The 288358-nt window shown below is 43.7% G+C and overlaps 3 protein-coding genes across 5 annotated transcripts; all 3 read left to right on the top strand.

Annotated features, from left to right (window-relative positions):
• Positions 1-57461: 57461 nt before the first annotated feature.
• Positions 57462-197728, top strand: Exoc6 (exocyst complex component 6). Of its 2 annotated transcripts, XM_052713882.1 has the most exons (23): positions 57462-57636; positions 86078-86249; positions 87589-87636; positions 87766-87856; positions 89669-89714; positions 93212-93416; positions 94977-95132; positions 99776-99844; positions 109207-109290; positions 113585-113631; positions 113755-113875; positions 115416-115487; positions 117966-118063; positions 122230-122335; positions 125514-125623; positions 127255-127366; positions 128328-128462; positions 139237-139416; positions 144128-144163; positions 155874-156015; positions 167345-167418; positions 195270-195382; positions 196546-197728. In XM_052713882.1, the coding sequence occupies exons 1-23, from the start codon at positions 57536-57538 to the stop codon at positions 196676-196678; spliced, it is 2451 nt and encodes an 816-aa protein (XP_052569842.1). In that variant the 5' UTR covers positions 57462-57535; the 3' UTR covers positions 196679-197728. The 2 variants fall into 2 exon arrangements, with proteins under 2 accessions (XP_052569842.1, XP_052569843.1); XM_052713883.1 differs by lacking the exon at positions 144128-144163 and having other exon boundaries at positions 57463-57636.
• Positions 197729-197847: 119 nt separating this feature from the next.
• LOC128095149 (cytochrome P450 26C1) lies at positions 197848-206950 on the top strand. The gene is made up of 6 exons (XM_052713884.1): positions 197848-199398; positions 199899-200123; positions 200580-200855; positions 202114-202269; positions 203830-204147; positions 206033-206950. The coding sequence occupies exons 1-6, from the start codon at positions 199195-199197 to the stop codon at positions 206411-206413; spliced, it is 1560 nt and encodes a 519-aa protein (XP_052569844.1). The 5' UTR covers positions 197848-199194; the 3' UTR covers positions 206414-206950.
• A 2512-nt stretch (positions 206951-209462) lies between these two features.
• Positions 209463-214400, top strand: LOC128125449 (cytochrome P450 26A1). 2 transcript variants are annotated; one of them, XM_052762881.1, is made up of 7 exons: positions 209463-211183; positions 211355-211579; positions 211830-212123; positions 212203-212361; positions 212798-212932; positions 213474-213626; positions 213881-214400. In XM_052762881.1, the coding sequence occupies exons 1-7, from the start codon at positions 210995-210997 to the stop codon at positions 214220-214222; spliced, it is 1497 nt and encodes a 498-aa protein (XP_052618841.1). In that variant the 5' UTR covers positions 209463-210994; the 3' UTR covers positions 214223-214400. The 2 variants fall into 2 exon arrangements, with proteins under 2 accessions (XP_052618841.1, XP_052618842.1); XM_052762882.1 differs by having other exon boundaries at positions 209465-210895.
• Positions 214401-288358: the final 73958 nt, after the last annotated feature.

The raw sequence follows: 288358 nt of genomic DNA, 5'->3' as shown, positions 1-288358 counted from the left end.
GGGAAACATGCTACCAACCCACCTACATCCCCAGCCTTTCACTGGGTCTTCATAAGACTTCAAATGTGTGTGTATGTGTCTGTTTATAAAATAAACTGCCACTCAAAATTTTATAACAAAGATTTCCATGCTTAAAAGACAACTTTTTCTGTGGCTTTGTAAGGCGGAAAAGCGCTATTTAAAAATAAGTATTGGGCCGGGCGGTGGTGGCGCACGCCTTTAATCCCAGCACTCGGGAGGCAGAGCCAGGCGGATCTCTGTGAGTTCGAGGCCAGCCTGGGCTACCAAGTGAGTTCCAGGACAGGCGCAAAGCTACACAGAGAAACCCTGTCTCGAAAAAACCAAAAAAAAAAAAAAAATAAGTATTGGGCCAGTGAGATGGCTCAGTGGGTAGGGAGGCCTGCCCCAAGTCTGATGACCTGAGTTCAAGTCCCAGAATCTACATGCTAGGAGGAGGGAGCCAGCTCCCACCCAGTTGTTCTCTGATCTCTGCAAGGATGCCGTGGCACAATACCGCTCCCAAATAAATAAATAGAAAAAATAATAAAAATTAAGCTGTGTGTGGTGGTATATTTGTGTAGTTCTAGCACTTGGGAGGTAGAAGCAGGCAGGTCAGGAGTTTAAGGTCATCCTTGGCTACATAGTGAGTTCAAAGCTAGCTGGAACTACATCAAACCTGTCTGAAAACTCCAAACGAGCTGGGTGTGGTGGTGCATGCCTTTAACATTAGCACTGGGGGGCAGAGGCTGGTGGATCTCTGTGAGTTCCAGGCTAATCTGGTCTACATAGCAAGCTCCAGGCCTGCCGGGCCTACATAGTAAGACCCTATCTTAAACAAACAAACAAACAAACAACCCAAACCTCCAAATAATAAAAAATATCTATGCTGCTGATCATGTGCTAGACAACGTAGCCATTTTCCAAGCCACTCCTTTCCCGGCTGTTGGTCCAACTCTGGGCTTCTGTAATATTTCCTTAGGAATTAAAAAAATAATAATAATAAGTTCTCACTATGTAGCTATAATTTTAGCTGAGGCTAGCCTGAAATTTTCCGTGCAGCACAGGCTGACCTTAAACTTTTGATCCTCCTGCTTCCCCGTCCCGAGAGCTGGGATCACAGGCATGCGCCACCAGGCTCCACATCTCCGGGATTCTTGCAGCTGCCTTTTGATTGGGTTCTCAGTGAGCGACTCCTAGTATGCCAAGCTCCGTGTGTCTTCCGAGCCTTGGCTCCTGTTGGTTGTTCTGCTTGCAACTCTCCTCCGATGCAGACCTGTATGGCTTGCTCCTCCTATTAGTTAAGCCTTTGCTCAAACCTAACTCCGTCAGCAAAACCCTTCCTCATCGACTACAGTGGTACCCTACAATCCTGCCACTCTCTACTCATTCACCAGCTCTGTTTTCTTCATAGCATCTCTCCTATCCTGCCATTTTTGTTATTATTATTATTATTATTATTATTATTATTATTATTATTATTATTATCTGCATCTTCCTCCATGAGAGCAAGGGCTTACTTGATTACTGCTGTAACCCCAGCACCCAGCACAGGCCCTAGCCTCTGTCTATGGTAGTATATTCGTAATCTAAGAAATAAAGCTTGCCTGAAGATCAGAGGACAGAGCCAGCCACAGAGGCCAGGCAGTGGTGGCACGCACCTTTAATCCTAGCACTCGGGAGGCAGAGGCAGAGATGCGTCTGGATTTCTGTGAGTTCAAGGCCCCACTGGGCTACCTGAGATTAATCCAGTCTAAAAGAGAAACAGCCAGGCAGCGGTGGCACACACCTTTAATCCCAGCACTTGGGATCACACACCTTTAATCCCAGCACTAGGAAGGTTGAGACAGGAAGTGATATGGCTGGGCAGAGAAAGGAATATAAATAAGGTGGGAGGAGACAGTAATTCATCTGTCAGGCTGAGGAGTTGGTGAGGTAAGAGGTGATAGCTGTGGCTTGCTCTGTCTCTCTGATCCTTCAGCTTCACCCTGATATCTGGCTCCGGGTTTTTATTGTAAGACTATTCAGGATTTGTGCAACATCTGTCAATACACGGCAATGAAAGAAAGTGACTGGATAACTTGGGCGAGCAAGGGCAGAGGGTGCATTCTGGGGTTCGTTTCTGCTGCTCCATGTGGCTGTTCCTAGGAGGCTGGAGCATCGCCGACGAATAGTCCTCTGGCTGGTGGAGGGACGGGTTCCCAAAAGAACTTCTAAGAGAGGCAGGATGAGGCCTGGGTCAGGTGGGGGACCTGTTGGTAGGACCTGTTCCCTCTGGCCCTTTCTCGACGACCTCTCCACAGCCTCGGCAGTGTCCTTTCTTCCTGACCCCTCCCCACCGGACCCTTTAAGTGCTGCTGAGCCTGGGGCTGACCTCTCCACGCTTTCCTCAGTTCCTTGATTTAATGAGACTCTTTAAATGGAGGAACGGAGCCAAGAACAATGGCACTGAGCACCTGTTTCCTGACCTTTCGGGGAGTTCAAGGATGTGGGGGGACAAGAAGTTTCACTGCCGTCAGCCGGGTTGTTCTGATCCGTAATGTGTGCTGTGTGCCCCTTCTTCTCAGCTGTCCAGACTTCTTCATCAGATCATGGACTCTGTTCTCCTGGGATCTGAAAATTGGTTGCGTTAATTTCTTTCCATGATATTTTGTTGAGAATAAAATTTAAGCTTATGCCGGGTGGTGGTGGCGCACGCCTTTAATCCCAGCACTCGGGAGGCAGAGCCAGGCGGATCTCTGTGAGTTCGAGGCCAGCCTGGGCTACCAAGTGAGTCCTAGGAAAGGCGCAAAGCTACACAGAGAAACCCTGTCTCGAAAAACCAAAAAAAAAAAAAAAAATTTAAGCTTATTGGATTTTGATGTTCCTTTTGTAACAGGATTAACACATGGCTTTAAAAAAATATTTGTCTTGAATTTGAAGTCATTTTGGAAGAATAAGCATATAATTATGTAATTAAAATATATATAATTATGGTATTTATTGACTTAAAATTATTTAAAATTTTATAATGGTGTTGATACTCCCATTTATTAAGCAGCAGGAGGTGGTGTGTCATAATTCTATCACATGAACCATATTAGGTAGCTCTTATTGTATGACTGTTAGCCTGTTAAACACCCCCTTACACACACACACACACACACACACACACACACACACACACACACACACACACAATTTCTTTTAATTTTCTCAACCCTATGCAAAGGGTAACATTATTGTCCCCATTTTGCAGATAAAGAACTGAGGTTTAGAGATGTGTGTGTGTGCTCCTTCTTCTCAGCTCAGCTAGTCTGCTGTGGATAGCGTGAGGGATAGTACACGCAGGAGTCTCAATTAACAAAACTGATTTTCCACAGTGTTTAGACGCTAAAAGCCCGAAGTCAAGGACTCAGTTGCTTCTGACTTGGCATCTCTTTGTGCTGTCTAGCTTCAGATAGCTTATTCTCTGTCAGGATAGCTTTCTGACACCTCCTCCCCTTGCAGGTACACCAACACAATCCGATTGCAGTTGCTCCGCCATGCTGGGCTTAGTGACCTTCAATTCTTAACTTCACTCAGTACGTGGCTGTGTAGTTTTGGTCTCATTGGACCTCCACTTCCTGACCTGTAAAATGGGTTGGAAATGTTTGCTGTGTGCATGCTAAAGAGAGGGGGAATGGGGGCTGGAGAGATGGCTCAGCGGTTAAGAGCACTGGCTGTTCTTACAGAGGTCCTGAGTTCAATTCCCAGCAACCACATGGTGGCTCCCAACCATCTGTAGTGAGAACTGGCGCCCTCTTCTGGCCTGCAGGCAGAACACTGTATGCAAAATAAATAAATCTTAAAAAAAAAAAAAAGAGAGGGGGAATGGGAAGAATGATAAAGAAGCGCATCTCGCCTTAAAGCTGTGTGCTGTGAAGAGAAATAATAAAATTCGTTGCAGCAAAGTCACAAACGATAACATCTTAGTACTTTTTATGTTGACTGCATGTAGAGAAGAGGCAGACGGGGAAGACCGTCTTTATTGGAAACTTTTAAAAGTGTTAAAACTGCGGTGGTCCAAGGGAAGCTGAGCACCTGCCGTGAAGATGGAAGTCGCTCTCTTAAATACAAAAGGAAAAATCAGCTGCTTGTGTTTGCCCTTCCTCCTTTGGGGTGCCTGCCACTTTGGAAACGTCATTCTAGACCACTGGTTCCCAACCTTCCTAGTGCTGCGACCCTTTAATATAATTCCTCATGCTGTGGTGACCCCCAACCATAAAATTATTTTTGTTACTCCTTCATAACTGTAAGTTTGCTAACTTTGTTATGGATCCTAATGTAAATATCTGATATGCATGATGACCTTCAGTGACCCCTGTGAAAAGGCAGTTTGACCCCAGAGAGGTCAGGACACACAGGTTGGGTCACCCAGTGCTCTAGATGGCATTTAAGACAAACCCACACCTCACTTTGAAACAGGAAGGTTCACTCACTAGTTCATATACACTCACTGTCTAGGAGAAAACTGCTTACAGAGAGCTGGGGGTGCTGTCACACTGCCCGGCAGAGCATGGGCAGCTGCTCTGGCTGCTTTAGGGAAGGCTCTAGCTCTCACCGGGGGGACTGAACACAAGGGTGTAGGAAACTCCGCACAATGCTAAATCGGCTTTCGCAGACCTGGAATCTGCTCTCCCGGGACAGAGCTGCCGAGGGCGCCCTCTAGAGGTCTATTCACTAGTATTATTACACCAGGCTCTGCCTTTATTGAGCCGTGGCAAGCCGCGGCACACAATAGGGGTCTACTGTATGTGTTGGGTGCAACCTGGGCTCGCAATACTACATTTTAACTGTGTCACAAGATTTGAGGCAGGGCTTTCCCGAGCCGGTGGTGTCCAAGGGAAACGCCTCGTAGATAGGGCTCACAATAGGGATATCCTTTCTGGAATACCCTGATCGGCACCGCAACGCTTAGGAAAGGGCCGAGCTTTGAAGTATTTTAAAAGAGATTAACACCTATTGTAGGGGCGCTAATCACCGAGTGAAATAATCCAGGGCCAAGCTACAAGGTGTTAACAAGAAAGATTAGAGAATTGGGGTGTGAATATTCAGAACTGGGGCTGAGAAATCTGAGTACACAACAGGGGAAAAAAAAAGGTACAACCAGAAGTGACCAGCTTCCCTGAAGCGGGGCTCAGGATTCCTCATTAAAACTGTTACATGCTGAATGCTGGCACAGTGCTTCGTTTGTATCAGGAACACAATGAATACTAGATACGGCCATCTCTTTGGTTTATTAAAATTCCTTGTTTGCGATATTAAGAGGACCAGGGAGAGAAACAAAACAAAACAAAACATTAAAAAAAAAAAAAAGAAAGTAGAGGAGAGTCTAGCTCATTTATCTCTTTAAAAAATTGAGGAATAATTTGCCTGCAGGCATTGATCACTCTTGAGCAAATAGTTTCCAGAACTTTTGCGATCAGGGATGGGGGTTGCTCAGATAATTTTCGTTTTCTTTCTGGGATGAGTCAGAGCACCGAATACCCAAGGACCGAGAACTTGAAAATGAAATTAGAGCTCAGGAGGAAATGGCTGGATGTCCACATCACCAGGCCTGTATGAGACGGTTTTCTAGGAAGCTGGTGTTTGCAGAGAACCCAGTGAGAGGGTGGAGTGGAGAGCAGCCACCCGGAGGAGGCTTCTCAGAGCGTGGGGACCTCTGAGAATGAAGTGTTAATTTTAAAAGCGTACAAGAAAAAGAACAGAACAAGTCCAAAGCAGAAGTTTAAAAAGAGAAGTTAAATACTGTATTCAGTGTAGTTAACGTGGGGGGAAAAGAAGTCATTTAAAGTGGCCAGAGCGGTTTGATGGTTGAGTGCCTGTCTTTCTTGTGCTGAATTGGGGAAGAGGAGGGAACATTTGCTGGGCTTTGCTAGGGCTTATTGGAGGGCAGGGCGGGGTAATTGCTGACCACTGTAGGAGACGTTGCTTTGGCCAAGATTGAAAGCAGCACTGATCTATGGGAATAAACCTAAATATTTAGAAAACACTTTGATGACATGTCCATTTAGTAGGACAGCAGTAGAAGGTTCTCTCTCGGGCCTACGCCCTTCCTAGCCAGGGGCTTTTGGCTAGCTTTACAGTACCAAACACGCATTCCCTTGAGTGGAGCAGGCCTCACTTCCAATCCCAAGGGCTTGCTTGTCGCCATGACCTTCGTACCACCATTTTCCCAGGGGATCCACCCTGCCTGCAAGCTCCCTATTTTAGCATTCGGGATTTGCTGTTGGATCCCACTAGGAGTTCTTCTGCCCCCGCAGCCCACACACCAAGTGGTGCTAGGAAAACTAGCCACAGTGAGGAGGTGAGAAGCCATTCTGACTCCTCTGCCTTTGCTCTTCTCCTTAGAAGTGGCTGCTGTCACTGTGGTTCCTAGATCTGGTGGCCTGGCTTTATATGTGAACGATTATGAATATCCAGAAATATAACTTTGATCTTTCAAAGCCAGTAAAGTAAGCGCTAGGGCTATAGGTCAGTGGGAGAGAGTTTGCCTTGCATACTCAGGGTTTAGGGTTCCATTCCCAGTACTGCAGAAAAGAAACAACAATAAATCAGTGACATGCATTTCTTTCAATCCACGTTTCTTGTTGACATTATGACTTTGTGGACAGATTTATCAGCCTCATTTTTTTTTTTAAAAAACTGTCCTTAGCCTATTCAACCATTTCCCTAATGACAAAGATTTAGGATATTTTTAATTTACCACTATTATTGTGAGAAAACAATCTAATAAAGTCTTTTTCTAATGATGAAAATTATATTTTCAGAAAGGAAGATGGCATACCTCTCAGTTTCGAAAATTAGACAAGTTGTTGAAACTGTATGACTCGGGGTCAATGCTGCTGCCTCTCTGACTTCCTCTGAGCTACACCAAATCCCCCTGGGGCTCTCAAAGTAAGTCATCACAAGTGTTCTTTACTAGGAGACACACTGGCTTTTCACAGACCCGAAACTAGAGTGGGGGCCGAATAGAAAAAGAAGAGTTTTCTGTGGCTGGGGAGAGAGAGAGTGAGCACCACGGTGTGGGGTGGGCATGTTGCTCATCTGGGAGAGTGCTTGCTGCTTGCCTAGTGTGCTGGAAGCCCTGAGGTCAGTCTCCTGCACGGCATGAACTGGGCAGAGTGACCCAGGCTAGTAATCTCTGCATTTGGGAGATAGAAGCTGGAGAATCAGAAGTTCAAGATCTGGCTGCCGAGTTGTACAAGGCTAGCCTGGGCTACATGAGAATGAGATGAGAGAGAGGAGAGTGGAGAGGGAGGGAGTGTGTGTGTGTGTGTGTGTGTGTGTGTGTGTGTGTGTGTGTGTGTACGGGGGACAGGGTACGACAACGCTGGATTCCCATTTGGAAAATGCGCTGGAATTCTACTCATATTAAATTCTTGTGGTGCTTGGAAGCCTCAAGATGCATCCTGGCAGCTCCTTGATGTCCTGAACCAGGCCTGTCCTCTTGTTTCATTTTGGCTGTGTCGCATGCTGCACAGTTGCTCAGTACTTCAGTCCCCTTCAGAGGAAAGCCATCTGATAGCTCATATGCATTGTATTAGTCTACTCTGGATCACTGTACTGAAATTATATTATTTTAACTTAGAAAAGGGTTATTTTCATTCATGGTTAGGAGACCAGATCTCAACATAGGACTGTCTGTTGCTTTCTGCTTCTAGAAGCCTATGTATTATAGTAGAAGTGTATGGTAGGGAAAAAAACAAAAACAAAAACAAACACTCAAGATATGGGCTAGGAAGCAAACGGGAAGAGTGCTAGAGTCTCCACAAATGGAACTACAGCACCAGAGTAAAGATACATGCTATGGACCTCGTTCTATCGACTGAGCTAGCTGGGCTCCTAATCTCAGGGTCGTGGGTTCGAGCCCCATGTTGGACGCCAGATATAATGAGAAATCCACAGAGTCTGCTTCAGGAGTAAAGGAATTTATTAAGGGAGAAAAACTCACTGTACAGAACAGAATTGTTGCAGGTTCTGAAATGCTGTTCTGGCTGCCTGAGTCAGTCCTGCATCCAAACCACGAGGGAGTGAAGAGAGCCTGCCTTATGTGCCTCTCAGGTTTTAAGGGTCTCAGGTGAGGGCACACCTGAGGGGCATGTGCTTCAAGGTCATAGGCAGGTAGAGCAGTTACCCGCTGCATCTCTAGGGATTTTGATATTAATAATGTTCAAGTTTTCCACAGTGAAAAATAAGTCTTTCCAATAGCAATCTCTGAAGTCTCCAGAAGGAAGATGGGGCCCCACAACAAATCTATTTGGTCCAGAATGATGCCATTGTACCCAAGAACATTACTCAGTGATTAGCTTTGGACTGAAAACTCTTCAGGACAGTTCCAAGATGAGATGGTCCATCATACTACACTTCTAGCTGGAATCTCAGACAACCTTACCCATCACTCCGAGACTGGCTGCAGAATCTTCAGCTAGTCCTATTGAGATCTAGCTATCTAAGCTTTCTTACAGGACCCCACAGAGATATTGTCGCCCCCTAAACAGCAGGAAGCAATTCTAAGAAAACAATGTCCCTTCTCTCAGATGTTTCACTTTTCTCAGGGATATGGATAAGTGGTTATAGGGTTGGGGGTGGAAAATAAAATTTAGATTCAATATTCTTTTTAAGAGAAGAAAAGCCAGGCAGTGGTGGCGCATGCCTTTAATCCCAGCACTCGGGAGGCAGAGCCAGGCGGATCTCTGTGAGTTCAAGGCCAGCCTGGTCTACAGAGCGAGATCCAGGACAGGCACCAAAACTACACAGAGAAACTCTGTCTCGAAAAACCAAAAAGAAAAGAAAAAAGAGGAATGGATAGGTATAGGATATTAAGGTAGATTATTATATCTACTAGTAAACTAATTTAACAAACTATCAGCTTTAGATAATTTGCACTGATATGGATTCCTATATTGATACAAATGTAAACTATTTTTTTTCTTTTTTTTTTTTTTTTTTTTTTTGGTTTTTCGAGACAGGGTTTCTCTGTGTAGCTTTGCGCCTGTCCTGGAACTCACTTGGTAGCCCAGACTGGCCTCAAACTCACAGAGATCCGCCTGGCTCTGCCTCCCGAGTGCTGGGATTAAAGGCGTGCGCCACCACCGCCCGGCGTAAACTATTTTTATATTCCCATTTAAGATGTTTTGTATATTGATACAAATGTAAAATTATATTTGTCATACTGTATGTATGTTCTACCTGTTTAGGATATTTTGTATATTGATACATATTAAGGATATTGTTGTTATATTATATATTGCACTACACATATCTCCCTCTGATTAAAATATTTTTGTATAATGTCACAAGTTCAAGGTCATTGTCCCAATACTGTACATCTGTTTACAGATTGTTTATTTCTGTAATGTGAAGCCTTAGTCTTTAAGTTATTTAGTTGATAAGAATTACAGGTTGATAGTCCCCCATGCTTGTCATATTTATAGTCATGTTAGGTTTTCTAGATATACAGAAATATCTATCAGATGGATAGGTAATCTTCAAACACTTCATAGACCTCAAGAATATGGCATATAAGTGTATTATTAACTTAGAATGCTGTTGGCGTGAGACATGATCTACTCCTGAGAGAATGCTGGGCTTCTAAGACACTTCATCTGGAAGTTTGTCTTCTTCCTGGCAAAAAAATGGCCTGCCAGACAAAGAACTGCCCTTGCCTTGACTGCTGACAGTACAAATGCTGTCCTTTTTAGATGAGCAGGACACAAGGAAAAGCAACTACTGAACTTTGCCAAGACAGGGTAAGATGGTCTTTCAAAATTCCTGCTTCTGAAAATGGTCTGTCAGATATTCTAGGCCTGTAGCCAAATTGGATGCCCCAACAGTGCTGAGAAAGTTTAGATGACTGTCCAGGCTGCCAGCTGTCTCTGTCTATTCTTGCAAAAATTTTTGGAAATTGCTTGCTTGCATTTTTTGTTTTCTCAGATGTTCCTTCCCAGATATTTGATGGGATTGAAGACTAGATAGTTACAGTTATGATCCTCTGATATCTTAGCTAAGAACATTTCAGATGCTAAAGTTAGATTTTTTAGGATAGGACAGCTATTGGAGTAATCTCTATAACATGCCATTTACCTATGTTCTGGACATCTCTGGATTTTAGTATGTGTCTCTTGTTTGATACTGTTTTTGCTGATTGTATTTCTATTTTTGTTTAGGTTATTACGTTTCCCCTCTCCTGGACGAGACTTGATAATTGCTCTTATTGTATATAGTTTATATTAGGTTAGAACTTTCCTATTTAGACAAAAGGGGAGATGTAGTGGCTAGCTGTTCTATCTATGACCTTGAAGCACTGCCCCTATAGATGTAGCAGGTAACTGCTTTATCTGCCTATGACCTTGAAGTACATGCCCTGGGCGTGGCATTGCCATGATCCTTAAGACCTGAGATGCAAGTAGGCAGGCTCTCTTCATATCCCTCATGGTTTGGATACAGGACTGACTCAGCATTCCAGAACCTGTGACAGTTCTATTCTGTACTGTACAGTGAGGTTTTTCTCCCTTAATAAATTTCTTTGCCAGCTCTCTGCTCTCACCGCTGTGTCAGACAGACAGAGGAACCAAGCTCTGGAGCTTGAAATAAAGGCTCTTTGCTTTTACATGCAGGGAGAAAAAATAAATTTCTTTGCCCTTTAAGCAGACTCTGTGGATTTCTTGTTATACTTACTATTCCACAAAGGAATACCCATGACCAGGGAACTCACTCATAGCTAGGAAGTACAGCAGAAACCATGGAGGAATGCTGCTTGGTGGCTCGCTCAGGCACAGGCTCAGCTAGCTCCCTTATACAGCCCAGGACCACCTACCTAGGGAATGGTACTGCCCACAGTGGGCTGGGCCTTTCTGTATCAACTGACAGTCAAGACAACCCCCTCACAGACATACTCAACAGACCAGTCTGATCTGGCAATCCTTCAGTTGAGACTGTTTTCTTAGGTAATGCTAGGTTGTATCAGGTTGACAGTTAAAGTTAACTAGGATACCTGGGGATCAAACTTTTAAGGCATGAACCTTTGAGGGATCCTACTCATATTCAGACCACTGCTCTATTAATGACAGTCCTAATACTTGTAAGGAAGATCTGCACTTTAAATAATATATTAAATTGATAATTCTCTATTCTCTCTGTCCATGCACTTAACAGTCATTTAATATATTACCTGGGCCATCAAGATAGCCCCTTGCTGTACAAACAAGAAGACCTGAATTCAATTCCCACATCCTATGGTTGAGGAATTAAACTGACTTCTGACCTCCACATGTACACTATGGCACCTGCATGCTTGTATACACACACACACACACACACACACACACACACACACACACACACGAGAGAGAGAGAGAGAGAGAGAGAGAGAGAGAGAGAGAGAGAGAGAGAGAGAGGAAACAATAAATAAAATTGAAAATAAATCTGATGAATATGTACTGTAGACACAGGGTTAGGCTCTGGTCATGCCAAGATGAATTTGAACACATGATGTCGGAGGATTATTCTGGAAGGTTTTTTTTTTTTTTTTTTACAAAGTCCTTCTTTCCAACTATCATGCAGGCATAGCAGTAGTCATTGAGGTAACAGTACGAGAAAAGCATTGTGAAAAGGAGGCATTTCAGGCTCTACTTACAGTATTTAAAGACAGTCCTGAGTAAAATCTTACTGAAAGGTGAAAGCTCACCGAAAGGGGATCAGAAATGAAATGTACACCTTTCCTCCAAATCTTAGCCATAAAGGTTTTTTTGATTAAACAACTAGAATTTACTTATTTTTACTTTTTAAGGCAAGGTCTGTCACCCAGGTTGGCCTTGGCCTTCTGAGTGCTGGGATTACAGGTGTACACGACAGTACTTGGCATTTTCTCCAGAATTTTTTTTCCTTCTCTGCTGCTTCTGCCCTCTGTGACCAGTCCAGGACTTGGGGATTTTTCTCATAGCACAACACAACTGCCTTTCATTTCAGTTGGGAATCAAACCCAGCACATCGGAGGCAGATGGAATACTAAGCCTCATAGGATGAAACAGCACATCTTATTTGTGAGCCTGGTCTCAAGCAGAGCAGAGCAGAGCAGAGCTCGTGATCGACAACTTCTCCACTCCAAGATTTAGTAGAACTATGTGGAGAATATATATTATAGCAAAGTAGGCAGCATGGCATCCTACTACCCTAAGACATTTGGAAATAGATTTCCCCATCTTCCCCTCCACGTTGGGCAGACAAGCCCAGCACCTACCCAGAAAGCACTTTAAGTTGGTGAGTCATTAGGCTCTGTTAAGAGGGCTAATCTTGTGTAAAGCTGCTCCTGCCAACGAAACAAAAAGGCTTCCACGACCACAACTCATTTCAAGGAAAGAGTAAACATTTTAGCCAGGGCAGTGCCCTAATTCAGCAAATTTTCTTTATGTCCAAATGCAGTGGTATAGGCAATGAGGAGCAATTCAGAAGTCATAACCAAGGAGATCATTGTACAGGGCCTTTAGGGTTCCCTATAAATTTCCGCTGGTGACCTTAGAGCCACTGCTTGACCACACAGCCAAATATTTGTATTAGGTGTTCCTGTGTTTAACACACTAATTAAAAAGATGGCATTCTTTGACTCCCTCTCAAATCATCCGACTTCTCTCTCTTTCTGGAAAAGGCTGCGGGAACTAAGTGTGTTTTCTAAAGAGACACTTTACTGTGTTGTAATAAATCCAGGGGCTGGGGCATTAATGCACCTGAAGTACTCTTAATGTGTCTGTGGTGGAGATCATCCTTCAAGCCCTGCTGCAGAGAACTTTACCTTGAGGGTTATAAATCCTTTGATAAATGACTATAATGGGAACAGCTTCACCAAAGGAAACCCAGACTTCAAACATAGTTAAATGCATTGGCCAGATTGGAGGCTTCAGGACAGGTGGGGAGGCCATGACACTTTGCAGGATTCACTCGGAGCACTCGTCTCTGGTGAGGTCGAATGACTCTGAGATGTATAGAAGGGGAAATAAGATGCCAGAGGGAATCTCTTTCCAGCCCCTAAAACAATGCATTTCTCGTCTCTTTGTAATCCAGGGCACAGTAGGCACCACAGGGATAGAAAGTTCCTATCTGAAGCGCATTCTGAGGGCTGGTGATGAAGCTCAGCTGGTGGATGACTTGTATGGCACACACAAAGCTGTGGGTTTGACCCCAGCACCATATAACCTGGCCATGGTGGCATAAACCTGCAATCCAAATATATGAGGGCGCAAAGCGAGAGGGTCGGGAGTTCAGGATCATCCTTGGCTATACAGTGAGTTTGAGGCCAGCCTGGGCTACATGAGACCACGTCTTAACAAAGTACATTCTGAGGACGCCAGCACGGTAATCACGATAAAGCAAACTTTTCCAGGGCTAATGTCATTCCTACTGAACGAGAGTCTTTGGTAGTCATGATGGGGGCAAGGAAGTGAGTGGGTTCAGAGTTTGTATTTTTTTTTTTTTTTTTGGTTTTTCGAGACAGGGTTTCTCTGTGCAGCTTTGCGCCTTTCCTGGGACTCACTTGGTAGCCCAGGCTGGCCTCGAACTCACAGAGATCCGCCTGGCTCTGCCTCCCGAGTGCTGGGATTAAAGGCGTGCGCCACCACCGCCCGGCACCAGAGTTTGTATTTTAATACTATTTATTAACCTGTTTTAAAATAGCAACAGTAAGATTAATACATGTTAACACAGATATCTTGTGGAAAACAGAGATACTTTCCAAAATAACAAATAATGTGTGAGAATAGTAGTGTCCTGTGTATACAGTTTCCAAGTATCTTTGGTGTCTGTCCTAACAGACAACAGGTGATCCCTCTGGTCGGCTCTGTATTGAACCTGCTGTGAAAAGCTGTTTTGGTAAAAGCCCTCTCTTAGACAAATACGTACTTAGGAAAAAGAATGTCATTTTAATGGCATTTTCAGGCTGTTGTGATTTGAGGAAGGAGATATTTTATCAAAACTTGGTAAGTAGCAGCTTGGGACAAGGTAACGTCATCGTGGAATCTGAAATCACATTGCTGGAATTTGCATACTGTCCCGTCAAACTGTAGCCACTTTCCTGGAATCTACCTTTTTAAGACTGTCTACTTATTGCAGCACTTACATAGAGCACAATTGCTTCAACTTTTTCCAAGTGCCCAATGGATGGGATGGACAGCTGCTCAGTGTTGAGGCCACCATGGACTTTCTGGGTGCTGAATATGGTGGCTCATCTCAGTCCTCATTACTGCACACCTTTTTACAATCTACCTTTTCAGTTCTCTCCCGCACCTCATCTCAAATATCCTTTTCTCCTTGGCTTTCAGACTTAAATGCTCTTCTTGTCCAATCACAGCCCCTCACGCACTTGTTTTTAACTTCTGTGGCTTCTTAGTCTTTCCTGTGGCCTTAATTGTGAATACTGCAGGGTTTGGACCTTGGACTAACATCTTTATTTTCTGCCTGGTTTCACCTGAAACACTGCCACAATATCAACCTTCTGTGAGAGCCCAAGTTACATTTTAAGTTTTAATTACTCTGCCTTAGAGATCCATGAAACAAAAGTGCCTCTGATCTGCAAGCCCCTTGCCCAAGGACAGATAGTTCCTGAAATGCTGGAGGCTTGTTTCTGGGAGATAACAAGGCACATGTTTTCACTCCTAAACAAGTTTGCTTGACTCATCTGCACTGATGTGCTTGATCACATGTGGGCGGGAGGTACGTAGGCAAGAAATAGTCAGGATGTATGCTTGCTCCTAATTGGACCTGATGGGAAATGCAATGAATTATGGGTTTTCCTTCTTAAGCCCTTGCCATACTTGATTCTGGGCCATTTCCTGGGAACCTGGGTATGGACCTGGCCAGAGCCCAACCACCTAGCCAATATTTAATTAAAACTTGCTTCAGATTTGGCTTTAAACTGTGGTAGTGGTCTTACTCTCGATTGGTGGGATTAAAACTTACCTCCATGCAGATAACCCCAGAATCCATATCTCTAACCCTGACCTCTCACCTGAGTTCCTGCCTCTTATCTCTGTCTGTCCACCACTGGAGATTTCTGCCTGGATTTCCCACCACTACAGACCCAGAGCTGGCCTTCCCAGACTCCTGTCTATGAGGAAGGTGTGTGTGTGCGCGTGCGTGCACGTGCATGTGTGCATATGTGTGAGACTTGTTCTTCCTCTGAAAACAGCAGTGTTTTCATTGTGTGTGGTGCCTACAACATTGTGAATACCTACTCCATACAGGTGCTTTACATTAGTCAATTAATCTTCACCACAATCTTGTAAGAGGGGAATTGTTTGCACTTTCACATGGCAGGAAAGAGGGGCATAAAGCAATTTAACAGCTTGGCTTATATGATGGAGTTACTAAGTGGACAGAACATGACTCTATCCCAAAGCTTGAGTGCTTGCTGTTACATCCACAACTACCAAAATACCTTTGTTCACAGGTAAATTTCCTGAAAGACGGGAGTGGGGCAGCAGTTTTCTCTGAGTCTTTGGCGTTTGGTGTGATCTATCTTTACAGAGAAGGTTTGCTAAGTAATAGGTGGTGACTGAATGTGGAAGCTTTGATTCCGGCAGACCTGAGCTCGATCCTCCTGCCATTTTCAATGGAGTGGGAGGAGAATGAGCCACCCGGGTCTCACCTGTATCGTGAAGACACACTCACCGTCCTTCAGGAGTATTGAACAGAGCAGATGAAATATTGTTTGTTAAGAGTCAACCCAAGTAGTCGGATGTGGAGGTGTGCTCTTGTAACTCCAACACTCGGAAAACAGAGGCAGGAGGATCAGAAGTTCAAGGCCAGCTTCAGAGGGGCAGCCTTGGCCACACGAGAAAACAAAAAACCCATCCTAACTGTTTGGAAAGAAGAAAGGACCAGAGGAGGGGGGCGGGGGTATGCGGGAGGCTGACTGTCAAAATACTTCGTATATGTGTATGAAAATGGCATGATTTTGTATAACTAACACATGCTAACAAAAATTTTAAATCTACCCAAAATGTCCACCCACTGATAAGCCGCTATATGGGACATGATATATCCATGTGATGGGATATAATTGTCTGAGAATAAAGGAGAACTAATTCTGCTACAGGCTACTTTATGCATGAGCCTGGAGAACATGCCAAACAAAAGAAGCTAGACACGAGGAGCCATGTTTTGTTCCATTTCATATCAAGTTTTCAGAACAGGAATAATCAGTAAAATCAGAAAGTAGGCTAGCGGTTGATTAGTTAGAGGTAGAACTGCTAATTGGGGATGGAGGTGATGAGCCGCGTGAAAAGTCACATGGGCTCTTGGCTGCACAACTCTGTGTATCTGCTGAAGTCCACTGAAGCATGTGCTATCCCTGGGTAAGGTACACAGCGCATGAGTTACATCTCAACAAAGTGGCTAAGAAGCGGAATGAACCTCAAACGCTCTACACATGATGGGTGCTTAACCAGTTCTTATCGATGACTTTGCCTCCCCCACCTGGTTTGTTCCAGTGACACCTGGACATTTGTTCCTTCTTAGGATGTCCTGACAAGTGCAGTCATTGTCCTCTGCCTGCCCTCGGCAAACATTCAGTGGGCTTGCTTTGCCTTTTTGAGGTGTTTGAAGATTTGGGGGCTGTCTGTCTGCTGCTCCTTATGGTTTGGCTTCTGAAATAGTGCCTGGAGTATTCAGAATGTGCTGCTGTTCACAGAGGTGACCAACCGCCTCCCCTACCCCTTCCTAATCAACAGACACGTGGTAGGTGACAACCCTGAGGAGATCATCACGAGGCATTGTGGGTGAAGCAGGGGACTGAAGCAGACGCAGTGCATGGCCGTGGGACTCTTTGATTGTGGTTGGAATACACAGGACATAGATATAAAACCACAACAGAGACGTGACACAAGTCTGCTAAGTGTTCAAGTGTGCAGTTCTCACTTGGGTGCCAATGGAGTACAATGGGCCCTTGAGGGTGTAAGAACTTTTTGTTGAGGAGAGAATAAAGTGCGTGAGCCAAGGCTAGAAATGGGCCTTCTTTCTTCCTGCTCTGAGCATTAAGCATGTATTATATGCTAAACTCTGGTTGTTTTGTTTTGTTTTTTAAGCATTGAGACTGACCAGGTTGGTGGTGCATGCCTTTAATCCCCAGCATTGGGAAGAAGAGGCAGGCAGGTCTCTGTAAATTCAAGACCAGCCTGCATTACATATTGAGTTCCAAGCCAACCGAGGCTACACAGTGAGACCCTGCCTAAAAACAAGAAACCACAAGATGAAGTCCAGCCCTGCAGGAATTTACGGCTGGGGGAGGTTGGACATGCAGAGATTCCTAGGAATCCGTGAATGTAATAAAACTTGGATGAAGGAGTTTGAGAGGACCACAGAGGGCCAATGTGGACCAGCAGGGCTCAGGAGTCTTTCCTGTCAGGAGGTGAGGAAGCAGGCAACAGGAAGTTTTGGAGGCCAGCCTTGGTGTATGTTATGGAGAGGGGCAGGTCTTTCTGGGTCCTGTACCCTGGAGCTGGGAGCTGAGAGTGTTGAGGTGAGTCAGGATTTCATGGCAGTGGCTTTGTGTTTTATACTGAGCAACGTGTGTTCTCTATAGAAGCAATCAAAGCTGAGGGCGGGGATGCTTTCCATCTCTCTCAGGCAAAACTGCCGAACGCAGATCTATTTTCCTGCCTTCTCTTGAGCACTAGCCCTCTTCCTATGCTTTCTGCCTCAAAGGCCCTTCTTGAGTGATTGGACTGTGAGGCTGTATAAGCCATGTTTCCTTGAATCCTTGCCATGCGGGTCTGGAAGGAAGGTATACTTTGTCCCTCTGTCCCTCAGAGAAGGAAGCTGAATGACACAGACCCCTCCCCCCTCAGCAGACACCACTACAATCGTAATCAATACAACATAATGTTGATCCCATGGATCAAAAACACCTATTGAGTACCTTTCCAAATTTTCATTGTGATTATAGCAGTTTAAAACACAGACCTGTAAGTTGGGATGTAGTGCTTGCCAAGCATGCAGAGGAATCTTATTTTGATCTTCAGCACCAAAACGAAGCCAAACCAAAAACCAACTCAGGTCTGAATCCCCTAGCAAATTCTTATAATGCTTCCAAAGCAGAAACACATCCACAGAATTTGTCTATTTGTGTCCCGAAATATTTAACATGTCTTCCTGGAAAAGCATAAACCCCTATGCAAGTCTTTGAAAGAACAGTAGAAATGCACATGACATATTCAAATGGACCTGCATATTTTTAATTGAGTGCTAGTCACATAATTACTTCTATAATCTACAGATGCAAAACAGATTGTAGCCCCCAAACAAAAGGGCAAGTTCATTGACTGAATTCATACTCATTTATCATCCTTTTCTGTACTGTATTAGTATCTTTAACTGGCCAGTCAATCATAAAAGAAAAAAAAATTCAACTCTCAGTAAATCTTATCAGTAGCACACAGATAATGGGATCTCTGTTTACAAGCTGTTGATTGTGTTCGGTCTTCGATAAAAGCCGCAGACAGTCAATAAAAGAGGAGACATTTACATGGCCAGCAGCAGCCTAACTAAACTATCTAATCTTTCGAAAGACAGTCAACACAATGAACCCCGAACGTAATCCCTTCAAATACTAGAGAGACAGTTCAGTGCTTAAACCCAAACCGCCATTAAAGAACCATTAAAGCCTACCCCTTTACCTCCCGGAGAAGAATCTCGATTGCAGTTTAGTCTCTGAAGGCAGGTCTTTATCATCCACGTTCAATGATTTCTAGGACCTGGGCTTGGGCAGGGTGACGGCTACTTAAGTATTGTATGGTTGACCTCTACAGTATTTAACACTTGAAAACTCGACAGGAACATCTCTCTTTGATTTCACAAAAGCAAAACATTCCCTTTCTGGTTTTATTCCTCCTAATCAAGTAAGGAAACCTCCATTTGTTCAGAATTCCTGAATATTAGTTCTTTATGTATTACCTGGAGATTCTTAAAAAGAGGGCTTGCACAAAGTCTAGAAATTAACCCAATGGTCCATGTCACCCAATGAAGGAGCAAAGTTTGAAAACACTGAAATCCTGGCCAGATGCTTCAGAGGAGACAGGTTATAAACACCTGGGTATAGAGACATCAATTTAGATACTAAAAGAAATTTGGGGTTTTCTGTGCTTAGAGAGAGAGAGAGAGAAATAGGAAGGAAAATTAAGCATGATTTGTACCAACGCTCTTTTGGACCTCCAGAGTTAGGGGATGTCCATTACACAACGCTATTATTGGCTGGATAAACCAGGCCTGGCATCCCACTCAACGCTTCCACCAGGATGCTTGACTTGAGGTCACTTTGTTCCTTTCAGACTCTCCCTGCACCCTGTTTAAAAAGCCTGACTAAGGAAGTTTGGGTTATTGCTCCATTCCCCACCCAGGGCGTAGTGACAATCAGAAGGCTTGGCCTTGTTACCCACTGAACTTCCGAGATGCTGGGCCTGAGAGGAGAGCCACACAGTGGGCTGCGGAGCACTGATGTTCCGTTTTCCACAGGTAATGAGATTCTGACTGGCCTGGCACTTAGCCACGACAGGAAGCCTACTGGAATCTTGACTCTGTGGATTAAGAAATGACAGGAAGTTTACCGACATCATGAGTCCAGGAACATGACTTCACCCTTGAGGTCGGCAGTGGGACGTCTTGGAGGAAGGCTGCCATGCTTATTTTTTGAATAAAGTTTGAACACATACTGATAGGCTATCAGTGAGGGGTAGATTTGGGTATGGGGAGGGATTGTTTAGGGAACACACACATATTGTGGGCATTCACACTCCTTCCCCTTCAGAGCCTCACATCCGTTAACTCAACTCTGCGGTCACAGACACTGTTCTTCCTTGCCTAGCTCAGGTCACTCCCTGGGCTCTGTGACCCTGCTTACCTGCTCACTTTGTTGAACTATACATAGCCTTTGTCCAGGTGGACTCCCCCCTCCCATTCCCACAGCTGAACAAAGCTGGAGCATGGCACACAGCCAAGCTGGTCTGGTTTTATTCATTTTTTCTTTTGTGTGTGTGTGTTTTGTTCCTTCTCTTTCTGTGTCTGACTCTGACTCTATCTCTCCTTCCTTTCATTGTCAAGTTCTCATGTAGGTGAGGGTAGCTTCAAACTCGATTCTCCAGCTGCCTCCATCTCCCCAGGGTGAGGCTTGCAGGCACGAACCACATCTGGCTTCGTTCTTGGTCACTACCTCAGTGGGCCCTTCTAGCTGCCCAGCACTTGCCCTGTATCTTTCTCTAGGCCCTTCATCCGTTGCTCTGCTGGGAGGAGATTATTTTATACCATTTTTTCCTTCTAAAAACTTTACCCTCCTCCTACCTCTTTGTCACAATGACCTTGCTTCCTGTCTACCAAGGAAAGAAAACCAGAAGGAAACTTCACAAACTTCCCTTGTAGCGGCACCGACCAGCATTTGGGTTCATAGATGGCCCTCTCTCTCTCTCTCTCTCTCTCTCTGTCTCTCTCTGTCTCTGTCTCTCTCTCTCTCTCTGTCTCTGTCTCTGTCTGTCTCTCTCTCTTTTTCTCCCTCTCCTCTCCTCCCTGCTCCCATCCTCTCTCTTTCTCAAGTTCTAAACTACATTGTAATTTAGAGAGAGAGAGAGAGAGAGAGAGAGAGAGAGAGAGAGAGAGAGAGAGAGAGAGAGAACGAGAGCGAGCGCATGCATGTCTAGATACAAGTACCACAGCACAAATGTGGCGTCAGAAGACAACTGGATTCAGGCCCCCACCTCCCTAGCCAGTCAAGCCTGGTGCCACAGCCCCTCCCACTTTCCTGCATGCCAGTCTTTGCCAGTGGCACACAAGTATCTCTCACCATAAAAACTAAACACAGCATGTGACTCTCTTAACCCACTTTCTCCTCTAGCTTACCTCCCAGTTCTCATATTCCCTTTTCAGTACCCCCCCCCCACACACACACAAAGGCCCTCCTCACTGTTTTGTCTCCTTTTATTCCCCTCATCTACAGAAACCTCTCTCATAAGACAGCCACAGCAAAGGCGTTGGCCAACCGGCGTGACCAGTGCTTCAGGCAGTCCCTGCCGTTCAGAATGCTTCCTTCCTGCTTACGGCGTCTACCACGTTCCGACTTCCCTCCTAATGACTGCTCTCATCTCTCTTGTCTGTTTTTTCAGATTTTCTTTTTCTCCTCCTCCTCTTTCTCTCCTTCTTCTCTGTCTGTCTCTCTCCTCCCCTTCTTTCCCCTTCCTTCCTTCCTTTTTGGGTGCCGGAAATCGCCTCCAAGATTCCGCCGTGGTCCGCACATACTCTCCCACGGAGCTACACTTCCCAAAGCCTCCCGTCCTTTTCCTCTCCAAGTTACTCTAGGATGGAGTGAGTACTCCAAGATTCAGTTCTCAGCAGTTTTCGGGTACTGACCTATACCTACCCTTTCATGTTTCATCCACGCTTTCCATATTATCTCCATATCGATGGCTTCTAAATGTTTCCTCCCATCCCGCGCCGTGCCTCTGTGTTCTAGACTATACCCAACTCAAGGCCTCCCCCTGGGTGTCTAATACACATTCCCAACCTGAGCTTATTCTCGCCACACTTATCTCCTCTTAGGGAGTCTCAACTCCAGTCTTCCAGTCTTCAAGCAAGCAAACAAACTCTTGGGATCACCCTTGACTTCGTTCTCTCTCGTATTCCAATCCATTAGCGAGTCTGGTTGGCTTGCCCCTCAAAACGGAGTCAGAAAATGATCATTTTCATCTTCTCTAGCACCACCCCCCCAGTCCAGTTCACCCTTTACCTGGCCTCCCTGCCTCTCCTACATCTGGTAAATATCAGACCCGAGATTGAAACCCAGCCATTCTTATTTACGCTTTGAAACCTTTGTTCTTTTGTGTAGGCTTTTCTGTTTTGATTTTTTGTTTGTTTGTTTTGTTATTGTTTGGGTTTTTTTTTTGAGACAGGGTTTCTCTGTGTTGCTCTGGCTGTCCTGGAACTCACTCTGTAGACCAGGTTGGCCTTGAACTCAAGGTGTGTGACAACACCTCCTGGCTTGCTTTGCCTTTCAGTCCCTCAGCTCCACTTTGGTCACTGCAGCTGTAGACATCTCGCCTATTCTTTCCACTCTTCTTTAGATGACCTAAAGTCATCTTTTCCAGATAGCTATGATCAAGTGACTAAGCCCTGCCCAATGACATAGGGGTAGTTGCCGGCTGGAGAACTCTTAGAAGAGGGGCATGCTGTTGGTCTATAGCCTTTCTGTACTTTCCTACCCTCCTTCCCGCTAGATGGACAAAGGACTTTGTGGCTGGGTTCCAGCAGCGCAGTTTTTCATCCTGAGGCAACCTTGAGATTTGCAGCCACTGTTAGCATAGAAAGTGGAAGGGTAGATGCAGCCTGAGTGTCTGATGACTGCGGAACCTCACACAAACCCTAGCCTGCCTTTGCCCCATCTAAAATTGTGGACACAAGAGTCTTCAATTAGAAACATAACTTGTATTGAATAGGAAATATGGGATAAACTCTGGTGGACCAACCCTGCAGCTACCCAGGCCTAGACCCAGGGTTATGATATGGCCTGCACCATCATCCACCCCCACCTTTGACCTGCTCTGGGATAATGCTCTTGCACACTATAAAGATTTGTCACTCCTATTGGTTTAATAAAATGCTGATTGGCCAGTACCCAGGCAGGAAGTGTGGGTGGGTTCGCCAGACTAGGAGAATTCTGGGAAGATGAAAGGCCAAGACAGAGTTGCCAGCCAGACATATAGGAAGTAAGATGAGAATGTTGGACTGAGAAAAGGTAACAAGCCACGTGGCTAAACATAGACAAGAATTATGGGTTAATTTAAGCGTAAGAGCTTAGTTAGCTATAAGCCTGAGCAACAGCCAAACAGTTTGTAATTAATATAAGCCTCTGTGTGTTAGTTTGGGACTGAACAGCTGCGGGACTGGGCAGGATAGAAACTTCTGTCTACATTGATCTGCTGGAGCACAGGAAGGGACCTGATCCGCAGACCCAAAGCTACAGGATCTCTGAAAGGATTGTGGGTTGGTGGGCGCAGCAGAAAAGTTACGAACCATGCTACGACTACCAGAGTTAGAAAGAGCTCTATCAGAAGGAAACCAGGCCTGGAGAGACAGAAAGGTGGCGGGAGCAGAGCAGAGAGGAAACAGAATAGAGAGAGGGTGGGGGTCCGTGTGCGGCTTTTTAAGGCAGAGATTGCGTGACCACTCAGTGGTACGCAGTCGCCTGTGCCCCCCTGATGATGTAAGACATTAGACCTGGAAGAGTGAGAGCAGGATCCTAACAATCTCTACAACACAGGACACCAGCGGGATGACCAGGAGGAGTCCTAGTGGGGGCCCAGCGTCAAACGTGTAGTGGAGACCAGGGGCTTTGAACCACACAAATGACTCTTTGCAATGAACACTTGCAAGTGGAGATGTATGGACAAAGGAGTTCACAGTGCGACTTGTTGGGTCACACCGCAGCTTCCATGACGAGATTTTTAATTCCTTCCCTTTTTTTATTTCTCTCATTTTATTCTCTTGAATTTTGTTTTATTGTGGGGGGTGCAGGGACAGAGAGCAGATGTGAAGGGATGGGGAATGAATGGGATCAAGGCACATAATGTGGAAAAAAACCATAGAATAAATAAATTTTACTAAAAAAGAAGAAAATAAGGGATAAAGTAATGAGACTGAACTGAAGATAAACATCATCGCGTTAAGGTTCTGAGGATGAAAACACTGTTACCATGTTCCATTTACTGAGTTCCATTTACTGAGACATCATCATCATCTTCCTAGCGTTATCAGACAAGTTTCTGTGAAACACAAACTTCAGATCTCTACAAAGACTTAGTGAGGGGCTGGAGGGATGGCTCAGGGGTTAAGAGCACTGGCTGCTCTTCCAAAGGATCAGGTTCAATTCTCAGCACCCACACGGCAGCTCACAACTGTCTGTTACTCTAGTTGCAGGGGATCTGGCGTCAACAGCCATACATGCAGGCCAAACCCCAATACACATAAAACATAACCTTAAAAAAAAAAAAAAGAAATGGTCAAAGACTTAGTGAACCATTACCAACTCTGTTACAAGAGAAAGAGAATGAGAAGATTTTCCGAGGAATCAGAATTTGGCCAATATGATGTTGACTTCAAAGTAAATGATGTTTGGTTTCAATTTTCCTATAATTGGATTTTTTTTTTTTTTTTTTTTTTTTTTTGGTTTTTCGAGACAGGGTTTCTCTGTATAGCTTTGTGCCTTTACTGGAATTCACTTGATAGCCCAGGCTGGCCTCGAACTCACAGAGATCCGCCTGGCTCTGCCTCCCGAGTGCTGGGATTAAAGGCGTGCGCCACCACCGCCCGGCCCCTATAATTGGATTTTAAGGCTTATTTTTTTTTTAATTTTTTATTTATATGTATGCATGTGCATAGAGTGCAGGTGCTCACAGAAGCCAGAAGATGGCTCTGGTTCCCCTGGAGCTGGAAAAAGAGGCTGCTGTGAGCTGCCCAATATAGAATTGAACTTAAGGGTTCTCTTTGAGAGACGTATATACTCTTAGCTGCTGAGCCATTTCTCAGTCCTCAAATACAGTCTTAAACCTTAAATTTCACTACCACCTCTGAGCTATTAATTGTAAACCTGGTTCTGAAGAGAGAATAGTTATGGGTATGGAAAGCTGGTTGCAAGGTATTTGTCCTGTGAAATTCAGACCAGGACATGTGGACATGGCTTACCTCTAAGATGACTTCTGATTGGTGGAAAGAGCATGTTCCTTCAAGTGCTGCCACTAACATTAGTTTTAAAAATATATATGTTTTCCGGGTAGTGTCAGCACACACCTTTAATCCCATCACTCCGAAGGCAGAGGCAGGTACATCTCTGTGAGGCCAGCCTGGTCTACAGAGAGAGTTCCAGGACAGCCAGGGCTACACACAGAGAAACCCTGTTTCAAAAAATAAAACAAAATAACAACTCTCTCTCTCTCTCTCTCTCTCTCTCTCTCTCTCTCTCTCTCTCTCTCTCTCTCTCTCAAAAATATATGTTTTTATTAATTATTTAAGAAATTCATGCAAGGTATATTGAGCATATTCACCCCAACTTCTTAACTCCTCCCAAGTCTCCCCATCTCTATACCCCCCCAAATTTCATGTCCTTGTATGTATATGTGTGTATTTATTTATTTAATAATCCATCAAATGAAATATGTGCTGTTCGTATGTCCTTCTGGGTGGGGGCCATCCACTGGAGTGCCACACTTGTTTTTGGATAGTCATTTACACTCAGAGTTCATTGACAGAATGGGAATACTGTGGAAAGTGGGCATTAGGGCTGCTGAAATGAAAGAAAGAGGAATGAGCAACAGGCTTAGTTCACATTTTATAAACGACTTAGCATTTTGAAATTCGTTCACTGACTGCAAAGGTTACCGTCAACATACCACACTTCCTTCGAGAGCCTTTGGATGCTTGTTTTTTAATTGTTTTAGGATGTGACCAACTTTTGTGGAGTTGAGCTAGTTGGCTTCATTATTCTCCTGCAACGTTTCCTCTGCACTCGTTGATTTCCATGGCTACACGATGATTGCTTCCTGAGAAACAAAGGAACACATGTGTTCAGAAGTAAAAAGGAAGCATCCAGATCACCTATTGAACTGCAGCCCTGTAGAAGCCAGTATAAGTGGGGACCTGTCTTTCTATCATCCTGTGTTTGGAACAAAGGGATTCACCTCAGTCATTCTCTCAAGCTTTACTCTACAATTTTTGTCCTTGCAAGGGGCCAGATTGTGTCAGGGACTGTAGACCAAGCTTACTCCCAAAAGTTTTGTCAGACAGGCTGTTTGCTACATCAATATTTTTGAGTAGTGGCCAATCCAGAGAAAGAAATAGTAGGTAATAGGAAATTTGAAGAGATTTTGGAGGAGTGAAACCTAGTGTGGTGAGGCATGTCTGTAATCCCAGCATGCACAGGGCTGAAGCAAAAGGATCATATTCAAAACCAACCTGAGCTACAGTGAGACCTATCCAAAAAAAAAAAAAAAAAAAAAAAAAATCAACCAAACAACCACCAGACAGCCAACCAACCAACAGACAAAAGAATGGGTTCAGGAAGAAGAAACAGCTCGCCACTTAAACTGATTCTATTTTACTTCACTAACTCATTAATGATATCAACAAACATCTACAAAGACTTCCATGTATGAGGTCCTGAACTAAATGCTTTGAGAACAAAGGTGAAAACACCTGTAGATGAAAAAACTCAGCTGGGCATGGTGATGCTCACCTCTAATCCCAGCACTCGGGAGGCGGAATCTGGTGGATCTCTGTGAGTTCGAGGCCAGTCTGGTCTACAGAGTGAGTTCTTGGACAGCCAGGGTTACATGGAGAAACTTTGTCTTGAAAAATCAAAACAACGAACAAAAAAGGAAGGAAGAAAGAAAAACTTCTTAGTTTAGTATTCCATGTACAGCATCTAAATCTTGGCCAAATCTTTCCTATACAATTTGAAACCTATAGTGGCTTTGAGGTGAAAGCAGGGCTGTACATGTTGAGCCTTGAACACAGAAATTCATTGAATAAGCAGATGTCTAGAAGCCCATTCCAAATAACAGTAATAACATCTACTGTTGTGGAATAATCTTTTTGTACACTGTAAAGATGTGTTTTTGCCAAAGTGCCTTCTGATTGGTTTGATAAAGAGCTGAATGGCCAATAGCTAGGCAAGAAGAGGTTAGGTTGGGATTTCTGGACAAAGAGAGAGGAAGAGGAGACGCCAGAGGACACAGAGAGGAAACAAGAGGTGCAAGATGGAAGAGAGGTAAAAAGCCACAAGACAAAATGTAGATTAATATAAATGGGTTAATTTAAGTTGTAAGAGCTAGTGAGACAAGCCTAAGCTATAGACCAAGCTTTCATAATTAATAAAAGGTCTCTGCGTCGTTTTTTGTGAGCTCATGGCCCAAAGAAAAATCTGTCTACAATCTACCAATGCCCAGAGATGCTCGAGTCAGAGCTAAAGATCAGAGCTTGGGAGAGACCTCCTTGGAGAACAAGAGTCTAGTGAGAACATCCATGTTAGGGAGATTATCATTAACAAGTGTGTGTTCAGTGCATGGAGAGGGCTTTGCAAACGGAGGGAAATTAACAAGCTCAGCTTTAGACCTCTCTGGAGGGGTGGGGTATTATAATGGAAATATTATATATAGTTTTTTAGCATTGAAGTTGGAGGGGTAAGTGAGAAGTGCAACTGAAAAATTAGACTTAGGACTTGTACACAGGGAACATGAACACACAGGAATCTAGAGTAAGGAGAAAAGAAAATTCAAGAAGGAATTTTTAAATTCTTAGGAAAACAACTACATTTACAAAACAAGCTAACTAGAGGTAACCCAGGAAGAAAACTAAAGAGAAGCTAGAGCTGTGACCAAAGCCACATGAGAATGGCAGCCTTCTTCTGCCTCAAGATGCTCCTTAAGTGGTCATTGGGAGAACGTCAAAGCAGCCCGGGAGACACCAAAGGGACTGCTAACCGGATCCTTTTTCTACCGATTCCCCAACCCTCCGAATCTGTGGCTCTCTTTCTAATGTTGATCCTATCCTTTGTTCCCCAGAATAAACTTCTGTTCCAGAAGTCTGGCAGAGCAAATGGGTGATTACCTCAGGACTGCATAATGAAAGCTCCCAAGAGTCAGAGGAGAAGGGATCTCCCCGCGTTCATCCTTTGCAATGGTGCGTGTGTTAGCTTTGGCCGGGGAACAGTCTGTTTGCAGCGGTCTGCAATAACCACAGAGACTCATAGCGCTCAAAGTACAGAGAAGAAATGACTGTTGAGTGCCCAGCTATAAAGCAGACATCTATATCATCTCCTCCAAGGCTCAGGGGACACTATGGAAGAGAAAGTGGAAAGAACACAAGAGCCAGAGGAAGTGTAGGGGCAGAAAGAGTTGTGAGACTGAATTCTGGGTATTGCTGTGGAATATTAGTTGAAGATGTATGACATTAGTTTACGCTGTGGAAATGTGTTTAATGATGCAAAGATGTGTTGCATTCTTTTATGTTGCATTTGTTTAACTCCGTGAAGCTGTGTTACTGTGCCTGTCTAAAACACACGATTGGTCTAATAAAGAGCTGGACGTCCAATAGCAAGGCAAGAGAAAGGATAGGAGGGGCTGGCAGACAGAATAAAGAGAAGGAGAAAAAGAGAAGAGGGAGGAGTGAGAAAAAGAGGAGAGGAGGACGCTAAGGGCCAGCCACCCAGCCACCCAGCCACCCAGCCACCCAGCCACCCAGCCACCCAGCCACCCAGCCACCCAGCCAGCAATAGAGTAAGAAGTAAACAAACACATATAGAAAAAGAAAGGTAAAAGTCCACAGGCAGAAGGTAGAAGGGATAATTAAAGTTAAGAAAAGCTGACTAGAAATAAGCCAAGCTAAGGACGGGCATTCATAAACAAGAATATGTCTCCATGTATTTATTTGGGAGCTGGGTGATGGGCCCCCAAAAGAATAAAAAGAGTAAAGGACAAAACAAAACAGACAACAGGGTATGACATGTCTGTCGCTCTCTTGAACTCACAGCCCCTGAGATCACTTGCACAAGCTCTCCACAATACTGGACCCGTCAACATTCTGGCATGGAGGGAGAGGCCCCTGGAACATCCTCCACCTACTGAGGATTTATATTCAGTTAATGGTTGACTGGGGAGAGACATTTTCTTAAGTGGTATAGCCACTGGTAAGGGATCCATGCAAATCCTTATCCATACTTTTATAAATAACCCTAAGGAAACTGATTGGGAGTACACACACACACACACACACACACACACACACACACACACACACACACACGTGTGCGCACGCGCGAAAGTAGAAGAGGCCAGAGCTAATTGAAAAGAAAGAGATTAGTGAGTGTGGGAAGGCAGACAATAGTAGGAAATGGAGGGATGAACACATGAACACAGTCAAGATATATTATACACATGTATGAAGATACAATGAAACCCATTACTATTCACAATTACTGTGTGGTAATAAAAGCAGTTTTAAAAAGGATGGTTCCAAGTTGTGGCCATCCAATAAGCCAGGGAAGCAGTGTCCTATACAGTAGATATGAGCAGAGCATCAGGCAGATCTGTGTTCAGATTCTGCCTTGGGTGTTTAGAGAAGGATCCTTCCAGCTGGTGTGAGTGTGCGCAGCCCTGATGCTGACTGCAGCCAGAGCTCAGCCAGAGCTCAGCCCTCTCTGTCAAGCTGAAACAATGGAGAACTTTCTCTGCTGACCTCTGGGCTTCTCAAGGGTTTGGAACATAGTGGAGTTTTCAATTACTTTTTTACTTTTTGTTAATTGCGACAGAGTCTTGTTGAGTAGTCCAGGCTAGTCTTGAACTTGTGGTAATCCTCCTTGGCCCTTGGAATGCTGGGAATATAGTCATGTGCCACTATACCTCTAAAGTCTTAAGTATGTAGTTTTATTTAGAAAGATGAATGATTAAATTTACAAACCAGAGAACAGCACACAGGAAATAATTTTATAAGCACCTGAAATTTGTAGTCTCTTGATGTTTTTATGGGTCACTGAGTTTTTCAAAACTCTGACCATTGGACTTTAAGGAAACATCCACGGGTACTCATTTGAGAAAAAAAAACCAAAGGAATAATTCTGCTCACCAGAACAAAAGTAAAAATGCTCCTTGGAACTGGGAGATGAGTCAGTCAGTAAAGCACTTGCCGGGCAAGGATGAGAACCCGAGTTCAGATGCCCTGCACCCATGTTAACACAGGACTCAGTGATGTGTCTCTGAAACCCCAGCTCTGGGGATGTGCGTGTGCGTGTGCGTGTGCGTGTTCGTGTGTGTGTGCATGTGCGTGTGTGTGTGTGGAGATGGGAGGATCCCTGGAGCTCATTGACCAGCTAGTCTAGCCAAATCAATGAACTCCAGGTTCAGTGAGAGCTTTGTCTAACAGCTAAGGTGGAGGGCAGGTGAGATGTCTCCCCAGGCAAGCCTGCTTGCTGCTGCTAAGCCTCAACACTTGAGTTTGATTCTGGCAACCCATGCGGTCGAAGGAAAAAACTTACTCCTGCGAGTTTTGTCCTTTCACACACACACACACACACACACACACACACACACACACACACACACAGAGAGAGAGAGAGAGAGAGAGAGAGAGAGAGAGAGAGAGAGAGAGAGAGAGAGCGAGCGAGCTTTTGATAAGGCTATCTTCAATGGTACATGGTGCTCACTCACTAAGCAGTGGTGTGGACTAACACTTTTATGGTGTATTGCTTTTCCTGGTGCTGATCTAAAGATTATAGTGTCATTAGTTTGCTGAATTTCTCAACAGACTTATGGGATAGGGGCTTGTCTGGTATGTAGAAAAAGAAACCCCAGGCACAGAGATACATACCTAAGTCCACATAGCCAATAAGTATCAGAAACAGGATTCGAACCCAGGCACTTCAACACCAAAGCCTCTAATATAGAACAGTCACAATACATAGACACTCTTGTTTGCGTGTGTTTGCACTCACACGTGCATACACATGCCTCTCTGTGTGTGTGTGTGTGTGTGTGTGTGTGTGTGTGTGTGTGTGTGTGTGTGTGTGTAGCCCAGACTGGCCTCAAACTTTCAATTCTCCACCTCAGCCTCTTGGATGCTGGAATTACAGATGTGTGCCAGCGTGTCCCACTGAGAAGTCTACACTGAGGTGGGCATCCGACTTCATGTCTGAACACTTTGCTCAGTGCCTAGTAGGAAACCTGCATTGTGCCTGTGAAATGAGGCTTTCTCATCCCCAGGGCAGGTTATGGAAGCCGTGTTTGTGCTCAATCGGACAACAAGCTTGATACTTAGTTTTGCTAGTAGCGCTCATAACCACACAGGGATCAGATTCACATTCCACTTCCTCAGCCCAGGGACAGGTAACTCTTCGCCCTTGTCACAAATCCTCTTTCATGAGCTGGGAGAGCTCTGCCTGTGGCAAGCTTAAAGGGGAGCATCCAGGGCCTCACAGACCCTGTCTGGCTTCATTTGTCCTGCTGGGGAGTTTCCTGGGGGGGGGGGTGCTGTGTAGACAGTCTGTACCCCTAAGAGGCCACACCAACTGTCTCTTACTTCAGAGGTAACTGTGAAGCCGCTAAAGCCATTTGAAAGCCTGATGTGGTGGCACAAGTCTCTGCTCTTGGGAGGTGGAGGCAGGAGGATCAGGAGTCTAACATTATCCCCAGCTCTACAGTGGGTCTGAGGGCCTCCTGGGTTATAAGAAACTCTGTCACAAATTGAAAAAAAAAAATCAAAATAAAATATAAAGCAAAAAATAAATTCTCATAAACAAAAAACAATGGGAGCTAAGCTAGAAGGGGCTGTAGACTAAGGACTGGGAACATGGTTCTGCCTTGAAGGAAATTGGAATTCAAAATGATAGTTTCCAGTCACTCTAAGGAACATATCCAGTATGTTATAGCATATACAACGTCTCTCTAGCTCTCTATCTACCTACCTAAAGATATAGGCGCAGATACATGTATGCACATGTTCAGGGTGAGGTTGTAGTTGAATGGTAAAGGCCACTCCAAAAAAAAAAAAGTCTGAAAAATATTTCCTGATGTTATATTCTCTGAATGAGGGTATTTTACAATTACCAACTCGTATTTAATTATATTAAGTATCACTTACTGAAGAAAAGAATTCCAAAGACATAAAAATAAACCTGATTAGGCTTTGTGTTCTGATTAATGTTTTTTTTCCACCCAACAGGAAAACATTTATTAACAAAAGTTTTGAGAACAATAAGGCAACTGGAGGTTATTAATATGAAAAGAGCGTGGATTGTTTCTCCTGTAGAAATCTCCCTGGGCAGCCCATTTCCTGACAGATGACTCAGCGAAACTGCCCCAAGAGCTGTTGGTGTTCAATACAATTGTTAGGTCAGGGCTTATTTAGTTCTTATCTATCAAGTCTCCCTTTGATTGATGATTGTGCTTTCCAATGAGGGGCTTTGGATGGAAACGATTTCTAGATGTAAACAAATGGCTTTGGTATTAAAAGCAAAACATTTCCGTTTGTTTAGTACTAGTTCCTGATTCAACGCTTGAAACTCTATTTTTGACGGAATTGTTTGGTTTCAAAAGATGGGAAAGAGAATGATTGTTTAAAAGAAAGTGTGCGAAGGGAGGGGTACCTTGGCCCTGGGCAAATGGCCCAAAGAAACAGGTGTCCTGAACTCTGCCTCCAGGCAGAGGTCCCTCTGATCTGTGGGAGGACGGGAGGTCTTTGGCACTCAAGGTTGTTATAGGTCTTGCCGCACGTCCTTAAATTCCCAACTCTGTTGATGAGATCTAAGGCAGGTAAAGGGAGGATAAAGGATGCAGAGAGCTGCTGCCTGAAACACTAGAAAGGTCCAAAGTGGTTTCTAATTATTGCAAATGTAAACAGTGAAATGAGTGGGCTGTGGTGGGCCAGCATGTCTGTATCCTAGGGTTAGGAGCCTGAGCCAGGAGGCTTCTCAAACATCCCAGGCTAGTGTTGGCTACAGAGCAAGTTCTGCCAGTCTGAGATAAACGGGACTCTTTCTCAAATACAAATGAATACAGGTCTAGAGAGATGGCTCAGTCATCAAGAGCACGTTCTGCTCTTGCAGAGGACACTGGTTTGATTCCCAGCACCCACAGGGCTGCTGGCAACCATCTGTAACTCCATTCCCTAGGGACCCAAAGCCCTCTTTTCACCTCTCATATACCAGGCATGCGTATGGTGCGCATACACACACAGGTGAGACATTCACGCACATAAAATAAACAAATATATGAACAAAAGGAAACAACCCTTCCATGGGGTTGCCGAAGACCATCAAGAAAACACAGATATTTACACAGCAAAACTACAGTTATGAAGTAGCAACGAAAACAATTTTCTGGTTGGGTCACCACAACACGAGGAACTGTATTAAAGGGTCTCAGCATCAGGAAGGTTGAGAACCACAGCATTATATGCACGTGTGAAATTCTCAAACAAAAAAATGTTAAGTTGTAGAAATGTTTTCAAAGTTCTGGAACATGACCACTAGGTGGTGCTGTAACCAAGCTCTGGGACCCCAGACTTATCTGTATGTATTGGCTAGTTCAAAAGCAGACTCAGGAGATCACCAAGGCTGGCTTGAAATTTTTCAATGAGAAGGCCCTAAAATAAACTGAAACTGTATAAGGCTCAAATATTTATTTGGTGAAGCTATTTCTACTCTGGCAATTATTTTCACTGAGAATTCAGACAGAGAGGAGGATGTTGTAGAAAAGATTTGAACTGTCTTTAAAAAAAAAGTTTTATTTTATTATGTGAGTATGGGGGTGCCTGTGTGTACACGTGTGTATGTGTGCCTGTAAAGGCCAGAAGAAGGCTTTGGATCCTCTGGAGCTGGGCTTACACTGGTTATGAACCACCTGACATGGGCACTGGGAACTGAACTCTGATCTTCTGCAAGAGCGGTAAGTGCTCTTAACCACCGAGCCATGTCTCCAGCCTTGAGTCATCTTTTAACCTGACCCAGATTTGCCTGGAGATAGACAAAAAATAATTATCATAATTAACTTGGACATTTCCAAATTTTCTTGTCAAATTAGAAAAAATATCAACTTAATTGAGGAACAAGCACTACCCATGTTTGTTTTGAGTCGATGCTGGGTCATCATTCCCGCCCAGTCTTCCAACAACGGTTCAAAGCGTGCCCGGTGCAGGCCTGACACCATGGGGGATGCGCTGAACCTGAAGAAGTGTGGAGACAGCCGACTAAGGGCGATGGCAACCAATCTCCTGTAAAATAAGAGGCTTCCACAGTCTGAAGAGATGAGTAACGGGCTGCAAAGATGGCTGATGGTCAAGAGCTCTTTCTACTACTCTAGAGGAGCCAAGCTGTGTTTCCAGCGCCCATGTCTGGTGGCTCACAACCTCCAGCAACTCTAGTTCCAGGAATACAACAGAGGCCCTCTTCTGGCCTCCCCAGGCACACAAACACACCTGGCACACACTCACGGTCACACACATAAATAAAAACAAGCCCTTTTAAAACAACAATAAACGATGAGTAATAACGGCGGATACTGATGCGTATTCTACACCTAACCCTCTTCTAGATGCATTTCTAATCCAATGCTTGAAAGCTGAGTCAGCCTTAGAACTGCAAGAGGAAGGTGTAAGAGGAAGGAACTGTTTGGGAAAGGGCAGCTAGACAAAGGAAGCTGTGTGTGTAAAGGCTCAGAGACACACAAAACCATAGGCGACCCCAAGGAGCAGGTGGCCTGAACTAGCAAGAACATGAGAACATTCACAGAGTTTCACAGATTCACAGCATCTCTGTGAATGTTCTTCTGTGGTCTTTATGAACAGAAAAGTCTGGGAATTATGTCAGAAATTCAGAATAAGATTTTACAAAATTCCTATTACTTAGAAATTTATTTTAGCTGTGTACAATTGTTTGCAGTTTGGGCATACTGTGTGATATTTTTGAAGTATTTTATCCTTGAAAGAACTGTAAGCATATAACTAATTGGGAAAACAGACCCATTGGACCATCACAAAACTCTTGTAATAAAATATTATATCCTGAATTCTCTGAAGATGATATAAAAATATATACTAGCTCTATGGGAACACATTTTTATGCTATAGATCTTTGCTTAAAGAATCGACTCCCGAATAACAAACAACCCAAACAGTGAACCAGATCTCCTAAAAGTAATAATGCTATGTGGGTTTTTTAAAATCCCAATTAATATCTTGAAAGCTTTCCTAATGTGGAATCATATCAGTACCATGCAGCTTTTAACTATTTTATTTTAGATAGCATTTGTAAGACAAACTGTGATATCACAATTAAATATTTATTAGTTATCCATTACTTACAAAGCACTGTGCTTCTGTGTCAAGATTATTTATTGAACAAATATTTATCGAGCACCTGACTTGTGCTAGTCACTCTGCTGGTTGCTGAAACAGCAAAGCAGCAGGGCCTGATCTCCATGGCTAGCATCCCCTTGGTTACCTCCGTGGGCACATTTGCTTCCCGGGATGTGTCTTCTCTTCACCGTGAGGATCCCTGTGTCCACCAGCTTCTTTGGCTGTGACTTGGCTGTGAATCCCTGTAGTATCCAAATTAGCTACTCAGGAACTCTCAGGCCCAGGGACCCTTCCTCTAGGCAGTCTCTGGCTCACTTGAGCTCTCTGGGAGCTAAAAAAGCAAAACCCTCACTTAACCAATTCGACTGTATGGTTCAGAGGGTTGAGCGCAGTCGTTCTGCGACAGATCTCCAGAAGTTTTTCCTCTTGAAAAATCGAACTCATGCCTCCATTAACCAGCTTCCTGTACCACCTTTCCCCCTCTCACCTCGAGCATCTGCTGTCCTGCTGTCCGTCTCTATGAATTTGTCTTCGGGTGCCTCATCTAGGTGGGAAGGGACAGAATTTGCCTTCTTGTGAGACTACTCATTTCGTTTAGCATGATAACCCCAAAGTGCTCCATTGAGGAGGATTATGTCCTTTCTGAGGCTGAACAACACTCCATTGCATGCTTTTAGCACATTTTACTTAGGATTCACTCACCAATGGGCACTTGAGCTGCTCTTCCTGGTATTTTTATTCCTTCTTTTTTTACTGTTCATTCTTGTCTTCAGGGGAAACCATTTGGGCACGTAGTTTTCTCTTCTCATCTGTGTGTCTCTTCATTTATCCATCCAACAAATCTTTGTTGAAGGTCCTCTACTTGCCAGGCACATGTGTACAAGTGTAGCTTCTGGAGACGCATCATCAATGAACGAAAAAAGAAACAAAACTTTACCTTTGTGTAGCTAAGGTTCTAAGAGGGAAGGCAGCTGATAAGATAATTGGGTGACACCACCGCTGTGTCCGAAGCCAGCCTGGTCTACAGAGTGAGTTCCAGGACGGCTAAGGCTACACAGAGAAACCTTGTCTCAAAAAAAAAGGAAAGAAAAAGAGAAAAAATATTCATGTGCTGAGTTTTATGGGGAGGAAGTGGAAAACACCAGGGCAGATGCTAAGTAGATGCTAAGCAGAGTTCTGTGTGCCAGGGAACAGTGTCCAGGGCATGGTGTTGCAGCATGTTAGTGGTGACAGATGATGTTTTGTGACATATGAACAGTTTCTGTTACCTGTTGTTTTTTTTTTAAGATTTATTTATTTATTATGTATACAGTGTTCTGCCTGCACACATCCCTGCAGGCCAGAAGAGGGCACCAGATCTCGTTACAGATGGTTGTGGTCGCTGGGAATTGAACTCAGAACCTTTGGAAGAGCAGCCAGTGCTCTTAACCTCTGAGCCATCTCTCCAGCCCGCTGTTACCTGTTCTTGACCCCTATTCTTAAAGCTAGACTATGTACCCACATGCCAAATCAGTCTAGAAAAGTAAATCGCAAGAGCTTAAAAGTCATTCTAGATTCAAGACTCTAAAACCCTGCTTGTTCTAGATGTCCTTGACCCTCTTCTCACTCGCCAGGCTCTCAACTCAGTGCTGAGTTCTGGCCAACTGGACTTAAAAATTCTCATTGAACCCGTCTGAAGGGACCTTGTCTTTTCTTTTTCTTTTTTTTTTTTCAAAGATTTATTTGTTATATATACAATGTTCTGTCTGCATGTATCCCTGCAGGCCAGAAGAGGGCACTAGATCTCACTACAGATGGTTGTGAGCCACCATGTGGTTGCTGGGAATTGAACTCAGGACCTCTGGAAGAGCAGCCAGTGCTCTTAACTGTTAACCGCTGAGCCGTCTCTCCAGGCCCCTTGTCATTTCTTATTGTTTTAGGACTCTGTTAGCTCTTTCAGTTGTGATCAAAGTATCCCAACCTTAGTCAAGTAGTATATCACATCCCCAGGTATTTGGTGTATTTGAATGCTACTGGATCTGGTGTTGATTTTGCATTTCACTCTTTCTGCATTACCACCAACACACAAACATATGTTTAAGATTTATCTAAAAGTCTTCCTGTACTCATCCATCAGTTGTGCATCTATCTGTGTCATTTTTTTCTTACATTTCCACATAATGTTTCCCTGTCATATTGCACTCCCGGGACACTTTTGAATAGAACTAGTGATTATTGTTTTTTTGTGAACAGAAAAGCTAATGTTTGGCATTTATTCAGCAAACATCATATAGCACAGGCTTTTGCATAGAATTTTATAAAATAAATTCTCTATATATCATATCATACATATCATAAAAATATATAAAGATCAGAATTATACAGAATGAAACTCAGATTCCACAAGACCAAATAGAACTGAATGCCAGGTGATATTTGTCAACGCTGGGTCACCTTTGGGCACCCTTCTTCCTTCTGGGACACCCTTGTTCTGTCCCCGGGCTCCAGATGTTCCCTGAAGACTGCATACTGTAGTTAGAGCATCTTTGCCTGTGAAGCCCTGACAGCAGCCGGACTCCAGTCCTGACGGGAACCAAGGGCCAATGGGGCTTTATTTGGAGAAGCTTTTTTTTTTTTTTTTTTTTTTAAAGTTGATTTTTAGATCCAGAGTGCTGAGGGCTCCCAGCAGAGGAACAAGACAGAGGCTTGCTTACAGAGAAGGAAGGAAAAAACCAAAGCAGTCTCGGGAACAGCCAGGGGTTAAGAGCTTCACGTCCCGATCACAGGACCACCTCAGCTTTGCTCAAGTTCCAGGTTTCACCCTAGGAAGCAGCGAGTCTGGTCTGCAGCGGAGGAGAGATAGAAGGTGGAGACAGGGTCTCGCCGGGCATGGAAACGATGCTCAAGGGCAGGCCCCAGGTCCAGCGGAAGATGTCCACACAAAACAAGCTCGGTGGTGTTTTTGGAGGGTTTTGTCTCATAATGCTTCCTCTGGGCTTTTTCCTTCTCTATCTTATAGATCTCTTGCTCATATATTTTGGTTTTGATTGTGTGTTTTTAGGGGATTTCTGTGTGTGCATCTCTTTGTTGTATGTGTCTCTTTTCTGCTTTTTCTTTGGTTTTCTCTCTCTCTCTCTCCCTTCCGTCCCTCCCCACTCCACTGTTTGTTTTGGCCTAGTCTGTTTTTGGTTTGTTTGTTTATTTGTTTTTGCTTTTTTTGTTTGCCTGTTTGTTTTCTAATGACGGAGAGAAAGAAAGGGCATGTGGCTTTGGGTGTCTGGGTGGGTGGGCAGGTAGGGAGGCTATGGGAGGGGCTGGGGGAGGGGAAAACATGATCAGAATACATTGTATGAAAAGAATCTATCCTCTATCTATCTATCTATCTATATTCAGCTTCTGCTGGAGCTGGCTGCTCTGGAAGAGAAGGGAGACTCTGGACAGCAGGCCCAGGGCTGCCTTGTGTGGTCATTTCAAAGCTGTGGTTCCTAGAATATAGTGGTTTGTTAAGTAAACTGCGTGACATTATTTCCCTAAGTACTCTATTTCAATCAACGGGATCCGTATTAAGGATATATATCTATATCTATCTATCTATCTATCTATCTATCTATCTATATATATATATATATATATATAATATACAGGGGCTGCAATGGGATCCAGTGCCCTCTTCTGGTGTACAGGTGTGCAGGCAGACAAAGCACTCATATACATAAAATACATAAGCAAATAAACCTTTGAAAAATCTTAAAAAAAAAAAACAGAATGAATGAAAAAGAAACTGCAGGCCTGGTGTTGGTGGCGCACACACACACGTTTAATCCCAGCACTAGGGAGGCCAGCCTGGTCCAGGATGGCCAGAGCTACAAAGAGAAACGCTGTCTCCAAAAACAAACAAGCAAAAAAAAATAAAGATTAAAAAAATGTGATAAACAGCTAAGGTCTGTAACAGTCCTCAGCCACACCATTCTTTTTAATGGATGTTTTGGAATATGGCTGCTGAAAACTGTCCATTTTCTCCTTTTCTCTTCCTTATTTGGTGACTTTGCCATCGGTGCGTCACCCACATGGGAGGTTGTTTTTCTGGCTGACTTGTGGGAGGAGAGCCTCTCCTATTGTTTGAGTGTACGTGTGTGTGTGTGTGTGTGTGTGTGTGTGTGTGTGTGTGTGTGTGTGTGTGTGCATGTGCACTGGCAGGAAGCGAACTCAAAGAGAGTTCTAAATAAAAGGAAGATGCTGACTGAGCTGATGGAAACAGGAAGTCGTTGCTTATGTCTTCCATAGAGTGGAGGAAAGTAAAAGGTGGAGAGAACGTTCACTTTATACAGCGGGTGGAGCCGCAGAGGAATGGTGGGGAGAACTCAGGAGCAGAACGTCACTGGCTCCGAAGACCACGACTCTTCTGCTGGAGCTGGCTGCTCTGGAAGAGAAGGGAGGCTCTGGACAGCAGGCCAGGGCTGCCCTGTGTGGTCATTGCAAAGCTGTGGTTCTTAGAATATAGTGGTTTGTTAAGTAAACTGCGTGACATTTTTTCCCTGAGTACTCTATTTCAATCAACGGGATCCGTATTAAGGACATATAGGCCTACATCCTAAAAATCCCCTCTAGTAAATGTAGCAAAGTGTAACAACCAAACGAAGGACGTGTGGCTGTTCGTTGTTTCCTCTTAGAACTCTTCTGTAAGTTTGAAAATGTTAGACAATTGTTTTTTAGACAAGGTCTTGCTGTATAACCAAACTGGCCTCAGACTTCTGCTATTGCCTTCCAAGTGCTGGGATGCAGGCCTGCCCCATCGTGGCTGGCCAAAACAAAAATTCTGTCTAGGCTTGGGAGAAGAAGCACTTTTAAAACCATGGCTGTTTAAGGCAGGATCTGCCCACTCAGGTATTTGTTTATGGCATTATCCACGTATTTTTCTTTGAGATATGATCTATTATGTTCATGTATGATAAGAGTGGCTTCTTGTCATATGCATTTTCAGGTTTTAATAAGTTTAATTTGAAGTTGTCAGATGTTTGCATCATTTAGACCAACACTTCCCTACAGAGCAAAAGTAACTTCTACTTTTTATACTCGTTCATTTGATAAGCATTTCCTGAGCATCTAAAGGGGGTAGACAAATATAAATCCGATGATAGCCCGTTCATAAATAGTCTTAAGTTTGGTTCAGGTTAAAAGCCTTACATATAGATGACATTAACAGATGATAGAGGCGTGTTGTTTTCTGTGAAGTCTGCAGAGGACACTATTACTTCATGCTATGGGGCCAAACGGTGTTAGGCATGTTCCGTCCGTCCTGCTGTGGAAGGAAATCAGGACTGGGCTGGAGCTGTTGGTGATGTTGGGAAGATCGCTGCATTTGGTTGTTATTGCGGGACATCACTCTATGGCTGAGAACAGCATTCAGCTTTGCTCTTGTGGGCCTGGCTGATCTAGTCTGGGTCTGTGTGGGCAGCTTCCATGATGTGGAAGGTGGGGATGGCTCCATGCCATGTACCTCTCTCAAGTGTTTTTCTCAGATGATGAAAAAGATTCAAGAGGGCAGACTGAGAAATATGTGAAGTCTTAGGGCTGGAGAGATGGCTCAGTGGTTAACAGCACTCGCTGTTCTTCCAAAGGACTCGAGTTCCATTCACAGAATCTTCTTGGTGGCTCCAACCGTTTCTTACTCCAGTTCTGGGGGATCCAATGCCCTCTTCTGGCTTCCATGGGTACTGGTCATGCATGTAGTGCACAGATAAACATGCAGTGAAAAACCCATACACATACATAATAAAATATGTGAGACCTCATAAAGCCCAAACTCAGAACTCAGTGTCTCTGTCATTCTCTGTCATTGGCCAGCAGAAGTCACCAATACTCCTGGGATAGAAATAGTGCCTGCAGTGAGATCCTGACACTGGAATACATGAAGTCAGGAGCAACAACCTGGTACAATCTATAATAAATGCCTCATGATTATATCATGTGTTCACTATTGTTTTAGTTAAGGTTTTTTTTCTTTATTTTTCTTTCATATAATACATCCTAATTATAGACAAAAATTTCTCCGGTCCTGCCTTGCCCAGCAGTCCAGACAAATCTCTCCCACCCCCGGTCCCACAGCCACTTATAAAATAATTACTCAGAGGCTTATATTAATTACAAACCGTATGGCCTATGGCATCAACTTCTTGCTAGCTAGCTCTTTCATCTTAAACTAATTCATTTCTATAAATCTGTACATTGCCACGTGGCCGTGGTGTTACCAGTCTGCTGACATCTTGTTACTCCTTGGGCGACAGGCTCACATCTCCCCTGACTCCACCCTTCCTCTCTCTGTGTCTCTGCTTGGATTTCCTACCTGGCTGTCAGCTTTCTTGCCAAAGGCCAAAACAGCTTTGTTTATTATCCAATGGGAGCCGCGCATATTCACAGCATACAGAAAGACATCCCACAGCACCCGATTGCAGCCTCCCCTCCCTTCAGAAAAGAGCAGCCAGGGATAGCAACTGAACACAGCATAACAAGATGCAATCAGACTGGGCACAAACCTTCATATCCAGGCTGGTCAAGGCAATCCAGGAGGAGGAAAAGGGTCAGAAGAGCAGACAAAAGAGTCAGAGACACCCCCACTCCCACTGTTAGGAATCACACACACACACACACACACACACACACACACACACACACACACACACACACACACACACAAAACCCTCCAAGCCAACAGCCACGACATATATGCAGAGGACCTAGTGCAGACCCAAGCAGGTTCAGTGATTGCTGATTCAGTCTCTGTGAGTGAGCCCCTATGAGCCCTGCTTAGTTGATTCTGTGGGCTGTGTTCTCCTGGTGTCCTTGACCCCTCTAGCTTCTACAGTCCCTCCTCCTCTTCTGTGGAGTTCCTTGCGCTCCACCTGATGTTTGGCTGTGAGTCTCTGAATCTGCTCCCATCAGCTACAGAAAAAGCCTCTCTGGTGACATTTGGTCTAGGCACCCACCTATCAGTATAGCAAAATATCATTAGGAGTCATTTCATTGAATTTTTTTTTCAGTTATGTTTGGTGTTACCCTAGGTCTCTGGACCATCCAGTTTCCAATTCTGGCCATCCAGACTGTGTTGGTCATGGGCTCCCTCTTGTGGCTTGGGCCTCAAGTTAAACCAGTCATTGGCTGGCCACACCAACAAGCTCTGAGCCACTATTGTCCCAGCACATCTTGTACACAGGCCAGGTTGTAGGTTGAAAGTTTTGTGGCTGGGTTGATGTCCCAGTCCCACCACTGGGAGCCTTGCCTGGTTACAGAAGATGGTCAGTTCAGGCTCCATAGCCTCCATTGCTAGGAGTCCTCGCTGGAGTCACCCTCCTAGGTTCCAGGAAGTTTCCACTGCGCTAGGTTTCCATTAGTTAAGGTTTCTATTGCTGTGATAAGGTACCATGAACAAAAGGAACTATGGGGGGGGGGTGTTATTTCAGTTTACACTCAGATCACACTCCATCACTGGGGGAAGTCAGGGCCAGAGCTCAAGATTGGAACCTGGAAGTAGAAACTAAAGCAGAGAGGCCATGGAGGGTGCTGCTTACTAGCTTGCTCCTCATGGTTTTACTCAACCTGTTTTGTTATACAACCCAGGATCACCTGCCCAGGGGTGGTACTGCCCACAGTGAGCTAGGTCCTCCCACATTGATCATTAATCAATAAAATGCTCAATAGATTTGCCTATAGGACAATCTTACAGAGGCATTTTCTCACTCGAGAGTCCCTCTTCCCAAATGACTCTAGCTTGTGTCAAGTTGACATAAAACTAACCAGGACAACTATTATTATTTTTTTTTATGAGAGAGAACTTCAATTTTTCAGAGCAATTAAAATATGACAAAACTTAAAACTAACAGCTTCATATAGAAGAACGATGCTCTCCGTTTCTTTACATCCCCACCTTCTACAAGGCGGAGGAGAAACCCAGAGTTGGGGAGATCAAGCGCCAAGGTCTGTTTATTCCTTCAAATCCACGTTGGTTACACTTTCCGTGGGCATTTTTGAATATCTAGTTCCAGCTCTCTATCCCCCCTCTCTGTGGCAACCAGCCTCCTAAAAATCTTGGCACCTTCACGTTCTTTCTTCTTCTTCTTGAAACTAATTCTGCAGAGAGGATCCAGCCCACTCACCCCAGTGGGGGGTAAGCGTAGGAGCGGGATTAAAACCTAGGCATCTCGGCCGGGCAGTGGTGGCGCACGCCTTTAATCCCAGCACTCGGGAGGCAGAGCCAGGCGGATCTCTGTGAGTTCGAGGCCAGCCTGGGCTACCAAGTGAGTTCCAGGAAAGGTGCAAAGCTACACAGAGAAACCCTGTCTCGAAAAACCAAAAAAAAAAAAAAAAAAAAAAAAAAACCTAGGCATCTCTAGGAGCATCTGCACTGGAGCATGAGGGGAGAGATCGATACTTCTAGAAGGGAGACAATTAGCATGCAGAGAGTAGACTAGAGAAGGACCAAGGAACTATCCCAGAGACCTCAAAATCACATTCTCTGGGACATCACCTTCTTCCTAGACACGTTGCCTCCTGGGGTTCATCAGCAAGGGCAGAGTTTTTGTGATTAGCTAAGAACATAGGTTAACATAAATGTAATATTGAAAAAGATGCCACAGCAAATCAAGTGAATAGAATTAATTTTACAGGGTAATGGTTCTGATTCCATCTCAGAGTCACTGTCTGTGAGAAATAAGTGAATACAGAGAGCAGGCAGTAGGCAGGAGCTTTCTGAACTGTGTCAAGGTTAATAATAAGTAAAATGTTGTAAGTAGAGCCGAGACAGTAACAGCTGTGCGACATTCTTGGAAGCAAGGACATTGATAGCATGAGGACAGTGAACTTGCTTTTTGTTGCTTCTCTGGGTGTGACCAGACAAGACTTACGACAATTGGAGAGAAAACACCACTTATTGTACAAATTGCAATAATTCCCATATAAAATCGAATGTCTACAGCTGGAAAATCAGGGGCATGCGGGATCATGTTGGAAGAAGACCCAGAGCAAGCCTATGAGAATGTCCTGGCTGAGATACAGTCCTTTGAGCTGCCCATTGAAGCTACTTTAAGGTAGGATGCCTTTATATTTTAAAGTTTATTTATTTTAACTTCCCTTCTCTCTTTTCCGTTTTGTTTTTCCGGTATCCTGCGACAGTCTCACTCTGTAGCCTAAGCTGGCCTCAAACTTACAGCGATCCTTCTGCCTCAGCCTCCTGAATCCTAGGATTACAAACGGGCATGACTCGGCTTTACATTCTATTAGTGACTCTAAAATGGTCTGCGTAAACCTTCCTTGCACACCCCGCCCCCTCTTCCTTTTTGTTTTGAGTTTTTGAGACAGGGTTTCTCTGTGTAATAGCCCTGGCTGTCCTGGAACTCGCTTTGTATTTTAGGCTGGCTTGGATCTCACAGAGATCCACCTGCCTCTGCCTCCCGAGTGCTGGGATTAAACGTGCCGCCACTACGCCCGACTTCTTGTATACTTTTTTAAAATAACAGAATAAAAATACTTTTGAAAAACAATCATAGCTCTCTACATATTTAATATCAAAGTTTTCATATCCTTTGAGATAGTGTAAGAATTAATCTACCTTTTCTTTGTAGTGTGTTTGTTTCCTGACCCACGACCACCAAACTGAAAATGTAAGACTTTTAAGTGATCAAAAGCGACCTAATATCATTTCCTAATAGATACTCCATTTCCATTCAATTGTTTTCTCTAAAATATCTCAGTGAAAAAAAAAGACGAGAAAAATTAGACATATCATCAGAACCGGTTTATATTTGGGTGGATCTGAGTCACAGAACAGCACGGTAGAAAGCTTATTTGTATTGTTCTCTTGAGTGGCCTCTTAGCTAAATGCTTTGTATTTCCATGCGAGACCTAAAAATAGCCTCTTTGGTAATGTGGGCAGTCACTGGCACAGTGCAAGCCTGGGATTAAAATGAAAAATCCTGTGTCTCCGTGTTAAAAGGGTAGCCTTAAACGTTTTATCATCTCTGCCTGTCTGCCTGTCTATGACACTTATCAGTGTGGGAAGAAGAAGCCGATTGCTGCATGTGACAGACAGTCAGTAAATATTTGTTGACTAATGTTTATAGAGTAAATGAGAGAACGTTTTTAATGTCTGTTCTTTATTCTCAGAAAATCTGCTACTTGAGCTTGCATACATTCCTGCTGTATGTTTACATTTTATTTTGCACTACATAGTTTGAATCTCTTTAAAGAGAAAATTATTGTGTCTTTCTGCCTGGTTCTTGGATTGGCAGCATATAGTTGTAGATGCAAAAGAACTTTCTCCGTGTGAGTCATACTGTGGACTGTACCAGCCAGTGCCTGCTGAAATGTGTGCCTTGGCTCAGTGGCTGGTTTAGAAGTCTAAAGTGAAACAAGACAGAGCCAAGGCCCCTGAACATATTCAATTACTGTGGTCTCTGCTGTCAGTGCTGCTCAGAGTCCTTGACCTCCAACCCCTGCTCCTGTCCACTTCCTCTCTAGTATCACAGTCCTGGGCCAAATTTCCAGACTGTGATCATCCTTGTGAGACAAAAGAAAGCAGGCAGTCAAGAGAAAATGTCATTATTTCAATGAAAGGAGGAAGCAAGTCTCACCGTGGTGGCAGATGCCTATAACCCCAGCACTCAGGGGGCTAAGCCTAGAGGGTCACAAGTTTCAGGTCAGTCTGAGCTACATAGTGAGACCCTATCTCAAAAAAACAAAAACAAAACCAAAAAACAAAACAACAAACAAACAAACAAAACCTAAAAATAATAACAATAAAAAACCCCGAAAACTCAAAACAAATGGAAAAAAAATCAGACACATAAGAGAGGAAGCCAAAACTGTTTTCAAATTACAAGCTCCAAGGGCAGAGAGGAAGGATTTACGGAAGTAGATTGCCTGGAAGACACAAAAAGGTCTTGCTGTGAGTTCTGAAGGGTTAGGACACTGAGATGATCGGGCTAGGAATCGTGACACCTTCCCAGGGAAATCCCTGTGCATGGGAATTGAGGCAGGGGAATACCCGAGAGTCCTATTCATTTTCCCTACCATGGGGCAGAGAAAGCACTTTCAGCAAACATCCTGAACTCTATCACTGTCCTCTCCCTGCCTACTTCAGTTTTCAGGCAGGAATTTGAGGTGCCCTGGTGAAGAGCAGTGTAACGATCAGGGGCAGGTGGGATTTGAGACCTCAGCGGCTTGGAGCTCACATGATTAATGTCGCTTAAGGATGACTCAGTTGCTCTTCTTTGCAAAGCAAGCGAACATTCCTGCCTGGCACATTTGCTTCTCCCACCGCATCATATGGGAGAGTGAGTCTGGTCTATCTGGCAGTCATGAGTGGGTCCTTGAGAGCAGGAAACACGCAGGCAGGAATCACAGGTGACCTGGGGTCCCTTGTGCCCCTCTAAACCTGTAGTCCTCCCACTTCTTGATTTCAAGCTGTTCCCAGAGCAAGCCACTCCCCTTCCTGCTGCCCTCAATGGACCCCTGGGCCAGCATCTTGGCTTCCTTTTTTGGAAGACTAGCCAAGAACCACACAGTTCTGAGGCCCTATGGTAATTTTCATTCTCTGTGTGAAATATGGTACCATTGGCTGCTGTACTGGCTGACGGAGAGAGAGGGCTTGGGAGTTGAGACACTATGCCATCTCAGGATGTTTAATTACCTATGAAACAACCATGAAAGCTATACAAATTGAGTTGGACAGTAACCTCCCAGGGTGGGAAAGCAGAATCTAGTATTAGCCATTGTGGTGGTTAGTTGTCATTCCGTCAACTTGACGGAATGGAGAGTCACCCAGGGAAGGGAGGCTCAGTAAGGGGCGATCTAGATGTGCTGTCTGTCTGTGGACGACTGTCTTGACTGCCTTAACCGATGCAGAATGTACCCAGCCTAAAAGCATGTGGTTCCATCCCCTGGTTTGGGGCTCTGGACTGTATCAGAATAAAGAAAGCTAGCTGAGCACTCAGCATTCATACATTCATTTCTCTTGCCTCTTGACTGTGGGCATGGCTAGCTGCTTCAAGCTCCTGCCACTGTAACTCCAATATGATATACTGTAGCTTGGAATTGTAAGCTAAGGGGACCCCTTCCTCCCAGAGGTGTGTTTTTGGCCAAGGCATTTTATCACTGCAACAGAACCCAAGCTACAACAGCCACAGGGATGGTGACTGAAGAGAAAAGGGAGCGATGGGAAGGAAAAGCCGCTGCCACCCAGGCATTGTCCTAACACAGCTTCCGTACTGAGCATCTCCTAGAGGGCAGTAGTAATACTGGCAGAGTGCCGCTCACCACCGGTGGGGCCTCAAATTGCTTTTGTTGTCTGTGTCCTTGTGTTGTGGGCACACTGTTTGCACTGTGCTCCACCACACACTTACTTATATCCACTGGATGTTTTCATTGTGTTCAGGTGCCTTGATTTTTACTCCTGTTCCTCTATTTGGCTTAGACCCACCTGGTTTCATGCCGGCTTCTCCCTCTAGGGGACTTGACCCCCTGCCCACAGGAGGCTCAGTGGCTGTCCTTGGGAGGTTTAACATCTTAGCCATGTTCAGAAAACTTAGTACCTGTCTTTCTAAGGCTTAATCACCTCCTCGAGCAAGGAAGGTCAATAGATTTCAACTAGTATATATCATTTGTGCCACCTTGAGGGTGATCCTAACGAACTAGTGATGGCAGCTACCATTTTAGGAGAGGGCAATCGCAGTGTTTGCACATCTGTTTACCATATTCACACTAGAACTTCCTGACACTAGGCCTCAACCACTAGACACGCCCTGCGTGGCCGGATGTTGCCTGGGGTTCCTTAAGTCTCCTGAGGTCTTGCAGGTGTGGTCTCAGCTCTTTAGTGCAGGCTCTGAAAATAGGTCTGAACTGATTCGGTTCAGAAGTCAACCTACGTTTGTCGCTGGAACAGAGTCTCCCTGATAAGAAAGTCAGACTGTTGCAAAGTCAGTGGGAGGTGGAGGGGTGGAGGTGGGGGCACAGCCACGAAAGGGCCTGCAGAAGGCTGGGACAAAATAGGAGGAAAAGGGAACTGTACGGGATGACGTACCAGAAGACATTTTTGTAATTGTTTTGTGATAACATGATTGTTTCACACTTGTATTCACGGACTCCCTTGGGCACATTTCCAAAAGCTGAGCGTGAAGTTTTACCAGTTTGAGAGCAAACAGGATATCGTATTTCTTTGACTTGAATGTTTTTAGGAATAAAGATAACAAATATGATTTCAGAGAAGGAAAGAAGAGGTTTTTTTTTAAAGCTTCAAATTAAATATATCCTCAAATCTTAACATTAAAAAGTTAACTAAGTTCAATTTCAGAATGCTCTTGCTGTTTGTATTTTCAGAAATGTAAGATTCCTACTTTATTTCATTCTATTAAGTATGTTGATTTAGATTTTAATGTGGACCATATACACTCCTCGCTTGTATGTTTGTGGCTTTAGTTTCTGGAACTATGAGATGGAAAATACAATGCAGCCTGTTGCAAGGGGTTATTGACTATGGAGCTTAGCACAAAGCTTGCTGGGCAAACGCTAGGCATTACAACCACTGCTTACATCTCAGGCATATATTCTAATATATACATCTGTGTCACACATACACTTTATTTTTAATATGTAATTTAGAGTTACAATAAGCAAGCACTCACAACATCTCGAAACTCTCAGTAGTTGGGAAGTATTAAGTCATGAAAGTTTTTAAAAATATTTTTTAAAGTTTATTTTATTTTTTATGTGTATGAGTGTTTTGTTTGCATGTATGTCTGTACACCATGAACACTCCTGGTGCCTGTAGAGGTCAGAAGAGGGCATCAGATTCCCCTGGAACTGGAATTATGGACGTTAGTTATGCTATGTGGGTGCTGGAATGGAATCCCGGTCCTCGGTAAGAACAGGTGCTCTTAACCTCTGAGCCATCTCTAGCTGCAAGCAATGAGAAATTTTAAAAAGAATTTTGTAGTTCTTAATAAATTTTAGTCATGCCAAGTGGTGGTGGCACACGCCTTTAATCCCAGCACTCGGGAGGCAGAGGCAGGCGATCTCTGTGAGTTCGAGGCCAGGCTGGGCTACAGAGTGAGTTCCAGGAAAGGCACAAAAGCTACACAGAGAAACCCTGTCTCAAAAAGCCAAACAAATAAATAAATAAAAATAAAAGAAAGAAAGAAAGAAAGAAAGAAAGAAAGAAAGAAAGAAAGAAAGAAAGAAAGAAAGAAATTTTTAGTCACAAGACAGGACAATGTGAATGTCAGCATCTTGATATTCTGAATTGACCATAGAGCCTTATAAAATCTCTTTAAATAGCTCATTCTCAGGCTCAGGAAGACACAGATATATTTGGCTTCCTTGTGTTTCTGAAGTTTGTATTTTCTTTTTTTTAAATTTATTTTTATTTATGTGTAGATGTGTGTATCTGTGTGTACTACATGAGTGTGGGTACCCATAGAGGTCAAAGAAAGATATCAGATACCTGAGAGCTGGAGTTATAGGCAGTTTGTGAGCTGCCCGATCTGGGTGCTGGGAACTGGTCTCAGTTCTTCTGGAAGAGCAGCCAGTGCTCTTAACCACTGAGCCCTCCTTTCAGCTCCCAAGTTGCTGTTTTAAAAGGAATCGCTCAGAGGTTAAGAGCACTGGTTGCTCTTCCAAAGGACCCAGGTTTGATTCCCAGCATCCACATCATCTGTAAGTCTAGTCCCATGGGATCCAATGCCCTCTTCTGGCCTCTATGGGTATCAAGCATGTACATGGTACACAGACATACATGCAGACCAAACACTCATACACATAAAGGGCACTCAAAAAGGCTTGCAGTAATGAAAATTTTATTTTGACTGCATAACATTCAGGGGAGAGAGGTGTCCCTTTAAAAAAATCATATTCACTAATATTTAATACTTAGGGTAATATTATGGTCTCATTTATTGTCTAATCAGAGTTGTATATTGTACTACATTTTGTGGGTGTAAGACGGAATTCAGGAAAACCGTTCAGAAAAAAATGCTGTAGGTCAGGGATATAGCTCTGTTTGGTAGAGCTTGCTCAGGATACAGGAAGCTCTGCCCTCTGTTCCAGCACTGGGTAAGACTGGATGTAGTGAGGGATGCTTGCAACCCATGTGCTCTGCTGTATATAAGTTTGAGGCCAACCAAGGAAAAATGAGACCTTCTCTCTTAAACAAACAAGCCCTAAGTATAGCCCAGTGATCAAGTATTTGCATGTGTGCCCCTGGGCTCAATACATAGAACTGAACTGTAATAAATAAGGAGGTAAGTAATAAGAATTCAGAAGGAAATAAGGAAGGGGGCTTAGAAAGACGGCTCAGTGGTTAAGAGCATTGGCTGCTCTTACAGAGGCCCCAGGTTCAATGACCAGTACTGGCGTGGTGGTTCCCAACCATCTGTAAGTTCAGTTCCAGGGGATCCAATGCCCCCTTCTGGCCTCCTTGGGTATCAGTCACACACTTGGTGAGCAGACATACATTCAGGCAAAACACCTACACATGTAACTTTTTTTTTTTTTAAGATTTATTTATTTATTATGTATACAGTATTCTGCCTGCATGTGTCCCTACAGGCCAGAAGAGGGCACCAGATCTCATTACAAGTGGTTTAGCCACCATGTGGTTGCTGGGAATTGAACTCAGGACCTCTGGAAGAACACTCGGTGCTCTTAACCACTGAGCCATCTCTCCAGCCCACATGTAACTTTTTTAAAAGGAAGCAGGGGGAGAGAAATAGAGAGAGGGAGAGAGAAAGGCAGGGAGGGAGGGGAAGGAGGGAGACAGAGAGAGAGGACTGGATGACGACAGTAAGCATTTATCGTACCTTGGCAGTCTGGGGTCCTTGACTAGAGGGAGCTGTGTAGCCAGCCATTGCTGTAGGGTTGGGATACGGCTCAGTGGTCAAGCACTTGCCCAGCAGTGCAGAAAACACAACAATAATAACAAAGCCCATGCAATACAAACAGTTGATGAATGAACCAAACTTGGGGCTGATTACTTTCGAACTCCTTTGAGAACTGGCCCATATTTCATGAAAACCTGATTTTATTTGGCTGCAATACCAAATTTCCTTCTATTGTTCTCCACAGTGGGATCCTGAGTTTAATGGGACTGCGGGTTCCTGCCGGGGTTTGCCGCAGGGATCCACCCTGTCCCAGCGCCTTGTTTATTCTCGTGCACTTACAAGGCATGGTCACTTGGGGTCACTGCACTAAGAAAGTGGAAGCTGGAGGCTCACCCTTGGGACTGGCTTTCTGGAATCATCTAGAAGCCAGCTGGAACACTTAATTTATTAGGGTTCCCATTTTGTTACAGTTCTATAATCACATATATTTAAGATGCAACTGAATGAGCATAAAGATCACCAGTCTATTGAAGGGTTCTCCACTTAGTTGGAAGGGAATTTCAGTAGGAATCCACCTACCCTCATGGAACAGGTTTTTACAGCATTCAGTTTACTGGACATAGCTGCATCTGAATTACCCACATAACAAATGATGAGTACACGCACGACCCTGCCTGGGCAGTGAGTGTTGTCCTGGTATCTGCTTTAGGAGCATTGTCCAGAAGTGGAGCTAGATGCCTTGGTTTGTTTACCACCATGGTATGTGCCTCAGGGATAGGCACTGACCCCATGGGCAGGAAGGGATGTGTGCCTTCCTAATACTAGATCCAAAGGGCCTGCTGAAGTGGTTCTGGAACCATGAGGCTAAGACACAGATATATTCCATTCTCCTCCTCTACGACAGCAGGAAATAGATTTTACAGGGTTTCCACTGACTGAACTTTCAGAAACAACAAGGCACATGATCAGGGAGCCCTGATGCACAGCCATGTTATTGCAGCAGTGGTTAGAAAAAAAGAACAATTTTGGCTTGCTTTTTAGTTTTGATCAAAGAGGACGTTAGAATTGTTGTCCTAACAGTTTACTGACAAGAGTCTGGTAATTTTAGTCTCCAGTGTTGACAGAGCTCTAAGCAAACATTATACATATATTATCTCTGATACACACACAACTTGATGCACGAGCGACCCTTATTGGGCCTAATCCCCACGTGAAGAAACCCAGGCTTAGACAAGTTAAGAAGTCCCTGAAGCCTAACATCTAGTAAGAGGTGACTTGGAATTTGACCCCGAGCAGTTAAAGTGCTCAACTGCTTCCTGTATTCTCCTCCTAAAGGCGATGTCTTTAAGAGCCTGTCTCAAGCCATGCTGCTGGTCCAGAGACAAGTGGTTAAAGTGCAACTTATTTTTATTTATTTATTTTTGTTTGTTTTTGTTGTTGTTTTTTGAGACAGGGTTTCTTTGTAGTTTTGGTGCCTGTCCTGGATCTCACGCTGTAGACCAGGCTGGCCTCGAACTCACAGATATCCGCCTGGCTCTGCCTCCTGAGAGCTGGGATTAAAGGCATGCACTGCCACCACCCGGCTAACGTGTAATTTTTAATGACTACAGGTTTTCCAAGTCAAATCTGTACTTTACTGGTTAAGTTCGTGCTGGACAGAGAATGAAACCCCACTGTGACCGTCTTCCTGGTATATCTTCTTGTATATCTTTCCCCTCCCTGAGGAGAGATTTTTGGGTGGGTCTCTGGCAGTTACTATCCATTGCCCAAATAACTCTGTGTATGTGAAATCGGCCCGTGTGCCTTTTCATCTGCATCTCTCTCCTCAGAGCAGACTGATGAAACCATTTACCCCTGAGACAGGCTCCCCAACCCTTTTCTTCCTGTTCGTTATACTTACCTGTGATTAAAATGTGCAGATAAGATAGTGGCCTGAGGATGTAGCTCAGTGGTAGTGTTGCCAGACAACTTAAGTCTGTGGCTGTAACTAGCCTCTCAGGTTCATTACACACAGGAGAAAATGATAGCCCTGTGAGGTCCTAGGTTTGCTCTGCAGTGCTGGGCAGAAAAAAAACGATAAAGACCCTGGAGCTGATCTGGGAAGATAGCTAGGGGGTAAAGGGCTTACTGGGCAAGCTTAAGGATCTAACTTCACATCTCCCGAACAGATGTGAAGCTGGGCCCTGTGGTGTGGCTCTGTAATCTCAGTGGTCCCATTGTGAGACAGGAGACACCCTGGGAGCTCACAGGCCAGCTGACCTGGTGTATACAATAGTGAAAGACAGAGACTCTGTCTCAAAACAAGGTGGAAGGTGAGGACCACACCCCAGGTTGTCCTATGACTTTCACACGTGTGCAGCTACACTCACATGAACACACACACACACACACACACACACACACACACACACACACACACACTCTTTCTCATATACACATACACACTCTCTCCTTTCCCCCACACAAACTCTCTACACACACACACACACACACACACACACACACACACACTCTTACACATAACACTCACACACACTCTCACACACAACACACACATAAACTCTCTACACACACACACACACACTCACACTCTCATATACATACACATACACTCTCACACACGCACACATAATCTTTCTCTCTCCACACACACACACACACACACACACACACACAAACACACACACTCTTTCTCATATACACATACACACACTCTCTCCTTTCCCCCACACAAACTCTCTCTCTCCACACACACACACACACACACACACACACACACACACACACACACACTCATACATACACACTCTCATATACATACATACACTCTCTCACACACGCACACATAATCTCTCTCTCTCTCTCTCTCTCTCTCTCTCTCTCTCTCTCTCCACACACACACACACACACACACACACACACACACACACACACACACACATACACACACACCAGAACCAGGAGAGACCACGAATCAGAAAAGAAACTGGGTTTATTACAGTCTGGCCAAACCAGAGAGAAAATTAAACCTAAACTTCCTAACTTCTCCCCAGCTTTCCTGGGCAGTCTTACAACCTACAGAAAGAGTGAAGCAGAGTTGAGGAAATAGATGACAAGTGTAGCTTTGAGACAAGTTACCTGTCCTCTCCTGGGGGTTGGGGGTGGGTGGGCGGCTTTCCCATGACCTCCATTTTCAGCATGCAAATTCTGTTGTACTGTCAAGTCTGACACTTGCCTAGCAGGCTCAAGGCCCTTAATTTAACAACAACAACAACCCACAAAGAACCAGCCAACCAACTGACCGGCCAACCAAACAACCAAAACAAAATCAAAGGCAGGAAATTTAGTTATAAACACATTTAGTTTTAAATTTTTAGCAAAAATAAAAAACAAAAAAAACCCCGTTGGGTAGTAACAGAACTGTCCGAGGCCACAGAGAGAGGAAAGAACAGAGGCTGCTTTCGAAGGAGAAGTGGTGAGTGGACTGACTTCCTCTTGTCCTGAATTGTGCAGAAGAATGTGTAACACTAACGGTGAAGCAACTTCCCGAGCAGGGGCTGAGCGGGGCCCAGTAAGAGGCATCTTCAGGCAGCCCTGGCTTCCCAAGGGGAGCATGTGGAACCGGGTTTGGACAGATGGTGTCAAGATTTCAAAGCGAAGGGAAAAGGTCTGTGTAGGCAATGCTTAGGAGAGGAATACCTCAGCAGGAGACAGCTGCTGACAGGAGGCTGGCCTGTCCAACACGCCCGTTCTCCTCGCCTTCGTAACCTGGCTTTACTCTACGGAGCAATGCATTCTAGTCACGTCACGCTTACTCTCGGAGCCAAGACGCTCTGTAATTTGCTGTAGTAGGAAGACTTTTACTTCTTTGTAGGAAAGAGAAAAGTTGTCCTCATTCTTTTGTGATTTGGTTTTCAGGTTTCTTTTCCCTTCTCAAGAGCAGAACCGGAAAGTAGGGTATGCTAATACCAGATAGGGGTGCCTCAGTAGTTGGAGAAGCAGTCAGCAGAGGAAAGTCTAATTTATTTTTAATAAAGACCCATTTGTATGAATAGCCATGAGAGTTCTAACCTCTGACAGAAGTCCACAAATATTGTCTCACCTTGGAGCTCTTGACAGACATGGGCATCAGAGAATTCCGTTGACCTTCTACACTGTGCCACAAGTTTCTATCAAGACAACTAAATGCAACAGCATTATGGTACATTTAATGTCAACGCACAAAAAGCAACTTGTAGAAACTACTCATAATTTTATAGTTTAAGCTAGGCAGTGGTGGCACACGTCTCTAATCCCAGCACCCGGGAGGCAGAGACAGACATCTCTGAGTTCAAGGCCAGCCTGGTCTACAGAATGAGTTCCAGGACAGCCAGGGCTCCACATAGAAACCCTGTCTCGAAAAACAAACAAACACAAAACAAAACAAAAAGCAAATAATTTCACAGTTTACATTTCTAATTGGTACCAGTCACAGGGCAGCTACCGTCTGCTCTTTGCTTAGACCTGTTTGGACCAGTTTCTTTCTAACTCATCCTAAATTTTCCAATTACTTCAGAACTTCAGCATTTATTTTTTTTGAGACAGAGTTTTTCTCTGTGTAGCTTTGGAGCCTGTCCTGGAACTCACTCTGTAGCCCAGGCTGGCCTCGAACTCACAGAGATTCACCTGCCTCTGCCTCCCGAGTGCTGGGATTAAAGGTGTGGACCACCACTGCCCAGCCGAATTGTTTGGTTTTAAGGAAAAAAAAAATCCCTCAGCTTTCTCTGCTATGTTTAGAATTCCTATGAGGAACTATTAGTAGTTGAAAAAAAAAGTTATCTAAACTCAGGGATCTTAACACAGTGTGATGATGCTGGCCGTGCTGAGATTTTTTTTTTTTTTTTTTTTTTTTGGTCATTCATGTCTGGAAGCACAAAGAGGTGGGTTTCCAGAAAAGGCTGTATTTTCTTGTACCGTCAAGACAGTGGGAAGAGGGGTGACTTTGGCGGTTTCACTTTGACTTGCAGTGGGGCTTGGTTCCTGGTGGAATGTGCTATCAGATGCAGCAGATTCTCTGGTTTTCCAAGCCAGCATGCACTGACGTTTCTGGGACTCAGGTGTGCAAAATAAATGAAACTTGGCTGGAGAGATGGCTCAGGGGTCAAGAGCACTTGCAGGTTTATCAAAGGACCTGGCTTTGGTTCTTAGCACTCACAGGGTGGGTAACAACTGTCTGTGATTCCAGTGGCAGAGGACCTGATACTCTCTTCTGGCCTCAGTGAGCACTATATGTGGTACACAGACACACATATAGGCAAAACAATAGTACGCATAAAATAAATAAATCTTAAAAAAAAAAAGGCTGGAAATGGTGACTTGTGCCTTTAATCCCAGCACTTGTGAGGCAGAGGCAGTCAGATATCTGTGAGTTCAAAGCCAGCCTGGTCTATGCAGTGAGTTCCAGGCTACCAGAGCCACACAGTGAGAAAGCCACAAGCAAAAGATGTAATAACATTTAGAAGCTGGCAAAGCAAAGGGACTAATTCTTTCCTAGGGTCTGGAATGAAACGCAGGTGTGCTGGCATCCTTAATTATAACTCAGTGAGAATTCTAAGAGAATATACTTGAGTCATTTTAAGCTCTGGCTTTTGTGATAATTTGTTACAGAAATAACAGTAATTAATATAGGATCACAGTATAACATAGGTACTGCTGCTATTAGTATTTATAGTTGGGGAAACTGAGATAGAAAAGGATTAGGTTTTGCCTAGTGTCACAAGCTGTGAAGTGATATCCATCAAGGAATGTTGTTTGGGACACTTGTCTTCAGAGCTCATGTTCTCAACTACTAACCGATTCCATCTCCCAGAATTTCCTCGGGAGGAGGAAGGAGAAAGGCTTGTGGTAGTAGTAGAGGCCCAGGGAAGGGAGTGAGTCTGGCAGCTGGCTAGTGTAAAGCCTGCCTGACTTGGAGGGAAGCTCAAAGCTCCTGGATTAATGGAAACCAGAAAATAGTTGTCCCCCAGGGTAGGTTTGAATTCTCTTCTGATTAATCTTCCATCATTGCTTTGATCATGACAAACTGGTTTACATGGTGTCCTAGATACAGGTTGTTAAGCAAGACTCTTTTTCTACATGAATTCCTTTGCTCAAGCAGCTACCACTACCTGGGAGCACTTGGGTTCAACAGCCCTGCCACTAAATGAGACATTGCCCCAGGGCTCTTTTTTTTTTTTTTTATCCCGCCAGCAAGTGCCTTTGTCTCCCTCGCCTTTCCCCCAGACGTTTAATAGTTTATGTCCAATATGACTAACCTCGGTGAACTTGCATCAGGCAGTGGCCACGATCTATCCAGAGCAGTCGTGATAAAGAATTTTTGTTCGTTCCTGAAATAGATCTTAACGACCCACTCAGTTTTGATTTTCGCGAGAGCATTTGCCTTTCTCTGACTCCCCACTATTAAAAGCCCATCAGGCGCTCTGGTAGCTTCTTTAGAGTGTGACTAAGGGTCACCTCCGCATTGCTACGGTACCTGCAGCGTGCAGCTGAAGCTCTGGCAACTAGTACACTAATATAGGTCTCTACATAACCAAGGGTGGGTCGCGAGGAAAGACAGAGGCCGTGGCCGGTTCCCCCGCGGTCCGCGCTACCTCCCCAGGGGCGGGCCCTCCCGAGGGGCGGGCCCCACCCTCTGCGCCCCACCCAGACAGGCCCCGCCCCTCCCCGCAAGCCCCGCCCCGCGGAGCCGCGCCGCGCTTGCGCCACCTGCCGCTCGCTCCTGAAGTCCGCGCGGCGCCGCGCCCGCCCGGCCGGCGCCTCCGCTTCCAGCCAAGATGGCGGAGAGCGGCGAGGCTCTGGGCACGGTCCCGGAGCACGAGCGGATCTTGCAGGAGATCGAAAGCACCGACACCGCCTGCGTAGGGCCCACCCTCCGGTAAAGCTTTCATCTGCCGCGGCTCTCGGGCCGCCCTGGCCAGGGACTCCTTGGGAGCCGGGCGGGGCGTCTGCTGCCGGGGGGGGCGCGCGCGCGCGCGTCGGCCCGACAGGTGGTGCGCGCGGGGGCGGGCGCTCGTGGGCTGCGGGACCCGGAGGGAGGGCCGGGGCACCTGTCACCGCGCCGCCTGTGGGTGTGGCTGCTGGGGTGTCTCTGACCCGGGGAGCCGCCCCAGCCTGGGGCCTTGATGTGCCGAGGCCCTGACCCCGAGAGCGCTGTGTCGGCGGCGAGGCTGTCGGCTCTGTTGCTGGGGACGAAGGTCACCTGCCTGCCGGCGGCCGGCGTGACCGACCCGGGTGCCGAGTTGAGATCTGGAGGAAACCCGGGCGCACTGACTGCTCCGGGCGTGGGAGAATTGAAATGGAGCGGGAGACGCCAGCACCTTTCTCCCCGGTTGCAGCACCCGTCTCCTCGGGCGAGACGCGAGCGTGGGCTGCAGAGGAGGAGCCCATGGCTCGGGTTCACGCTGGGGTGACGATGCTCTTGGGACAGGAAGCTTTTACTTATTGACAAGCATTTTACTAGTTTTGCATTACATTTCCAGTTTATTTTAAAATGGATCCTAACCCACTCTCTTAAGGAATAGTACCAGGTAGTGAATATTCCATACCAGATGGAATACTTGCTGTCCCAATCGAATATTAGCTGCTACCTGTACAGAACCATTAACAATAGATTAGACACTCTTCAAGACTTAAGGTCTCATCTTTCACAGTTAGGATGAATGAACTTGTTCACTTAGGGAATTTGAGACGAATTGTGCCTTGTCAGTACTCTTTCTTCGGAATACACTTCCTGGAAATGGAACTCTGTTTTCTCCACGTTAAGTGTAGATAAAGTGAAGTCAGTTTGCATTGCAAATTCACTTTACCCTAGAGAGCCAGTTCGTCTGGTATACTTTGTTTCTTTCCCGTAGACATGCCACGGATGACTGTAAAAGTCATTCAACCCCCTTGGCCTTGTTTCCGTGTTTGTAGAATGGGAAGGAGTGTTGAGATGCCCAGGAAGCCCAGAACATGAGGATTGCCTGTTCTGTGCTGTGCTGCTACCTCCAAGCACTCAATAGGCAGGTTATATGTTCTTACTGTACAGAGTTCTGCTGTGATATGGGAAGGCCTCATTAGTACCCTTTCTTAATTTACTTACATGAATCTTCTCACCAAACTGTACATACATACTAGTAAAAATATGAATCAGACTCCAAGAAACCTTGGTGACAACAGATTGTACTGAAGGACCTCTGTAGTCTCATAGAGGGACAGCCGATCCTACCAAACTGTACATACATACTAGTAAAAATATGAATCAGACTCCAAGAAACCTTGGTGACAACAGATTGTACTGAAGGACCTCTGTAGTCTCATAGAGGGACAGCCGATCCTTAACTTGTTTAATGAAGCAATTGATTTGTGATTCAGTACTGCTTTTATTTGTCACGGATCAGAACATGTACTTTTGGTTTTGGTAGCTGCCCAGCCAATGACGGTGGAATAGAAAATGAATCCTTATTATGTTGTGTTACTCCTGGTCTTGAGGAGGCTGGAAACCAAGTCCCTTTGTTGGATCTTAGGGATGACTCTGACACCAGGCTGGCCATCACCCCAAAGCAGAGGCCTGTAAAGGTCAGCAGGTTTAAAGGTTTTTTTAGACTGTCTCACTACATCCCCCTGGCTGTCCTAGAACTTACTGTGTAGATCAGGCTGGCCTTGAACCCATAGAGTTCTATGTGTGTTGAGATTAAAGGTCTGTGCCACATTCCTGGTCAAGTTTTAAATTATATATTGTCTAAGTAAGATTAAGAGTTTTTTTTTTTTTTTGAATTTAGACAATAACTGTAGCTTGACTGTGTGGAGCTTGCTAAATAGACCAGGCTGGTCCTGAATTTGTAGCATGTTCTGCCTCTATTTCCCAACTGCTGGGATTGCAGGCTTGCACCCCCAAAACAATGGATTTACCACAAAACAAACGAAATGTTAGTGTACCATCCACTTCTTTCCTACGTTTACCTGCTTAGGATGGTTGGGGAGATATTCAAACATCCTGACGTACATTAGAGAATGATCTAGTGACTGTGCAGGTGTCTACCGTATAGCTTTATTGGATGTCAGTGTTCCTTAGATCTCTCTCTCTCTCTCTCTCTCTCTCTCTCTCTCTCTCTCTCTCTCTCTCTCTCTCTCAAGATTTATTTTGTATACAGTGGTCTGCCTGCACGTGTACCTGCATACCAGAAGAGGGCACCAGATCTCGTTAGGTGGTTGTGAGCCACCATGTGGGTGCTGGGAATTGAACTCAGGACCTCTGGAAGAGCAGCCAGTGCTCTTCACCTCTGAGCCATCTCTCCAGGCCTAGATTTTTTTTTTCTTTTCTTATCTGAGACCTAGATTATAGGTAGGATTGTGATTCCTGCCGTAGCCTTCCTCAGTTCTCTTCACCTCATCAGGTCTCATGATCTGAGCAGGGTCTAACAGAATGAAATAGCAGAGGAAAGCTGAGTTCCCCCTCGAAATTATTTCATTTTATTTTATGGGTATGAGTGTTTTTCCTGCATGCATGTCTGCACTATATGTGAGCCAGGTGCTGAGGGTGTCAGATCTCCCGGAGCTGGAGTTACAGACAGTTGTGAGTCACCATGTGGGTTCTGGGAATCTGGGAAGAGCGGCCAGTGCTCTTAACCACTGAGCCTTCTCTCCAGCCCCCGAGTTCTCTCTTCTTGTGCTGGGCCACAGATCTTCTGTCTTCGGATACTGGAGCTTCTGAACTCTTGGACTCATAGGAGTCCCTGTGGTTCCCAGGCCTTCTGATTTCCACAGAATTGTATTCCTGGTCCTGTGCTCCAGCTTTCCCAGAGCCTGTCATGGCCGTTCTCCCTTCACTTCAGTTCATCTTCCTCCCTCCTCCCTCTCCTCTCTTTCTTTCCCTTTGATGAGGGGGAATCTCACTTTGCTACTGAGAATGGTCTCCAACTTCTTGGCTCCAGTAATTATTCTGTTTCTGTCTCCTGAATGCTAGGATTACAGTGTGTGATAGTATGTTCTGACATGGGTTTGATTTTTTGAAACTTAAATGTAACTTACTATGTTTGTGTGAGTATATGATGTGCCCCGCACCCCGTGTGTGAATGTGTGTGTGTATATATGTGAGTGTGTGTGTGTGTGTGTGTGTGTGTGTGTGTGTGTGTGTGTGTGCTCGGCGTGCATGGGCACTTGCCATGGTGTGCCTGTGGAAGTCACAGAGCTTTATTTGGATTCCAGAGGTTGTACTCAGCCTGTCATGCTTGTGCAGCAAGTACTTTTACCTACGGAGCCGTCTTGCTGGTCCTCATGTTAATTTTCAATGCAGTAATATTGTTAGCTGTAATCCATATAAGCAAAAGCTTTGTGGACTTTTCTGTAAGATTTTAGAGTGTGAAAGAGAACAAAAAATGGAGAATTATTCTTACCTTTTTTTCTTCTATCTGTCTGTCTGTCTGTCTGTCTATCTATCTCTCTCTCTATCTATCTTTGTACCTCACACTTACTCGGTAGCCCAGACCAGCCTGGAATTCACTATAGTCCTCTTCCATCAGCTTTCTGAGTGTTGAGATTACAAGGACTGGCCACCAGCTCTGGAAAAAACACACAAAAGCACAGTTGCGTTCTCTGTCATCATTTTTCCTACTATGATTTTTAACTTCTGCTTATAATTTCAACTTTTGCCCAATGAATATGTTTCATATCAAAACTACCGGAGCAATACTACAATCAGACTAGTAAAGCCCATGAGCACACGACCTTCTGAAGTTACAAATATCCGTCACGCACTTTCACTAAGTGGAGAAACAAACACTTGCATTAACTAACCTATATATAAAGAAGGCCTCTGCAGGACATATAAAAAGGAGAAACAGAGTATATAATTCAGTTGTGTTTGGTTGTCGGTTCTAGTATTCTCTTGTACTTAACTGGATGATTGAATGATTATTAATTAAATATCTAGCTTTTAAAGTTACTTGAAGATCTTGGTAATTATTTTTAGACCTATTAAAAAGTAATGATTCAGTTTATTTGAGCATAAACTTGCCTTTTTCATAATATTAGTATTATTCAAGTAATGCTAACTTACTTGATCAGCAGGTAAATTGTTAAGAAAACCTTAATTGAATAAAATGATCAAAAATAAGAAATAGCCTATTTTATAAATAAATTATCACACTAGGATTGTTTGCCAAGGTTCTACTGTCATGCAACATTGAGCATTTAAACATTTCTGAGTTAATTTCTGTAGGAAGAATATTTGATTTTTTAAAATAATCAACACATTTAATATAGTGAAAGTCCAGTTTCCTTATTTTCTTGGAATTGAGTAGTCCTCCTTCCTTCCTTCCTCCCTCCCTCCCTCCCTCCCTCCCTCCCTCCCTCCCTCCCTCTCTCTCTTTCTTTCTTTCGATAGTTGTAGTTCAGGCTAGTTCTGAACTTCTGTAATGCCTCCTGCTAAGCCTCCCGAGTGCTGGGATCAAAGGTGTGCACTGCTGAGCGTGGCTCGTTTGTATCAGTAAGCCAACTAGAAGAGTGCTCCTTTAAACCAGGCCTTTCTAAAATAAATTATCAATGCCTTCTAAAGCTAAGCCTTTGTACAGATACAGGGAGAAGGTGAAATCCTTCCTGATTGTAAATGCGTTTCAGTAACTTTAGTCAAGAGACCTAAGAGTCGCTGGTAGAAAAACTTGTTGGTCCAGGGGTTGGAGAGGTGGCTTGGTAAGTGCTTGCCGTATAAGCGTGGGGACTTGAGTTTAGATACGAAATTGTTCAACTCCAGGTTCAGGAGAGATACAGTCTCAAAGACTACGGTAGAGAGCAGTTAAAGGCACATGGTGCGGATCTCTGGAGTCCACACAGATGTGCACACACACACCCCCCCCCAGTGTACACATTACACCCCCCTACACACACACACACACACCCCAGTGTACACATTACACCCCCCCCCACACCCCAGTGTACACATTACACCCCCCCCACACCCCAGTGTACACATTACACCCCCCACACACACATACACTCCAGTGTACACATTACACCCCCCCCACACCCCAGTGTACACATTACACCCCCCCTACACACACACACACACACACACACCCCAGTGTACACATTACACCCCCCCTACACACACACACACACACACACACACACACACACCCCAGTGTACACATTACACCCACCCCCCACCCCCACCCCATATATACATGGAGCAAACAAACAGCTTACTGATTCAGATACCAGACCTGCGCCCTTGGTGGATATAAAATCTTCAACCAAATTCTAGAAAAATCTCTTTCCTAGAAATGACATGCTTGTTCTTTGCTTTTGTTAAACAATCCTTTCTCTTTATTTCTTTTACCCTATGTTTCTCCTGACTCTCAATATGCCGAGAAACTGACTTTCAAGTCTTTTTCCCATGTCTCCCATTCTTGATCAAGAATAAAATCTCTTTTGCTTCTCAGTTGGTTCTGAGTCTTGTTACTAGTTCATAATTCTGAGAGGGAAAAGGACCCAATTTGATATAAAACAAAACAAAATAAAAAACAACCAGAAAACCGTGGTAACACTTTCAGAACTTTTCAGAAACGTTTGTGCGTGACCATGTTCACAGTAGCAGGCATGTGTCCATTCCCTCCATGGGGCAGGCCTCTGATGCAAGCTGAGAGCAGTTGGCTGCCCCCTTAACACTGTGCCTCTATTTCACCTTTAGGAACATCTTGCCTGGCAGGTTGGCAGTGAGTTTGTAGGGTTCTGGTAGAGACCATTGATGTTTTACCTTCCCTAGCGGCCTGCTGCACCTCTGGCCCTGTGAGAGCCAGCTGGCAGGGTGGAGTCTTCCAGCTCTTTCCGCTTGCAGTCTATACAGCTTGTACCCAAGGTATCTCAGGCAGCACTGTCTGATGGTCTAGGTCTGGCGGGTAATCAAGAGGCATGGAAGTAGCCTGTGTTGTTTTGGGGTCCTCTGTGGCCTGCCTGACCATATAAAGAGGCACCCCATATCTAGCACTGGAGTTTTTCTTTGATAAACAGTGGATTCTGGGAACAGTGTTATCTAGCCACGCAGCCGATCTCTCTTTAACTTTTTTTTTAACTCATTTTTTAAAATTGGCTTACAAAGTAGTGGGTTCCATACGACTTTTTCAGATATCCTTCAGTTCACTTAACCCTCTTTCTGTGTTCTCTCTTCTCCCCGGCCTCTCAGCCCCCATTCCTAATTGAACCTGTCCACTCTCAGTGTTCTCTCTATTTTCAAATCACCTACTGGCAACTCCCACTTTGAACACCACCCCCGCAACACACAGTGGGCCCTTTCTAGTTTATTTTTTTAGCTTGTACAGGTACTCCAAGTTAAATGCGTACTGAAGATTCAACGCGAGGATCCGTTTATCAGCGAGACCTGTGGGTTTGTTTTCTTGGCCTGGGTCACCTCACTTAGTATAACTTTCTCCTGGGGGTTTCACTACAGTGGGTTAGCTAAATTGACCAGCACCAAGGTGCAGTCTAAGTGTTCTCGTAGACAAATGCTACTCTCGTCCTTAATCAGAGAAATTTCTCTTTATAGGTACTGCTGGTGAATGATGTGTGTTCACGATGCTTACAGTGATTGATAGCTTAGCGCCCAGCCCTAACTAGGGCACACACGCTACCCATTCTCAAGCTCAGGAAACATTGCGGAAGATGAGTAGAAAGACTGGCAGGTAGAAGAGATGGAGCTGCTGCTTTGAGGGCATGGCACAGCTATTGCAGACATGATAGACATGATCCTATAGCGCTGTGGTTGGCCCCGCACAAGGCCCGTCAACAGCCAGTCATGGATGGGTGGGCTAATGGACTCTGACCTATCCCTGCTGTACCGTTGGCTACTGATGGGTTCTGGGAGAAGGACAACCAATGCCTTCAGTTGTGTGCCAAATGGTGAGCCCACCAGGCTTCAGTGGGTAGTTCCAAAACAGTGGCCACAGAGCCAGTACTGGGTAAAATCAGAGGGTCACAAAACAAAATAAAGGCATAAATGTGGAAAAGGGACATGAAAGGAGGAGAGGGATAACAGTGTCTTAGGGTTTCTGTTGCTGTGAAGAGGCACCATGGCCATGGCAACTTTTATACAGGAAAACATTTAATCGGGTACCTTACAGTTCAGAGGTTCAGTCCATTATCATCATGGTGGGACATGGCAGCATGCAGACAGATGTGGTGCTGGAGAGGTAGCTGAGAGTTCTGCATCTTGTGCAGGCAACAGGAAGTGGTCTGAGACACTTGGCATGACTTGAGCATATATGAGACCTTAAAGCTCACTCCCACAGTGACATACTTCCTCCAACAAGGCCATATCTATTCCAACAAAACCACACCAATTAATAGTGCCACTCTCTTTGGGGGCCATTTTCTTTTAAACTAACACAAACAAGGAAATAAGAATGCATTATATATATGTATATGTATATATGTAAAATTGTCAAAGAAAAATTTAGTAAATATTAAAGAGAAACTATAAACAAAAACAAACCGAAAAACTTAAGTACCATTAGTTGGAAACATTTTTTCATTTTGTTGTTTGCCTGTGGTTAATTTTTTTACCTTATGCAAAAGCTTGCTTTTTTTTTAAAGATTTATTTATTTTTATGTACATTCAGGTTTTGTCTGTGTGAGGATGCCAGATACCCTGGAACTGGAGTTACAGACAGTTGTGAACTGCCATGTAGGTGCTGGGCATTGAACCCGGGTCCTTTGAAAGAGCAGCCAGTGCTCTTAACTACTGAGCCACCACTCCAGCCCCGCAAAAGCTTTTTTTTTTTAAATAAAATACAGCCAGATTTTTCCCCCTTGTTGTTTCTGGATTTTGTCATAGTATAAAAGTTTATGCTCTTGTAAGGGACTTTACCCGTATTTTCTTTTGGTACTTACATGATTTTATTTTTTCTTTTACATCTGATTCTTGTTGTATATTCCTGAGGTATGATGTAAGGAATGGCTCTAGTTTAATCCCTTTTTATACGCAGTCCGGGTAGTTTAATACTAATTATTAAAAAAGTAGATTTTTCCCCCCTACATTGATTCTAGATGTTACCACTATCAGGTACTGAATTTTCATACACAGTGAAAGGGACCGAATCTGGTTCCTCTATTCTGTTAATGTTTTATGTCTCTTCCCATCCTGTAAGAGACCTTTTTAATTATGGAGGCTTTGTTGTTTGCTCTATCTGATTGGGCTATCTCTACCTTGTTACTCATTTTTCCTTTTAAAGGGGTTTCCTGGTAATTCTAGTTTATTCTTCAACTGAACTTTGTAATCAACTTGTCTAGCTCTTAAAAAAAACCTTGAAAGTATTTTATTACAATTGATTAGTTAGGGAGAACATACATCTTGGTAATTTTAAGACTTTCTATCCAAGAATATAATCTGATTTGAAAGTATTCCATGAATAAATTTTAGAACTCTTAAGATTAGGTGTAGAGTTGTAGTCATATGCCTTGTGGAGACATTTTGATCAATGACAGATTTCATATATGGTGGTGGTCCTGTAAGATTGTGATGGAGTTGGAAACTTTATGTTAGACAGTAATGTCATAGTTCTGGTGATGTCATAGCACAGCACCCTCAATGTCATTTTTGTGGTGAGGCTGTGGTAAAGGGGTTTACTATGCTGCTGGTCATACAGAAGTAAAGCTTGCACAACTGTTTCCTTTTTTTGTTTTGTTTGTCAAGACAGAGTTTTTCTGTGTAACAGCCCTGGCTGTCCTGGAACTTGTACGGTAGACCTGCCTCAACCTCACAGAGTTCCATCTGCCTCTGCCTCCTGAGCGCTGGGATTGAAGGCATGTGCCCCAACACCCAGCCAACTGTATACTTTTTAAGAGGCTGTTAGTGGTTTCTTTTGAAATTTTCTTTTCTTTCTTTATTTGTTTTGGTTTTTCGAGACAGGGTTTCTCTGTGTAACTTTGCGCCTTTCCTGGGACTCACTTGGTAGCCCAGGCTGGCCTCGAACTCACAGAGATCCTCCTGCCTCTGCCTCCCGAGTGCTGGGATTAAAGACGTGTGCCACCACCGCCCGGCCGAAATTTTCTTCTGAAAATTATTTTATTTTGAAAAAAGATTTATTTTTTTTATTTATGTATATGTGTTTGTGCCTGCCTGAGTTTAGTCTACCATGAATACAGGTACCTGCAGGAGCCAGAAGAAGGTGTTGGATCCCCAGGAACTGGAGTTACAGGCAATTGTGAGGCATTATGTGGGTACTGGGAACTGAACCTGGCTCCTCTGGATGATCAATAAACACTCATAACCCCTGAGCCATATCTCTAGCCCCCACATCACCATTTTAGATTCTGCTTTTTCTGTGTAAAGTCAGCTGTAAGACAGCCGTAGGCCCTCTAGGAGGTGAAGGCTTTGTTGTTAAAGGAGATCACAGCTCTGTGCATATTATTGAGCCCCCAAGACCTTCCAGTGGGACAGTATGTGGAGGTAAAAGACAATGATATTGATCATCTAGGTAGGCCTAGGTGCATGTGTATGCTTTCTTTTTTTGTGTGATAGTTGGTATTGAACTAAGGTCTCCTGCTTGCTAAGCATGTCATCTCCCATTGGGTTAGGTTCCCAGCCGTGACTTATTTTTCAACAAGAAAGTAAAAAAAAAAAAGTAAAATAAAATAAAAATAAATAAATAAAAGAAATTTAAAATACTGATAGCTAGATGTGTAGTAGGCTTTGCCACCTGATTTATATGTGTATATGTAAATACACTCTGTAGTGTTCACTCAATGACAAAACTCATCTCACAATTCATTTCTTAGAACATAGCCTGTGAATTGGGGATATAACTTAATGATAGAGTATTTGTTTAATATGCATTGAAGGCCTGAGTTTGGTTCCTAGTACCACCAAAAAAGAAAACAAACAAACAAAACGGGAGGGAGAGAGGAGGGTGGAGAGGGCAAGAGGGAGGGAGAGAAGGACAGAGAGGTGAAGAGCATCGTCCCATCAGTACGTAGCATTGTGACTGTATTTGATTTTTTTGTTATTTTAATGGAGTCTTTTCTTATGTTTTAGAATTGGTCTTATACGTACATAAATAAGCACATGTTGCTGTGGTTAGCTTATTTATTAAAGGCTTTATTTCTAGGGTGGTTCTATTGGAAAGTGATGAAACCTTAGGAGGTGGAGTGTGTTAGGGTTCTCTAGGACCAGAACTTATAGAACGAATTTCTATATATGGAGAAAGGGGATTTATTGGAATGGCTTACAGGCTGTGGTCTAGCTAGTCCAACAGTGGACCTTCCTCCACCAATGGGAGGTCCAAGCATCCAATAGTTTATTTAGTCCACAAGGCTGGATGTCTCAGCTAGTCTTCCTTATACTCTGGCATCCTAAAGAAATAGGCTCTAATGCCAGTGAAGGAATGGACTTGCTAGTGAGAACAAGCAGCAAAGAGAAAGCAAGCTTCCCTCTTCCATGTCCTTCTGTAGGCTGCCAGCAGAAGGTGTGGCCCAGATTAAAGGTGGATCTTCCCACCTCAGAGATCTGGGTTAGAAGTGGGTCTTCCCACTTCAAATGATTTAATTTAAAAAAAAATTGGGGCTGAAGAAATGGCTCAGTGGCTAAGAGCACTGGCTGCTCTTCCAGAGGTCTTGAGTTCAATTTCCAGCAGCCACATGGTGGCTCACAACCATCTGTAATGAGATCTGGTGCCCTCTTCTGGCCTGCAGGCCTACATGCAGGCAGAACACTATGTATAATAAATAAACACATCTTAAAAAAAAAAAAAATTCCTCACAGGTGTGCCCAGGCATTTGGGTTTTAGTTAATTCTCGATGTAGTCATGTTCACAACCAAGAACAGCCATCACATGGGGTGTAGTGAGAGGTACTTGGGTCACTGGGGACATGCCCTAGAAGGGTGCTGTGGGACCCCAGCCTCTTCCTCTTCTGCTTTCTGGCTGATGAGGAGAGCAGATTTGCTCTGCCATGTTTCCCACCACAGTGTGCTGCCTTGCCACAAGCCCAAAGCAGTGACCTCCTTTATCCAGTGAGCCAGAATAAACCCTTCTTTTTTTTTTTTTTTTTTTTTTTTTTGGTTTTTCGAGACAGGGTTTCTCTGTAGCTTTGCGCCTTTCCTGGAACTCGCTTTGGAGACCAGGCTGGCCTCGAACTCACAGAGATCCGCCTGACTCTGCCTCCCGAGTGCTGGGATTAAAGGCGTGCGCCACCACCGCCCGGCGAATAAACCCTTCTTTATATATAGTTAACTATTTCAGCTATTTCTTTATAGTTACACAAAGTAACACCCACCCACACCCACACATACACACAGCTGCGCAGACACACACTCACACACTCCCTCTACAAACGCTGGTGATCTTTGTGCTATGCCCTTTCTCACTACCCAGTGCCTTGTGCAAACTTGGCACATACTCTGTCACTGAGCTACACCCTCAGCCCAGATGACAACTTTTTGACTGTGTGTGTGTGTGTGTGTGTGTGTGTGTGTGTGTGTGTGTGTGTGTGTGTGTGTTGGTTGGTTTTGTGGTGCTGTAGCCAAAGTATCGGAAACAGGGATTTTAGGACACTATGGCAGGGGAGGCAAGGCCGAGCTGCTGCTCAGTCCGTTGCATTGGGAGTGTGGAAAGGCTCCTCCCGTCCTGCAGGACCGGAAAGTGGGGTGGGAACCAGGTATCACCTTAAAAAAACTGACTAGGCTCCACCTCCGTTAAAAATTGCATTTGTTTATTGTTGTTGTTTACATGGGAGGTGTGTGCATGTGCTACAGCGTATGTGTCGAGGTCAGAGACAACCTGTAGTTGGGTCTCTCCTCCTACCTTTAGGTGGGCTTCAGGGCTGGAACCCAGGTTGTTAGGCTGGTGCAGCAAGTGCTCTCCCCACTGACCATCCCACCAGCCCAGGCCCCACCTCAGATTCCATAGCCTCCAAAGATGACACTGCCAGCTGGGGACTGCATGTTCAAAACGGTGGCCTGTGGGGGACATTTCAGATTCAACCCATAATGATGCGTTAGACAAGCTTTTACTTTTTTCTTCTCATTTCTTAAATCTTATGTTGTTTTTAAATTTTCTTTGGTTTTGTTTTTTGATTTTCTCTTTTCTGACTTAATAGTCTAATGCACATGTTGAACACAGTACAGATTGAGTATTTCTAATCTGAGAAATCTGTCTCCAAAATGCCCCAGAGTCTGAGACTTTTTGAGCACCAACATAATGCCACAAGGGAGAAATCCCACAGCATGGTTTGCTTTATGTTTAGTTACCAAAAATAGTGTCCTAGATTACAACTCAGCTCTGTGTAGGAGGTATAAAGAAGTCTAAATGCACTTCATGTCTCCTTCCCCGAGACGTGCCGTCTGATGTATGTGCAGGTTTCTCAGCATCTGAGGGAAGACCATAGCTGACACCTTTGGTCCTGAGCACTTGGGATTGCAGCCACCTCGAATGCAGAGTGTCAGCACCTTTTCTGTCCCCTAACTGCCAGAGAACCCCAGGACAGCTGGCTTTGGGGTTAGAGGAGTGTTTAACAAAACGGCTGACTTTTGTCCTGTGCCTTTCTGCACCTTTGGGGTTAGTCCTCTGATTTTTCTCTTGCTTTACCAGTGGCTGAATTGATGCTGGATTTCCCATTAAGGAAACAGTCCTGCCATTGCAGAATAGCTGTTTGGTGCTGGTGATCTGTGTCTCCTGTGCCTTGGTGTGCTGTGTGCTTTTAAGGATGTTTTGTCTTGGTAAGGTGAGGTTGGTCTGCTTGCCTCCTTGGGACAGCCTTTGAGTCAGTGCCCTGTCTTTCTCATGAAACAAAAATGAAGCTCTCCTTCAGTTTCTGTGTGTTGCATAAACATTAACTAAACCTGACCTCTCCAGGCTGAGACCTTGGGAAGATCAGCTCGGGTCTGATGCTGTCATGGTGGTCTTTTCCTTCTTTCCGTTTCTTCTGCAATAATCAGTCTGTTTGAGACCATCTGTCCCTAGATGGTCAATAAGTTGTATTTCATTAAATTATCCATGTACTCAAGTTTTATTGATTCAAGGTATTATTGAATACTTTGGAATTCTAATATAATTTTATGATTTAATAATTTGTTCTGTTTTGATGATATTTCTCTCGTCAGTTCTAGTTTTGGGTAGTTGCAACTTCAATCACGGACACACCCTATGTATACACTTCGGCTTGTGGCTTGTCTGTTGTTGATTTACGCATGCTTTTGTGTGTTGTGTGTACATGTGCATGTGGAGCCCAGAGGACAACCTTGGCTGTTGTTCTGCAGGCTCTGTACCTTTCTCCTGGGACAGGGTCTCTCACTGGTCTGACACTTGCCAATCAGGCTGACCTGGGTGGCCAGCTAGCCCCAGGGATGCGCCTGTCCTGCCTCCTGCCCCACCTGCATGCGGGTGTTTTAAACATGGCTTCTGAGGTCCTGCCCAGCCTGGTCTGGGGCTGTTGAAGCCTGTCTTTTGGTTTTGTTAGCCCCACTGGTGTCCTGACATTCCATTCTCCCTTCTATTTGATGAGTCCTTCATCTCTGTACTTTGTGACTTTGAGTTTGGGCCCTCTGCTTAGTTGATACCGTTATTTAATGCTGTAGGTTTTTCTCCAGTGATTTTATTTTATATCTGGTTTTTCCCTTGCTGTGTCCATATAGTCTGATCTCCTTATTATTGCTTCAGAGAAATTTTGCTATTTGAATTTTGTATTTTTCCTGTTGACATAACAGTTTTAAATAGTGGTTTTTAAAGAGTCTAGTCTTCGTTTTGTGAAAATTTATTCCTGTTTTGGGGTATATAAATATCAGTGTTACATTTTTGTTTTGAAAAATAAATATACTACTCCACTTGTAATTTTTAGCATTACAAAGTACCTTATTATTATTATTATGTTTTGCCCTGGGTTCATGTGTTCTTTTTTCTGTTTTGCTGAGAAGCCAACTCTTTCTTAATTGCACATTTCTTAAGGCACATTTCTTCTTAATTGTAAACTAATGTTCCTGTGAGGGATTTTGGCAAAGCATTAAAGTTCAACTCGTAAGCTATTGGCAAAATGCACATTAGGTCTGCCCTATCTACAGGCTGATATTTTTGTTACATTTTCTCAACTGTTCTAGGGAAGCCATCTCTATCCACATGCATTAATCTACTTAATTGTTGTGAGATTTTTTTTATCTTTCATTTTTGTATTTTTTTTGCGAGATTTTTAAATTAAAGATGATTTTAGCAATTGTTTATTTTAGAAGACAAATAAAATGATACGTGTGGGGTGCTTCCATTTCTTAACCCTTTGTATTTTACCAAGTAGTCCGAAAGTCAACAGGAAGGACGTCTCTTTAGTCAGGAATGTGAAAACAGGAAGGAGGAAGTCTATTGGAAGTCTGTGTTGGCTGATTACACCATCAGCCCTCCCATAGAGGATGTTCATTAGTGAGTGGGCTGCACTATTACCCAGCGTTAGAGAGAGTGCTAACGCCAGGCCCATGAGTGTCAACTCGTTACAGGAAGTAATGTTAACTAATGTTAACTAATGTTTCCTATACACGGGGATGGAATACTATTAGTGAGAACTAATGACAGGAACCCCACACAGTGGAACACAAGGCAAGGAAAATTCAACATCAGAAGTTTAGGAAGACAGCCCTTCATTTTTTGGCCTTTGCTTCTTCATGGTGCTTAGACAAGCCAGATAATCCCTTATAGCGTGCGTCCCTGTTCCAGTGCTGCAGATGGACAAAACCAGAGAGAGGTCTAGTCCCCAGCCCCTCTCACCCTTAAAGTGGGTAGGGTGTGTTAGCTCTATTGTAGAAAAATTTTTGAATATTTCAAATTTCAACTGAACTTGAATCAGGTTCCCATTATCTTATAAAGCATTAACATTATTTTATTAGATTTATTAACTTTATTGATGTGTGTTTTGCTTGTGTGTTTATATGTGCACCATATGTGTGCTTGGTGCTGCAAAGTTCGGGAAAGGGTCTCGGATTTCATAGAACCGGAGTTGTGAATGGTCATGAGCTACTGTATGGGTGCTGGGAGTCAAACCTGGGTCCTCTCTAAGAGCAGCAAGGGTTCTTAACCTCTGAGCTGTGTCACTAGCCCCTTATGGAGCATCTTAAGAGCACACGTAGTGAACTGGATAAACTATTTCGTGTGCAGATATACAAAGAATGGGTGTTTTATAACAGAAGTCTTTTCCAGGGTTCTCTGTTCTATAGCCCCTCCCCTAAACTCCTTAGGGACTCTCATTTCCGCTGCAGCCGTTGGTTTGGATACCCAGCCAATCTTAGGATACCTTAATCTTTATTATTATTATTAATTGTTATTGTTGTTGTTATTTTGTAGCAGTACTATATTACAGATAATTTGGGAGGAAAACATGCAGAAAGCTTGATGGCATCCTCATCAGCATCATAGGCCTGTGGTGTTGGGAATGCTATTTTCCTGCAGTCTACCCATTTCAATTTGGCTTATTTCCGAGCCTTATTTCTAGATTATCATGTGCTGCTTCCTGGAATTTTTTTATGTCATTGCACAGATTGGCTGACAAGATGGCCCAGCTGGGTAAGGTGCTTGCTGCCAAACCTGCTGACCTGAGTTCAGTCCCTGGAATCCACGTGGTGGAAGGAGAGAACCAACTCTCTCAGAGGGTTTTCTGGCCTCTGCGAGTGTACCGTGGCACAGGTGCATGTGTGCGCGCACACACACACACACACACACACACATCACAGTGAACACATAAAGCTGAAGTAGATTAAACAGCTAACAGTCCTGTCCGAAAGCTTGGCTATTTTACTAATCTGTGATTTTAGCATCATGTGCATACAACACTTCACATGAATAAATCATAAAATAATCTATTTGTAGGTATTTAATGTTGGTGTAGAAAGTGAAGCACAGTTTGATATTCAGTTCGTTTAATCAAAGAGTTAGTGTTGATTTCATATCAGCTTTTGGTATATAGGATACACGTACTTTTTTGTATTTATTTTAAACTCAAATACTTACTTTAATATGACAGTACAATTTTTTTTACTTATTTATTCTTCTCTCATAAATTACATCCCGACCACAGGAAATTACTTTTCTGTGTGTTCTTTCAGTACCATAATGCCTACTAAATGTCAGCTAGTGTGTGCTAAGGGCTTATCCTGTGCCGTGCTGGTCACTCACAGAAGCTTGAGATTGGATTTTTGTTGTGTTCGTAGTTCTGTTTCACTATTTTAAATACTTATTTTAAGATAATGACTAAGAAGATAAAATAGCTTTAAATTAGCTGGGCATGCTTTTAATCCCAGCACTCAGGAGACAGAGGCAGGTGGTTCTATGGGAATTTGAGGTCAGCCTTGTCTACATAGCGAACTCCAGGGCCGCGAGGGCTACATAGAGAGACCCTGTATTGAAAAACTAAAAGAAAACAAACAAGCAAACAAAAAAAAAAGGAGAAAGCTTATTTCATTTTGGTTTTATACTACTCAGATGTCAGTTAGGTTGAGTGTGAGATTCACGTAAATTGATACAGGGGTATGATTGCTGAGGGCTACTTGTTGGTGAAGAGTGCCCTCTAGTGAGTGATTCTTGTTACTAAAATTTACACTTTGTAGCCTCACACTTGTGAATTGAATATAAAGATGGAAGACATCAGTTCTCAAGGAACTAAGAAGATTAAAACAAAACAAAACAAATCACTAAACAGGCCGGGCGGAGGTGGCACATGCCTTTAATCCCAGCACTTGGGAGGCAGAGGCAGGCGGATCTCTGAGTTCGAGGCCAGCCTGGTCTCCAAAGTGAGTTCCAGGACAGTCAGAGCTGTTACACAGAGAAAAGCTGCCTTGAAAAACAAAATCAAACAAACAAAATACACTAAATAAATTTGATGTGATGTATGAATAAAAAGATAGTATAGACTTTGTGTAGAAGGCCTGGGGAAGTTCCGTGTAATTAGAGTGTCATCTAGTGTAACTGTCTTGAGCTGAAATTGGAAAGAAATGTAAGGTATGTATTGAAGCTTATGTAGGATAAAGCATCCTTGGAATGGAATTTTCCGCAAAATTAAGTAGTTTCTTGACCAAATGTTTTACTCATTTAAGTTAGGTGGAATCTATTATTTGTTTAAAAGAAAATAATTTCAAATCATGTGAATTTATGAATAAGAGGCCTTTCTCCCACATGGCATCTCCTTCACTATTTTTGAGTAATGCCTCTGACATAGTTGTTAAAAATCCAGAGCCTTGAGTTTATCTAAAAAGGTTTGTAGTTTTTGGGTCCATTTCTGGCTCCAGCTGCAGGGTCTCAGGTGAATTCTGAACTGCTTCTGAAGAGATGGTACCCCGGAAAGACTGAATTATATTCTCGATCTGTAAAGCCAAGAATGAAAAATGTAACTAGAAACAAAGTGGTCACTCATGTTATAACAAATATAATACCACAGTGTAGCTTCCTACACACACACACACACACACACACACACACACTGTACACATACACTGTACACACACATACACACACTACACACATATACACTGTACACACATACATACTGTACACATACACACACTGTACACATACACACACACTGTACACACACACACTGTACACACACACACACACACACACACACACACACACACACACAGCTTTATCTGAGCAATCTGGGCAAAGCTGTTTCCCTGCATCTTAGCTCACTTTTGCTATGTAACTGCTCATATCCTGACTGGATGCTTCTGTCCGACCCATTCTGAAAGAGCGTCATAATTTGTGGTCCTTTCTTTAAGGAAATATCTTGCCGGGTGGCGGCGGCGGTGGCGCACGCCTTTAATCTCAGCACTCGGGAGGCCGAGTCAGGCGGATCTCTGTGAGTTCGAGGCCAGCCTGGGCTACAGAGTGAGTTCCAGGAAAGGTGCAAAAGCTACACAGAGAAACCCTGTCTCGAAAAACGAAAAAAAAAAGAAAAGGAAATATCTTAAAATCTCACCTTTTCAGTTGCCATGTGATTACTGATGACAGCTTAGCGAACTTCTAAACTTACTGACATTACAAAATATATATTGGATAGGATGGTTTTTAATAGATTTTGGAAATTTATAATCAGTTTTTTTTGTACTTCCATTTAAAATTGTCTTCATAACAGCATTTAAAAATGTTTAGTTTGTCAGAATCCAGTAGACTATGGTGGTTAATTATTAAATATATTTAATATAAATTAGACATTTTATGATATTAATAAGAGTGGTATTCAGAATCTGAGAATTTAATTTAAAATTGCTTAAAGATGAATGATAAGTAATTTCATTAATATGAAATGTTAAACTTGTATTAGAAATATATTAGAATGATAAGCTGGAAATTAAGCTTGATTTGGCATCTGAAGAACTGATTCAGAGAAGCCCCGAGAACGCCTGTACTTGAAGGATGTGAAGCGGGTTTTATTGCTGGAGGTGCAGATTGAACCTACTGCGTCTCTTGAGTGACAGCGGAAGCGCCCTTGTGGCTGACATCGAAAAGTAGACGGGTGTCGCAGGCCTGGGAGAGTCGGCGGCTCCTACAGTCTTGTCAGAGACAAAGTCGTGACATTTTTTTCTCAAAAAAGTTTGGAAAGATTTGACACCAAAAGGCGGAAGCAGGGTCACTAGTGCCAGAGATTCCTGAAGGTAGTTTTTTGAGTTTTCTAGCATTTGGGAGTCTCTTTCCTTGAGAGGCTCCTTTTTTTTTTTTTTTCAATTACATTTTAATAAAAATGCATCTTTTTATGGTGGTGGCCACCATAGTATCTTTCTGCATAATAACATTATGCAGAGATTGGCCTGGACCAGTTCTTTCTTGGCTATGCATCTCACATATCCTATTAGAGAATGAGGCATTCTAGAATAGAGGAAAATGCTTTTTTTTTTTTTTTTTTTTTGGTTTGTTTTTTTTTCGAGATTTCTCTATGCAGCTATGGTGCCTGTCCTGGATCTCGCTTTGTAGACCAGGCTGGCCTCGAACTCACTAAGATCTACCTGCCCCTGCCTCCCGAGTGCTGGGATTAAAGACGTGTGCCACCACCGCCCGACCTGAAAACTGCTTATTTTATTTGGAAAGGAAACTATAGTTATTTCAGTAAAAATAGGTAATACGTGGAATCGAGGATTAAATGCTTTGAGATTACATCAATTTTTCTCAAAGTTTAAATGTTTTAGGAAAAAAATTATGTTTTGGGAGCCAATACATTTTATTTTCTTCCCGGATATTATGGTGGACTTACTCTTTATAATGAAGACACAGTGAAAGAAAAAGTATTGAAAAAAGTGTGAGGATATGTGCTTTTTGATTAAAAAAAAATCCAATTACTGGAGATGAGAATCCTTTTTTATATTTCTTGGGAATTAAATTTTTTCATCAGAAAGACTTTTTCTTTACCAAAATAGAACTATGAAATATTACTATTTCATTTACAGAATTAAATTTATACATCTATCGGAACACTGAAGTGTCTCGATTTATCAGATTACAGTTGATAATAAAAGCATTAATTTTTACTTCATCCCTTTTAACATTTAGAATCTTCCCAATGTACCAGCATCATTACCTTCCCAGAATCGTCTTTCTCCAAACTTTAGATGATTCTAAATTTTAGAATTTCTCTAATTTTTAAAATTTTCTTATTTTTATATTTTCTACCACTAGGTGGAGTCCTATACAAATAATTAAAAAAGGCATCTGTGAAAGATAATTCTCTTGTTTAAATTCCAAAAGCCTGGGGGGTGGGGGGAGCTGGAGAGATGGCTCAGTGGTTAAGAGCCCTGGCTGCTCTTACAGGTTCAATGCCCAGCACTGACATGGCAGCTCCCAGCTGTCTGTAACTCCACTTCTAGGGGATCTGACACCTTCACACCAGTGCACATAAAATAAATTATTTTTTTTAATTCCAAAAGCCTCATAATATTAGATAATCAGATGTTACAGAATAGCTTATAACTGAGCACTTGGCTTTGGTGTATGGGATGTGAGAAGATGGACTGTATTTTTACTTAAAAAGTTGTCATGTTTAAGAGACTTTTGTGCATTCCTAGTTGCTAAAGTTAAAATATGGGAATAAAATCTTCAGTGTAGCGTAAGTCACATGTTTTCGTTGTAAGTCATGTGTTTGGTTGTTATGTAGCACAGAATCTTGACAGAGGACTTTATTGTGCTAAGCATTTGGAAGGGTGGCTGAATTTTTCTTTAACATATTTTTCTAAATCGATTCTTTGGAAATTTCACATCATGCACACCAGTCCCACTCATTTCCTGGTCTTTCTGTATCTGCCCTCCACCCTTGTAGCCCCCTCCACCCCCTACCCCCCCCCAAAAAAAAATGGTTTCCCAAAAGAAAAAAGAAAAAAAAATGTTGTTAAGAAAACACCCAAACACAAAACAACAGCAGCAGCAAAAACCCAGTCGCTCCTCCGTTTCTCCAGCCTCTCCCAGCCTCTTGGCCACAGACTTGTTTGTCATAGTGGCACTGGGATCTTTGATGTGTCACACAGTATACTCTTTTGCCCAGACAGCGTTACTTGCAAATGTTCTTTGCCATGAGTTGCTGGTCAGGTTCAAGGCCTCTGGCTTCTGGTAGCCATCCATTCGGGACCTCCAGAGAGGCTCCTCTCTGATATCCTGCCGTTCGTTGCCTGGAGACACGGAGGCCCTGCTGTTATGGTTTCTTAGGACCAGTCCCTTCATGAGTTCCAGCAGCTCATAGTGGGTTAGATTCTGGGGAGTGCCAACTCAAAATCCTAGACGTTGCCGGCCAGTGGTGGCGCACGCCTTTAATCCCAGCACTCGGGAGGCCGAGTCAGGCGGATCTCTGTGAGTTCGAGGCCAGCCTGGGCTACCAAGTGAGTTCCAGGAGAGGCGCAAAGCTACACAGAGAAACCCTGTCTCGAAAAACCAAAAAAAAAAAAAAAAAAAATCCTAGACGTGGGCATGGTTGGTAGCTGAGTTGGTCGTCCTGGGCCTCCGGGAAATGACCACTTGCACATAGTGTGTCTTCTCCAACACTGAGTATTAATGCTAAGTAGCTAATGGGGTTGCATAGGAACCAGGAAGGACACCCTGGGGCTCTAAATGAAGGCGGTTGCAGAGAGAGAGAACAGATTCGTTGGCTTATTTGAATGACAGGAAGTGTTCTGATGCATGCTCCTGATTCCACTGGCTCTTCTCCTCAGTCATCTTTTACATCAGCCAGAACCCAGGTGGATTTACAATATGTTTAACGAAGAGCCTCTTTTAAAAGTATTTTGTTGTTTGAGATTATAATTACATCATTTCTCCTTCCCTTTCCTCCCTCCAAATCCTCCCATATATCCTTCCTTGAGGTGCAGGGCCAGCTCTCCCATCCCCCGCAAGGCCAATTCTGCTCCCATGCTACCACCTCACTAAGCAGCTTGCTAGGGGCAGGATCATCTGGCAAGGGGCAGGGTCAGCTTTCCATGTGTGGTGGTCAGTGAGGAGCCGGGCCAGCTCTCCTGCCCCATGCCTCAGGCTGGTAAGAGGGTGGGGGGTGGAGGGGGGGGGGAAGGGGGGCGGCTCTCCCAGAGCCAGCGAGGGGTGGGCCTGCTCAGGACGGCCCTTGGACATCAACATGGGTTTAAGCTGCGGTCCGGACCACAGGCATGCTCGTTGCCTTTGATGGTAACATGGTCGTGGACGTCAACACAGACCCCTGCTTCAGTAGGGCCCTGGACAGCACAGGCACAGACATCACGCGGCCTCAGGTGGTAGTGCAGGCCACTCACATCAGCCTGTCCCTCACCATCAGTTCCACCTCTCGCACAGCACACGGCCACTCTGTTTCTCTTTCTCTCCCATTTCTCCACCACGTGTTTGCTCATTGTGGTGCTGCCCGCAGGGGCAGGCAGACCTCTGGCCATTGTCTTCTGCCCCCCTGCTCCCTGAATGAACTCTTACCTTGACATCACTATTTGTGTATGGAGCACTAAGGTACCACCTTAGTGGGCTGGAGAGATGGCTCTTCCAGAGACCTGGGTTCCATTCCTAGCACTCACAGCTCATAACTGTCTGTAACTTGAGTCCCAGGGAGCCTGACGCCCTCTTCTGGACTCCAGGGGCTCTGCATTCACACGGTGCACAAATGTACATGCAAGCAAAACACCGTACACAAAACATTAAAGTCTTTTATAAAAGATATCACCTTAGAGAATGTGGAGTAGTATAGCGTTTATCAGCTTTCTCAGGTTCTACCTTGCTAGTCTGTCATATTTGTGAATTTGTGCGCATTTGTAGGAGCTTGGTTAGACTTCCCAGTAGATGTTAGAAATCCTGGGGAAAATCTTTAAAAAAAAATAGTTTAATTAAAGCTGTGTGTAACTGAAATTTTTAGAACATTAATATAACTTACTCTAATATATTAAGTCAATATAGTGGTGGGTTAGAGTGAGTAATACTGACAGTTCTCTTTCCTGCCCTCAAATCACAGTTTCAAAGAGTACCGATGATTGTTCAAGGTAAAGTGGGTCTTTTCAGAGAAGCCCGGGAGGGAGCTGGTGTTTCCTCCCCATGCCTTGCTCCTCAATTTGTTGCATTTGTAATTTACTGCTGCCTAGCGATTAGCCACGCCTCAGTTCGCATCCCCTTTCCTGTGTGTGGGTTGATTTCACCTGATGGGTGCAGCAGTGCACATCAGGATCCCCTGCCGAGTCGTTCTCAATCGCTGCCCTTCAAATGTGCTGTGGGCGGCTGCGCGGCTGCGCGGCTGCTCGGCTGCTCGGCTGCTCGGCTGCTCGGCTGCTCGGCTGCTCGGCTGCTCGGCTTCTCAGATGCTCGGCTGCTCAGATGCTCGGCTGGGGCTTCCCAGCCCCGCTCCAGGGAAGTCATATAACGTTGTATTTTTTAAGTTTTACTGGATCAAGTAGACTTGGGATTAAGTCTTGGCTGTGTTTTTTGTGTGACTTTAGACTTACGTGTTAATCTTCCTCAAGTGCACCTGAAAACTGGACTGCTGGCAGAGTGTGCTGTGGAGGTGTAGTGACTATTTAATGAGGCCCTGCACGAACAGCACTGACTGTGTAGTACCCACTCAGTTGGTATTTTTATTAGCACCGTCACTAAGACAGAAGCAGCCCTTCTGACTCCTTTCTGTACCACACCACCCAGCATTTTACATGGGCTCTGGGGATCCGAACTCCAGTCCTTGTGCTGTCATGGCAAGTGCTTTGACAGCTGAGCTATCACCCCAGCCCTTGGAGTCTGAATTGTGAGCGCTCCTACATTAGACTGACTGTGTACCACATACCATTGAAGTCCTGCATTAGACTGACTGTGTACCACACAACACTGAAGTCCTACATTAGACTGTGTATACCACACACCACTGAACTCCTTCATTAGACTGTGTACCACACACCACTGAACTCCTGCATTAGACTGTGTACCACACACCACTGAACTCCTACATTAGACTGTGTACCACACACCACTGAACTCCTGCATTAGACTGACTGTGTACCACACAACACTGAAGTCCTACATTAGACTGTGTACCACACAACACTGAACTCCTACATTAGACTGTATACCACACAACACTGAACTCCTACATTAGACTGACTGTGTACCACACAACACTGAAGTCCTACATTAGACTGTGTACCACACAACACTGAACTCCTACATTAGACTGTGTACCACACAACACTGAAGTCCTACATTAGACTGACTGTGTACCACACACCACTGAACTCCTACATTAGACTGTGTACCACACAACACTGAACTCCTACATTAGACTGTGTACCACACAACACTGAAGTCCTACATTAGATTGACTGTGTACCACACACCACTGAAGTCCTACATTAGACTGTGTACCACACAACACTGAACTCCTACATTAGACTGACTGTGTACCACACAACACTGAAGTCCTACATTAGACTGACTGTGTACCACACACCACTGAAGTCCTACATTAGACTGTGTACCACACAACACTGAACTCCTACATTAGACTGTGTACCACACAACACTGAACTCCTGCATTAGACTGTGTACCACACACCACTGAAGTCCTACATTAGACTGTGTACCACACACCACTGAACTCCTGCATTAGACTGACTGTGTACCACACACCACTGAAGTCCTACATTAGACTGACTGTGTACCACACACCACTGAAGTCCTACATTAGACTGTGTACCACACAACACTGAACTCCTACATTAGACTGTGTACCACACAACACTGAAGTCCTACATTAGACTGTGTACCACACAACACTGAAGTCCTGCATTAGACTGACTGTGTACCACACACCACTGAAGTCCTACATTAGACTGTGTACAACACAACACTGAAGTCCTGCATTAGACTGTGTACCACACAACACTGAAGTCCTACATTAGACTGTGTACCACACACCCCTGAACTCCTACATTAGACTGACTGTGTACCACACACCACTGAACTCCTGCATTAGACTGACTGTGTACCACACACCACTGAAGTCCTACATTAGACTGTGTACCACACAACACTGAAGTCCTGTATTAGACTGTGTACCACACAACACTGAACTCCTACATTAGACTGTGTACCACACAACACTGAAGTCCTACATTAGACTGACTGTGTACCACACAACACTGAAGTCCTACATTAGACTGACTGTGTACCACACAACACTGAAGTCCTACATTAGACTGACTGTATACCACACAACACTGAAGTCCTACATTAGACTGACTGTATACCACACAACACTGAAGTCCTACATTAGACTGACTGTATACCACACAACACTGAAGTCCTACATTAGACTGACTGTATACCACACAACACTGAAGTCCTACATTAGACTGACTGTGTACCACACACCACTGAACTCCTGCATTAGACTGATTGTGTACCACACAACACTGAACTCCTACATTAGACTGACTGTGTACCACACACCACTGAACTCCTACATTAGACTGACTGTGTACCACACAACACTGAACTCCTACATTAGACTGATTGTATACCACACACCACTGAACTCCTACATTAGACTGACTGTGTACCACACAACACTGAACTCCTACATTAGACTGATTGTATACCACACACCACTGAACTCCTACATTAGACTGACTGTGTACCACACAACACTGAACTCCTACATTAGACTGACTGTGTACCACACACCACTGAACTCCTACATTAGACTGACTGTGTACCACACAACACTGAACTCCTACATTAGACTGATTGTATACCACACACCACTGAAGTCCTACATTAGACTGATTGTATACCACACACCACTGAAGTCCTACATTAGACTGACTGTGTACCACACACCACTGAACTCAAATACATCATCTCTCATGGCCCATGAACCTTAAATCAAAATAGATAGCCAACTGTTGTGGTTGCTTCTACCAAAGGGGTTTTTTAGGATGTAAGATTTTCAGTTACACCCAGAGAGAGCGGCCTTTGAGAGACAAGGTGACCTGTCACCCTCTCCCACTTCCTGCCCCTCCTCCTCCACTTCCCTTTCCCCACTCCTCTCTTCTCCTTCAGTTCTCCCTCTCCCCACCTTTCCTCCAGAAAGAGGACCAAAGACCTGGAGGAGATGAGGGAGATTGAACATACAGGAACACACATTTAACAGAGCATAGGACAGGAGTGTACTTGATGTGTTCAAGAATTCACGAGGTTGGGGCTGGAGAGATGGCTCAGCAGATAAGAGCACTGGCTGCTCTTCCAAAGGTCCTGAGTTCAAATCTCAGCACCCACATGGGATTGAAGATCTCTCTGGCATGCATGCAGACAGAACACTCATACCTAAAATAATACATAAGTAAATAAATTGTTTTTGAAAAAGAAAAAAATTCTTACCCCTCAACACTAGGAGACCAGTGTTGCTGGCAGAATCAGTAACCTGGAGATTAGATGGTAGGAAGTGAGGCCAGTGAGGTAACGTGCAGCAAAATTACATAGGGCTTTGCAGGGCTGTTGCAAGAGACAAATGATTTGAGTATGAGGCCTTCTATTTTCATAAAATCATTCCCATTATACATCATGTGGCTGCTGTGTGGAGAAGACACTGGAAGGTGGAGGCAAGGTAAAACCATACCAGTTAGGAAGCAATTGGCAGTAATTAAAGCAAGGCATGTTGCTGGCTTAGACTAGGGTGATGTCAGTGAATGTGACAGGTTTGCTAGATCAGAGGTGGCCAACTTAAAAAACAAAGCATTTGTTAATTTTTTTTTTGTGTGTGTATGTATGTATGTATGTATGTATGTATGTATATAAGTACACATGTTGTGTGTGTGCATGCTCCATGGCATAGGCAGGGAGGCCAGAGGACAATCGTGGGAATTGGGTCTATTGTTCTGCCATTTGGGTTCTGGGGATCCAATTCAAGTTGTCAGGCGTGGCAGCAGGCAACTTTACCTCCCCAGCGTCTCACCAGCCCCCGTCAGCCTTTTGACATTGTGATACGATGTTGTCCTTTACAGATGTGCTGGGCTGCATTCATCACTGTCCTGGGCCGTAGATTGGATATGCCTGTGCTAAATCATCTGTGGTTGGAAGGGGGAGAAAAAAGGCAGGGTTGATTTCAGGGGGTTTTGTCTGAGAAACTAGGTAAGTGGAGTTTACTAAGATGAGGAAGATTATGGAAAAAGCAGGTTTGGGGGAACTGGGTTAGGAATTCCCTTTGAATAAACTGAAGATAAATGCTCATCACACTTTCATTTGGGGAGATATGAGTGTGAAGTTTGAGGAGCGGTTAGAGGTGGAAATATCAATTTGGAAGATGTTTGTGTGTTTGTAGAGTCAAGCTGAAATCAAGAGTGTCTGAATGAAAAAGAAGGTGACCGAGACCAGAGTCCCTAGCCAAGCACTCAAAGAGCCCAGGTTTTTAATTACCATCTCTATTGTCTCTACTGCTAGTAGTACTTAACTCACTACAGACTGAGGCTGAAGCTGCCCGCAGAGGCTTTGGTGTGTTTGGGGAAACAAATACATGGCATATCTAGACATTTAAGTTACGATACAGAGTAGTGTATGAGTACACGGCAGGGCAGCTCTCAAGGACTACAACTCTATCTGTCCTACAGAGGAAAGGATTCCTTCACATAGAGATGACTGAGGAAGACCTGGGGAAAAACAGGGCTTGCCCTGGACCTTAGATAGGAGGCAGCGGCTGGGGAGGTGCAGCCACCTCCAGGTTCAAACGCCTGCCCGATTCTCTCAGAGATGCTGTGCTCACAGTTCTGCTCGGTATAGCAAATGAACCCTCGTAGTCAGCAGTGGGAAGGGCACGTAGGGCAGGGAAGGAGAGGTCCAGGGATGAGCGTCCATTTGTCTTTCTCTAGTGCCAATATGTGGGCAGCCCTTCCTCTGTTGCTAGTGAAGTTACTCATGCCTCGATGTCCAGAGCTTTTTATCAGGGTACAGTCATGTGAATGGGACTGATTGCCTGTGTGGGTCTGGCTCACTGCCCACTTCGCTGTTGACCTTGGCTTTCAGCCTCGAGAAAGCTAAGGCCCCTACTTTCATAAATCTTACTGTTATGGCCTCCGTGCAAACAGATAAGACATTACAAAATGTTCACTCCCAGAGCCAAGGACAAGCTTACTGCATAGTAAAGGGGTTGGTACATTGTGTTTGCAAATGCTGTGGTAACCACAATATGATTCTGTACTTGAGGATGTAAATTTTGGAACCAGAGGGCCAAGATGCATATTCCTGCCATAAATCTTGAATTGTGGAGTTTATGGCACTTATAGTGAATAATGTATCCCCAAAGCGAGGGTAATAACAACATCCACTTTCTAGGCTTATTGTAAAGAGTTACTATATAGCTTTTAGAACATATTCTGACACAGTAAATGCTGTAAAAGTCATGTGTTTCTTTATATATTTCTTACTCACACTATTGATTCAGTTTTGAGCCTTAGTATGTTAAAGATTAATATTTGACCCACATCTCCTAAGCCTCAGGACTTTTTTTTATTTCTGGACACCTAGGAATATATTTAGGGGACTATTAACATTCTCAAAAAGAAATGAAATATTTTCCTTTAAAATTATTTCTAAGCCGGGCGGTGGTGGCGCACGCCTTTAATCCCAGCACTCGGGAGGCAGAGCCAGGCGGATCTCTGTGAGTTCGAGGCCAGTCTGTGCTACCAAGTGAGTTCCAGGACAGGCGCAAAGCTACACAGAGAAACCCTGTCTCGAAAAACCAAAAAAAAAAAAAAAATTATTTCTAATGAAGGTAATAACTGTCCGATTCATTTACTTACTTGGAGATTAAATCTCTAGTTCCTGCAAAGTTTGTGGTTAGTAGGGAAAGCTTTTGGAGAACTGAGAAGTTAATTTTGGTTCTCTCTCTTTTGCATACAGGTCTGTGTATGACGATCAGCCAAACGCACACCAGAAGTTTATGGAGAAGCTGGAGGCTTGCATCCGCACCCATGACAAGGAAATTGAAAAGATGTGTAACTTTCATCACCAGGGCTTTGTGGATGCCATTACGGAGCTCCTTAAAGTGAGGGCTGATGCAGAAAAGCTGAAGGTGGGAAATACGTTCAGCGTCTCTTCGCCTTTCTTTATTAACTGACGGAATACTCTAATACATTGGCCAGTGAGTGCACTTTGGGGAGGAAAACAGCGTGTGTACTTGACAGCGTTCCCTGTGCTCCGCTAACACAGTTGTCAGCAGTAAGGAGAGCTGTGCTCTTGCTGATGTCTTTACACTCAGGAAGTGTACTACACCATACAAATAGGGAAAGGCCTGTTTACAGTTTGGGGATTTTTAAAAACGATGGTACAATGGTGTTAAAAAGCTGTCCTCCCTGGGTGGTGGTGGCGAATGTCTTTAATCCCATCACTCAGAGGCAGAGGCAGGTGGATCTCTGTGAGCTCAAGGCCAGCGTGGTCTACAGAGTAAGTTCCAGGACAGCCAGAGCTACACAGAGAAACCCTGTCTTGAAATACCAAAAAAAAAAAAAAAAAAAAGAAAAAAGAAAAAAAAAAAGCTATCCTCTAAAGTCATGAAAATTTAGTATAAATGATTTCATGCTGTTATTTAATTATATTGAAAATTTATTAAAGGAAGTTGCTCACATATTCTGCCATATTGGAGGCATTAGTTATTAAACTAGGCCTGGATTTGTTCAGTCAGAATATAAAACATTTAATTATAGGAATTGTCTTTTCATTTGAAGTGCTTCTCGGGCAGAACACAAAGATGATGATTAGAAACCGTCATATAAAGGATATTCAGATAACAAGAGACCAGACACACCATCAGTGAGGTCACTGAGCACGTCTCTTCTGCAGCTAATGAGATTTTTAATAAATAAGAATGTGCTTCCTCATATGATGACCTAATGAGTCACTTAATATGTGGGAAAATCGAGGCTGAGCTTTGGCTGCACCTGCAGCTTGAACATGTTGCTGTGGGTTGAGATTTCTGTGTTTGATGTTAATCAGCCTCCCAGGGTTTGCATTGAGAAAGTATGAATGTTTAATTACCGTAAAATGCAATCGCCATTTCCTACAGACAGTGAATGGCACATAGACCTCATTGAAGTTATCAAAAAGGGACCAGTGGTCAATTGGGTCAGTGATTTGAATTGTTTGACAGACTTAGAAAAGCAAGTAAAGTTCAAAAATCCTGAGTAAATTTGAGAAGTTTGCCACAGAATCTGTTAAAAAGAACTGTCATAACCAATTGAAGTTAACAAAAGTCCTTTTCAATCAAAAGTTCAAGTTCAAGCTGTAGAGTTAATTTGAATTTGCGTTTCTTTGTTCTGAGTTTCTCATGAAGCATGATCTGATTACAAGGGTGAGCAGTTACATCAGGGCAGCTTCATGCATGTTTGTCTAACTGAGGCGGAATTATTTTTAAGGTGCAAGTTACTGACACCAACCGAAGGTTTCAAGATGCTGGAAAAGAGGTAAGAAGAGGGTGGATGGCTAGAGGGATGGATGGGGAAGTGGGTGGGTGGATGGGTGGAGGGAGAGAGAGAACTCAGTATGCATGGATGCCATTGAACTTCAGACTGTCAACACTTTCATTTTCTAAGGTGGTAGTACAAACAGAAGATATTATTCGATGTAGAATTCAGCAGAGAAATATTACAACCGTAGTAGAGAAATTGCAGTTATGCCTCCCAGGTGAGTCAGACCTGTGTATCGTATGTTTATGTTTGGTGTGGTAAAATTACAGTTCGATACTACTGAATAGTCATCTTCCCTGTGGGAATTACAGGCTGTTGTGATCGCTCCCCAGCAACCTGTGGTTGCCTTTCACGGTTGCTCCTTCTCTGGCTTTCCATGAGTTTCAGAAAGTAAATGTTTCCATTTCACCTGTTTCCTAAACATCTTTGCATTTCCTCTCTGCCTAGCTGGCCATTTGGGTCACCTCCCCACCAACCCTGCCTCCATGCTTGTCTGTTTTCCCTCAGGGAGAGTGGCTTTTAGTTTTGTTTTTCTGGCCTCTATCTAATTTGCCTGATTTTTTTACCTCTAGTTCCCATTGTTTTCTGTTTGTACTTAGCACGTTCATTTTGCTTTGTTCACAATCTCATTTTGCCAATAAGGTGAGGAAACATTATAAACGCTAGGCCTCCCCCCCTTTTGCCTCCTGTAATGTTTTTTAGAAAGGCTTAGTTCCTGGTCTGGCTCAGATGTTACTGGGATGTCACATAAATTCTCAAGAACTAATGAGTATTTTCTTTCCCTGGACTTACTGTGTTTTAAGTTGAATGTATGTATCTCCTGTTCATATAACAAAGCAGGTGTATGCCGTTTCTGTTTCTTCACGTGGTCAGTGATGGCCATCTCAGGGTCTGATTTAGCTTACTTCCTTGTTAGGAAGAAGCCTAACCCTCCATAACTAGAGAAATAGAATACCATGTATACTATTTATGTGATAGAAATTTAGCTTGGAATATAAATGATATTGTCAGTAGTTTTTATTGGCTAAGATAAATACATTGTTTTCTCACTAATGAGAATAGCTTTTCTTAGAACTCCTACAAGTCCACTTAGTTGAGTACATAGTGGACCAGGGATATTTGCATGTTAACCTTGAGTAAATAAACTGCCAGTTTTCCAAAGGTTTCAGGGTGGGGTTTAATAGTGCCTCTGCTGTGCTAGATGCATTGGATTAGCTGTGAAGACAGCTTCTTCACTGAGGGCTTTGTCATTTGTTGCTTTAGACAGTAAGCCTAAAAGTGGGTACTGGCGGAGTGAATGGCAGAGAGCTGGATTCAGCACACACCATAGTAGGCTGTAAAACTGAGATGCTGGACAGCAGCTCTGAGTGTGTGTGAATACTTACTCTTCATTACCATACCCAGAACCTCCCCCTCCCCCAAACTGCCCCTTGGATGAATAACACATACGTTTCCCCATGTGTCAGGTATTATGGAAGATACTGGAATCACACAGTTCAACGTTCATTATTTTATTGAACAATTGTATTTCTGGGGCTTTGTGGAAGGGTTGAAATAAAGATTCTTTGCTGGGTCTGTTTCCACTGTTTTAACTCACTGTGCTGTTAGCATTTGACAGTTTTCTTTCTTTGTACATTCGGTGTAAATTTCCTTACATAGTTAGCTAATGTTACGGTCATGCTATTTGTGTTCAATCAGATGATCTCACTGTCACTCAGTTTTCTTTCTGAAGTAACTAAATTAGAAACTTCTAATTGCACTTCTGGAAAGAGATATTAGTAGTTTCTGAATAGAATAATTATTGATAGGTTTCTGTCTCATTGCAGGTATCAGTATATACAAGTGTTCCAGCTTTAATATGTTAATGTATATAATGTTCAATATGTGCAAATTAAACCATTTCCATTAACAGCACATATAACATTTTATTTGAGAATATTAACTCACCACTTTGTAGTAGAGAAGACTAATGAGTTTGTTATGTCAAACGTACTTTTCTTATAAAGCTAAAATGTTGTTTTTGTTGCAGTGCTGGAAATGTACAGTAAGCTGAAAGAACAGATGAGCATGAAAAGGTGAGTTCGCTTCTCTGTTGTCTTAAGAGTCCTTATCAGTAAGCACAGGTCAACTCAGTGTGGATTACAGTGAAGCTGAATTTTCTGTCTTAACTCTAACCTTTCTCATGCAACATGTTTATCTTTATCACTCAGTAAAGCAAACTGTAGCCGTGTATTTATGAATCTTTGTCCTTTATAAGTGATATGAACGATTGGTAGTGCTGATAGAGGATAAATAGACAACTCAAAAGGAGTCAGAATTTTGTTAACTTACTGACATATTTTACTATAATGGGTACAGGATGTGGGCTGAAGGCAGAGCACAGGTGATTAGGAGCTGACAGCCAGGACAGTGTGCTTCACCTTCTGCTTCATAATACAGATGAAAACATGACATGAAAAGTAATATAAAGTGGTTTATTGATTGCCATAGGAACACTGATAAAATGATGTCCAAGGTGTTTAAAAATGAACAACTCCAAAGTAACATTGAAAAGCCAAAATAAACAAGACACATGTGGATTGGGAAATAATTTTTAATTATTTATAAGCAATTATAACATGTAATAGACAAATCCATAGTCAGTGAATACCTTGCTTTATAGTGCTGCACCTTGAATTTCAGTAGGTTTGCCAATTTGTATTAATTTGTAGAATAGTAATTTTTCCTTACTAAACATAAATAAGCCAGAAAAGGTAAGTCTTTTGTTTATATACTACTAGTATGTTCTCTTTTTGTATTATGCATTCTCATATTTTAAACTTCAAAAAGTTTTATGTGTTTGTTGCAAAAAACAAGCAATCTGCCCCTATCCCCCAAGCCCACCAGGGTTTATTTTCCCTTCTTTTCATTGACCAGCTAGCAGCAGAGTAAGAAAGATATTCAGAAATAGAAAAAAGTAAAAGCTCAGAGGCAAAAGATAGATAGGATAATTTAAAGATAAGAAAAGCTGGCAAGAAACAAGCCAAGCTAAAGCCAGGCATTCATAAGTAAGAATAAGACTCTGTGATGTTTGGAAGCTGGGTGGAGGACCCCCTAAAAGAGCACAATCAAACAACATTTTGGCACCCAACATGGGGCTAGAGTAACAGATCTGGCTGCTTCTGTTTCTCAAGTGCTGAGATTAAAGGCATGCACCACCACTGCCCAGCTTCATTTTTTATCTTTTTCCTTAAGAAAACAAAGCAATAAGCCTAAAAGTTCTGTAAATTCTTTCTGATGTGTTTTATTGGCCTTTGTTTTTAGTATGCCTAGGTACTTGGGGAGCCACCTTTTAGAACACTTTGTCTCTATTTTATGTATTTGAGTGTTTTGCCTGCTTGTATGTACGTGCACTGTGTGTGCACTTGGTGCCTACAGAAGCCAAAAGTGGGTATTGGACTCCCTGGGACTGGAGTTACAGTTGGCTGTGAACTGCCACGTAGATGCTGGAAACCAAACTGTGGTCCTGTCCACTGCAAAAGGAGCAAGTATCCTTAATTGCAGAGCTATCTCTTCAGCCCTAGGAGCCACACTTTAACTTGGAAACTAATCTTTAATCTTATAATGTGCTAGGAAATTTTCTTGACATAAATTTGCTTAGAGTACTGACCTATTCTTTCCCCCTCTCCTTCTCTCCTTCCCTCCCTCCCTCACTCTCTTCCTCCTTTCTTCAGAAACAGCATCTTACTATATCCCACCATACACTTGAACTTATGACCATTCTGCCTCAGGCTTCCAAATACTGGCATGTAGCAAACTTTTTAGTCAGATTGTCTTTGGACCTCCAGCCTGTGAATAATGATCTGGAGACTTATTATTAATTATAAAATCTTGGCCTTAGCTTAGGATTTTTCCCAACTAGGTTTTGTAACTTAATTGACCCATTTTTTTAAAATCTATGTTCTGCCATATGTAGACAAATTTCTAAACAGTCTTATTAAATAAGAAACACAGAGCCAAATAGTCAAAGAGATCAGAGAAATAGCGAATGGCCACCCACTAACCTTAGCTCACCACCTCACCGTAGCTTCCCAAGCGAGAGTCTTCCTGTCTAACCTGTGCTTTTATTGCCTTCCTGTTCTGCCTTCTCATTGGCTCTAAGCCCAGCCACATCACTTCCTTGTCACTGCCTGTCTATACAGACCTCCAGGTCTCTGTGGTTGGTACTGGGATTAAAGGTGTGTGTTAGCTTGGCTGTGTTCTTGACCACACATAGACTCTGCCTGCCATGTGATCAGATTAAGGGCATGGGCCACCACCACCTGACTTCTGTTTATGGCTTGCTATGACCTCTGATTTCCATGCAAACTTTATTTATTAACATATAAATAAAATATCACATTTCAGCACAAATAAAATACCACCACAGCCATATGGCTCAGTTACCTCTCCTTAGTATGGCACGTCTGACTTACAGTCTGCTGGTGAAATCCTCACGCCTAGATTCCTCCTTCTCTCTCTCTCTGGAAAGCCTGCTTATCCTCTCCTGCCTAGCTATTGACCCTTCAGCTCTTTATTAAACCAATCAGAAGGCATCTTAGGCAGGGGACACATCTCTGTAATATACACAAATATTCTGTAACACTGACAGGACAGGCATGAGCCACGCCTTGTCACAAGAGTTGATACATTCTTTTTTCCACTATTTTTCAGTTTAAAGCATTTTATAGTTTTCCTTGGATCTTTGAAACTTAGGATGTTTATAAGTGTGTTGTTTATGCTTCTGAGTCCAGGAACCACTTGATCAAGTTACATACTGTTTCAGTTTTCTCATCATAGTTTATAAGTAGTATCGACTGCCAATAGATTATACCTCAGAGGCTTGAAAGGAAGCAGCAGCCCGTGAAAGTGTGTGTCAGTTTCTCTGGGGCACAAGCTCTTGGTTCCTAATTACTATACACCTGATAGGTCCCGTAGTGCCTGGCAAATAGTGGGTATTCAGGAAATATTGGTTGAATTGAAAGAAATCACTCGACAAGTGATTTTCATCTGACTTTTGAGACACTTAGTAATATTTCTAATTAAATAGTAGCATAAAATAGTCTAAAAGAAAGTTAAATTTTATGTTTATTTAGACTGAATCGTGCTATAGTTTTTGATGGTATCGTGTGGGTAGATGTTATGGTAGGAGAGATAGTAAGAAATTGCATGTTGAATAATTTAGTATTGTATTGTGATTTGTAAATTTATTTACAGTTAAGACATTGTAACAACTATGATTATGTTCCTCATATAGATTTAGATGGAATTAAGTAAAGAAGGTTATGTTAGTGGAAGCCATGAGTGTTAGCTGCCAATGTGTGTCTAGTATACATAGTTGTGTTTAGTAATAGAGATAAATATTAATTTTATTTCCTCCCTGGTGCTGTATATGGAACCCGAGGCCTGTGTGTGCCAGGCAGATGTCCCAGCACCAAGAGTCCAGTCGCAGTCACTTCTCTTCGAGGGGAGTGTCAGCCTGATTCATTACTTGGGTTTGCTTGTGAAATTAGTTGACGTGAACTTTTTACGGTTTCCTTTTCACCTCTCACAGGTATTATTCTGCACTTAAAACAATGGAACAGTTAGAGAACGTGTACTTTCCCCGGGTCAGTCAGTACCGTTTCTGTCAGCTGATGATAGACACACTTCCTAAACTCCGGGAAGATATCAAAGAAATCTCCATGTCTGATCTCAAGGACTTTCTGGAAAGCATTCGAAAGCATTCTGACAAAATAGGTGAAACAGCCATGAAGCAGGTGAGTTTAACATTTTAGCTTAATATTCTTGATTTTAGGATGTAAAATATGGCCAAGGTTAACCTCTTGACATGCTTATTTGTGTTTAAGCTTACCATTTTCTAATCATCCCTAGTCCTCCTTTAGAATGGATTTTATTCAGTATTTTCTCTGGACTTACAGATATTTTAAATGTTTAAGTAAAGTCAGTGTAACTGAATTCCTGAGTCGTTCACCAGGCAAACTCAGCAGCCGTCCTTTCCTTCACGCGGTTTTGCACTAATGTTTTCTAGCAGTCACCTCTGCCTAAAAAATAAGTGTCAGCCACAGGGGTGAAGCCAGTTGTATGCTAAGGTCCTAAATTGCTCCTTTTTAAAGATTGATCTTTATTATTTTTATTATGTGTATGTGCCCGTGTCTGGGTGTAGGTGTGTATTTGTGAGTGCAGGTGCCTGAGGCAGCCAGAAGTATTGGATCCCCTGAAGATGCGGTTATAGGTCATTGTGGGCTGCCTGAAGTGGATGCTGAGGACTGACCTCTTGTCCTCTGCAAGAGTAGCAAGTGCTCTTAATGCTGAGCCCTCTCCCATAAATTGTTCCTCTTAAAAACATACTAAAAATGCAGTTGGAATTAAAACCTACAGTTCAATAATAAGATGGGAAACAAGCATAATAGCTAGGCGGTGGTGGCGCATGCCTTTAATCTCAGCACTCTGGCAGCCTGGTCTACTGAATAAGTTCGAGGCCAGCCTGGTCTACTAAGTAAGTTCGAGGCCATCCTGGGCTACAGAGAGAAACCTTGTCTCAAAAAAACCAACAAAACAAAACAAAAGAAACAAGCATAATAAAAGATAAAATGCAGTGTGGCAATGAGCAGAGCTGAAATCGGATCTTAATCTTTCAAATAAAATTGATAATCTTTTGTGGGAGTATTTGAAAGAGAAGAAGAAAGTACAAATCAGGAATTAAAAATAGGACATTGCTACAGATCTTACACCTACATTTAAATAATAAATCATTGGGGTTGGAGATGGCTCCGTGGGTAAAGTACTTGCCAGGCATGAGGACCTGAGTTTGATCCCCAGAACCCACATAAAAGAGCCAGACATGGTGTGTGCTTGTAATCTCAGCCCTGGAGAGGCAGATAGGGACAGATTATGGACAGATCACTTGGGATCACTTGGTCAGCCCTAGTCTCAGTGAGAGATCTCATCTCATTCAATCAATCAATTAATCAATCAATCAGTCAATCATGATCCTGAGGAATGGGGCTTGAGTTTGACCTCACATGCACATGCTTCCCCCAGCCCCAACACACACAAGAAACAACTTAGAAAAAGGAATATGTTATGAGTACTTTTTGGAGCCCTGTATGGTGACCCACAACTATAAACCTAGCATTTGGCAAGCGGAAGTGGGAACACCAAGTTTGTGGCCAGGCTGAGATACATAGTGAGTACCAGTTCAACCTGGCTGTATATAAACAGGTAGTTAGCTAGATGGATGGGTGGGTAGATAGTAGATGTTGGTTTTGACTAGAATCAATTTTGAAATAATTCGAACTTTGTTCTCCTTAAAATAGGCCCAACAGCAGAAAAGCTTCAGTGTTGCTCTGCAGAAGCAAAATAATGTGAGGTTTGGGAAAAATATGCATGTAAATAATGACAGAATTCTAGAAGAAAAGAATGACATTGTATTGAAACATGTACTTGAAGAGGAGGCTGAGAATGAAGAGGAGGTAATGGGATTTCTTTCTTCCTTTATTAGTGAATAATTTTTTGCTTCATGAAGTACTGTGTTTTCCATGTGCAAATTGATTATGTCCATCAGTCCATAGTGGACAGTGAATGATCTGAAATACTGGACTACATATTTGATATGCAGACGGGATATGCTGCAGACTATATTTATGTAGATAGTAGAGCTTAGCTGTTTGGCATAGTTAGTAGTAAAACTAAATTTCATCTTTTTTTTGTAGTAACTGTATTTGAACTAGCTGTGACAAATTTTTATTTCATCATTTTATTTTATATCATTTTATTTTAGTGTATGTGTGCATAAGTGTATTTTTCTTCCATCTCTCTCTCTTTTTTTGGTCTTTTGAGACAAAGTTTCTCTGTGTAGCCCAGGCTGTCCTGGAACTTGCTCTGAAGACCAGGCTGGCCTCGAACTCAGAGATCTGCCTGCCTCTGCCTCCTAGGTGCTGGGATTAAAGGCGTGTGCCACCACCGCCCGGCTCCTTCCATCTCTTATGTGGGTTTCAGGGACCAACCCCAGGTGACCAGGCTTGTGTGGCAAGCACTGAGCCATCTCATTGATGCCACCTTAGTTTTTCTGAGACTGGGTCTCACTGGGCCTGGTGCTCTCTGATTGGTTAGGCTGACTGGTGAATGAGTTCCAGACACCCACGCGTTTCCCATCCCGCAGTGCTGGGTGTTGCCACTCCCACCAGTTTTATGTGGGTTCTGGGGATCCAGAGTCACTTCCTTGTGCCTTTGTGGTAAGCACTAGTAAGACAAATTAATAAAAACCTGGAGCCAGATATTGGGGTAAATTCTGAAAGATCAGAGGAATAGGACAGTCAAAGCCAACCTCACCTCACCAACCCTCAGCTTCCAAACAGACCTACTCCCTGTGTACCCACGCCTATATTCCTTTCTGTTCTGCCATCTCATTTCTTCTCTCCACCCAGCTGCATCACTTCTTCTTCCTGCCCACCTCTGTCACTTCCTGACTGTCTGTACAGACCTCCAGACCTTTATGGCTAACTAGTGTTGGAGTTTAAGGCATGTGCCACCACACCTGGTTCTGTTCCCAGTGTGGCTTTGAACTCACAGAGATCCAGACAAATCCCTGCCTCCCTAGTGATAGGATTAAAGGCATGTGCTATTGGTGAAATTATTAAGGCCACTCTACGTAGTTAAAGGGAGATTTATTTAATGGCATAACTTACAAATTAAGGGATAGGTAGGTCGCGGAGTCTGGGGAAGGTGTATTGCAGTCCAGCGGTGTTCTCTGGAGCTCTGCTCAGTCCACCTCCACTATCCAGGGTTCCGCCACAGAGCGCGCCCCCGCCGATCCAGCTCTCGGGTCCCCAGGTGCCTCCCTTGGCCCCGCCTTGTAGGTGTGACAGTTGCCGAAGTCTCAATGGGGGTTGGAACTTCCAGATCAAAGCTGGAATGGCTACCCACTACATCTCCCCCTTTTTGTCTAAATAAGAAAGTTCTAACCTAATACAAGACTATATACAAAGGAATGGTTATCAAATATTGTCCAGGAATAATGAGGGATAATGACCTAGATAAGATGGAAGTACAACCAATGCAAACAATATCAAGCAAGAAACACATACTAAAGTCCAGAGAAGTATAGAGCATAGGTAAATGGCATGTTACAAAGATCATTCCAAAAGGTGTCCTATCCTAAAGAACCTGAATCTAATACTTAATATGTTCTATCTACTAAGTTGTAACTATAACTGGATGAGAGAGACACTGCCAGCCACCATCAGGACAAAAAAGATGTAAAGTACCCGTAAGCCACAAGCCACGTGGCAAGGTATAGATTAATAGAAATGGATTAATTTAAGCTGTAAGAACAGTTAACAAAAAGCCTGGTACGGCCATACAGTTTGTAACCAATATAAGTCTCTGTGTTTATTTGGTTGGGTCTGAATGGCTGTGGGACTGGCGGGTGTCAGAGATTTGTCCTGACTGTGGGCCAGACAGGAAAACTCTAACTACAATGTGCTACCATTGCCTGACTTCTGTGTCTAATATAGTGGCTGGCTTTTTCCTCTGATCCTCAGATAAACTTTATTGGGGGACACAAGATAAAATATCACCACAAGCACTTTATGGACTGAACTGTTTCCCCAACCTTCTGACATTTTATTTCAATTTATATTGAGGGACTACAAAATAATTCTGTTGTAGCTCCTGTTAAACTTTAAATATTTTAAATTAAATATTTGAAAATTCCATACAATATATTTTGAGCATACCCACCACCCCAGCTCCTCCTGTTACCATGCTTTTAACCTTCCCATCCTTTCCCACCAACTTTGAGTTAGAATTTGACAGCTGCTGGGACTTCTTCCTTTCTTCTTTCTTCCTCTTCTTCCTCTCCCTCTTTCCCCTCCTAATTCTCCTCTTCCTTCCTTCCTTTACCTTCTAGCCCCATTGAATTCAGTGTGTGTTGCCCAGCTAGCCTTGAGGATGGGGCCTGCCTGGCCTGTGGTTGACCTACCAGAGGCCACATCATTAAAAAGACAAACAAGGTGACTTCTTTTCCCAGCAGCTGTCAGATTCCAGTAGGTCCTCAGCTAAGACTGGGGTAATGTGTCCGCTTCCCCACTCTGCTGGGAATTTGCCAGCTGGATCTTGCTCAGGTCTTCTGCATGCTGTCACAGTTGCTGGGAGTTCATATGTACATCTACCCTGTTCTTCTGGAAAACAGTTTCCTGAAAGTTGTCTACCACCTCTGGCCCTTACACCTCCTCTTCCACAAGGATCTCTGAGCCTTTGGATGAGTAGTGTGATATGGAGGTCTGATTTAGGGCTGAGCACGCCACAACCTTTTGTTCTCTGCATACTGAACAATTGGTGGTCTCTGTGATTAACTGTCATCTTTTAAAAAAATGATTATTTTATGTGCATTGGTGTTTTGCTCGAATGTATGTCTTTGTGAGGGTCTCGAATCCCCTGAAACTGGAGTTACAGCTTTTGTGAGCTGCCACATAGGTGCTGGGAATTGAACCAGGGTCCTCTGGAAGAACAGTCTGTGCTCTTATTCACTGAGCCATCTCTCCAATTCCATCCTTTATTTCAAATCAGTGTTTTTAGAAGTAGGGAAAAGGACATACATAGCTCAGTGATGCAGGGCTTGTAGAGGGCCCTACTAAAAAAAGTTTTTTGTTTCGTTTTTGTTTTTGTTTTTATAAACATGTGCATTGTGTGAAGGTGTCAGGTCCTGGAACTGGAGTTACAGACAGTCATGTGCTGCCATGTGGGTGCTGGGAATTGAACCCCTGTCCTCTGGAAGAGCAGTTAGTGCTCTTAACCACTGAGCCATCTCTCCAGCCCCTGAAAAAAGTTTTTAAAGTAGATGGACAACCCATGTTGGATTCATTCTGATAAATCCCTGAATAGCTGAAGTTGCTTCCTATATAAGTTGTCATTGGAGACAAATATAATTTTTTTAGGTTGAATTTTGAGATAGTATGCACATTGTAAGCTTGCTTTCACTGTGAGACACTTTCTAAAATTAACATCTTTGCTCTTAATATTCAGAGGACTTCTGTGTTCTTTTCTCCTTTGAAGTTGTGGGTCATAAAAACAGACCATTCTTAACTCAGTTTCCCTGTCTGTTTTGCGCATCTCTAACTGTTGGCAGTGTTAGAATCATATGTTAACTCGAAGTCCATTGCTTAAGGCACTTTCGTTGGTTCCTGTTCTTTTGGATCCCTTTTACTGTTTCTATATTTTGTTTTCATAATTTTCCCTAATAAGTAAGAGTATAATCTATTCAGGATTGTGAGCATAGAAATGTGTTCCTTTTATAGAAGAATTCACAGATTTCTCAAGTTTGTGAGACTTTATACTTTTTTGTTGTTGTTGATTTGGGTTTTTTGAGACTGGGTTTCTCTGTGTAACAGCTCTGGTTGACCTGGAACTCACTCTGTAGACCAGGCTGGCCTTGAAATCACGGAAATCCGCCTGCCTCTGCCTCTTGAATGCTGGATTACAGGCATGTGTCACCACTGCCCAGTTACTTGATACTATTTTTAATCAGTTCTAAGGAATACTTTTTTGCACTATAACATAATGTGAATACTTTTTATATTATATATTCTAGAAGCTGGCATGCATCTTAAAATTGTTATACTAATTTTAAGTAGTTATGCATTTTTTAAAAACATGGTCCATGGGAGGCAGTGGTGAAAATCATATGGTTTTGCTACTTTAAATGGAACTTTGTTTAAAGCTAGAGTGTAAATTCATGAATTACTTTAAACAAAGCAATAATGAATATGTAGTTATCACAGCAATTTTCTAATATTCTATCAAACATGATACAGTTATGTTTTATACTCAATGGTAGAGTGCTTGTTTAGCATGTACAAGGCCCTTGGGTTAGTTCACAGTATAGGAAAAAAAGTATTTTTTCTGTAATCTATAGCAGTCAACAACAGTAGTAAACATATAAGGAACAGGCTACAAAAGCAAAGAAGTGAAGTGAATGGGTGTGTTCTTATTGTATGTCTGCTGTAGGAGAATTAAAGACATACTGTAACAGTCTGTGGATCGCTCGATATCTGTCTTTAACTTTGTATTATCTAGTAGTTTAACCTATCATTTTAAAAATAGATTTATTTTTTAGGTCTTAACTGTTCAAGATCTCGTTGATTTTTCCCCTGTTTACCGATGCTTACACATTTATTCTGCTTTGGTGAGTATTTTTGCCAGTTCTGACCTTATAGAATCCCATGGTGATGCGCTTTTGATATGCTAAGTGTATCATAGTCTGTATCATCTAGGAATGTGTAAGTGCACCCTGTGATGTCCACAGAATGATGACTTTGGTGCATTTCTCAGAACAGGAGACTGTACTTCCATCTCTCTCTTTCCTGTTGAGGTTAAGTGGATAGTTACTTTTTAATATTGTATTTCAGTGTGTGTTTATTCCACATTATATTGTTAGTACTTTTGATCAAGCAGTCAGTTACCTATTTTTAAATCATTTCTTTTTCAAGATGTAATTCAGGACTAGAGCTTAGTTGTAGAGTGTCTTTTTAGCATGTGTGATGCTCTGGGTTCTAACCCCAGCACTACCACCAAAAAGAACGCAAGGAAGAAAGGAATAAACTCTCTCTGTATGTGTGTATATGTGTGCACGTGTGTGTTCATATGTCTGGTTGTATTTTGAGGGTACACAGGTATGCATACATGTGTGTGCATGTATATTGAGACCAGAGGTTAACTTCAGGAGTCATTAGGTGTTGTCTACCTTATTTGTGTGTGTGCGTGCGTGTGTGTGTGTGTGTGTGTGTGTGTGTGTGTGTGTGTGTGTGTGTGAATGTAGAGGCCAGACACCAACCTTGAATGTCATTCATTCATTCCTCAGGTACCGTGTATTTTGGATAGTATAGAAACACAATACTTTGTCTATATCATGACGAAGTAATTCTTCCTCTCAGAGTCTTTCAAAGCTGCTATTTTCTTTTTTATAATGTCAGGTGATAGTTATGCATTTAGCTGTATTTCCTCCTGAGACAAGCAGAGGCTAGGCTAGACTGTTGCATAATACTGGAAATACGGTTCCTGTTGCCTAGTTATGGGTTTGGGATATTGGTTGTTTTGTTTTTAACTCAGTCTCATTGACTTTGAGTCAAACTGAAAATATCAGCCATATAAGTTTACTCTACTGTGGTTTAATTCTTTGACTACTCCTGCCAATCATGTTGAGTTTGGTAGGGAATGATTTTGTGTTTGACAGTACTTTATTTTTCTATCCCTGCAGCCCCCTTTCTCTCCTCCCTTCCCTTCTTTTTCATTTTTGACAGAATCTTATATAGCCCAGCCTGGCCTTGAACTTACTGTGTGGCCAAGGATAACCTTGAACTTGATGGTCCTCTCTGCCATTGGCTGGGTTATGTGGTGCTGGAGATTGAATCTAGGGCCTTGTGCGTACTAGACAATCCCTCTACCACTTGAGACACATTCCCAGTGCCTTAGCTCTCTCTACTTTTATTTTGAGACAGGGTCTCACTAAGTTGTCCAGGTTGACCTTGAACTTGTGATCCTTCTGTCTTAGCCTCTTGAGTAGCTGGGCTCAGGTCTGTGCCACCAAGCCTGGCTGATGTTTTATATTCCATGTCTTTTATTATAAACAAAGTTGAGTTTTGTTATTTTGTATACTACTTTTTTTTTTTTTTTAGCTTATTGACTTTTGTGGTTGGTGCTTTTCTGACAGATTTTTTTGAATTTTTTTTTTTTAAGAATCTCATTTCTTTCTTTTTTTTTTTTTTTTTTTTGGTCTTTCGAGACAGGGTTTCTCTGTGTAGCTTTGCGCCTTTCCTGGGACTCGCTTGGTAGCCCAGGCTGGCCTCGAACTCACAGAGATCCGCCTGGCTCTGCCTCCCGAGTGCTGGGATTAAAGGCGTGCGCCACCATCGCCCGGCTTCTTTCTTTTTTTAAACGTCTATTCTTCTCTCATACATTGCATCTTGATCACAGTTTCTCCTCCATCCATTCCTCCCAGTCCCCTCCCACACCTGTTCTCTCCAGCAGATCAACTCCTTCTCCATTTCCCTTAAAACAAACAAACAAACAAACAACCCACCCCCCAAAAAAAGAGCAGGCCTCCCAGGGATATCCACCAAACATGGCCTATCAAGTAACAATAAGACTGGGCACAAACCCTCATATCAAGGCTGGATGAGGCAGTAGGAGGAAAGGGGTCCCAAGCACAGGCAAAAGAGTCAGACAACCCCCCGCCCCCGCCCCCACACACATACATACTACTTCTATTGTTAGGAGTCTCATAAGAACACCAAGCTACACAACCATAACACATGTGAAGGGGGCCTAGCTCAGACCCACGCAGGGTCCATGATTGTTTCTTCACTCTCTGTGAGTTCCTATGAGCCCTGCTTAATTGAGTCTGTGGGCCATGCTCTCCTGGTGTCCTAGAGCCCTCTGGCTCCTACAATCCTTCCTCCCCGCAGGCTTTCTGCGAGGGTTCCCCAGGCTCACCTAGTGTTTGGCTGCGGATCTCTGCATCTGCTCCCATCAGTTGCTGGATGGCGCCCCTCTGATGACAATTGGGCACCAATTTGTAAGTATAGCTATGAGAGTATCATAAGGAATCATTTCATTGGATTTTTTTTTTAGTCGTATTTGGTTCTATCCTGGGTCTGTGAGCGGTCCAGTCCCTGGTTCCTGGCCATTCAGGCATGTCAGGCAGGAGCTCCTTCTTGTAGCCTTGTGGTGTGGGCCTCAAGTTAGACCACTCAATGATTGGCCACTCCCACAAGTTCTGCACCATTGCCCCAGCACATCTTGCAGGCAGGACAAATTGTAGGTTGAAGGTTTTGTGGCTGGGTTGATGTCCCAGCCACACTGCTGGGAACCTTGCCTGGTTATAGAAGATGGCCAGTTTGGGCTCCATATCTCCAACTGCTAGAAGCCATCAAAGGCTAGGCTCACAACCCCAAAACAAACAAACAAACAAACAAACAACCCCCCCGTTTTTTTAAAAGGCTGGAAAGATTTTACTGCTGGACAAACCTCCCCCCCTTTTTTTTTAAAGGCTAGAAAGATTTTACTGCTGGACCTGGTGTAACTTACTTGTAATCCTATCCTGAGGAGGAGGTTGAGGCAGGAGGATCACAAGTTGGAAGATAGCCTGGGCTACATAAGGAGATCTGTCTTAAAAAGACTGGCCATTTTGAGAAGTGTCTGTTTGTTTCTTCCTCCCTGGTTAATCCTGGTGGCTTTGTGCTTTACTGTCTTGGATATATTTGATTCTTGTGTGGTTCTCACAGGCTTATCTGTTTCTCTTGCATGTGTGATTGCGCTAAGTATCTTAGGCAATTCTAGGTTAGTAGTCATGGATTGCCTCTGTTTGTGCTTATCTTGGATGTTTCTATTTCTTTTCCAGTTTTCGGAGATGCTTTTGCTGGGTGTGGAGTATTAGTAAACAGTTATTTACTCTCAGGGCTTGAAGTAGATGACTTTATACTTCCTTGGCTTGTAGGGCTTTTGCTGAAAGCTCTCATGTAACTCTGTGGGTTTGATTTTGTAACTGAGTTGGCATTTTCTCTTGCAAATTCCAGCATTTTTTCTTGGCCTATGGTTTTGGTATTTTATCTATAATGTGGCATGGATGGATTCTTTTTTGATCATGTCTGTTTAGATTCTAGTTCTCTTGTACTTGAGTATCCATATATTTCCCTAGATTTTCAATTCCTCTTGGCAGTAATTTCCTTCAGAGTGTTTTCCGTGCCTTTGGCTTGCAGTTCATTTCCTTTTTCACCATGGATGTTGAGGCTTGTTCTTCAGATTCTTCTGATTATATCTTAGAATTGTTGAGAGCTTTTTTTCTTTATCACTATCTGAAGTTTCCTCCACCTCATCTCAAATGCCTGTGTTCTCTGTCCTGTTCTAGTCTCTCCAGTGCCTGTGTTCTCTGTTCTGTCCTAGTCTCTCCAGTGTCTGTGTTCTCTGTCCTGTTCTAGTCTCTCCAGTGTCTGTGTTCTCTGTCCTGTTCTAGTCTCTCCAGTGCCTGTGTTCTCTGTCCTGTTCTAGTCTCTCCAGTGTCTGTGTTCTCTGTCCTGTTCTAGTCTCTCCAGTGCCTGTGTTCTCTGTCCTGTCCTAGTCTCTCCAGTGTCTGTGTTCTCTGTCCTGTTCTAGTCTCTCCAGTGTCTGTGTTCTCTGTCCTGTTCTAGTCTCTCCAGTGTCTGTGTTCTCTGTCCTGTCCTAGTCTCTCCAGTGCCTGTGTTCTCTGTCCTGTTCTAGTCTCTCCAGTGCCTGTTTTCTCTGTCCTGTTCTAGTCTCTCCAGTGTCTATTCTCTGTCCTGTCCTAGTCTCTCCAGTGTCTGTGTTCTCTGTCCTAGTCTCTCCAGTGCCTGTGTTCTCTGTCCTGTTCTAGTCTCTCCAGTGTCTATTCTCTGTCCTGTCCTAGTCTCTCCAGTGTCTGTGTTCTCTGTCCTGTTCTAGTCTCTCCAGTGTCTGTGTTCTCTGTCCTTCTAGTCTCTCCAGTGCCTGTGTTCTCTGTTCTGTCCTAGTCTCTCCAGTGTCTGTGTTCTCTGTCCTGTTCTAGTCTCTCCAGTATCTGTGTTCTCTGTCCTGTTCTAGTCTCTCCAGTGCCTGTGTTCTCTGTCCTGTTCTAGTCTCTCCAGTGTCTGTGTTCTCTGTCCTGTTCTAGTCTCTCCAGTGCCTGTGTTCTCTGTCCTGTCCTAGTCTCTCCAGTGTCTGTGTTCTCTGTCCTGTTCTAGTCTCTCCAGTGTCTGTGTTCTCTGTCCTGTTCTAGTCTCTCCAGTGTCTGTGTTCTCTGTCCTGTCCTAGTCTCTCCAGTGCCTGTGTTCTCTGTCCTGTTCTAGTCTCTCCAGTGCCTGTTTTCTCTGTCCTGTTCTAGTCTCTCCAGTGTCTATTCTCTGTCCTGTCCTAGTCTCTCCAGTGTCTGTGTTCTCTGTCCTAGTCTCTCCAGTGCCTGTGTTCTCTGTCCTGTTCTAGTCTCTCCAGTGTCTATTCTCTGTCCTGTCCTAGTCTCTCCAGTGTCTGTGTTCTCTGTCCTGTTCTAGTCTCTCCAGTGTCTGTGTTCTCTGTCCTTCTAGTCTCTCCAGTGCCTGTGTTCTCTGTCCTGTTCTAGTCTCTCCAGTGTCTGTGTTCTCTGTCCTGTTCTAGTCTCTCCAGTGCCTGTGTTCTCTGTCCTGTTCTAGTCTCTCCAGTGCCTGTGTTCTCTGTCCTGTTCTAGTCTCTCCAGTGTCTGTTTTCTCTGTCCTGTTCTAGTCTCTCCAGTGCCTGTTTTCTCTGTCCTAGTCTCTCCAGTGCCTGTGTTCTCTGTCCTGTTCTAGTCTCTCCAGTGTCTGTTTTCTCTGTCCTGTCCTAGTCTCTCCAGTGCCTGTGTTCTCTGTCCTTCTAGTCTCTCCAGTGCCTGTTCTCTGTCCTGTTCTAGTGTCTCCAGTGCCTGTGTTCTCTGTCCTGTTCTAGTCTCTCCAGTGTCTGTGTTCTCTGTCCTGTTCTAGTCTCTCCAGTGCCTGTGTTCTCTGTCCTGTCCTAGTCTCTCCAGTGTCTGTGTTCTCTGTCCTGTTCTAGTCTCTCCAGTGCCTGTGTTCTCTGTCCTGTTCTAGTCTCTCCAGTGCCTGTGTTCTCTGTCCTGTTCTAGTCTCTCCAGTGTCTGTTTTCTCTGTCCTGTTCTAGTCTCTCCAGTGCCTGTTTTCTCTGTCCTGTTCTAGTCTCTCCAGTGTCTGTGTTCTCTGTCCTTCTAGTCTCTCCAGTGCCTGTGTTCTCTGTCCTTCTAGTCTCTCCAGTGTCTGTGTTCTCTGTCCTGTTCTAGTCTCTCCAGTGCCTGTGTTCTCTGTCCTAGTCTCTCCAGTGCCTGTGTTCTCTGTCCTGTTCTAGTCTCTCCAGTGCCTGTGTTCTCTGTCCTTCTAGTCTCTCCAGTGTCTGTGTTCTCTGTTCTGTCCTAGTCTCTCCAGTGTCTGTGTTCTCTGTCCTTCTAGTCTCTCCAGTGCCTGTGTTCTCTGTCCTTCTAGTCTCTCCAGTGTCTGTGTTCTCTGTCCTGTTCTAGTCTCTCCAGTGCCTGTGTTCTCTGTCCTAGTCTCTCCAGTGCCTGTGTTCTCTGTCCTGTTCTAGTCTCTCCAGTGCCTGTGTTCTCTGTCCTTCTAGTCTCTCCAGTGTCTGTGTTTTCTGTCCTGTTCTAGTCTCTCCAGTGCCTGTGTTCTCTGTCCTGTTCTAGTCTCTCCAGTGCCTGTGTTCTCTGTCCTGTTCTAGTCTCTCCAGTGTCTGTGTTCTCTGTCCTTCTAGTCTCTCCAGTGCCTGTGTTCTCTGTCCTTCTAGTCTCTCCAGTGCCTGTGTTCTCTGTCCTGTTCTAGTCTCTCCAGTGCCTGTGTTCTCTGTCCTGTTCTAGTCTCTCCAGTGCCTGTGTTCTCTGTCCTGTCCTAGTCTCTCCAGTGTCTGTGTTCTCTGTCCTGTTCTAGTCTCTCCAGTGCCTGTGTTCTCTGTCCTTCTAGTCTCTCCAGTGTCTGTGTTCTCTGTCCTGTTCTAGTCTCTCCAGTGTCTGTGGTCTCTGCCCTGTTGGCTGTCTCTTGGTGGCATTTTCCACCGAGTTACTTGATTTATTGAACTTTTCATTCCTCACATTTATATTTGGTTCTTTTCTTGAATTTCCGTTTCTTTGATGAATTTTTCATTCATGTTTCTGACTTGTCAGGCTCCAGGTTATCTGATCTCTTCACCTTCTGCTTGTTTTAACCCTTACTGGGGTATAAGACACATTCTCATGGATTCTTTGGTAGTTCATCTATTTGGGTCTTTTGATTCATTTGTTGAGGAATTAGGACTTGTGGAGATATCATTCTGTCTTGTTCGTAACATTTCTTATGGATTTCTGTACTGTGGTCTATGCATTTGTTGGGATTTTAAAAAAAATATTTATTTATTTATTATGTACACAGTGTTCTGTCTGCATGTATGCTTACAGGCCAGAAGAGGGCACCGCATCGAATTATGGATGGTTGTGAGCCACCATGTGGTTGCTGGGAACTGAACTCAGGTCCTCTGGAAGAGCAGACAGTGCTCTTAACCGCCGAGCCATCTCTCCAGCCCTTGGGGATTTTTAAATTTTTTAGGAAATTTTTTAACCACTCTTTTGTTTCTTTGTTAGTTGTTTTGTTTTGTTTTTTTAAGATGGGGTTTCTCTGTTTAGCCTTGGCTGGCCTGGAACTCTATCTGTATGTAGATCAGGCTGGCCTCAAACTCACAGAGATCTGCCTGCCTCTGCCTCCCAGGTTCTGGGGTGACTCATATTTTATGGAAGCCTTTTTAGTGGATAGGCTTCTGGCTTTATGATCCCCAGTAAAGGTATTTTTTATGATTATATTCTCTAAATCACAGTGCAGAGTTTCATGTGAAAGGACATTGCTAATGTAGTAAAATCCTTACTAAAATGCTCATATCCAGCTGAGTGTGGTAGCGCAGGTTTGTCTCTGAGTGCTCAGAAGGCCAAGGCAAGAGAATTTCTGTAAGTTGGAGGCTAGCCAGGGCTATGTAGCAAGACTTTGTGTAAAAGAAAAAGAACACACTTGTTTCTGATAGCAGTAAACATTAAATATTAAAAACCATTGGATCGGCCGGGCGGTGGTGGCGCACGCCTTTAATCCCAGCACTCGGGAGGCAGAGCCAGGCGGATCTCTGTGAGTTCGAGGCCAGCCTGGACTACCAAGTGAGTTCCAGGAAAGGCGCAAAGCTACACAGAGAAACCCTGCCTCGAAAAACCAAAAAAAAAAAAAAAAAAAAAAAAAACCATTGGATCAATAATAAAACACTAACCCCCAAAAATGAACAAATAAAACAAAAATATTCAATTACATAAAAATTTAAAAGATACTAATTTTGAATACAAATGTATGTTTTGCTTACTCATTATTAGAACATAGCACATGTTTATGCTATTTGGATCAGTTAAGTACTAATTAGAATACTATTTATACCTGAAGCACAGGAATAATTATAACATCAAGATTCTTATAAGCTCAGAAAGAAAATAATCACTAAAACATTTTACATTAGAAAATATGACATTTGGACAAAACACATTAAATCAGGTAAATTTGTGTAAGGATGGTGTGTTCTTAGCAGGAGTTCAGAAGTAAAGGGCTGTGTGTCAGCTGTGTGGGTGAGAACTGTCCATGTATCTTAAGTAAGTGACGCTTGGCTCTGCTGAGATGAGGTGGTAATTTTATATTATGCTTAATGTCACATCCTCTGCTTTTGTCAAACTCTCAGTAAAAATTTTCAGTTAACGTATTGCTCAGTAACACAGTTATTTTGAAGTTCTTGGTAGCTGGAGCAGAAGAACATTAGAAGACTTTCCATAGGAAATACTTAAGCTTTTCTTCTGCATTATGAGTTTATTTTAGATGACATTTAGGAATGTAATGGTTTTATAGCTACTTAATATTAAAAAATCAATTTTTTTCTGTTGAGAATTTTTCTATTGTTAACTTTCCCTTTGTTTTTCCTTTGGAGTCTTAGATGAAGAGGAGAATGTGATTCCCACCTTTTCTTTGATTCTGAGAGGATTCTTACTAAGCAGATGGGGTAGAGATGTCTCTGTATCTATGTTGAACATCTTCCATATGTTGATGGTGCTGTGGCAGGAAGTGTGAATAACTGAAAATAACAGGCATTGGGACACTAGGGAAGGCTTCCTTAAGGACTTGACATTCAGGAGGTGTAGATGGACAAATCTCTCCCGCCTGCCTATTCCCCAGTAACCAGTTCAGAGGCTTACATTAATTACAGACTGTTTGGTCTATGGCTCAGGCTTATTGCTAGCTGGCTATTACATCTTAAATTAATTCATTTCTATTAATCTATGCATCGCCACATGTCTCGTGGCTTACCTGTGTTTATTACACCTTGCTTCTCCTGCAGCACTCAGCATCTCCCCTGACTCCGCCGCCTTCCTTCTCTCTGTGTCTTTCCTTGGATTTCCCGCCTGGCTCTGACCTGTCTTGCCATAGGCCAGAGCAGCTTCTTTATTAACTAATGGTAGCAACACATATTCACAGCATACAGAAAGACGTCCCACAGCAAGGAGGAGTCCCGGAAGATGAGTAAAAATGTCAGAGAGAGAGTGTGGACTGGGAACCGCCCATCGCCCATCGGGAAGAGCATGTGTAAAAGCCTGAGAGTGGGAGAGGGTAGTGAAGTATACACACGGACGGTGTGGCCGACCCGGAGAGAGAGAGAGACGGCGCATAGTCTGACAGCTGATTTCCGTGTTTAACAGCTCTCATTGAGAACTGTATTTTCAGTTTGGTCAGTGAAAAGCTTGTGAAGTTTACGTGGTAAATTAGGAAAATGTCTAATTGGTTGGACTTTATTTTAGGTAACTTTGAAATAAAGTTGCTAGTTTTGTTGTTGTTGTTTTGCTACAATGCCAAACCCTTTTTCTTAGCATCACTGTGAAATATGTCATTTACATTCCAGTTTGGAAAATTAACATGATTCCCAGAGGAGGGAAAGGGAAAGAGGGGGGTTGGAGGCGTCAGTCATGACCATCATTCTCCTGACGTTCTCTAGGGTGATGAAGAAACATTTGAAAATTATTACCGGAAGCAAAGGAAGAAGCAAGCTCGCCTGGTTCTGCAGCCGCAGTCGAGTGTGGTGAGTGTGAGCTTCCTGTGCCGTGACTCGGGGCTGTCAGCCCAGACCTGGCCTCAGTTTTCAGAGCATGTATCACTGCTCATTCACATATAAATATTTATTGAACACCTACTGTTTCTAGTAATTGATTTAGGTGCCAAGTGTGCAATAGTGAGCAAAATGGGGTCAGTCTCTTCTCTCATGAGTTTACATTCTATTAGGAAAGAAGACATTGAATTAAAAACAGATAAACCAGCAAAATGTCAGGGAGCAGTAATTTGTTTCTGACAATATCGTAAACTGTGTGCTGTGATTCTCTGTCACACTGAATGAAACGACTGAGGACCGTGGGTAGACTTTTTCTTTGTATTTTTATTTTTAATTATGTGTATGTGGCTGGGGGTGGGTTTGCATATGTGATTAGGATTACCTGCAGAGGCCAGGAGAGCATTGGATGTGTAGATAAATGTATGCTGATTGTAGGACATGTCAGTGTGATACTATGGACTTTAAGTTAAGACAATGAAAACATACAGCAGCAACACAGACATTGTAATGAAATGGAGTCCATGCACGTTACCTGTTCCACAGTGTTTGAATTGTCCAGAGCAGTAAGAACATTGGTTGTTGGGTGATGACTTAGGATGTACCATAAGGTTTGTGGAGTAACTTCTTGAAGAATAGAAACCATTTAGTGAGGTTAAAAAAAAAAAAAACTAGAGTAATGAAATAAAATGTGTATCTGTCTTAGTGTTGATTATTGTAGACCTAGAAACATTCATAACATTGACTCAAAAGATGCAAAACAGACTTGCCATGACTCCAAGGAGAAATGGAAAGACTCTGCATGCATCGTTGATGGCTTATAAACCAAGGAGGCAGAGTCCAGTACGATGCAGGCTGCGCTTTAGTGGACTTTGAGAGCCCCATTTCTACAGTTGAAAAGCACACTTTACTCAGCATATGTGTAGTGCTTGACAGACACTTTTTATTGCAGTACGATGCTATATAGCAACTACCAGAAAATATCAAAAATTTGTGTTGTATAGAGTACATTTTCTTTCTGTAGAGTTAGGGACTGAACCAAGCTCATCACAAATATTAGGCAAATAGTTATCTGCCACTGAATAATTCTCCTATCCCCTTGCATTTTTTTATTTTTTATTTTATTTATTTATTTATTTATTTTTGGTTTTTCGAGACAGGGTTTCTCTGTGTAACTTTGCGCCTTTCCTGGAACTCACTTGGTAGCCCAGGCTGGCCTCGAACTCACAGAGATCCACCTGGCTCTGCCTCCCCAGTGCTGGGATTAAAGGCGTGCACCACCACTGCCCAGCTGCATTTTTTTTATAATGCATTAAAAAAAATATTACAGGGGCTGGAGAGATGGCTCAGTGGTTAAGAGTATTTGTTACTCTTCCAGAGGTCACAGTTCAATTCTTAGCACCCACATGGCAGCTCACAATCCTCTGTGATTCCAGTCCCAGGGGATCTGATGCCTTCTTATGTCGTCCTTGGCACCACAAGCACATGATAAACAGATGTGCACTCAAGCAAACACTCATACCCATCAAATGAAAATAAATACCTCCAACCCCGTGTGTGTGTGTGTGTGTGTGTGTGTGTGTGAGTGTGTGTGTGTGTATGAGAGTGTGTGTGTGTGAGAGTGTGTGTGTGTGAGTGTGTGTGTGTGTGAGAGTGTGAGAGTGTGTGTATGTGTGTGTGAGAGTGTGTGTGTGTGAGTGTGTGAGTGTGTGTGTGTGTGAGAGTGTGTGAGTGTGTGTGTGTGTGTGTGTGTGCTCCAGTACCTTGTGAGGTCAAGGGACAGCTTGAAGGGCTTGGTTCTTTCCACCATGTGATTCCTGGTGAGTGAACTCACACTGTAGGCGTAGTGGCAAGTGGCCCTTCCCTGCTGAGCCGTCTGCTCAGCACTTGTCATGTTTTTAGTTAAAAAGTAGTAACAAGGCAGGTGAGATGGCTGAGGGGATAAGGGCACCTGCCTCCAATCCTGATAACCTGAGTTCAGTGCCTGGGACCCACAGGGTGGAGGCAGAGAACAGATTCCTGCAAGCTGTTCTCCATACGGATAGACAGACACCTGTAAGTAAACGTAATACATAATTACCACAAAGTGTTAATGACCCTTACTCCCTTCAAATGAAAGAGATCTTGACGTTTGAAAATCTTATCACATTTGTGGGATACATTGTCTTAGTTTCTTTTCCAGTTGCTGTGATAAGATAACTTGACAAAATCAACTTGGGAGGAAAGATTTATATGTGCAGGTGTATGTGGTGGGTGAGTGTGGGGTCAGAGGACAACCTTGACTGTTCCTTCATTGATGTCCACATTGTATTTTAGAAAAATCAATTTTTAAATTAAAATGTAATTGTATCACTTTTCTTTCTCTCAATCCCTCCCATGTCTCCCCTGACTCCTTCTCAAATCGATGGCCTCGTTTTCTTTGATTATTATTGTTACATACACATAAATATGACCTGTTCAGTTTATTTTTGTTGTTTATGTATATGTGATTTCAGAACTTACCGCTTTGTGTTGGATTTTTTTTTAAGATATAGTCTTCCATTGGCCTGGAGCTTGCCAAATTGACTAAGCTGGCTACCTGGCAAGTGAGCCCTAGAGATCTACCTGTCTCTGCCTCCCTAGCACTGGGAATACAGGCATGTGCTATAATACCTGTCTTTATTTTGTTTGTTTTTAGATTTATTTAATTTTTAATTACATGATTATGTGTGTATATGGGTTTGTGAATGTGGGTGCAGGTGCTCATAGACGCCAGAAGAGGGCATGAGATCCCCTGGAGCTGGAGTTCCGGCTGGTTGTGAGCCATCTGACATGTGTGCTGGAAACTAAACTTGGATATTCTGTGAGCGCAGTAAGCACTGTTAACTGCTATGCCTTCCCTTCAGCCCCAACACCTGGCTTTTTAAACACGGGTTCTAGGGAATTGAACTCAGGTTCTCGTGCTTGTGAAATAACCACTTTACCAGCCCAGTTATCCTCCCAGCCCATGTCTTTCTCACATTCTCATGTGTTTGTATGCAGTTTCATGTGTGTATATACATGTTTTTTTGGTGTGTGTGTGTGTGTGTGTGTGTGTGTGTGTGTGTGTGTGTGTGTGTGAATGCATGCATGTATGTGCTAGTGTTTGTGGAGGTGGAGGTTAATGTGGGGAAATTATCCTCAATCTCTCTTTCAGTTTATTCTTTGAGGGAGGGTCTCTAATAGAACCTAGAGCTAGCTCACTGATATAGCTAGAGGCTGGAATTACTGATAGAATTCATTGACCCAGCATTTACATTAGTTCTCATCACACTTGCCTAGCAAGTCTTTAGCCACAGACATCTCCCTAGCCCCACCCCAGCTCATTTTTAAGATATTTGATTTTGGTTATAAATCGTATAAAAGTATTATGAGTGGCACTTAAAAGGTCTTGGGTTCGGTGCACACTTTTAATCCCAGGACTCAGAGGCAGAGGCAGGCGGATCTCTGTGAGTTCGAGGCCAGCCTGGTCTACAGAGTGAGTTCCAGGACAGCCAAGGCTATACAGAGAACCCTGTCTCAAAACAAACAAACAAACAAACAAACAAACAAACAAAGGTTTCAATAGAGAATATAATGTTTTCATAGCCACTTAAAATCTATCACCTGATAGTTGTGTGAGAATAAATCACAGTGGGCAAGCCTAGAATCTGAGACTAGGTTGGGTGGTGAGGTATTAACTCAAGTGAAAGAAAATGTTGACTTCCACTAGTCAGAAGTAGGGTCTGAAATCCTATTTACCTTTTGACCTATTTAATATCTATCTCCTTTTGAATGTATATTCCATGAAGGCCTGTAAGATGGCTCAGTGGGCAGGATGGCTCAGTGGGCAGGATGGCTCAGTGGGTAGGATTGCTCAGCGGGTAGGATTGCTCAGTGGGCAAGATGGCTCAGTGGGCAGGATTGTTCAGTGGGTAGAGCTGCTTGCCTGCTGACCTGATTTTGTTTGGTTCCTGGAGCCCAAGTGAAGATGGAAGGAGACAGCTGACTCCGCACAGTGTCTTCTGGCCTCCCCATGTGCTGTGCATGTGTGTCCACACAGATATACACACACATAATAGTAAACATTTTTGAATGTACAATCCATGAGAGAAAAGGCTTTTTGTTATTTTCAAGTATATCTCTGGTACCTAATTAGTAAGCAGAACTTAGTAGGCTCTCAATAAATATTTATTAATCAAGTTATAGTGACTTGAAACTTTTATGTTACTGTATTTATTGGTTTAAATTGACTTTTATTTTTCATTTTAAGCATGAAACAGTTGATGGCTATAGAAGATACTTCACTCAGATTGTAGGGTATGTATCTAATATGGAAGAAACTGTTACCAATTTTATTAAAGATCGTTAAATGTCAGAAACAATTATCTTTACTTGCACTTTCTCCCTAAACACGTGCTATGTTGATAATTGCCATTTTAGGTTCTTTGTGGTGGAAGATCACATTTTACATGTGACCCAAGGATTAGTAACCAGGGCATACACTGATGAACTTTGGAACATGGCCCTCTCAAAGATAATTGCTGTCCTTAGAGCTCACTCAGTAAGTCAGACCTTTTATATTAATAATTACAATTTAATTTGATTTGTATAATGTGGAAAACTGCTTCTTTATCATCTTTAGGTAATTGCTCAGATTTGTAAGTGATAATATCAAGGCTTCTGCCTGGTTCTGTCAGGCTGCAGTTGTGTAGCTGTCTGGGGCCTCTCAAGACACTTACTTGAGCATTACCGAGGAGGAGAATTAGGCTAGCCCCATTAGTCTCAACTGACCCTTCATCAGGCCCCCGAGCAACACTGTGAAGAGCAGGTTTTTAATCACTCCAGAGTTTTTGTTTCCAAAATCAACTCTACCACAAAACTCAGTAGAGCTTGTTTGAGAATATTTATACATTTTAAAATCCACGGTTTTTACAATTTGAACTCACTTGAAATAATAAACCTTTCATGTAATGAGAGTGGTTAAAATGAAATGAGCCGCTATTTTCTTAATGCCCTTGTTTAAATAACTACCATGCTAGAGCTAGAAGCATTCTTAGGTTCATAATTGGTCAGTGTACACTTTTAACTTAAGGTAGTTTGAGTAATTTATCTTCAGTAAAGTAGCCTTACATTTAAAGTTTTGTAATCAGTTACTAAATTGGTAATTAAGATTTAAAAGAGGTGAAAGGGGAATTTTGTCATATTAGATTATGAATATACTTCACTTATGTTTATTAGGAGTATAGATTTGTGATACATTGACAATAAAACTTTAGAAAATATTTTAGTGAATAAAGTATTTTAGGGGTACTTGGAACAAAATCTAGGGCCCTATGCATACTAGAAGGTGCTCTGCCACTGAGCTAGCCCTGTCTGAGAATGATGTGTTTTATCATGGTTTATATGGAAATCAGCTCTAAGTACATACAGTCATGCCATATTCCCATTAATTCCATGACACTGAACATGAAATTTTAACATGGTAAATATAACATCACATTCAAAATCTTTTTTGTTGTTGTTTTTCGACACAGGGTTTCTCTGTGTAGTCCTGGCTATCCTGGAACTCACTCTGTGGACCAGCTGGCCTCAAACTCAGAGATCTGCCTGCCTCGGCCTCCCGAGTCCTGGGATTAAAGGTGTGCGCCACCACCACCTAGCATTAGTAAAACATTCAAAATTGTTTTATTAAGAGGCAGTGGATTGCCCTGTCCTTTAAAAAGTATTAATTTTCTTTCAGTTAATTACTAAGAAATACTTAAATTGCCATTCTTATATTGGAAAAGGTAATATGAAGGTAATATGGAGAATACATAAATAATGAAAGTAGAAATGTATGGTGTATATGGAAATCACTGTTAGAGTTTGTAAATAGTTTCTCAAAAGTCTAAAGATGTACAGAAATACAGCATCCTTTCTTTCACGTGAACTTTTACATATATTACAATCGCTGAGGAGAGGCAAGCACCTTGGATCTAATGAACCCAGATTTTAATTTTTTTCCCAGTCTCCCACATTGAAGGACAAAGTTTTAGGTGCTTAGTTCTTAATTTTAACTTCTTGTTTCTCTTTTTCTGCCCCCCTCCTCCGCATTTCTGCAGTCTTACTGCACTGATCCTGACCTTGTTCTGGAGTTAAAGAATCTCATCGTCGTTTTTGCAGATACTTTGCAGGTAGGTGGTAACCGAACTTGCAATTGGTGGTGATTTTGAGTGTGCAAAGACATAAAAAATATAGACTGTATTTTATTAAATTATAGATTAATGGTAGTAAATCAGTAGTAATAAATGTTTACTTATAAATTGCTATTCTCCTACCCAAAACTGTGTGCACCACCTCCTTTTTCTTCCTCTTAGAGTATTTTTTAATCTGTAATTTCAAAATACATGCTTTGGGGCCTTGAGAGGTCCATCATCAGTTAAGAGTGCACACTGCTCTTCTGGAGGCCATGCGTTTGATTCCCAGCTCCCTTCTCAGGTGGCTACAACCACCTGTAAACATAGCTCTAGGGCATCTGAGGCTTCTGGGTACCTTTGCACATGTGGCATACATGCACATACAGACATATACATAGTTTTAAAAGATAATAAAAATATGCTTTGGGAAATGGTGCTATGAACTATTTACTTTATGCTAAGAGTCTTTGAATAGTTGTTTCTTTTTTCTTAAAGCTACAGAGAATACTCCACAAGCTTCTTTATAAATTATTTTGTTGCTTTATGTATTTATTAATTTGAATGGCCTATTTGATATCACCAGAGTAATGTGGAATGTTTTGGGTTTTTTTCCCCATAAATTTTGTGATACATATATCTAGCATACTGATCTCCTTGCACTGATAAGTTTTATTTGGGGCTTTCTTAATTTTAGGGGCTCCTCTGTGAGTAACTCAAGGAAGCTTTGCTTTCCTTAGTGATTGGAAGCATTCCGAGTATGCTGTAGGGACACTGTTCCTTAAACTGTCACCAGTCTGTCAGTTGCTTGTTAGGTTCATAACAAAGTAAAGTTATAAGCACAGATTAGCTCTGTTGGGATTCTGCTGTAATATGCAGGATTTACTCCATTCTAAGTAGGAACGTGGGTTTATATTGTAGTTCAAACTCCCTATCTCTTTATAAGACCATTACAAACAGTTCTAGGACCAGTGGGTTTTTTTTAGGTTTTTCGAGACAGGGTTTCTCTGTGTAGTTTTGTGATTTCCTGGAACTCAACTTTGTAGACCAGGCTGGCCTCGAACTCACAGAGATCTGCCTGCCTCTGCCTCCCGAGTGCTGGGATTAAAAGCGTGCACCACCACCGCCTGGCCTAGGACCAGTGTTTTGAAAATCATTGAATCTAGAGTATTGGATAGATTCTAAGGAACTCTACAAAGAATCAAATAAATGTTAAAGAAGGTTTAAGTAATGGGGACATTGGAAAAGCAACAGTGTTGGTTATGAAAACCTTTGAAAGCCTCCTTCCTCCCTCCTTCCCTCCCTCCCTCCCTCTCTCCCTTCCTTCTCACTTTGAGACTGTGTCTTGTTATGTAGCCCAGGCTAGCCTTGAATTCCTGGTTTCCTGCCTCCATCTCTTGAGTGCTGAGGCTGTAGATAAGTTCCACATGCCTAATTCTTCCTAAACGTTCTGCTTTGAAGTAAGTTGAAGGTTAGACATTAGTGATTTTTAGTTACTCAGAAATTCTTCATTATTTTCATTTTTCCTGAAAACTGATAGGTTCATTATTAGGTACATTTTATTTTACATTAATGAATGCTGTCTTTTTAATTTGTATCTTCTAATTGTAGAGTCAGGGTATCTTTTCATAAAAACAAAAGAATGTTTCATAATTTTTAGTTTTTTAAATCAACAATTTTACCAAAGAACTTTTACTTTAAAAAAGTTAATGTAGGACTGGAGAGATAGCTCAGAGGTTAAGAGCACTTGTTCTTGGAAAAGACTTGGGTTGGGTTCTGTGTACCCACATGGCACCTTAAAACCAATTGTAACTCCAGTTCTAGGGATCTGATGCCCTCCTCTGGCCTCTACATGTGGTACATAGACACACATGCATGCAAAACACATATGCATAAAAAATAAATCTTCAATTTTTAAGAAAAATGTTTTAGTACATTTTGAGTTTATTGTCATGCTGATTTCATGAATGAATATAATGTATTTAGAGCACTGTACCCCCGACTTCCACATCTCAGCTCCTCCTCCTGCGTCCCTTCCACATTCTCCTCCCGGATTCCTAGTGTGGTGCTGGTCGTAGTCATTGACATGACTGTCATCATTCTCATCCCTTTCTTTAAAAAGAAGAAAGAAGTGTTTCATCATTTAAGACAAAGCTAAGAAAATAATATCATAAAAGATAACACCAGCACATTTATAGTTCTGTTTACCTCTTGTCAAGTCAAAAGTGTGTGTTTTATTCATTGACACTTTTCTGAGCAAACATTACACACTAGAAAACAGTTGGTGTGTAAAATAGTAGAGATAGTTGTGTGCTGTGGTGGACATGAGAGAGTGACTGAGTTCCTTGATGGTGTGGAAACCTGTAGTGTGTGAGTGTGAGTAAACAAGTTCAGATTGTAGTGATGGGTAGTTTGATTTAGGTCAGTGAACGTTTTAAACATACTTGATTTACCTTTTTTCTTTCCTTTGTGTCTTAGGGTTATGGTTTTCCAGTCAACCGGCTTTTTGACCTTTTATTTGAAATAAGAGATCAATACAATGAAACATTGCTTAAAAAATGGGCTGGTATTTTCAGGTGGGTCCAAACCATGGTGCCTTAGTATAATGGATAAGTTTGTCAAACACTTAACCAATTGGTTTTGCATGTTGTAATAAGAATGCTTGTGTTGAATTTCTCTTGTGGTAGAAAGTTCTGTGTGGTACATTTATAACTGAATCGTGTGTTACAGGCTGTGGCGTTAAGTACATTCACACTGTTGGAACCATCATCACTTCCTTTCAAGAACCCTTGCATATTCCCAAACAGAAACTCCCCCCACTAAACAATAACTCAGACAGATCCTCCTTCCTCCAGCCCCGACAACTACTATCCTTCCTATCTTGCCTCTAATTTGACTGCTCTAGAATCTCATATAAGTGGGATTGTAGAATATTTGCTCTTGTGTGTTGGGGGTTCACTTAGCAGTCACTGTGGATTGTTTATGTCATACACGGGCCAGAATTGCATTCCTTTTAAGTCTAGGTCATACCCCATTGTGTGTGTCTGCCACATTTTCTCTACTCATTTCTTGATGGATAGCTAAGTTGTTTTATTGGCTGTTTTAATATTGTTATAAGCATGATACCTGTTTTAGATATTTTGGAGTTTATACTCAGAAGTGGAGTACTGGCTCATATGACAATTTATTTATTTATTTTTGATTTTTTGAGACAGAGTTTCTCTGTGTAGCTTTGCGCCTTTCCTGGAACTCACTTGGTAGCCCAGGCTGGCCTCGAACTCACAGAGATCTGCCTGGCTCTGTCTCCCGAGTGCTGGGATTAAAGGCGTGCGCCACCACTGCCTGGCTTATTTTTAATAGACAAATATAAAGTAATATATTTATACAAATATATTTAGTACATAAATATATTTATAGAGTACATCTTTTAATATAGTTATGCATTATGGATAGCAAAAACAAATACATGCATCATCTTACATTTTTAAATATTGACATATTTTTAATATTTTGATTTAATATTTTTAATTTCGATATATTTTTTATTATTGAAAGGAATAAAAGGGCAAGAAAATATTGACAGTTTCATAATGATCATAAGTTCAACAGCTGGGCTGGAGAGATGTCTCAGAGGTTAAGAGCACTGACTGCTCTTCCAAAGGACCTAGGTTCAATTCCCAGCACCCACATGGCAGCTCACAACTGTCTGTCACTCCAGTTCCAGGGGACCTGACACCCTCACACAGACATACATGCAGGCAAAACACCAATGCTTATAGAAAATAAAAAAACAAAACAAAACAAAAACAATTTCTCAGAAGACAGAGGCAGGAGGATCTGTGAGTTTGAGGCCAACCTGGTCTATATAGCAAGTTCTAGAATATCCAGGGCCACACAGATCCTTTCTCAAAAACAAAAACAAAATAAATTCAACAGCCATATCTCTGGGACCTCCTTATCGTAACATCAGGCATCACACAAAATACTGAAGGAGAAGAAATCTGTATTGTGAGCTGGGCATGGTGGCTGTGGGGGCCCACAGGGGCTCCCTAGTAAGGCCTTATTCAAGGTCAGAAAGTTTGAGCTTGCTTTACCCAGCAGGGCTGCATAATGGGATGATTTGGCCTTGGGCGTGGGTACCAGGTCTTTTGAAGGGTCTACACTTGGCTGTACATTGTGCTTTGATCTTGAAAGGGGGAGGTCTTTTGCCTCGCCCCTTGGTAGTGTATAAAAAGCCTATTAGAATAAAACTCAAGGACTGGGTATTAACCCAGGGCCCTCCTGAAGCTATCCTTTGTCTCTGTCTTTCTCCAATATTTCTATCTAATACTTCCTCATTCCTCTCTCTTCGCTGCAAGAACCCTTCGATAGGTCAGAGCTGGTCTCCTATAGGTGTCCCATGCCTTTAATCCAGGCAGTCAGGAGGCAGAGGCAGTTGGAGCTCTGTGAGTTCAAGGCCAGCCTGGTTTATACTGAGAGTTCAGGACAGCCAAGGCTACACAGAGAAACCCTGTGTCGAAAAGCAAAAAGAAAAAAAAAAGAAGGAAAGAAAGAAATCTGTACTGCACAAAGTGGAGGAAGAGAGTCTGTGAAGTGCCTTCGGCATCGTCCTGTCTCGCCTAGGGAACATCTCGCCGTGGTTAAGCATTTCCATCGTTTATTTATTGATTTGTCACCATGAGTCATTAAGTCAGGGAGCAAATTGATAAATTATCGTCACATTTTTTTTCTCTGCATAAACATTCTTTCTCTGAAGGAAACATTGTGAACTGCAGTCATCCTTCTGTGTGACAGTTCTCAAAAGCTTACTTACGTCCCCGATCTGGTACTTTGTCTGTTTTGCCAACACTTCCCTTTGCCTTTAAACCCTCTGTTAACCGCCATCTACTCTGTGCTTCTCTGGGTGTGACTTTTAGATTCCATGCAATGCTTGTCTTCTAAGCCAGGCATACTTCATTGAGCATGGTGTCCTCCAGGTTCTTCTGTGTCAATGCCGATGATAGACTTCCTTATTTTTAAGGCAGCATAAACCATTATGTACATAAAACATACTTTCTTCATCTAACAGAAGGTAAAGCTGACTCCCTGTCTTAGCATATCTTAGCTATTGCAGATAATGCTGCAGTGAACATGGGAAGGTAGATCTCTTGTCAATCTACTAATTTCATATCCTCTGGACAGATACACAGTGCTGGGACTGCTGGCTCATGTGGCTGTTCTGGCTTCAGTTCTCTCTGTACTGTTTGCCCTCTGTATTCTTTCCTGTTCCCACCAAAGGAGCACAGGATTTCCTTTCTCCACATCCTTATGAACGCATACTTTTCTTTTTCAAATGATAGCTGTTCTAATAGGCTCGCAGTGATATCTCACTGTGTTTTAAATTTGCGTATCTGTGGTGACTGGTGATACTGGACAGAATGCCTGTTCTGTTTGCCATCTGAGTGCCTTTGGGGAGGTAACTATTTAGGTCCTTGCTCATTTTTAATCTGGTGATTTATGTTCAGTTCTTTGCATTTCTTAGTTTTTGTGTTAATCCCTTATCAGACATATCAAATGTATAGTGGGGATTGATCGCAGGCATCGGGCTTGATAGCAGACACCTTTACCACTGAGCCATCTGGCCAGCCTAGGTGTGGGTTTATTCTCCTTTGCACTTATGCTTTTGTCCACAATGATTTCCTCCTGTAATCGCATCAGAAATGTTTCTTTTCATCTTTCAAAACCCTACAGCTTCCATAGCTCCTCTGTAAGACTCTGCATGAGATGATCTCCACAGGTCTGATAGGTTCAGACCTTACTGTATGTGTAACATATATCATCTTCACGTGACGAGTTTTCATTGCAGGTCAGAGTTAATACATAGTAGCTATTCATAAACATCAGTCAGACTGGATTATTGATTAAAAGTAAATTGATGCTAGGCATGCAGCAGGCACAGTTCTCTAATCCCAGTACTAGGGAGGCAGAGACAAATGGATTTCTGTGAGTTCAAGGTCATCCTAGTCTACATAATGAGTTCCAGGCCAGCCAGGGCTACACAGTGAAACCATGCCTCAAAATAAAAACAAACAAACAAAAGTCAGTTGTTTGGACAAGACAGGTGGGTTGCAGCAGTCCTCCAAAGCTGAGCGGATGAAGGTTGTTTATTTCTCGCACAAAAGTCAGAGATCTGAGCTGCTTCAGTTGTGATTATACCTTTTGAACTCATTGTCTCCAGGGAAAGTAAGGTCGTCACACGGTTGGGTAAGACATGCTTTTGACTCTCAGGGCAATCTGCGTCATTTCCACAGTGGCAGAAACCAGTCAGTCATGTCGAACATAGCCCTGTCTAGCTGCAGGAGGTCTGCATGGGGAGCACACAGGAACTAGGAAGTGCCCCTTTCCAGTCACAGTGTTCTGAGACTGAGTCCTGAACACATTGTCTTGATCTTCAAGAACTTAAGCTTCTTCAGAATGTGCCATCTTGAGAGACGTCCTAGACAGGAAAGTTCAAGTGAAGTTCTGTGAGGATGGAAAGCTAGGAGGAGGACACTGGAAACGAACTGTGAGAGAAGACCTATTGGATACTGGATTTTAGGATTCTGGATGATGATTGTTTTCCTGTTGTGACTTTTAATGGACAAAACAACAAACAAAACTGTGGAGCTGTTTTTGTTTTTGTAAAGATATAATTCTACAATACCCTAATTCTACAATAGTCTAATGACACAATAATAAGATTTCAACTTTTTTTGTTTAACAGGGACATTTTTGAGGAAGATAATTACAGCCCCATCCCTATTGGCAGTGAAGAAGAATACAAAGTAGTCATCAGTAAATTTCCCTTTCAAGATCCAGAACTTGAAAAGGTACAAGCTAGTTTTTCACTTAAGGGTTAAGAAAAAACAAATCATTGTACTTATTACTATATAAAATTAACATTGTAAGTTGCGAATGATTTCTTTGGGGGCAGTTTTTTGTTGTTCTCATTTGAAAAAAAATTATACTTTAACCTTTATAGATTTTGTTATTATTACTACTACTATTACTATTTTGAATAAGTTAAGTAGGAACTTTCTTAGGGCTCTGGGGACATTAGAAACAGTTGTCCCAAATGTGAGGTGGATTCCCAGGGCGAGCGATACTTGTGTTGTGTGCATTCCAGAGCAGGTGTATTAGATGCTGAGTAGATTGTAGTAATAAGAGTACTGCCTTAATTAGGGTTCCTGTTGCAGTGGTGAAACACCATGACCATAATTCACTTACACATCCACTTCACAGTCCATCATTGAAGGAAGTCAGGGCAGGAACTCAAGCAGGATGGGAACCTGGAGGCAGGAGCTGATGCTGTGGGCATGGAGGGGCGCCACTTACTGGCCTGCTCCTCATGGCTTGTTCAGCCTGCTTTCTTATAGAACCCAGAACCACTAGCCCAGGAGTGGCAGCATCTGCAGTGATCTGGGCCCCCCCACATCAATCATCAATCAAGAAATGCACTATAGGTAGACCCATAGGCCAGTTTCATGGGGAGGCATTTTCTATACAGAGGTTCCCTCTTCTAAAATGACTCTAGTTTGTGTTAACATTAAAACTAGCTAGCACAAGTGTGCTCTAGGGAGAGATTATCTTGGACATATGTGTCACTGTGTGGCCTTGTTTTGTGGCTTTAAAAAAGAAGTTTATTAGAGAGGAGAGAAGGCTCGGTGGGAGAAGCGCTCGCTGCACAAGCATGAGTTCCTGTGTTTAGACTCCCATCGCCACAGAGAAGCCAAAGCTGGGCGTCACCCAGGGTGTTTGTAACTAACCCCTGCGCTGGGAGGCAGATGCAGCAGAAGCTGAAAGTGTTTTAAAAAGAAGGTGGAAAGCAAGAGAGGAAGATGCTTGACCTCGACCTCTGGCCTCCACACACAAGTGCACAGGAATGTGCATGTGCATACACACACGTACACACATGCATGCTCACGCTTTCTATAAAAATTTATTTTGATTAAATGCAAGATATGTGAGGGTAGTAGCTGCCTGTAGGTTTCTTATGGAAGAAGGAATATGCTGTTCAGAGTCAAAATAATATAATTTTAAAGTAGCCAATGTAAGCTACTTTAGAAAACATGTGAGTGCACATGTGTATGCATACATGTACACAAACATGCATAGTCACCCATATCCATTATCTCCAGGTAGAACCAGGTCTAAAGGAAAAGAATATACTTTGCAACCAAGGTAGAAGGTGAGGATTGACACCGAGGCTGTCCTGTGACCTTCACATGAACACTGGACTGCATTGTCCTCGTACTTACGCAAACATGCACACATATGAACATGCACCTGTCTCTCACACACATACAAAATCCAAAAGTGAATATCATATTTTGTATAATAATCACCTTTAAAATTTTTATTTTTCTCTTATTTTTGCTTTTCCAGCTCTTTGAGATTTATTTAGGACAAAGCTGTAAGTAATCATAGCAATAATAAAGAAATGGCTGAGTAAGAGAAATAGAGAAACTGAAGGAAAGCCAGGGTTGGGCAGGACGTCACAGAGGGAGGTGAGATCATTGCAGACGCAGAAGAGGCCAGCTATACCAGGTCTTCAGAGAAGCCAGGTGGCCTTAACTAGGGAGTTGGGGTGGACTAGGGGGTATATTCACAGACATAGCAAGGGTGCAGTAAATGTGAAGGTAGAAGTCTAGGTTAGACTTCTTAAAGTGCAAACGAGGGGCTGTGGGGTTAAAATCTTGGAAGAATTTTCCTTTCTGGAGATTGAGAATTTTCAAATGAATATTGGCTGATAAAATAGTTTAGAAGTAAATCATGGCACAGGGATCAGAAAATTTCAGTAAGATATATTCTGAAACTTGGAATAAACCAGATGTCATCTTAACTGGCCTCATACATTCAGTGATGCTTAAGTGAAGGGAGTCTTACTGTTATAAAAACCTGGGCTGAGGAAATGGCTCAGCAGGTAAGAATGTTTGCTGCACAAACTTGAGGACCTGAATTTGGATCCCCAAGCATCCACATAAAAGCCAGATTAAGCTGTGTGTGCCTATAGCCACGGTGTGCTGTGGGGCAGAGACAGGAGGCTTGCTGGCCAACAGCTGCCTCCGGATTCAGTAAGAGACTCTTTGTCAAGGGAATAAGGTGGAGGGTGATAGAGCAGGCTACTTGGTATACTCTTTTTGGCCTCTGTGTATACAGACAGGTTTGCATACGTATGTGCATACACCACGTGTACACACTTCACATCATATGCAAATACACAGGTATAAAAAAAGCAACAACAAAACAACCCAAAACAAAAGCCCTCTGAATCAGGAAACTGGCCTGACTCTTGTGAGTAGAAAGAAGCAAACAGCTAAACATCGCCTGCTTGTATTATCAGAACACAAAGCGGTGTTGGCATGTGCAGTCTGTGCTCAACAGAGTCCAATACTGCGATCTAAACATAGGATTACATGGCTGTAATTGTTTGTTTTGTTTTGTTGAAACGGTTTCTCTGTGTAGCTCTTGGCTGTCCTAGAACTCACTCTGTAGACCAGGCTGGTCTTGAACTCAGAGGTCCTCCTGCCTCTGCCTCCCACATGCTCAGATTAAAGGTACGCACCACCACTGAAGGCAATGGTCATGCTTTAAAAATAAATAAATAGATAGATAGATGAATGAATAAATAAAGAAATAAATGAATAAATAAATAAATAATAAAATTCTGGATTTGTTTAACATTAAAAATAGGCTAGACATGGCAGCACATGCCTGTAATCCTAGCCCTTGGGAAGCAAAAGCAGGAGAACCACATGTTCAAGGCCAGCCAGGCTACCTAGTGAGATCCTGTCTCAAAATGGCTAGCTAACTAACGAAATAGATGAAAGTTAAAAAAATAAAACAGAACATATGAGAATAATGTAGAAATATAACCATAGAATTTTATGCAATTATTTACATTCAATTGTAAAATCATCTTAATTTTTTTACCTTTATAAGAGACTAGAATGTTATTTTTTTTAAAAAAAAAATCTCAAAAACAGTATTAACTTTCTCTTTTTACAGCAATCTTTCCCAAAGAAGTTTCCCATGTCCCAGTCAGTGCCTCTTATTTATATTCAAGTTAAAGAATTTATTTATGCCAGCCTTAAATTTTCGGAGTCACTACACCGAAGGTAAGCTCACTAACATAAAAGCTGCTTTGCCATGTGCTTTTGGGAAGTGTTAGCACTGGATTTCCAAACCCTAACTCTCTAGTGGCCTGTCATCTGATTGGAAAGGCTTCTGTATTTGAGTTGTATTAGGGTTGGGTTGCTGTAACTGTCTTATTTAACTTGTCATATTAGTGTTAAGACACGTACGGCACAGATGTTTTGATTTGAAAGTTCTTTACCCTCAACTTCAGTATCTAGATTTGACAGTAATAAATAGTTTGCCACATATTCTTTGCCTATTTATTATTATTAGTAGTATTTTATTCCGTGGGTATGGACGTTTTGCCTGCATGTATGTCTTTGCATTATGTGCATGCCTGGTGCCCAAAAAGACCAGAAGGGGCATCAGATCCCTTGGAGTTACATCTGGTCATGAGCCACGATGTGGGTGCCTGGAATTGAGCTTGAGTCCTCTGGAAGAGCAGCCATTGATCTTAACTGCTGAGCCATCTCTCCAGCCCCTTTGTGTATTTTTTTTTTTTTTTTTTTTGGTTTTTCGAGGCAGGGTTTCTCTGTGTAGCTTTGCGCCTTTCCTGGAACTCGCTTTGGAGACCAAGCTGGCCTCGAACTCACAGAGATCCGCCTGGCTCTGCCTCCCGAGTGCTGGGATTAAAGGCGTGCGCCACCACCGCCCGGCTCCCTTTGTGTATTTTAAAAGACATTTGAAAGAAAATTTCATAAGTAATGGCCTTTTACCCTTGAATATTTAGCCCTCATTCCTTTGCATTCCCCCTCAGTGCTACGAATTACTACTAAAACTACAGAGCAGAATCTGAAACCTTAACTGCTTTAATGTTTTGTAAATTGGTTATTTATAAAATTTGAATGTTCTTACAAATACTTATGTCTAAGCTAAATGTTGATTCTTGAAATACAGAAATTCATTCTTGATTAACATACTGATAATTTGGAGAAAGTACAGAAATTTAACGTTTTGGAATTAGCTTTATATAAAGGCTGATAAAATTTTACTCAGTTTAAGGCAGGAGTTCTGATGGGATAATTTTGGTTTTCTCTGAAAACTACCCCCTTACAATTGGCACTTCCTAGAGACATTTTTGGTTGTCACAGCTGTGGGTAGGAGTGCTTCTTGGAATTAGCAGGCAGGGACCAGAGATGCTGCAGAACATACCACACCCTACTGCTCTGGCATTGTATGGCCTTGTGAATGCCAGGCGAGCACTTTACCACTGAGCTATACCCCTAGTCTCTCAATTTGTATTTTAAAAGTAACTTTTAGCTATTATTGTGTATACAGTACCTTACACAGTGACTGCTTTACATTGGAATTATAATAATGCTTTGTACAAAGTATCACATTTTTTATCTTGATTGATTTGGTATATTTAAATTATGTCACAAATGAACATTCTGCTTTAGGGAAATGATCCCTTTTAAAATTAAATTGAAGTTTGTAGCTCAATGAGTTACTGCCATTTATATAAGATAAACATATATAAAGTTATATGATTTATATGTGATATAAAAGATAGAACTTAGAAAAATTACTTTAGTAAGTTATGTTATATTATTGAGAATGTTAACTGATTATGCTCTTGGAAAGGTTTATCAATGTTAACATTTGTTTTCAGCTCAACAGAAATAGATGATATGCTTAGGAAATCAACAAATCTGCTGCTGACCAGAATTCTGAGTAGCTGTTTACTGAACCTTATTAGAAAACCTCATATAGGTTTGACAGAGGTAAGAAGAAATACTAACCAAATGTTTTATTATTTGAAAAAACTGGGGCCGGAGAGACGGCTCAGAGGAAGAACACATAACTGCTCTTGCGGAGGGCCTGGGTTAGATTTCCAGTGCACACATGGCAGCTCATAACCAGTGCAGCTTTAGTTTCAGGGCCTCTGATACCTTCTTCTGGCCTCTGTGGGCTCCAGGCGCGCATGTATTGCACAGATACACATGCAGGCAAAACATCCATGCACATAAAATAACAACAAAAAATATATATATAAATGGATGTGAAATGTTATCCTGTAGCTTTGCATTTAAAATTTATTAATGTAAATAGACTTTAAAAAGGTAAAAGCATCAGTCCAATTCCAAACATGAGGGAGGAGGTAGAGAGATGGCTCAGCGGTTAAGAGACTGACTGTTCTTCCAGAGGATCTGGGTTCAGTTCCCAGCACCCACATGGTAGCTCACAAGATCTGTAGCTCCAGATTTGGGGATCTGACACTCTCTTCTGGCCTCAGGCACTGCATGCACATGCTGTACAAACATGCATGTAAATAAGACACATACAATTTTTTAAAAATATTTAAAAAAAGAAAATATGAGGGAAGACCTTACTTGGGGAGTAGTGGACAGTTGGAGGTATGATGGGCATAGACTTCAGCCTTTACATAGACGGTCACAATCCTCACTTTGTACTTATTAAGTGTATGGGATCTACAAATTACTGTGGACAGTTATTTCAAAATAATTGGCTGTAGGCTCCTAGAATATACATATTTTTAAAACAACATTAATTCTCATAAGAAGTATTTAGACTTTTCAAATCAGATAACCAGTTGTATCCTGTTTTGCTGGAATTTTGTAGACATAGTACAGTGGCAGACTGGAAGTAATGATTGTGCTTTTAAAAATCAGGTGGTCCTGCACAGGCATGATCTGTATTTACTGTGGCTTTCATGTGTTTTAGTTGGTGCAAATCATCATAAACACAACACACCTGGAACAAGCTTGCAAATACCTGGAGGACTTCATAACTAACATTACAAATATTTCTCAAGAAACGGTTCACACCACAAGACTTTATGGACTTTCTACTTTTAAGGTATAAAAAATATGACCATAAGTTTTCGCTCAATTATTGTAAGAAAACTTTAAGAATTAAAGATAATTTTTGTTATATTCTAAACATTGAGAATATATTAGAGATAATCATTGCCCATAATGATGATCAGTTGTGCGTTCCTCTTGGCAACTTAAGCATCTTACTGAAATATTAAAAAGAAAGTATTGATTTTCTGTAATACAGTTTGTTTATGTTTTGACAATAAATGGTAGTACTGAATCAGACTAACAGTTTCCATTAATGTTTCATTTTAATTTTAATTTAATTTTAATAAGTGTACTTGATTGTGTGTATTTGTAAATTAAAAGTGAAGTACAAGGTTTGCTTTCCATCCCTCTTGGTTCTAATCTGAAGAAAAATAGATTGAAATCTTCCTTATGTCACATGAAAAGCGTTCTGTTTGTGTGAAGCCATGGAATGTGCTCGAGATTCACTAATTAATGGTGCTTTAAGTAGAATACAAGATTAATTTCACATGTTTTTTATAACCTGTTTTTTCTCTTTCTTTCTATTTTTTTGTTGTTGTTTTGTTTTTTTGAGACAGGGTTTCTCTGTGTAGCCCAGGCTGTGCTGGAACTCACTTTGTAGACCAGGCTAACCTTGAACTCAGAGACCTGCCTGCCTCTGCTGCCTAAGTGCACCACCATGCCCGACGTACCCTGTTTTCTTACTCTATTAGTCTTGAGCCGTGGATGAGCCATTGGCTCTGGCTGCTCTCTGTTGCTGTGGTAGAGCCCTGGGACAGTTAAAGCAGTAAGGCTGGATTTTGGCTTTAGTTCCACAAGTTCAGTCCAGGGTTCCTTGGCTTTATTGCTTTGGGCTTAAGGTGAGGCCAGGCATCGCTGTGGTGAGTACATGGTAGTGCAGAGTGGCTCACCCCAGGGCAGCTAGAGCGCAGTTTTGTGCTGGCCGGTTCCTCCTCTTCTGCTTTTGTCCCTTCTAAGTCTCCAGGCTGTTGGCACTACCACCCACCTTCACTCAGGGCAGTTCTTCCCTGACTCAGTTGCTGTACTATATGCCCCATGACATCACCAAGCATTAGGACCTGAGCTTAGATCCCCAGAACCCACAGAAGCTGGGTGCAGCAGTGTGTCTGTAATCCCTGCACTCCAGCAGACAGAGCAGGGACAGATGAATCCTCAGCAGCTCTCGGACCAGCCTCTCTTTGAGACTGCTCTCTGTTGCTGTGAACACCAGGCTCGCTGTCTCTGCTTCCCATGTCCGTGTAGGAACGCTGGGGTTGCAGATGTATGGCATAGCACCCACTCTGTGTGGGTTCTGGGGACTTGAACCCAGGTCCTCATGCTTGTGTGTCAAGTAAGGGCATCTCTCAGCCTTCAAAATACAGGATTTCTTAAGTTGGCTTCTCTCTGTCCATCTCACCGTCACGTTCCTTCTCGGGAGTGAATATTAGGTTTTGTGTTAGTCTGTTTTTGCCGTCTTTAGCATCAGGGGTGCCATTCGATGATGAACTGGATGCTGTATGCTGTGTAATACAAATCAGAAAGTTCAGTGTAGCTATAGTTTTCCTGGTCCTGCCTGGCCCACAGTCAGGACAAATCTCTCTCATCTGCCAGTCCCGCAGCCACTCAGACCCAACCAACCAAGTAAACACACAGAGACTTATAATACTTATAAACTGTATGGCCGTGGCAGGCTTCTTGCTATCTATTAACCCATTTCTATTCATCTATAAGTTGCCACGTGGCTCGTGGCTTACCTGTATCTTAACATCTCACTTCTCATCACGGCAGCTTACAGTGTCTGTCTCAGCCTTCCTCCTCCCAGAATTCTCCCCTCTCTTTGTCCCACCTATATTTCCTGCCTGGCTACTGGCCAATCAGCACTTTATTTATTAACCAATCAGAGTAACACATTCACAGCATAGAGAACATCCCACATTTGTCCAGATCAAATGGTTATTAGCATATTGTTTCTTGAGGAAAAACTAGCCAAGCAGGACACATTTGTTGAGGTGGTTTCAACCTTACCTCTCACTTCAATTTTTAAGGCCTCTGAAAGGCCATAGAGTGTTCCCTTTGTTCTAAACAATTAAAATTAATGTAACCCTTTTAGTCCCTCTGTGTTCATAAAGTGTTTCAAATGAGATACGTGTATTAATCAGTGATATCAACAGAAAAAAAATGGCAAGAAAAACAACTCAAACTTTCTTAAACAATAATGGGTCTGGTGTGCTGGCCTGACCTGTAGTTCAGACTATGTGGGACTCTTAGGCAGGAGGAATCAAAGCAGCCCAGGAATTGGAGACTAACTTGGGCAACAAATCAAGGCCCATTAAAAAAAAGAGAGGGAAAAAATACAATAATGGGAATAATAATACATTTTTGCCCATTGTGACTGAAAGGTCCAAGGATAGGGCAGATTTCAGGTGAGGTTGAAGTTGGCTGCTCAGGGGGTCCTTAGGGACCCAGAATTTTCTTCTTCTGTTCCCACTAATCTGTGCAAGTTTGGCTTCATCTCCAAACTCTACAGTGTATGGAGTCTATGTGGTGACCAAGTAGCTCCTCTAGGCTCTCCCCTGATAGTAAAATGGCTACCTCATCCCAGCTCCAAACCTCATGCCTTAGCTGTTACAGGATTCTTTGCTGGAAAGGTGGGAAATTACCGATCAACTTGACCTCATCAAGACCTATCCTTGGAGCTAGATCTGGGTTCAGTCCTGCCCAAACCCAGAGCTGTGGTTTTCCAAAGCATGCTTGGGGACTTTTTAAAGAGGAACCATAGATAACAGAAAGTTGTAGGTGTTTGCTAACAATGTTTAGCTATTACTGCTTAGCTTTTATTCAGAACACATGTGTTTATAGTCCAGGAGGTGCAGAAACTTTTGTATGTTAAGCAGTTTCTCAGATGGTTCTGTTTTCCATCTTTGGTTGAGAAGCACTGATAAAGAGCATTTTCATACATTGAAGGAGAGGTTGGCACATTATGCTAGATACATTTCTGCCCCTAGAGGGCACTATTTCTTTAACAAGAAAAGGAAGAGTGTGTTATTTTATATGCTGAATCTTTACACTTTAACGAAGAGGATATATAGTAGTCTGTCAGTTCATGCTGGGCCAGGGCACATGTACTTCCCAATGATTTTATTTGTCTGGATTATAAAACCTTTAGACCTTGGTGCTTAGAGAAGTCCTTTTGTGTCTCTACTGTTCCTGTTCAGAAGTGCTAGCTGACTTCCCTGTTCAGCGCTGTCACTGAAGTTTTAACGTACAGTTCTTTTCTTGCTATTGTAGTCTGTGGGGGCATTAATAATGTCTTAAAATATGCTCCTCCCTTAATTTAAAGGAGGTCTTGAGAAAAGTTTGTTTTAACCCAGACAGTTTATAGGAAAAGCAGAACTTCTTGATGTTACCCTAGAAAAGTAGGTTAATCCCAACGTTTTTGATGGCAACAGTGACAAAAATAATTCTTATATTTATATTTATATTCTCTGCCTCATTTTTGCTTAGTTCCTTTTCAAAAAAAAAAAACAGAACAAAGTGAGCTAGTGTAATCTGGATCACTTCTTTTTCTCTGAATGTTAAGTCCAGAAAACACACACTCTTTTTATTTAAGACGAGGTTTCACCGTGTAGCCCTAGCTGGCCTGGAACTCACTGTGTAGACAGGTTAGCTTCACAGATCCACCTCTTTCTGCCTCCTTAGTGTGGGATTAAAGGTGTGCATCACTATGCCCAGACCCAGAAAACACAATTACTTCATTTGAGTAGAATGTAAGTGATTTCATTGTCATTATACATTTTCTGCCTTCAGAGTAAAACTATTTTTTTCCTTTCATGGCTTCAAAATGTGTAGGTATTTGGTTCTACTACTTTTGGTTAATATTTTAATCATATTTAAAAATTTTCAAGAGAATGTGAACTAATAACCTTTATTTTACTGTAATAAAACTATGTGGTTAAAAAAATGGAAATACAGGCTCAGGGGTGGTGGTGGCCCACACCTCTAATCCCAGCACTTGGGAGGCAGAGGCAGGTGGATCTCTGAGTTTGAGGCCAGCCTGGCCTACAGAGTGAGTTCCAGGACAGCCAGGGCTGCAAATAGAAACCCTGTCTTGAAAAACCAACCATCCAACCAGCCAGCCAGCCAGCCAGCCAGACAGATAGATAGATAGATAGACAGACAGATAAAAATGGAGATAGGCTGGGCGGTGGTGGCACACGCCTTTAATCCCAGCACTCGGGAGGCAGAGCCAGGCAGATCTCTGTGAGTTCGAGGCCAGCCTGGTCTCCAAAGCCAGTTCCAGGAAAGGCGCAAAGCTACACAGAGAAACCCTGTCTCGAAAAACCAAAAAAAAAAATGGAGATAGAATGAGGAGGGTTTATATGAGCGAGAATTGTTGAGACCAAGGTTGGATAAAGCACAGGGACAAATAGCCAAACGAATGGAAACACATGAACTATGAACCAATGGCTGAGGGCTCCCAACTGGATCAGGCCCTCTGAATGGGTGAGACAGTTGATTGGCTTGATCTGTTTGGGAGGCATCCAGGCAGTGGGACTGGGTCCTGTGCTCATTGCATGAGTTGGCTGTTTGAAACCTGGGGCCTATGCAGGATTGCTTGGCTCGGCCTGGGAGGAGGGGACTGGACCTACCTGGACTGAGTCTACCAGGTTGATCTCAGTCCTCGGGGGAGGCTTTGCCCTGGAGGAGGTGGGAATGGGGGGGGGCTTGGGGGGAAGGTGAGGAGGGCGGGAGGGGGGAGAACAAGGGAATCCGTGGCTGATATGTAGAACTGAATTGTATTGCAAAATAAAAAAAAAAAAAAATTAAAAAAAAATGGAGATACAGCATTAATTTTAAAGCTAGAGTGAAATAGGCTCGTAAAAGAGTAGCATTTTTTAAAATAACATTTTGGTTTGGAGGAGTCTCTTAGGACTGGCCTTAAGGTTTTTGTGGATGGAGTTCATGCTCAGAGGCAGATCACTGGCCTCTTACAGTCAAGAGTAAGAAAGAAAACTGCCATGCAGCCCTCTTCCTCTTCTTGCCTGCATCAGCCACAGCCCAGGAAAGCAGGAGCAGTCGTGAGTGGGGGATGCGTGGTGTAGGGCATGGAATAGAGGGCAGGAATAACTGCTCTCGGCTTCCTTTGCCTGATGGTGGGGGGAAGTGAGTGGAGTGCTGGTGAGGCCTTGAGCATCGAGCTTCTGTGAGCCTGTGCTCCAGCAATGCTGCCTCGCTGTAGTTCTGTAGTGACCTGAATTAATCTGCTTAGATTCAGTGAAGGTTATGAGACGTGGAAGAAGGGGCTGACTATGAACACTGGGAAAAATGCAAGGTGATAAACATCTTCATGTTGCTCTGGGAAATTGACTTACAAGTGGTATCATTAAGGTGTGGTATGGTGTAGTTCTGTGGGTCACAAGCATTAGACAGCCTACCAGTCCCTAATGTAGCAAGGAAGGTTAAAGAGGGGTGTGTATTACTTATGGCTGATGCATAGTAAACATGACTCCTCTGTCCAGTTACTAGTGCTCCAATCCAAAATGTTATTTTGCAATTGTCCAATCACAAATGATATCAGTAAGTTAAACTGTGCAATTTGGAAATCTTGATATTGTGATGTATTAATTATTTTACATAGTGTCACTACCTACTGAGTGATCTTGTTGATCTCCAGGGATGGCAACTTTTTTTTTTTTTTTTTTTTTTCGAGACAGGGTTTCTCTGTGTAGCTTTGCATCTATCCTGGAACTCACTCTGTAGCCTCGAACTCACAGGGATCTGCCTGGCTATGCCTCCCGAGTGCTGGGATTAAAGATGGCAACTTTTTTTTTTTTTTTTAATTTTGCAATACAATTCAGTTCTACATATCAGCCACAGATTCCCTTGTTCTCCTCCCTCCCGTCCCCCTCACCTTCCCCCCAGCCCCCCCCCCCCCCCCATTCCCATCTCCTCCAGGGCAAAGCCTTCCCCACAGACTGAGATCAACCTGGTAGACTCAGTCCAGGTAGGTCCAGTCCCCTTCTCCCAGGCCGAGCCAAGCAATCCTGCATAGGCCCCAGGTTTCAAACAGCCAACTCATGCAATGAGCACAGGACCTGGTCCCACTGCCTGGATGCCTCCCAAACAGATCAAGCCAATCAACTGTCTCATCCATTCAGAGGACCTGATCCAGTGGGGACCCCTCAGCGATTGGTTCATAGTTCATGTGTTTCCATTCATTTGGCTATTTGTCCCTGTGCTTTATCCAACCTTGGTCTCAACAATTCTCGCTCATATAAACCCTCCTCATTCTCGCTAATTGGTAAAGATGGCAACTTTTTAAATGACTAATTTCTTGGCAGTTCTCTCGTTGAGAAGCGGAGGAACTATGACCAATCTTGTGATTGCTGATAGTAAGAATCAAAGAGCGCAGTGGAGATAATGTAAGGCGCCCGAGGATAGGACAGAAGAGGCAGGGAGCTTCTGCCTCACTCCAGGCATGCCCGCAGAGAGCCATATGCTGCCCTTAGAAGTCCAGTTACCAGCAGGGTGTGCTGGTGCAAGTGTTTAATGCCAGCACTCAGTGGGTCAAGAAGGAAGATTTTGAATTTGAGCCAGCCTGGACTACAGAGTGAGACCTGGTCCCCACAAGCAAGCAACCAAGGCTGTGGAGCCATGCCATGAAGATGCCGAGGCATTCGAAGAGCTCGTCCATCTCAGGTGCCAGGTGCTTGAGTGAAAGACTCAAGATGATGCTAACCTCTGGCTCCTGAGTCTTGTTCCCAGTCATCCCAGCTGAGGTCTGACATTCTAGAGCAAGGTCATCCCCTCTGTCCTCTGACCTGGGGACACTGTGACCTTAGTGAAACGCTCCTGTTAAGTCACCAAGTCCTGAGATAGTTAGTTACTCTCTCGTGTTTCACAGGGACAGCAGCTGACATCAGTGCTTCTTGGTAGGCCCCCATTTTCACATCACCGCAGCCTCTCTTTTAACTGTACATGTATAAGCACTTACTGTTTATATTTACTCAGTCTGTAGCTATTTTCTGTGTGGCACTTTTGTATATGAACTGGATTACAAACTTCTCCAAGAGACTGTTTCACAACTACCTATCTACTGTGCACTGTGTCTCAAGTACTCTTCTAGCTACATGGGGCTTTGTTAGTGAGCAAAACAGATGAAAACTTCTTTCCTTAACGAAGCTTACATTTTGGTGGATATTCTTGTTTGTTTTTTGTTTTTTGAGCCAAGGTCTCACTATGTAGCTCTGGCTGTCCTAGAACTCAATGTGTAGACCAGGCTGCCCTGGAACTCACAGAGATCCATTTGCCTCTGCCTCCTGAGTGCAGGGATTAAAGGTGTGTGCCACCATGCCCGGCTTTGGTGGACATTCTTTACGAGTCCTTGCTATATAGTGATAGTACTGTCACTGATAAACAGTAATGTTAGTGCTTCAGTCTTAAGATTTTTTTTGACTTTAATTGCATTAGACATTTTGGGGAGTATAAGTTACTATAGGTTACTGAGTTAGAATTCACTGATACTGTCATACTTAGCAGTACTTAATTACACTTACGGCTAAGACTTTTTTTTAACTTACCTTAAGGTCTTGTTTCATCAACAGTACTGTGTTTACTTTCTTCTACAGCCAACAAGGGATACTGTTGACAGTTTTTATTGTTTATGTGTTAAATCTGTATTAGACCTCTGAATAGGGAGCAAAGAAAGTCCTTGTTGCAAGTCCTGTTCCAGTCCTACTGTGCGGCCTGCAGATGGAGAAGCTGCCCAGGGCTTGGCTGGCCTTACGCTGCCAGGTGTGGCAGAGAATGGAAATGGCTAGGCAGTGTCAGAAGTGGAGAGGGCGCCGCACACACACCAAAAGCTACACATGGTACATTTTAATCGTTCACATTGCCTTCCTGTGTGTTATCCATTTGAAAGAGGTTTTTAAGGGCATACAAACAAAAACCTGGTAATGGATCACGATTATATTTTTTTTGCATTTACTTAATTTTATTTTTATTTGCATTCTAAATACTTTCTTTAAAAAATATTTGTATTAATTCTTTGATAATTTTAAACATGCATACAGTGAATTTTGGTCATATTCACCTTCTGCTCCTTCCCCTAACACCTCTCATATCCATTCTCCCTCCCAACTTCATGTCTTCTTTTTATTTTTATTCATATCCCACTGAGTGTAGTGTGTGCTGCCCATATACTCAGGGGTGCAGGGTTACCCACCGAAGCATAATAGGAACCTACCAGGGACAACACCCTTAAAGAAAATGTATTCTTTCTTCTAGCAGCCATCAATTGTGGGTAGCTCCTCAGTTATGGGTGGGGCTCATGAGTGCCTCTTCACTCTGTTGGAATACTGACTGGCTTGATCTTGTACAGGTCTTGTGAAGGCAATCACAGCTGCTCTGAGCCTGTGTATGCAATGGTCCTGTTGTATCCAAGAGACAAAGTTTTGCTCATCTGCTTCCAAACTCTGACCTTACATCTTTCTGCCCCTTCTAGGCTGGTCCCTGAGCTTTGAGGGAAGGGGGCATGATATCGATGTATCCTTTATTGCTGAGCACTCTCTCCAGACACTTACTCTCTGCATTTTGACAAGTCAGTTTCTGTGTTAACCGCTGTCTGCTGCATAAAGAACCTCCTCAGATAAGGTCGGAGTACTACACTCATCTAGGCGTGTGTCTTTATTCTGAATATTACATCTGCACTTGACCCTGATGGCTGCCTTTCTCTGTTTCTCAAGAAGTGAGCACAGCTGTGAAGTCTGTGTTTAGCCTTTAAGTTCATCTTTTTTTATTCTTAGGGACTAATATGTGGCCAGCTGTTGCTGAGTGGAGTGTTGTGCAGATTTGTGCGAGGTCTAGTTGCTTTGTATCGTTCGTTATTTACTTCTCCCACCAGATCCTGAGTCTTTCTAATGATTCTTTCCCATTTCACCTAATACATTTCAGTCGTTTGGCTATTTATAGTTTCTACTTACCTAGGCAGTTTCCTCGTTTTAAAGGGTTTCTAAGGTTTCCTTTTGTTCTTTGGACACATTTTGAATAGTCTATGTGAAGTTTTGTCTTGTAAGTCTAGTAACTGGGCTTCCTCAAAGATTCTTCCATTGATTGCTTTTTCTTCCTTCAGGAGGCCATGTTTTCCTATCTGTTGCATGATTTGTAGTTTTTATTGATAACCAGACACTAAAATACTCATTGGAAATGAGTATTCATTCATCCCTGGATTTGTTCTTCCTGTTGGTGCTTTATTGTTTTTCTGGACTGAACCTGTAAAATTTGTTTTCTTTGTGTGGCCACTGAAGTCTACTCGCTTAGCTCACTGGTCAGCTAATGATTAGACAGAGACTTCCCTGCAAGCCTAGAACCATTAAATCCCCATCTTTTCTAAGAGAGTCCGCATGTGTGCTGGGTCACGCCTTAAAACAGACCAAGTTGACGCTTCTGCTTTAGCTCTCATTTCCTTCTTGTACAAGCTTTCAGGTCAGTCATCAGTGCGAGCTTAGACCCTCACAGGCCTTTTCTGGACATGTACACTGCCCCAGAGATACATGTGGCCTTCAAGTTTTCCAAGAATATGTCAGAGGTTTTTTTTGTTGTTGTGTATTTGTGTTGTTGTTGTTTTTCTTCAGACAGGGTCTCACTACGTATTCTTGGCTGACCTGGAACTCATTATATAGACCAGGCTGGCATTGAACTCACAGAGATCTGCCTTTCCTGCTTCCTGATTGTGGGGATTAAAAGTGTGGGCCACCACACCCACTGTATGTCAGAGTTTTTAAAAGATGTCTCTGGACATGTTATTTTCCAACGTTTACTTTTTAATTTTTGGTTAACCATTTATGAATCACAGCTGTAATCTACCACTTCAAGTATCCTCTTTATTAAAAAAAAAAAGTCCCTAATTGTTTCGATAATACCCATGGGGAAAGGCATTTTTGCACCAGAGAACCCCAATTTAGGTCAAATAAAGATATCCCAGAAAATGTGGCTGGAGTTGATTTACACATATTCATATTCAGCTAGTCAATTTGCATGCATTTATACTATATTGGGTATTATAAGAAATAAAGAGATGAAAAATATACAGGAGAATGTGCATAAGTTATAAGCAAATGCTATACCGCTTTATACGGGACCTCAGTTTATTATTTGTAATGGGAGGAAGATTCTGAAACCAACCCCATGTAAAGACAACTGTGTTCCCTTTTCTCTGGGATATCCAGCTTACTTTCCCTTAGTGGATCCGTGTGCTCCCTGCGTTCTCGCAGCCTCTGCTTTCCGGCTTCTGATCTTCCTGAGGGCCATAGGAGGACCGTCGGGTTCATATGTTATGAAAGAACCAGTCCTATGATGTTAGTATTGTCAGCTGGGCCCCTGGGCATGCCTATGGGGAATTGCTGGGTTTGTGTTAACTGAGGAAGGCAGGTGGGCACTGTGAGCGGCACCTTTGTCTGGCTGGCATCTGGGATTATGTAAGGAAGGAAGGTTGCTGAAGTAGCAGTAGGCATTCGTGTGTGATGAACCGGGATAAACACGTTCTCCCTTACATTGGTTTTGTTGGTGTCTTATCACAGCAGTAGGAAAGGAAACAAGACAAGCTCTGAAAACCAAAAGGCTGACAGTAGGGTTGGGAAGGAAAGCAGACGTGACACCGGTCAGATCGGCTTTGTGGTGTTGGAAAAGTACCTTTTCTGTGTTTCTAATAAAAACCAAAAACTTAAAATTTAAAATGTAGGGACACTACTTCTGTAATTGTTTCTTACTGCTGTTACTTTACCCCTTAGGATGCTCGACATGCAGCAGAAGGAGAAATATATACCAAACTCAATCAAAAAATTGATGAATTTGTTCAGCTGGCTGATTATGACTGGACAATGGCTGAGTCGGATGGAAGAGCGAGTGGTTATTTAATGGACCTTATTAATTTTTTGAGAAGCATCTTTCAAGTGTTTACTCATTTGCCTGTAAGTATAAACAATTTCAGATATTGTAAGTTTGCTTTCTAAAATGCATTTTAGAGTTTAATTTTTGGGTGCTTTATTGTTTGCACATTTCTTTTTCCACTATTATAAATCACTTGATAAAGAATCTAGCTGAAGTTGGCTGAGGTTTTAATTCATTGTACTTTTTAACTAAAATAACTATAACTTCCCATTAAAAGCAAAACAACCCGCCCCCCGAAATTAACAGTATAGATTTAAATAGAAATAATCTTTAATAGGAGTTTGTGTGAAAGTCAGTATAATCAAGTTTTTTTCTAGCTTACAAGGTACAAGAAAAATATTAGATACTTTAAATTCTTTATCTATCTATCCCAGATGACTCTAGCTTGTGTCAAGTTGACAGAAAATTAACCAGCACGTCCTATTATGTAAGATACAGCTGAATTTACAAATAAGGTATTTAACATAGAACCTGAAGAAATACTACTAGCCATTTCCTTTGTTTGAAATGAAAAAGCAACAGCAAAAAGCAACCCCAGTGTTTCCGACATCAATTACTCTTTTGTTGTAAATAGTTGAATAGAATTGTTTAAGGGAGATGTTCAGGGAGGAAAAAACCTTAAATTATATTCATTCTATAAAACAATGGGTTTCATTATGACAGAGTTGTACATATACCACTTATTTAAATCGTACTCATCCCACCCTTGTCTAGCTCAAACAATACCCCTTTCAGGTGGTGCTTGGTTGTAGCACTCCTCAAGTTACAGAGAGTGACTGTGACACTGGCCAGTAGTATCCAGAGCATAGGAAACCTCCAAGCCTTCCCCACAGTGGCACACTTCCTCCAACAAAGCCACACCTCCTAATAGTGCCACTCCCTTTGGGGGCCATTTTCTTTCACACCCACAGCGACGATGGATTTTTCACCCGCAGTTCTGTCACCGTCACACCCAATTTCCCCATCTGCTCACCTGACCATTGGGAACCTGGACTTGTCTGCGACCAGGACTGCTAGTCTTCACTGTCTGGCTCATTGTGCTTTTGGCTTTGGGTCCTCATATCCAGAAAGCCAGGGTTGGACCTACAGGCCGTTACCCACTTTTCTTTGCATAGCCTTTGTGTTTCCCATTCTCTTCAACTCGCCTGTCTCCCCTTTCATGATTCCTGATGCTCTTCTGTGTCTCTTTGGAATATAGTATGTTCCTGTGTCCCTTGAATCTTCTTATTCACAAACTTCTGCAGAAGAAGCTTCCCCCCCACCCCCGACACTGAAAATCCTGTAGTTTCTGTTTTATTTTTAGCAAAAAAAACCTGCAGAGCTGGCATGGCTTTACTTTACTGCTATATATAAATAGTGAGTGTGTGTGTGTGTGTGTGTGTGTGTGTGTGTGTGTGTGTGTGGTGTGTGTGTGCATGTGTTTACGTACATGCACATCTGACTGGGATACATATGTATACTTTTTTGTTTGTTTAGCATTTGCTCAGTGCGCTTCTCCTTAGAACAAGCAGGAATGAAGCTAATCATGGGGTTATGGTCTCATCTTTTTAGGGCTAATTTCTTTTTTAAAGATTTTGTTTTCTTATTTAGGTGTTATGTGTGTGCATTTGTATGTATGTGTGTGTGCCCACAGAGGACAGAAGGGGGCATCTGATTTACTGGAGCTGGAGTTACAGGAAGTTGTAAGCTGGCTACCGTGGAGCTAGGAACCAAACGTGGGTTTTCTGTAAGAGCAGCTAGTGATCTTAACTGCTGAGCCATCTGTCCAGCTCCTGGGACCACTTCCTTCAGCATGGGACTGTGCATTTGCAGTGTTCCCCAGGTGGGAGGCTCCTGTTGTTAGCTTCAGGTTCTTAAATTTTGAATGAAAGACTGCATATTTTCAAGTTATGTGTTATTTCCTGCCTTCCCCCTTTCTTAACTTTTTTTTTTTTTTTGGTTTTTTTCGAGACAGGGTTTCTCTGTATAGTTTTGGAGCCTGTCCTGGAACTCGCTCTGTAGACCAGGCTGGCCTCAAACTCACAGAGATCCACCTGGCTCTGCCTCCGAGTGCTGGGATTAAAGGCGTGCGCCACCTCCGCCTGGCTGCCTTCCTCCTTTCTTTTTTTTTTTTTTTTTCCGTTTTTCAAGACAGGGTTTCTCTGTGTAGCTTTGCGCCTTTCCTGGGACTCGCTTGGTAGCCCAGGCTGGCCTCAAACTCACAGAGATCCACCTGGCTCTGCCTCCGAGTGCTGGGATTAAAGGCGTGCGCCACCACCGCCCGGCTGCCTTCCTCCTTTCTTATACCTACAATTTTCCCTCCCTTCCTCTCCCTTTCCTTCCCCTCTTTCTACTTCCTCCCTCCTTTCTTCTCCCTGTGTCTACAGCTTCAGCTGTCCCCAGATTGTCTCCGGGGTTTTTTTTCCCACTCTCATTTCCTCTGCTCACGTATTTGCCTGCTCTGTGCCTGGACTGCTGGCTTCCAGCTGCACTGCGTTTCTTTGCAGTGTGCAGTGGACAGTGGCTTCCTCTGCTCTGCCTCATTGCCTCCTGTCTTCCAGAAAGCATTCCTTGATTTTTTCCCTGTCTTCGTTTTTTCTGCTTTTAAGTAATTTATCCTTTAAAAGGCAACTTGGTACTTTATATTTTGCTCGTGTATTAGGGTGCAAAACAAACATTCTGTCTACCATCTTGATTTTTTTATGTTTGAGTGTTTTGCCTACATGTATGGTAAGTGCATCACGTGTGTGCAGTGCAGGCAGAGACTAGCAAAGAGTGTAGGAGTCCCTGGAACTGGAGTTGTAGGTAGTGGTGAGTTGCCATGTGGGTGCTGGGAAGCAGACTTTCTTTTGCTTTTGTTGGTTCAGTTTTTCTGAGTTTTATCTGTTCTCTTGACTAAAAACTTAGAGGGACCTTTAAAATCAAGTGTAGAGTCATTGGCTTTTAATATCTTTTGTTTTATGTGACGAGAAAGAATTATGTTTAAAATGCAAGGATTTTCTTATTAATGTTTATTTTTTAAATGTGGATGGCTCATGAATAATATTTGTGTGATTCACTGAATATAATTCATAGCCGGGCAGTGGTGGCACACGCCTTTAATCCCAGCACTTGGGAGGAAGAAGCAGGCGGATCTCTGTGAGTTTGAGGCCAGCCTGGTCTACAGAGCGAGATCCAGGACAGAGGTACACAGAGAAACCCTGTCTCAAAAAACAACACCCCCCAAAAAACAATCATATAAAAGTAGTATAATACGAACTGTGGTGAAAGTAACATATTCCTATGATTTACAGGGTTGCCTTGCTGTTGACTTTCTTAACAAAGTTGCTAAATTTCAGCTGAATTTTGCCTCAATTCTGTGTCTTTTATATATTTTCCATTATAGCTCTACATACTTTGAAAGATTATGGAAAATAGTTAAGTAAGTAAATATGATAGCATAATTATACTAATCAAAACAAAATTTGTTGAAGTTAAATCTAGGAAGGAGTTAGTGGTTCTCTAGAGGTGAGCTCAGTCTGTTTGAAGAATGAGTTTCGTAGCCAGCACAACTGTCAGCTCACTAAGCACAAGCTTCGTTAGGCTGCTTAGCTTCAGTGGGTGAGTTTGCCTGAGTTTACACTTGTGTATTTGATGGAAATGACCAGTCTCATCTCTACTAGAAGCTCAACTTCTGCTAATAAGCAGAGTCTTGAGTTCTATTGTGCTAACATAAGCTTGAACCACATTTCTGAGTCAGTACCTTTCTCTGGAAAGTTTTTAATGATACCTAAATATTACCCATTTATTTTTGAAATGTAATGGATGTTACATGCCTGTGGTCCTAGCACTCAGGAGTATTGTAAACTGGAGAAAATTTATCTGATTACTATGCCACATAGATTTCATCTCCAAAAGAAAAAAAGTAAGAAAAATAAAGTAATTTAAAAAAAAAATGGTATTTTAATCCATTCCTTTTATTTAAGAATTGATATGTTGTTAATCATTGATATTTTAAAAGAAGAAGCCTGCTGAGGCTTATATGCAGTTGAATTATGACCAATAATTTGGTTTTTACTTTGGCTTACTATTCACTTCTTAGGGAACAAAATATATTTGATTAGCTGTGAGATGCAAGCCTTCATTCCTTAAGGAATTTAGTTTAATCTACGTGAATTATGTTGGAACATAGTGACTTATCCTTTCAGAGCATCCTTAGAAACTTGTATTCTCCATAGTGTTCTGTTATTTATGAAGAAATAGACATTTTCTTTCTTTCTGAATTAGAATCATCTATGGAAAGAGCCACTTCTAAATATTCAGATTCAGTGCATGCTGTAAACCTAATTTAAATTTCTGTAGCTTAAAATCAGCATTTTTAACTTATTGCTTAATTTTTAATATTATTATTGTTTGAAGCTTGAGAACCACTGCTGTAGAGCAAAGAATCCTGTCTAAAGAATTGGTTTTTGTTGAATTTGCCAATTCAGCACACATTTAGTAACTGCTAAAGCTCATTATGTTAATGCTGACAGGTCAACTTCGTTATATGTACAAATGTTTGGAGAAAAGCTTAATGTGTATGTAAGAACTCACCTACAAATCTTCAAAATGAAATGATCATCACATGCATGTGGTAACTAATGCCTTTCCATTATAGAATGCGCAGACTCTACTTGTATTGTGTGTTTAGTTTTTCTGTGTTGGCTATTGCTTCTGTTGTAATTAGAATACATTTCCCTCTTTCATTTGATTGCCTTGCTTCCTTCTCAGACTAAGGCAAACACCAATGATTATGCAGCCATGTCGGTAAGTAGATACAAGCTAAAGTTAGCATGTAAATTAGAAAATGATGAACTTCCTGCAGGCTTATTTTTCTCAGAGAAAAATAAGTATTTAACTTATAATTATTTTGACATTGCCGTTATATTTGCAGTGTGTTGGAAGCATTGAGTTTAAAGGTAATGTTAGCTGTTTTGGTAAGACAGGACTTTCTGGAATTTATTATGAAGGGCAATAGGAAATACATCTATGGGCAAGGCAGTGCTTTGGGAACCTGAGTCTTTCCTCTGTAAACTGACGCTAATGAGTATATGTTTGACATGGTTCTTTTGTGAGGATTGAATGAAATAGAATGCACAAGATATTTAGAAGAGTGCCTGGCGTCTAATTGATTCTCAGAAACTGTTAGTTATTAGCACCATTTACTTTGAAGACTTTATACTTTTCCTGAATGCTCTTTTTCTACAACAATATACCACACTACACTTGTGGGAATTAGCCAAGTGTGAAGTCAAAACAGTTCATGAGCCCATTGGATACATGAGCCCTCGCTATTCATAAACCTATGTGATCCATGAGTCCATGCGATTCATGAGTCCATGTGCTATGTGACAAAGCTTTTCCTTGGAAGATACAACACACAGCAGCATCTCTTCATCCCAGACAGGGAGCCACAATAGACCAAAGTATGGATTGTTGTGGGTCTGGGGTCCTTCAGAGACTCACCAGTCAGACCATGAATAAGTTTTAACAAAGAAGAGGTTTTATTCATGTCCTGATGCCAGGTCTATCCAGGACTCAGGATTCCTGAATGTAGTGCCCAGCCACCTCAGTCAGAAGTTTACAAAGGCAAAGAACATGAAGTTACATTCTGTGTAGGTGCAAGTGGAAGGTCCTCTCATGCAAATATGCTTTTGTTTACAGAAGAAAAAACAGCAGTAAAAATTAACCCTTAACAGTCCTAACTTTTGGCGGTCTAATTTTGGTTTATTCCCTAAGCACAGGGATTTTAAACTTTTAAACATAAAGATAGCCATCAATATAATGTTAGCCATCACAGGATACCACCAAAGTTCAACAGTGAACCAATCAGCTTTATTGGGGTTACTTACAAGAATATAGGTGTTATAATTTAAAAACGGTGGGCAGTGGTCTTTGTGGATTGAAGCCAAGGGGCCCCAGGGCAGGTGAGTGAGACACCATGCGGACAGTGCTCATGTAGAGAATTTTTTTGGGGGAAGGGAAGAAGGGATGCAGAGTGCACCTCTGGAGATAAAGGCTGAGGAGAGAAGAGGAATGAGAGAGGAAGAGAAGAGACAGAAAGGGGGAAGAGAAGAAGAGAAGGGGGTGCAGACGCAGTCTTGTGGGATGAGAGAGGAAGAGGGGGGTGGTTTGCTCTTAAAGGGGACTTAGCGAATGCACAAACAGGTTATGAAGGATGACACTGTCAGGACCCTGAGTAGGCCAAAGTGCTGCCTGTCCCCAAAGGGCCAGCCAGGGCGTACTTAAATGCTAAAGATGGGTGGAGTTACTCAGGATCATAAATGACTCAAAGACAGCTGCATCATCTAAGCTCACCCCAACATGGGAGACAGCTTATGAGGCTGGGAACCTGGAACACACTGTACAGCCTACAGGCAGCTCAGCAACTTAGACAGTGTCTCTCTTCTCAGTGACTCAGTTGGTCTAAACCTCTTTCAGGCTGCTCAGCTGGTTTCTGCTTCTTCTAGGCAGCTTGTCTGGTCTCTGCCTTCTTTGCAGTTTGGATCCTCTGAGAGGTCTCCTTTCTCCTTGGCTCTTCTGAGAGTGACTCTCAGCAGCTTGGCTTGTCTGCTCTTGCAGGGAGGGGCCTAGTGAATCTGGTCAATTTCAGGGACTTCCTGAAGGTATTTTGAGTTGTTTACTTCCTGCCTAAGGAGCTTGTCTGCAAGATGGAATATTTTAATCTTGGAGGAAACTATTACAGAACACAACTTACCTGAGCCATATGATCATGACCCAGTGCAAATATTTCTTTCTCATTTCAGCCCAGGACTGCTCTTCTGAATCACCTTAACCCTTACTTTTAAAAATGGCTTTATTGAAGTTTTTATTTATTTTTGCTGTATTTGCCTTTTCTATCTCTAGTTGTGTGTCCTTGACAGCCAGAATAAGAGCTAGTACATGTTTAGATACTGAAATTTCTTCTTTCAGTATCTAGGGGACAACCTAATTTAGCATGTAAAATGTAAATGTTTCTACATGCACTCTCCCTTTTATGTTGTTCTGTTTCCTGATTGGTCTGTCCCAGCTCTCTTGCCTTACCGCTGTTTGTGCAAACCACAAGTACAGATTGTGTTTTCCAAAGCATGGCCTAATCGTACTTTCCATTCAAAACTTAAGAGTTTTTAATTGTGCTAAATTAAATAAAAATTCCGTGGGCTAGCAAAAATAGCCTTTCTTGATACTTTTCTGAATACATTGCTCAATTTGTGCTTTATCCAAACTGGCATGTTCATTGTGCCCTGAATCTGCCTGTCTTGGCCTCATTTACAGCTCTGAAATGCTTGGATCTTTTCCCAGAGTTCTCTCCGATGCTGCCTCTCTCACACAGCGTTTGCTGATCACACTACATGAGGTTACCCCCCCACCCCCCCCCCCTTTTCATAGTTTGCCTTCTATGTGTACTGTTTGTAGACACTTCTTTCTCTTATTAGAATTTTGTCCCCGTAGGAGGAAATGTGTCTACTCGTCTTTGTATTTTCTGTAGTTTCAATGCAGAGTACTTGGTAAGCATTTTTAATTAACTGTAAGAGAAATAGTGAAGACATGGATTACGTTAAGTTCTTTCTGCAGGTCAGCCAGGGCTAGAGTGAGACCCTGTGTCAAGAAAACATACCTAACTAGAAAATGCATTTCAAAACTGTGCATACTGAATGCATTTTCCTTTATGTGAAGAATATGAATATTTAAAGCATCTCACTGCCCAAATGTGCAACACCCCACGAGCATAGCAAAGTCTTTTTTAAGACTGTGTCTTGAGTTTCATTATGTGAAAGCTTCATATCTGTTTATCTTTCTGACTGTGGTAGTGCCTTCAGTGTTTTCACTTTTCAGTGATTTCTGCTCCTCCATAGGGAAGCACTGTCCTGTCACAGACACACCTAGTACACGGGCCACCGCAGACCCATGACTGCCTCTTTGTTTAGACATCTCATAGGGACTTCAGGGCTTGCAGCACAGACCCCTGGACGTCTAACTAGGCACATGCCACGTGCGGATTTTGGTGCTTTCCCAACCTTCTTGGTAGAAAGGTAAACAATCCTGTTACCAGGGGTTGGAAACTAGTTTTATTAGAAGTTGTATTGCAGAAAGGTTTAAAATTGTGTGTCAAACGCTGGACCATTCTGAGTGCCTCTACGTGCCATCCCTGAAAGACACATAACAAACTCTAAGCACGCTAAGACCATGCAGCCATTTCAGTGTCTTTGGGAGTGGTGAGCTGGCCGTCTGTCTGTGGCGTTGTTCCACACGTCATTCTGTAGGCTATCCCTAGGGGGAACAGAAGGATTACCTTGATCACCCTCCCTGACTTGGGTGTGCATGCACATGTGTATGTGTAAGAGAGTATGAGTGTGTGTGTGTGTGTGTGTGTGTGTGTGTGTGTGTGTGTGTGTGACTGTATGTGTGTTTATTGGTGATTGAACTTAGGGCATTGCCTGTGCTAGAGAAATGATCTGCTATTGATTTTCTGTTTTGAGACACAGTCTTGCCAACTTGCCCAGGCAGGCTTGATCCTCCTGTTCAGCCTCTGAATAGCTAGGATTCTAGGCCTGTGCCACCAGGCCCAGCTTTCTTCATGTGTGTGTTGGTGCTGTTGTTTTAATTCATATTCACTCTTCTCTTAATACATTTCACTTATTTGTTTTTTGTGCATATGGGTGTTTTGCCTGTGTGTGTGTCTGTGCCCCCATGTGCCTCTCCAGCCCTCATTTACTCTTTCAATACCCGATCTTAGATCATCAGATTTGCTCCGCTGCAAGTGACTGGCAGTATCCACATCAGCACTGTTCCCTAACCTAGGGCTTAGACTAGGGATGTTCCCTGTCCGGAAAGCTCTTGTCATCTGGAATAAGCATATGCCAGGGCTTTGAGAATCCCCAATTCGAGGGGACTGTGATGCAATGTAAGTTGTTTCTCCCCGCCTCCCAAAGAGACAGGGTTTCTACAGGTGGCTCTGGCTGGCCTGGAACTTGCTCTGTAGACCAGGCTTGAACTCAGAGATTGTCTGTCTCTGCCTCCTGAGTGATGGAATTAAAGGCATTCGCCACCCACCCAGCCTGTTTTTTCTTTTTCAGACAGGGTCTTACTATTTAGCCCTGGCTGGCCTGGAACTTCCAGAGATCCACCTGCCTCTGCCGCCCTAGTGCTGGGATTAAGGTGTGCGCCACCACCGCCTGGCTTTTTTTTTTTTTTTTTTTTTTTTTTTTCTCAATACTGCAAAATGTAATTGAAAACCATAGACCTTTCTGGGAGTCACTTCATGTCAACTGCAGCAAAGCCACATTGTTAATGGAGAAGTGGGTGTTCTGATTGCATAATTCACTGGTGTGATTTTGTCCTTGTCACACCATTTCAGAGACTATGTCATTGAAATGTGCTTCTCAGCATGTGAAGACCCACTTGTGCTAGCCTCTCAGTAAATCCTTAAAAAGTTGAAACTTGGTGAGCAATGGTGGTATATGCCTGCATTCCTAACATAGGTGGAGATAAGAGGACCAAAAGTTCAAGGTCATCCTCAGCTGTATACTGAGTTCAAGGCTAATGTGAGCAATGTAAAACCCTGTTTTTAAAAACCAAAAAGAAAGAAATTGAGAGGAGTGTGAGGGCAGGTCATAGGACCCCTAGGGAAGAGGAAGAGAGGTTAACAGAGAGGGGGAAGGAAAGGTTGAAACCTAACAACCGTGTGCCTTTTTTGTGTTATTTTTTGAGACAGGGTTTCATGTAGCCCAGGTTTGCTTACAGGTTGTTAGCTAGCTGAGGATGGTCTTGAACTCCAGATTTTCTTGCCTCTACCTCCCAAGTACTGGTATCATAGTCATGCCCCAACACACTTAGCTTGTATTATGTTTTCAATTATGACTGTGCCTATACCAGCTACTACATCTATCAGTAAGCTGCCTTGGGCTGACATTTGTCTAATTTACTGATGATCATATGGAGCTACTTCTATAATATAACCTGTTAATGACTTTGGCAACTTCTTTGGAAATTTTAAATTGTAACATCAGTGTAAAATAGTGAATTTCCATTGCTATATGTTCCTGGAACACTGAGCTGTATGCTTACACAAAGAAATATGGACATGGCCCTGTTCTCAGAGAGTTTCTGCTTTGATAATGGTTTCTTGTGTGTTTTAATTTTCAACCTAAATATTGGGATTATATGGATAGCAATCCATGGAGTTTATTTAATGAGCAAAGGAATTTATTTGGGGGTTAACTCACAAGACAGAATAAAGGAATTTGTCGCAGGATCCTGGGAGGGTGATGCACGGTCCAGTGCTGTTCTCCGGCGAGCTCTGCCCTGCTCCGTTCCAGCCTTCAAAACCACAAGGTAGCCAAGAGACAGCACTTACGTGCATCCTAGGTCTTAAGGGTCCCCCAGCGGCCACGCCCCAGGGGCGTGTACCTCAAAGTCACAGGCAGGTGGAACAGTTAGCTGCTCCCTCACTGGAGCGGGGCTTCAGGGCAGGGCTCAGACAACCACTCACCACACCTGAATGCCCTGGATTGACAGTCCTACTCAGTGTCATCTTCAGGGAAAAATGAAGTGAATCTTCTCCTATTTGGTTGGTTTTTTGTTTGTTTGTTTGGTTGGTTGGTTTTTAAAATATTTGCCAAAGGATAAGAGTTTTTGGACCTAGTAATTAATCAAGTTAAATTCTCTATTTAAGGCTGGGCATGGTGATACATGCTTGTAATCCCAGTACTGGGGAGGCAGAAGATCAGGAGTTCAGACCTTCTTTGGATATGTAGAAAGTCTGAGGCCAGCCAAGGCTATAGGTGACCTTATCTAAAATAAATAAATAAGCAACAACGACAAAAATAAATCCAGACCAAAAAAAAAAAAAAAAAAAAACACCCCAAAACAGAAAAACCCCACCTTCTTCCATTTGTTTTGTAGTCCAGTGATTCATAGCTTGGAACAGGAGGAGTGTTTTCTCTAAACTTTGACCTTTCAAGACTTACTTAATGCTTCCTTGCCTTCTCTGTCTGGGACTGTCACAACAGCAGCAAGGATGCCTTCCAGAAAACTAAATATGTGGATGTCGCATGCCCTTAAAGTCCACATTCAACACTTTTAAAAAGGTGTATTGCCAAAGCTGGGTGAGCCATGACTGGGATGTGGAGGGTTTAAGAGAGATAGAAATGTGTGTGTATTCCAGGGGATCACCGTGGGAAAATTTGTTTCCATTTAAGATAATCAAATTTATTTGATTCATATGTCCCCTCCAAAAAAGCAAGAATTTATGCTACAGTCTTCAAGTCTTTATGAATGGTGAGCAGTAGAATAAAAGTAAGAAGGTTTTTAAAAGCCTAAGAAGAGAGAATGAGAGTCTGTGGTTGATTGTGGGGACTGGGTAAGTGATGTAACCAGTTCTTTCAGGGATAAAAATAGCTGAAGACAGAGAGTGAGTGTGAGAGAAACACAGAACTGTACAAGTGTTGAGGGTGCTGGGTATGTTAGATGGGTGTATTTTGATAAACTGTGGGTATTTTGGCACAGTCTCAAAAACCTGTCTTCAAGGTAGTATTAAAATCATTATTAAAACTCACTAAAGAATGTCATCTTGATATTTAAACCTTTATAACTCACACATTCTTTATTATTGGGAATTTGAGTCTGGGTTATTGGGAATTTGAGACATTTTAGTGTGTTCACTTAGAAAATGCACTAAAACCTATCATAATGTCTAAAAGGATGCATTGTGATGTCATCTTGAGGGGATTTTCATATTCTGTACTGTTTCTGGGCCTTTACATTTAATAACATTTTTATAGTTGAGTAAGATACACTTTTTATGCAGCAAAACTTCAGGTCAGTGGTTCTTTTTTTTTTTAAGACAGGGTTTCTCTGTGTAGCCTTGACTGTTCTGGAAGTTGCTCTGTAGACCAGGCTAGCCTTGAACTCACAGAGATCTGCCTGCTTCTGCCTCCAAAGTGCTGGGATTACAGGCATGTGCTGTTACTGCCTGGCCAGGTCAATGGTTCTTAAGATACAAATGGAAGAGTTAAAGTAAAATGTTTCCTTTTGGATTATCTCTCTATATTTTAATTAATTTTTTTTATTTCTAATTTTAATATTTAGTCCAAAAAGACCTGATTCTCTTAGTCTATATATTTTAAAAGATTATGTATTGTGGCTCTTTAGGAAACTGTCCAATTCATCAAAACACTTTTCCTTTCTTTTTGTTTCTGAAAAGCTTACTTTACAGTCTCCTAACTGAACTTTCTATATCAAATTAAGAGGTGTTGCATGTGTATATAATAGAAATTTGCCGTTTGAACGGAAGCGCTTTAAAGAGCAAGGCCAGAATGACGAGGTTCACTTAGCAGTGTGAGGTGTGGTACCCTTTGTTTTCTTTTCTCTCCCAGGCTTTGAAAACAAAACTTGATACTAATTTAAAAAATTACACAGTGTCCAGTATATTTGTCTCTCTGTACGTTTTATGTAAGTTTAAAAATAGTTCGTTCTTCAAGATGTGTGTGTGTGTGTGTGTGTGTGTGTGTGTGTGTGTGTGTGTGTGTAGATATTAAAAAAAGGAAAATGGATCCTTCTGGGGTTGTTAAGGAGGAGTAGACCATCATAGAATGGTTGTGATTTGAGATTTCAAGAGGGTATTTTTACATCATATGTACTTGTGAAAATGAAAGCAGCCTTGAAAAAAATGCTTTCAAATAATTACTGTTGAAATAAAAACTTTCTTGTTAGATCTGTGAAATAAGAGAATGGTGACACAAATGCAAACTTCAAATAAGAATCTAAAGTACCAAATTAGTTTTTAAGTTTTCGATATTTCACCCACTATGATCTTAGACTTATGAAAACAGTACTTTGAAACCAAAACAGTTTGAGCCGTAATCTAATGAAATGTGTTGTATTTGTACTGCCAGGTTATTTTATATTTCAAAAGAAACAGTATCTGTAGCCTAATCTACAATAGTAAATTATTTTGGAAATTTGGCTTGACATACAAACAGATGTGTTTTCTTGATTTCTTTCGGCTGAGGTTGGTGGTTAGTGGCTTATTGTTCTGTGATTGGCACTGAAAGCCTTATTTCACAGCTTGTAGTAGGAAGCCGTTGGGTAGAGAGTGGTTGTGTTCCACAAACGAAATGCAGAAAGTGTCAATCAGGCTCTTACACAGGTTACTCAGAGAATGAGTTTTCTTACTGATTTCACTAAATGTCGCCTCATGCTGTCTTTGATTGGCATAGCCTGGCAGGGAGGATGGATGAATCTGTCACCAGCTAGTTAATTGTGTTGCTGGTCTCAGTCTGACATCAGGTCTTTGACTCTTAAATGGCTCAATACAAAACAAATTAGCAGATTGTAGTCATATTTCTCATTCTATATGCTCTGACTTTGGTGAATGCAGTCCATAAATCATATTGACTGACACACAAGCAAATGATGAAAGCTGCCTTTGAGACGGACGTCCAGAGAGCAGACTGTGAAGGTGCCACGGAAGGATGCATATGGTTGACCCTGTGGGAATTTCCTAGGAGCCAAATGTCTCTTTGCCACAATTGTTCTTAGAAGAAAAGCTTTGGGGTAATGCAAAAAGGATCTAATATGTCAGCAGATTCTCTTTTACAAGTCCCTTTGAAATATAAGAAGTTTGTCTAAGGGTTTTCTCTCTTGGCAAGTTGTTTTTCAGAAAAAAAAATTGTTAAAGCAGGGTGAAAAACTGTAGTCACCTTTTTTAAAGTTTGGCAGGTGTTTTTACTTATTGAACTTTGTGTTGTTAAAGAGAAAGAAAATGCTAGTAATGTTGCAAGTAATTTTTCAGATAAGGGCAGGAAATTTTTGATTGCTTAAAATATATTAAATGTGCACTGTTTCATTGATTAGCTTGGCTTTGTTATCATATTCATACCTATTAAAAGCTATTTTTTAAAGACAACTATGAAAGTGTTTACATTTTTTGTTTTAGGATGATGCATTATTGTGAGAGTCAATGTTACTAGTTATAATGGTGTTCAGGGAGTCTGTTACTAGTGTTCAGGGAGGGATGTTTGGGTTATTAAAATGGGCCAAGAGTCTTAGGCATGAGATATCAGTTGCAAATATGTTTTTGAGTGTGTAAATATTAAAGACATATAAACTTTTCTATATAAAATAAGTAGATAAAATTTAAGAATGGTTCTGTACATTCTGAAATTAGAAAGAGGACATCTAAAGAATAGTGTATAATCTTATAAAATATAAGCTTTTAAAAATTTCAACAATCTGAACCTTGATAGTTTTAACTTAAATTTTAATGTATAAAAAGGAATAATTCATTTTATTTAAAAAATTTATAATTTTTTATTTTGTAAATCTTTAAAAGTTTTATCTTTGAGAACAATAAGCCTGTATTCAATATGCCTAATCAAAAGAAGTTTAAACTGAAGACTTTACTGTTATAAATATTACTTAGCTACAAAGCAAATTTGCATTTGTATTTTCATTGCCTGCTTCCACCAGATATGGAATAATTTATGCTCTTGTCATCATATTTGGCTCCAGTACTGTTGTATAGCTATTTTTGTCTCTGAACCTAAATTAAAATAATACCACTTATAACGTATGGAATACTTCTGTACGAAGTGAGTGAAATAATTTTTGGACAGTTTATTAATCTGCTTTTTCAGCTGGTACGTTGTTGTGGAACAGTATAATAGAGCTGAATTGATAGAGAAGTACATTAGGCTAAGAATGCAATTCTTCCATTAAGTCAAAATAACATTTCCATGAAGTATTTGCAAGCCTGCTACACTGAAATTAAATGACATGGCGTTGATTTCTCTTTTTTCTGCTTTTATTTCCCTCCCATTCACATTGATATTGTTCTGCTTGGAGAATGGAGCTGCATGTCTCTCAGACTAATTCCTCCTGGGTTTGGTGCCTTTTGAGCATGCTGGGTTTTTCATTGTTTGTTACATTCCTCTTTTGGCAATTCATCAGCATCTGTCAAACATATTGTTCGCATTGGCTTTTATCTCTGGGGTTTTGATTGAGAAATTAACACTGCATGTCAGATGTTTAGCTTTCTGCTATGCATAGTGCCTAAAATGCTAAGCACCCATAAGCAGTTTGGTCCTAGTCTGATTTGTAATGTGTAATTTAAAGAACAAATATTCTAATAAGTATGAAATTTATTTATTTTCCTTATGGCCTTTCATATCAACTGTACATAAACATTTTTGTATTACTATATTGTAGCAGATACGTTTGGAAGATGATTTTTATGGTTTTGTTGCTCTATTTGCTTTTGTGATTAGTAGGAAGAAAAAACAATTATCAGATATCACTGGGTAAATGTTTGTTAATTGAAATGAGAAAAAACATGGCATGTCCTCTGAAAATCATTATTTTCCTAACCATAATTCTAGTCTTTGACTCTCATCATGGGAATCAGCCCATTACCTAATCATATAATCATTTGAGGACAGCCTCCCTAGAAGGGCAACACTGGGAAACTTGGACCTAAAAGAGTTTATACTGTTAGACATCTGCTTCAAATGCGGAAAGAAACTTCTTTAAGCAGTTCTTCAAACTTAAGCAAGTTATAGATGGGGTGTGGTGGCGCACGCCTTTAATCCCAATGCTCAGGAAGCAGAGATCTGGGTGTTTAAGGCCAGCCAGGTTTATATAGTGAGTTTCAGGCCAGCCAGAGCTACACAGAGACACCCTGTCTTTAAAAAAAAAAGAAAGAAAAAAGAAAAAAAGAAGAAAAAAAGCAATCTATACTAATTGTGATTCAGCTGTGTAATCTGTAAGGCGAACATTAAAAAACTGGTATTTTAAGAAATTTCAAGTAAGACTGTCAGTGAAAGTTCATCTAGAACTTCTGGGGCTTAAAGTGAATCATGTATCACACTGAAAGAAAGCCGTGAGTGTTAGTTTCTGTAGTTACGTGCAGCATGAATTTGATTGAATAGAAACGAAGCTGAAGTCAGTGATAAGCAAGCGCTTTCCCCCACTACTCACTGGGAAGCTCTGTGCCGAGGAGAAGTGAGGATCTGACTCAAAGTGTGTTTTGATTTAGGGGTACAGTTTAAGTAGCAGGAACAAGAGCAGCTTACATTACACTGTTAACTTCTTTTGTTCTGTCTTAGTTAAACATACAAAGGAGAGCTTAGGAGGCTCTAATAAACTGTTTTGTCAGTATGGAAATTTAATGTAATAAATGCCATATTTTCATGTGCACTTAAAAGTGTCACATTATTTCATGAGATCTGAAATAAGTTTTCAAAATTTATAGTTTTCCTCTATGCAATTAGCACTTTAATAGTATTGTATCCTGAGAAAGATGAATTTTAGTTCTTAGGATATAAATGCACAGCCCCGTAGAATAGAAGCAGAAAGGCCGACAATCAGTATTGTACCAACAAAAAGAGTGCCCTGTGTACAATCTTGTGATATTTTATGATGTATTTCCATGCTTGCTTGTTTGTTTACTTTTGATTTGGTTGTTTGTTTTACATAGGGGAAAGTTGCCCAAACAGCTTGCATGTCAGCCTGCCAACATCTGTCAACATCCTTAATGCAGATGCTACTGGACAGCGAGTTAAAACAGATAAGCATGGGAGCCGTCCAGCAGTTTAACTTAGATGTCATACAGTGTGAATGTAAGTACATATTGGCCAACTCTCATGCTTTCTCTAGAAACTTACATTGAAATATTATGGAAAGTTGTATATAATAGGATAGCTTGACAAGGAAGAAGACCCAATTTAACTGCACTTTTGACAGATTTAGAAGTAAAGCCAACTCCTTCTCAGGAAGAAAAAAACTATCTCAGCTTTACATTAACAGCCTCAAAGAGCTTCACTGAAGTGGTGTTCTAGACCAAGGTAACTAAAGAATTGATCTCTCCCCTCTGGTCATTCTTGCCACCTCTCTGGGACTCTGCTAATGCCTGCTGTAAATGAGTGGAACAACCCCAAGCTTGTCCTTTTTACTTTTCCTGACCATGTAGGTTATTGCTTGGAAGGTGATCTCATGACCTTGTGCTCCAAATGGTGCTTCTCCGGTTGTTTCCTCACCCTGAAAGGTTTTCCAGCCCCGGCAGCTGTGGTACTCCTCTACGTCATTCTGTTTGTATCACAAGGTTCACATCTGGGGTCTAGTGTTGGCATTAGCTGATGAGCTTTAGGACTCGAGTTAGCCTCGTTCTCCGTGCCTCACATCCGGGTTTATCCAGCCTCCAGCCCTAACTAGCAGGCTAGAGAGCCTGGCGTCATTTTCAAGCAGTGTTCTCAGAGGGATGGTGAAAGCCCCTGGCTGACAAAGGAGCCAACACCTCCATTGACAGTTGACAGTCAGTGGGCCCCAGGAAGATGGCAGAACAGTTTCCAGGAGTGGGGATTTACAAAGTGTATTATTTGAAAGACTGAAAAAATGTCAGCAGCTTTCAATAAAGGAGAAATAATATGTTGGGTTTTTTCCCAGCAACAAATATAAAACATTTGTGTGCCTTCTGTGCATAGTATATTCTACTGGGAGAAAAAAAAGTCTGCTTTTTCCTAGAAAGTGATTCTAACTGTATTTTACCAGAAAACTTCTATTTTTCTCAAAGTAAAATTCTCGTTTATAAAATATTTATTTTGTATTTATAAAACTTTTGGACCCAAAAATGTACCTTTTAAAATGTTTCTAAGCTCAGATCAATTATCATTCTCCTTCTACAGATCGTTTGCTCCTCTCTCCAGCCTCTCTTTTTCTCTTCATCCTCCATCCCTTCTCTTATACTTTAACTTGATTTTAATGAATATACAAAGTAGCAGATTTCCTCACAACATTTTCACACATGCTGAGTTTTGGTAGACAACCCCCACATCAGTACCCCCTTCCTACCTTCCCCCTCCCTTGGACCCTTCTACCCCAACATTGCGTTTTCCACCTCCTTTTCTGGTACTGGCAGTTGAACCCTAGGTCTGGCGCAATTCTAAACACACATCCTACCACTGAGCAGCGCCCCCAACTCAAACCGGTTTCTTCAAGAAACTGTGCTTTGAGATCATTACAGTCTGCTGTTGCTTATGTCAGTTTTACACAATTATTGCTTGATGCATGTTGTGTTATTTTCTTCAGTGTGGCTTTACAATAACTAGGTGTTTGGCCGGCTAGGTGGCTCATTAGGTAAAGGGACTTTGTGCCAAGCCTAATGACCCGAGTTCATCCCCAGAACCCACATGGTAGAAGGAGGAAACCAGCTGGTACAAGTTGCCCTCTGACCTCTACATGTGTGCTGTGGTGTAAGCGTGTGCACACCTTTATATACCCACACAAAATAAATAAGCATAACAAAACTTCAGTAATAATTGGTAGTTAGACCTCTGGTTGGGTTTGCTTGTGTCTTCTTGGTTACATATCTTGCTGAATGATGGACGTTGCCGTCTGGGTAGGCATCTTTCTGGTGTCTGCTCTTGCTCTCTTACTTCCCTGGGAAGGACTATAGAAAAGCACGCACTCTGCCCCTCCCAGGCATTGCCTCACACCCTCTTACAGATACTCCCTTCTAGTCATTCCTTTGGGCGTTACTACGGGCACTTTTTTATTCTCTCAGAGAAGACCAAGAAAGGCATTGCAGTCTGGTGTCAGGTGTGAAGGGCAGATCCTACTCTGCTGGGCTGAGTCTCTGGCACCGGAAACATGAAAGGAAGAGATCGCAGCGTCATCATTTCTACTTCCGTTGTGGTTTCACCTTTGATTGGCTCTGCTCTTTAAAGCTTATCATGTGTAACTGCTGTAATCAGTATTTTAAATGTTTTTCTTGGCTAAGTTTCTCTTTCCTTTTTGGCATTTTTTTGTAAATTTATTGTGTGTGTGTTTGTGTGTATGTGTGTGTGTGTGTGGTGGTGTGCACGTACATGTGTGTTCACATATGTATGTTCATTTCTCATGGTGTGTATGTGGAGATCAGGAGACAGCATGTAGGCGTCAGTCCTCTCCTTCTACTGTGTAGACTCCAGGGATCAAACTCAGGTCATCAGGGTTGGTTGCAAGCATCTTTGCCTGCGAAACCATTCCACTGGCGCCCTGTAATCATTACTTCTTAATATAGTATCACAGACTCTGTACTTACTGAACAAATATAAATTGATTTTTTTGTGTTTATTTTACTACCTCCAATGTTAAATATTCTTTTTGAAAAGGTATCTTTTAACTTTAAACAGTGAGTTTATAGTATAATGACTCTCCCAAACTCTTTCTGGTAGAAAAATACACCTTCACCCACTCACAACTTTTAGTAATTGTTATGTGTATTAGTTGTGTGAACATGAAACTTTCTCTATTATTATAAGTATTTTAAGAGATTTCAAAAAATAAGTTTTATCATGTTTTAAATAATCATTTTTAAGTCTAAGGGAAGTAGTTTTAAAATATAAAGCTTATTTTCAACATTAATGCAGTATATAGTTTTTCTACATATTAGGACAGGGAAAGAAGAAAGGTACGCAGGAAGAGGGATTTGGCTGGATGGGGGAAGGCTGGAATGCATAGTAAGTTTGTGGCAGTCTAAGCATCATACATTCGCCTAGTATATGAAGAAGAAATACAGGTAGTCCAGATAAAGAATCTTAGAAGCAGAACAGTCACTGGACTCCCACCCCCAACATGGTCACAGCACACTTGCTCCATACTCCTGCTCCGTGCTGAGGTCATTGGCACTGGTCACAGGATCAGACCTGGAGCTGCGTGCTGTGCTCTGCAATAACCCCGCTGTGTGGTTGTCCAGCCCTAGTTGAACATCTGTTTGAAGGATAAACTATACTTCAGGAAATGTGTTTTCATGAGCTACACTTTGCTCTGTTGGTGGATTATACTGACCTGAAACTACTTGCTCTCTGAACTTCTCTTAAGTGAGAAGTTCTGCCATAGGTCTGTATTGTGCCTTTGGTGGAAGATGTTCTCACCAAAAGGAAAACGCCCTTTAGAGCTGTCTTCTTTATGTGCGTTAGAGAAAATTAGCCGTTTCCCTTGGACTCAACTCCTCCCACAGCACGTGGCTGTCCAGGTGAAATACAAACTAGATGTCAGCTGCCCCATCCTCCTGCCCCTCCTTTGGCCGTGGGTGCATGTGAAGTAGACTGACAACTGTGTATAGCATATCTAGAGTCAGGCACCAAACACAAACCTTCATCCCTGAGTTAACTCTGAACACCGCTTTTTATCCTCCAAGTGTTCTTTCTACCCGTTCGTTTGACTGTCTTCTCTTCATTGGCATTGTCTGATGCCTTGGGCTAAGGATGCCTCTATAAGATGAAGTTGGACTGTCAAGTACACTGTTCTGTATTCTGTACTTCATTAACAAAGCCCAAACTGAAGGACATGGTGGCACATACCTATAATCCTGGCACTTGGGAGGCTGAGGCAGGAGGATTGCCACAAGTTTGGCCAGCTTAGGCTACACAGTGACACCCCCCCCCCCCCCCCCCCCCCCCCCCCCCCCCGCAATGTTTTAAAAACAAACAACAATGAGAAAAGCTCAGACTATGCCTTCTTTGTGGCCAGTGTACTGTGAAACAATTGAAGCTTGGGCATTCTAAAACCCATTTGTAACTGGGGAGCTGGCGTGGTCTGCAGGCGTGAGGACTTGGACTCTTACTCCAAATAAGAGCATTGAGAGAAAACCATGGGGATGGTGTACGAAGACCTTTTCAGTGTCAGATTTCAAAGGAGCTGAGTGTTGCTACTTTGTTTGGGTCCCCGGAGTTCTTCCACACCTACTAGTGTCTCAACTGTCTGATGGAGGGTACCTTGCTGAGGTTTACTTCCAAGAAATGGAGAGGACTAGATAGGACTTTGTGTCAAAGTGGAGTGGTAGCTATCCTCAGGCTTGCAGCCCTCTGCTGCCAACCACCTGTGATCTCATAATACAAGTCAGAGGCAAGCCTGCTAACTCCAGATCGCCCAAGCAGCGTTGCTCTATCACCAGGGAAACCACTAGGTGGTGCCCTTAGTCATTCCTTCTTACAATGCAGCCACACAGGTACTCAGCCTACCCCAAATTTGAGTTCCAGCTAGCCATTTTAATTTCAGATTTACCGAGAAATTTGTGCATACACATGTGTGCACACACACAAATAAATAAATAAATAAATAAATGTTAAGAAAATTTTTCATAAAATTTGACAAAATTTTAAAAGAGAAAAGGAGAAGAAATTGAAGTTGGCAAGTTGACCTGCAAATTGTCCTCTGGTGTACATGTGCGCGCACGCACACACACACACACACACACACACACAGAGGGAGAGAGAGAAGCACAAATGAATGTAAAAAAAGCTTAGGCCGTGGTGGTGCATGCCTTTAATCCCAGCAATGGATTTAAATGTCAGATTAATTTAAATCTCGTCTCCAGAGCAAGTGCCAAGACAGACAGGGCTATACAGAGAAACCCTGTCTCAAAAAAAAATAAAAATAATAATAATAATAATGTCAAGTTAGAGGTAACAAAGATTATGATTGGTTTTTTTTTTGTTGTTGTTGTTGTTGTGTTTTTTGTTTGTTTTTTGGTTTTTCAAGACAGGATTTCTCTATGTAGCCCTGGTTATCCTGGAACTCACTCTGTAGACCAGGTTGGCCTCGAACTCAGAGATCTGCCTGCCTTTGTCTCTGCCTTCCAAGTGCTGGGATTAAAGGCGTGCACCACCACTGCCTGGTTTAAGATTATGAAACATGATATTTAGAATGGCCTTCTTAAATTTTTTAAAATTTATTTCTTTATTTTACATCCCAACTGCAGTTTCCCCTCCCTCCTCTCCTCTCCTCTCAGTCCCCTACCCCAGCCCCCATCCACTCCTCTTCCATTTCTGTGTAGAAAAGGTTAGGCCTCCCATGGATATCGACAAAACATGGCATATCAAGTTGTAGTAAGACTAGGCACCTTGCCTTGTGTTAAGGCTGGTCAAGGCAACCCAGTACTTTTTTAAAGCTTAGAAACTATATCAAAATATTTTTTGAAGACTAAAATTATTATGTCCTTTGAAAACATCTTTAAAGACATAACTGAGTAACAAAGGTGATAACATAGTAGAGACCCCTTTATGGGGCCATGAGTCAGTATTAATGGCAACGAATTGTCTATTACTATGAATTCCTCCATTCAGCACATATTTGCTTACTATTTCCTCTACACCAGACTCAGGATATATAAAGGTAAAGAAATCTCTGCTTCCCAGGAGCTTTCTGTTCAATGGAAGAGCTCAGAATTTCAGTTTTGTTGAAGAATGCGTTAGGAATAGTCTCACCCACTCAGTTATTCTGATATAAATACCCTAAATATGTACACAGTATTTTGTTTTTACACTACCCAGTGGCCACATGTGACTGTTCAGTTTAGATGAATATGGAATAAAACACTTATCAGTTCTGCAGCACAGTTACAGACTCTGTCCGTCATCACAGGCGGTCTTCTGCTGAACCACGCCATTCTAGAACTAATCAACATGTTAACGACAGGCTCTGCCCCTGTAGAATTTCTTGCTTGTTTCTTTCCTCTCTGTTCACTTATTAAACTTTCATTGCGCGTTTGTTATTTAGGTGATAGGAATTAGGAACGAAAGCATGATTCTTACAGTCAGGGGGTTCATGGTTTCATGGGAAAACTCAGACAGATAAACATTAGAAGGCTGCAGAGTGGGCACTGTGGTAGGATTCATGCCGGAAGTTCCAATGAGAACACAGAGGAAACGACTTACAATCTCCGGGGATAATGGAAGTCTTCCACAGAAGGTGATGATTGAACTGAAGGATAAGTAAGAGTTACACAGGTGGAGGGAGAAGAATGCTCCAGGCAGGAGGATCAAAGGCATTAGGAAAAGAGACTGGTGTATGCAAGGAAGTCTAGGCACCCTTGTTTGGAGAGAGTTTAAGGAAGGTCTTAAGAGATCAGACCAGAGAGGTAGGCAAAGGCCACTTTTCAAAGGCCTTAGTCTTGTTTTGCTGTGAGGGTGATGGTGAACCGTTAAAAGATGCTAAACTTTGAAATGCCCAAGTAACAATTACATCTGCCGTTGATCACTAGAAGAAGAGGAGAGAGAAGCAGCCAGCAGAGCAGACTGGAGCGTGTAGTGATCCAGGCAAGAAACAGTGATGGCTGGAGCTGAGAGAGATGCCTGAGACTCAGGAGAGATTGTAGGGTTGACTGTATTTGAGTTTGAAAGAAATAAAGGAAAAAATATGAAGCTGCCAGTCAAATTGAGTAGCCTGTTATTACAAATGTTCTCTATGTTGCATGATTTGGGATTGCTCAATCACCTTCTATCCCTAAAAGATCTTTGAGAAAAAGCCCTGAGCATTATAAACTGCTGTTTTGTCAGTGTTGGTTAAATTCTTGTGAGAAAACAGACAATAGTGAGAGGCTGAATACTTAATCAGATTCTGGATCAATGGATCAAGTGCCAGGATGCCAAATTTAGCTGTGCAGTCCTGGGCAAGTCATTTTACTTTCAATTCTTCTATGCTGTAAAACGGAAGAGCTGGGCAGCTTTTAAACTGAGCTGACTGTTGGGGATATTCAAAGTGGGTGTCTCTCTGCTTGGAAGATTTTATAAGAAATTTATCATTCATGTGCCCTGTTTGCCAAAGTAAGTTGTTAGAATGATCAAAGCAGATGGTATATGAGAAGGTGTTTTATGATCTGTAAAATTGCTATACAAATTTATGATATTATAATTTTGACACTAAACTCTTGGATTTAATGCCAAACCAATGAACTTTTAGCTATCATGTCTTAATCAGGAATTGAGGGGGAAGGAAAAAATGACAGATTCATTTAAACTTGTGGTGCCAGGAACCTTACCATGTCTTTGTACACTCCAGAAAACTGTTCCACACCAGTCTCTTTCCCCGTCCAGATGGTTTTCAGTATAGAAAAATTCTGTAGCCAGAGATGGTGGCACACACTCGTGATCTCCACCTGGGAGGCTGAGGCAGAAGACCCTAAGTTTGAGAATTAAGTATATTACAGTTACAAGCATGATTGAAATTGAGCTGCTTTCTGTCTTATAGATAAAATTAACGTGTCTTATAGGAAGGCCTTATGTGATCCTAGGTTTGTTTTTGCTTTTGTTTTTTAATTAGAAGATGCTCATTTTACTTTAAGATTTTTACTTTTGGTGTATGTAGAAGTATTTTGTCTGCGTGTGTGTGTGTGTGTGTGTGTGTGTGTGTGTGTGTGTGTGTGTGCATCATGTACATACCTGTGCCATGGAGAACAGCAGATGGGGGCTGACCCCTGGACTTGGAGTTAGAGATGGTTGTGAGCCACCATGTGGGTTATCAGAACTGAACCTGGGTCCTCTGCAAGAACAAGTTCTCCTAACCTGTGGGCTAGCTCCTTACCCTCTAGAAGACCCTTATTTTTAACAGGCTGTTATAGTTTTTCTTATCAGTCTTCAATTAAGGTCTAATAGGAGTAGAGAAACTCGGTTATCTGGGACATAATAAGGAGAAGTAGACTTGCCACTGTATGATGCATGCCATTTTTCATTGTTGAAAGTGCCATTGACAGGAGTAAATTAGCTATCAAGTGAAAAGTGGCTAGATCTTTTCATTAAGACCTTGTCTTCTGGTGCTAGAGGGCCCAAGAAAGGTGAGTTAATCATCAGGTTCATGTCTTTACCTGACCCGAGCAGAGAGCCAAGAAGTGTGTGTGTGAGTGTGTGTGTGTGTGTGTGTGTGTGTGTGTGTGTGTGTGTGTGTGTGTGTGTGTGTGTGTGTGTTGTGGGGAGTGATGGTGCCTCTTGGTTAATTATGTTCAAAAGGTACACATATCAAAGTGATTAAGTGATTTAACACCCATTAATCAGCCAGGTTTATTTGCATTGGGTACACCTGGTTGCTCCGGAGGCTGAGGCAGGAGGATCACTTGAACATACAAATTTGAGCCCAGTCTGGACATGTATGGAAACACTCTCTAGAAAAAGAAAAAAGAATAAAAGAAGGTGTGGGCAAGAGAGATGAGAGAGAGAGAGAGAGAGAGAGAGAGAGAGAGAGAGAGAGAGAGAGAGAGAGAGAGAGAGAGACTCTTGAGTGAGCCATGGTTTGTGGAGAGGCCCTTGTCAACATCAGGCTCCCTCTTGATTGTGACCCTCCCTGTGGGAGTTAATCAGCTGACTTACCAGCTCAAGAAGAACAGAGGAATAATATTAATAAGAGAGAAGAGAGCAAGAGCAAGAAGTGAGGGTTGGTGTTAAAACTATAAGAAAGAATGCAGAATATTTAGAAAGGCCAGACAGAATAATCCAGATAATTCTGAACTTTTTTTTTTCTTTTTTCTTTTTTTTTTTTTTTTTGGTTTTTTTTTTTTTTGGTTTTTCGAGACAGGGTTTCTCTGTGTAGCTTTGCTCCTTTCCTGGAACTCACTTGGTAGCCCAGGCTGGCCTCGAACTCACAGAGATCCGCCTGGCTCTGCCTCCCGAGTGCTGGGATTAAAGGTGTGTGCCACCACTGCCCAGCAATTCTGAACTTTTTAATGCAAAGAGAAAATAAAAGATTTTAGTGGTGTTCCAGAGAATTATGAAAAAGTTTTGGTAGTGGTGTATTAAAAAAATAAAAGATGAATACGTTCCACAAAGTGCTGAAACACAAAGTGGATACTTGAGTGAAGTTAGTATCTCAAGAGACAGGAACTTACTCTGAACTTTGTAGTCCCCAGAGATGGGAGGCCAGGTAAATTAGGCTGAGTTAAGTTTTCGTTTGTTTTTCAATTATTTGAGTCTTTCTAAACTATCGTTTTGTACAAAATCCGCTAAACTTAAGACTTGGTTTTATCGTTCTAAGAACTGCATAGGCAGAATTATACATAGCTTCTAAGTACTGGCTTGGTTAAGTTGCATGTGGAGATTCCACAGTGTGTTAAGAAAACTGAGATAGTAGTGTGTGTGTGCGGGGGGGGGGGGGGGGGGGGGGGGGGGGGGGGGGGATGGGGGGTGTGAGGGGGGGGGTGGTGGTGGTGTCAGAGACACTTGTGCAAAGATGGTGGAATTGGGCAGGCGAGGTGACTTGCAGGTCACCTGACAACCCGAGTTCCATTCCTAGGACCCACATGGTGTAAGGAAGGAGAGGATGGACTCTGGAAGGTGTCCTCTGACCTCCACATGGAGGCCATGTCATGTGTGTGTGAACACATGCACATACAAATTTTTTTTTTTTAATGATGGAGCTGGAGACATAGATCCAGTAGTTAAGAGCACTGGCTGCTCTTCAGGAGGACCTGGGTTCAGGTGCCAGCACCCACATGGTGGCTCACAACTGTCTGTAACTCCAGTTCCAGGGGATCTGACACCTTCTTCTGGTCTCAGTGGGCATCAGGCACACGCATGGTGCATAGACCTACATTCATGCAAAACTCCCATACACATAAATAAATTTCTAAAAAATTGAAACAGTAGAGTCTTGGATCTGGGAGACAGTTCAGTAGAGAAAGTGTTAGCACAAGAATCTAAATTTAAATCTCCATCTCCACAAAAAAGCCAGGCCTGGCAGCAAGTTCATGTAATCTTCAAGCTAGACATAAATTGACGGGAGGATCCTGGGACTTGCTGGCCAGCCATTCTTGACAGATTGATGGTCTCCAGTCTCACCAGAGACCCTGTCTCAGAAATAAAGTCTAGCATGATTAAAGAAAATGGTTGACATTGATCGCCATGGGCACACACATGCACACCAGCTTACACTCATATAGTAAACACACACACACACACACACACACACACACACACACACACACAGTAAAGTCTTTTTATAGACTTTCATTTAAAACAAAGTAGACTTGAAATGCTTTCTTTGGTACTGGAATTGAACTCAGGGCCTGGTGCTTGCTGTGCCAACACTCTGCCACTGAGCTGTGTTAGCCCCCCTCTCCCTTTTTTAAATTTAATTTGAGACAGGGTCTCCCTAGGTTGTCCAGGATGACTTTGAACTCAGGCCTTGAATTGTCTTCTCTTCTGCTTTAGCCGCCTAAGCAGCTGGGGTTGCAGACCTGACCCACCAGGCCTGCCTGTTAGGATTAAAATTCTTAAAGTACAAAAATTATTGAAAAGTGTCTTATTTAAAAAAAAAATTTTTTTTAAATCTTGTTTTAAGATATTCTTTCATGCCAGGCGGTGGTGACGCACACCTTTAATCCCAGCACTCAGGAGGCAGAGACAGGTGGATCTCTGTGAATTTGAGGACAGCCTGGTCTACAGAGCAAGTTCCAGGACAGCCAAGGCTGTTACATAGTGAAACCCTATCTTTAAAAAAAAAAAAAGTCTTTCGTTTAGAAGACAAAAATTCCTTTATGAACAACAACAACAACAACAACAACAACAAATAACTAAGTGACGTGAGCAGGTGTTCTTGAATTCATTCTGACTTTGCTACTTAAATGTTTACCTGTGGTCTTCATGTACAGCTCACCTCTTACCTGGCTATCTGCCTCTCATTGCTGTTAGCTAGAGGTGATGTTTATAGCGCATGCTGTGGAACTAAGCAGACTTTTTGAGTGTCGTTGACAGCCATGGAATCGGTAGTTTGGAAGTGCTTCTGTGGTCGTTCACCTGAGGCCAGAAGAGGCAGACAGCTTCACTTGGATTGAAGTACATTACTACTCCTGAACTTGTGTAGGACAACCCTTCTACATGTATTGTGATTAAAGGTTACAGATTAAGTGGCAGTTTAGAAGTTTTATACTACTAAAATATTTGTGGTGATGGGTACAGAGAGCATATTTAATAGAAATTGAAGGCCGTCCAGGACTGCTTCACAGAGAAACCCTGTCTCGAAAAACCAAAAGAAAAAAAAAAACAGAAAAGAAAAGAAATTGAAGGTTGTAAGTGGTCTTTGTTTGAAATGATTGTGTATAAATGTTACAATACATTTGTAATACATAGAAATGTAGCAGTTAAAGTCTTGTATATTTTTCGGTATTTTTCTAATTCCCTTTTATTTTCTAAATTTTTAAAATAGTGTTTGCCAGCTCTGAGCCTGTGCCGGGATTTCAAGGGGACACCCTCCAACTGGCATTCATTGACCTCAGACAAGTAAGATGTAATGATGCTCTCCACTTACTGTTCTCTCTTGCCTCGTTAGTTTATTCTTAATGGTACCAGAATGCTTGTCTGCCCTGAAGACCCATCTTTAGAAGATGCCTTTTTTGATTGCTGTGTATTTGGCACATCTCTGAACTTGTGTTCATACAGTGTCTCAACTTTATGGAGCAGTCCCATAATGAGAATTTAATTTATTCACTGCTTGCAAGTATTTTTAATAATTTTTGTGGTCTTATATAAAAATCAGTAGTAGTAACATTGTTAGAACTCAAGTTAAATGTTTATTAATTATTACTAGAAAATCACCTCTTGTTTAGAATTGTATTAATGGTAATTTTTTATAAATTTTCATATGCCTCCAGAAAAAGGGATACAACTAGGTTTTAAAAAATCATTATTCATTCTTATATATTATCTTTGGTAAGAATGTTCTAAGTTTAGTAACAAATATGAACTCTTTTTTTCTGCCTTTTATTCACTTTTCAATTTTGACATTTCTGCTCTGTTGTATTCTTTATTTTCTTTCTTTTTTTCTGTCCCCTATTTTTTCTTCTTAGTCCTTCCTTCCTCTTTCTTCTCCTTTTTCTTTTTCTTTCTTAATCCTAGGATTAAGGGGCTTAGTAAAGCTGGGGCATCAGAGGGTGTGGAGGCAGTGGAGGCAGTGGAGGACCATCCCTTAGAGGGTTCAGGAGCCGAGATTGACAGCAGGAGTGACTGCTGTCCTTGGCAAGAAACCATATGGGAACAAGATTAAAACAAAGGCGCAGTGATCAGTCTGTTAATGATGCTCATTCCCCTGGGGGATGGAGATGACCTGCAGAGAAACTCCACCCATGTTCTGAGGAGAACCTTACTACACTGATGTCTGCAGTAGGATCACTTTGAGCCTTTAAGGAACTCCGATTTCAATAAATGTTTGGGATTAGAGCTCTTTTTTGCTGTTCATGTACCCCCAAAGTGGAGTAAGTACTTAGTGGCACCCATGTATTCATTATTCGGTGAGAAAGTGTGATTGAAGTAGATACAAAATACTACAAGGTAATTTCATTCTGTGGAGTTTCAATGTCCTTTGGAGAAGACTGGAATCCATGTAAGACCATGAGTCCTGTGGAAATGAATGCTATTTCAAGTCAGGTTCACAAGGATGCCGAGAAAGCACTTTCTGTAAAGCACTAACTTTTTCTGCATACAATCAATATTTAGTATGATGCCAACAAGGACCGACTTCTGGGTGATGTGGATCTCTAGCCAGCTAGCTGTGCTAAGTTGAGAAGGATAGCCGGAAACCAGGAAGTCTGACTCCGCTTGGCTTCTGTGTGCTGGAAGAGGTTCTCTGGCAGTAGGTCCTTTCAGAGGACTTGTGTTTGTTGCATTTGTTCTTGGAGGAAGATGATCTAATATGGAAAGCTGAGACTGTAGCAAGTTGGAAACAGGTTTCATGGAGTGTTCGTTTCTCAGGCAGTCAGTATGACCATTTAGTAATGTAATGTTCTCCAGCCCAGAGACATGACTTGAGGGTAAGCCATGTAAGTCATCTGTGCACAGAGAGTTTCTGTTTCATCGGAGTTTAGATGGTGCTAACTAGTTTCTACATTAACTAGTTGGCAGTCTGTGGGATTATGAATAAGACCACATAGCTTAGGAACTGAAGATGTGTTGTCCCTAAGGGGATGAGTATGTCTCTCAGCTGATAGAGCATGTCCTAGCACACTTGAGGTCCTGGGTTTAAGAAACAAACAACCAACCAAAACCAGGCAAGGGAGTGAGGTGATACACTCTGGTAATCTTAGCTAGAGCCTGGCTCAACAACCCTCTCCAAACAAAAACCATCACTAACAAAAACAGGCCTCTCTTGTTACATTTCTCTTTGCGTTGTATTAAGCAAACTTTGCTTTCTGCTTAAAAAAAAAAATCTGTTTTTTAATTTGTGTCAATATGTTTGACTCCAGTTACCTTCTTCTTTCACAGAGTCTTAGACAGCATAGATGGCCACTTTATAAACTAGGTGGTAGACGCCTTTAATCCTAGCACTTGGGAGGCAGAGGCAGGCAGATCTCTGAGTTTGAGACCAGCCTGGTCTGCAGAACTACAAAGCTAGTTCTAAGACAGCCAGCACTGCACAGAAAACCCCTGTCTCTTGGAGAAAGAAGAAAGATGACTGCTTTGTAAGGCATATATCTCCCTAGGGGACTGTATTATTAAAACACACTTATAAATATTAACATCTTGAGTCATGATTGAATATACTTTTTAAATATGTGCACTTAGAAGACATTAAGGTCCTCGTTGACTTCCCCTTTTAAATGTAAGCTGTTTGAGAAACTTTCAAGTGGATTTTAGACACTGTCTGTGAAAATGCATAGTTATGAAACCTATACGTATAGGGAATTGCTAAAGTGCCCCCTGGACAGCGATAGCTGTGGAAGCATTACACACCACTGTATCACATGGAGAAGAACACTCTGATCAACTGGTTTATTGTGTTAATTTTTTTCTAGTCTTAAAAGGGACTTAAATTTTGTTCTCTTAATGTTAAAATGTAGTGATTTACCATTCCTAGACTTTTATACTCTAAAATGAAAAGAAACAACTAATTTTTGCTTTTGGCTGCTATATCACTTTGGCCATAAGTTAAATTTTATGAATTTAGTGGTTTAGAGTTAATTAATTAAAAAAGTAGCTATATTTCACTGCATTTGCTTTTAAAATTAACTCACGGTCATATTATGAAATACACACTATGAGAGTAGGCCAAAAAAAACCCCGAAATTGATCTTGAAAAACGAAAGTCTTGCATGGTTCATTCTGTCTAAGGTTATTGATTATTTAAATACAGATGCCTTAAAGTGTTGGTAGTGCTTTTACATCGGACTTCATAAAGAGACATTCTAGTGTCTAATTTTTGTGAGGGGGTTTCTCGCCGAACATAGAGGGCTGCCGGCGCCTTTGTTTACATTGCAGTTGAGTTTCTGCACTTTTCCTTCTTTTTCCCTCTGGTCTGTGATCCGTTTCTGTCTTAATAGGGTGGCTGACAGTTCTTTTCAAGTGGACTTAGAAAGGCAAGTCGCTCTTTTCATAGTATGTATAAGGGGTCGTGCTTCTGGTTTTTAGTTTGAATTTGATACTGCTTCATGAGTTGCTGGGTATGAAAGATTAGGAAGTAGGTCCAATGGTCAGATTTTACCTGCCCACCCGGACTTTGCCCTGAGGTCAAACTCCTGATATTTGCTGCACTGAATGGAGGAGTTGATGACAAGTATGAGTTGATACAAAAGGAAAGTTAGAACCATATCAAAGCTGAAGGCAAGAGAACTGGGACTCAATAAGAGACTGTAGTTAAAAGATAGATCGTCAGGACTGCCCTCCTCTAAAGAAAAGGAAATAGCTGACCTGTGAGTGAAAAGACTTTATCATCCTGCCAATCACAGACTTGCTAATGGAAGCCAGTTATCTCAACAACATCTTAAGACCTGCTAGCCCAACAGACAGTGTGGAGGATTAGGGGCCCTGGTGCTGGGGGGGCAGGTGCTGCCCGTCAATTTAAACAGGCCATTTAAACACAATTTGTACATGTGAAGTTTTCTTACAAATAAAAGTTGTCATCTTCCTGTAGGACATTAAGTCACAAAATGATGACATTTTATATACTTATAGGTCTTGCCTTTTTTTTTTTATTCAAAGGCCATTTTTTAAAAAAATTAACTTAATGATTCTTTTGACAATACACAAAAATCTTACAGTTTGAAAGCCATTTTACTGTAAGGTGTATGTCTAATATATAGTACTCAGAGGCAACCCCTTCCTAATACAGTAGCAATAGTTCACTAAATATCACTGGAAAATGAAATACTACATACAAGTGCATTTTCTGGGTAGCTAAGATTGTATTTGAACCACAAAAACTTTAAAATTTTTCTGTTTTGATGAAGAAGTTTAAAGTGTCCGGCCTTTATAGCTTCTGAGCATGATTCGTCAGTTGACCTTCCCTGGCTTCCCTGATGATGGCATTAAATCTTCTTTCTGGCTTTGTGGTGAGTTACTTCGACTGGGAAGATACTGCTTCACTGGATGTTTTGATTCTCCTTTGGAGAAGATGCCGAGTTTTAAATTGACTTAACGGTTGACTAGTAAGGTGGGATTGTGGCTAACAGAACAACCTCTTGACCCCAAAAATGGTGGCTGACGTTTTCTCATCACCCTTGAGTGGTATTTCCTGAAGTATCTTTCTGGGAACCTTGATTTCTTATGATGAAAAATGTTTCTTTGACAAAAAGTTTCCAAGCTGGGAGTAGAACTCAGTTGTGGAACATTTGCCTAGGATGGATGAGGCCCTGGGCTTCACTAGGAAAGAGAAAGATTTCCAACCCATATAAGCTTAAGAGGCACAAGAAATACTTTATTTTTTTTATTTAATCTTTCAGAGACTAAAAGATTCTAACTCGGTACATTAGAATTTTAAAGATAAAAATTCTGCAGCAGCCTAGCATTTTCTAAGCACTCCATAGAACTTTTGCCTTGCTCATTTTGGGATGTTTTACATGAAACATCTGTCTGAAATGCTGTCTTCAGGATGACTCCATAGATGTCTATCTCTGATTGGGGCCAACATATTTTTAAACTAAGGACTTTGACCAAAACATGAGTTAGATTTATTGTTGTGAGAAGCTAGACAAGTCACTAAGATGACAGGGGAAACAAAATCCACAGGCCCCAAGGACTTGAGAGGCCCCAGAATAACACAGGCTGTCGCCGTTGTCTGTGGTTGCCCACCGCAGCTGGGTGGGAGGACCCTGTTGCTGAATATGCAGCACCGCATTCTTCGGTGGCAAGACAGAGAAATCAAGCTGGAACTGAGCCGGAAGCTTCATCCCTGTTGGCCATCTTCATAGTATCTGAAGGTGCTGTGCCTGTGGGCTGTTGGGAGAGAAAACTTCTCAACTGTTTGCCCTAGCTATGGACCCTGTGAGCCGTAGGTCTAACCTTCCAGGCAAGATGTGCCCACTAGTGCAATAGTAACAAGACCTTTAGGGGTGTAACTAACCTCTCTCTCTCTCTCTCTCTCTCTCTCTCTCTCTCTCTCTCTCTCTCTCTCTCTCTCTCTCTTTCTCTCTCTTTTAATGATTTGTTTTTATTTTTATTCTGTGTGTCTGTGTAAGAATGTCAGATTCCATGGAATTGGAGGTGCAGATAGTTATGAGCTGCTGTGTGGGTGCTGGGGATTGAACCTGGGTCCTCTGGAAGAGCATCCAGTGCTCTTAACTGCTGACCCTTCTCTCTCCAGCCCTCACTAACCACCTTCTGATGGGAATTTTGGCTGCTCTTCCAGAGGACCTGGGTTCAGTTCCCAGCATCTACACAGCCATCTGGAACTCTAGTTTCAAAGGTCCGATGCCCTCTTCTGGCCTCTGTGGGTAGCTAAAGGTTGTGTTTTAATCACAGAAACTTTAATAATTTGCCATTTTGATGGAAAAGTTAAAAATTTCCAGACTGTATGGCTTCTGAGCATAATTCTCACAGTAAATTGAACATCCCTGGCTTACCCCTATGTGCTAGAAGAGGGCATTGGCTGCAACTTTTTATTATTATTATTTTTATTATTATTATTATTATTTTAAACATTTTATTATTATCATCAAGTATGTGATTCTTCACTATTAGTCGGATATTTTCTTCTCCAAATACATGCTAGGCCACAGCAATTATGATTTTTCTTTATCTCTTCTAGGCTTAGGTCCTGTTTTCAAATACTTGATTTGGGGCAACATGAGAAAAGGACTGGCCATTCCTTTAAACTATATGTAGAGATTTCAGAGAGAACACGAACTGTGCCAACTATGTTTGGATCTCTTAGCATCTTTCTTTTTATTATTACTAGTGTCAGTATTGGTGTTTTGCCTTCATATATGTCTGTGCACCACATGTGTGCCTGGTGCCCACGGAGGCCAGAAGAGGGCATTGGCCCCTTGAAACTGAACTTAAAATGGTTGTGAGATGCTGTGCAGGTGTTGGGAATGGAACCCAGGTCCTCTGGAAGAGCAGCCAATGCTTTTAACCTCGGAGCCATCTCACCAGACTTTAACGACATCTTTTCAAATGTATGCTGTTGTCTTAGTTGAGGGTTCTGTTACTGCAATAAGGCACCATGACCCAAAGGCAACTTAAGAAGGAGAGGATTTATTTCACTTATACTTCCATATCACAGCCCACCATTGAAGAAAAGTCAGAGAAGGAATTCAGAAGAGGGCAGGAAGCTGATACAGAAGTGATGGAGAAACGCTACATAGGGCTTGCTGCTCATGGCATCTTCAACCTGCTTTCTTATAGCACCCAGGATCACCAGCCCAGGGGTGACAGCACCTCCAGTAAGCTCAGCCCTCCTCTATCAGTCATCAGTCAAGAAAATGCACCCAGGCTTGCCCATCGGATGGGGGCATTTTCTCAGCTGAGGTTCTCAATCCTACAATGACTCTAGCTTGTATCAAGTTTCACAAATCTAGGTGGCACATAAGTATAGTATATGTTCAGGAAAATCATGGTTCTACTGCTGGCTTTTCACAAAGTGACGTTTTCTATAACACTCAGGTCATGAGTGAAGACTTGGCCCCTGTGTCTCACTCACTATGCATCTGACCAGTCACAGCCCTCTCAGACCACTGTCATTTCCGATGCTGTGACTTTAGCTGATTTTGGGCTTTGTATGCATTACACTGTGCAGTGTAACTTTGTGATTTTGCCTTCTTTCCTTCCATGTTGTGTTTGTGTAGTGTATGCGTGTTATGTGTATTCATTCTTTTCTGTTCAGTTTATCCCTGTGCAGATATAGCTACCAATTCATACATTCTATTATTGGCAGACACAGGAATTGATTCAATACATACATTTTTTGTATGCCATGTAGTGAACATATGCATACCATTTCTGTGCAGGCGTTTGTCTAGGAATTACTGAGCCAGGGAATGTATATATGTAAACAGTTTCAGTAGAGACTGTGGAGTGGTTTTCTTAAGCACTTGTGCTAGTTTGTAAATCAGCCAGCAGCATAGAAAAGTTGCTCACTTGTTCATCATCACTTGGTATTGTCTGCTTCTTCCTTTTTAATCACTCCCAGGATTGGATAGTTACACCACCAGATTCTTCTCAAACTCTTCCATAAAACAGGAAGAGGAAGAATAGGACCAAACTCAATTCTGTGAAGCCAGCCTTGTTCTGATACTGTGCTGGCCAGTTTTATGTCAACTGGACACAAGCTGGAGTCATCTGTGAGGAGGAGACCCCAAATGAGAAAATGCCTCCATAAGATTGGGCTGCAGACAAGCCTGCAGGGCATTTTCTTAATTTGTAATTAATATGGGAGGCCCCAGTCCACTGTAGGTGGTTCCACCCCTGGGCTGGTCCTGGGTTCTGTAAGAAAGCAGGCTGAACAAGCCATGAAAAGCAAGCCACTAAGCAGCACCGCCCCCATGGCCTCTGCATCAGCTCTGCCGCCAAGTTCCTGTCTTGTTTGAGTTCCTGCCTTGACTGCCTTCAGTGATGAGCTGTGATAGGGAAATATAAGCAAAATAAATGCTTTCCTCCCCAAGTTGCTTTTGGTTACAGTGTTTCATCGTGGCAATAGAAACTGTAAAACAGTACCAAACTTAGATGAAGACATAATAAAAGAAGGAAACTGTAAACCACTTTCTGTTAAACATAGATGCAAAAATTCCCAGTAAAATGTTGAAAATCGAATTTAAAAACATATTAAGATGATCATACCCGTGACAAGCTAGTTTCCTTCCAGGGGTGCAAGATTGGCCCACCATCTACCAGTGTGTAATAGATAGAGCACATAAATAGACTCCAGGGCGGAAAGCACGTGGGCATCTCAATTCTTAAAGAAAAATCCTTCAGCGAAGTTCAGCATCCTTTCGTGATAAAAACCCTAATCAACTAGGAACAGAAGGAACATACCTGAGCATAATAAAGGCTATATATGACAGACTGACAACCGGCCTTCCACTGAGTGGGGTCACTGGGGGTCTGTATTTCCCCTAAAATCTGGATGGAAACAGGATGCCTGCTCTTTCTACTCATTCAATCTGGTTTTTGGAGTTTTAGCCAGAGTGATAAGACAAGAGGAAGAAATAAAGGGAAGAAAGCAAATTATCTTGTTTGCAGATGACATTATTCTATACTCAAAAGACACTAAAAGCTCCATCAGAAAACTAGTAAACCTGATAAATACTTCCAGAAAAGTAGCAGAGTATAAAGTTGACATACAGAAGTCAATAGCATTTTAGTAGCTTTTCTGTATCCCAATAGTGAGCTTGCCAGACAATAAATCAGAAGAAAGGAGAGCGGAGAGGGCAGGAGAGACAAACCCACACACCTCAGGAATAAACTTAACTAAAGAGGTAACACTTCTGCAGTGAGAATATTATATACTGAAGAAAGAAATCGAAGAAGACATAGAAAGACCTTGCGTACTCATGGATAGGCAGAATTGATTTTGTGAAAATATTACCAAAAATGATCTATACATTCAGTGAAATCCCCATCAGAATTCTATTGATACTCTTCACAGAGGTAGAGGACAGTCCTAAAATCATATGGAAGCATCAAAAAATCCCAGGATTGCCAAGATAATCCTCAGCAGACAGAGCAGTGCCAGAGATATGCCAGTACCAATCTTGAATTATATTGTAGAAATACAGTAACAAAACAGCATAGCACTGGCATAAAAGTTAGACATGTAGACCAGTGGAGTAGAAAAGTGGATCCAGCCAGGCGGTAGTGGCGCATGCCTTTAATCCCAGCACTCGGAGGCAGAGACAGGTGGATGATCTCTGTGAGTTCGAGGCCAGCCTGGTCTACAGAGTGAGTTCCAAGACAGCCAAGACTACACAGAGAAACCCTGTCTTGAAAAATCAAAAAACAAACAAACAAACAAAACACAACAGAAAAGAGGATCCAACATGTTAGAGGCTTGGGAAAGCTTACCGAGCTCTCTGCCAAACATTTGGATGCAGATTTCTTAATATGCTGCAAAGCAGTGTTTTGTGTGGCACAGTTTGAAAACAGACTTACCTAGGCCACTATCGCATTATATATAGGTCCCTAGAACAGTCTCTTGTAACTGAGGGTTACAGAGCTGGGTGTGGTGGTGCTCGTCTTTAATCCCAACACTCAGGCAGAGGCAGGCAGATCACTCTTAGTTTGAGGCCATCCTGGTATATAGTGAATTCCAGGACAGCCAGAGCTATGTCTTAAAGAAAAGGAAAACAACAACAACGACAGCAACAAATCCCACATAGTAATTAGATATGTTTTACAGTCGATATGAACTCTCTAAGTGTTAAAATACAAATAACACAAAAATGATTTTCAAAATCAATTTGTTGAACTTCCTTTTTTTAAGCATTCAGATGACTTTACGAAAGATGGTAATTGCTAGGGGATTAATGCTGCTTAGGAGCAGCAAACCAAGCAGTCAGTCACACAGAACAACTTGTTCTTAAGAAGCATGAAGTGGCAACACGGGATTGCTTGTGAAGAATGAAGGGATTTCAGCGGGAAATTAAAATCCTAGTTCATGTACCCTTCAAATCCCAGCAGATGTCAGATTCCTCACTGAATTATCAGTCTGTGGTTATTAAACTACATTATGCATGCTTGGAGAAATAATGAATATGTTCATTAGTATATGCTTTCCTTACTAATATTCCTCATAGATTAAAAATGAAATGGAAAAATGGGAGGGATAGATATTTTTATAAAATGATCAAAGCGATTTTTATATTTTTCTCATTGTTAAGAAGAATGTCTTACACTGTTACAAAGGAAATAGAGTTTGAAGTGACTTTTTTGTGTGTAATTACATATTTCCTTAAGACAGATTGTCTAGTAATTGCCAATTCTAGATCCTTAAAATAAAACCAGAACTTCCAGAAAGAAATAGTATTGCTATTTAAGGATATTATAAATATGATGAAAAAGCAGTTAAACGTTTTTTAGTTCTTACAGATTTCTTTGCTCAGTTAGCTTATTTTGCATGTACTTAGTCACAGGCGCCTTTATATGGAGAGAGAAGAAACATGGAGCTTTGTTCAGTGGATCTCTTTACCTGATCCCAACTCCTCCTGCCGTGTCCGCAAGCAACCCTCTCAAATCCCATCAAAACCCCAAATAATTTTAGTATGCTATAGTTCATGCCAGTCTTCACAGAGGTAATACAGGATCTTCCTCAGGTCACAGATTTGTGTTATTTACCTATCAATGATGTACATACAGTTTGGGTTTTTGTTTGTTTGTTTTTTTGAGACAGAGTTTCTCTGTGTATTCCTGGCTGTCCTGGAACTTGCTCTATAGACCACTCTGGCCTCGAACTCACAGAGATCCACCTGCCTCCACCTCCTGAGTGCTGGGATTAAAGGGATGTGTCACTGCATGTGGCAACTTTATTTGTATATTCATTTATCTACTTAAATTTCTGTTATTGTTTTGAGAGTGTCTGGCTGTGTAGTGCAGGCTGCCCTGGAACTTGCTGTAGCCTGTGCTGACCTCAGCCTTGAAAGTTCTGACATTACAGTCATACTCCACCGTGCCAGAGGCTTCCCTTATCTGATTGCTTTATCTTACTACTTTACAAAACCTATTAGGAGTGATTCGTGGATTTTTATTGCTTCATTTTCTTTAGCTTTTATCTCATGGAGAGATCAGTTATAGGTTGGATCACATTACAGAGTTCTTTGCATGCCTTTTGATCATGGATTCTAACCTGGAAATGATCAGTTGCTTTTAGTGGGTTCATATAGAATTCTGTTTGTGTGTGTGTCTTCTTCTGAGAAGAAAGCCTAATGTTTCCATTTCAGAGGAAATATGTCTGACCTAAAAATGGTAACTGACCACCAACTACTCTAGAGGAACGGAAAGCTGGTCAGATTAATGCCGATCACCAAGAGCTACTCCAACTTCAGACGTTTCTTCATGTGTTTCCAGATGTTTGAACACATGCTCTGCCTACTGTTTAAGTGCTGGGAAACCATGGTAACTGAGACAGGCAGGAATGCTGATACTATAGATTCATTTCTGTTTTCAGAATTCCATGTTAGAAGGAGATCCGCAACAGACAGTGACGATTTCAAACAGCTGTAGATGGAACTTCCAAGAGCTGCCAGATGGTACAAGAAAAGTCAAACACATCCATGTCAAAGTGACCGGAAGTGAAGTGGGCAGTTCAAAACCATTGATCAGGAACTCCTCTTTAAGGAAGTTACTTTTGAGCAGATCCCTGAATGAACTGGGAAGACGTGAGAGTGTAGAAAATGCAGAGTCTTAAGATGTGCCAAAGGACAGAAAAATGATAATGTTTGTGGTTGTAGTGAGCCGGGGAAGAGGTGCAGATGATGCAGGAAGGCTCTCAGCACAGAATCTCCATGCAGGACCTGGGGAAGGAGTTTGGGGTAAGTGGGATGGGGAATTAGCCAAGGTGTTTGAATGGGTATCTTCCCCACCTCCCCACCCCCCGAGATGCTTTCTTTGTGTAGCCCTGGCTGTCCTGGAACTCAAATCTGTAGACCAGGCTGGCCTCAAACTCACAGAAATCCACCTGCCTCTGCCTCCCAAGTGCTGCATGCGCTACTTGAGTGGGCATGTTGTTTCTAGTTTATGTTTTGAAAGATTATTCTGACTGCTTTAAGGAGAATAGATGTTTTAAAAGACAAATTAGAATCAGAAGTATCAGTAAGATTACTTTGGTATTCTCAGATACAGATGATTAATGTTGTATATTGATAATGTGATTGACTACTTCACAGTGGTATCATTATATAGACTCACGATTCTTATTTTAAGTATTGCATCTAGTTGAATTTGTCGTGAGCAGCTGGTTTGTTTAAATCTCAGGAATAGTGTGTTTTCTAACGAACTCTATTTTTGAGCAGAAAACACGGGTGTGTAGTATAGCATCACTTGCATTCTGTATACTCCCATCATCTTCTCTTCCATGCTGGCTTTCTCCTGGCCCTGGATTTTCTTGATTACTATGTTGTGTAGATTTTTCACCTATGTTTATAAGTTGCCATAAAGCCCTTTTGGACCAATGTGATTTATAAATAAATACTTGTTAGAGGAATCCTAAAACTTTTTGCAGTCAGAAGCACTAGATATAGGTGGATTTTCTTTACCTGTTTACTAACTAAATCTTTCTTGAGTTCCTCAAATAGCCAAATAGTAAAGAAGTACAAGTAGGTAGTAGACATAAGCTGGGCCAGTGGTGGATACTGTATGCCTGTAACCTGAGCACTTGATAGGCAGACTGGAAGGCTGTGAGTTTGAGACCAGCCTGGGCTGTACTCAGAGGCCCTGCTGCAACAAAGACTAGACTATTTGAGAGATGAGTTCATTGGTGTCAATGAAGACAGTGTTGTCTTGGCTAAAGGACAGACACTTGAAGAGTGTGAACAAAAAGCCACTTGAATGGTGTGCTAGTAAGAACACTGTTGGGTAGGACACCAGAAGCTGCATGGGCTCCTACCTCTCTTAGTAAGTATGTCATGACCTTGGAAAACAGTTTCCTGAACAATGTCAACTGTTTGTGTAACAGGAAAGATTGTATAGTTGACTTCTGGGAGAGATTTCTTTCCTGACATGCTTACTTGTCATTACTAAAGTTAGTGACTTGTGTGACAAAGACCATCAATTGATTGAGTCATCAGCTGCCATCATCCTGTACCTAGCATAATTCATCAGAGCAATGGCAGGGTGGTGGCCCTGGTGAAGATAATGGTGAACTGTTTGGAGCTGGCATTTCTCTCCACCTTGAGAGAGGAAGTGCCTTGGACATCACCTTCTTGTTCTCTCTATCCCCCTCACCTACTCTCTTCTACCTTTCTATGCACAGACCATACCCCTAAATAATTACAGGCTACAAATTTTAGGAAAGAGGTTCTGTCGATCACCATGGAAAAATGGGAGACCCCTGTAAGTTTGCAGGACTCCAGTTGCATTTGACATGAGCAACCCTAGATTCTCTGTCTGGGGACATGAACAAGTCTTGGAGGTTATGAAGGAAGTGTTTGGCCAGAACTCTTGCCATGGAGACTGGGTGTCTGCCAAGACTTTACTTTGAAATCTTTGTCTTCTGTTTCTAGTCTTAAGGCATCATAACATACCATTCTTTTGCCGCTAGTCTAGTTTATTCTTTTATGAAGAAGTCACTTTTAAATAACAATTATTTCCACTATAATTAAAGAAATCTTCTTTTGTTTGCATTATATTTGTTACTATATTGTATCTACACCCTGCTTGCTTAAACTTGCCCATGTAACTCCTTCACAGGAACTTGCTTTAGAAGTTTGAAGTCTTTGACTTCTAATGAGATTTGCCAAAGTTGTAGTATCTGAATGCTTGACTAGCTGCAGCAGTGAGACAATAAGCTGTCCACACAGCTCCTCCAGCAAGCTTTTTATTCTTAGACAATTCTAACTTCATCTGAAGTGCCAGAGAATTAAAGGAAGAGGTATTGGGCTTTACTCCTGAGTATAACAAGACCAGACATCTCACAGAGTTTACCTTAAGGTCCAGATATTAGAAAAGTATGCTACCCTTGGGAAAGCTTAGATGATGAAGGATTAGTCTGACTAAATGGCTTTTGCCTTTTTCTTCTTTGTGTTCCAATGTCATTACTGTAGAAGATCGTGGTTTATGTTTAAATGTGTAGGTTATTTGTGCTCATACCTTCAATTATTAATATACATTTTGGACTCAGGTTTTTAACTGTTACTTTTAAGAACTAGATTCAAGCTGCTGTATGGTGTGGGAAATTATGTTTTTAAGGTAAAACGTGTTGTCTTTCTCTGCTGAGGACTGAACCAAGGGCTTTATATATACTAGGCATATGCTTTACCACTGAACTATGTCTCTAGCCTGGTTTCTCATTTTAAAACAATTACACACCCATAAGAAGTTGCAAGCAGGTCCCCAGTACACTTCACTTGGCCTTTCCCAGTGACAGCTATAGTGTGATTATCACGACCAGGGAACTGTTTGAAACCTCAAACAAAGACAGAGCTCTCACTTCTCCCCTTCTCTTCAATCTCTCAGAGTAACTGGTTCATTTCCTTCCTCGCCCTTTATAATTGACGTGTATTTGTGAACACACTTAAGCGCATGCTCATAGTTATACTTTGTTTTGAGATTGGGTCTCACTGTATGTAGCCCAGACTAGCCTTGGATATGACCTTCCTACCTCAGAGAACTGTTCATACTCTGCTAGCATTTTGTTTTGTTTGAGACAGAATCTCACTGTGGAGCCCTGGCTGGTCTGGAACTTGATTTGTAGACCGGGCTGATCTCACACTCGAAGAGATCTGCCTGCCTGTCCTTCCTAAGCAGTGCTGGGAATAAGGGCGTACACCACTGTACTTGAAAGGGATGCATTCCTTCACATCTGTGCTGGGGTGTGTGTATGTGTGTGTGGGGGGGCACATTTTGAAAGAGCTTTTGATTAATGATTTGGGGGTTGGGGGAGAAGTGAGATGAAGGCCAGGCTGACCCCAAACTCGGCAATCCTCTGCCTCAGTGCATTTAGACATGACACACCCTTTAGAAAATCTCGTGGCAGCCTTTGCCATTTCTCTCTGGGATGTGGTTAGACACTGCCTTTTCAGACACTCACCAACGGTGCATCCCTTTTCCTCACTGATTGAAATACCTGATTACTCAATGGAAGTGTTTCTCTTCTTACTCTGGGGTCCACTCTTTTTCAGCCCTGATCTTCTTCGTGTTTCCTTTTATTGTGTGTAGTGTATGTTATTTCCTTTCCTTTCTTCTGTGCCCTTGCCATCTGAACCCCGCCTCTTCCCATGTAAAATGACCCTGGCATCGCTATTGGCAGAAATAATTCTGCTCTTCCTCTTCCTACTGTTCTGGGGGCACCCTGTCCTGCAGCTCTCATTGGCTAGTGTAGAGTGCATCTGTCATCGGCTACACGGAGAGAAGGAGGACTGTCGGTTCCCTAGATCTCCCCTCCACCCTTGGGCGCCTCCTGTCATTCACCCGTGTCTCCCACAGTCTCTTGCTGTTAGCTTTTGTGGTGCCTCTCCCTGTTTACACCCTGCACCCTTCTTTTCTTCCTTCTCAGGTGATAGCCATTCTTAATGAGTGCATGGCATTCCCAGAAGTGCAACTGAGTACCTCCTGTGTGTGGTCCCAGTCTGCTTCAAATTCCTCTCCCCTTCCTTGATCAACCCCCTACACTGCACACTCAGTGTGGATACAGTTAAGAGTGTACTGCACAGCTGGGTGGTGGTGGCACACGCCTTTAATCCCTGCACTTGGGAGGCAGAGGCAGGTGGATCTCTGTCAGTTCGAGGTCAGTCTAGTCCACAGAGTGAGTTCCAGGAAAGACTCCAAAGCTACACAGAGAAACATTGTCTAGAAACAAACTAACAAGAGTGTGCTACACTAGAAGCACAGATGGACATGTCTGTGTCTTTCCATGATGTCACAGTTCATTGAATAAGTCATTGCTGTGTCAGTTTTGTTGGTTGCAATTTTCCAGGGAGTCTCATTTTCCATGGATAGTAGCTTTTGGCAAGCACAGATTCTTTTATTCCAGTCTTAGTTACTAACATGAACTCAGGTCACACATATCACACAGTGGTGTGTGTGTGTGTCTCTGTGTGTGTGTGTGTATTACAGAATAGCTACAAAGGGGTTAAAGAGGCTGCAGCAGAGTTCAAAGAGACCTTCCTGGAGGCAGGCAGAGGCAGAGAGCTATACAGATCGATGCAGAATCGATGCATGTCTGCAGGGATTAGATAAGGTAGTACCAAACCTGGGTGGAGAGCTGCTGGAGGCCCACAGAGCCAGGTATTAGGGTTCAATTGAGCTACAGAGTTGAAGGACAGGACATGAAGGCCACAGACATGAGGACCAGGTCTGGATGGATGGATAGACAGCAGGCTGTGTTAGCAAGCTGTGAAGTACCCCTGCCCCTTATGGCTTCCCTACCTATTGGTCACAGGTGGTCAGATAACAGGTCGGAGAGGATCTCTCCTTCACAGTGTTAGCTGCTCTCCTCTCCATATTACGGGGTCCCAGATAAGGTGTTATACCATTTGTTAGTCTAGTGTGTTCTACAAGTTTTCCAGCTTGCTTTTTCTGATAAGGTTTTAATATGCCCTTATGTTCATATATTCCCTGTCTACTTTGATCAATTTATAGGTGGGGTCTTTTTATTTTCTGGAATAAACTGTATTCACCAGTTCATTCTTTGTGGCCAATGCCTGACAGGTGGTGGTGTCTGTATGCCTAACAAGGTATGCAAGTCACCCTTCTTCTGCATTTGTGCTCAAAGGGAAGTTAAATGTAAAACAGAGTCATCCACAGCATCCGTAGCTGAAAGCTACTGCTTTTAGGCTATGTGGAATAATGTAGAGCAGGACACAGTCTGATCTCCACAAGATAGTTTCTGGTGTCCTCTGTCTATCCTCTCCAAGCAGTGTGCTCTATAATGTCATGCATGGCACTATTGATGTAATTAACACACTAGCTCTAATAATAACATGCATGGCACTATTGATATGACTAGCACAGTAGCTGATAGTTATGTTTGTGTGCCTGTCTTTCCTATTACGTTTATGATTTTCTTTAATACAAAGACTAGATCATTATAGTGTCAAATGTAGTGCTTATCATGATCCTTTTATTACAGAAGAGGAAGTTGAGACCTGTCTTAGGGTTTCTATTGCTGTGAAGAGACATCATGACCATCGCAACCCTTATAAGGAAAACATTTAATTGGGGTGGCTTACAGTTTCAGAGGTTCAGCCCATTATCATCATGGCGGGGAGTGTGGCAGCATACAGGCTGACATGGTATTGGAGGAATAGCTGGGAGTCCTACGTCTTGCAGCAACAGGAAGACAACTGACAGTCACACTGAGGGAAGCTTGAGCAAAAGAGACCTCAAAGTCCACCCCCACAGTGATACACTTTCTCTAACAAGGCCACACCTCCTAATAGTGCCACTCCCTTTGGGGGTCATTTTCTTTCAAACCACAACAAGACCCAAATTATAACTCCTTTAAATGGTTAACTAAAAATGCAGGTAGCTTCATTTTTTGCAACTTGGTTGGATAGGAATTTAATAAGGCATAAACAATTGGTAGGCAATATTGGTGTCTTTTATGGAATGTTTTCAGAACTATGAGGGGTAAATGTCTGTTATTTATTTGTTTGTTTATTTATTTATTTTTCGTTTTTTTGAGAGAGTTTCTCTGTGTATCCCTGGCTGCCTTGGGATTCATTCTGTAGACCAGGCTGGCCTGGAACTCAGAGGTTCACCCGCCTCTGCCTTCCAGTGCTAGGATTAAAGGCATATGCTACCATGTCTGGCAAAACCTTACTTCTTAAGCATTATCTTATTCAAGTGAAATCGTCAGATTGTTACTGTTAAGGGGACAGAGACACAGCTACATGTTGTCCCCCTCAGCAGCCGGAGGAGTTCCTCAGAGCAGACTGGGATTCCATTGCTCTGATGTAGAGAAGACTCCCAGTTTGATGAAGCAGAGTTAGAGATTATGTCACAGGCATTCTTATATTTAATATAGATGTGAGCATGAGGGTCAGTAGAGAGAGAGAGGCACTCAGAAAGAAAGACATGTCCAAGTATGGGTTTGCCTTCCCAGGGGAGTGTAGAAGAAAGTACCATACACTCAGCTATGGGGCTCCTCAAAGAAGAGCAGCAATCGAGTGACTTAATATTAGCCATATGTACCATTTTCATGGCTCAAGTTGCATCTCAAAAAGTTACTAATAACCTGCATGGGACTAACTCAGGCCCTCTGCATATATGTGACAGTTCATAGCTTGGTCTTCCTGTGGGACTCCTAACAGTGGGAACAGGGGCCATCTCTGACTTTGTGGCCTGCTTTTAGGATCCTTTCCCCCTACCAGATTACCTCATCCAGCCTTAATAGGAGAGAAGGTGCCTAGTCTCACTGCAACTTGACAGACCACCGCTGGTTGATATCCATGCGAGGCCTGCCCTTTTCTGAAAAGAAACAGAGGAGGAGGAGTGAGTAGGTGGGTGGGGGGAGAGGTGGGGGGAGAAGTGGGGGGAGAGGTGGGAGGGGGAACTGGTCAAGCTGTAAGAACAAACAAATTAATAAATAATGCAAAAAAGTTGCTAAGAAACCTTTCTTATCCTTTTTCCACTTTCAGTAAGATTCTAAGGTGGCCCTGGATATCATTGGGTGGAATTATAAACTGTAGAGTGGTACCAAGGAGCCACCGGGCTTGCACAAGGCCCTCCCAAGTCGCACATCTTCTCTCTACTGGGGTTTCTAGTGGGAGTCCTAGAAAGCTGTAGGTGTATAACTGGGGAGAGAGAACGGCCTTGTGCCGGGATTCCCACTTCTCTGCTGGCTGAGGGCTCCTTTCTGATTTCCCTCTTTCTATCCTACCTCAAGATAAGTAAGTAGAGTTTTATTCGGTAAGAAAATGGAGGGCTTGATTTTCCAAAAACTCTAATTTCTACATTCTGATGCACCATAATTAAATATCAGATAACTAAAAATTATTCCTTAAAAATATGCTGACCTGTTTTAAGTTATAATGTTCATCAAGTCTTTCTTGAATCATAGTCTCTTAATTACCCCAGATTCTTGCCAGGAAGTTTTACTTTGAATATTTTATGAATTGTTTAGACAATCTGTAAAATACTTAGAAGATAGCTTCCAACTTCCACGTTTTTCTCTCTCTTCTGTTCTTTGTTCTCAATTATCACGAACCAGGCTTTACCTCCTCACCTGTGTGGAGGGCACTGGGCCAGGCATTGTCTCTGTTCTTACACAGAAGAGACTGGGCTGGAGTTTTTTCTGATGGCCTAGTGTGAGCTGTTTATGCAAGGTATCAGTGGAGACAATTATCCTAACAGGATGACACAGCCTGTTAGGCTTAGAATGTCCTGATTTCCTGTTTAGGTTACCCAGAGGTCAGATGCTGGTTTGTCTCCCCTCCGGAGTCCTCATGGTAGAGTGTGGTAGGACTTGGATCACAATCATTGATCTGCGTTTATCCTTCCAAGAAAGGAAGTCACGCTCTCTCTGTTGTTGGTATTTTCTGGCCACAGCACGTAGTGAGGGTATGGTGCCAGTGGCTGTGTGCCAGTAGCTGCTTCCTAACTCAACTCCATCTTCAAGTCCGTTTGTCACAATGTTGCAGAGTTGTCTCTTACCTCTCTGGAATCGGTTACTAAGCACTGGGCCCAACGTAAGCCTTGCCTCCAGTCTGTGAACCCTGCCTTAGTGAATCGGACTTAGTAGTTCACTATCTGCCTTTTTACCCCTTGTATTTAATTATGCTTGAGGGTATGGAAAGACGTTCTCTTTAAAACAGATTAAGTAGCAAGTGTTCTGACATGTTTTCTAAGCAAATCATTATACCTGACAAAAGATAATTACATATACAATCAGATCTGGAAGTAAATGGTTAATTAAGGTTAATAAATAAGTCCTTTTAGATTCAAGAAAAGTAAATACATATTTTAAATTGCTTGAATAAAGACAATAAAATCTATTATAGGAAGGAAGAAATGGCTGAGGATACAGGTCCCTTAAATGTAAAATAGTAGAATATTCACTGTGTGTATATATGTGTGTGTGTGCGCGTGCGCACATGTGCCCTAATGATGTGCTTTAGCGCCATGACACTCTGTTAAGTGGGGACCATAAAGAGCTGCTTTGTTAATGCCCAGTACCCTACCTTTGGTAGTCCAGCTCACTTTGCATTCCTTCTGGACTCCAGGGCAAATGGTCAAGTCTGGCACTCGCAGCTGAGACCTCATCTCTAAAGCAGAGCAATGGATTGTCTGAGCCTTGCCTTTTGCTGAGGAGCTCCTACAAGGCTTAGAACTGAGTGTCCCACTGGAAACATGCACACTCTTCTTCCTAAGGCACTTGCGATTTGCTTTACGTAGTTTCATCTGTAAATGCCTTCAGTTCCATTTTTTTTGCTTTGTTTTTGAGACAGGGTCTCATATAGCCCAGGCTTGTCTCAAAGTTGCTGTGGAGCTGAGGGTGGCCTCAGCCTCCTCATCCTTCTTCATCTACCTTCCCTGTGCTAGGATTATAGGCTCTGAGTTCCATTTTAAATAAGGAAATGACAAGATGCTATTCAGACATTTTGGTGTCCAAAGTATTTAGTTTTAATTTTAATTTAGTTTATTCCCTTAAGCCAGAACCAGCATTTATATGACAAATTATAAATTTTATTAGACTTACTAAAATTTTAGAGTAAAATATATGTCTCATTTTATTGAGGATTAAATTAACCCAGGTGTTAGATTCTCTTCATTTTCTTGTACTTTGTTATAAATCACAGCCATTATCTCACGTGGGGAGTGGGGTTAATGGAACACCCACTTAGATTCCTGTAGATGTGAAAAATAGTTACTCCCTTTAGTCCTTGTTTCCTAGCATCACACTGTGACGAAATACATAGAGCAGGTTCCAGCCTAGTCCGTCCTTCAGCACAGGGACATCAGCACAGTTTCCTCCTCAGCTAATCCAGACTGCCTTCTACTGCTCGAGTTCTTCCAAACTCAGGTCACACATGGCTGTCATTTTCTTCTGCCCTGTACCGAATCAAAATGACTCATCAGACAGAATGGCAAGTCTAGTAAGTGCCTCTTGAGGTTCAAGGTTTGATCCTTTAGTACTGGGACTCTGAGCTTCATATAACTGACTTACATAAGTGCAGCAGATGACGGAATGAATCTGGACAGAAAATGAAATGTATGACTGGCAGTGTTTATTTGGCATATGAGGTGATGCCATCATGGGTTTACATAAGGGAGCCTCAGAAGCCGAGCTTTGGTTTCGAAATGCTCTCCACATCTATAGCACATGGTAAACCATTACCTAGTGTAATCCAGCTTTCAGAATGACAATATATTATTAACATTTCAGAGGTATATTAACTGTTTTGGTTGTTTTTACTCTGTGTGTGTAGGTATATACCTAAAAGAAATGAAAGTTTATATCTACAAAAAATTGTACATAAATGGTTATTGATGATAGCTAAAATGTGAAAAGGGCCAAATGGTTTTCAACTGATTGTTAGATACAGTGTGATACAGGGAGCGGAATTCCTCAGCAACAGGCAGGAAGTACTCAGATGCTGCAGTGTGGTGAACCTTGGGAACACACCAAGTGAAAAGAATCGAGTTATGACAGACCCCACCCCAGTGCTGTCATCCTCTGCTGTGACTGCTGCTAGCTGTGGGGGCTGGGCAACAAGCTCTGAAGTGGGTCGAGACGGTGTCAGACGCTCTGAATATACTGAAAACCACTGATTTTAAGTGGGTGGATTGTGCAGTACAGCGCAAAACTACTTAAAAAAAAAAACACTTTTAGTGATGTATTTCATTGTATTAAAGTTATAAAAGTGACGAGGAAAAATTTGAAATATCTGTTATAAATAGGAAGGTTGCATAAGTAAGGTAAGCTCTTTATGTGATAGCAGTGTACATCTAAAATGAGCAAAAGCAAACCTGAGTTAGTGTTGTTCTTCTGGGGTGTGTGTGGGGGGGACCCTTAGTTCTGTGATATGCTCCATATCTAATCTATAATTATTTTCTGTGTATTATTTTGAAAGAATCAATTTTAATACATCAACATACAAGTTTATACATGTTACTGTATGTTACTTTACCTGTGACAGCCACAGGAATTTTGGCAAGTGTAAAAGTGTATAAATCTGTATGTGTTTATTGCCATTATTTGCCTCTTTCTCTGAAATTCTAAACTTACCTGATGACTGCCCAGCACTACCTATAGCACAGCTTAGCAGTGCAGATACTCTAAGGAAGGCTTGCCGTGGGAGTACACGCTTCTAATCTCAGTGCTCAGGAGACAGGGGCAGGGGAATTGCTTTGAGTTTGAGGCCAGCCTGGCTTACATAGAAAGTTCCAGGCCAGCCAGGGCTACACAGAACGAGAGAGGGGGAGGGGGGGGGGGGGAAGGAAGGTAGTTGAAATAATAAAAAGAGAAGAAAGAAAACTGGAAATACCCTTCAAGGACAGTTTACTCGCACAGTGAAGTGAATTAAAGGGTGACGAAGCACGTGGCACCCTGAGCTCACCTGTGGTCCTCCCAGAGGGAACAGAAAGGCACTGACTGAAAGCTGCCTTGGAAATGGACATTTGAAAAGAGAAGGCTTGGGTGAAGACAGCTTGAAGGCCTTCAACACTGGGAGGCAAGAAAAAGAGACTGAAGGAAAAATTTTGTATTTTGAAACTGGGTCTGTAAGGGCTAAAATTAACCTGTAAGCCCAGCTTGCCTGAGGACAGATAACTTCCGGGAATGCTAGGGGATAGTGTTCTTGTAAGATAACAAGTCACATGATTTCACTGCAGTAAACAAGGTTGGTTGCCCCAACTGCACAGGATATACTTGATCACATGTAGATAGGAGATACATAGACAGGATGTACATCAGGATGTATACTTGTCCCATTGGAGGAAGGCAGAAGTACCATAGCCTTGTGGGTTTGGTCTTTATAATGGCTTGTGGCCATTCTCTGGGAGTCCCAGGTATGGAGCTGGTCATTGTACATTGTCCTAGCTACTAATAAATAAAGCTTGCTTCAATTGGACAGCCATGGATCTGGTCTTTCTCCTCTAAGTTTTCAGGTTTAGCAGGTCTTTTGTGGTCTAGGCTGACCTTGAACTCCTGCCTCTACTGTTCATGTTTTGGGATTACAGGTTGCACCACCATGCCACGTTTTCTGAGGTATTGGGTATTGAATCTAAGGCCTCAAACATGCTAGGCAAGCGCTCTACCAATTGAGCTACATCCCTAACCCCTTGTATGGATTTTAACTAAGTTTATATTGGCTTTATCTAAAGTTCTCTCCTAAGCTGCATCTAGAGTTTTCTTAATGTGGTATTTTCACAGAAAAGGGAAAGTCTAGTGCTTGAGAAAGCAGATGGCACTCATTTGATGCCATTACCTAGAAAAGACAAATATTCTCCAGGAAAGGTCAATAGGACCTTTCTTCTTCAATTCCCAGTAGCCAGTTACTGCGGATTTGTTTGAAGGGTAAGTGTTTCGGCCTCAGCGTTGTAGTGGGCTTAGGAGTTGGCTGTGGTTGTCTCTGAAGCGCACTAGGAACCCTGCATCAGCTTTGTTTCTGGACGACGAAGGAAAAACGATCTTCTGGTTTACTTTTGGAATCTGCAAAGTGACCCTGAAGCCCCAGGTGGATTTAGTGTTTGGAAAAGGGAACTTGGGGACTAAGGCTGCCCCTGAGCCCCCAGGTCACTGTTCACAAAAGCAAACCTGGTGTCCCCAGTTGCTTCTCTCTTGAGGTTGGCTTGGCTCTATTTATCTTCTGTCTTGGGTCAGTGCCCCTGAGGTGCTTCAAAAGCAAAATCCGAAAGACCCAAAACAAAACTAAACCAGATTCAAGGAAAAATGAACCGGCACTGTGGATTCAGTTTTACAAAGGCAAAAAGGCACTCTTAAGAGCTCCCTAGAATGGTTGTAAGTCTGCCTGCATTCACTGTGTCATTTGCACAAAGTGATCTCAACAGGTTTGAGACCCCGAAAAATCTACAGATTCGGAACCAGTATATAGGATGGGAAGCTGTCAGCCCGCTAAGTGGGTCAGCATGAAGGAATTCCTCAGTGATTCAACTATTTTGAGCATATAAATGGGACCACCCAAGCAATCATTTCATTCCTTAAGCTGATCCTTTTGTTTGCTGGACACACAGGAAGCACTAAGGAAGTAAAACTTAGAACTCACTTACAGAGACTGGCATAAATCCACTTGATGTGTTTAACAGTTGTTCTGGAGGATAACTGCATCCTTACTACAAGAGGATGCTAATTTCAAGTGATTTTTTAGACCACGATGAGATGGAACTGAAACACACTGCTTGGCTTCTATGTGATCCATACTTGATTATTTCCCCAAAAGACGTGAAGATTCGTTTTACTTGGCTTTTGGAACAAACCCACTTACAGAACTTAATACCAATTCTCATTATCATGTGCCCTACTTTATCCTTTAATAAGCATTTGTGAAGTTGCTTTTGGATATCATGGTGATGTTTTGTTTTTGTTCATGTCCATCTGTCTTTGTACTCTGCATATCCGTGTTAACTAATAAATTCACCTGTTGAGACCATGTCTTACTGGTTTGTTGTTGTTTTTTAACAAGACTAAAGCATTTTATGTGATTGCTACAAATGTATTGTTTGTTCACTGCTATCTGAAGGAAGCAAAACTTGAAATAAAGTGATGTTTTCTATAGTGGGGGCTTTACCGTTAAAAATGAAACCTGGACAGCTCTGAGAAGCAGTCCCCAGGGCAGTGGCAGTGTGTGGAGTGAAACTGAGTCTTGGTGTTTCCTGGCAAGTACTCCACCTCCCTTCCCTTTCTATCAGTCTGACGGTAAGGCAGTTAAGTTCTTTCTGGGCCATCCTCAGCAAACCAGGGGTATGCTGCTTCCGTCAGAACAGGCCTGTGTGGAAGCTTGTGGGACCCTGGAATAAGGGCCTGGTCTTGTGTCATCCTTTCATTTCAGTAGAGATAGACTTTTAAAAGGGGTCGATCTGCCCAAGGCTAGACTGATCTCCATAGCAAGTTTCAGGCCAACCAAGGCTACATGTCGAGATGATATCTTAAAAAACAAATAAAACAACAACAACAAAAAAAGATTTAAAAAAGGGGGTTAGGGATGTTAGGGATGACGTCATTGGTAAGCCATTCAGAATACTAGAGCTGCTTTCTCGTGGAAGATCATTTTATCAATTATCACACCTACTGCTCCAAGACCGTGAGAGAATTCACCCTCTATCAATAGCCCAGTGAAAGCCTGGGAGAGACGGTGGAAGAGAGTGAGTTGCCAGCGTTGTCAGGGTTTGTTTTGTTTTGTTTTGCCTGTATTTACTTAGTCCCGCAGCGTTATGAGTTTGAAGAGTCCATATGCACATGTAAAGGAGAGATTTGAATATGAGATCAGCATGCTTTCTGCCCCCACTCTTCCTCCTTACCCATACCCACTATCAGTTAAGACGGACACTGAAGTGGTGCTCCAGTGGACAACCACACAGTCAGGACCCGAGGGACAGGCAAGAGAGCAGCAGGCAAGTGTGGTTTCCACCTTTCTACACAGTAGGCTGACAGGAGCTTCCTCCTGTGTCAGTGGAGCTCACATTACTAGGGTTTGTGTGAATAGTTTTCTTTAAATAATTTCTTTATGTTAGCATCAAAATATAATTTGTTTTTTTGTTGTTAATTTATCACCACTTAATAATGTACACTCCTTGAGGAAAGGGACAGTGTCTAGTTTTTATACTATCTTCCGGTACCTAACATGGTGTATAGCACATTGTAGGTGGGCCATAAACATTCCTTGAATGATTAAGTAAATTTTATCTAGATAGCTAACATTGATGTTGAGTTCCTTAAACTTTAACACACAGGTTTCCATAAATACCTGAATTACACATGATATATATTTTATAAAGTATTTAATGTTAATGTGAAATGTATAGATCAGAATCTGGTAGGTACATTAAATTTTATACTTTCTCTAATTTCTAGTGATTTACAGTGAGTATCTGCATATGATGTCTGGTCATGTGTACAGATTGTAAGCATAGTATTTCTGTTTAGGAAAGCCTTTCTTTTCTGGAGAAGGGCCCCATGTCTTCCCAGTTGTAAGGGGCTCTGTAGATAGGCTCTTTCTTCCCCATGCGGAGGTGGTAGTTCAGCCAGAGAGGCGAAGCCTTGTTTGCAGACTCTTCCACCTCCCAAAGGTCACTTGCTAATGCCCTTGAAGCAGGGGCTGTTACGGCCAGTATATAGTGGTTACTTTCTGCAGACTGTGTGGACGGCCCCATCCGTAGAATCACACATAGACCAGAAAGAGGGGCCTTCAGTGAGACTGCTGCTGGCAGCTCTGTAGACACTGTTGGTTAATGGAGTACGTGTTACCAGATGTAGAAATGCTCTTTTTAATTTTAGCATTAAAGCGTGTCCGCTGTAGAATATTATGATAATAAAGAAAAGAAGTTACTTGTAACCCCACCATAAAAGTAACACCATTGGCGTATTTTCAAATTTTCTTCCGTTTATGGGGTTTTCTGTAATAAAGTAGCAGTAGACAACATACCCATCTTCCTAAGCCATTTAAATTCTATGTAGATGATTTTATTAAGCGTGTGATAGTCATTGTGAAGTTCTCTCTTGCTGTTTAATCAGTTTATCATTTTTTTTCCTTGTGGTAGTGCTGAACATTGAACCTAGACCTCATGCACACTAGGCACAAGGTTCTTGATATTGAGATTTAGACTGTTTTAATTTTTTTCTGTAACTTAATAAAAATGTTGGAAATTACTATCTCTGTGCATAACTTTTTGTTTACCTTTATTATTTTTCCTATAATTTCTCTTACAAGTATTATTACCAATTCAGAGAAAATCGCTGTTTTATGGTTCATAAATCCACTGCAGAATGATAGTCTATCACATTATTATCATCTGAGTGTATGAAATTAATGTTCCTTGGGAAAATGTATTGTTGTTACCAAACAATAAAAAATTATGTATATGTTCTCTTTCTGTTGTCAGACAGTATCTTTTTTTATATTGTTTCATTAGCGTTTCTATAACAGTGTTTCAGTTTCTGTTATGGCCTAGAATGTTCTCGTCTGAAAATAAACAGTGGTTCATATTTTCATTATTGCACTTTCCACCTTCTACAATAGTCTGTATAACAGTTGCGAAACAGTTGATGGGGGGAAAAGAAAGAGGAGCCAAGCAGCCCCTCGCCTTCCCAAGAAAAAGTTGGTTTCTCCTAATCTTTCTTTTGGTGGTTTTAATCACCTTAAAAGTTTTTATTCCTCTTAGAGTTACTGGTTCCACACACACACATCCTGTGAGTAAATATAAATGCTTCCTTCGTGGGAAAGCAAAAGCAAGAGAAGCCGTATTTATGAAGTCTGTTTTTAAAAAGCATATAAAGACTGAGGAAATAGTAAGTAAAGCATCCAGCTTTCTGAAACAATTCAGATAGCGGAAGGAATAGGAAGTTGACTTTAAATGGCTTAAAGGGATCAGGGCTTTAAAGGTGGGTGAGGAGTTGGATGCTTTGGGTTAGGCCTGGCATTGCTTTTAAAAGATTATAACAATATTTGACAATGATTCTAAATGGAGTTTATAAAGCAAATAGTCGGTTTTGAGACACTATGGAAAACAAAGGATGTCTTTTGTTGTTGTTGTTTGTTTACACAAAATGATTGGCTAGAGTTAACAAGCCAAGTCCTGAAGCCAGAATTTCATCGTGATACTGAGCTCTGTCACGGAGGAGAATCCAGCAGAGGTTGTTTAATGCACTTCATTGAGATTATCTGAGCTTTTGCTTTAAATTACTTTAGGAAAGTCTGGCTGCAAACAACTTCCTTGAAAGGTAAACATACTTCTGCTTCCCGATTCTATACACGGTTAATGAATGGCACGAGCCTTGCTGCCTGAGTAATGTACAAGGATAAAACCTTTAAACATCAGTGCAGGTGCTAATGTGATTGTAAGAGTATGCTATACGATTATATGGAAATGTCATAAATTATTAGAACAGCAGCCACTGACAATTTTAGCAATTCTGAAATAAAAACTAATGAATATGATTTTGATTGTGAAGTCCACTAGTTATGTTCTTAAAATGAATTTCCTTATTTTACTGTACAAAGAAAATCATGTGCAAATGAACCAAGAATAGCATATTCTTGATTTATATGTGAGTAAATGTCCAAAAGCTGACACGATGTTTTCATACTCTTCCTCAGCTCCTTGACTTGTTTATGGTTTGGGACTGGTCCACTTACCTAGCTGACTATGGACAGCCAGCTTCAAAGTACCTTCGTGTGAATCCACACACGGCCCTTACTCTTTTGGAGAAGTGAGTATGTTCTTGGGTTTTTATTTTAGGTAGCATTTTACACAAGGTTTGATTCAGTAATAAAGAACTACAAATTTCTCTGAAAAGAGAAATGTCTAGATGGAGTTTTAAAAGTCAGTACAGCCAGATGCGATGGCATGTGCCAGCCCTGAAGCAGGGGGATCATGAGTTTGAGGGAGCTGAGGCCATAGTGAGTGAAAGGTGGGAGGGAAGGAGAGAAATTCAGTCTGTTTTGATGAACAAAAGGTAAGACTCTATCTTGCCTTTCAGAATCATCTTGATTATATATGTGAGGAAAAACATTTTTTTCCTAATGCATCTTGAAAATCTCAGGCTCAATTTGCTTTATAAATATGTTACTGGAAGCATGGAATGTATAGCACAGTTGTTGAGGCTTCGTGCTGGGGTCTGAGTCCACCCCCCAGCTGGAGAGAGAGAACAGTGTTTACTTGCAGATACAAGAGTTGGAGCTACTTAAAAATAAAACAAAATAGGGCCCGGAAATGGAATGTGTGCCGCGGGAGTAGCTAAGTCTTGGATTCTTTACAGGAAGAGAGATACATGAGTTGAGAAAACGATGTTGTAAAAAGCGAGACAGCGGGGTTTGCCGACCCAGCTACGCACAGTGCCCTTTTCCCTCACTATGATTGTATCACTCAGTCATAGTCTGTTTAAAGTATCACATTAAAATGTACAGTTTTATGTGATTAGTATGTTATTTTCCCGAATTTCAAAATATTTGTGGTTATTTGATTTGAAAGGATGTAAGAAACTTCACAATTTATATAAATTGGTTTCATAATGTCATGAAATACTACTGAGGCAAAACCAGTATGTTTTAAAATGTTCTAATGCCGTTTCCACTTTCACGTGGTCTTGATGTGAATGTACTAGCGCCCATGTAGGGTATTCTAATAAACCTTCTGGCTTGATATTAGACAACAACACGGTATTTGAAGGCTGGTGTCTTATTAGACTTGTGTGCTAGTGCCAGACCGTCGCTCTCACTCCCGCACGTGGGCTCTAGACCCGTATGTTTGATAGCACCGGTCTTCATTTCAAGCACAGAGCTGGTGTTGGATAAGTCAGAACATGTTAAGAAAGAAGGAACTCCTCGGCAGCAGCCTCCCTTTTCCAGCATTTACGTTTGTATGTGTTTGTAGGATGAAGGACACCAGCAAGAAGAATAATATATTCGCCCAGTTCCGGAAGAACGACCGAGACAGACAGAAGCTGATCGAGACGGTCGTGAAGCAGCTCAGAGGCTTGGTGACGGGTATGTCCCAGCACATGTAGCCACTTCAGGTCCATGGCTGAGTGCTTCTCCTCCGCGGCCAGCACTGGGCATGAGACAATTTGTTTACAGAAGTCAAAAAATACAGTAGAGGAAATACACTGATGAGGGCTTAACAGGTCATGGTAACAAACGTCATTTGTATGGATTTTTAAATAATTGAATACTATTTTATATATAAAAATGTAAGATTAATTTTTTCAATTTTAAAGGAAAAGTCAAAGTGTAATATATAAATCCAATAAATTGTATATGAAACTGATTGTAAATATTAGAAAAACTTGTGTCTCTGCTTGTAAGTATTCTTTTCAAGCTTGAAAGAGCTTCTCTTATGTCGTTATAGTTTGGGATGCAGGTGCTGCTGAGAAGGGACTATTTGGCTGTCACTGTTGGACTTTCAGCTTTTATTTTCACCTCAGTTTAATTCATGTGCCTAAAATGCTTAGTTCTGCCCATTCTGAGGAGGAAATATACAAATCTTGAAAGTTCCTAAACTCAAACACGGTTCACCAGGAATGTCCATGACTTGTTCTACTTGGCTAGTTTAATCATTGTGAACATGAAGAGTTTTGGATTATGAAGGGTTTGAATTTCCTAAAGATGTAGCATTTCTTATAGCTGGCCCCAGTTTTAAAGTTTTAGTTTGGTTTAAGTTAAAGTGAAGGCAGTTAAAGGGGCTGTTTGCGTCAGGTGTAACTCTTCTAGTGTAGACATGTTCTTCCTACAGAATGAAGGTCCAGCGGGGTTCAGGTGAATGCTCTTCTGATAGTAGATCTCAGTGCTGTGTGCTCTGGAAACAAACCAGGTCAACTGAACTCTGAACCCTACAGCAAATGTGCATTTTCCTTCGGCTAAATCACAGTGACACAGCTGGCCATGTATCCCTGACCTTTGTTTACTCTCCATTGGAATTATGCTGAAATATCCCCTTTGCATTTTCCAGATTTTTGCTTGTAGACTACCTGACTCTGTAAAATAAGTATGAAGAGCTGTGCTTACATGTCTGGACTTTGTGATAAAACATTAAAAAGGTTGAGTTGTTGAAGAGTCTATGTCAACTATTCAGAGCTTCTCACTTAAAACAGCCTCCTCCAGAAAAGGCCTATTATTTCCTGATTATCAGAATGGGCGTGACACAAAACAAAACATATTTGTTCTCTTGACAAAATACTCAGAGTATTTAACATTTTAAAATTATTACAGAAAGTAGGGTAATTCTTCAGACACAGTGCATTCTATGCTTTAGTTAGGTATGGTGAGCAGGAGCTCTGAAGATGTTGGAACGTGATTGCCCCTCACTTTCTGGGTACTTGGGAAAGACTCCTGGCTTTGGCCCCGGATTCTGGGGATTTGGAAAGAGGAACTTCCATATCCCTTGGGAGCAAAGCTCAAGAAGCAAGCTGTCAGCCCGGGGGAGGGGGCGGGGTCTGGCAGACTCCGGAGATGGGCAGTGCAATTGAAAAGAAGCTAGAATTTGGTTTGGTCCTGAGACCAGAGCTGTGCCAGGATAAATGGCTTCTGGAGGACTTTGGGCGCCCCTGTGAATTTTAGGGGCAGTGAAATTACCATCTCCTGAAGGCTCCCTGAAATGGCTGAGTGAAGAACTTGGGGCCAGCAGAGGGTCAGAGAACTGAGCCCCAGCTATCCCTCTGGAACGCTGGCGCTGGCCTCACAACCCGCTTTCCCTGAAAGAGACCAAGCAAAGGGAAGCAACCCCAGGGTTCTCAAGCTCGAGGGTGGGGGACCAGAGAGGAAGCTAATGGCTTGGGACAGGTGGGTCAAGAGCATGGCCTGGCTTCCAGAGTGTCTACTTCTTGTAGGCTTCTCGCGCTGGCTGTGCTCACGCTCGCACCAGGAGTGTGGAAGTTACAGTGCGAAACCACGGGGATGCGCATGGGGCACAGCCCCTGCCCAGATGCCACTCCCTGTTTGGATCGCGAGATGAGCCCGCCACTGCCCACTGCTTCCAATCATTACTCTGAGTGGGATCCTTTAAATATGCGTAGACACGTCACTTTGTTTGACCCAGGACCAGTCCCTAGGGAGGGAGGCAGTATCTATATAAACGTGTGGAGGGTAGGCGGAGAAGGGTTAACCGAGTGGAGGAGAGAAGGTGGTGGGCAGGGGTCTGCAGCCCCGGGAATCCTAACAGTGGTCGGCGGTGAGTTTTCAACCTTGCTCGCAGTTTCTACACTAGGAGCGCTGATCTGAGAATGTAGGGGCATTCCGGAGGCAAACCGGTCCACCATGAAGGGGCTGGCACTTTTTGACTGAAATGGGGGAAATGTCCTGGGCCTCCAGCCTTGAGAAAGCGAATTCTCTTAAGTGCTCAGGGTCACCGCCGCCTTCCACTGACAGTCTTGTTTTAAGAGCGGAAGTCTTGTCTGAATGTATTAATCTGCAGCTTGGTCCCTAACCCCGGGACGTTTCTGGACTGGACAGGTGAGCTCTGCATAGTTCTTGAGCCCTCTGCCTTCCCAACGACCTAGCCCTCCCCTAGCCCCCCTGCAGGCTCGCCATGTTTTCTTGGGGGTTGAGCTGTTTGTCCATGCTGGGGGCTGCGGGCACCGCTCTCCTGTGTGCCGGTCTGCTGCTTGGCCTGGCGCAACACCTCTGGACCCTCCGCTGGACTCTGAGCCGGGATCGGGCCTCTGCCTTGCCCCTACCCAAGGGCTCCATGGGCTGGCCATTCTTCGGTGAAACGCTGCACTGGTTGGTTCAGGTGAGTAGTTTTATCATTCAGCAATGCCCCCTTTTCTGCATCTCTCATCGGACGCTCTTGGTTCTCAGCGCTCTTCTTAAGCATTCCCTTGCCCAGGATTCTAGGGGTTACTGAAACCCTCGCAATTGTCTGGCTACGCTAAGAGACCCCCTTGTCACCGAAGTTATAAGCACATTTTAAACCCTTCTGATAAAACATAGGTGTAAACAAGGGGCTTGGGGGGGGGGGGATTTGAGGAACGAGGTACCTACCGTCTTGCAAGCAGGAACTGAAAAACCAAGCACATCTCAGCCGCGTACCCTTGGGCAATCTAAGTCTCTCTCTCACTTTTCCTGTGGGTGTCTACGTAGAGTACCTGAGAGGCCCATTTGGAACCTTGTTTTGTAACTAATGTGACAGCCGGGGACAGGGGAGTTGTTAGGAAGAGGTAGTTGGAATATCTGCGACAGATCTTCAGCCTTGCTGGCCCAGAGGCCCTTTGAGCTCCGCCTTGCTTGCAGGGCTCTCGTTTCCACAGTTCACGCCGGGAGCGCTACGGAACAGTATTTAAGACGCACCTTCTCGGCAAGCCAGTGATCCGCGTGAGCGGCGCAGAGAACGTGCGCACCATCTTGCTGGGAGAGCACCGCCTGGTGCGTAGCCAGTGGCCGCAGAGCGCGCACATTCTGCTAGGTTCACATACACTCCTCGGCGCGGTTGGCGAGCCCCATCGGCAGCGGCGTAAGGTGAGGGGAAAAGCAAAGGAACTTAAGATCCATGGTGCCTGGGTTCCTGCGGTGAGCCAGGCCAGAGCCTGGTGTGTTCGGTATATTCAGAACTTGACCAGGGGCCCCGCTAAAGGAACAGGTGGCCCGAGGCAAGTCTCATTACATTTCCAGGTTTTGGATTGTAAAGCCAGAGCAGGGCTACACGTCCTTTATTCCAGATCTTCTGTGACAGGTGTTAGCAGCTTTGGGGATTCAGATTTAAGAGGGTTCGGGGGAAGACTTTGTGGAGCAGCTAACATTTGGAGCCTAGATGGATGGGAGGGACTCCATACATCAAAGTGGAGGGAACCAAGCCAGCAAGTTTAGGCCTGTGCGGCTCAGAAGAGGTAGAAGGGACTGGTCTTTGCCTTTAGGCTGCGGAGTCGCTGAGCACAAGAGGCCAGCCTGCCCCGCGCTCATCTGCGCTCCCTGCAGGTTCTGGCGCGCGTGTTCAGTCGCCCGGCTCTGGAGCAATTCGTGCCACGACTGCAGGGGGCGCTGCGGCGAGAGGTGCGCTCCTGGTGCGCCGCCCGGGGACCAGTAGCTGTCTACGGGGCAGCCAAAGCGCTCACCTTTCGCATGGCCGCGCGCATTCTCCTGGGTCTGCAGCTGGACGAAGCGCGATGCACCGAGCTAGCCCAGACCTTTGAGCAGCTGGTGGAGAACCTCTTCTCACTGCCCTTGGATGTGCCCTTCAGCGGCCTGCGCAAGGTAATGCTGCCCCAAACCTTAGCCCATAGCTCCAGAGGGTCTCCCAAATCAGACAGGTTACCCTGGACCGAGAGTGTGTGGCCCAGCATACGGTGGGGTGCTGGTTGGTGGAGACCAGGGCTGCATCTTTTCGCACTCTGTATGACACGGGGTAGGCCACACGTGGTCTATGGGATGCTTCTGACTCACGCTCTCACTCCAGTGTAGCCTTCTTGAGTTTGGGTCTTAGTGGCAGGCATCTCCGCAGTCGGCTCATCCTTCCTCAAAGTGGCGCGGAGTCTCCAACACCCTTTGGAAGGTTGGTGCTGCGGAAGCTCGGGGAACAGACGAAACCCGGCGCCAGATCTAGTCTAGGATGTAGTGTAGAAGGGTGTCGGCTCCCGGCCCGCCACCCTGCCACCCTCGGCCGGCTGGTTTCCGGATCAAAGAAGCGAGGCCTTTTCTGAGTGATGGGCGGGGCCCTAGAGCTAAAGGAATCTTAGTCCTGCCTTCTCTCTCCCTCTGCCCTAGAGCGTTCAGTTGCTTGAATAAAAATAATAATCTGAAAAAGAATCTTGTTGTGTGCTGGTCACCTTGCATACATTTTCTGGTTTAGTCCTTGCAACCTGCAAAGTGTTATTCTCATTTATTAACAAGCAGGCCTGCTTGAAGTCATGAGACAAGCAAGAACGCAGTCAAGATGTGAACAAGATGCTTCTGGCTACAAAACTCAAGTGTTCGCTTTCAACGCTTCCGCGGTGGCATTTTGTTTTTTTGTTTTGGCTGGGCTTGCTTCCTGAACTCTGGAGAGCCATCCCTGCCCACTTGGCCCAAACCCCTAACAGAAGTTAACGTTTAGAACATACAATAGTGTCCTCAGTGGAGTTTTCCAGGTGCCCCTTTTTCTTATCACCGATGCTCACTGCCTTACCTGAGTTCAAGAAAAGGGTAATGGCTAAATGCACCTTGATGGTTCTGTACCAGGTATGGGCACTGGCCGCTGTGTGAGGGAACAAATGTTTGACTCCTCAGTGCTTTGTGTTCTGACCTCTGGATGACATTAACTGCCTTGCCAGAGGAGGCTGGTGATGATTATCAAGACAGAGTAATGTTTGTAGACAGTGGACAAATCTGTGACCACTTACTGAGCCGTGCCTACCACAGGCTAGGTGTGTAGCTAAGCTGAGACTAACATCAGGATCTAGGTGAATCTAGGTAGCCAAGCCTGACCCTTGACCCTTCCCACCCCATCTGCCCTCTCTCCCTGTATGTACATCAGGGCATCCGGGCCAGGGACCAGTTGTATCAGCACCTGGATGAGGCCATTGCTGAGAAGCTTCATGAGGAACAGGCAGCAGAGACAGGTGATGCCCTGCACCTGATCATTAACAGCTCTAGGGAGCTGGGCCATGAGCTCTCTGTGCAAGAGTTGAAGGTAGGTAACGGGAGACCACCCCTCCGCCACTTCCTCCCCCAGAGATCCCTCTAAGCTCCCAGTCATGTCCTGTTCAACACCATTTGGAGGCACAGACACACCTCAGTGTGAGAAAGAAGGGCCCTGGGTTCCAGTCATGACTCTGCCACATCTGCCAGCTGTGAAGCCTTGGACTGGAGCCATACTTCCAGCAGCACCAAATCCTAAGTCTGGCCTTCCAGGTTCTGGATCTGGGTAGCTCTCCTCTTGGTCACTCTACACCCTGTCTCTCACTGCGTGCCTTTGCCATCATCCTACCCGTGAAGCATGCTTAACTCCCTCAGCCCTCTGAAGCTCATGGTCAAACTCTGCATCCTCAAAACTACATTTTTCCTTGCCAAATCAGTAAGCCGCCTCAGCACCTGGCACCTCTACCTGCCCATTTGGCCTCTGCTGCCAAGTCTCCTGTAGAGTTAGTGTAGGTAGAGCATGCGTAGTGGGCAGCTGGAGGGCTGGAGGTAGTGGAGTATGAGGGTTAGAGACATCTAGAAATGTGAAGACTTCAGTCCCCCTGTGAGTTACTCTCATGTGCTCTCTGGGCCTCAGTTTCCTCCACTCTTCTTCAGCTAACCACTAAAAACTAGGGGCCCAGGTTTAGTGTCTCTTCTGAGAATGGAATAACTTCCATTCTTCTTGACGGGTGTGAAGTTCAAAGGCACCAAAAGGTTCAGGGGAGAATGATCTATATATAGACTTTGAGTCCTGGGGAGCTGAGTGCCCGAGACAGTGCTGGCCTATGACCAGAAGTAGCAAAGACAGAAGGGGTAGTTAGCACTTTGACAGAACTAGGGAGTAACAAGGACCCGTAGAAGGAACCCGTTGGCCAAGCTGGGCAGGGAGGATGTCTCGGCTCTAGGAGTCTCCGTCTCAGCTTCATTTTGTCCAAGGTAGGACCAGCATTTTGTCGTCAACCAGATCAGATTTCACTCCACAAAGATTACTATGTACCTGTTCAATGCCAGATTCTGTGCCAGGATGCAGAATGGGTGCGTTGTTTCAGCGTCTCGGGTGCGTGGGTGGTATACCCTCCTTGCAGTCACTGAAAACAGCACGCGAACACAAGCACGGGTGCTGCCCTGAAGAAAGGTACTGGAAGGGCTCTTAGGCAGGTGACAGGGGCTTGCAGAATGGACCCGGAGACTCACTGCTGCAGCTACTAGCTCTGGGGACTTGGAGGGTTTCCCAGAGCCCCAGTTTCCAACCTCATAAAATAAGCAGTAATTGCTCCCCACGGGGTGAAGGTGAGAATCTAACGAGTTAATATATTTAAAGCACTAAAATAATGTACGGAATAATAACCCTGCATCGCCTCTGAGAGCTGGTCCACAGCGGGTGTATGTGGTAGATGCTGGTCTGCCTATTGCTCAACAGGACTTTCCCAAATGATAGACCTGAGTTTTGACCGATTTCAGAGCCATGAGCATAACCGCCGGGACAGGCCATCAAGGCGCTAGTCTGAGCACAAGAGAGGAGTTTGGACGCTTTTCACAGTAGGTTCAGAGCGGCCTGGCTGTCTTGCAGGAGTCGGCTGTGGAGCTCCTGTTCGCGGCCTTCTTCACCACGGCCAGCGCCAGCACGTCGCTCATCCTGCTGCTTCTGCAGCACCCGGCAGCCATCGCCAAGATCCAGCAGGAGCTGTCCGCGCAGGGGCTGGGGCACGCGTGCAGCTGCGCACCCCTGGCCACAGGGCCCACACCGGACTGCAGCTGTGAGCCCGACCTTAGCCTGGCGGCGCTGGGCCGTCTGCGCTACGTCGACTGCGTAGTCAAGGAGGTGCTTCGCCTCCTACCGCCAGTGTCCGGGGGCTACCGCACCGCGCTGCGAACCTTTGAGCTGGACGTAAGTGCGCCTCGCCTGCGGACCTCTAGAGGCTTGCAGCGGCGCTGGGGTGGGAGGAGGGTCCGGAGATTAGCACAGAGATCTCTTTCCCTTGCCAGGGCCTCAGCTTTCCCTCCTGTAAAATGGGCTGAGCCCTCTTCTATTCCCCGACTCTCCTTCCTCCAACCCCAGTAGAGTGATGCAAAGCCTAGTGCCTGAAGAGCTGGCAAAGTTAGAAATTTTATATACAGTATATATAACTAGAACTACTTGCATAAAGTATGTAAGTATACTTTATATACTTCAGCTTTTGCCAGCGATCCAGCGAGGTCAACTCAATTAGAGCCGAGTTCCAGAACGCAAACATTTTTCTCTGAGCTGCACTCCTTGCAGCCAGTGTGTGTGGCTGGAAAGCGAAGGCGGGGCACTAGTTCTTTAGTTCGTCCCAAGACTAAAGAACAGTCATCGTTGCCTGCCCAGGGCTCGTGCTTAGGCCTTATACCTGGGAAATGCAACAGCCTTAATACAAAGAACAAAATCTTAATTGTTTCATCAGGCTGCCCTTGGCTGGACAAGGTTAAGAACTAGGCCTGGCTACATCTGAGAATAACTTGGATGGTTCTCCCTTTACTGTGGGTCTCAATTTACCTTCTGGGAGGACGTTGGGTTTTTTGTTGTTGTTTGTTTGTTTTTTTTTTTTTCCCAGCTCTGATACTCCACACAAGGCTGGGGGTATTTGATGAACTGGCTGCTTTGGGGACTGTGGGGACTTCACACTGCAGAACTTGAGGGTCTCTGCCTGCATGGCCTGAATGGGGGGCACGTTGAAGGGGGGTCCATGCAGAGAGGGAGGGACCAAGACCATGGAGTGAAACAAGGAGATCCCTAGTGTAGGGTGATGCCAGTCAAGGGGCTGGAAGGAGGAGAGTGTGCTGCAGAGGGGGAGCTGCCAGCCAAAGGCTGGTACTCAAAAGTGACTTGGGTGCTTGATGCTGCAGTGCTGGTGTGCCCAGTAAACAGGGAGAGGAGCCGAGGATGGGCAGCTTCCAGGGCTGTAGGGGGAGCACAGGGAAGGTCCTACTCCTCCAGACCGGGAAACAGGACTAGAGAGAAAGAGCACTCTAGGGTGATTCCTGTGTGCTCTTTCCCCCTAGTGAGAATCTGAACAGTAATGACCCTTCCCGGCCTTCAGAAAACTGCAAGCTTTTGAGGGACAGGTGGCTTGGTAGTTCAGGGATTGGAAGACACATGAAAAAGCCTAAGTGGGGCTGGGAATGTAGGTCAGTGGCAGGGGCTCTTTCCTAGTGTGAATGAGGCCCTGGGTTTGCAATACCCTAGCAGGGGGGAAGGGGGGGCAGGATGGTTGGGAGGGTGGGAGTGGGCAGAGAGGGAGTGCATCTTCTAAAGTGTAACCACGAGGTCGTGTTATTGTGTAGAGGTGAATGGGAAGGCGGGGAAGTCTTCAGTTAAATGCAAAGAATTTTATAATTGAACTGTCCCAGAGGAGCGACAGTTCCCTGCTTCAGCTCAGGCAGCTGGTAGCTACAGTCTTACAACATTAAGTCTCCGGTGTCAGAAGAAAACAGGAAAAGAAAGACAACAAACTCATAATATTCAATTTCATGGGCACTAATGTGTACCAATCTCCTTTTGAAATTCTCCCAACAACGTGGATATTTTTCATTTCTACTTTCTCAACTAAGAAATTGGGGGCGGGGGCGCAAGCAGTCTAAGATCTTACAGCTCACTAGTGAAGGCACTGAAACTGCAAAGCAGATCTTTTATCTTCCGGGTTTGTTAATCACAGGACCCTGGAGGTATGTTTGGTGTGTCTGGGTGGGTGGGGAGATTGGCTCTGGCCACTTCCCAGTGTTTAGCGATCAAGACGGGCCCCCTCACTTCTCAGGGCTACCAGATCCCCAAAGGCTGGAGCGTGATGTATAGCATCCGAGACACGCACGAGACAGCTGCTGTGTACCGTAGCCCGCCCGAGGGCTTCGATCCCGAGCGCTTTGGCGTGGAGAGTGAGGACGCGCCGCGGGGCTCCTGCGGTCGCTTCCATTACATCCCGTTTGGCGGCGGCGCGCGCAGCTGCCTGGGCCAGGAGCTAGCGCAGGCAGTGCTGCAGCTGCTCGCCGTGGAACTGGTGCGCACCGCGCGCTGGGAGCTGGCCACACCTGCCTTCCCGGTCATGCAGACGGTGCCCATCGTGCATCCAGTGGACGGGCTGCGACTCTTTTTTCACCCTCTCGTGACTTTGGGTTCGGGGGATGGGTTACACCTCTGACTCGCCGCTCCTCTAGCCTTGACTTGCCCCCGTGGCTGCGGCGCACACCCAGCGTTGCCCATCTTCAGCGCCCTAGGTCCGCATCGCGCGCACGTTCACGGAGTCGTGGGTTTAACAAATGCTCACGGGACGATTCTGTGCTAGAATGGAAGGAGTAGTAGACTGAGCCATGGCCCCTGCATTGGAGAAGTTCTGGGCTTGGGGGAAGGAGCGCACCTTTGTAGGCATTTCCCAAGATCTCAAGGAGCCAGAGGTAGAGAGAACCTCTCTCCACTAGATGAAACCTGGCTTCACCTTCCTGTGACAAGTCCGCCAAGGAATTTGGATGTGTGGCCCTGGCGGTGGTGGTTGGGTGTACATATCAAACCGGAGGAGAATTTGCAACTTTTTTTAAGTTAGCAGAGATACCAGGATGAGTCTCTGATATTGGCCAAAAGGCACACCGTCAGGCTTCTTGAGCCTTGGCAGAAATTCTGGCTCAACATCAGCAGATTCTGCTAGAGATTTTTGAAAAGAAAAATTCCTACTTAAAGAGTTTATTTAATGTCCTCATTTATACAGAAGATAATGTGTTCTCTGGAGATGTCTCTAAGTCTGGTTCATGGGAGATTGAGACAGAATCCCTGCGAGGGAGATTGAGATAAACAAGAGACTTGAGATAATTGTACCAAAACAGGAAGGCCAGGAGATAACATTTTCTGCCAGTTGAGTCAGGAGCCTGGGGTGGAGAGGGGTGGGGTACAGAGACATACCTGAAGGACCCACTGTAGCCTGTACTCAGAGGGTCTAGAAGCTTGGCAGCCTCAGCCCCATGCTTCCCTCTGGACCACGGATCTGGATTCTGGGTTTTGGATTATCTCTGCATCATCGGCTTGCAGAGTTGTTCTGTTTGCTGCTTCAGCCTCCTTGCCATCACCAAGGAGAAAGGGGATCAAAGGGACCGGTGGCCCTCCTGAGGAGCCACTGCTGTCCTGCATCCCTCTCATCACTCAACCCTCCCACCCACCTCTGAGCCCATGCCACCTGTGGAACTCAGTCCTTTCCCTTTCCCCAGCCATCCCTAGCCTGTCTTAAGGACTGTCTGGCCTTTCCAACCCAGAGATTCCCACCACTGTTTAAATCAAAGCCATTATCATCCTGCCTCTCTTCCCTAAAGCCCACTTCAACCTGTCTCCCCCCCCCCCCCCCACACACACACATTCCCACACTCCTGGGCAAGAGGACTTAACTGGTGAGCCAGGGAAGCTGTAACCTGTAACCCTGTAGTGAATCAGGAGGAAATTGGTGGTCTCCTGATCTTATGCTTAAAGTGGATCCTGGCGCCTGAAGTCAAGGGGGGCATAAGGTGATACTTGAAGGTGAGCAGCTGTTGGGGTTCACTCCACCATAACCTCTACACGGGGAAGTTAATCACCCATAACTGGTCAGAGTAAAGGCCTGGTCCTGAGCTCTGCAGGCACCAGGGGGAGCAAAGGTATTATGGTGCAGACCTACCACCTTGGGCATCTGAGAAACCTGGATCTGGATGAGGAGGCCAAAAGACCCTGTCTGCTTCAAGGTTGATTCTGATTGGGGGAGAAAGCAAATAGGGGAGGTGCCTTTCAGGGCAAACTGGTTCAAAGAGACTTATTTACTTGCTTTGGGGTCTGGACCAACTATAAACACGCGGGAGTGGCTCCAATCTTCCCCTTATTTCCCATCATTGCATCATATTATTGAGGAACACATAGGCTCCGGGTTTAGCAACTGTGAGTTCTTAGGGAAAGAGCAGCTGTAGTTCTTGCCGCTTGGACGTCTGATGTTCACAGACAAGAGGCAGACAACGAACAAACAAGGAAAACAAAAACGAAACGAAACAAAACCCGGAGAATGCCCAGTGGTGAAAAGCACAGAGAAGCTAACAACCACAACAACAACCGCTACACCAACAACCACAACCCAAACCACAAACAAAACAGGCTTTTAACACAGAGTTAATCTAAATTTCGACACTTGGGCAAGGGAACCAATCTGAGGTGACATTGGCAGGGGTCAGTCTCCAGCTGGCATTGGGAAGAGCAGCAGGTATGGATCCCTAAAGGGGGCTGAAGGGAAAGCTCAGGAGCTTGTGCTGGTCATCCTGATTCCTGCCACCCCTTTCCTCTAGCAAAAACAGAACAGCAGAGACAACTGCGCGCAAACCTGACCCCACAGCCCTGAGCCCTTAGCAGTAGGAAAACTGTTTGGCAAACATTTTGTTTCTCAGCTAGCCAACCTCCCCTTCCCCACCCACCACCATCCAATAAAGTTCGGTGAAGTTCCTAGATCAAAGTTCTTATTGGGCTGGTAATTTATTGACCCCCCTTCTCCCCCGTCAAGAAGTTTTTAAATGATCTGGCATTTTTAACATTTAGTGTTTTCCCGCCAGGCGCCCCGCGGATCTTGACGACCAGTTAGATTTTTTAACTTAACTTTTTAAGTATTCTTTTTTTCCCCTGTGGCCATTTCCAGCGCGCTAGCGGGGCTCATCTTGTGACCCAGCGTGCGCTGAACTTGGTGGGGTGGCCCGGCAGAGTTCACTGGGATGTCACGGTCCGGCCTGCAGGGGTCACAGGCGGGTCAGGCTAAAGGATTGGGAATGTGCCCCAGGTCACGCCCCCGCTGGCCGATTTTGCACACCGACCGGAGGCGCTCTCCAAAAAGGGGCGGGCCGAGATTTCTGAGAATTACCTCCAGCACAGTCCGTCCGCGTTCCTGCCGGTGCAGAAGCTGGTACACAGTCCTTACAATAACCAAATCTTTACAAGATATGACAGCGGCAGCGCCCGCCTCCCGAGAGCCTCTGAAACACTGAACAGAGCTATGGGGAACCACTGAATCCCCGAAATACGACCCATGGGCATCCCGGCTTAGAGAGACACTAGGTTTGTGCGGGTCCTCACGACCTTTGCGGGTATGGGTGTCGTTTGGGGACCACCGCTGGGAGGCCACATATTTAACAGCTTTAGTTTTTTTTTTTTTTTTTTTTATCTTCAATGGACTCTTCCCAAGGGGTGCGAGTGTGCTCTTGCTAGAGCCAGTGTTCAGTTCTAAACAAACACACGGCATCCTGTTTGTTTTCCGCGTCGCTGGTGAGTTCAGTGCCCAAACCAAGGCAGTGTGTGGCACTGGCTGAAGCGATGTGGCGGGAGGTCATGGGAAGCCCAGAGCGTGTGTGTGCATCACACAGTTCCCTTGAGCTCGGTATTGGCGGCAGGAGCTGCTGATGGAAGTTCAACACAATCCCTGGGACTCGTTCCCCAGTGCGGAGTCCCTGAACGTTCCTAATGGCTGGTGGCAGAAGCATAGAACCAAACAGCCCTCTTACCAGGGTTTGTGCCTTTGCATTGGGTGGGATCTGGGAGACTGGAGAAAAGTTCGAGAGCCTTGAAACCCGACCATTCTATTAATGCAGCCTAACGAGCCATTTGGAAGCAGAAGCCCCCTTTGGGAACTCCCAGCTGCCTTGAGGTGCAGACACAGTGACAATGGAAACAGTGGAAATAGCCTTCTTCCTAAGGAATGGACACAGACAGGAGGAAGCTTGATAGCTTGCCCAAGATTCAGGCACTCCAAGGCGGAACAGGACTCCTGGGTTTCCTCCTTCTGCCTTCCTCCCCATATCTGCCTGAGCTGGGGGCCCTCTTCCCGGCTGCCTGGCTGGGGGGGGGGGAATTGCAAGCCCCAGTGCCATAGGAATTGGGCCAGCTTGGCGGTATTACTACAGCTGGGCGTTGACTTTGGAGCCCCTGGTCTCTTTAGTACACCACTGGGCTTTATTCAGAGCAGGGGAATCGGGCTTGTGCAAGGCTGCACTGGGGTCCTAGAGACCTGAAGGCTTACTTGCCCTGAATCCTAAGGCAGCACTTCCAAGACTTCATGCGCTGGCTTACTTGTGGTGCACTGCAGAAAGCTGAATCCACGATCTGCTGGTCATACTTGACCTCCAAGACTCTGGCTTGAACCCTAGCCCTGGGATCTTCTTGGGGTCCTCACAGATCAGGAAGTGTTTGGGATCTCCTTTACCCAACCTGTGGGTCAAGTCCACTGAATGGTCAGTCCTGAACGCGCTTTCCAAGTCCGTGCGGCGCCTGTGAATGAAAGCCTGTGAATGAAAGTCGGGCTGGGACAGCCGGTACGATCCGGCGCGAGGGACAACCGAAAGACAGCTGGGAAGCCCAGGACTCCAAATTCCCGCTTCTCGGAACCACGATCCACAACCCGCTCCCCTGCCCCCAACCGCTCCCTGCTGAGTCGGAGCTCGGAAACCCGGGATAGGGGAGGCGGTGTTCCTAGCCCCGCACCCCAGGAGGCGCGCTCCGAGGGAAGCCGCCAGTGCGCCGCCTCTGCCTGGGCGCGGAACAAACGGTTAAAGATTTTGGGCAGCGCCTCGCGGGAGGAGGAGCTAGGGGCCAGATCCGCAATTAAAGATGAACTTTGGGTGAACTAATTTGTCTGACCAAGGTAACGTGGGCAGTAACCTGGGCGGCCTATAAAGAGGGCGCGCGGCAGGGTTCGGAGCGAGGGCGGCGGCGGCAGGTGGCGCGGAGACTGCTGCATGTCATGGGGCTCCCGGCGCTGCTGGCCAGTGCTCTCTGCACCTTCGTGCTGCCGCTGCTGCTCTTTCTGGCAGCCACCAAGCTCTGGTACCTGTACTGTGTGAGCAGCCGCGACCGCAGCTGCGCCCTCCCTTTGCCCCCCGGGACCATGGGCTTCCCATTCTTTGGGGAAACATTGCAGATGGTGCTGCAGGTAAGGGACTTCCCGGGAGTCCGCCTCAGCTCTGGGCCTGGGCTGAAGCCGGGATAAGTGTCCTCGCGAGGGAGGCGACTGCGGCTAGAAGAGGGGCTTAGACGGAGGCCAGATGCTCCCCGGCGCCCCCTCACGCGGGTTACGGGTCTCTCTCCTCCACCTCCCTCGCAGCGGAGGAAGTTTCTGCAGATGAAGCGCAGGAAATACGGCTTCATCTACAAGACGCATCTGTTTGGACGGCCCACGGTGCGGGTGATGGGCGCAGATAACGTGCGGCGCATCTTGCTGGGAGAGCACCGGTTGGTAGCGGTGCACTGGCCTGCGTCGGTTCGCACCATCCTGGGCGCCGGCTGCCTCTCCAACCTGCACGATTCCTCTCACAAGCAGCGAAAGAAGGTGAGGGCGAGGTGGCAACGCCTTGGCTAGCAGGGAGACCTCATTCCTTGGCTTGGCTCAGACAAATAAATGCCGGGCGAATGCTAGGCTTATGAGGTGGGGACCAGGACCTCTTTGAGATCCACTTTAGCTTTCCCCACCAGCACGTGTGTAGGACTGGAGGTGCTGGGGGTTCCTGGAAGGGTACTTGGGAAGGCGGGGAAGGGGGGGGGATAGAGGTTTGTAAAGCTCTCTACTCCTGGGGGGTCAGGTGATTATGCAGGCCTTCAACCGTGAGGCACTCCAGTGCTATGTGCCGGTGATCGCCGAGGAGGTGGGCAGTTGTCTGGAGCAGTGGCTAAGCTGTGGCGAGCGCGGCCTCCTGGTCTACCCCGAGGTGAAGCGCCTCATGTTCCGCATCGCCATGCGCATCCTGCTGGGCTGCGAGCCGGGTCCGGCGGGCGGCGGCGGAGAGGACGAGCAGCAGCTGGTGGAGGCCTTCGAGGAGATGACCCGCAATCTCTTCTCTCTCCCCATTGACGTGCCCTTCAGCGGGCTGTATCGGGTAAGGGCGCTTTGCGAAGTTGGAGCTAGGGGCGCGCAAGCCTGCCGTCCGCTCACCGCCATGCTGTCTCCGCGCTCAGGGCGTGAAGGCGAGGAACCTCATTCACGCACGCATCGAGGAGAACATTCGCGCCAAGATCCGCCGCCTTCGGGCCCAAGAGCCGCAAGGGGATTGCAAGGACGCACTGCAGCTCCTGATTGAACACTCGTGGGAGAGGGGAGAGCGGCTGGATATGCAGGTGAGTAGCAATTTCAAAAGATGCCAGGGGTGAGGGGTGTCCCTGGCTTTCCAGAACACTTCCTGGGAAAGTGTCCTGTCAGGGGCCCAGCTTCTCCCAGACCTCCACAGATGGATCCTGAAGGTTGACGCTAGGTCTGGAGAGCTGTAGAAGAGGGTGGTTGCGCAACTGGAATGGTCCCGAGGTTCAAAGGGAAAGTCTCATTTACAAAGATTAAAAGAACGTTGGGAGATATTAATAAAACCAAGGCTTTAACTCAGTAGGTCGGGGAAGAGTAGAATTAAGGGAGTTTTGCATTTTGTTTGCGTTCTTTGACTTTCTGTGAGCAAAAACGTTTATCCCTGTAATCTTCCGTACAGCAGTCTCAGTTCGGTTCTTTGTAACGGTGCTGTAAAATTGCACGCTGATCTGAGTAAACTTCTGTTTTTATCCTTAGGCACTAAAGCAATCTTCAACAGAGCTCCTCTTTGGTGGCCATGAAACCACAGCCAGTGCAGCCACATCGCTGATCGCTTACCTAGGACTCTACCCACATGTTCTCCAGAAAGTCCGAGCAGAGATAAAGAGTAAGGTAGGAGGATTCTAGAGGTTCCCTATTTGTCTAGGACAGTCCCCTACTGCCCCGCCCCCCACTTTCCAGTGAGTGCTATGAAAGTGAAGGACCAAAGGCTAGGTGGGCCTGTCAAGGGAGAGACTGGCCTCCTGAATTAAAGAGGCAGCTCTTTGTGCTAAGATCTCTCTTGGGCAGAATTTGACCTTGTGTTCCTGCTCCTCCTCCACCTTTTGCAGAACTGTGGAGATTACTAGGTTCTCCTTTCGTGGATTTTTGCCCATTCAAGAAAATGAATAGTGTGACTAGAGCCATAGCTGATCAGGGTGGGCAGTGTTGGTGAGGGGACAGGTTATGACCCTTATACCTGATGAACAACATTCCCTGGCTGAAAATAGGTGGTGGCTTTGGACTGAGGAAAGGACTGGCCATTAGCTGCTATTTCCCACTTATCCCCTTCCATCCAGAGGCTTTGGGTTTAGGTAACAGTCCTGTTGACATCAGCTGGCTTGATTTTATTGGAGTGCCCAAGAATCATTCCCCTCTGCATCTGTTTTAATAGGGCTTACTTTGCAAGAGCAATCAAGACAACAAGTTAGACATGGAAACTTTGGAGCAACTGAAATACACTGGGTGTGTTATTAAGGAGACCCTTCGATTGAATCCCCCAGTTCCAGGAGGGTTTCGGGTTGCTTTGAAGACTTTTGAGTTGAATGTGAGTTCTCCTCCTACCCCATCCCCCACCCTGCCTGCTCTGCTGTGGTTTCCAGCCTCAGCCTCCCTGAGTAGTGGCTTATTGCTTGACACTGTCCTGCTCTATGGATGCTCGGTTCAGGAATGAATCAATCCTTCCACTTGCCCTCTGCTCTTAACCCCAACGTATCCGTGATAACCTTTTGTTTTTGCAAGCTCAAGTCCAGCTTGTCGGTTCTTAGGACTTCATACATTTTTTTTTTTTTTTTTTTGCAGGGATACCAGATTCCCAAGGGCTGGAATGTTATTTATAGTATCTGTGACACTCATGATGTGGCAGATATCTTCACTAACAAGGAGGAATTTAACCCTGACCGCTTTATACCGCCTCATCCAGAGGATGCATCCAGGTTCAGCTTCATTCCATTTGGAGGAGGCCTTCGAAGCTGTGTAGGCAAAGAGTTTGCAAAAATTCTTCTTAAGATATTTACAGTGGAGCTGGCCAGGTATTGTGATTGGCAGCTTCTAAATGGACCTCCTACAATGAAAACCAGCCCCACTGTATACCCTGTGGATAATCTCCCTGCAAGATTCACCCACTTCCAGGGAGATATCTGATGGGTATTTCAACTCTTGGACTTCTTTGAAGTGTACTTTTTTTATAGTGCCATGTTGCCTTTATTTAATTTCTAAATGTATAGTATAATATTTATATGTCTCTACTACAGCCCCATGGTCTTTAAATATTAAAATAATGAACTTGTATGATTTCCAAATAAAGTAAAATTAAAAAGTGCTTTTCTTGCTTCTAAGATTCTTGTTGGCAAGCTGGCCATGATAGTACATGGCTGTAATCCTAGTACTTGGAAGGTAAGGGCAGGAAGAACAGGCATTCAAGGCCAGCTTAGGCTACAGAGATACTGTCTCAAAAGAACAAAGCACACCAACAGAAATTCCTGTTAGGAAAAATTGACTGGCTCGATGTTTGTACTTTGTGTATTTAAAATGATTTAGAGTGAAACCATACTCCCCCTCCATGTTAGAAAATATGTATTATGTGTGTACTGTCTAAAGGCATTTTTGCAAATTCTTCTAAGGTAGTTGAGAGTCCATATTTTGAAACATCAAAGCGAATTAAGTTAAATTTATTAACTTACATTTTATGGTGCTGGGGGTTGGATCGAAGGCCTCACAGGTGTAGAGGAAGCCCTTTATCACTGAGGTACAGCTCCCTGTTGCCAGCTCAAAGTTAATTTTAGATTCTTTTCCTTTTGTGCTTTTGGGAGTTGAACCCAGGGCGGTTTTAGTTATTCGGTGTTGGTTGTTGGCTTTACAGTAGAGAATGTGGTTCTGGGAAGGTAATGATGGTGGTGCATCAGGAAGCATTATTCTAGTGTAACAGGGTCAGCATGTCTAACATCTAAGTTAGCATAATGAATCCACGTCATATAGAGGCAGAACTCTTCTTTGAAGTTGATGTTTTAGATAAGACAGAGCCAGTCACTCTGATTATGGACAGTCCTTGACCAAAATGAAATAAAAAAAGAAAAAAGAAAACTGCTCGTGTGTCACCTTTACTTAGACGTTGCTTCTGGAAACCGTGCTGGAAAAGGCAAGGCTGGTTTAGATAAGCTGAGCCCAGGCTTTCTTTAGTCAAGATGAGGCAGTAGGAGCAGATTTAGTTCACTGACAGATAAAGTTTTTATCTATCTCTGGCAATAGGGTGTGAGCCTGACATGACTGATAAAATGGCCCAGTCATGACCCTGTGAACCTTGGCTAACCTCCTGGAAAGCACAGGTTTGCCGCAGTCCTGACCCTGGCATGGCCACATTTCTAAACTGAAGGCCGGACTCAATCCAGAAAGGTTAGCCACGGTGACTTGCTGATGCAAGCACATTCTCCGTTTTGAAATGGTACAACCTGCTTACTGAACCTCTGACGGCTTGTAGGTTTTGGACTTTAAAATTTTCATTAAAAGTCGAGAATTTGGCAATACCACAGAAACCGGGTGGTCTGAAATAGGTGTTTGAACAGCGTTCTGTTGACAATTAGTCTTGCATATTCTACCTGACTTTAGTGTTTGGGTAGAACTACTTATTGCTAGATTCTTCTGATATTTAGAGGGCTTATTGAATAACCCACAATGCCTTACGGTATTGTGGCCTTAGACTGCACCATACAGAAATGAGATGGGCTGCCAAAGCTGCAGTATTCTCTACTATGAAAAGGTGGTCCACCCTCTCCATAACATTTGCTCTAGATCTTTGCAGATAGATTGAGCTAGCTTGAGGGCATCATGATTACAGATTATTTATACAAGGCCATTTTAGGAAGATTTCAACACTTTGCATTTTGTTGGCGGGTGATTAGCCTTTAACAACAATATCTTTGGTGACTTGAAGACTGTGAATCCCCACCAGCTGAGTTCTATAAGAAACTTGAGCCATTTTAACATATAATTCAACTTCTTAAAAAGCCACCTTAATATTTTTTTTTAATGTGGAGAACTTTGAGGAAGGTGCTCGTGGCTTCTCAAGACTACCTTTAGCTCAGTTATATTGTCCAGAATCCACCTCAAAAGTCCACCTCCAGTTCAGTCTCTGATAATGCTGTGGGCGCTGAGTGAAGGCAGGTTAGGTGTGTGCTGTGAGGCTGGTGTTTGTGGGCTGTTGTAAAGGACGTAGAGTGAGTCTGGGTCACACCTATCTGGGACAAGCATGTTTATGGTACAAGTGCATGTGGGTCAGTGCCCACATGATGGAGAAACGATGAGGAGTTGGCCAAAACTGTGGAAAGAGGGCTGTGGCTATAGAAAACAGCCCTTGGGGCTGCCAAGACTCCATACAGGGTTGGGGGGGTGCAATCACTCCCTGTAGCTGTAGGTGGGCTTACCACACTGAACTGAGCCCTCTGCCTCCTTCTGGCAGGGTTTACCCTTGTCGTTTTCTGTGCTTTGGTCTTCAGTCTGAGGTGTGGTGCCACGGACCACAGATCATTACCAGGGCAGGGATGTGAAGGGGAGAGCATCCATGTTCTGAAGGACTATATAGCCTCCTCTTAGCACACTCTGGAGACCCAGATCAGGAGATACCCCAGGAGTTTTGGAATCAGAAAAGACTTCCTGATGCCTGTCCTGCCCATCCCTAACCCTTACCTAACAGCTAGTAACATTCGCCTATTATCTTTCCAATTTTCTGCAACCAACTGAGGGGTCACTATCTCCTAACTTCCTTTCCTGTATCTCACTACTCCTTCTGCCTCTGCTACAGCACTCTTTCACAAGCGATGGGCGAACATACCCTGCATGGTTTCAGGGCTTTTGCACTTTGCAAACCCTCAGAGATCCACAAGGGGGCGGACTTCTCCCTTCTATGCCAAGCTGGGGGTTCTGTGGCCTTTCCACCAGTGACCATGAAATCCAAAGTTGGTACATTCTGGTTCAAGGCTGCGTTGAGCCCTAGATAGTCAGTAGCTGAAAAGTGCCAAGTAACATAGCAAGTACTCCACAACAGGCCTGGCCCCTCTGGAAGGGATCACACACTCCAGGTTCACCTAGACCATCATTTGACTCCAGAGGTGGCCACCAACAACTTGTAGACTAGGGATTCCAGTATTTCCCACACTGCCCATATTTTGGTCTATGCTATGTTACCCCAGTTTTCCAAACACATGGGCAACCTAGTCAGTGTTTAGATGACCTGAACTCAATTCTGAAACCATCCCTTGAGAAAGATCACCGTGGGGGCTGTAGAGATGGCTCAGTCATTAAGAGCACGTTCTGGTTTTGCAGAGGACCTGAGTGTGGTTCCCAGCACCTACACTGGGTAGCTCACAACTATCTGTAACTCCAGCTCCAGGAGATCTGATGACCTCTTCTGGCCTCCACGAGCACACACACACACACACCACCCAATACACATAATAAAAATAAAATAAGTCTATTTGTTTGTTTTGAAACAAGGTCTCACCATGTAGCCCCTGGCTGGCCTGGAGCTAACTGTGTAGACCAGGCTGTTGTCCAACTCAGAGATCTGCCTGCCTCAGCCTCTGGAGCACTAGGATTAAAGGTGGGCACCACACCTGGCAACAATAAAAGAAAATATTATAAAGAAAGCAAGAACTCTGGGGATGTTAGAGAGGTTGTGGTGGTTCCCACAAACAACAGGTCAAAACTGTGGGAAATATAGGTTCAGACCTGCTCTTCTGAACAAAGCATGATGAGGAGGTTGGCTGGGGAGGAGGGTGTCAATGCCGCCATGTGAAGAAGCAGCTAGAGTTCTTTGGTGATGAAACCTGTGATCTGGTGAGGGAGCAAGCCTTCATACAGAAGCCGGGTGGTGAAGTTGGCTTAAACGGCTCTCCCATTCTCTTCCAAAGCTAAACAGTGGCAAAGCCCTGAGCTTTCATTCTGTGGTAGGTCAGTTCTTCAGACACCTTCTTTACTTTGAAATACACATTAAGAACAATCCAGGGAGACAGGCTCCCCTCCCCTACTCTCTCTGCTCATTCCGAAGTCCTTGCCTTGATGAAGGTGAGGTGCAGGCACAGAGGCCTGTGACACATGACTTCTACCTGCAGTTTCTGGTCTGCTCCAATACCCAACAGCTTTCCCCAGCTGTCTTATGCCGACCATGCGGTCCACTCACTGTACCTTAGGTGTGTAGCATACTTCTCTTTCTTTCTCAGTCTTCATACAGTGCCATGCACTGATATAGAACTGACCACCCCACCATTCCCTTCTCTCTACCTCCTGAAATGCTACTCAAGGTTAGGAAATGCTTTTCATCATTCTAATCAAGTACATTTAGTCCATTTGCATAACTTATTGCCCTCCTCCAGAATCTGCTCATACATAGTAAGTGTTCTTTGAGAGAGTGCTTCTGGATACCATCTACCTTGTGTTTCTTTGACTTACATGGTGCCATGGTTTTTTTTGAAAAGTGAAACTTTCATCCTTGGAAAATCTCAGTGACCGCAAGCTTACATGGTGTGGTTTAACAGCATGTCACATTCCTGAAACCAATGCTCCATGGGTATTTGGCCAAACAAGCTTTCCTTTCTTTGAAGTAGAGTCAACTCCAGTTAGAACCCTGGGACAGGGGCGGAGGCTTCGCTCTGGACTGTGTGGTGGGTTTTCTGGGTGAGAGTTATCATGTTGCAGTATTCGTAACCACATCGCTCCAGTACAACAACTGCCCCGCACTGTAAGATTGCTCACTGCTGCCAAAGTCTCAGTCCATTGAAGGGTTAGAAATCATTGTTTGCTCAGTAATAGTAGATGCTTCCAGACTGTGAGCCTGAAGTTACTAGTAGATTCATCTGAACTGGGAAAGGAGGATAAAGTGAGTTGCTTATAAGGTGACAAAATAAAGTCATTAAGAACAGTCCAGTAGCTTCATTAAGTAGAACCATGCCATCCACTGCTACAGTGACTTACTTCACACTAGGTGAGGAAACTTGGTATTCTGAAATGGGAAATTCATTTAATGTCAACTAGTCATGGACTTTCAGAGCCAGAAGGACTGTGGATGCGTCATCTGAGCACCTCAGGCTACAGCTGGCAAAATCAGGGTTCCAAGAACCCTTAGGTTCCCACAGAGAATAGGACCAGAGTGCTGTAGGACTTGCTTTTGATTTTAACAAGCACAACAACAAAGAACAAAACCCCGTGCACTGGTTGTTTGTGTATACGTCGGCCAGAAGGCGGGGAGATGCTTCAAGACTCAACTGTGCGCAGATTCTTGACCTTTATATACCTCTGAGGAAAGAGACTCGTGATGTTGTTGTTAGAACTTGAGGTTTTGTAGCCAAAATGAATCACGCCAAGCCTGACAGGAGATACAGTTTACTGGCATTTCTGGTGAGGCTAGTGGCTGAATCTGTTCATTTTCAGAGCTGTACCGTCACACATTTTGGAGCTGAGTGTGATAGTTTGACTAAGAACCACTCCCATAGGCTCATATATTTGAATGGCTGGTCCCTAGTTGGTGGAACTGTTTGGGAAGGATTAGAAGGGTGGCCTTGTCAGAGGAAGTGTATTGCTGGGGATGACTTTGAGGTTTCAAAGTCCATGCTATTCCAGTTGGCTTTTGCTCTGCCTTGTGGTTGATGTTTCAACATGTAAGCTCTCAGCTACTGCTCCAGCTCCATGACTGCTGCCACACTCCCTGCCACGGTCATCATGGGCTCACCCTCTGAAATAGTAAGCAAGCCCCCAATAGACTCTTTGTTGCCTTGGTCATGGTATCTCTTCATGACAATAAAAAAAAAAGAAGTAACTAAGACACTGAGGCGAGAAGCCTTGCTTATGAGATGGGAATGTGCAGCAGGATGCATGCCCACAGAGGGCTTGCTGAAATACAGATTGGCTCCGACCTATGTTTTCTGCATTAGCTCAGGAATTTGCATTTGTAGCTAGTCCCTGGGTGGTACTGATGCTGGTGGTCCAGGGACCACACTGAGCATTATCAGTGAAAGCATTTCTGATCTGTGATTGCAAGCTTAGCAGAGTTGGCAAGTGATGTGATGTACCCAGAGCCAGGTGGTTGGTGTGCAGACATGGCAAGCACAGGTACTCTCTAGAGTAGGCCCAATCTACTCTTCATATGCAGGAACAAAGACCTTGGTGTCTAAAGTTCTCTCAATTATTTCAGGTGTTGGGCATTTTTATTTGCTTGGGAACAGCCTCTTTAGATATTGGAGACAATTCTTTTTTTTTAAATGTGTAAGCAAAACAAAATTTGTTTGTGGCCTTATTGACTGCTAGCTTGAAACTTCTTGGGTCTTTGGTCTTGGAGGAGTTTTTAGAGGGCTCCGTCAAGAGTTCGTCTGAGAGGCTGGAGAGATGGCTCAGTGGTTAAGAGCATAGGCTGCTCTTCATGAGGCCCAGGGTTCAATTTCCAGCACCCACATGGTGACTCACAACTGTCTATGACTCTAGTCCCAGGAGACCTAAAACCCTCTTCTCACCTCTGAGGGCACCAGGCACTCATGTGGTATGTTATATATGCGAACAAAACATAAGTAAAGAAAGTAAAATTTTAAATTATACTTAAGAAAAAAAGAGAGAGTTCATCTGAGTGGCTCTGTTGGCTCTCTTGGCTCCTGTTGGGTAGGATGAAGTTACCCAAAGCCTTGAGTAGTGCTCCAAGGGCTTGCATCCTGGACAGCGCTCATGTGGCTGTTGACAGGAAGACTTGGTTCCTTGCTATGTGATTCTCTCTCCACAGAGTGACTTGACGATCCCTGACACATGGCAGCTGGCCTTGCTCAGAACAAGTGATCCAGAATCAGGAGCAAGATAGAAGCCTTAATGTCTTTTATCACCTAGCTTTGGAAATCATACTTTATTCTACTGATGACGCAGATGAGCTGTCCCTGCAGGTGATTCCTATAACTGAGAACTGCTAGGGCCATGTGGGGTTGCTACCACAACGCGTTCAAATGAAGGCATAGATGCCCTTTCTGCCTTCTCTGAAGTGTTTTTGTCTTGGTTCTGAGAAATCCTGGATTTCTAGCGTTTTCATCACCACCCATGGTCTACTGCTGCTGCTGACGATCAGGAAACCCTCATCTGGATGGTCTCAGGAGTCATCTTGGCCGAGGTTACAGACCGGAGAACGCTGGGTGAAGCCTGAGTGAGTGGATGCTTAAACTCTTCAGTTTGCCAGTGTTTCCAACAAGCAAATTTCACTCAATTATGTTTTCAGGCCTCTGTGTTACTAGACTCCGATTTAGTTAATCCAATCATTGGGGTGACGGGCTGTCCTGGTTTGTCTAGTACTTATGGATTTCCTGGGGCTCAGGACTTTCAGTGCAAATACTTGGGTAATTCTAAGCAGAGTTGAAATGATCAATCCCTTCTTTTAGAAAAGTATTTCGTTTTATTATTGTTATGTGTGATATGTGCTTGATACAGTGTGTGTGTGTGTGTGTGTGTGTGTGTGTGTGTGTGTGTGTGTGTGTGTGTAGGACAGAGGACAACTTTGAGGACAACTTTCACCTTCTGCTTTTATGTGGGTCCTAGAGATTAAACTCAGGTCTTCAGCCTTATGGAGCAAGTGCCTTTTCCCCACTGAACCCTCTCATAGGTCCTGCCCTCGTTTGTTTTGTGAGTCCATTCTGTGGACCAGCAACTTCTGCTTCACTTGGTAACTTGGTGATGTGGCATCTCAGGCATCACCTCAGACTTCCTGAATCAATGTGTGTTTAGTAAGAGTCCAAGGCAATTTGATGCACATTAAGGCTTCGGGATTTCTAGGTCTGAACCAAACTTGAGTTCTCTGAGGACTGGGGTTTGCTGGTTGCATGGGTAAAAGCTTTGGTTAGCTTGACCTTGATACACCCTTTATTTTTAGTTCCTGATTCTCTTCCATCACCGAAGGAAAGACAGCTAAAATTTCAGTGTTGGAAGGAACCTAAAAGTCCCAACTCTCACCTGAACTTGAGTAGTGGTTTTCATGAAGCACCTTTTGACCAGTGAAATCCCCAGCCTCTCTTCTCCACACAAAATGCCATAAGCAACAGAGATAAGAGGAGATTGCTGAACATTTAGGTTGTTTCCAGTTTCAGACACTCTGAGCACTGTGTTCTGAAGGATCTTTGTACATACAGCCTTATGGAAAAATCAATGCTTCATTTATGAAGGGTTGGTTCAGAAAAAAGGAGTTTGCCATACCAAAGAAGGTGCTTGTTTGAGACTACAGAGGATCTCTAAAACCATGCCTGTCTGAAGAGTGTTTGGGAAAAAATAGTATCACATTTATTTTATGGGAAATTGTAGAACTTTGACAGTATGTTTTATAAGGAGAATGAGGTGCAGAAGGACCTAGCTAAGTCATGTGAGAATGCCTAGCAAAGAGATTATTCACACCTCCAGAATACATTCTGGATGTTTCTTCTGGTTGTAAAGTATATGTACTGATTTTGTAATTAAGAATTTGAGGGTCTAGGACTCTAGATCAGTTGAAGAATGCTTGCCTAGCATGTGTAAAGCCCTGGGTTTGATACCTAGAACCCAGGGTAGGGGAGTGGGTCTTAGTCAGTGTTCCATTGCTGTGAAGAGTCACCATGACTGTAACAACTCTTATAAAAGAAAGCATTTAATTGGGGCTGGTTTACAGTTTCAGAGGTTTAGCCCATTATCATCATGGCAGGGAGCAAGGCAGCATGCAGGCAGACATGGTGCTGGAGAGGTAACTGAGAGTTCCACATTTGGATCCACAGGCAGCAGGAAGAGAGAGAGAGCCACTGGGCCTGGCTTGGGCTTCTGAAACTTCAAAGCCCACCTCCAGTGACACACTTCCTCCAACAAGGCCATACCTCCTAAGCCTTTCAAATAGTGACACTCCCTGGTGACCAGACATTCAAATCTATAAACCTATGGGGCTATTCTCATTCAAACCATCACAGAGTGGGTCAGGCCGATGAAAAGCCCAGGTGTTGCTGTGGTTCAGATTCTAGATAAACTGTCCTTTCAGCCCACCCTTCCTGTCTCTGCCTTCTACTTCCAGCCTTCCTTCTCTATCTTTAAAGGCAGGCAATATCCTTGTTGCCATGTATGAGAACTTGCTTGGCAGATCCCAGGTCATGTGCTCAGGCTCCAGCAGTGGAGCTCAGCTCCCAACGGTGGGAAAGGGAATGTTAGACTTCCTGTCCTAGGAGCCTGCATCTCATGGTGGTGCAGACCCTCTAACCCGCTGGTGTGTGAGGTTATTTGGCCCCCTAGTCAACAACTAGAATAGATAAATCCTACAGCTCTACCCTTTGAAAACCTCTCTTTGCCTGTGGACACAGTTCTGAGTTAATCAACTTTAGTTTTGTGGCATTCTAAGGAAAATAGCTAAAATGTAATGAATGGCTACTCCAAGTGACACTTGCCTACTCACATTGCCTCGCTTCTGATGCCGATACAATTAATGGAGTCTTCCTATGTTGTCCAGGCTGGTCCTGAAATTGTTGGCTCCAGTGATCCTCTGGCCTAACCCTGATCCACAGTGCTTGGCTCTAGAATTTTTTTCTAAAAGATGTATTTTTAAAAATTATATGCATTTTTGTGTGCCTGTATGGGGATATGTGTACATGCAAACCTCTATCTCCAAAAAATATTTACAATTTAGAACAGTAGCAAAATCACAGTTATGAAGCAGCAATGAAAAGAATGTTATGGTTGGGGGGGTCACCACAACATGAGGAACTGTATTAAAGGGTCACAGCATTAGGGAAGGTGAGAACCACTGGACTATGATGTGGAAGTGTAGGCCCAATTAACCCTTTCCTTCTCCATATTGCTTTTTGTCATGGTGTTTCATCACAGCAATAGAAACCCCACTAAGACATCCAGCTAGATGAACCAAAGACGTTAATTACTTATAGAGTGAGAGGTTACTCAAAGGAATTTACAGGCCGCTATACCATGGGATAAATGTCCCCCCAACCCCCAGCAAATGTTAAGTGCTTATGTGTCCTCAGGGAGGGGTGTGGCCTTCTACATTGAATCTTGGGTATTTTGTGGGCCCGAGCCTTGGGCACCTTCACACTGACGGTGTTTCCTGCCTCAGCAGCTGTTAACTGCTTAGGTACCTTCAGGAGTGCTGTCTCCTGTAAGAAACATTAAATATGAGTTTTTTTTCTCCCAAATGCTACAAAACTTGTGCTTATGATAAGGAATTCAAGTTTTTTTTATATCTCTCATCTTGTAAGACTTTCATGCAAATGTTTTAATGCCCCCATGAGCAGCAAAGCTTTTGTTTACTGCTCGGCTACATTCTTGGATTAAAGTGGTTGACCCTTCCTCTTTTATTTTCTTCCCAACAAGTCTTTTAAAACTAGCCAATCTAGCCAGGCGGTGGTGGCGCACGCCTTTAATCCCAGCACTCGGGAGGCAGAGGCAAGCGGATCTCTGTGAGTTCGAGGCCAGAGTGAATTCCAGGACAACCAATGCTACGTAGAGAAACCTTGTCTTGCAAAACCAAAAATAAAGAAATAATAACAAAAAAACGTAGCCAATCTAATAAGACTGTGAAGGAGGTCCCCATCCAATGAGAAAAAGACACAGTCACCACTTGAGTTAGAACAAAAAGCAAGTGCACTTCCTGCCTCTGTGGGCTTGCTGTTCTGAGTGTACCGTCTTGATCAGGAGTAAAATTTTGCCTGGTCCAGACACTCCAATGGAGTGGTGATAGCTCTCTCTCTCTAGCCCTGGCTATCCTGGAACTTACTATGTAGACCAGACTGGCCTGGAAATCATAACGATCCACCTGCCTCTGCCTTCGGAGTGCTGGGCTGAAGGACGTGTGCCATCATGTCCTGCTGGAGTGGTGGCCTCTTTCTTCATGAACTGGAGCTTGTTTCTAACACTCCCATCTGCCTCATGAACTCTCTGAGCCCTCTGCCCTGTTCATGAGGGGATGTGTTGTGGCTGTTTTTAACTCTTCTGGGGGGCCTGCCACCCAGCTCCCAAATAAATCACACATGGAGGCTTATTCTTAATTATAAATGCCTGGCCTTAGCTTGGCTTGTTTCTTGCTAGCTTTCCTTAACTTTAATTAACCCATCTACCTTTTGCCTCTGAGATTTTCTCATTCTCTTACTTCTGTAAATCTTACTCTTACTCTTACTCAGTGGCTTGCTGCGTAGCTGGGTGGCTGGGTGGCTGGGTGGCTGGCCCCAGTGTCCTCCTCTCCTTGTTCTCTCGCTTCTCCTCTCCTCCCAGATTTCTCCTTTTATTTATCCTCTCTGCCTACCAGCCCCACCTATTTCTCTCTCCTGCCTCGCTATTGTCCGTTCAGCTCTTTGTTAGACCATCAGGTGTTTTAGACAGGCACAGTAACACAGCTTCACAGAGGTAAACAAATGCAACAAAAACAAAAGTAACACACCTTAAATTAAAAAACAGGCATGCTAGTGTCTTATGTCTTGTGTAGGTAATCATGCCTGCTCCAATTTCAAAATGGCAGTGGCCGTGTTATACCCAGAGGACAGAGTTTCCCAACGTAACACTAAGCTATCTCAGGCTTGTTGTGTTTGGATCGGGTGCTGATTCTACCCAGGATAATAATGACTCCTATTTTTGCTCAGCATTTAGTGGGTACAAATGAGTGTCTTCATTGCTTTCCATGAATCGATTCACTGAATCCATACAACAACATCAAATCAGAAAATGGAACAACAGCTATTCACCTAGGTCTGTCCCTTGGTAAGGGACAGAACAGCCAGGGTTCACCCAGATAGAGCCTGCACATTGAACACGAGCTTTCCAGAAACATCTGTCCACTTACCAACACACAGGAATTCTCTCTTAATCCCAAGCCATTCCCTTGGCAGACCTAGAAATCCAGATAGTCATCCTGATAATGCAGCTGCAGTTAAAGATCTGATTTCAACTTTCTGGTTTACTCTGAGGCTGGTGCTCTGGACCAGAGCTGGCGTCAGGTAAAAGAATTTAAATTGAACTTGATCTCTGTCATCTCTGTCATTGGTGGAGTTTGGTTAGGAAGAATTCTAAGGGACGGAGGAGGTATGTGTGAGTGTGTGTGAATGTGTGTGTGTGTGTGTGTGTGTGTGTGTGTGTATGTGTGTGCATTCATGTGTGGGGTGGGCTTCACAGCTCTGAATTTGTCCTATTAGAGATTCTGAGGAGGAATAAAAGGGAAAAGAGATCAATAGCATTTTCTTGTTCACATCCAAAGTATGAAACTATGACTTTTTAACAGGGGAAGTATTTAAAAAAAAAAAAGGAGTTTCATTCTGAAGAAAATGTGTTTTCTAAGTGAAAAATAGAGTTTAGCCTCAGTTTGAATTGCAAATCCTTTCACAAGCGGAATGGAAGGACAGAGGGAACAGGAGTCAGGTTTTTCTACTTTGTTCTATAAAAACTTCCTGAGACAAGGTTTAAAAACAACAACAAGAATGAAACCCTAATTATTTTTTTTAGAATTCCAGTGTCTTATTGATATGCATATTTTAGGTAAACTAAAAACAACCAGATAATTTTATACAATATCAACTTGGTTTAAGATGAAACAAAACAAAATGCTCATTACCATTGCTGCTGGATTATTGGAAGCAGAAAATTGCAGGGTGTGTTTGGCAAGCTGTGACTCTAAGAGCCAGAGTCGGTCGACCCTGGAGGATAAAGCACAAGTTAGGGAAGAGGGATGAGAAGTGGAGCGGGGGAGTCAGGGCTGTGTGGTATGGACTGTGCTCTATGCGGGGGAGACACAGGGTTTGAACTCATCACACCCTGTGCAGCAAGCATCATTATCTCTCGTTTGCAGCTGAGAGTAACTGACTTAGCCCATGTTTTCAGCTGGTACTTAGCTGTGAGAACAAACCCGGGGAAGTAGGACTCGATCTGATGTGGTCAGGAGGAGACGACAATCAGAGGCACCTGGAGGTGGATCCTGGCGACTCCATTACATTAGAGCCCATGGAATTTAGAGGATCCATCTGATGGGAGAGCAGTGAATGGGGGTGATGCCCAGCTTCGGAGCTGGGATGATCAGGTGCTGGGCAAAGTCCTGGAGGGATGAGGGGGGAGGGTGGGGCAAAGCAGAGGTCAGGGGAAGGATGTTGAGGTCTATGCAGACCTGTGGAGTGGGGACCCGGGACAGGAAGGAGGAGGGTGCAGGTAGCTTCTGGAGGTAGGGTGAAGGAATGAGTGACGTTCAGATGTAATTGGGCACAGTGTGGAAGGAAGGAGTGTGGAGGCTCCAGAAGGGCACAAGGGCCAGAGTGGAAGTGGCTGGGTGAAGAGCTTGGGATCACAGAGGATGAGAGAGGAGAGACTTTTGTCATTCTGTCTTTTTTAGGGTTCTTCAGGAAGTACCCCCAAAGGTTATAAAGTTGATTATGTTAGAGAGAGAGAGAAGGGGAGGAGAGGGAGAGGAAACAGGAATGGAAGGGTGAGGAGATAACGAACTACTTACAGAGCTTAATGTGTACCTGAGAGACAGAACAGTAAAAGGAAGTTGGGAAACACCACACACACACACACATACCATGCACACACCACACACACACACACACACACACACACACACACACACCACACACACACACACACACACACACCATGCACACCACATACCATGAATACACACATATACACACACCATACACAGCACATATCATACACACACCACATACACCAAAGCATACACTTGTGCATACACACTCCATACCATTCTCTTTCACACACACACACACACACACACACACACACACACACACACACACCATACCTATACATCACATATATACTAACACACATCACACACATACCACACACACTCACATACATAACAAGCCACATACACTCTCACCATACACACTCACATATACACATATACCACACACAACACACATACACAACACGATTACCCACACACGTATACTACAAATACAACATAATAATGCCCACACATCACACATGACATCACACACACACACACACACACACACACACACACACACACACACACATACTTATAGGACATAATGCGCACACTCATCCCACACACAGCATACGCATTTTGAGAATGCTTGCTGTCATCACTAAAGGATGACTAAGATCTGCTTTCTAATCTTAACAAATATAGGAGTGAGAACATCATGTGATGAATGGGTGCTTCCTGAGCATGAAGGAGGCCTGGGTCAGGTAGATAAAGAAGGGGTGGGGAGTTCCTGTGTAAATTGGTGTGATAGGAGCCCTGTTGTGGGTAGGCTTGGCCAGTCCTCCCCACTCTCCAGGGTCCTGTCTGGCACTTACCTCACATCAGGGCCAGAGTGCCTTGGAGGAAGGGTTGGGAGCCTGTTACCCTTGGCCAGGCAGGACCTCTGGCATCAAAGGGGCCCATTTGCCCCAGCGGGGTGGTGGGGGGGGGGAGGGGGCGGGGGGGCACGGCTTCCTCTGCTGCTGGAAAGCCACAGCTGACAGGACACAGAGGCTGAGTTCTGCCCAGACTATCTGGCATAAGTTCTGTCAGTTCCCTGATCTTGGTAGCTGGGAGCCCTGAGGGTTTGGGGCCTTCTCAAGAACTGCCATACTCACACCTTTTGTGGTGTTGTGGCCGCTGTCCCTGTTCAGCCCTGTGTAAGTCAGGGCTGCTCCAGGACTTCTATAGGGTCACCCACCCGCTCCCCCTAAAGTCTGAGTCTCAGGTCTTTCTTCAGAAAGACCTTCCCAGCCTCCCTGGGAAGCTGCATCCTTCCTCCTTGTCTTCCCCAGCTCTGTTCTCTAGGCCACACTAGCACCACGGCATGTACGCTATATAATTTACTTTCCTGTCTTGTTTCCACTCTCAACATAAAGTCTTTGGGAACAAGAATTTATTTTTTTATTGGCCTTTATATTTGCGTGTTTGTGCATTTTCATGTGTGTGCACATGTGCTGTGTCTGTGTGGACATGAGTGTGTGGGGTATTTGTCGTGTGTGTGCACGGACATGTGGAGGGCAGAGACGAACTTCAATACCTTCATTTGCTCTCCACCTCAGGTTTTGAGACAGGGTCTCTCATTGAGCCTAGAGCTTAGGACTTGGCTAAAGTGGGTGGCCAGTGGGATCCAGGGATCCATCTGCCTGTGTCCCCCCAACCCCCTCCAGGGGTGGGGTTAAAGGTCTGCCCCACTGATGTGGCCGGCTTTTATGTGGGTGCCTGAGGATCTGAACTCAGGCCTTCAGGCTTGTGGGCAAGCAGTTTATTGACGGAGCCATCTTCCCAATGTTTGACACTACTGCATTCCAGCACTTAGGACAAAGTACCCTGGCGCATCACAGGGCTTTGAAAGACTGTTGCGTGAATGAGTCCACATTCTAGCTGAAAGAGCTCAGACAGAACACGAACTTTTCCTGGCGGTGATGAGGGCCGGCTCTGGTGATGCGTTCTCTAGCTGCCGTGATTCTTTTCTCTGCAGATTAGGGAAATGTGTGAATTATATACAGAGGAGCCCAGCAGGACCACTTCCGGCTGGAAGGCAACTGGCCATGGAGGTGGCTTAGTCCCGTCCTGTGCCCCCTCCCCCCCATCCATGGCCTTCATGGGGCTCAGCCCCTGTTCCAAAGCTCTGCCCCACAAAATATCCAAGAGTCACAGTGAGTCACAGACAAGGGTGGTTTTACAGGCCGGAAAGTGAAAGGAAAGGAGAGACTGAGAGCCACGCCTTCCCTCTAGGATCCAGCTCAGCATGGAGTGGGCTGGGGTAGAGCCCCTGGATGGTGACTTCAGTGGCTTTCTCAGCAGGATTCTCTGTGGGCAGATGCTCTGGAGACAGGATGATGTGAAAACATCATGAGGTGAGAGGAGGGACAAGAAGGAGGAAATGGGATGCAGAGTAAGGTTGCTGGCCCGCCAAGAGCAAGAGATTGTGGCTTCGCATCTTCTCTTCAGCCTGCACGATGGTTACTGATTCCTGCTCCGCAATTCAGGGAACAGGCCATGCCCTCTGCTTCTGGATGAGTGGATGCCTGTAGGTCAGACCTGGGGAGAAAGGTCAGCCCTTGGGTTCTGCCTCTTACAGAGTGAGGTGACCCTGGGGTCTGTCAAACGCAGCTTCTTGGTGTACCCCATTGCTACCATACTCTCATCTCTCCACCCCCTGCTGTGTGCACGGACGGGCACTTGGCTTCTGTTTTCAAGCCCTTACCCTCTCATTTGTACATGTACAGTTCCTATTGCAGGCAGAGCTCTAAGACAACCCCTATGAGTCCCGTTCCCAACCCATTCGCCTCTTAAAGTCCAGCGCTTGAACACCAGAGGGATTCCTGCCTATGGTGAGCTCTCACTCTTACAATAGATTACAACATACGACAGGAGGGGTTTCATAGCTAAAGCCAGAGTTACTCAAAGGGGAGAGTGTCCCGAGTGGGCCCAGTTCAGAGAAGGAGATTTAAGGAGGGGACCACACAGCTAGGACTTTGGGGCAGCCTAGAGGTGTTGAGAAGAGCTCTGGAGACCTTGGGCCTGAAAAGGGGATTGAGTCATGACAGCCACCTAAGTGACCAGGAAAGAAGGTCCAAGCTCCACTTGAGAACACTTTGGACCAAGGGCCAAAGAGATTCTGGGAGCTAAATGCGGTGACATTAGTGATGTGCTTGGCCCATCAGGAGCGAAGCATGCATTAGTGGCTTGCAGTCTGGTGCTGGAGATTGGAGGGAGTTGTCACTCCAGGCCACCGTTCTACACTAAGTTTCAACAGGAGAGGCTGCAAGGCTGGGCGGGTCTTGCTTCTGCACATGCGCAATGTCAGGGCTGAGCTGAGCGTCCCACTGCCAATCCCGAATCTGCATACCCAAGCTCTCTTCCTTCTCCACCCTACCACTCACTGGAGTCAGCAACTGAGGGACCGATAGGGACTGTTCAGCTACAATGACTGTTCAGCTACAACTGAGAACCGTGTTTGTTGTTTGGTGAGGCAAGTCATACTGCCGAGCCCTGGCCGATCCGGGAGCTGCAGGCAGCCCAGCTGGGACCATGGGCATGTGCCAACCTTGGAGCCATTTCTGAGAACATTGGAAAATGGAACATGGGTCTAACACTCTGCTCCAGACGCCTTCTGCTTGCTGTCTGGCACCCAGGTACCTGCTGTTGGGTGTGCCATTTCCACTGGGAAAGGTTGGGCTGCTTGAAACCCCTAATTAGTGTCAATTTTATTATTTCATGTGGCAGAATTCAAGCTGCCTGTAATCACTTGGATAAAAAAAACTCTTTGGCTTGCCTATAATCCCAGCACTTAGAGGCAGAGACAACAGGTTCAAGAATTCAAGGTCATTTTCAGTTACATAGTGAATTTGAGGCCAGCCTGGGCTGCATGAGACCCTGTCTCAAAATCTAAAAATACAAACACACACACATCTCTTTGTATTCCAGTGTAGATGAGGATGTAGGGAGTATAATTTGGCCTGCTCTTGGCATCGTGTGCCAAAACCCTTAAAATGATGGATATGCTATGAACCAAGAATTCTAACTCTTTATTGTAGCCCAGATTAGCCCGGGACTCACTATACCTCAAAATGTTGACCCTCCTGCTTCTTAACAGTGAGCTACCATGATTGGCAGGATTTCACTCTTGGTATCTATGCTTTGACTCAAGAGTTCCAAGCTTAGAGGTGTGTTTTTTCTTTTCCTCTCTGAACATAACCTTTAAGAACTGTTATTAATCAGATTTATTCTTTGACAGTTTTACACATAAACACACTGACGACATTCACTCCCCCATCTCCCAAACACCCCATTCATCCACCCTGCTTCCTACGGACCTTTCTCATTCCTGTCTACTCATTTTATTTTGCGATCTGGTAAGTTTGAGCAGAGCCACCTCTGTGGCCATGAGTTTGGAGTTATTTGTCAGAGTCTGGCAGACTGAGCAGGGGTATACAACAGAAAGCAGCAGTTCCTCCTTGCCCAGAATCTATCAATAGCCAATAGTTCAGCAGGAAGAAGTAGGGTCCCTTGGCTTCCTCCCTCTTCTTTGACTGATTGTGGACAGAGCCTGTCTTGTGGTAGCCCAGTGTGTGTAACAGCACTTGTGAGTTCCTGATCACAATGAATCTATAGCAGTGGTTCTTAATCTGTGGGGCTCGACCCCATAGAGGGTAAATATTAGACATCCTGCATATCAGATGTCTACATTACAATTCATAACTGTAGCAAAATTACAGTGATAAAGTAGCAACAAAATAATTTTGTGGTTAGGGTCATCACAACATGAGGAGCTGTATTAAGGAAAGGGTCACAGCATTAGGAAGGTTGAGGACCGTTAGCTGAGGGCTCCCAGCTTTCCACCTATTTTCGGACTCTCACGTACCTCCTGTTCCCTCTTCCACCACGTTCCTTGAGCCCTACAGGAGGTGGTGCAGGTTAGGTTGAGCCCCTAAACGAGGCGTTTACACTGCTGCGGGCTGCAGGAATGTATCATAAGAACTCAGCTGGTTATGGCAAAGTCACTACCTGGAGGAATCAGGGAATTCCTCCAGAGGAAGCCAAATCCCAAGGAGTTTTTGGTGTTACTTGGCTTGTTATATATCAGCTGTATTCTGTTATGAAAATCATGTGTGCCTTCATAGTTTTCCCAATTGACTTTTCCCTAAGAAGGACTAACAGTGTGGACTGATCACTCTCTGGACATACACATTCCAGGTATTTGGAGAACAGCCTCAGGAAAGGCTTTCTCTGGAATCAGATTATCTCCCTTAGCCACTTTCAAGGACTACAGGAAACACCGCCCAGGTGGGCCCCAACTTCTGAGGACTAACATTGATAACAGCCCACATGCAAGTCTCCTGACTTACGGTAAATTCCACAAGGAGACACCGCCTAGGAGAGGTGGACGTTAAGTAATAGCTTTACACAGTTTAGCTCGAACCCTCCCTTTTATATACCGGGACTTCCAGGGCACAGGAAGGGAGAAAAGAGAATGGAAGAACTAGACGGGTAAGAACTTGAGAGGAACAAACTGAGATGGGGAAGAACTAGATTGAAGGGCTAAAAGAGAGGACTAGAGGAACGAGATGGAAGATGAGGAAGAGCCAGATGAGGAAGAACAAGTTGAGGAAGAACGAGATGAGGAGAGAGGAAGAGATGGGAGAGGAGATGATATGGGAAGGAACAAGATGGATGAGAACCTAGAAGGGGCAGAACTAGATGAAGGAATTAAGATAGAACCTAGAGGGGACCGCAGACAAGTGTAGAGAAATCAGGCTAGAAATGAGCTAAATACGAGAGCAGAATATAAGCTTGTAACTGACTCAGAAGAATAAAGTGTATGGACTAAGGAGTTTCGTGTACATAGATTCATTTCTTCTCATCAAAGATTAATTATCAGCTGGTTGTAGATTCTTCCCGGACCCTGGGAGGGGACTATCGAGGGGCTGGACCCCCGTAGTCTCCGATATTACACCATGTTTTAAGATATCTTAAGCAAATATCTACTTAAAAAGCTGCTTATTGAACAATCTATTATAGAAAACATTGTAAACAGCCTATTATTTGTTGTCTGATGGGGACTGAGGAAACCTTGATGCACCTGAGCAGTCAAGAGTTCTGTGGGCATTAAAAATAAGTGAAAGCTAGGAATTTAGAAAGGGGGTGGTGGTGGCAAGATGGCTCTGTGGGTAAAGGCTCTTCCCGTGGAAACCTCATGATCTGAGTTCGATCCCTGGAGCTCACATAAAGGTAGTTACAGTTATCCTCTGACCTCCAAATGTGCACTGTGGCATGTGGGTCACCTTCCCATCACACACACACACACACACACACACACACACACACACACACACACACACACACACGTCCCACAATAATAAAGAAAAAGGAAGAAAGGTATTTATAAGCTATTTGGTTTCCAAACACTGAGAGTGAGAGTCATTCTGGGATGTTGGCCCTACCATATAACCTGTTAGTGACTTGGACAATGTAATGAACTTCTTTAAACCTTCATTTCTACATCCATCGAATGGGGCTACTAATCACATGACCTCCCAGGATTAGTTACTGTGAGCACTAGAGAAGATTATTCAGGTGAGGTCCTTAGCATAACTCAGTGCTGTGTGAACACTCGCTGGGCAATTCTGCATTCTGCTGGTCCTACTCTCGCTTTTGAGAACGTCCCCAGGGAAGGGATGGAGGAGACAGGAAACAGGATGGAAAAGTTATCTCGTGTGATGGGGCTGAGTGCAGGATTCTTTTTTCCCTTTCAGCAGAATGCTGTAAAACACCTGACTACTTTTTTTAAGAAGGAAAAGGTTTTACTCAGAAGACAGTGACCTGGATTGGTTGATGCCTCTTGGGAACTTCAAGACCCTGTTGCTCTGCTGGTCCTTTGTCTTACTAGAGCCATCTGAAGTTGGACCTGTGAGGATAACCAACAGTCCCGCCACGTGCCTTCCCTTCCTGGCCTGCTCCTACCCAGGGGCAGCTCACCAGTGGGAGTGTGTGTGTGTGTGTGTGTGTGTGTGTGTGTGTGTGTGTGTGTGTGTGGTGTGTTGAACACTTAAGTCCGGAAGGAGCCTGGAGAGTGAAAACAACGCCCCCTCCCACCACTTCATGAGATGCCTGTGGTGTGAAATCCACCCCGGCTCCAGGAGATGCCTGGGGAGAGAACACTCAGTGGCGCCCAGGGGCCGGAACTCCTCTCCTTGATGAGTTGGCCTTTATCAGCCCGGCACCAGGAAGAGTTCTTTTGTGTCTACCTCTTCCCCTTCCGTTTCTGTGCCTGCCCTGTCACAGACTGTTCATTAGCACTTGTGACAAATGTCTCAAGGCAAACAGGAGACCAAGTGAGGACCAAACCGTTTCAATCTCCTGGGAGGGACCGCAGAGATGAGTGGGTGTGTCTTTTCCAGAACTGAATGGCAGAGAGGGTGGGGCTCCAGCTCGTGCCAGGAAGGTGAACACCGAGTCTGGAGCAGAGGGGAGTTTTCTGGTTCCCAGTCTCCAGTGTTCGGCTTGGGGATGGCTCATAAGCCTTGGGCGAGGTAGACAGAGTCCTGTGCTTAGAGGGCAGTGAGTAACAGTGCAGGGGGAGGGCCAAGAGGATTTTCCTTTCCAGAAGCATGCTCAGAGGCTGTGAGGCATGGAACTGGAACCTGATGTTTGCTCATCAGACCCAGCACAAGCCCACAGTCCACACTCTGTACAGTTTTGCTGAAAATAAGCCTGTAGATTTATTTTTATTTTTAGAGACAGGGTCTCTCTGTAATTCTGGTTGTACCGGAACTTGCTCTGTTACACCAGACTGGCCTCAAACTCATAGAGATCCACCTGCCTCTGCCTTCTGGAGTGCCGGGGTTAAAGGCGTGCACCACCACTCCTTGTCTCAGATTTAATTTTGTAAGAAGAATTATTTATTTTATTGTATGTGCATGTATTGTATGTGTGTATATGGTATGAGTATTTTGCCTGCCTGTATAATTGTGTACTGCATGTATGACTGGTGCTCTCAGAGTCAGGAGAGGGTGCTGGATCCCCTGGAACTAGAGTTGTGATGGTTGTGAGCCACCATGCGGGTGCTGAGAACCAAACCTAAGTCCTCTACTAGAGCAACAAGTTCTCTTAACCACTGAGTCAGATCTCCAGCCCTTGATATTTTTTAATGTATTTGTTATTTTATGTGCATTGGTGTTTTGCCTACATGTGTGTCTGTGTGAGGATGCCAGATTCTCTGGAACTGAAGTTACAGACAGTTTTGAGCTGCCATGTGGATGCTGGGAATTGAACCTGGGTCCTCTGGAAGAGCAGCCAGTGAGTGCTCTTAACGACTGAGGCATCATCTCTCCAGTCCCGATATTTTTTTCTTAATGGATCATGTTTTTGAGTCATATCAATGATATTGGTTTGGGGTGTGTGTGTGTGTGTGTGTGTACATAGAACTTTACCTGTGCTTAGAATATGTTCTACCCTATAAGATACACCTCTAAATCTAGAAACTGGTGCCTAGTCCAAAGTCACTGAAGGTTTCCTCCAGAGACTTTAATTAACTAATTAATTTTTGAGACAAAGACTCACGTAGATTGGCCTTGAACTAACTTTGTAATGAAGATGACCTTGAACTCCCGATCCTCCTCCTTCTGTCTCCTGAGTGCTAGGATTACAGGCTGAACTTGGGACTTCATGCACATCAGGCAAGCACTGTACCAACTGAGCTACATCCCCAGCCCTCCTAGAAGCTCTAGTTCCTGCACTTAATACCATGTTAAAGTATGAATTAAGTTTACCTCCCCTCAATGTTGGGGTCGAACCCAGAGTCTCACATGTGCTAAGCAAGCCCTCTACCACAGAGCCTACACAGTTAGCACCTATGAACAGAATTTACATGTGGTTGGAAACATGCACCGATCTTCTCCTTTCTGCACGATAGAGCATACCTGATTTACATTCATGAGAGGCTTCGGAAATGAAGACGCAAACTGAGGAAAAATCCTCTTTTAATGCTTGAATTTAAAGAATGAACAGCTCTGAGAAATGTGATTGGACAAGGGTTTTACCTCCTAGGCCTGGCGGTGCCTACCTGAAATCCCAGCGCTTGAGAGGCTGAAGCAGGAGGATCATGAATTCCAGACCAGTCCAAGTCAAGGGCATCTCTCAATACCAACCAACCAACCAATAAGCTAAACAAATAAAAATCAAAAGATACAAACTAATCAAAATAAAAGCTTCATTTTTCTGCCTTTGGCTGCTTATTCATTCGGCAACCCACCCGAAAGGAATAGCCCTTCACTGGTGAATTCTGTTTACATCTTTGTCAAAAATCAGTTGCCACCATTGAGTCTTGGGGTACACTTGTAATACCAGAACTCAGAAGGCTGCAAGATGGGGGGGGATTATGAGTTTCAGGGGAGATGGGCTACATGGCAAGACCCTGTGTCAAAAACAAACAATAACAAATGATTCCTAAACAAAATCAAACTAGCAACAAAAATACCACCCACGCCTTTAATCCCAGCACTCGGGAGGCAGAGGCAGGCAGATCTCTGAGAGTTCGAGGCCAGCCTGGGCTACAGAGTGAGTTCCAGGACAGGCTCCAAAGCTACACAGAGAAACCCTGTCTCGAAAAACAAAAACAAAACAAAAAAATAGATAAATAAATAAATAAAAGAAAAAAAATAAAATAAGATAAAAAAATTGGTGTGTGGAGGTTCGGCTGAGAGATGACTCAGCAGTTAGTGGCACTGGCTGAGGGATGACTCAGCAGTTAGTGGCACTGGCTGAGGGATGACTCAGCAGTCCGTGGCACTGGCTGAGGGATGACTCAGCAGTCCGTGGCACTGACTGAGGGATGACTCAGCAGTCAGTGGCACTGGCTGAGGGATGACTCAGCAGTCAGTGGCACTGGCTGAGGGATGACTCAGCAGTCAGTGGCACTGGCTGAGGGATGACTCAGCAGTCCGTGGCACTGGCTGAGGGATGACTCAGCAGTCCGTGGCACTGGCTGAGGGATGACTCAGCAGTCCGTGGCACTGACTGAGGGATGACTCAGCAGTCCGTGGCACTGACTGAGGGATGACTCAGCAGTCAGTGGCACTGGCTGAGGGATGACTCAGCAGTCAGTGGCACTGGCTGAGGGATGACTCAGCAGTCAGTGGCACTGGCTGAGGGATGACTCAGCAGTCCGTGGCACTGGCTGATGGATGACTCAGAGGTCCATAGCGTTGGCCGCCTGGTGAACTTCCTTTCATAGGTTGTACGGTGTATATCATTGTCAGCTCTACTTTCTCATTTTGGAACACATTTTAGATATTCTTTACATCTCTGGTCATTTTTGACGGGTTGTCCAACATTCTGAACTACCTCTTTCTTGGTGTGAGATGCCCTTGTGTTTCTGTGGCTGTCACTGTGGGCCTCGACTCTCTTGGTCTTTTTAGACCCCTAGCTGTGTTTCTTCAAACCTAGGCATCTGCTGGGGTCTGTCTGGACTTCCCCCTTTCTGCGCGGTGTCTGGAAATGTGGAACCACCATTGCTCTTCAGTTCTTAAAGAGTCTCTCCAGCCGTGAAGAAATCTATGAGCAGTAGCCAGCCTTGCCCTCTCCCCCAAGTCCCTGGAAACCAGCACTCCTAGATGCTGCCGCTCTCTCTCTGAGTTCATCTCATCGGGATAAACCTGTTGGCTGTAAACGGGGATTTTGTGCTTGGTTTCTTCCACTTGGCATAATGCCTTTGAGGCTTGTCTAACTGATAGCTCATTACTCATTCCTTTCATTGCCTTTCCATGATATGCAGTCACTGAATGTTGGGTAGTTTCTATCTTTTGACTCTCATGAGTAGTTTGGCTGTGACTGGCAGTCTTATATGCGTGTTTCAGCACCCATTCTCAATTCTTTTGACTCTGTTTCTGTCAGTGAGATTCTGGGCTATGTGGTAATTGTAACGTTTTTAGTAACCACTAAGCCGTTTTACACAGCAGTGGAACTACCTTCTATCTCCATCTTTTTTTTATTTTTATTTATTTATTTTTGTTTTTTGGTTTTATTTTTTTGAGACAGGGTCTCTCTTTACAGTCCTGGTTGTCCTAGAACTCACTACATAGTCTAGGCTGACCTCAAACTCGCCTCTGCCTCCCAAGTTTTGGGACTAAAGTCGTGCGCCACTGTGCCTGGCTCCATCTACTTTTGAAAAATGTTTTCTAGGAACAGATCTCATGATACTCAGGCTGATCTCTATGTCTGGGCCCAAGTGATCCCCCTGCCTTGACTTCTCCATTGGGATTATAGGTATGTGCCATTGCACCCCACTCCTTTGTTTATTTATCTGATTCTGGGGATCAAACCCAAGGCCTTAGATGTGATAAACAAGCATTCCATCACTGAGCTACACTTTGGCTTCCTCTATGTAATTTCTTTTTCTTAAGCTTTATGTTTTAATTTATTATTATTAATGTGATATTATGTGTTCACGTGTAGGTTTGCATGTCATAGAGTGCCTCTGAAGGTCAGAGGACACTTTTGTGGAGTAATGTCCATCCTTCCATCTTTGTGTAGATTTCAGTGATCTAATTCAAGTCATTAGGTTTTCAAACACCTTTACTCACTGAGTTATATTCCTGGCCCTCTATTTTTTTGAAGGTTTTATTGTTTTTATTTTATGTGTATGTGCATTTTGCCTGCATATATGTATGTACACCACATGTATGCAATGCTCAAATTGGTCAGAAGGGGTGCTGGATTCCACGGAACTTCAGTTTTTAGTTGCCGGGTGTAGCTGGAAACTGAATCCAGGTCCTCTGTAAGAACAAATGGTCTTAAGCAGGGGGCCATCTCTCCAGCCCCCCGCTACTTTTCTTTTAAATAATTCTTTTTTGAGGTATAATGCACATCCTTAATACATACATTTTAAGAAGATAGTTCAATTTTGTCAAATGTATACTTGTATGTAATTGGCATCACAATCTTGAAATAAAAATTTCCAGATTTTAAAAAGTTTCCTCATATATTTGGAATCTCTTTCTCCTTTTCTATCAGTCATTGATAAGCTTTCCGTTAATGCAGATTAATTCTGCTTATTCTAGAGCTTCATATAAATGCAATCAAGTACTATGTGCTATTTTGGAACTGATGAACTTGCTCAGCATAAATGCTGTGGAAAATTTCAGTTTTATAACTACCTACAATTTGTTTATCTGTTAATTGGCTCATTGCATATCTTAGCTTGCTTTTTGTTGCAAGTAACCTTGGGTAAGTTATAGAGAAACCAGATGATTTGAGTTTGTGGCTCTCACCCAGGGTTGGGAGGCCACATGTAGCAACGGTCTCACTGGCAGCACAGTGTCACTAGGCACTAGCCATCCATTAGTGTATCAGTTACACAAGTGGATTAACCAATCTGCAGGTGGAGTCCCAGTCAGTGTTAGTTACTTCTCTATTGTTATGATAAAACACACGACCAAGGCCACTTAGAGAAGGAAGGGGTTATTTGGGGCTTGTGGTTCCAGGGGAATAAAAGTCGCTCGCCCACGGCAGGGAAGCTTGGCAAAGACAGGCAGGGCAGTGACTAGCACAGCAAGCTGAGAACCGAGGGCTCCCATCCTGAATCCCAAACAGGAAACAGAAGGTTCACTCAAAATGGCACAAGTTTGTAAAGTTTCGAAGTCCACTTCTGGTGACATCTTTCCACCAGCCTCTTTAACTCAGATGTCAGAGCCTGTCAGAGCCTGTCAGAGCCTGTTTCAAGTCATTTTACCGCCTTGTATTTCACACACCACACTTCCTAACGCTTCACACTCTGACATCTTCACAAATGGAATGGCTTCAAAGCAGTCCAGTTCTATTTATCCAGTCCCATTTATGGGAGCCCTTCTGTTTCAGAAACCACACAAGATCAAGCTATACTGCTGTCCTTTTGTGAACCCAACACAGAGGGAAAGGCAGATTTAGAAGGAAGCAATTGCACTGTGGGAGGGTAAGAAGAGAGAGCCCCTGAAAGGTGTCGAAGTGACCCCAGGGAGGACTTACCAAGTCTGATGCAGAGGTCTGGGATGCAGAAGTATTTCTGAGGTGCTAGAAATGGAGATGCAAAAATAAGTATGGTTTACCAGGTACGAAAAGAGAAAGCCAGTGTGTGTACTCTTCTCCAGAGCAGGTAGAACACATGCATCGACTGTTACAAAAAGGTCCTTCGGTGGGCTTATGGGATTGTGGCTGACACTGTGCTCCTTCCAAGCTGGAGAGCTAAGGGAATGATAGCTATTGGTCCAAAGGTTAAAGGTGCTTTACCTCCTTCCACTTTCTCATTCTACTTGGCCTCCAGTTTATTGGATGGTGCTACCCACATCGATGGAAGATCCTCCCCATCACTCTGCGGATCCAACTCCCAATCTTCCATAGAGATGTCTTCACAGACACACCCAGAAACATGCTTTACCAACTTTCCAGGCATCCCTCAATCTGGTAAAGCTGACAACCAAAGTCAGCGATGGTACAGTGGCTTAAACAGAAGGAACCAGAAAGCAGAGTCAGGCCAGGATGGATGGGACAGGCAACGGTTGGTACACAGTGAATAAACACAAGGCTAGAGCTCTGCAGTATCTCTGATTATTGAAAGCCAAGTGTGTCCTGCCAAATTTTAACTTTGACAGTTGGGTAGGAAGGAGCCATTGAACAGAAAGCTTTAATGCACTCATTAGGCAGGGAAGGCTGGACTTGGGGATGAGGCAACAGGGCAGAGAAGGAGGTTGGAGGGAGAATTTGGCTCTTTCTAGGGGAAAGAACTGTTTATGTGGTGTGCCCAGACAGAAGGGCTGCAGAGGTAGCCACTGCCAAGGAGTAGAACCAGAGGTTTTGAGTTAACTGTATCTGAGAAATGAGAGCAAAGGAGATTTCTTGGTGTCCAGAAGTGAAAATAACGTTTACTAGAGAATGCATGCTATGGCCAATGTTCCAGAAAGAGTAGATGAAGAGTTTGAGATGAGAAATGGAGAGTGTGTGCAGGGGGTTGGGGTCTGAGAAGCTCAGGTGGGGATGATCAAAAGACAGCTGTGAATGTGGTCTGGAGTTCAGGGCGGATGAGAGTGGAAATGGAATCTACCGACGGATGGCGGGGAGGGGCGTGACAGTTGTGGTTACGAATGAAACTGACCAGGCTAAGATGTAGAGCCAGAATAGAGGCCTGGAAGTGGGAGGAGGGGAAGGCGTCCTAGGAGATAACAGCTTGCCAAGAGTCTATGCAGTGAGGAAACCCTGCTGCTTTTATTCATGTGTTAGACATTTCACTGGTCTGTCTGCTTCACCCAAAGGGACATTTCATGTAACTGAGTTACATGGAACTTGTGTTCCTCATTGATATGCTGGTATCTGCTTCTCAAAGCCCAGGAGTCATGTGACCTAATCCAGTGGCTCACAACCCCTGCCACCATGCAAGGAATGCGAAGGGGAAGGGCGCCACGCAGTCTTGTCTGTGTCTTGGTGGGAGAGCCTACCATGCACCAGATAGGCACTGGATAGACCATTTTTAGACACTATTTGTCCTCCACATCTCAGTGGGGAGGTCTGAAACTTGTTAGCTTATTTTCAGGTGTGTGTGTGTGTGTGTGTGTGTGTGTGTGTGTGTGTGTGTGTGTAAAAATTCTGAAACACGGTCATCTTAGTCTTTCTTCTCTCTTCTGGTATTTCTCTTCTCTGTTTTTCTCCTCTCATCCAATCAGAAGTCACCATGCGCTCCTCAGGTCAAGGTGGAATTGAAACCAAGCTTCCTGTGCTTTTGTTTCTAAAAGCTTTAAAACATTAATGTGAATACTTGAGCAGGAAAGGATTACACACACACACATACACACACACACACACACACACACACGCACACACGCACACACGTGTGCACATGTACACAGACACACATGCACACTCACACACAGACAGACACACATGCACACAGAGACACATGCACAGACAGATATACAGATACACACAAATACACACACACAGATACACATGTACACAGACACACACACAGACACATGCACAGACAGATACACACACACACACACACACACACAGACACATGCGCAGACAGATATACAGACACACACAAATATACACACACACACACACACAGATACACATGCACACACAGACACACGCACAGACAGATGTACAGATACACACAAATACACACACACACACACACACACACACACACACACACACACACATCCCTCCTGTGTATGGAGATGGGAAAGCAGAGAGTTTTCTTTCTCAAGAGAGCTTGGGGTGGTGTGTAGTGTCAAGGGAACAAGGACAGTGTTGAAGGGGACATGCGCTAGAGGTGGTTCAGAAAGGGAAGAGAGACGTCTGTCCACGTCTTGCTGACAAGATTGAGCAAGGGTGATCTGTATTGGTTCATGAAGACCGATAGACCATATCTATAGCCAAGTCCACCCTTCTCTCTTCTTCCCCTTTCAGCTTGAGTTGGGCCCTGGGCAGGGGAAAGGGCTGATATCCTGGGTCTCCAAAAACAAGAAGACAAAATCCCCCCATTGATAGTGCTTGCTGACTACCCCACCAAAGTAGACTTCAAACTGCGAGCGAGGCTCTGGAATTCGGAACTGGGAGGCCGGTACAGGGATAGACTGCCTTTGCTAGCTAGACAAGCCGGCCCTGGCTCACCACGGAAGCCTCCTGGAACCTCCGGACAAAAGACGACTCGCAGTTTACCAGCAAATAGACAGGAAGATGGAGTGCACAGGACGTGCTGTTTTCTTTTTCTGACTTGCTAACCCGTGGACTGAGATGCCAAGAACTCACCTGACTCAGAAGCCTTGCTGACTTTTTGACTGTTCCCTAGGCTGAGGCCCCGTGGGATGCTTGGCCTGTGCTGCTTGCTGTCTGAGATCTTGCCTCCAGGCGCCACTCTGGTCTTTCTGTGGCCCAATGAGGACTAGTACTGTGCACACAGTAGCCAGGGAGTGCACCCTCACCCCACTTCTGTCTGCATGCCAATCCACATTCCTTTGGTAACCAGTGTGCTAAGGGTCTAAATCTGACACTCAGATTCTGTATGTAACCACTTAATTATGCCGTGGAGGTGAGAGCCGGTGAGGGTGGCAAAGGGGAGGGGTTCTGTAGTGATTGTCTTGAGTCTGGCTCAGCCATCGGCGCTTTCGATCCTCAACAATGGCTCACTCCCAGGGGAAAAAAAAAATAAGGCAAATATGTGACGCTCATGTCACCATGTGCCTTGGCTGGGCCTGTGGTGGACATCACCAATTTGCCCAAAACCCTTTTCTGTTGAGCCTAAGTCGATCTTCATGTGTCTCAACGACACTTCCAAGGAGTCACTATTGAACACACTGAAGGTGGTTGGGTCAAGTGGAAGCCCAAATGTGTCTGGAACCTTAAAACTGGCCTTTCTTTGCTGGCCTGGGGCTGTAGGGCTGGAACTCTGGCTAGAGGGAAGCAGCTAGGCTGGAGTAGAAGAGAGGGGAGGGACTTCCTCCTTCCTGTCTGCTTGTAGCTGTTGCATGCACCACCATCACGAGGCAACCCCTGTGTGCTCCGCTAGCAGAAGCGTCTCCGGCAGCCAAAGTTGAATCCAGCTGTGGTTTTTCCACCATCCATAAAACCAGCCTCCATCTGGCCCAGGGGCACTGTGCAGCCACGTCCTCTGTGCGTTGAGCTTTGTCTTTGTGGGCCCTCTTCCAACCTTCCATATCTTAATAATTCCTTTTGGGTCCCCGTGGTGGGGACCCGTGGTGCGGCTCATAGCTGGTACCTCTGGTGGCTACTTGCCTGGCGTCCTTGGGTTCTCTTTTTGTCTGTTCCTTTCCAAGCTAGCAACTCTTTACCTTAAATTCTTTTTGCAACAACGACTGGTGTGATACTCTTGCCCCGCCTGCACCCCGATTTGATACAATACAAACAGGATGAAACCTGTTTTCCTCCTGGGAGGCTGGTGGCAGAGGTTCCGCTACCCAAAGCCTGGGGATTTGGTACTGCCTGGGAGAGTGTGACACAGCTTTACAAACACAATGAGGCAGAGGACGTGGGAGGACCCCAGTGACCTAGCCACTTGGACATTCTGCTTTGTGATGCTAGGCTGGGTGTCCAGGTGCAGGCTGCCCTGTACTACTCTAGTTAAACCCCCAGATTTAGGGCAGTGGTGGAGGGATCCTGAGAAATCAGTCACCCTCAGGGTCCTTGGTTCATACAGTGAGACATTCACCTAATTTTCCCCACTTGGGAAAATGTCTAAGTTTGAGACGATGGTTGGGCCATCAGGTTTCACTATTATATCCAATAAAATAAAAGAAAGACATTTTTCTTCCAAAAATGCATAAGTTTGGATAAAAAAAATGGTTCTTATGTTTAAAAATACTTTCTCACCAAGGGTGAGCACACCACCTCCAATTCTAAATTTAAAATATAAATTAAATGTAGCAACATGTTATAAAAGAGAGTGTGCATTCAGGTGTAACTAACCAAGAGATTGTTGGCTGTTTCTCAGCCCATTTCCTGTAAAATGGAGTTACGATACTACTTCCTCTTAAGGACAGGGCTTCCTCTGACGGTTAGGAGCTAATGTGGATGGATATGACATATTATTTCAAGTATAACATAGTGACTCCTTTATTCCCTTTGGTTTTTTAGGTTCTAAAACAAAACCTTTGTTCTTTCTTTCTTTTTTTCAGTAGTACTGCTCCTGGCATAAAACCCAAACTCAATAAATGTGAGTGACTGGTCAGAATCAGCATGTAGCATTTTCTCCCATTACTACTCAAATGGACAGTTGAGGCCATTTCTTCCAGGGAGTTAGGGACTCTTCGGTCACCTCTCTCTAACCTTAGGAGAGGTCCCTTCTGGTGACTGAGCAGGCGGGCTGGTCTCACACCCCTGATGACCCATCTGTGAGGTCACGGAGTAGGGGGCCTTCTGGGCTTGGCCTCAAGGAGAAAGGGCCCCACTGATGCTACCGCCCAGCCCAGCTGGTTTATACCCTGTGATTTACAGAGCGCTGGGACAAAGCTCACCGGTGAAGAGGTGCCGGGAACCCATCCCTGGGTCAGCTCCACGGGACTTTCTCATCATTGACGGTAAGTGTCCCTTTGCCCTGGGAAACAAAACGCCGGCCCCTTGACTTTGGGTTACCCACACTGTGGCATTACCTTCGATGCAATGGTCTGAATTTACGACACCATTCGTGAAAGCCGTTTGAGGCTCTCCCTTCTTTCCCGGCCACTGAACTTCATGTGGTCCAGAGTAAATCACTGTAATGGCCGCCGGGCCGGCATTGTTGTGGGGATGTTTTACACCCGCGCTGTCAGTTATCCGGGGTGGTGAAGTTGAATTGCCAAGTGTCCAGTGACAGTTGTTACTTTCCTTTGCCTTGTGCATAATTAGGAGGAGCCACACCAGCCAAAGGTAGCAGCTAGGTTCATAAAGGAGGGCAAAATCAATACACGGCAAGGTGTGGGACTCAGGAGGGGACCCAGAAGTGGCTTGGACTGTCATGTGGTTCCTAGGTCTGCTGCCCTGATGGAGGGCTGTGTGTTCTGGACCCCTCAGGGAGCTGCGAATGGAGCCCCACCTGGCTCTGGAAAAGCTACAACCAGGAAATCGCCTGCACTCCCATCTGTACGCATCTTCATGGGGAAGGAGCTGTGTTGCAGAGGACAGCCATTTCACACCTGAGTCCTGGGAGGCCCCAAGAAGAGTCCAGCTGCTGGAATGGCAAGTCCCCAGCGGGGGTCACTCATGAGTGTGTCAACTTTTCATCCTATCGGGTACTATCTGGAACGTTTTCTTGGGTCAGGGAGATTGAGTTGTCAGCTCCAATACTCACTAAGTTTCCTGACTGGTAAATCTGGCCAGGTCTGCTTGTTCACCCAGTGATGGAGGGTAAGGGGGGTCAGAGAGCATGGGGAAGCAGGTGGCCTCGATAGGACCCTCTTCCCAGTTGGGGTGTCCCTGTTCCCTTCACCTGCCCCCTGAGGTCCTGCAATGACTTTCTTAGGGCTTCTGTCCTTCATGTACATTTTTATTAACTATTTTATCATTGCAAAATAAGTGCAAAAATGATATGCTTTCTTAGACAAATTCTAGACGTCTCCTTTCTTCCTCAGACCCCATGGTCCATCTCCCGGTCCCACACCATTAGTTTTTTGGTGTTGAATGTACATTTTTGCTATTACTTTTGTTTGTATGAAAGTGTTGGAGGAGGGTGGACTTCTGACTTGCCTGGGCCTGTGACTGTGGACCATCAAAGACATGGCTGAACAGATTTACACTCAGCTCCATATCTAAAAGCAGATGAGTAGTAACTCTGCAAGCCTTTAAGAGCTTAGAACAAGCCTTTCAAAAAGCAGAGGGTTGGGGTGCGACCCCCAGGTCACACACAGTGAATTATTTCAGAGTCACAGAGAAGTTCTTGAATTTGAGGATACAGTCTGCTTGCCAGTCAAGGAAGTGGGCAGATAATTCAAGTTCATGGTAATGTACGGGTGCAATAATGAAAGTTCAGAGGGAGCAGAGGGAGCTGGAGAATAGTTTTATAGTGATGGATTGGCAAGGGGATTTCTGAAAGTGTCAATGCTGAGCTAGGCCCTGGAGCACTGATCATCTTAACTGGGCCTAGGAGAGAAAGAGGGGAAACCCTTCTTGGAAGGTTTGGCACATGGAGGAGTCTGAAGTGTCTGTACCAGTATTGTGGTGTGTGTGTGTGTGTGTGTGTGTGTGTGTGTGTGTGTGTGTGTGTGTGTGTGTGTGTCTGTGTGCAGGTTATGTGTATGCACAGCAGTAAAGCAGGAGATGAGATGAAGCTGGTTTTGTTTTCAATGTTTTTATTTTGTGTGTATTGATGTCTTTTTTTGCCTGCACGTATGTCTGTGCACCATGTGTGTGTGGTGTCCACAGAGGCCGGAAGAGGATGTTGGATTCACTGGAACTGGATGTACAAATGGTTGTGAGCCATCATGGGGGTCTTGGGAATCGAACCCAGGTCCTTTGCAAGAGCAGCCGGTGGTCTTACTGCTTAGCCGTCTCTGCAGACCTATGGGGCTGAAGGAGAGGCAGGCCAGAGTTATAGAGGGAACTTCTCTGATGGGTGGGACAAAGTGTGTTTCTTTTACTTGTTCTTCATTCCACAAATACTTATTGAGCACCTACTGTTTGCTGTTAGAGAACCTGGGGCTAGAGTCACGGCGATGAATCAGATGACATGTACTTCAAGGGACACACATGCTGTCGAGGGACGTAAGAGGATGGGAAGGTAGAACTTGTTTGTGAAGAAGGCTGCTGCACTCGGAGGCTGAGCTGGCTAATGACTGGTGGCCAAGGTGCATTTCGGAGGGTCATTATGCATTATGCATACTGGCCTGCTTTAGTGGGATGTTTTGGAGTCTCTCTAAAAACACAATGGGGAAATTTAGGGCAGCACTTGGCCACAGTGACAAAGGAAACAGCAGAAAGTTGTGTTGCATGCTCTGATAAACAGCTAGCCCATCACAGTCTCCATGCGGAAGCTGAAGGGGCGGTGCTTCCAGGGTTCGGCTCTGAAGGAGGTGGTCCCTCGGGCTTTGCTGCTGAGGTGGGATTGTAAACGGTAGAATCCTTCTACAAAGGAGTTGTGATACCAGTAAGAGTTCTAGGAAGGGTAAGCCTTCCAGACCCAGTGACCCTTTTCTAGGAATTCTGTAGCATGAATCTTAAATGGTCTTATTAATTAAATCAAACCTGGGCCAGGTATTGGGGTGAATGCTAGAAGATCAGAGAAGCAGAACAAACCACAGCTACTTTACCTCGCCAATTCCTCAGCTGATCCCATTTCCTCAGACTGGAAGCCTCTGAGTCCTCATCCGAATGGATCTCAGCTGAATTGTGCTGCTCGAAAGCCTGAAAACTTAACCAGCCAAATGCTTCTAGCTCCTGGTCCTCATGCCTTATATACCTTTCTGCTTTCTGCCATCACTCCCTGGGATTAAAGGCGTGAGTCACCATGCCTGGCTGTTTCCAATGCGGCCTTGAACTCACAGAGATCCAGAGGGATCTCTGCCTCTGTAATGCTAGGATTAAAGGCATGTGCTTCCACTGCCTAACCTCTATGTTTAATATTGTGGCTGTCCTGTTCTCTGACCCCAGATAAGTTTATTAGTGTGCACAATATTTTGGGGAACACAATACCACCACAGAATTCATTTCAAAGAAATATTCAAACAGAGAATTCTGACAAAAATAGTTATTTTAGGGACTGAAGAGATGACTTAGTGGTTAAGAGCACTGGTAGCTCTTCCAGAGGACCCAGGTTCAAGTCCCAGCACCCACATGGCAACTCACAACTATCTGTAACTCCAGTTCTAGGGGATCCGACACCCTCATACAGAAATACATGCAGGCAAAAACACCAACACACATGAAATAAAAATAAATAAACAAAAACAGTTATTTTAGAATTGTCTAAATTGGAAATGGCAGAATATGCAAATAATTATGGCACAGTTACAAGATAGATTATGTAATACAGTCATTAAAAGAAAAAGTGTGTGCATGCGTGTGCACGCATACTTTTATGTTGGTGTTGGGAACTGAAACCAGAAAACTCCAGAAGAGCAGCAGGTGTTCCTAATCACTGAGTGTCTTAGTTACTGTTCTGTTGCTATGACAAAACACCATGACCAAGGAAACTTAGAAAATAAAGCATTTAGGGAGCTGGAGAGATAGCAGTTTAGAGCACTAGTTGCTCTTGAAGAGGACCCAGGTTCAATTCTCAGCACCCACATGGTGTTCACAACCATCAGTAACTCCAGATCTGGGGAACCTGATGTCCTCCTCTGACCTCCAAGGGCATCAAGCCACAGGTGACACATATACGTATATACATATATGCAGGGAAACACCCACAAAATAAAATGAATAAACGTAATTTTAAAAGAAAGCACTGAATTGGGTGCTGGATTACAGTTTCAGAGAGTTGGTCTGTGATCACGATGGTGGCATGGCGGCAGGCAGGCAGGAGCAATGGCTAAGAGCTCATATCTGGTCTGTAATTTGAAGGCGGAGAGAGAATGAATCTGGCTGGACATGGGCTTTTGAAGTCTCAGAGTTCTGTTTCTGTAGAGAGCCCTGACTGAGACAGCATACAAACCCAAGGACATGAATTCTACACTCAGTCTCTCTGTAAAAGCCAGGCACAGTGCTACACACTTGTAATCCCAGCACTGGGAAGGCAGAGGCAGACAGATCCTCAGGGTTGCCTGGCCCGACAGCCCAGCCACTTATTGGCAAGCCTCAGGCCAATGAAAGACCTGGTCTCAGAAAACAAGGTATGCTCAGCATGCACACCTTTAATCCTAGCACTTGGGAGGCAAAGACAGGCAGATTTCTGTGAGTTCCAGGCCAGCTAGGGCTACACAGTGAGATCCTGTCTGAACAACAGCAACAGGTAGACAGCTCTTGAGGAATGATACCAGAGGTTATCCTCTAGTGAAAGGACACAGGCCCATGCAGGTACACCTGCACACATACAAACAGACACACCTACAGGAACAATGCAGACACACACAGACACACACAGACACACACACACACACACACACACACACACACACACACAGACACACAGATACACACACACACACAGACACAGACACACACACAAACACAGACACACACACAGACAGATACACACAGACACACAGATGGACAGACAGACAGACAGACACACACACAGACAGATACACACGCAGACACAGACAGACAGACAGACAGACAGACACACACACACACACACACACACACACAGACGAGGGGAAGTCCCCAGTGTGGATATGAGCAAGACACCAGTCACCATAGGGCTTTCTCAACTCAACAGAGCACAGCAGAGCAGCAGACCAAGAAACAGTGTGTTCAAGAGGTAGGACGGCTGCCTTCGTGTTGTGGGTGTCAATGCCCTCTGGAGGTCACTCCCAAGGACCTGGACAATATTTCTTCCTTCCCAGAGCAGCAACAAAAATATTAGAAAATAAATTGCAGGCAACTGATCCTGAGTGCAGGTATGTAATAAAGATTTACTTACTTAAAGGTTAAGAAAGGGGCAGGGGGGTTCTGGATCCCTTCTGAGTGGGCCTCTGGGCTCTTTCCTTTATTTCCCAGGTTTATAATAATGTTTCTTCCTCCAACTTTACTTTTGAACACGTGCTTTTCTGTTTCAGGCTGCAGACAGGAGAGCCCTTGGAGAAGTCCTATGCTCTTCAGTCTCTGTGAGGTTGCTGGTGGCACCCCAGAGGGAAACTGAAATCAAGGGCAGGTCAGAGGAAGAATTTCCAGAAGTTTCTGAGTGTGCTGGTTGGTGTTTGTCAACTTGATGTAAACCTGGACACGTCTGGGAAGAGGGACTCTTCATTGAGGAATTGCTTCCATCTGATTGGCCTGTGGGCAAGTCTCTGAGGCATTTTTTTGTTGTTGATTAATGATTGATGTGGAAGGGCCCAGCCCACTGTGGGTAGATAGCGCCACCACTGGGTAGACAGTTTTGGAGGGTGTGTGAAATTAAGCTGAGCAAACCTACAAGCCACATTTCTCCACGACCTCTGCTTCAGTTCCTGCCTCCAACTTCCTGCCCTGTCTTCCCTTTATGCTGGACGACAGATGTGAGTGGAAATAAACCTTTTCCTCCTCAATTTGTTTTGGTCATGGTGCTCATCACAACAGTTGAAAGCCAGCTAAGATAACGAGAAAGGAAAGAAAGAAAAAAAAGTAGTGGTCTCACGTAAAACACGATGCATATTGCTGATGATGGAACAGGAAGTGATGACCTAGGAGAGGGGGAGTGTAGCATGGAATGAGACACCCCACCCTGCCTAAGGAGGAAGAAGAGAAGAGAATAGCAGTTCCACAAGCCTGTCACCAAGCAGTATCATGGGTACAGTATGGCTGTGTGTAGAGCTCTGACCCCAGTGACTGGCAGTTTGCATAGGCAGGCAGAATTTCCTAATGACTAACAGCAATTTCTAAAATCACTGTGTGCCCGAGCATTTCTGTCATCCACCTGAGCATCTGCCCACGCTAACAACACAGAAAGTGAACTCTTGTGACCTGTGGGAGACTTCATGGAGCATTCTGAAGTGTGGTGTTGGAGAAAGCTTGCAGCTGAGGACAAAACCGTTTTAGTTAATAAAGGTAGATCTAGTTCAAGAGCCCATTTAACAGCTGAGTGAGAGAAACCAGGCAGGATGCCCCAAGAGAAAATGATCTGAAAGCAAGTAGGAGAGCCCTAAGGAAGTGGGTGAGCTCCTTTCATATTTTTGCGAGAGTGACTATTTTTGTGACCATATTACAAAATAAAATGTTGGGGGCTGGAGAGATGGCTCAGTGGTTAAGGGCACTTGTTGCTCTTGCAGAGGACCTGGGTTCTATTCCCAGCACCCATATCAGGAGGTTCACAACCACCTATAACTCCAGTCCCAGGGGATCCTAGGGTCTGGATCCTGAGGGCACCTGCACTCACATATGCACATAATTAAAAATCAAGTAAAAATTTAAAATATTTAAAGTGTAAAGTAAAAGCTATTGCTATTGTACTTGTTCATATACAAATGTCATGTGATATTGATAGGAAAATTGTACCAAAGACCCTGAACCTTAATCCGTTTAGTTTGTCATAAGAATTAGAACACATTTTCCACATTTGTTCAGTTGCAAGATGAAATACAGCATATTTTCATCTGCTGTTGTTTCCTGCTTCCCCTCCCCCTTCCTCCCCCTTCTTCATCTCCGTGTCCCCCCTCCCCCTCCCACCTCTTCCTCCCCTTCTTCATCTCCGTGTCCCCCTTCCCCTCCCCCTTCCCCTCCCCCCCTCCCCTCCCTCTCCCTTCCTCTTGCTCCTCCTTCAACTCCTCCTATTTTTTCTTTTTCGTTTTGGACAGGGTTTTGCTATAAAGTCTAGGTTGGCCTTGAACTCAAGGTCCGCCTGCCTCAGCCCCCTTAGTTCTGGGATCACAGATGTAGAGCACTATCCCTGGCTGAGTAATTTCATTAAAAACAAACACAACTGTTTTGTCTATTAGATTTTGTCATTATCTATTACGTCATTGTTTTCCACCCACGTTCAGGTTTTGTTTAGAGGTTTTACTGAGTATGGGAATCAAACCAGTGACCACAGGCTGCAAGCCGCAGGAAAAAACCGTGGAACCCAGCTGCTATGACAAAAGCTTCTACTTGGAAAGGTCAAGTCTTGGTAATGTTTTAGCTTTTGTATATATATTAGCTGATTCCTCCAATGATGTTCTTGTGTGTTTCCAAGAACTCCTAACTCTATTTATCTAAAATACCAATCAAGCATCCAAGGCCAAAAGATCTCCTAAACTAAGGTAACACCCTTATGGAAACAATGCCTGTCTTCTAGGTCAGGTGGATAGTTTTATTTCCTGTGCAATTTTTAGCTGAGACCCTCTTCTTTCTTTCTTTCTTTCTTTCTTTCTTTCTTTCTTTCTTTCTTTCTTTCTTTTTTTTTTGTTTTTTGGTTTTTCAAGACAGGGTTTCTCTGTGTAGCTTTGGAGCCTATCCTGGAACTCACTTTGTAGCCCAGGCTGGCCTCGAATTCACAGATGCGCCTGGCTCTGCCTCCCAAGTGCTGGGATTAAAGGCGTGCACCACCACCACCTGGCAAGACCCTCTTTTCTTATACAGCCTTACTGACATTATAGACTCCTAACTTCTTATATTTTTGGTTGTGAGCCTAGCCTTTAACGGCTGAGCTATCCCTCCAGCCCGACTCCTAACTTCTTACCGAACCACTTCTAGGAATGTAGACTGAGCACATAAATTTCCCTTTTTGATATACTAACTGATCATTAGCTCTCAATTGACCTCCTCCTTTAACCACACCCTTTTTGGGTTGTAAAAGAAAGCCCAATGGTCACTGCCTGAGGAAAATTCTTACCTGCCTTTATGACCCTGTAGGAGTTCAAGCCTGGTGACCTGGCTGGAGGAGGAGGATTGCTACTCTTGGGTTTATAACTGGATTCCTGAGATAAGATGAGATTTTATCTGTTGTGCTAGAACATGGCAATATTCAATAAACGAGCTGTTTTTATTGACTCTGTTATCAGCATGCATATAGAAACGCTACATGTCTGGCTTGCATTCCTGCATTGTGTGTGAGAGACCCACAGCACTGCGTGGCTGGCTTTGTGAACTGCTCTTCTCAGGGCAGATGTTCCTCCCCTGTAGCCAGTGCTTCTTGAGGCCTGCTCAGGTGGCCCTAGCCTCAGCCTTATCTCTGGTCACCTGGAGAGCCGATCAGTCCCCGTGTGTAGCACCAACTCTATCCTAAGAGTGTTGGTAAATGCACAGGAGGGATTTTTATTGCCTCTCTGGGGAGCGTTAAACTACTGGGAAGAAAACCTTTGGCAAGGATCTAAGCCACCCTTACCAAGTCCTGGTCGCTCAGGCTGCTACATTCCAGATTAAAAAGGAAAAAGCGAGCCAAATATTTGTGTGACTGTCTTTAGCCTCAAACACCTGGTTTGGAAACACACTTGTGTCCTGTGCTGCATTAACCCTTCAGAAAACCCAGGAAGGAAATACAGTGTGTGTGAGAGGCCAGAAAAGGGTGAGCGCCTGGCTTCTTCAGGTCAAACAGCAGGCTGTAAACGACTCTTTTCAAAACACATTACTTCCCAAGATTGTAGCCTGACACAAAAGAAGGAATACACAGCGGTCGTTCCCAGCAAGGATTATACTATATGGCTATTAGGGGGAACAGAAGCAGCCCCATTCTCACCAATGACAGGAAATGAGGGCAAGTAAAGATAACAGGTCTTTGAATTAGAGAGCCTTTAAACACACATCCTGGCTTCACAGCTTTAGTAAGTGAATGAGAATTATGGAACGTAGCCTTTAAGCTACACTCCTGAGCACACACTCTGCCTGGGCGGGGCAGGCTCTCGCTTCCTCATGCCTTTGCCTCCTGCCTCACGTTGAGTTACTAGTAAGATCTGTACTGGGATTGGCTCACCACTTCAGCCTCTTACAAGTAACCTACTTGATAGTCTTGGACATACATACCTTCAGTTTTGGGGACCAAGGCTGCACTGCCTTTGGGGGCCGAGGAAGGGAGTTTGCAAGCCCTAGCAAACTTGGGCCAGCATGTTTCTGTTTTTGTCCTGTTTTTCAAGGACAAGCTATCTGAACAGGCTTGATTTGATTCAACAAGTCAGAGAATGAGTTCAGTGGGGAGCGGGTAAAGCAACCTTAACCCAAACATCAAAAGATTGCTTGTCACGTAGACAGGCACCCGGTTGTGGGCCTGGGTTCCCACTCTGTTGTAGTTATCTGCATTTATTATGTACCCAACCTTGTCTTGTCCCCTCCTTGGAATGGGAGGGAGCAGAGAGGAGAAGTGTAAGTTAAGCAACTGTCATGACATTTTAAAAACTTAATGTGGTTAATTCAATTAGCCCGCTGACTTTCCTACACATAACCAACTGGTTGACTGGACACAAGAGGGCTGTGTTTTTGTTTGTTTTGTTTTATTTTATTTTTAAGACAAGGTCTCACTATATAACCTTGACTGGCCCAGAAATCATTATGTAGACCAGGCTTGCCTCAGACTCACAGAGATCTGCCTGCCTCTGGCTCCCTAGGGCTGGGATTAAAGGCGTGCGCCGCCGCCAGCTCAACACCATTTCATTGCTCGCATTAGTTCTGGGGCATGTGGCTGTAAACCTGGGTTAACTATTTTCTCCCTTCGTGATTCAACAAAGGGTATGATCCTTCTTGCGTTAGCATTGTTTCTTTTCTGACCATTAAAGTAGGGAAAAAAGAAAACCCAGAACACCTGATATAGGGGCTGTTAAAAGATTAAATGAGATAATTTGTGTGAAACACTGACCTGATGCTTGGCACAGAAAAAGGAAGCATTCTAGTGTAGCAACTGTTATCTATCTATCTATCTATCTATCTATCTATCTATCAATCTATCTATCTATCAATCTATCTGAGACAGGGTTTGTCTTAGTGTTTTCTATGGCTGTGATGAAACATCATGACCAGGCCAGGCGTGGTGGTGCATGCCTTTGATCCCTGCACACAGGAGGCAGAGGCAGGTGAACGTCTGTGAGATTAAGGCCTGTCTGGTCTACAGGACAGTTGGGGCTACATAGAGAGATCCTGTCTCAAAAAAAAAAAAAAAAAAAAAAAAAAAAAAAGAAAAGAAACATCATGACCAAAAGCAACTTGAAGAGGAAAGGGGTTTATTGCATCTTACATTTCCTTGTCATAGTCCATTATCAAAGGAAGTCAGTGCAGGCACTGAAGACAGGAACCTAGAGGCAGGAACTGATGCAGAGGCCATGGGGCAGGCAATGTTCCTTACCGGCCTGCTCCCCACAGCTTGTTCAGCCTGCTTTCTTATGTCATCCAGAACCACCTACCCAGGTGTGGCCCTGTGGGATGGGCCCACCCATATCAATCACTAATCAAGAAAACATCCCACGGGCTTGTCTATAGGCCAATGTGGTGGGGGCATTTTCTCAGTTGTGGGTTGTTTTTCCCAAATGACTCTAGCCTGTGTCGGGTTGACATTAAAAACTAGCCAGCACAGGGTCTCACTATGCAGCCTTGGCTGACCTTGAACTTGATTTATGAATCCAGCTGGCCTCAGACTCACCTGCCTCTGCTGGAATTAAATGTGTATGCCACTATGCCTCATTATGAGCTGAACTCTGTAGCTCACAGATGCCCCAGCTGGCTCCAGGATCATCTCTGGAGTTTTGTACATTTCCAGTTGATAATGATGTTTCTGTTATGTAGGTGATGGTCTGAATTCCTGCTGTGTTTTACCTGAATTATAAATACAAGCATAGGCTCCTATAGCCAAGAGATGTCTAAAAACTTAAAAATACATATAGAATAACTTCTTTTTCCAGTGCAATTCATCTGCATGGTTCTTTTAAAAACAGAAGAACATTTGCAAAAAGAAAAAAAATTATCAGTGGTTGTTCTACCATTCAGAGATCACCATGTCCACATTTTATGGAAATTCTACAAGTTTTATGAATTTCCACCTAATTATATAAAAAAAAAACCCGCATCGTTAACTAGTCTTCAATGTCATGTTTAACGGCACCAGAGGGTTCTCTCCACGGCACCTTATTTATTTAAATGTGGATGTCTTCTAATATGGACATTCAGATGTTTTCAGTTTTTCCACTATCTACTAACATCATTATCAAGAAAATTTAAAAAATCAGGATTCTAAGACATGCTTTCTTTCTAGTTTCTGTGACATGATGCCACCTCTCAGGAATTTAGACATTCCCTACATCCAGAGCAAGCACCAAAGACACTCCTTCAAAGGTTAGGATGTTAAATTCCTGCCTCATTCCCAGCCAGAAGAGCAAAATTGGGGTCATTTTCATGACAGCTATTACTGTGTGTGAGGTGCTCCAAACAGACACTCCCACCCTTTCCCCTAATCATAGGCAATTTCCTCGGGCAGCATCAACCTCACCTTTCATGGGGATGTCAAATGGGCCATCCAAATAGATGGTTCCCAAGACAAGGGGACAGCTCGCAACACTCCAGCACTTCCATGCAATGTCTCACCTTCCGCTTCGGGGAGAGGTGGTTGGGGAAGTCTTTTCCAGTTAACTGGGACTTGAGCTCATTTGAGCGGTATTTATGTGCCTTTGTGTGCAGCTGAAGATAGGTCATTTTTGTTCCGAGAGAATTTCAGAGGGGTTTGGAAGGATGAGATGAACTGTTACGTAGAGAGAAATGCCTCAACAAAGCACACAAGAGGTCCACAGGAAAGTGGCTCGACTTTTCCAGCCTAGTTATAGCCTAGGCTAACTCTTGGAATGGCTGTCAGTAAATGAGGGACGTCCCCTGGACCTTCCATGCTGTTGCACTGTCCCCAAGCACTTAGGACCATCACTGACCTCATGGGGGACCTTGGGTTCCCAATGAACCAGTTGCTGTGACCAGTTTTTAGGGACACACCTCTCATAGGCTAGAAGTGGGCACAGGCCTTTGTCCCTGAGGAGGGGAAGGCTCTTCTTCCTGCTGGTTGAATGGTGTCTATAGGTAGACAAAGGTTATTATTGTCACAAAGCACTGTCCTGGGTTTAAAGCTGGTAGTCCAGGGAGATTGGGTCAGGGGAACCTAGGAGGATGAGAGATTATGGAACACCCAGTTATATTTGAATTTCAAGGCTGAAGGTGTAGGGCAGTGGTGGAGTGTTTTCATAGCTCTGGGCTCAATCTCTATCACACACACAAAAAAAGTAGAATTTCAGACAAACAATAAAGTTTTATGTTAATTGTGTCCCTTGCAAATGGAAATCCCAGAGCACATAGCATCTTATATTTACAATTTTCCCCCATCTCCCACACTGGGAAAAAGCTCACCTTTGTACCTTTGAAGGGCGCAAAGCTCACTCATAATGACAGGGTGTGTGAGTCCCTTTGAGAGAGGCCAACTAGGCTAGGGTGTTCCGCTCCTGGTGGCCGCCGGGCTGAACATTGACAGAATGTGTGACTGAGTGTTAGCCAGTAAGACCGTTGAGTGAAAACCATCAAGAGTGTGACTACTGTGACAAATTCACAGTGCCAGGCCCTGGATGGGCACAGTGTGCACCGGTGTTCATTCACACTTACGTTCACTCAAGAAAGCGTTCAACAAAGAACGTCGTTTTTGTTAACAGTGTTACTTAATGAAACCTTAAAAATGGGTTTCAGGCCGGGCGGTGGTGGCGCACGCCTTTAATCCCAGCACTCGGGAGGCAGAGCCAGGTGGATCTCTGTGAGTTCAAGGCCAGCCTGGGCTACCAAGTGAGTTCCAGGAAAAGGCGCAAAGCTGCACAGAGAAACCCTGTCTCGAAAAACGGAAAAAAAAAATGGGTTTCATCAGCGACACAGGGCTATATGTCCCCTAGTAGTTTAGTCTTTAGGAGAACGTCTAAATTTTCACAGATGAGAAAGATAAGGTTTCAGATGACAAAGTTGTAATGCAGCTGATTTGTGGGAGTTGGTTGTTAAATTTTCAGTAATGTTGCCACTTGGCTGCTGGACATTACTATTACTAAAAATCAAATTATATAAATTTATGATTAAATGACAAGCTGTGTGTTAGCCGTTCATTTAAGGTCATAAATACTCAAAACTCAGCACTTCTTGGAGGTGTGCTAGTGTATGCCTATAATCCCAGCACTAGGAAGGCAGAGGCAGGAGGATTGCCACAAGTTCTAGACTAGCCTGGGCTTCTAAGTAAATTCTCAGACAGACAGAATTACACACGGTAAGTGAGGCCTTATTTCAAACAAACCAACACAGGCCTCTCATTACTTGCTATTTTTTTTTTTTCTGCACTCTCCCAGTATCCAAACTCTGAAGGTCACTTGTGTCTCTTGTAGGTGTCCAGAGCAATGACAATGCAGGTGTCACAGAATTAACCCAGATTCTTTCCTAGACATTTGCTAACGGGGGATATTTCCGCCTTTGAAATGAGCAGATTCTGAAACATAAGGGATTATGTGTTACCTGATGATAGTTTTTTTTTTTTTTAATATCACTTCTGAGAGGTGAGCTAGCTATGTAGATGGTGACTGAACAGAATCCATTTTTTCCTGACATGATCAGTCTGTTTTGGACTATGCTTGGAAAATTTATTTTTTAAGTCCTTCCCTTCCCTTCATATTCTAACATCTATTAAATATCTCTCACCAGTCTTCATCCAAAAGGATCAAAGTGTTTCTACGCTACCTAGAGTCATAGACCGTCATTCAACAACCATTTTTTGAGACCCCCTGAGTCCTAAATACCAGACGATGCAGATAAGGGAGACACAGAGTGGTCTCAGACAGGGGTGCCCTACATCGTAGGAGACAGTACTTGCCCCACAAATGATTGCTTGGATTAGATTAAGTAATAAATATAAACTTTATGTGAGTGTGTGTGTGTTTGTGTATGTGTTTGTGTTTGTGTATGTATTTATGTATGTGTTTGTGTGTGTTTATGTATGTTTGTGTGTGTGTTTATGTATGTATTTATGTATGTGTTTGTGTGTGTATTTATGTGAGTGTATGTGTGTGTTTGTGTGTGTGTGTTTATGTATGTATTTATGTATGTGTTTATGTATGTATTTATGTATGTGTTTGTTTGTGTGTGTGTGTTTATGTATGTATTTATGTATGTGTTTATGTATGTATTTATGTATGTGTTTGTGTGTATGTTTATGTATGTATTTATGTATGTGTTTGTGTGTGTATTTATGTGTGTATTTATATGAGTGTATGTGTGTGTGTTTATGTATGTAATTATGTTTGTGTTTGTATGTGTGTTTATGTATGTGTCTGTGTGTGTTTATGTGTGTTTACAGTGTACATGTGGATATGCATGCCTGTGGAGGTCAGAGATCAACCTCAGATATCAATTCCTCAGGAGTTCTCCATGTTATTTTAGAATAACACTTTATTATTTGTATGTGTATAAGCATGCCTGTGAGTTTATGTGCACCCTGTGTATACAGGAGCCCAAGGGTGACAGAATTAGGTGTCAGGTCCCCTAGAACTAGAGTTACAGGTGGTTGTAAGCCTCCATGTAGGTGCTGGGAATCGAACCCAGGTCCTCTGCAAGAGCCATCTCTCCAACCCCTCCACTTTGTTTTTTGAGACATGGCTTCTCACTGGCCTGGAGCTCATGTAACAGGCTAGTCTGGCTGTCCAGTGAGCCCCAGGTACTTACCTGTACCTGCTTCCCAGCCCTGGGATTACAAATACCACACCTCCATGCTCAACTTCCACGTGGGTTCTGGGGACTGAACCCAGGCCTTCAGGTTTAATGTCAAGTACTTTACTGACTGAGCTCTCTCTCCAGCCCCTAAGTTTGTATTTTTAACAAGTTATTAAAGATATAAATTGGGAATATAAATTGTGACCTGTGTATATGTGTGTATAAATACACACACACACACACACACACACACACACACACACACACACACACACACACAAAATGACTTTTCTATTGTGTTATGGTTTATGTCTAAAATTTTAGCCTGTGTAGTGGCTCCTGTCTGCAATCCCAGCATTCAGGAGGCTGAGGCAAGAGGATCCTTGTGAGTTCAAGGCCAGCTTGGGCTAAAGACACAGAAACTGTTTCAAGGGCTGGCAGGATGACTTGGTGGTGTGAGCACCTGCTGCCAAGCCTGCTGCCCTCTGTTGAATAATCCTGGGGCCCATGTGGTGCAGAGAGAACGAGGAAGTTTGAAACTGGGTCCTACAGTAGAAAAGCTGAAGAAAGGCAGTTCAGTGCAGTGCTCTGACCGAGAGCCCTGGCTTCCAAGTGAAACCTACGGGAGTCCACGTCCCGACTTGACCTCTTGCCAGTTCCGTGGCCCTGGGCAAATGACTATACTTAACTTCTTTAAATGTCGATTTTTCTTGAGACAATAATAATAATTCCCTCATGGGCTTCATGTGAGGATTAAATAATAATCTATGTGGAGAGTTAATGCTCAGCGTATAAAACCTTAAACAAAACAAAACTTGTAAAACTGCCCTGGAAAGGAAGGCCCAGATCATTAGAATTACCATGGCATGCTGTCATTCCCTTTGATGGGTCCTGATTTGCTCTGGGATGTGCTACTTCTGAGCTTGAAGTGGGGTTTTACTGGCTCTCGGCAAACGCAGGCACTTTTCTGCCTTAGAGTATTTTTAGCGTTTAGCTGATAGGAAGTTCTTGAGACTGTCCTGTCAGCACCACACACACAGAGTTCTTTTCTGCTTTTTTGTCCTTGTCCTCTCGCACCCACCCCACCTCACCTCTGACTCATGCCTTTCTATAATCTCATTTCCAGCTCCAGCCGTCCCCTGGGAGGCCCGCACTCAGGTCACCAGAAATCTTCGGACTGATCCTTATGGCTATTGACACGGGGAATTCCTTCCATCTTTAGACAAGGGTTAGCTGACTTCGTTATTTAGGTGTGGTGGCTTTTAGCTTGTAGAAGAAGCCCAGGCTGGAAGGTTCAAGGAGAGACGTTTGGTGGGGGAAAGGTGGATTGGTGAAAGTTGTATTCTGCCTTTTACTTTTGTTTGTTTGAGATTGAATACAAGGAATTTTTTTATTAAGAAATTTTTTATTCATTTTACATACCAACCATAAATCCCCCTCTCTTCCCTCTTCCCGCTCCCCAACCTTCCCCCTACCAGCCCACCCCTCATTCCCTCCTCTGACAAGGTAAGGCCTCCCTTGGGGAGTCAGCAGAGACTGGTACATTCAGTTGAGGCAGGTCCGAGCCCATACCCCTGCATCAAGGCTGAGCAAGGTGTTCCACCATAGGTAGTGGGCTCCAAAAAGTCAGCTCACGCACCAGGGATGGATCCTGATCCTACTGCCAGGGGGGGCCTTAAGCAGACCAAGCTACCCAACTGTTTCAGCTATGCAGAAGGTCTAGTCCAGTCTTGTGGAGGCTCCACAGGTGTTGGTCTAAATTTCATGAGTCCCCACTAGTTTGGTTTGGTTGTCTCTGTACGTTTCCTCATCATGATCGTGACCCCCTTGCTCATATAATTCCTCTTCCCTCTCTTTGACTGGACTCCTGGAGCTCGGCCTCGTGCTTGGCTGTGGATCTCTGCATCTGTTGCCATCAGTTATTGGAGAAAGGCTCTATGATGACAGTTAGGGTATTCACCGATCTGATTACTGGGGTAAGCCAGTTCAGGCACCCTCTCCACTATTGCTAGTAGTCTAAGCTGGGGTCATCCTTGTGGATTCCTAGGAATTTCCCTAGCACCGGGTTTCTCCCAATCCCCATGATGTCTCCCTCTCTCAAGATACCTCTTTCATTTATCTCCTACTCCATCCCTGTTCCAGCTAGATTATTCCATTCCATTATGTTCTCACTCCCCCCACTACCCTCCATTGCCCACCCTCACCCCCAGTTTACTCATGGAGATCTCATCTATTTCCCCTTCCCAGGGCGATCCATGCGTTCCTCTTAGGGTCCTCCTTGTTAGCTAGCTTCTCTGGAGCTGTGGGTTGTAGTCTGGTTATCCTTTGCTTTACATCTAGTATCCACTTATGAGTGAGTACATACCATGTTTGTCTTTCTGAGTCTGGGTAACCTCACTCAGGATGATATTTTCTAGTTCCATTCATTTAGAACCTGGAAACCACCTAGATGCCCTTCAACAGGAGAGTGGATAAAGAATACAAGGCATTTTGGAGTGGAGTTTTGCCATGTTTTCGTGTTTGTAAAGCAAAGTGTGTCTTTATGGCATCCTTAGTGACCTACACAGTCAGACATTATGTAAAGTTGTTCACTCTTCATTGATCTTTTGTTGCTTTTTTTTTTTTAAATCCCAAATGTTCCTCGGGAATAATTTTCCTGGTTAAGGTCTATCCTCTTAAGGGTTGGAGAGATACCTCAGTTGGTAGAATGCCTACCTAGCTGGCACAGAGCTCTGGGTTCTATTCCCAGCACCACATAAACTAGGCATGGTGACCCAAGCTTGTAATCTCAGCGCTCTGGAGGCTGAAGCAGGAGGATCAGAAGTTCAAGGTCACCCTAGTTCCACAGAACATTTGGGGCCAGCCTGGGCTACATACAATCCTGTCTCAAAACAAACAACAACAACAAAAAAAAAAAAAAGAGAAGAAAGAGAGAAAAAGAAAGGAAGAAAGAAAGAAAAGGAAAGAGAGAAAGAAAAAGAAGGAAGAGAAAACCTTTTATCCATTGTCTTGGAAGTTAGGCTCTCTGAATACAGACTCTAAGGTTGGAAATCCTTTTCTCTCAGCGCTTTGAAGACTTCATTTGCCTGTCCGCTGATGTCTCCTCCTCTGCTGGGAGCCTTTGGCTAGTCTAATTCCCAAGCCTTTGAAGGGCTCTGTCAGGTCTGCGCTGGATTACTTCTAGCTCTTCTTTAAGTTTACCTCGCTTGGAATTTACTGGAATTCCTGAGGAAAGGGTTGGAATTGTATGCCAATTTTGGAAATTCTCGGCATTCTCTCGTCTGGAAAACGCCGCCTCTGGAATAACATCCAGAAGCCCTTGGACACTCCTCACTGTCTCTTGCTTCTATGCTCTCTCTTTCATACTGTCTTTTTAATCTTTTCTGTTGTCTTTTGTGAAACGTTTTCAGATGTATTTGTTTCTTAGCTGCGATTTGCCCTTGTCTACCAGTGGTTTAATCAGTCCACTGACTTTTTAAACGTTAATTTTATTTTTAGATCTACTTTTTAAATTTGTATTTGTTTTTTTTTAATCTTAAACTAAGTATTTGGAACACTGAAAAGCATATTTTTTGAAAACCCCACATTTAGAGCTGGAGAGATGGCTAATGAGCACTTACTATTCTGGCAGAGGACCTTGATCTGGTTCTCAGCACCCACATGGAGGAACACAACCATCCATAACTCCTGTTCCAGGAGCTCTAATGCCCTCTTCTGGTCTCCTTGAGCACATACATACATACATACACACATACATACATACACACATACATACATACACACACATACATACATACAGGTAAAACACTCAGACACATAAAAATAAATCTTAAAATATTAAAATAAGAACCCTTCACACTGTGTTTTGAACTCAATAGCACTAACACCTGGAATCTGTCTATCACATTCTTTATTTCTGCTCGTTCTTAGTGGTTTCCTTTTACTTTATGTAATTTTATTGTAAACTTATTTGTTGTGGTGGTTTGAATAAAAATGGCCCCCATAGGCTCATAGGGAGTGGCACTATTAGGAGGTGTGGCTTTGTTGGAGGTAGAACGTCACTGGGGGTGACCTTTGAGCTCTCAAGTGCTTCCTGTTGCCTGCCAATCAGCTACCTCTCCAGCACCATGTCTGCCTGCATGCTGCCATGCTTCTCACCATGATGACAATGGACTAAACTTCTGAACTGTAAGCCAGCCCCAATTAAATGCTTTCCTTTAGAGTTGCCATCATGGCAACTATTCACAGCAATAGAAACCCTAAGACATCTGCTGAAAGACTTTGTTTAAAATTCTCTTTGCACTTTTTTGGGGTTGGGCAATATGGATATTCTAATTTGTAATCTAAATCTCAAAGGAAGTTGTATTGTTTCTGTTGATTTTAATGCTCTAATTTTCTTTGTTGTCTGCAACTGTGGAGTGGGCTTTCTTGTAGTTCATTCACCTTTTTCTAAGGGTCTACTTGAGTCCTGGCTTTATATAGGGTGGTGTGTCTCTTCATCCTATAGAGCCTATAGTGTATATACAGTGTGTAGTATAGACAGTATGTGAAGCTCCCCTAAAACTATGAAGTATGCAGTAACAACATCACTCTCTGGCTTGGTCTCCTACTACAATCTCAGGCTCAGAAATAGCAGAGGCCTCAGTTTTAGTTTTACATTCTCTGTTACTCTACAGACCTGGTCAATAATGGCCTAAAAATATTAAGCAGTATGCTGTGGGATGTTCTGTATGGCAAATGTGTTGCTGATTGGTCAATAAATAAAACACTGATTGGCCATTGGCTAGGCAGGAAGTATAGGCGGGACAAGGAGGAGAGTAAAGCTGGGAAGTGGAAGGCTGAGTCAGAGAGACACTGTCAGCTGCCATGATGAGAAACAGCATGTGAAGATGCCGGTAAGCCACGAGCCATGTGGCAAAGTATAGATTTATAGAAATGGATTAATTTAAGCTGTAAGAACAGTTAGCAAGAAGCCTGCCATGGCCATACAGTTTGTAAGCAATATAAGTCTCTGTGTTTACTTGGTCGGGTCTGAGCGGCTGTGGGACTGGCGGGTGAGAGAGATTTGTCCTGACTGTGGGCCAGGCAGAAAAACTCTAGCTACAAAGCAGTAAATTCCAGAGATGAGCAATTTCTGTTTGTAATCGTGTGCTGTTCTGAGCAGTGTAGGGAAAGCTCACACTCTTCTGTCCCATCTTGCCTGGAACATGAGTCACTGGATCATCCATCCATTCTGCTTGTCAGTCACCTAGTAGCCATTGTCCGTCTTCAGAATGACACCGAAGACAGGGTTGGTGTTTAAATAACACTTATTTTATTTACTATTGGCCCCGAAGTGTAAGAGCATTGATGCATGCAGTGTAGATTTGCCACAGAGAAGCTATGAAGTGCTTCCTTGTGAGGAAAAGAACAAGAATCACGTAGTGACCTTGCAAGGTCTATGGTGAGAGTGAATCTTTAAGGCTCCAATACAATTAAGTGTACAGTGCTTGCCTAGCACGGGCAAGGCCCTTGAGTTCTATTCTCAGCACCACATGCACACTCACACACACTCTCTCACACTCATACACACACTCACTCATTCACATACACATACTCACACACACACACTCACACACACTCATACACACATTCACACATACACACACTCACACACACACTCACACACACAGAGGTGTGCATTCATGCAAATACACATATATGCATACATACATGCACACACAGGCATGTAAACAAGATTCTGACATTATGAAAAGGAAAATATCATTCTTGTTATTTATTTATTTTTTGTCATGCCTTAAACTGCGAAACATGTGGCTATGATGTGTGACAAATATTTAGTTAAAATAGAAAAAAAGTGTTAATATAGAGTGGGGTGTTATTTGTAGTTTCTAGCACTACCTGGGGTCTTGAAACATACTTGGTGTACCCTTATTTTCTTGGAAGCATGTTTTTAAAGATGGCTTTCTGGATTTTGTTTTAAAAAATTTAACCCCTGAGCTGTAGTGTTTCCAGATCTGAAACTCACTTAATGAAAATTCACTTTCTAGGGAATGTGGCTCCGTTAGCTGATTGCAATCTAGCCAGCTAAGGCTGACGCCATGTGATGCACATTTACAGAGTGCTTCACATTGTGCTAAGAAACAGCAGGGATGCTTGGGAGACGTGAGCGGCTCCTCTTAATAATTAGAAATTCACAGGGCCTGTAGGTAAGTAGGTAAAAGCCACTTGCTGCCTAGCTGGAGGACCTGAGTTCTCTCTCCAGACCCCACACAGTGGAAGGAGAGAAGCGGCTGCTGCCGATGTCCTTTGACCTCTGCCCACTCCTGCTGTGCTGTGGCACTCACAGACCCTCTTCCCACAGAAATGTACAAACTACCCTTGCAGACTCAAAGTCTTTCTGTTTGTTTTTGTGTTTTTTTTAAAACAAAAAACAAAACAAAACAACAACAACAAAAGCCCCCAACCAAACCAGGGTATTATACATGACCCTGGACTCCTGATCCCTGTGCCTCTGCACCTCAAGTACTGGGAAGGGTCAGAACCTTAGATTGGCTTTTTGGCTGTAGATGAGTTCACTGACGGCCACAAAGGACAGGTCATTCAAGGTCACAAAGCTTGTGAATAGTATCTGGGGTGTCCTCAATGATATAAACACATACATTAATTTACAAATTGTCTATGAATTCATTAGGTTTTTTGTTTACCGAGCATTTGTGAAGCATGTTTTCTATGGGAGCAATTGGGACATGCTTCCACTATCAGGGACTCAGTCCTGGGGTAATGAACTCCTAGCCTCTCTCCACAGCACTTCGTGATGCTAGTGAGGTCTGTGGCCCGTGGCAGGAAGGTGATGAAGCAGACGTCTGTGTAGACACCACAGGGCACGGGCTGGGAGTGGCTGAGTTCAGAGTCTTTATGTGTGGGACCATGTCCCAGGGAAGAAAACAAATCTGTGGGAACTGCGTGGCTTTGAGTCTCACCATGATGGATGCATGCCAGCTGTCAGACTCAATCTGAGACTCAGTTTCCTCTTCTGGAGATAAGAGTTACTACTACTAAGCACTAAGTACTTGAGAGTATCCTTGCCTGTAAGAACATATATGAAAATGAGTCAGAAAAAGAATTTCCAACACATCATAAGTAATAAGGAGAAGTAATAAAGAAAAATCATTCTTAATTCAGAATACTGACAAGTCCATCTGGGTCCATATTTTCCTGGAATGAGTATTTTTACAGACTAACGTACACTGGGAAAGATAGACTAGTTATTTCTGCAAGCCCAGTGAGCTTTAACAAGAGAAGTTTGTTGGGGAGTATGGTGGCACATGCCTGTAATTTCAGCACCGGGGAGGTGGAGGCAGGAGGATCACAAAGAGCTAAATAGTGAAACCCTGTTCCAAAGAGAAGAGGAGGATCAGGGAACAATGATCCTTATTTTGGAGTCAGTACTGGAGACTCAGGAGTAGAGAAAGTAATACAGTTTACCAAAGTCAGGCATCATCAACCTGGACAATCGGCAAGACTGGCTAGCACACTGACTGGGTGCAGGGACAGTTTGTATGCCCTAAAGTATTCTCCTACCCCCTTTTTTGCATAATGGGGGGAGGTAACAATTGTCCACATCATCTAGGGCTTATCTTCTCTTCTGTCACTTAGGTTTGCCTTTTCTCAAACAAACAAACAAACAAAAACTGTGGTGGGCTCATCTCCGTGTTTTACATCCGGTTTCTTTCAAAGCTGATCAGACACATGACCTTGCCAAGCAGAGTTTGGGGTGTGGGAAGAGCCGGCAGGTATTAGCAGGGATGCAGTGTTCTCTGTTCATTTGCAGCTGGGCCTAAGCTGGCTTGAGATACCTTTGAAAATTAACCATCAAGTTTTATTTCTAACAGAGGAAAAGAGAAGGAAAAGGAAGACTGAAGCTTTCTCTCAGGGGTCATTCCCCGGATGGAGGCTGCGGTCTGGTAGATCACACAGCTATGTGGAGGCCAGAGTCATTCATGAGAGACTTAGGTATACAATCATAAAATCTTACAGGACCTTGGTGTTGGGAACCTGATGTTTGGAACCCAATCCAGTTTGAACAGTAGGAACCAATACAGAAGAGGCTGGGGAGATGATCAGTGGGTAAATCACTTGCTGTGCAAACATGAAAACCGGAGTTTAGGTCCCCAGAACTCCTGTGAAGCTGAACACAGCAGTGCGTGTCTGTAATCCCGGCATCCCCGTGCTGGTTTGAGTGAGAATGACTCCCATAGGCCCATATACTTGAATGCTTGGTTCACAGTTGGTGGAACTGTTTTGGGAAGGATTAGGAGGTGTGGCCTTACTAGAGGAGGTGTGTCACTGGGGGTGGGCTTCGAGATTTCAAAAGCCCACACCAGGCCCAGTCTTTCTCTCTCTGTCTCCAACTTGAGGATAGGATGCAAGATCTCAGCTATTGCTCCAGCACCACGCCTGGAGGTCTTCTGCCTTGCTTCCTACCATGATGGTCATGGACTTGTGGTGTTATTTTATTTGTGCTGAAATGTGGTGACATTTTATTTGTATGTTAATAAATCAAGTCTGCCTGGAGATCAGAGGAAATAGCAAGCTGTTTTAAGTAAACACAAAAGTCAGGCAGTGGCAGCACATGCCCTTAATCCAATCACTTGGCAGGCAGGGTCTCTGTGTGTTCAAGGCTATACTAGGGAACAGAGCCAAGCATGGTGACACATTCCTTTAATCCCAGTACCAACCATAGAGACCTGGAGGTCTGTACAGACAGGCAGTGACAAGGAAGTGAGGTAGCTGGGCTAAGAGCCAATGAGAGGGTAGAACAGCAAGGCAAAAAAGGCATGGATAGACAGGAAGTAGCACATTTTGGAAGCTGTGGTGTGGTGAGGTAAGGTTAGCTGGTGGCTATTCCTATTTCCCTGATCTCTAAGGCTTTCACCCCTTTATTTGGCTCTGCGTTTTTTATTTAATAAGACCGCTTAGAAATTCGTCTACATGGACTCACCCTTGGAAACTCTAAGCAGGTCCTCAGTTAAATGCTTTCTTTTCTGAGTTGCCTTGGTCATGGCATCTCGTCACGGCAATAGAAGAGTAATTAAGACAACTCCCCTGGTAAAATAGGAGGGGGAGACAGAGAATCTCTTGGAGCCCTCAGGTCGGCTAGGCTGGTGTACCCATGGTGAACAGCAAGGTGGAGGGCAAGGACTAACACCCAAAGCTGTCTGCTGACCTCAACATGCGCATGGCATGGATATGCCTGTCCTCACGCACACGCTCTCACACACCATACACACACAAAAGTGCACAGCACACACACTACTATACACACATAGCACACACACATAAATAAACAACAAATAAAACCATTATCTCCATACCCCAGGGAACAGCCAAGGCTCACCGTTGATTGAATATGTGCATTTAATTCTGCTCTCAAAGAAAACCTATATAAACGCTCAGGCAGCCAGGCCTGGTGGTACCGTCCTGCGGTCCCGACACCGGGGAGGTGGAGATAGCGAAACGGGTGTTGCTAGGGTCAGACCCTGAGTCCTGGCAGCCTGAGCAAGCTGGGCTCCATCACTGCTCAGTAAGCCAAAGAGACAAAGTAGTAACGCAAAGCAGAGAAAGGAGATTTATTTAATGCAGCCTCACTGGGAAGAGGAACAAGCACAAAAGTCCAGCGACAACCTCTTCTGCAAAGTCCATCTTTGGAGGCCAACCAGAGCAGAGCTGTGTGCAACTGAGCAGGCCCATTGAGGTGTGGGCCCAGCCGTCACCGGCCTGTCGGTGTCTCAGCTCCAGCTTTCCCCCAAGGCAGACTGACAAACTGTCAGAACTGGCACCAGGCTGCAGCCTCCTCCCAGCATGAGACTTCTGGGGAAATTTCTTCCGGACGCTAGTTTCAATAGTCTGATAGTCAAAGGGAAAAATACAAGTGTCTTTTTCGAATTTCAGGACCTTCATTCTTGCCAGAATGATTACAACCAGAGGACCAGGAGTTCAAGGTCATTCCCAGCTACCCAGTGAGTTCAAAGCTAGCCCAGGCGACACGAGACCGTATCTCAAAGAAAACAAAACGAAGACACCAAAACGACAGAAAACTAACTAAAAACATAACCCCCAAACGTTGGAACACAAGTTTCATGCATTTCAAAGCTTACAGTCTCAGCCACGGAAGTAGAACCTGGACATGCCAGTTTGAGCAGCAGATGTGGGTGGGGGTTTGGCTGGCTGGGAAGTGTATGTATGAGGTGGGGTTGAGGGCTACGGGTCGGTTAGACCGACTGCTTCTCCAGTACATAGACCCTGCCATGCCTGGACATGGAGTGCAGCATCCCAGAAGGATGCTCCTGGGCCCAAGCTCCTGCCACAACTCTGCCCGTCCTCTGAGCACAAGCAAGTCTGCTCACTGAGGCGGGTGAACAGAACAGATGTGGCAGGCCATGGGCTTGCCCTAGCTTGCCTGTCTTCCTGGCAGGACAAGCAGTTATGAGAGACTGGTGACTACTCCTTGTGTCTGGGGACAAGCTGTCTGCCTTTGTAGGCGACGGCTCCTTCCCAAGTGGGGAAGGAAGAGGTGCCAGGCTGTAGAAGGGCCCAATTATTTGCAGCTCTTATTTTTCAGAGTGACTGTTTTTGAGTGAAGTATGTGCTATTTGGATCCAATGTGGCATTTTAAATGAACATAAAATAATTTCAGTTCTTACCTCTAAGTCCACACTTTTTTTCTTTTACTCTCTTGCCAGAGGGTGGCTTCAGAGCTGCTTTGCCACCTTTAGAATTGTCTTGGACAATGTCCCAAGGGTGACAGCAAACACATGGTTTCATAAAAGAGTTTTTCTAATTCAGTGGTATTTTGAATGAAACTATTATTCAGCTTTCTTAGGATTAAAAAAATATTTCCTAAATATTACTATCATACTCTTTCTGCTAACATCATTGTACTCAGACCTGAGGGGCAGAACAGGCCTGGCTCATGTAACCAGGGCCAAATATCTTGGACAGAGGAATTTTCCAGGAGCTTTTGGGATACAGAGCGCTCAGCATTATAAGCTGGAAGACTGGAACTGTGTCTCAGGTCTCAGAGGGCTAATGAGTCGGGACTGATTTGACTCTGACCTTTGTGTGAATGCCACTGAACCAGCACTGGCCACAACAGCAGCAGGCTTCCCTGGGGTTTGGGATCTGATCTGACTTCTGACCCTAGTTCTCTTACACATAAAGTGTGTGACCTAGTGAGGTCCAGGTTCTCTGAGCCTTATGAAGTGGAAGCGCATGTCCTCCTCCAAGGCTATGTGAAAGAGACTAAAATGAGGTTATTTAATAAGGAATCCTGAAAGAGCTATGCCAGAAGCATGGGTGGACACATCCGTATCTTTCTACAATGTCAGAATTTATTGAGTGACTGTAAATCCACAGGTCACCTCAGTTTCACTGGCTGTACCAAGCCATCCTACTTCCCTCATAGCTGGCCCTGGCAATCACAGCTTCTCTTATTCCAGTCTTAATTACTCATGTGAAGTCTCACATCACACATTATAGTTCACGCAATAACACACCCACACAGAGACACACATGTAAGTTGTATAATGTCCACAAAAAGGTTGAAGAGCTTCAGAGTTCCTAGTGACTCGACCAAAGGCAGAGAACCCAGGTAGATGCAAAGAAAGTGACTGGAGTGCTTAGATAAGGTTTCAGGGATGCGTCTGAAGGGTTTCTGGAGCCCTGGAGAGCCTGGTTATAGCACCTGTGCAGAGGGTTGTAGAGCCTGTGTAGAGGGTTGTAGCACCTGTGCAGAGGGTTGTAGAGCCGGTGCGGAGGGTTGTAGAGCCTGTGCGGAGGGTTGTAGAGCCTGTGTGGAGGGTTGTAGAGCCGGTGCGGAGGGTTGTAGAGCCTGTGCAGAGGGTTGTAGAGCCGGTGCGGAGGGTTGCAGAGCCGGTGCGGAGGGTTGCAGAGCCGGTGCGGAGGGTTGCAGAGCCGGTGCAGAAGCGAGCATGGAAGCAGAGCACCATGCAGACAAGGGATAATACTGGATCCGGATGAACAGTACTTTGAGTGGGTGGCATGGAATAGTAGGGACCATGCAGAGCTGAAGCCTTGGGGACCCTAAAGTGTTCTCTTTCTGCCAGTCCCTCAGGTCACACATCACAGTAGGTGGTTGGATGACCAATCAAATTGGTGGAGCCCTAATCACCATAGTGTTAGGTGTCCTTCCTTTTATGGTGTCCAGGTGAGGCTCCGGCTCCTCTCAGTGTTCTGGTGTCCACGTGATCATTCCCAATCTACTTTGGTAAGTTTATAGCTGGTACCTTTTTACTTGCACAATTAAACTATTTATCAGTTTGTGCCTCATGGGTGGTGCTGGGAACAGATGGTAGTGTCTGTGCAGGCTTATGCTGCCTCTGTGTTTGTACTCAAAATAGAACTAATAGATGCTTTGTAAAACAGTCACTCATGGTGAGGCACAGCCTGGGAACCGTCCTCTCATAGTGTGGAGTAACTTAGAGCAGCGCACAGCCTCATTAAACAAGTGGTGACTCTACCACACTAAACATAAGAGGTCCAAACACAGATTTATGTCTGCCTCTGTTGCCTCCACCAACAAACACAGGAAATGCCAAGAGCCAGCCACCCTGTGTCCCTCTCTAATGTTAACTATCAAGGGCTTCACAGATTCTATTATGTTTTCCTGCTCATCTGTAACACCAATTGCTAAACAGTCTTATTAATAAAAAACCCAGAGCCAGATATTGGGGTTAAAACCAAGAGATCAGAAAAGCAGAAAGAAGCCAGGCAGTGGCGCACGCCTTTAATCCCAGCATTCGGGAGGCAGAGGCAGGTGGATCTCTGTGAGTTCGAGGCCAGCCTAGGCTACAGAGCGAGTTCCAGGACAGGCTCCAAAACTACACAGAGAAACCCTGTCTCGAAAAACCAAAAAAAAAAAAAAAAGAAAAAAAAAGAAAAGAAAAGAAAAGCAGAAAGAAGCCAGCCACATTCTCACTACTTGGAGATCCTCAGCCAAAAAGAGACCTACTTCCTGTATACTCACACCTATATGCTTTTCTGTTCTGCCATCTCATTTCCTTTCTCCACCCAGCTACATCACTTCCTCTTCCTGCCCAGCTCTGTGACTTCCTGTCTGTCTGTACAGACCTCCAGACTTTCAAGGTTAACTAAGTGTTCGAATTTAAGGCGTGTGCCACCACACCTGATTCTGTTCCCAGTGTGGCCTTGAACTCACAGAGATCCAGACGGACCCCTGCCTTCTGAGTGATAGGATTAAAGGCATGGGCTACCATTGCCTGACTTCTATGTTAAATATAGTGACTGGCTTTTTCCTCTGATCCTCAGATAAACTTTATTGGGGGACACAGATAAAATATCATCACATTTCCCCTTTTTTGTCTAATAAAAAATAAAAAATATAACTAATATAAGAAAAACTATATACAATAAGTACAATAACTATATACAATCTATATGAACAATAAATATATCAACAATGTTTAGTCCATTTGCATTTGACAAATGCAGAGAAAATATTCCATTATCTGTCTATTTTGGTGAGTCCAGAATGTACCTAATTCATTTTCTGTCCTAACTTGTATTGCCAACAGAAAACTATCTTATGATATCTTTCAAACTCATACACTTTACACCTCTTAGTGAGTTTCTTTTCTGAAATTGTTAATGAGGAAAACTGTAACTATAATTATCTAATCTTCAACCCCCTCAGAGACCTGAGAAGGAAATAATACTACCTAGTAAAACAGGAAGTGCAAATAAGCAGCTTCCAAAAAAATGTGAAAAAATGTGAGTTATGACAGAAACAGCCAGCTTCCTGGATACCTGAAGTTTCTCTGCAATGTTGGGGTATCATCTTTGGCCTACAGGCTTAGCATATCTGACATACTCATCTGTGAAGCAGGATTTTCTAAAGAGCTTTCCTACCTTGTCTTGGCAAGGATCGACAGTCCTTTGTTTTGTGTCCTGCTTGTCCATTTTGGAGAGCATACTGTCAGCAGTTGATATGAGGGCACTTTCTTGCCCAGTGGCTAACTTGCCACAAAGAAAGTAAACTCCATGTGGAGTTTCTTCAATGACCATCATCTTCTCTGAAGTAGATTGGTGCTGCCAGGAGCAAACATGTTTCATAGACATAAAAAAAAACAAAAAGAAAAAATCTGTTATTAAAACACCTTAAATGCCATATTTTGTAGATCTCTGAAGGGTTTGAAGATGACCTGTCTATCTAAAATATATCTGCTTGACCTTGAAAACATATCTAATATGACTACAAGTTTGATTGTGAAGGGCTTATCTCAAGTCTTTGTTTGAGTAGTCTGTGAGGCTGGATCATCTCAGCTAGCCATCTTGAAATTGTCCTGGGCAGTTTGTAGTCCAAAGCTGATCTTTGGGTGATGTGTGTCAGCTTAGCAGTATTATCATCATCCTTATGGAATCATTGTTGTGGGGCTCCATTATCTTTTTGGAGACTTCAAATTTGCTGTTAGGTGTGGTCATGATTCCCTGCAGAAAACTGATAGAGACTCAAATGAGAATGAGAAAACATGTACAGGCAGCTAGATGAAGCTTTTCTTCTAGAATTAGTTAGTGTTCTATATGACCATTAATATCATGACAAAAGTTAATATATATATATTAATCTTATAAATTTTGATACAAAATTCATACCTTAAGAAAAGTTTTAAAGAACCAAAATAGAACCAAAGAATTGAGATTAGTAGCAATAGAATAGTCCCTTAATTTTGGTTTTCTTCTGTCCCATATCAGATGGCTCTTCTGACATGATGCAGAGATTTTGCATCCCACGTGTCTAGTCTTCTTTCCTTCCCTCTTTTTTCTTTTTTGTGACACTAGAGGTTGAACCTAGTGCCTTGCATCTGTTGGGCAAGCACTTGGCCACCATGTTACATTCCCCAGGCCCTTTAATTTTTTTTTTTTTTTAGTTTGAAACAGCCTCTTGGAAAATTTCCCAGACTGGCCTCAGACTATGTAGCCCAGGGAAGCCTTTAGCCTCCTGCCTCAGCTTCTTAAGTAGTTAGAATCACAAGAGTGTGTCACCACACTCTGATTGTTTAACTTTCCAGGGAAGGTTTCTCAGTAATGAAAATTAACCATGATACCAAGTCTCTTATTTTGGTAACTGTTAAGCTGTATCTTTGATCAAAAGATTGATGGGGATTTAAGGAGATGGTATAGCAGATAAAGTACTTGACATGTAAATATGAGGACTTGAGTTCAAATTCCAAAACCTATGTAAAGCCAAAATAAAGACAAAAGCATGCTCAGCATCCTGTGGTCCAACTCACCCAGTACGTGCAGTGATGAACAACAGAGAAACCCTGTCTCAAACAAGGTAGAAGGTGAAGATGAACACCCAAGGTTGTCCTCTGACCTCCACATTGTAGTCATGGCCCATAGCCACACCCCCAATGAATTCATACATGCTACACACACACACACACACACACACACACACACACACACACACACACGAAAGAAAGAGAGAGAGAAAGAAAGAAAGAAAGAAAGAAAGAAAGAAAGAAAGAAAGAAAGAAAAGAAAGAATTGGACACAGTGGTTCAGTGGTTGACTGGGCTATAAGCTTTTCAAGCCAGGATTAATATGACTTTCATCTCTGGATGGCATGTCTTGGTCTAGAAATGTGGGAAGCACTAAAAATATGAGTTTAAATCAACTCCATGTTGAGTTACAGAAACTTCAATGCAGGAATCTCTAGTTAGTTTTCATTTCCATTTGTGGGACTCTTCAAATAATCAAAGCGAACTTCCAGAAATCTGGATATAACTAATTCCTGGCCATTAAAAATCCCAGCAGAGTTTGTATGTACACGTGTGTATATGTGCTCTTGTGTGTTATGAACATACATACCCATTAAGGTTAGCTTGTTTGGGTCTCACCTCAGTATAATTTGTGTGTCTTCTCCATTTTCCCACCCTAGACATTTTAGGTTTGAGTGTGTACACAGGTCTGACTAAAGATTTGTCTCCAGATGATAGGCATGGCAAAAGGCCTTCCAGAAGGATAGCTACCTGCATCTGACCAACAAGTAGTTTGACTTTATGGTCAGGTACTTAGGAACCCATGGTTCAGAGTTTGCTGGAAGAGGGCCATGAAGGAGAAGGCCATTGAGTTTTCAGACCACAAATGAACTTTGGCATTTTCTTGAAAATCTGCTTTTATTTCTGGGATACCCTTTTGGATTTGACACTATACATTTTTCCAAGTGTATATGTGTAGTGGGCATTTGGAATGCTTGCTTTCTTGGCACTCCTAGGCTTCCAGAGCATTTGAAATAGAAATTGAATGTGTAATTTTAATTCAGTTAAATATACTATCAGGTGTAGTGTGTCAGGTGCCATCTTGGGTCTCTTTTCCTGGAGGACTGAGGTACTTATCACCTAGGTAGTTAGCAGGATGATGAGTGAATGGTAAGTTGAGTAGCTGAGTCTTTCTCTTGCCTTAACCCCAGCCTCCACCTAGTGAAGAAATAGATGAAGACAATGCCTCAGAGTTATGGCTACTGTCTGTAAGACAAGGATTTGCCTGTGTGCAGATGTTGAGTGTGGATAACTTGAAAGGTGCGATGTTCCCCGGAGTCTGACTGACCTGAAGGATCACCTGTGTCCTCCAAATGGACTGAGTCTCAGGGGAGAGAACCAGAATGATAGAAAAGACTTAGGGGTCAGAAGGTTGGGAAGGAAGCCAAGGAACACAGGGAAGGATTTTTGAGTCATTGCTGTTGGATGGCTGGCCTTCTCAAGGGTTTGGGAAGGGTGGGTTGTGGTCGAAGCATTTGTAGGCCTCCTGGCTGGGCTAGAATCCTAGTGTTTGACTTGGGACAACACTTCGCTGACATCTGAGCATGTCATTCCTCCTTAGCCTTTGATTCTCTAGAACAATCCTTTCACCCCAGCTGTGGGTTCATATCATTTTGTTTAGCTTGATATGTGTAGGGTCCTTTGGATTTCCATGTCTGGATTCTAGATTAGCAATTAGGCTAATGGCCTGGGTCGAGGGGTCCTGAACTGGAACTCCACTCTGCTCTGCCACCGCTGACTGCTTCCTTCCCACCGAGGACCCACAGCTCCGCTGGCCCCATCTAAAGAGAGCAGATTCACCTGTCCTGGGATATTTCTCTTTTTTGGTTGTGAGCTTTGCAATTAGCCTATTCTGGGCCCTTATGCGTTTTCTGCCAGCTATGAGCTTAAACTTTTGGTGTGGGTAAGAGCAGACATCCACGGAATGAACATGGGTGTGCGACATGCAACAGACAGCCAGGCTGCTGGGGTGGGGGAAAAAAGGAAGCAGCAAATGGCACTGAAATGAAACCCAGAATTTGAACTTACTGAATAATAAGAGCAGAAAGGAGAATCAGAGGCTCTTAACTGTTCCCCGAGCCAAAGATAAGGGGCCTGGAGGAATTTGAATCTTCTAAGTTTCCGATGGTGCCAAGTGTTCTAGAAGGAAAGAGACCTGAGGTGCTGCCCTCAGGGACCACTGAAGATGTTGCATATTGAAGGATGAAAGACGAGGAAATCACACACCTTTCTTTCATTTGAGGTGAATGATTTCAAGGCCTTTCCTTAATTTATAAACAAAATGTGATGTTCCTTGACAGACCTGTGCCATTGACCTTTATGTCTGTCAGGAGACAGTTTGGAGCATGCAGGGCAGGATGTGGCTATCCCTGTGCTCATTCGCATGTGTTTGTGCTCTGGCTCCATCACTTTGTGTGTGAGATGCTTGTGTGATCTATAGCAGGCAGTTTTACTCTTTTAACCCATTTTTCTTATTAGAAAATGGATAGAATGACAATTCCAGACTACTGTTGTTGCCAAAGAACTAGTGGATAGACTATAAAATGCCAGTATGGGAAGTGCCTTGTAAATGGGAGATATTGCTATATTGATAATACTCAACATTGATTTTGATCATGCACCTATCAACAAATGCGAGTTCCTGATTAATTTCTGGTATGACTATGCCATTTTGGCCTGGCTCTGAGAACAAGCTGGATCCTGGGTTTGTGGGGGTAGCTGAGTGAGGAGGGTATGCACTGAGCTCTGGTTGAAGTGGGGCTTTCGGAGAAGGGTCTTCAGGTGTGAACTTGTACTTGAGTCGCAACACTTCTGCTGTGGGAACCCCAGAGAACAGAAGATCCCCAGAGATGGTTGGCCTGGAGTCTGTGGCTCAGAACAATGACAGAGAACAATTGCAGAGCAGTGAGCCAGGGCAGCACCGAGGGAGAGGCTACTGAGTTACGTTTTAGAGGGCTAGATACAAGTCATGTGATGTTCCACAGAAAGGGCTGTGCCCTAGGCTGCCAAGAGCACAGAACAATGGCTGGTACACAGCAGCTACTCCATAATGGTACCCATCATTGCTTAAGAGCAGTCAGAATGTAGGACTACTGGTAAAAACAGTGGGAAATGAAATTGTAGGGAAAGATAGGGCCGTCTGGGGTATGGTCAACAGTGTGCCCACTGTGCCCACTGGGAACATCTGTTCAACACGCATGCAGAATCTGTTTCCCAGACATCTCTCTCACCAACTTCTCGGTCTCCATGGCGTCTGGTCCTGTGACTGCACTCCTAGAAGACACTGAGTTTTATAAAGCTCATAGAGGATTCCTCCACACGAAGTTGATGGCTTTGTTCCTGGCTCTTAAAAGCATCCAGCTCTGGGACAGAGTGTGAAAGAGTGCTGTTAAAAGGCCCCAGCTGTGCCCTGCATTCTGCATTTGGTAGTGGGTGGCTCTCCATCATGGCAGTCTCCTCCTTCCTGCTGAGATCCTGTATGAGTTTTCAGAGCTTGGGTCCTGATGAGTCATGACTTATTTATCTCACGATTCTTGGTTTACATATTACATGTGGTCAGTATCCCATTCATCAGATCCCCTGGAACTGGAGTTACAGACAGTTGTGAGCTGCCAGGTGGGTACTGGGAATTGAACCAGGGTCCTCTGGAAGAACAATTAGTGCTCTCAACCGCTGGGCCATCTCTCCAGCCCCTCAGTATCCCATTCATAGCTGGCAACAGTTCATGTGTTTCTGATTCTGTGCTGTTTGTTTTTCATATGTGTGTGTGTGTGTGTGTGTGTGTGTGTGTGTGTGTGTGTGTGTGTGTATCGCCATTTTATCCCCATAATATGATGCTCACTAAAACAAAAACAAAGTCCCCGAAGTAGGTATTCCCGGTATCCTCATCTTGCAGCGGAGGAAACCAAAGCTTAGAAAGTTAAGTGTTATGGCCACGTGGTGGCACACGCCTTTAATCCTAGCACTCAGGAGGCAGAGGCAGGCAGATCTCTGTGAGTCTACAGAGCAAGTTCCAGGATAGCCAGGGCTACACAGAGAAACCCTGTCTCCAAAAGCAAACAAACACTCAGATCCAAGTAATCCAGAGTCCTAACCTCTGCTGGACTACTGACTTTTATGGTTGAAACTTAAATATTTGATATATTGAATATGGTCCACTTTCCAGACTTGTCCAGAACATTATCTATAATGTTCATTCCTGCCACTTAGGGGTAATTGAATATTTCCCATTCTTAAGACCATGCCCAAATATCTGCAAAAATAGCATCAGGAGAGAATGAATTGCTTATCATATCATTCACTAGAGAGAGAGAGAGAGAGAGAGAGAGAGAGAGAGAGAGAGAGAGAGAGAGAGAGGCAGAAGATTGAAAGGAAAGTGTTGTCTTTAGCACAGACAGGGCTCTTTGGGACGGCAGCACATATAAGTCCTATCTCAAGTTCTGAGCCCTTTGGTTTGAAAGAGTTTGAAGCCAGCCTCTTAAGGACAGCACCAGGAAGCATTTTCTTTTCCTTTCCACAAGCCGACGCCGCAGTTCTTCTAGCTAAGTGACTTATCCCAGGGTCTGATGCACGGCGGGTATTCATGTCCCACAAAAAGGCCCTAGTAATTCATTTTCCCTTTCTGCTAACATCGTTGAATTGAATCATATTCCGATGAAACACTTTTAAAATTCATTTATGAGTATGTTGCTGCTTTTCCATAGCACTATGATATCCATCTAGATTTAAATGTTTATCAGGTAGGCAGGAGACACACTTCTATCTCCTTATGAAAAACAGTCAAAATCACCCTGCAGCCCTCGCTGTCTTGTCAATAATGTCACATACCAGCCACACTTGTCCCCTCACCTGCTCTTGGAGTACGAAAATCAGTCAGCCGAGACCAAGCTACCGTGTAAGGAACAGATTAAACTAGCATACATCAAGGTGAAAGATAATTATTACTTCTGTCAGACAACACCTGTTTTTGCAGCATTCCTCAACTTAGTTAGACTGGAGACAGGCTAAACTTTCCAGCGAATTTTCCATCTGACAGTCGCTCTGGGCAGTTCGTCTGCAGAACACCCTCGTTATGTTTACATTTTTGAGGTAGATTAAAAATGTCATCTGTGAAATATAGCCTGAAAATCTCACACTGCAGCGCATTAACATATCCACATACAGGGCTTGAGCGGGAACCAACCTGGAGGGACCAGGAGTGCACTCAGCTGCTTCTCCTGCAGAAATCTTTTATGATGTTCAACTAACAGGTCCTCAGCAGAGCCTCCTCAGCCCTCTGCCCTTCAGCTATTTATCATTCCTCAACAGTCGGCAATGTTTGCTTCCCAGTGGAGAGTCAGGAGTCGGGGGCAGTTTATTTGTTGAGCTCTGGGCCTTCTTGCCCATAGCATTGACCACAGCTTATGAAGACAACCATACCTGGGTGAGGAATCTCTGACCTAGGGCAAAAATCTAAAGTGGTTTTTAAATTGAAATGTGACACCCGCGTGGCTACCGCAGAAAGGCTGATGTCATTGCCATGTTTGAGCCCTGGATTGTCCCTCAGTGAGATACAGAAAAAGAGAAGTACAGGAGAGATTCTGGTGCGCTTTTAGAGAAGGGAAAAAAGGCAGCAGCACCCTCAATTCCTTCTCTGGGGGAAGCGTGTAGACCCTGCAGTTTTCAGGGTGTTAATCTTGTCGCTGGCATCTGTGTTGCCTCCAATCATGATTTCGTCTGACGTGCTCTAAATACACGCTCCAGTGCAGGTGAAGGGGGGAGAAAATGGAGGCGTGAGGCATCCCTTTCACACAGCGTCAGGCATCCAAAGGCATTTAAGGTGCTGCACTCGGGATTATAATCATGAGTGTGTGTTTTACAAACCCTGCACGTCCTCTCCGGGCCCAAGCTCTGCGGTCAGCAGCAGTGGACTCCGGCTCTGTTTCCCCCAGTCTCAAGCCACCTCCCTCTTTGGTCAGCTCTTGGGAACCCTTTGCCTAGGCTGTTTTGACAGCCTCTTTCCTCCTTCTTAATCTGGTCTGCCCCCAGTCTTCTGGGTGCCAATAGCCATTTGTCTAAATGCAAGTTAGGTTTTTCATCTCTCGTCATGGCTTTCATGGGCACGAGAAAACCTTCGCCCTCCTGCCAGTCCCTTAAGAAGACCTTTGTGATGACATCGGGCTCACCTCATAATCCAGGACAGTCCTTGTTTCCAGACTGCTAATTTAATCCCATTTATATGTAAGTTACTCCCCTACCATGCACGATAGTGAACTGTTCACAGCACCCAGAGATTGAGACATGGCTTCTGTTTTTAACCGGCATGGGGCTCATGCCTGTAAGCCCAGAATTGGAGAGATGGAGGCAGAAAGATGAGGAGCTCAGGGCCAAACATGGCTATATAGTGAGTTTGAGGCCAGCGTGTGATACAGGGAACTGTCTCAAAAATAAAACAAACAAAAAGACATGGGGGACATCCTCTGGGGAACCTTGTTTGACTCAGCATAATGCTACCTTCTCTGTGGTATATCTTCCTTGACTACGTTTCAGAAAATTCCCTCTGATCAAAACACCAAGAACAGATTGAGGGGAGAGGACGTTCGACAACCTCAAGATACAGGTCTCGGCACCTTGCTCTCAGCTGTGCAGGGAGGGCTGGACCACATCTGTGCATAGCTCCTCCCTGTGATCCGCTCTCTAGGCTTGGCCTCTCACCCCCCTTTCTCTGGTTTTTGGCCTGATATTGAACTTCCTCCAGGTCTGAGTCAAAGAGACTTTATACCTAACCTACTGTGGTTTGTGAAGGCGTTCACTAAAGGAAATAAAGAGAAAATTCTACCCACAGGGCAATATTAACTTTATCTGCCTCCAGGTTACAATGATTTGTCCTGAGTGAGCCATTCCCTTCTGATTATAAGTTGCCCTGGCTAGGCCTGGATTCTTATCTGTGAACAAAGGTGGCTAGGTCATGTCAGAATGCCCCTCTGACTCTGTCTTGCTCTCTCCAAATACTTACTGTGTATTTGAGAGACACGTGGTAGTGGATACCTTTGCTGGGAGGCACAGTTTCCCAGAAAGAAGCCCTGACACATAGAAGATCCTAGGAAAGTGATTCATTTGCAGGTATTCTTAGGAAAAACCTGAAGGCATAAGGATTGGGGTGGGGAAGGAGGATTATGATTAAGGAAGAACTATTAAGTGCAGTCCCAGTGGGTAGCACTGACTCAGTCCCCCAGGGGCACTCTCAGAGTGTGGGTCATACCTTACATTGTCCTGATCAGGGACAGCAGTCATTGCTTAAGGACTGCCCTAAGAAAACATAAATTCCTAGTGACATTTGGTACTCTTGGAACCCAGAAAAGGAGACACTAACAATCTTAGGAAAGCCCTCCACCCAAAACTGTAGCTGCTTCTGGGAATGGGGAGTCAGCATGTCCGGAAATGACGTAGAGATCTGAGCAGGTCTGAACAGGGCTCTGGTGTCCTCTTCTACACCCAGCAAGGTCCTGTGTTCAGGCGGTTCCTCTCATCATGTGACCTAACCGTCCCCACCCAAGCCTGTCACTGTTAGTTTGTTTTTTTTTTTTCTCAGTCAGGGCCTCGTACCATACATACGCGGCCTGTGAAGGAAGCTGGCCTTCAGTGAAGACCTCTTGTGGAGGCTGCTGGCCACGCTGTGCCTCTCAGCTTGTCAGCTTTGGAATTCTGAAGGGAGAAAGCCATTTCCTTTGAGAGTCACTTCATTGCCTAAGGATGGTGGGTTGATCTGTCTCCGAGGAATGCCAGGTTCCCAGCCTCTGTCCACTGCTGAGCCAGTTTCCTGAGCTCCTTTGTCCATGCCTAACCACCTTGTCTCCTCTCTGGTCTCTCTGCTCTTCTGAGTTTGACTTTACTCTTGACGTTCCTCACTTGGCCCATAACTCACTGACATTCAGTAGTAGAGGCTGGTATACCATTGAAGGTCATACAAAACTTGTAGCTCTTTTTTCTTGATCCCTATACACAGTGGTATGTCCAACCTCTTAAGATTGTTACATGATGTCATCTACATAGTGTATGGTGGAGAACTGTGCCATTGAATTACAAAATAAATTGAAAAAAAAAACACCTCATAATGTGTGAAGTGTTTGGCCACTTTCATAGCTAACATGAAGCCTACAGGTTGTGGATTGGACACCCTTGCTTAGGTGCCACGGCTGCTGTAGTTAGAGTTTTCCTGCCTGGCTCACAGTCAGGACAAATCTCTGACACCCGCCAGTCCCACAGCCACTCAGACCCAACCAAGTAAACACAGAGACTTATATTGCTTACAAACTGTATGGCCGTGGCAGGCTTCTTGCTAACTGTTCTTACACCTTAAATTAATCCATTTCCATTAATCTATACCTTGCCACAAGGCTCGTGGCTTACCAGAGTCTTCACATGCTGTTTGTCATCATGGTGGCTGGCAGTGTCTCTCTGACTCAGCCTTCCACTTCCCAGCTCTATTCTCCTCCTTGTCCCGCCTATACTTCCTGCCTGGCCACGGGCCAATCAGTGATTTATTTATTGACCAATCAGCAACACATTTGACATACAGACCATCCCACAGCACTTCCCCTTTTCTTTTCTTAAAAAGGAAGATTTTAACCTTTACACATCTCCAAAGTCAGCTTGGTATATTTGGGAATTTGGGTGTAGCTTCTCTTACTACTTCCTGCTGGAGGGGGGCGCTGTATCTTATGGGGACACAAAGAATATTTTAGGATTATGGAGTAGTCCATGAGGGTGTATTGTCTGAGCCAGTTGCCTTGAAACGGTTCTGGATGTTGGATCATCTGGGCCATGGTGTCATCGGAGACCTTTCAGGGGGTCTTGGCTGGTCAAACCTGATGTATCTTAATCTGGAACAAATCCATAGCCTCTGGCTTTCTGTGGAAACAAAAGCAGAGCCTCCTTTCCAAAGCAACATATCCTTACATCCAAATTTTTTATATTAGCTTGAGCCTATTGCTTTAAACTGCAGCCTTCTAAGCCTGAAATGGCGCTGGCGCTGCTGGCTCCGCACACTTCAGTTTCCCAACATGGCGGTGATATGTTTTCCGCCAGCTCTGGGAGCCATCAACTCTCAGAAATAGTGGGTCTATGCTTCTATCAAAGCAGCGTGTAGCCCAGAAACCTCTTTTTTTTGTTTTGTTTTGTACTAGCAAAGGCTAAATCCACCACACAGCTTAATGTGCCACTTGCAGAGGCCTCATTCCCACCATACTGCAGGTTGAGCATGTATGCACGCTAGGAACCCGCCAGTAGCTCAAACCGGCAGGCTGCCGCTAACTTGAAAGAGACAACTAGGAACTGTTTTTAGCTCCGTTTTAGAATCTTTTTTTTCAGGTTTTAGGTGGAAACTCTTGCCCCAAGTTGGGCGCCATTTGTAGTTAGAGTTTTCCTGCCTGGCCCACAGTCAGGACAAATCTCTGACACCCGCCAGTCCCACAGCCACTCAGACCCAACCAAATAAACACAGAGACTTATATTGCTTACAAACTGTATGGCCGTGGCAGGCTTCTTGCTAACTGTTCTTACACCTTAAATTAATCCATTTCCATTAATCTATACCTTGCCACAAGGCTCGTGACTTACCAGAGTCTTCACATGCTGTTTGTCATCATGGTGGCTGGCAGTGTCTCTCTGACTCAGCCTTCCACTTCCCAGCTCTATTCTCCTCCTTGTCCCACCTATACTTCCTGCCTGGCCACGGGCCAATCAGTGATTTATTTATTGACCAATCAGCAACACATTTGACATACAGACCATCCCACAGCAGGCTGCTTCCTTGGGCATTAACAAAGGATGCTGCCCACTCAAATGATTCCAATGAAGACTATCCAAACTATTTCATTTTTTAAAATGTAAAATAGTGACTCCATTCTACTTAAACTGACATGTAAACAGTAGTACTAATAACAACTAATATTTGAATAGTGTGACATTCAGTTTACATGTGCTATTTCCCTTCATTCTTCCTTAATTATCCTACGAGGCTATCCTAATCTCCATTTCTCTGCTGAGGAAGTTGAGGGTCAGAGTTTGGTAATGCACGGAGTTTGCAGTTTGGAACCCAAGTCTGTTCTGGTTAAATCAAACCCATCTTCTATATCATTGTCTTGTTTTATCCCTCCATCACAGCGGGAGAAGGAAGGGTCTTCTCCTCAGGGTTGAGGGCATACAACACGGGTGGATCTGGCAAGTGAGAGTGTTACTTCAGAGCTTTGGATTCTGACGGTGTTTAGTCACCCCATTTATTAGGCTCCTTACCCAAGAGTTAAGTAGAAAATGGACTTTTCCTCCCAAATCCCTTTCAGATGTGTTGGCCAGCAAGGCAGCCTTCATCACCCTGAAGTGAGTCACTGGACGAGCCAGTGTGCTTTTCTGGGAGAGGGGCTTAGACCCTCCGCAGAGTGTTTTTTTAAAAAGAGCTTTCCTGGAAGCCCCACCCAGTATCTGCTGCTTCTGTTTCTCTAGCCAGAACCCTATCAAATGACAACCCACCCTTCGCTGCAGAGAAGGCTGGGAAATAAAGTTTGTTTTGTTTGTTTTGTTAAGCATAGCTTTCCCAACGAAATCACCATCTTATTAGGAAGCAGGGGATGGTGGGTACTAGACAGCCAATGCTGTCTGTGGCACCCACTCCTGTTCTCACTGTCTGATGTAATTTAGTTCATGGACCATGGTTTCAACTAGCCTTGGACCAATATGCTAAACTCTCTTCTATTTATCCTTTCAACACATTTGTGTGTCCCAACAATATCCAAACTAGCTATGTCTTTCACAGAACCTATCTTTTCCCCAAACCCACTCCTTCTGTGTTTTATGTCTAAGTGAACACCATCACTGTCCATCTAGAGATTCCAAGCAGAGGTAGAGATGCCATCCTTGTTTATTCCTTAGCCTTCACCTGTGACCACTCGCCAAGCCTGTGTGTTTGCTTCTCATTTACTTGATCGCGTCTATCCTCCTCACCTTCACCTAGCAGTGTATGGAAAGCACAGTGCATCAAGACCAATTAAGGTTTATACCAGGATTCAAAGACAATTCAGTGGTGGGAAATCTGTTACTGTAATTCAGTGTCCTTACAAATTAAAGGGAAAACACATAGGCTTATAGATGGAGAAAAATCATTCAACAAAATTAACATGCTTTGCCTGTCTGCAGTTAGAAATGAACAGGAAAAAATACTTATGAATGAATTTATTCAAGAGTTGCCAGGCCTGTACACTGTAAACTATAAAATATTGTTGAAAGAAATTAAAGAAGATCTAGATAATTGGAAAAACATCCCATGTTCATGGTTTAGAAAACTGAATATCGTCAAGATGGTGGTACCAATGCAGGAGAGCTTTGGTTTCAGTACGCTCTTTATCAAAATTCCAATTTCAACTTTTTTCTACTTTCCAGAAATGGGAAAGTGGACCCTCAAATTTATGTGAAATTTCAAGGGACTCTGAATGGTCAAGAAAATTGGAAGATAAGCAACTTAAGTTGGAAGTTCAGCTTAAGTCCACAGTGATCAAAACTGCATGTTCCTGGGCTAAGGACAGAGGTTCAGACAGATGCAAAAGAATTGAGAGTTGTTTGTGCCAGTTTCTGCTACCATGACAAAATACCATCAAGTGGGGAGCTGGAATGGCAGAAATGCACTTCTAAATATCCAAGGTCTAAGTGTTGCCTAGTGCTAGTCCTAAGGGAGGCTCTTTACATGGCTTGGGAATTGAGGAGGCTTTCCTTCTTCTCATAAAGTAACACATTCCATTATGAAGACCTTCTGCTCATGACCTAATCTAACCAAATCACTGTCCCAAATCCCATTAAATACCATCACATTGATGATTAGGGCTTTACTATATGATGAGGGGGCTCATAAACTTTTAGTCTATAATAAGAGTCATGAAATAAACCCATCATCTATGGTCAATTTATTTTTGACAGAGTGGCCAAGGCCATTCTGTAAGAAAAGTTGTGTTTTTAGACAAGTGGTATTGGGACAATTGATAAGTACATTTAAAAAGATCCAGACTATACACAAATGGATCAAATACTGAAATATAAGAACTAAAGACATAACCCAGAAAAACAAATTTTTTTCTCTCATTTGTGAAATAGCTTTGAATATTCAGATGTGTGTGTTCATTTGGAATATCCATAGAGGTCAGAAAAATCATAAGGGCCTATAGAAAGGGGCTTTAAAAGGTGGGGAGATAGAATGTACTGGTAGAAAGGGCTAAAAGGAAGTGATGGAACAGAAAGATTTAAATTGGGGTGGGGGATGGGGAGCAGGGTGGACAAGAAAATACAGGGAAAGATAAAAACACCGAAGACCTTTAAAAAAAAAAGTCATATGGAAACCTACTGTTGGAGAAGCCCCCTAATACATACACAAACACTTCAAGAGAGTTAAGATGTTGTTACCTTATAATAAGGTGATAATGCCCTACTAGACACCACAGGCTAACAAATAAAAGACCCAAGATTAGGAATCAGTTACCCCTTTTGGAGTTGTTGGCCGGTGGGATTCCAGACACCCCCAAGCATTGCAGGCTATTGCTGATGCTATTGGCTACCCTCTAGATCTTGATGTTAGACCCTATTGCTGAGGAAACTATATACTTGAGTCACAGGACATGGGAAAACCAAGCTCCTTCTGACCTGGCAGCTTCTTCCATAGTAGTTAACTTTCATAGTGCTGGAAACTGCCATGCACACTACCAGAGGGGAAAATCAAGCTGTG

The sequence above is a fragment of the Peromyscus californicus genome, unplaced genomic scaffold, assembly GCF_007827085.1.
Source record: "Peromyscus californicus insignis strain IS unplaced genomic scaffold, ASM782708v3 Scaffold_4__1_contigs__length_199733344, whole genome shotgun sequence".
Taxonomy (NCBI): Eukaryota; Metazoa; Chordata; class Mammalia; order Rodentia; family Cricetidae; genus Peromyscus; species Peromyscus californicus.
Note: the sequence above shows the minus strand (reverse complement) of the source record. Positions and strands in the feature narration are given on the sequence as shown.

Bases quoted from the DNA above. Each gene is read 5' to 3' on its own strand.
- Exoc6 (XM_052713882.1), top strand. From the start codon at position 57,536: ATGGCGGAGAGCGGCGAGGCTCTGGGCACGGTCCCGGAGCACGAGCGG. The intron at 87,857-89,668 runs GTGAGTCAGACC...TTTTTGTTGCAG, and splicing joins ATTGCAGTTATGCCTCCCAG to TGCTGGAAATGTACAGTAAG. The intron at 144,164-155,873 runs GTAAGTAGATAC...TGTTTTACATAG, and splicing joins ATGATTATGCAGCCATGTCG to GGGAAAGTTGCCCAAACAGC.
- LOC128095149 (XM_052713884.1), top strand. From the start codon at position 199,195: ATGTTTTCTTGGGGGTTGAGCTGTTTGTCCATGCTGGGGGCTGCGGGC. The intron at 199,399-199,898 runs GTGAGTAGTTTT...CCTTGCTTGCAG, and splicing joins CGCTGCACTGGTTGGTTCAG to GGCTCTCGTTTCCACAGTTC. The intron at 200,124-200,579 runs GTGAGGGGAAAA...CGCTCCCTGCAG, and splicing joins CCCATCGGCAGCGGCGTAAG to GTTCTGGCGCGCGTGTTCAG.
- LOC128125449 (XM_052762881.1), top strand. From the start codon at position 210,995: ATGGGGCTCCCGGCGCTGCTGGCCAGTGCTCTCTGCACCTTCGTGCTG. The intron at 212,933-213,473 runs GTAGGAGGATTC...CTGTTTTAATAG, and splicing joins GAGCAGAGATAAAGAGTAAG to GGCTTACTTTGCAAGAGCAA. The intron at 213,627-213,880 runs GTGAGTTCTCCT...TTTTTTTTGCAG, and splicing joins TGAAGACTTTTGAGTTGAAT to GGATACCAGATTCCCAAGGG.